Below are 288,358 nucleotides of genomic sequence, written 5' to 3'. Positions count from 1 at the left end.
ACCCCTTTTTCTTAGTTTTACTCTTGTCTTAGTGAATGAGTAGATGATGCAATAGGTAGAAGTTAGATGATACAATAGGTAAAATGCTGAACCTCAGGTTCAGGAAGATCTGAATTCAGATCTGGTCTCCTCCACATAGGTTGCGTGACCTTAGATAAATCAATCTCCTCCTCAGTTTCCTCAGCTACAAAATACAGCTATCACCTCCCAAGGTTGTTGTGAAAATCAGATGCGATAATTGTAAAGTGCTTAGCCCAGGGGATAGCACATAGTACATCCTTAATAAATGCTTATTCCCTCCTCTTTCTTTCCTTTCTAAAGTTAACACCTCCACCTCTTCAGGAGTTCCCCAAATCCCACTTATTAGGGCAGTTAAAATCTCTTCTTTACTGGCTCTTTATCAACTTGCCTACAAATATACTCTCTCCATCCTTAAAAAAAATTCCCTTGACTCTATCATTTCAAACTAGCTATCACCTTTTCTCTTTCCTACTGCTTGTTGCTAAAATTCTCAAAAGAATAGTCAACACTGCCTCCACTTTGTCACCACCCACTTAACTCCTGAAAAAAAATTATTATGAACTTAACAACAGTAACCATGAACATTTCAGTATGAAAGAACCGAAAAGAAGATCGTATAAGAAACTGTAGACTTCTATTGTGGGCAGATTTTTTAAAGTTTAAAAGTTTTAAATTTGAAAAATTTAAACATATTAGTAAAAAGTATTAGTAAAAGAAAAACCTTATCTGTGTCTTCTTCTGAAATGCTTTCCACTTTCTTCTGTCTATTTTTAATGGTTCATTGATGATCTTTTCTTTCTTCTCTACTTCCTTTTCACAACTATCTACTGTTGATAGATAGAAAAAATACATCCAAGAGAAACAAATCAACACATTGGCTATATCTGAAAATGTATATTTCATTCTGTATCTTTGGCCCATCATCTCTTTATCAACAGGTGGGAAGTATGTTCCATCACTAATTTTCTAAAATCATGACTGGTCAGAATTCTCCAGTGTTGATTTTCTTTAAATTATTATTCCCCTAGATTTCTTTATTTTATTCTGTATTAGTTCATACAAATCTTCATAGGTGTCTCTGAACATCAACTCACTCAAACTTTATGCACGCTGGAGTTTTGTCTCCACAACTCTATTGAAATTACTTTTTTCCCCAGGTTGCCTCAAACCTCTTGATTGTCTAATCCAATGGTTTATATCTAAGTTTTTATTTTTCTTATCCTGTCTGAAGACTTTGATGATATTAACTTCTCCTTTGTTGCAGGACACATCTGAGTCAGGCTGGTTTGGCACTTGCAGTTCCAGAATGGAATGAAATGACATTTTTGTGAACTATTTAATAGTTAGCAAAAGGAAGGTTACTTAACTATAAGTATGGGAAGAATATTCACATAAGCTTCACCTTCTCTATTCAGAAACAGCCTAGACACAGCAGGGGAGGGGTTTGCTGATCCATATGGGACGACATCCACTAAGTTTGACCCTTTAAGTCACCAGGAAAGCTTGCCAAACTGCTAGCCCTTACTAGCCTGAACCAATCAATTTTCTGTCATTTGGGGGGGTGCTGAGGGGGAGATTCTGGTAGATATTGCTCCTATCACATCCTTCTACCTCTCTGAAAAGTCATTCTCAGTCTCCATTTTTAACTTTTTAAATCTTTCCATCTTTTATACACAGACATCCCCCAAAGTTCAGTCGTTGATTAACTTCTCTTTTTTCTTTATCTCCATTGTGTGATCTCACCATTCTCATGTCTTCAGTTATCTGTTCTGGGTGGATAACTTCTAAATAAATATATAAAAATTACATCTATAATTATGAACATTTAATTATATATATAATAGTTCATATATAATTATATATAATAATACATATACACACATCTATATTTAGTCCTGGACCATACTTGAGCTCAAAGCACATATTTCAAATTTACTTTTGGACATCTATACCTGGATATTTGACTAGCTACTCAAATTCAATGTAAATTCATCTTCTTTAACACTTAAACCTGCCCCTCCTCCAAACTTCCTTATTTTTGTTGATAGTATTACCATTCTTCTAGGTACTTGGCTCAAAGTACCTGATTCTTCCCTATCTCTCATCCCTCCTCATATGATGCATTAGTTGCCAAATTCTGTTCATTATATCTCTTTAATATCTCTTGAATCGAAACCTTCCTTTACATCCTTACTGTTACCACCCTAGTTCAGGCCCTCACTTTGCTTATTTTTATAGTCTCCTAACTGGTCTTCCTGTGTTTAATCTCTTGTTATTTATTCTTCTCATAGCTGACAAAATGGGGTTTTCTTGGCAAAGACATTAGAGTGCTTTGTCATTTCCTTCTCTAGCTCATTTTATAGATGAGAAAACTGAGGCAGTATTAAATGAGTTGTCCAGTATCACATAGCTAATAAATTTCTGAGACCATATTTGAATTCAGGTCCTCCTGACTCTAGAGTCATTGCTCTGTTTCCTGCATCTATAGCTACTTGTCATTCTCTTAAGTTGTCTTGAGCCCTCTCCTGTCACCATTCAATCAAGAAGAATTTATTAAGTACTTACTATGTGCCAGGAACTATTCTAGGAGCTGGAGATGCAAAAACTAAAATGAGAGTCTATACCCTTAAGAACCTTATATTAGATGAAAAGAAAAATATGTACTAATGTAAATATATGTGGGATATATATAAAATCAACATAAAATGCCTGGGGAGAGGAGAAGGGAGACAATAGTAGTTTTAATAAATTTGAACTTTCCATAGCAGCAGGCTTGGGACAGATTCCCCGCCACATTTCTTCCTGTTGAAATGATCATTTCTTTCCGTTTTAGATCTGAGGCCACCAGCTTCATGAAGATATCTTTGATTCCCTTGTCCTTTTCCCCCTTGGATTTCTCCTACTACTATTTGACAATTAGGTAGTACACCAGATAGAACACTAAAACTGACTGGCACTTACTCTCAGTTTCTTCAGTTGTAAAATGGCATACAAATAGCACTACTCCCTGGGGTTGTTGAGAGGACCAACTGAGATAAAATCTATAAAATGCTTAGTACAGTGCCACTCACATAGTAGGTGACTAATTAATGTTTGTTCAAGTTCTTTTTTCTCCCCTCTCTACATAATCATATTCCATATATATATATATTCTGCATAATTCATATTCCATACTACAAAATCATATTTTTTCATCTTTATGTCTCACCATCTACTCCAATGCCCTGGAAACTTTTGCTTTGATGCAACTGTGTGATTTTCCTGGTGAAGGGACCTCTTCTGTGAGGAAAGTCTCTTTACCAGAGCAGCTAAGCAACTATCCTGACACTAACAGGATTGGAGTTGTTTGAAAGAAAGACCTATAAAGTTACATGAATATCCTATGGCCAAAAGGTAGATTGCATCAGAGGGAGTATTTGATCCCAGGTCATCCAGATGTCTGATCTGCTCCTCTACCCACAAAGCAATACTACCTCTCTTACTTCGGATGTAGCAGGTATTTATAAGATTTGTTGAATTAAATTGAAACCTTTCCTTTATCAGTAAAGAGGAGAAGACTCTGAGACTGCTCAAATTACTGCCTTGGTAACACTGGAAAGTCCCTTCACCTGCCTGAGTTTTAGATTCCTCATGTGTAAAAGGAGAATGTTGGATGAGATGTTCTCTAAGGTTCGTTCCAGTTTAAATCCTCCTGTAAGTGAAGAAAAATCACTAGTTGGAGTAACAGAAATATGTTCAAAATAGGACCTTAAGCCTGTATCTGGACCAAACTTATTTTGGGTCCTTTGGTCAGTCATAGCTACAGAACAGTTTGAAATTCTCACATTTGGTGAATAATCAGGAAGTGGAGTTTCATAGTGAGTCAAATCTTTTCAATGGTAGAAAAGTATTTTAAGAGGTGATTCAGACCTGTGATTTTACTGTCAGAGAGAATGAAGGGTAAACAATAATTCATCTGTCTTCTACAATTTTAGAGAGTAGCCTTGGACTCTGAGGCGGGGAAATGACTAGCCCACAGTCATTCAGTTAGACTAAGCCATAGGTAAAACTTGAAGACTTGAAGTACTATTAACTCCAAGGCTGGCTCTCTAGTCACCATTTTGAGCTATGTTTTGATAGAATTACTGAATGGATTATTATTTTTCAAATGGTTAGAGAATAATTTAATTTTGAGAGATCTGTACAATGGAGAGAATAATAATTCACAAAATTATTTTGAGAAACAAATGAAATAACATACTAAAGCACTTTGTGAACTTTAAAACATAGTGTAAAATTATTAATATTGCTGATTGAATGTCTTAGGACTATCATTATATACATCATTTTTCTGTGTACTGTATATATGCTGAAATTCTTTTAAAGAGTTCTGGTTGACAGACTACAAAATAAACCCTCTTTGATCATATTTATATTTCCTTAGTTTAAAAAAATGATCATGTGGACCCAGGTCTTTTGAACAATAAGGTAATTCAAGGAAATCTCAATAGAATTGTGATGAAAGGTGCTATCCCCATCCAGACAGAAAATCATGGATATTAAATGTGGATCAAAGCATATTTTCACCCTTTTTTTTGGTTGGTTGTTTGCTTGCTTGCTTTTCTTTCTCATACTTTTTTCCCTTTTTGATCAGATTTTTCTTGCACAACATGACATAAAGAAATATGTTTAGAAAAATTGTAATGATTAATTTATATATAATTGCATACTGTCTTGAGGGGAGAGAACAATTTGGAAGACAAGATTTTGCAAAGGTGAATTTTGAAAACTATCTTTGCATGTATTTGTAAAAATGAAATACTATTAAGAAATGATCACACTAATCATCCTTCCCCTAGATTATTATTGCTTGATTTTTTTTTGAATTGGCTACTAAAGAATTTTTCTAATTGTAACCTAATATAATTAGATTATATATAATTTATTATCATGTTATATTCCATAGTAGCTACAAAAAGAACCCTATATATGAAACCAAAGTCTACAGTTTAAAGTATATTCTGACAGATTGGAAACTTACATTCATTCAAATCAATTTACTAAACTTCATCATCTCCCAGAGTTGTGTGTTTTGGTCTCAGATTATTGAAGATTGCAAGGAGCTTTTGTTTATGTGGAATATATAGATATTTACTATGTTAGAAACTAAAATTGATAAGTTAAAAATATTTATTGATTAATCCATTTAAAGCAACAATAATAAAGCCACTTTATGTTAATAAAATTTTTATAAAAAATAACTCTTTTTCCAAAACAAAAATACTTAGTGAGACTAGCATTATATTACATATTTTTACAAATCATTTCCATGTTTGATTTAATAGAGAACAGCAGGATTCTCATATCAGTTTCTTCATTCAACCTGTTTTGATATAGATGCTACTTTGGTTGAAGTATATAGAGAAAAATCTGATTTCACATAGATATGTAGTTGGATAAGGAAATAGAGGTAACTTTTTAGGGATTTCCTTAAAGGGTCTCAGAGATCCCCAGCAGTCTGCAGATCAGATTTTTATAACTTCTATTCTAGTGAAAGTTGGTAAAGCCAAAAGGACCTAAAGGAAAGGCCTTTATGAAATATTTGTAGATAACCAATTTAGAATCTATAAAGTTCTACTCAAAACACATGGCAAATTTGTGGATTGTCTTTTTTGGCCCAGTCATGTGACCTTTGGTAAATTTTTAAACTTTCTTAGCCAGTTACTCTTCCTCATCTAAAAATGGTGGTTATAGTAATGCTTATATCTCAGGCTTTTTTTTAGAATCCTGTGACATTATATGCATAAGCCACTTTGCAAAAAAGTACTATATAAATGTTAACAATTATTAGTTAGGATTTCCATTGAGATATTGAATCAGAAGCTAAATTGAATTTTGAAATGCATTTTCAAAGATTTCAGCACATGCTTGTGACTGGGAAGATATTCAAAGATTCTGTCTTGAAGACAGTGAGACTTATCTAACTCAGGGAATTTGAATCGTAAAGAGAAATATACTTTTGCCCAGAAATTAGTATGTTTTGGTCATAGTTGTTAAATGTGTTGATCATTGTTGGATTAATTACAGAAGATAGTTCTATTTTGAAAAATTCCTTGATTTTGAAAAAGGATACTTATAGCTGTTTGATGATTAACCAACTATTAAGATGCAAGACACATGAAATCTTTATTTTTTGTTTCTTTACTTTCACTAAACTCCCACTTCCCTTAATGAATTGCATATGTTGTTAATCTTCCATGTGCCTCCTAATATTCACTGTCCACAGATGCAGTAAGAAGCCAGATGGTCCAAGTTGAGAAAGTGTTATTTTTCTGGACACTGAAGTAGCAATTTACCAAAGTAGGATTTCCCAAGTGGTGTGTTACACCAGTGAGTCTTAAAGATGTCCTGGCTCTTTTTACACATCTTTTCTACATCTTCCTGTTTCTGACAGCCAGTGTGTCAGAATTCCTGCCAAATTTCATAAGTGAGAATGAAGTGGGGGCCTGCTGTCATTCTCTTACAGTGTAAGATCATTTACAAATCTCCAAATGTGCTAGAGAACTAAAAAGACTTGAAAGTACTACTTCAAGACTACAGGAATTCCCTCTGCCCCCATGTCCTTAATTAGTTCTGCAAAAACAGGACACTATGAGAGATGATGAGAGCAGCTAGTTCCTTAGGAACAATGTTTTATGTAGACAATTGAACAGACAATGGTAAGCAAGGTTTCATGACATGTAATGATTAAGTGTGATTATGAAACAATTTTGTCTAGGGTTAATATGTAAGATTTGTCTGCATAGCAGTCTTAAAATTAGTATCAGAGAATCAAAGGATGCTAGAATTTGAAGGGACCTTCAAAGATTATTAAAATAGATGGTCTCCAAACTATTTTGATCATGGTAAAAAATTTTTGAATATGTCACTTCAATATATGTATGTTAATTTATAAATTGATACATGTATTATCATGCTAAAAGATTATATTCATGCTTTATAAATCATACACAAATGAAATTTTTAAAAGCTAAGACAGATGTAACAAATAATATTTGAAATAGTTTTATTTAATGATTCAAAAAACATTTTTATTAATTACTTAATAATTTTAGCAAAAACATTGTGATTGAATATACAGCATTATTATTTTTTTTCAATATGAGTTTATGTATTGATTTTAGAATACAAATAATAAATAACCAAGCCCATTCATACATGAATAGTATTTTATAGGATAGCTACAAATGTGGAGAAATTGTTTAGTCCTTAATAGTTTTCTGGAAAGAAAATTACATCCATTTGATCATGTATTTAATATATATATATATTAATTTATTATTTATTATTTATTTTTAATAGCTTTTTATATTTACAGGTTTTTTTGTATGGGTAACTTTACAGCATTGACAACTGCCAAACCTCTTGTTCCAATTTTTCTCCTCCTTCCCCCTCCCCCCTTCCCCAGATGGCAGGATGACTAGTAGATGTTAAATATATTAAAATATAAATTAGATACACAATAAGTATACATGACCAAACCGTTATTTTGTACAGCATTATTTTTGAAAATCCTTATTTAACACTCTGTGATACAATGATTCAAAGGTTTTAGGTTCATTTTAATTTTGATCTTGAGTTTTAATTGCTGTTAGAATTGAAAAATGTACCTCTCAACTTATGTAGATGCAAATAGTATAAATGCTTTGTTGTTCATAGTTACTAAATTTAGATGCTCATTTTCTAATCCCATCCACCAATTATGCAAAGGTTTTTATTGGAATGCAACTAGGAAATTAACATTTCCCTTGATGTCAATCAGTTGTTCTTGCAAAGTAATTGGAAGGTATTGCATTTTTATGTTTTTCACAAATGAATTCAAGACCCATGGAAATTCTTTATTTGGAAGATTCTATTTCTATGATTTTAAAGTGTGTAAATATCAGATTTTAAAGGGAACACATTATTTTTTATGCTAAAAGCTTGGTTTTTAAGGGTCTCAGTAATCAATCTGGCTTCACGTTATCATTAGTTAATATCTTAAGGTACAGTATATTTATACTTATCAACATTAACCATATTAGATGTAAACATTTTAAATAATCTTTAAAATTTTACATTGTTTGGCCTGTCAAGTCTGATTAGGTTTTCATTGTTTTTACCTCTGTGATATGGCTGATGAAGAGCTCATTCCATGAGTAGGAGTAATGAATTCAGCTTTGCCATTTTCTAATTCATATAGATCATAGATTTAGAGCAAGACAAATCTTACATATTAACCCTAGACAGCCCTTAAAGACCATTGAATCCAACTTATCCATTTTACAAATGAGGAAACTGAAGTATGGACATTGCTCATTTGTAATTGCATTATTAGTTTTATCTTCAGTCTTTTAAAGCCATTGTCTGTTTAAAACTGATTACGTAAGTTGTAAAAATCTATTTAACCAGGCAGATACATAATGCAATCTACTGCATTATATTGAAGGTGAATGAAAGAATGAGGATGTAGAATCTATCCCTCATGTTGGGAAACCTCTGATCTTCCCTCAGGACACCTCTCCCACCATGTGTAACATATGACTGCCTGACATACAGATGTGACATACACAATGATGGTGCAGGTGTATATTAATTATATTAACTATAAGTAAAGCTAAACTTGTTAAAAATAAAAATGGAAATTCTTGGACTTTTCTCCCCAAACTTAATATATTGTCCCATATTCCCCACTTTAGAGACCACTGCTTTTCACCAAACCCTTCATTTTACACATGAGAAAATTGAAGAATGGTGAAGTAGCATGCTCGAGATCATACAGATACAAGTAAGTAGCAGGGCCATCATTAAACCCAGTGGTCAAATTGAGACTTAAACCCATATTGTCTGACTGCAAGTCCAATGTCCTCTCTACTGAGCTTTAAAGCCAGGTGCCAATCTTTACAACCTGATACCAAATCCTTTATTTACTGTACATGTTGCAATCTGGCAATTGTTTCTGCAGGTGCCACGGTCTCTGCCTCTTCAGCTGCCATAGGTACTGAAGATGCAGAAAAGAAAATTCTCAATACTAAAGTCTTTGGTGTTGTCAAACAGTTCGACATCAGAAATTAATATGGTTTAAACTATTTAAGATAACTAGACAGTATAAGGTTAGAATATTATTGTAGTGTAAGAAATGATGAGTTGGTAGATATAGAAAATAATGGAAAGTACTTACCAAGAATGTTATTTTCCTTCAGAAAAACAGAGGACAAACAAGCATAGTATGGCCTTATGTGGATGTATATAAATTAATCCGTATATGTGATTATAAATATCTATGTATATACATATATACACACATGTGTGTATGTAAATATAGTCATGCTTAATTGTAGCCTTCTTTGGCTAAAAAAAGAATAAAGTAAAAAGTACATAGCAGAAAGCAAAAGAAAACCTATAAGGAAGCAAAGTAAATATGGACAGCTCTGAACACAACATGTAATATTTATTTTATAGGCTTTCTTGAAATAGAAATTTTGTTTCATATTTCCTATTTCAAATATTTCATATTTTGAATCTACTATATTCTGCTGTGCACTTGACAATGTTTTTTTTTCTATTTTGCATTTAAGTTTTAAACAAACAAACAAACAAATAAATGAATGAATGAATGAATGAATGAATAAATTGACATGGTTTTGCCAGTGGAAATGAAATAAAGAAGACTCATTACCATCAGCATAAGGACTAATGGCTTTTCCCCAACTGACTTGAAGCTGAAGCATTTATATGTGTTGTCTCCCCTCTAAAAATATGAGTTCCTTGAACTGAGGGACTGTTTTGCTTTTCTGTTTGTTTCTCATATAGTAAATACTTAATAAATATTTTTTCATTCAATAATTCAGAATAATTATGAGGAAGAGTTTAGACTTGCTCAGGATAAGAAGGAATAGATGAATATAAAGTAAAACTTTATATTATGTATAGGTACAAAGTAAAACTTAAAAAGAAAAACTAGAGTTCTCTAAAAGTAAAAAAAGGGCTATTTCTGGATGGAATGAGTTACACCCCAATTCAAACAAAGGACTTCAAGTTAAAACTGGGTGTCCATTTGTGAGGAATTCTTGTTCAGATATGGCTTGGACTAGATGACTTTTTGAACTTCAGGACTGTGTGACAGGCCTAATATTGCATCATTGAACAGGAAATATCAAAGAAACCAGAGCCAGGCCTCTATCACATTGGAGACATGGTAGATTTATGTTGGAAAAAATGGCCTAGAATTGCACAAGATTAGAAGGTATTCAAGGCTTATAATATGCACCAGTGGTGGGAGAACCCACATTGGTGAGATCACAGTTATTCAGTACTGTGTTTACACTGTGGGAAAGATAAAAGAAGTATATTACACATTCCCTTCCCTTGGGAAAGTTGAGAGACAAGATTATCACTCATGAAAGAATCAGAGAATCATACAAGAAAACATATAATTAAATGCTATAAGGTACAATTCATATAATAAATGCTATAGTAATTCAGAAACTGGAAATGGGGCTTGAAATCATAGAATTGTAGATCTAGATAGAATATGGATTTAAGAGCTTTGAGGCCACAAAGTAAAGCACTGGGTCTGGTGTCAGGAAGACCTGAAATAAAATTTAGTCTCTCAGAATTTACTCTGGCTAAGTCATTTACCTGCCTGTCTAAAGCCTATGAAGCATTCAGAGAAGACAAGGACATCTGGTAGGAGGGCTTACAAAGCTCCTTTCAGGGCTACTCATTCACCAATACTCACTTGGGGCTGTAGTTTGCATAGTGGCCATATCCTGGTAAAACTGTCCTGGTAGATAGACTAAATCAGGTTGAGAGTTACCTATAGGTCTCATGCCTTCAGTAAATTAGGGAAATGTCTATACCAAGCATATGAAGATTTCCCTTTGTGGAATGGGCCAATAAAAAAAAAAGTTGTTTCCATGGCCATAAAGGCAGATGAAGCAGACACTGTGGAACTTAGTGAGTCATTGAATTTACCAAGGTCATCCACTGCAACCTGGGTCTTCACTAGTCTTCTTGACTCTTGTCTTGCCATTGAATTTCAATGGCTCAGGAAGAGGGAAAAAGGCTTGTGACTTTGGGCAACTCTGCTTCATTTAAATCCAAGTCACTGGTAAGCAAGACATGACCCTCTGATGTATTTGGTCCTCTTAGAAAATAAATGATGGAGCATACAACAGCATACAACCTACTTACAGAGAAAACTGAATACAGATTGAATGAAACTTTATTTTTCACTTTCTTTCATTATTTTTCTCATATTTTAGTCTTCTTGTACAATATGACTAATATGGAAATGTTTTACAAGACTGAATATGAAGCCTATATATATATATATATATACGATTCCTTACCATATTACTTATATATAATATATATTATAATACATATTATAATATACACTATATGTTATATGATATGTGTATATATATATATATATATATATATCCTATATATGATTGCTTACCCTCTTAAGGAGGGGAAAGGAGAACAGAGAGGTAACAACAGCCTTAGTTTCCTCTCTATAAAATGGGAATAAAAATAGCCCTTACCTTCCAGGGTTGTTGTGAGGATCAAAAGAGATAATGTTTGTTAAGTACTTTACAAATCTTAAAATACTATTTAAATGGTAGCTATCCTTATTATTGTTGTTTGTTGCTATTAATTTTCTTAATCCCAAAGGAACTTCTTTGAGTTGGTCTTTGAAGGATGGATAGAGTTTGGAGAGATGGAATGAAGGGCTTTTCAATTGGTAAATGACATGAGCAAAGAATGTGAGACTGAGCAGTATCTCTGTGGGAGAAAATGAAGAGAATTTGAATGGAGATAAGGGAAAGGGTTGGAGAACAGTTAAAAAAAAAAATTGGTTGGCTGGAGCCTAATAACAAGCCTTGAAAAGTCAGGTAATGGAAAGTGAGTTTGTTTTAGTATGCAATATAGGGCCATTGTACATTCTTGAGCAGGAGAGTGGAATGATATAAAGCACTTTTTTCAATAGATTCAATTGACAATATGATATAGTATGAATTAATCAATCAAGTCAGAGAGTTCATGCTAATGTATAAGGTGCTAAGGGCCTGGAACAGAGGAAAGGAAGCAGTAATAGAGAAGAAGGGACTCACATGAGAGAGATTTTGAAAGAAGAAACAAGGTTCTAATGCGTGTGTTTGTGTATAACATGAATACACACACATACAAAATTCCCTTTCAAATACATGTTAAAACAATTTTAAAACATTTTTTAAAAAAATTTTGAGTTCCAAAAAGTTTTGAGTTACCCACTCTGTTCTCCTCTCCCTTTCCTGAGACGGTAAACAATCAGGCTATATGTGTGCAGTCTTATAAAACATTTCCTTATTAGTCATGTTATACAAGAAGACTCAAATACAAGAAAATTAAAGAAAGAAAGAAAGTGAAAAAATCATGCTTCATTTAGTCTGTAGTCAAACAATATCAGTTCTTTCCCTGGAAGTGGACTGTATGCTCCATTAGTTCTTTGGGACTATCTTAGATCATTGTATTTCAGAGAATAATTAAATCATTCACATTTCTTCATCAAATAATAATTCTGCTTTTGTGTACAATGTTCTCCTGGTTCTGTTTACTTCACTTTGCCTCAGTTCATGTAAGTCCAAGTTTTTCTGAAATCATCTTGCTTCTCATTTCTTATAACACAATAATATGCCATCACAACCATATGTCACAGCTTGTTTAGCCACTCCCCAATTGTTGGGCATGCTTTTGATTTCCAATTCTTATTCACCACAAAAAAAGAACAGCTATAAATATTTTTGTTCAAACAGGTTCTCAACAACACCCCCCTTTTTATGTCTTTGGAATATAGACCTAGTAGTATTGCTGTAACAAAGGGATACATAGTTTTATGGTCCTTTGGGCATAATTCCAAATTGCTCTCCAGAATGATTGTATCAGTTGACAACTCCACCAACAATGCACTAGTGTCCTAGTTTTTCCACCTCTCTCTCAACATTCATTATTCTCCTTTTTTGTCATATTTTCCAATGTCTAAGAGTTGGTTTGTTTTTTATTATATTTATTAAGCACTAATAGGAAAATCAGTTTTCCAGACCTTATGGCATGAAATAACTTTTGCAGTAAAATATTAGGTTTGACATATTTTGATCACTTTTTCTCCTTGTAATTTGGATAGAATTTTAATAATAACATGCTTATTTCTTCTTCTTTATGAAGATGCAATTAATTAAATTAACCAGGATCAGGGTGTGATGCTAATTTCCTTTGACGCATCTGTGATTTCTTTGCCAGTAAGATTTATTTTTAATATTCATGTTAATTGGATTTAACTGAAAAACTATGTTTTCTTCACCAATGAAGGAAAAAAATATATTGGTTGTTATTATTTTTTGCCAATAAGTTTATTTACCAGGAATATTTTGTTCCAATTTTACATTTTAAATCTCATTTTAAAAAAAAAGAGTGGGGATCAAATTATGAAATTTGAGAAAGTTGAAGAAGATGTCACGTTTTGGATTGACATGTCAGTAATCTTTATTTCTAGGTTTTCTTCCTATTTATAGTTCTCTCTATATTTTTTGGTCTGAACTAATTCTTCTTACTAACTATATGGCTTTGGGAAAATGACTTAACTGTTCTGTTTCTAAGTTTCCTTCTCTGCAAAATGAGGGTATTCATTTGGATGACTTTAAGGTTTTTTCCCAGCACTAAATCTATGATAAATCTTGTTCTTATTTACATTCTAGCCTATGATATATCCTGTATTATGGTCATCTTTGGTATCCACAAACTCTGTAGAGGGAATATTCTTTTATTTAGTTATTTTGCAATTTGCTATGGTTCTGGGATCTCTTTTTTCACTCATTTTTTTTTAAAGCTTTTTATTTTCAAAATATATACATAATTTTTTTCAGATCATGATGCAATAAAAATCACATGCAATATAAGGCCAGAAGAAAATAGACCAAAAGTTAATTGGAAATCAAATAATCTAATCCTAAAGAATGAATGGATGAAACAGCAAATCATAGACACAATTAATAATTTCATCCAAGAGAAAGACAATAATGAGACAACATACCAAAATTTGTGGGATACAGCCACACATTATATTGTGATTATAAGTGATTATAAGGGGAAATTTTATATCTCTAGATGCTTACTTGCATGAAACAGAGAAAGAGATCAATGAATTGGGCTTACACCTAAAGAAGCTAGAAAAAGAACAAATTAAAAACCCTCAATTAAATACCAAATTTGAAATTCTGAAAATAAAAAGGAGATCAATAAAATTGAAAATAAGAAAATTATTGAATTAATAAATAAAACTAAAAGTTTGGTTTTATGAAAAAACCAACAAAATAAATAAACCTTTAGTTAATTTGATTAGAAAAAGAAAAGAAGAAAATCAAATTGTTAGGCTCAAAAATGAAAAGGGCGAACTTTCCATCAATGAAGAGGAAATTAGAGCAATAATTAGAAGTTATTTTGTCCAACTATATGCCAATAAGTTTGATAATCTAAAGGAAATGGAGGAATATCTATAAAAATATAGATTGCCCAGGTTAACAGAAGAGGAAATAAATTATTTAAATAGTCTCAATTTACAAAAAGAAATAGAACAAGCTATTAATCAACTCCCTAAGAAAAAATCCCCAGGGACAGATTGATTTACATGTGAATTCTACCAAACATTCAAAGAATAATTAATTCCAATACTATATAAACTATTTGAAAAAATAGGGAAGGAAGTAGGCCTACCAAATTTCTTTTATGACACAGATATGGTACTGATGGCTAAAACAGGTAAGGTGAAAACAGAGAAAGAAAATTATAAACTAATTTCCCTAATAAATACTGATGCAAAAAAAATGCAATCATCAAAACCAATTGGTACTGGCTAAGAAATAGTGTAGTTGATCAGTGGAATAGCTTAGGATTACAGGACAAAATAGGCAATAACTATAGCAATCTAGCATTTGACAAACCCAAAGATCCCAGCTTTGGGGATAAAAAATTCACTGTTAGACAAAAACTGCTGGGAAAATTGGAAATATGGAAGAAATTAGGGCTTGTCCATACCTAACATCCCATCCCAAGATAAGGTCAAAATGGGTTCATGATTTACATAAAGAGTGATATTATAAGCAAATTAGAAGAACATAGGATAGTTTATCTCTCAGATCAGAAGGAAGGAATTTGTGTCCAAAGAAGAACTGGAACTCATAATTGGACACCAGATAGATAATTTTGATTATATTAAGTTAAAAAGTTTTTGTACAAACAAAACTAATGCAGACAAGATCAGAAGGGAATCAATAAATTGGGAAATAATTTTTACATTTAAGGGTTCTGATAAAAGCCTCATTCCTAAACTATATAGAGAATTGACTCAACTTTATAAAAATTCAAGCCATTCAGATGATATGAAGAGACAATTTTCAGTTGAAGAAATTGAAACTATTTGTAGCCACATGAAAAGGTGTTCCAAATCACTATTAATCAGAGAAATGCAAATTAAGACAACTCTGAGATATTGGCTCAGATTGGCTAAGATGACAGGAAAAGACAAGGACAAATGTTGAAGGGGATGTGAGAAAACTGGGACACTAATACATTGTTGGTAGAGTTGTGTGGATCCAGCCATTCTGGAGAGCAATTTGGAGCTATAACCAAAAGGATATCAAACTGCATATCCTTTGATTGAGCAGTGTTTCTACTGGGCTGGTGTCCCAACCAAGAGCATAAAGGAGGGAAAGGGACCCACATGTGCAAAAATGTTTGTGGCAGCCCTTTTCGTAGTGGCAAGTAACTGGAAACAGAATGGATGCCCATCACTTGGAGAATGGCTGAATAAATTATGGTATATGAATGTTGTGGAATATTATTCTGTAAAAAATGATCAGCAAGATGACTCAGAGAGGCCTGGAGAGACTTACATGAAGTGATGCTGAGTGAAATGAGCAGAACCAGGAGATCATTGTATACAGCAACATCAAATCACAATGATCAATTCTGATGAACATGACTCTTTTCAACAATGAAATGATTGATGCCAGTTCTAATGATCTTGTGATGAAGAGATCCATCTACACCCAGAGAGAAGACTGTGGGAACTGAATGTGGATCACAACATAGCATTCTCACTCTTTTTGTTGTTGTTCACTTGCATTTTATTTTCCTACTCATTTACTTTCTTTTTTTATCTGGTTTCTTTTGTGCAGCAAGAAAATTGTATAAATATATTTATACATATTGGATTTGACATATATTTTTAACATGTTTAACATGTATTGAATTGCTTGCCATCTAGGGGAGGGGATGGGGGTAAGGAGGAGAAAATCTGAAGCACAAGGCTATGCAAGGGTCAGTGTTGTCAAATTATCTGTGCATATATTTTGAGAATAAAAATAAAAAGCTTTGTAGAAAAACAAAACAAAATATATGCATAGATAATTTTCAACATTCACCCCTGCAAAACTTTCTGTTCCAAATTTTTTTTCTGTCATTTTCCCCACCCTTTCCCTTAAATGGCAAGTAATCCAATAGATATTAAACACATGAAATTTTTCTATGCATATTTCTACAATTATCACACTGACCAGGAAAAATCAAATTAAAAAGGAAAAAAATGAGAAAGAAAACAAAACGCAAGCAAACAACAATAAAAAAAGTGATTCACACTCAGTCCCCACAGTCCTCTCTCTTGGTGCAGATGGCTCTTTTCATCACAAATCCATTGCAACTAGCCTGAATTATCTCTGTTGAAAAGAGCCAAGTTCGTCAGAATTGATCAGCATATAATCTTGCTATTGCTGTGTACAATGTTCTCCTGGTTCTACTCACTTCACTTTAGCATTGGTTCATGTAAGTCTCTCCAGGCCTTTCTGAAATCATCTTGATGATCATTTCATATAGAACAATAACAGGGAATATTCTTAAAATAGAAATGTGGCTGTGCAAAAAATGTTTGTAGAAGCCCTTTTTGTAATAGCATGAAATTGGAAATTAAGTAGATGCCCATCAATCAGGGAATGGCTGAATAAATTATTACCATAACTTAATAAGTTATTACCATAACTATATAAATGTAATGGAATATTATTGTTCTGTAAGAAATGATGAGTAGTCTGATTTCAGAAAAGCCTGGAAAGACTTACATGAATTGATGCTGAATGAAGTAAGCAGAACCAGGAGAACATTGTATGATCATCACATAAATAGAAAGATTATGTGATGATCATATGCTGAGCTCTTCTTAGCAATGTGGTCATCCAAGACAATTCCAATAGATTTGGGTTCGAAAACACCATTTGCATCCAGAGAGAGAACTATGGAGACTGAATGTAGATCGCATGCTATTATTATTTTTAAAAATGTTTGCTGTTTCTTTCTTGTATTTTTCCCTTTTGATTTTGGAGGGAGGAAGGGAGGGAGGAAAGGAGGGAGGGAGGGAGGGAAGAAGGAAGGAAGGGAGGAAGGAAGGAAGGAAGGAAGGAAGGAAGGAAGGAAGGAAGGAAGGAAGGAAGGAAAGACACCAAAAATAATGTTTAAAGCTATCTTTATATGTAATTGGAAAAATAACATACTATTAAATAAAAAAAAATCAAAAGATACAAATGTAGCATATGAAAAATACAACAGCATTTGGCATTAAGTAGGATAGCTGATAAGTATTAATTAGTAAGGGTAGTGACCATTTCCTCATCACCCCACCTTTATGCTCTTTGAGGTTTGTTTGGTTTAGGGTTTGATGACTCAGGATATAAGGTCTGCAATAAAGTGGGTCTGTGAGCCCTGTATTGTTCTGAAGTTGTGAGCAGTTCTGTATCTAGTAAAGAGTAACTTTAGCTTGTTTTTGTGGCTTTACAGATCACAGACTTGCTTATGACTTTAAGCTTTTATTGTTTTGAGTCAGTTTTTATTAGTGACTCAAATCTCTTTTTGTCTTAAAGCCCTCTTCTCAGCAATCAGCCAAAGAAATTTCTGTTTAGCTTAAATGACCTATCAGTTCCATCCAATCCCTCCCAGGTTGCCAATCTACAGAAAGGTCCTGACTCTCCTTTAAGTTATCACTGATCTCACTAGAAAATCTAAAAATGTATTACTTTTTAATTATTATAGTAATGGGACTATTGTCCCTTTACCTATGTACCTTTGAACATTGTTTGTCATCAATATATAGTATCCCTTCGGAGCTGTTTCCTAACCCCATCCCCAATCCAGTGCTGGTAGGTTCAGGACTCAAAGAGTAACTACATACTTCCCTCCGGGTTCTAGAGGTAATTCCAGGGGCTGGAAATTGTTTCTCTAGTAATGTCATTCACAATTCCCCCACTTGGCTGCTCCCCATAAATTATTAATTCATATAAATTAGCCAAATAGTTAACCAATAAGCTTTGAGAAATGTACATTTTGGCACCAGCTCTGAAGTCAGGAGAACTTATGTTCAGATCTGGCCTTCGACACTTAATACTTCCTAGCTGTATGATCCCGGGAAGTCACAACCCTAATTCCCTCAGCAAAAAGAAAAAAAGAAATTTACATTTATTAAGATGCTATAATAAGAAGAATCTCTATAAAATATCCCTCTCCAATGGACAGCTAGGGGGTATATTGATACAACACTTTTCTTGGAGTCAGGAAGACTCATCTTCCTGAGTTCAAATCTGATCTTAGACATTAACTGTGTGATCCAGGGTAAGTTACTTACCCCTCTTTGCCTCAATTTCAACATCTGTAAAATGAGTTAGAAAAAGAAATACTCCAGTATCTTTGCCAAAAAACAAAACAAACAAACAAACAAACAAAACAAGTGAGTTACAAGAATTACATGATTGAAATGACTGAACAGCAGCAACAATAAAATCCCTCCCCAAAGTCTGGGGTACTTTCCCAACAAGTACCTACAAAGTGCATAGGAAAGTATCCTCAAGCTTTGGAAACTTATGTGGCAAAGGGAAAACTCAGACTCTTTATTATTGGAAGTCCTTATCTTCTTTTGGAGATCATCATGGAGCTCCACTTAAGAATAATTTTCTTCTGAGCTCCTTTTACAGTTCTGAAACTTTAGAGTTTATACTTTGAGTCTCTACTTTGAGAAGTACAGTTCAGAATGTCTACTATGTCTTTGGCTCTGATGCAGAGTGGTCCCATCACTCACCATTTATTCCAGGGACATCAAACCCCTATTAGTAGAACTAGAATATTTCTAAAGTCCCTTCCAGATTTAGGTCCCAAAATACCATGCCCAAAGCCTTTCAAAGTCATTTTTAAGGCATTTCTTTAAAAAACAAAAACAAAACAAAACAAAACAAAAAAACTTTGGAAAAAATTCTATTGCAAAAGTTTTGCTGAATTATTATTTAAAGTAAAAAGTTCCACAACTATAAAACAGTTTGAGAAACTTTGAGCTATAGCCTTCCGAGTGGCAATGAATAGACATGGAGCTTTGTCTTGATTTCTGAAACACAGAAGAACATTTGTGAGACCTTTACATCACCAGTTTCTCTATGATGGACTGAGGTGTGGGTGGAGCTGTCAGCAACAGCTGCTCTCCTGTTTTTCAGCTCTGCCTCTGTTTGCTTCCTGAAAATTCATCCTCACCACACAGGTTCTCAGTCTGACACACCCCTGGTTGCTTTCTGCCCCCTCCCTACTCTAGCTATGCCGTCTAGCCACTGAATCTTTTTCGATGCCTTCAGTTATGCATCATGATTTTGCTATTAGTTGCCCCACCTATCCCTATTGCTTTTCTATCTCCCAGGGAGTTTAGGATCAATACTTTTCTTCTGTAACTGAATCTAGATTTCACTAAGAGACATGATCCAACAGGTGTTCTCTCCATTGCCCCCCTTAATTATGTACTTATCCTGGCTTTCCACTCCTAAAAGTTGCTTACTCCTTCTTGACCAACATATAGGGTAAATATTAGCGTTTTGATTTTACCATTGGTGTGTCCTGGACCTGTTTGCCCAGATCTTCTTTTTTTAAGCTTCTAGAGAACAGAGGCCAATTCTTTTTATATGGTGTCAGTATAGAACCATAAAAATGAAGTACTTAATAAATTCCTTTTAAATAGTTTTATTGATGCAGATTTCTCTAATTTGGAATGTTCTTAATACACCTCTTATATTAAAGATGTATGAATATTTGTCAAAGCTTTTGTAGATATTAGTAGAATTGCCAAATTTTATTTCCAGATCTGCCTTAGAGGACATTTATTTGCTATTTTAGTCTTATGCTTCTTGAAATGAAAATCAGGCCTGTTGAGCTTGGTTATCTAGTTTTAATTTGAAAATGTCTGAATAAACATGAATGAGGTCATCTTTTTCAGGGCTCCATTAAAAAGCATCTGCTCTTGGCATCCCTATTTCCCCCTGAACTTCTTATTTCTATAGGAACAATATTAGTAATAGAAATATAGCCAGTTCTCATTTAGAGAGTGCTATAAGATTATGAAAACATTTTCCTTCCACAAGACCCTAAGGTCCATAGGGCAGGCATTCTTTTCTCATTTTACAGATGAGGAAAATGAGACTCAGGAAGGTTTGATGCCTTACTCATAAGCACATAACCAGGAAACATTAGAGCTGGGTTTCAAAACTGACTCAGCCTCTGAATCCAGAGCTTTTCCCACTAGACCTAGATACCCCCAATGTGCTTGCATGCTTTCTCTTTTCATTTTTAAAAATTTAAGTTCAATTGCATTTATTATCAGATTCTATTGATAATGTTGCTTGCCTTTGCTAAACTGACTTTTTTTTCTCTCTTTTAAAGATTTTGTTACAAAGGGCTGCCACGCTGGGTAGAAGGAATGGAAGAATATTTAGAAATGAATTTGTTGTAAAAATAAAAGGCATAAATATAAATGTTTTTAAAATAAGGATAAGAATTTTACCTATGATTTCATTGGTAAAGGAAATTCCTCTTGAGGAACTTCTACCCAGATAGGTTCTTTTCTGTGACTTATAGTCTTAAGGAATTAACTAGAACGTTGTGAAGTTAAGATCTTCTTAGCTCTAAAACCAGCTCTTTAGATAGTATACTATATTGCCTTTTAAAAGAATGTAAATTCATCTAATTTGAAAGATTTAAAAAAAATTCTTGTGAACGGACTGGAGAATTTAGCACTTTCACCTGCAGTTCTGATTTTCAGAGCATCTTAATGTAATATAATTCTTCTCCCAGTGGGCACCTTTTATATCCTCCATTGAGTTAATAGGGGTTCTAAACAAACAGTCTAAGTCTGGCATTATAGATGACTAACTTTGTGACCTGGAGCTAATTTTTTGTGTGGGGATGAAGAAAGGATCGTAGCATTTTAAAATTAGATTTTGTTTGTTAGCTTCATCTGTAAAATAGGGATTCCTCACAGAGAACATGATGCCATTATCAATGAATGAGATAGCTGCCTCCGTAAGTAACCAAGAATAAAAGTTCTATGTAAGTACAGAAGAATAAGAAACTGATTTAAGTTGTTAAGGAACTTGCCTTAAATTACAGTAATTGCTAGAAACCAAAGTTCAGATTTTCTGCTTAATGGTCTGGTGGCCCAGACAGATTTGCGTCCTATAGATTTTGTTCTCTGAATGGGGAGGAAGCAGAAGTGACCTGGTCCTGGACACTCTGCCTAAGGCCTAACATTAAGACAATTTTCCCACTGTAGTTTGTGAAAATGGCCATTCCTGGACATATGCCTACATTACTCTATTTTCCAGTTGCCAGTTCTTTTGTGGTAGGGAGACAACTCCACAGCTCAGAAATATGGACTTTGACAGGTATTTATCTTTCCTTCCATACTATATTGTGTATGTTTCAAGTGGTCTATTTCTTCCTTGATCTATAAATGTTAGGAAAGCAAGCTCTCTAGGAAGAGCACAGTAGATAGACAGGGGAAGGGTTACTGCACAGCTGGAGTCTTGTAATCAGAACAAGAAGAAGGAACTGATTGGGTGAGAGGAGAGGTAGGGAAGAGAAAAGAAGGCCTTCTTGTCCCACTTACATTTTATTTCCAAATTATTTTCATGTCACTTTGCTCCTACCTTATTCTTCAGTTCTGTTTTCCTATGTTCTGACATTGCATTGGAAGACAGGAGGCTATTTGATTCTTTAGTTAGGTTCTTTGTCTGTTTTTTTTAAACTTTTACTGCATTGATCTAGGCATTCTTTTGTACTCCTGCTGGTTCCTGCTGCTTCCAGAATTAGCTTTGGAAAGAATGGTCCTGTCAAAAATTGGGAGAAAGTGCCTATTTTTATAGAGGCAGATTTGTTCCCTTTTTTTTCCCTCTCTCTCAAGCCTTGATCCTTTTCTCTTTTCACATTTCCTTTATTTCCTTTGGTTCTCATGATTAATTTCCTTCTTTCCCTTGTACTACTTGGTCCCTTGCTTCCTTCCTCCCCTCCCCCCCTTTTTTTTTCCTTTGTTTATATCAGATAGGATACTAGATATAGTAGACAGAGACAGAAACACTTATTTATGAGTTTCTATAAGGTGATAAATGATACAAAGTTTGTAGAACCTCAAAATTCAACCTGGAGTCCTCATCAGTTATTAAGGTATGCCAGAAAAACCACAGACAAACTGGCACTGACTGTGTGGCAAGAGGCCTCCTGAATTCAGGAAAGGAAGTCCAGTTTAAAGATTCCCTGAGGGCAAAACAATTTTTTATTTTATCTTTGTATCACTAGCACTGAGCACAATGCTTTGCAAAAATGTATAAATGCCTGTTGAATTGAATTGAACTGAGGATACCCAGGGTACATGGGAAGTTTTTGTATATATATATATATATATATAGTTACTGATATTTTCTTGATAATATTTTCTTTGATTATTAATAAAGTAAAATTGCAGAGAGTAGAAGTAAATTAAGTGTGTGTGTGTGTGTGTGTGTGTGTGTGTGTCGGGAAGAATGTCTCAGTAAGAATTTGGCAAAAGCTGAAGGTTTGCAGAGATGAAAAGAAAGTGAATGAAAGGCAAAAGAGTAAGTTTTCAGTTACAAAATAGGCATTTCACACCCTACAAAGGATGGGAGGATTGATTACCTTAATTTCATAGGAGAGTAAAACTAACTCTAAGGAATAGTCTGTGTTCAGACTTTGTCCCCAGTTACAGGGGTCCTCAAACTACGGCTCGCGGGCCAGATGTGGCAGCTGAGGATGATTATCCCCTTCACCCAGGGCTATGAAGTTTCTTTATTTAAAGGCCCACAAAACAAAGGTTTTGTTTTTACTATAGTCCTGCCCTCCAACAGTCTGAGGGACAGTGAACTGGCCCCCAATTTAAAAAGTTTGAGGACCCCAGAATTAAGATTTGCAAATGTCATGGGAAGTGAAAGTAACTGGGCTGAAATTAATCACCCTAAAAGAACAGAGAGTTGCTTATGGACAAAAGAGTTTTTTAATGAGATAGAATTTTACTTAAGAAGAGGTAATGAGATAGTATATGTATGCAGTTGTCCTTTTGCCTCTGCTTTCTTAGCCTCCAGCCAGCACCAAGGTGAAAGTTGGAATGAATCTGACTCCACCTCCGAGAGTGGGCTTGTGGGTTTCCTCCCAGAGTGCTCCTCTCCAACCCTGGCAGTGTTCTGAAGTGAACTAACCTGAAGCTCTAAGAGCTTCTATATATATATGATCTCCCAAAAGTTGACTCCACTTCTGAGAGAGTGGGATTATGGGATATGAGAGTGGGATTATGGGTTTCCTCCCAGAGTGCTCTCTGGCCCTAAGAGCTTCTTGCTTATACGCGCTCTCTAAAGGTGTGAACACAAGCGTTATGTCTATCAGTTCTACTTAGTACCTTGTTTCAAGTTCTGGCCTGTAACATCTCCTTGTAGGATCAGATCAATCATACTGAACCATGCTAATTTAGATAATTATTGTCTCTATCAACTCTAATGACTTAACACTTTGTAAGGATTCCAACATATGTAAAGGCTTTTGTAAACTTAAAAATGCTATACAGGTGGTAGCTCTCATCATCATTATCTTTGATAGGTATTTGGAATAAAGAACTGGAGCTCAAATAAATTTTTGAGCCATTGTACTAAGTTTCATTTATTCATTGGAGGTAAAAATCCACTTTCTTGGAAATAAAATAACTAAAGATGGTATATATTTCTCACCAAATAAAGTCAATATTATGGTAGGAGATAATGAAAAATTTTTTTTGTGCCTGTGAGAATAGATTTTAATTATGAATTAATTTGTATATAACCAGACAATAAAATGTCATTCAGAAAAAATTACTATAATAATAAAATTTGTAAAAAAAAATTACTAGAGCATACTATTTTCAAAATGTTGATTTAGGATGGACAATTGACTTTAATAGTTGACATATCACTTTATTTTATTCTAGTTTAAATTGTCTATGAAAAATTCTGACTTGCTTAGAGTGCTCCAGTTGATAAAATGTGGTATGAACAAAATACATATTTCAATCCCTTAAGTATTATTATCTATAACTCACTGAAATTTGAAGTCTGCTGTTATCCCTTTCAAAATACATAATTGTGCAATTTGTGAATAAAACCAATTCTATTTTGTTAAAATAGCTCAAGGACTTTGAACCCGTTCCTCCAAATCACAATAATCTTATTGTATTTTGTTGTCAAGAGCAAAAAGAAAACCTAGCAATAAAAAAAAGATAAATATGTCTGGATTCCCTAATCTATTCCTGGAATATTTTCTTTCTTTTTGAAGACTATTTTCATGTTGGTCTCTATAGCATATAATTTGAACAGAACAGAGTTTAACTTCTTTTGTGAACATCTCATGAGAGAAGATTGATTTCATGAGGTCATTTCATATAGATAGCAATAGCAATAACCAAGGTACTTAGATTTAGAAGTTACAGAATTTCAGAATTAGAAGAGACAGATCATTTAAGTCAACTCCCTCATTTTAAGGAATAGAGGTTCTTAGTAGGGAAGTACTTAGTTCAAGGTCACATAACTATTAAGGGGCAAAGTAAGGTAGCATATGGTTATCGACTGATATCCAATTGGTTTTGCACATTCCAGGACTTGTAGGCAGCTCACCAACATGGACATCGACACAAAAAACATTTGTATGGAAACACATATAAAATATATCCTCCTAGTTGCTCTCTCAGATGAGAGAGTATACCATAAATAAACAAGGTCATATCCAGAATGGAAAGCACTTGTGTAACTTGACCCATTTGTGGCTATATTATATTGCTATAATGAAGGGTCTTCCCTGTTCTTTCTCTCTCTTCCCTGGTATTTATTCATCCAGCACTGGCAGAATTATATTTGTTGAGAAAAACATTGGCAATATTTCACTCTTCCTTTATCTTTTAAGTACCCTATTAATTACAGACCTGCTGGTGGTAAAGAACTAGTATGCTTTCCACTGGAGTAGCTGCACCTGCTCCCTTTTGTGCTTTCATGGATTGATTGGTGCTATGATGTAGTACAAAGACTTCTATATTTCAAGACAATAAACATGGGCTTGAGCTTTTATTCTGATATTTAGTAGACATATGCTTATAGGTTCTTTGAACCTCAGTTTTCTCATCAGTAAAATGGGGATAATAATACTTGCAATACCAACTTCAAAGAATCATAAAAAAAGAAAGTGCTTAGTTAATGTAAAAAAGACTATACAAATATAGGTAATTATTATTTTGGGCTTTATGTGGATTCCTTTTATATTATTATTATTATTTTTATACTCTTTGCTCAAAGAATATCCTTGCCACCTGCCATTTTCCCATGACTGAAGCAATATTTTCTGCTTTGCTCCAGCCTGCAGATGTGTGTTACAGATGGCAAGATGTGCATCTGCTAATTTGCTGGTGCATCCACCAGACAGAAAAAAAAGTAGAACTTAATATGGCCCTGAACGATGAATTCCTATAGGTATATACATAACATAGCATGATTCCCATTCATCTCTGTCTCTGATAGGTAATTATCTTGGTTGTAAGATATTACTTGCAAATATCAATCAATGACTTGGGAAGGTTTGTTGTTGCTATGTCTTTTTGTTCGTTTGTTTTCATTTTTTTAGTTCCACATTCCTATTGTCTCACAGCTAATTTGAGTTGTTTGCCTAACATTTTCACAAGATAATTTCTTTATTATCTTTTCCTTCAGGAATTCATCTCCATTAAGATTTTAATTGAACTTAAATTTGAAATGACTATAATAATGGCTCTTTTTTATAGAACATAATACCATTTGGAAAAAAATCCACCTAAACAGCAAAATATAGATTATGATATAATAAAAAATGGTTGCTTAAAATGGAAGAAAGATGGTGTCAAGGAATAACCATTAGAGTGGGGATTAGAAGATTTAGTTTCTAACCTCAGTTCTATTATGGTTCTTCAATAAAACTTCAAAAAGTCATTTTTTCTTTATCTTTAACTGAAGAAATTGGATTTTATCTCTAAATTCCCATTGAGATCTAAAATTCTGTGATTTACTATTAAATAATAAAAAAGAGATGATTCAATGTGTATTTTTTTAAAATTTCAATTAAATGTTGGTTCTAAATCACATTAAAGATATTATGTATAAATAAATATTTATATAGAGTATACATTTATAGTTCTATATCATATAATAATATACATATTAAGTATTACTAAATACATTAATATAAATATTACTAATAATCATTAAACACATACATATCTTTACCTTATATATCTCATATAGTACATAATACATAATATGTATATATTACATAAGACATAATATTTTGGCATACATAGACATTACATCCATGAATAACAATCAATAAAGCTACTTCCTCTAGCAGATCATCACCTTTAGGAATACTTTTATCCTCCCCTCATGAGAGATCAGCAGCCACCATCTGAAGATACATGATTCTTCAGAGCAAGCCCATAGTCTACAGATGTTCGTCTGTAGATTATGGGCTCACATACATATAGTGTATGTGAGACAATGTACCAAAATTTATGAAAATTCAGTCAAAGCAACACTGAGGGGGAAAATTATTTCTAAACATTTACATCAATAAGATGGAGAAAAAGCAAAACTGGGTTTGCTACTAAATAAACTAGAAAAAGAAGAAATGAGAAATTCCCAATTAAACACTAAATTGGATATACTGAAAATCAAAGGAGGAAAGATTAATAAAATTGAAAGCAAGAAAACCATTGAACTAAAAAATAAAATTAGGAACTTTTATGAAAACAAAAAAATCAGTAAAATAGATAAATCACTGTTAATTTGATTTAAATAAAGAAGAAAACCAAATGCGCAGTATCAAAAATGAAAAGGATGAATTCAGTATCAAAAAAGATGACATTAAAGGAATTATTTGGGGATATTTTACTCAATCATACTCCAAGTATATATATATATATATATATTCAATCTGACAACTTAAGTGAAATGGATGAATATTTACAAAAATATGTTATCCAGATTAACAGAAGAGGAAATAGAAATTGAACAAGCCAAAAACGAACTCCCTAAGAATAATTCCCCAGGACCAGATAGATTCATAAGTGAATTTTGCCAAACATTTATAGAACAATTCATTCCAATACTATATAAGGTATTTAGAAAAATAGGCAAATATAAAGTTATCGAAATAAATTACATGAGTATTTGTTAAGTATATTGTAGAAAGACTGTTGTTAAGGGTTAGATTTGATGGTCTCTAAAATTACTTTTAACTCTCTGTAATCCTGTTAGAAGATGAAATACTGAAAATGAAGAAGAAAAAGGACTTGATGAGGACGTTAGTCAATTTATTAGTTTTGGGTAGCAAATAATGAATAAAATAAGGTCAATGGCCTTGTCAGAAGCGAAAGATGAACACTGGGGGCTTCTGAAATTTACTCTTGAAAGAATGGGTCCCAACAAGCAGAAATCAACTCTGATTGATTAACAATTAATGTGAGGGGGCAACTAGGTGGCACAGTGGATAGAAGCCCTGAAGTCAGGAAGATATGAGTTTAAATCTGGTCTCAGACACTTAACATTTCCTAGCTCTGTGACCCTGGGCAAGTCACTTAGCCCCAATTGCCTCAGAAAAAAAAATGTAAGAATGAATGTTATAATGAGAATAATGATTATAATATTAGACTTATTCTAATGAGAGGCTTGGGATATGATACTGATCATATCACTTTAGGACAAAGACACTCATCTCCACACCCAGATTGTTTGTTTCCAGCAATCTATACAAAAGGATCTATTCTCTATCCAGACCATTTATGTAGTTAAACAGTGGACCAGTTCAACTAGATAAGATGACCTTTATTTTTTAGTCAGAACTGAGCTTTTCCAGTTAGGTGATATCCTGTCCAAGATTGAACCCTGATCTCATCATCAGTCCTGTCCTTTAGATGCTATTTTAACTAAGTAATTAAATGAAGAAATAGAAAGGGGAAAAAACTCACATCCCTGATATTAATTGGTTATTAATAATCAATTCTCTCATTTTTCTATCATTCTGCATGTTGAATCCATCACTTTGTCAGGAGGTGGGGTGCACACTTTATCACTGATCCTCTGGAATTATGCTTGGTCACCACATTGATCAGAGTTCATGATGACAATGCTTTTAGTCCATTTTCTTGAATTTTTTTTTTTTTTTTTTTTTTTTATCAAAGGCCCTAGAAGTGGTACTGAATCCAGAAGGTCCTGTAAAAACACAAGTTTCAGTGACTTCATGAACAGATTTACCATTTCCTTTCCCCTTTTTAAAGATCTCAGAATTCTAGGCAAGAGAGTTTGTCTTGTGAGATTTCCAAAGATACATACAGAACATTAAGAAACGTAGACACACAAAGTAAACCATCCAAGGAAACCAGTCTGTCTTTCACAATGATGAGGTCCTACCTAGCTTATTCACTCTCAACAAACAAGTTCAGTAGCAGCAGTTATGATTACTTACCTCAGACTCAAGAGAAGCTCTCCTTTTCCTGGATTTTATGCATTACCTGCAGGTAGCACAGCCGTGGTAACATGAGCAACAGCTATTGTCTTCCTGTCCTGATAGCTCAGATTTCTTTCCTATGCTAATGTGCTTGTTTGTTGTAAAACAGCAACTTCACTTGAAAGACATCACTTGAAGTCTTTAGAGGCAGGGCTTGGTTAAGTAGGCAAGGGACCACTAACCATGTTATGGATATCCTGAAGATTTGAGCACAGAGAATACTGAAGAGGAATAGCAAAGGGTATGTGACTTTTTGACAAAGGGAAACAAAAGTGTAAGTTAATTGAAGAATTTTCAAATGAATTGGATTTCCAGGTGCTACAGGCCATATTTGTTTCCTTTAGTTCCTTTTTAATTGACTGTAGATCAGTATGATCAGTTATTGAACCTCTTATCTATGTGTAATGGGGACTGGTACATGTACACAATATCTCTGACAGTACTTCCCATGGGGAAGAGTTTGGGGATCCTGCCTCTGGGAAAGTCATGATGATATGTAACAGAAGTATCTTAGAGAGACTTGGAGAGGCATGTGTATGCATCTTGTGATTGGTTTTAGTCTGCTAACCAGATGATAGTAGTCATTTTGGATGGTTTCAACTGAAGGATTAAAATTAAGTATGTTGTCTGAAGCCCTCATTTTGCTTTGGACCTCTCTTTTGATGGATCTCTGATTTACATTTGACTCTTTCACTGATGATATTCCTCAAGAAAGAATATTTTAAGGAGAGAAGCCATGAGGGAAAGTACTTTGGCTCTTTGTTCTTTCATTTTAGGTGAAGGAATTGAAAACTTTGACATTCTGAATTTTGAAAGATCAAAACAACAAAATATCTGAGTATATTGGTGTCTAGGATTCCAGGAGTCTGAAAGTTAAAAATCTATGCCAGATTTTACAACCATCCCAACATCATTATCTAAGAATTGATGCAGATTGTGTTTCCTTTAATCTGTGGGGGAAGTGTCAGAAAAAATCTTTGGAGGAAGGGTGATTCAGGGTCTCAAATCCTCCTGATCTCTGGGAGGGGCACACCTCTCTGTACATAAGAGAAACTCTCAAGTTAAGTAATCTCATTCAATTTTGAATTGAATTGAAAATCAGTTTCTCAGACTCATCTGGAGATTGGCCCCTGGCTCAGGGCCAAATATTAAAGGAGCCCCAATAAATCTAGCACTATGTCCCAGACATTTCACAAAATTATCCTAACAGGATTTTGCCCACTAAGAAAGCTGTCTTCTTCGTGTAAATAAATCCCCTTTTGCCACAAACTTTGGGTTTATGAATTCTTTCACAAAGAATCTATGACATCAACCAGAGAGGATCTCTCAATGCTCAATTCTTACCTCATCATTTGATGGTCCTAATGGGGATCTCTAAAAGTTTGGCTAAAGAGGTAAGCCTTCTCTTGCTGATTGTCTATTCTATAGGTAGGACACTCAAATACCCTGGAAAATTTGGGTTGTCAGGAGCTCCATGCTTGGCACAATTCCTAGACTGGGGATGCTCAGATTGGGAATTCCTGTGTTCCAACAGAAGTCAGGGAACTTCTGTAATCTCCATTTCTGGGGACAGTTAAGAGTGTGCTATAGAACTGGGGAAATAGATGCTATAGTGCTATAGTGTTATAATAAGGTGCTATATAATTGGGGAAATTCTTCCTTAGGGATAGAGACAGAGATGTCCCATTTTGCCACAAGCCTTAGATTCTTCCTTAGGAAGTCTCTTAAAAAACAGAGATAAATTTGGCTTAAAAGGTCTCAAAACTAAAAAGCTTAAATTAAAATAGGACTATAGAGTGCTGCTTAAAATTGCTGGAGGGAAATCAAACTCCCTCCTTCCTGCTCCTCTAGGGACACAGGATCCCTCCTCTGCACCCCTATGTACTCCTCATCAGGCCTGAAACTATCTGTCAAGGAAACTCCCCAGTCCTTGCCCTAAGTGTAACCAGGAGGGGCACTGGAGGAGAGACGGCCTACAGAGGACAAGCTGCACATCTCCCCCAATATGGTGCCCTCCAGCAGGAGGATTGAGGGATTTCTTAAGCATAAACTTTTAGCTAAAGACTTAAGAGATTTGGAGTCACTTAACTGCAGCCCCGAAAGGCAGGGTCAGGCCCTGGGGAATCCTAGACCTATTTCTCAAGGTAACTGGACTCAGTTTCCCTAGAATGGCTCTCATGCCATTAGAGCTGCTACAGCCCTTTTAATTGAAGAAGCCTCAAAATTTACTTTAGGAGACCAGAGTATTCTAGAAGACAAAGGGCTTGATAGTAGGAGGCTTACTAAACATCAGGCTCTTTTGCTAGATACCCTTGACTTGACTCTGTGGGTGTGCCATATCCTAAATCCTGCCACTTTGCTCCCTGACACCATTCAGTCAGGAGACATCATTCATAATTGTGAGGAAGCTTTAGATTGTGTCTACTCCAGTTGACCTAACTTAAAGGACATTACCCTTGACAACCCAGATGGTGAATGGTTAAGAGATGGGTTGATCTTTCTTGAACATGGGGAAAGAAAGGTAGGTTATTCTGAAGTGACTCTCAACAGCACCCTGGAGGCTAAACCACTGTCTTTTGGGACTTCTGCTCAAAAAGCTGAACTCATTGCCCTAAACAGAGCTGTGGAACTAGGAAAGGGAATGAGAGTGAATATTTATACTGACTCCAAATATGGCTTTCATATTTTGCATGCTCATGGGACTATTTGGAAAGAAAGGGGACTTTTGATAGCAAAGAACTCTCCTATTAAATATGCATGAGAAATTCTACAGCTACTACAAGCTGTCCACAGACCAAAGAGGTTTCAGTCATATTTTGTAAAAGACACCATAAGGGAGATTCATTTCAAGCCAAGGGGAATGGGTTTGCAGCTAAAGCTGCTGCTCATTCACCCCTGACTATGGCATCTTTAATCTCCAGCTCCCTGATTCTTACACCCCTTCTTACAGTCCACAGAAACAAACCCTTTCTCTTTCTGGCTAGTTTAAACTTCCTCCTCTCCTAAAGCCTGTTCAGAGAAGGGGCACATACCCAGGGGAGATTGGTTTCAAATTGCTTTTTGTCTTTGTTGACACCTTTACTAATTGGCTAGAAACTTTTCCCTGCAGGACTGAGAAGGCTCAGGAGGTATTAAGGCACTTGCTAAAAGAGATCATACCTTTCCTAAGCCTGCTTAGTTCCTTACAGAGCAAGAAATAGTTTTTACTTCTAGCTTTTACTTCTCAGATATTTCAGTGTACTCCTGTGAGCACTTTGGAGAAAGATGGGTGAAATTGTTTGTATCCTTCTTCCTCTCACTCTCACTCATCATCCTAACTTTTCTCAATGCAAGGATAAGAACTTTGCTCCTAGCATTTTCTCTATGGCTTTTCTTGATGTCATTCTATGGCCCCTGTCAGTAATTAATTCTTTCTTAGCCTTTTAGCTAGGGAACTCCGTGGGCAATGGGGCATTCAGGATTGTTGGGTGGGCCTTGAGCATCCTTAAGGCAGCCCACAGATGGGACCTGATGCATTATTTGCAAAGGCCTCATTTCCAAACATCTCCATCCCAACCCCAGATGCCATCCCACTTTTAATCTGTTTGTGAGATTTGTTTCCTCCAGGGTTCAAGCTACTTGGAACACAACATCCCTTAGATGCTGCTGCTGCTGTCTTCAGATATCACACTTCCTCTCCTGGTTTGAACCCCCATTGAACACAGGGACAGCTCTACGACCCTTATCAGTTTGAAGCAGCTACAGAAAATGAGACCTTCATCCCTTTGCCCCAAATGAATTTGGAGGGACTCCTTGAGGGGGTGGAGAATGAAGTAAATTGTGTTCCCTTTAAACTGTGGGGGAAGGGTCAGAAAGGAATCTTTGGGGGAAGAGTGATTCGGCACTCAAACCCTCCCAACCTCTGGGAGGGGCACATCCTTCTGTCCATAAGGAAAACTCCCAAGATAAGCAATCTCAATTTTGATTTGAATTGAATTGAAAATCAGTCTCCCAGATTCATCTGGAAATTGTCATCCAGCTCGGTGTCAAAGATCAAAGGAGCCCCAATATATCTAGCACTTTATGCCCAGACATTTCACAAAATTATCCTAAGAGGATTTTGCCTACTAAAAAAGCTGTGTTCTTGGTGTAAATAAATCTCCTTTTGCCACAAACTTTGGGTTTGTGAATTCTTTCTCAAAGAATCTGCGACATCAGCCAGAGGGGATTTCTCAATGCTCAATTCTCACACCTTATCAGGACCAACCTCTGGATTCAGATCAGGGGTAGTGGAAATGAGGATTTATCAATAAGTGATAAATGCATATGGGTTTTATGGGACCAATGCTGTGCTAAACTATGCTATCTGAGCTCATTCTGCTTAGAGATAGGAGAGTATGTCCTCCAGATGTTGGAAGGAGATTTTAGTACTTTTATTCTTACTATATCTTCAAGATAAATATGCATTTATAAAAGCTAATTAATATTTTTTAAATATTTTAATTCATTTTTATTATAGCTTTTTATATACAAAACATATGCATGGGTAATTTTTCAACATTGACCCTTGCAAAAATTTCTATTTCAACTTTTCCCCTCCTTCCCTCCACCCCTCCCCTAGATGGCAGGTAGTCCTATACATGTTAAATATGTTAAAGTATATGTTAAATACAATATATGTATACATATTTATACAGTTATCTAGTTGCACAAAGAAAGATCACATTTAGAAAGAAGGTAAAAATAAACTGAGAAGAAAATACAAAAATGCAAGCAAACAATAACAAAAAGTATGGAAATGTTATGTTGTGGTCCATACTCATTTTCCAGTACTCTTTCTCTGGATATAGCTAATTCTGTTCATTACAGAACAATTGGAACTGATTTGGATCCTCTCATTGTTGAAGAGAGCCATGTCCATCAGAATTGATTATCATGTAGTATTGTCATTGAAATGTATAATGATCTCCTGGTTTTGCTCATTTCACTTAACATCAATTCATGCAAATTTCTCCAAGCCTCTCTGTATTCATCCTGCTGGTCATTTCTTACACAACAATAATATTTCATAACATTCATATACTACAATTTACTCAACCATTCTCCAATTGATGGGCATCCATTCAATTTCCAGTTTCTAGTCACTATGAAAAGGGCTGCCACAAACATTTTTGCACATATGGGTCCCTTTCGCTTCTTTAATATCTCTTTGGGATATAAGTCCAGTAGTAACACTGCTGGGTCAAAGGGTATGCACAGTTTGATAACTTTTTGAGTAGAGTTCCAAATTGCTCTCCAGAATGGTTGGATCCATTGACAACTCTACCAACAGTGCATCAGTATCCCAGTTTTCCCACACCCCCTCCAACATTCATCATTATCTTTTCCTGTCATCTTAGCCAATCTGACAGGTATGTAGTGGTATCTCAGAGTTGTCTTAATTTGCATTTCTCTGATCAATAATGATTTGGAACACCTTTTCATGTGACTAAAAGTAGTTTCAATTTCTTCATCTGAAAATAGTCTGTTCATATCCTTTGACCATTTATCAATTGGAGAATGGCTTGATTTTTTCTACATTAGAGTCAATTCTCTATATATTTTGGAGATGAGGCCTTTATCAGAACCTTTGGAAAAGCTAATTAATATTAAATGGTTAAATGGAACTTTATATAAGTCATAGACTGGTGGCCAACAGGAGAAATACAACCACTGAGAACTGAAGTTGATAGCATGAGATAAGAGATATACCAGTTCCTCACAGATACCCTCTAGATAGGTAGCTGTAGATGGTCTTATTAAAAGATTGATGTCAGAGTATACATGATATACATGTATTCAAATTTAACTATTATTCTTAAATGATAGAGAAGATACTTCAGCGCTTGTCTGAACCAATGAATTTTTGGAGCATTAAAAACTAAATACCATGTTCTATAATCTAAAGATGATTATCATATTATATAAGTACAATAAATATTTCTAGATAGCCTTTTCAATTTTTCTTTGACAGTAAATTTCATTAGCTATGGAGTTTATTTCAGGATGAAGGATTTACCTTATATTTTAGGATGACTATAAGTTATATAATCTTTAAAATTTCAATATGAAAGTTTGTGAACAGGAACAATATATATTGAAGCTTTGTGAATATTTAAGGCTGTAATACATGTGAAAATATAAGTAGATTTCAAAAACTGAATTAAGTGTTTAGATGATCCCAGTCCCACCCACCCCCTCACTCATTTTAAAGATAAATGTCCATAGATTTAAGAAAATGAGGTTCAACAACTCATGTGAAAATAAAACAAAAGAGGATAAAGGCTAAATAGCTTAGACACATCTTTCATCCATTGTTATTGTTGTTGGTCAGTAATTTTTCAATAATGTCTGACTTCATGACTCCATTTGGCTTGGTTGCTGTGGGTTTTTTTTTTTTTTCAGGATGGGGGAAGGAGGGAGGAATAATTTTCCATTGTGTTCTCTACAGATGAAGGAATTGAGGGTGTAGAGAGCTGGAACTCTGGAAAAATATACTTGAAACAAGGATCCTTACAACAGGATGTTTACTGAGTATGATTGATGAGTTAATGGCTCTCTAGTTCACATGTACTTAATACTTAGTATGGTGATGTAATGGTTCTACAGTTGGCACATGCTTAGTGTGTTGTAGTGATGTAACTGTACTAAGGTATTTAAGGGCTGAGAGGACTGGAGACTTGAGAGAAACTTGAGTGAGAGTGTGCTCAAGCTCTGTCTCAGACTCCAGACCCCAGAAAGATCCTTGAGAAACCTACCCCGGACATTACATTTTGGTGCCCAATGTGGGGCCCCAGACATTAGGCTCTGGACCTACACTCAGCAGTTCGACTGACATGATTGTAAGTTTAGTAGAGAAGTCCTGTGACCCGGAAATAGGGTGAGTACAAAAACAGAAAAGCAGGAAACTTTGGTAAGGGCTAAACTAGTCACTTTTATTTCTTCAGTTGAAATGGGGCAAATACTAAGAAAAGAGCCTTCCCCACCCCAAGGGAAGTGTGTAGCATGCATAGTTAGATTAATAAAAAAGCAAGGTTTGTTGTTAACTTGGAAGCAGATCACTGGACTCTTAAATACGTTAGAGTGCATGTCTCCTTGACTCTCTACGGAAGAAAAATTAGAGCCAGATATGTGGAAACTAAAGGGAGAGAAACTAATTGAATATTATGAAGCTAAGAGTCCTGATTCAATTCCTGAGGAAACATTCCTTATGTATACCATTATACAATTGGCTTTAAAGAATCCTACAAGTTCTAAAACAAGGACGAATTTTAATTTTTGACAAGGAAATGTGAGGAGAAAGAGCAGGAGGGAATAGTACTGACAAAGCAGCTGAAAAGCATGGAGAATTAGACAAGAAAGGAATTAAGTAAAGTGCTGATGAGCTTAAAGAGTGTGGTGCTTCTCACTTTCACAGTTCAGTTTCACTTCTGCCCACACTCACCCTTATTATTATTCCCCATCTCCTGACCCTCCTCTCTCAATTTTGCCTTTGTGGGTGGAGGGAGGAGGAGGAGTGGGAGGGCAGTGATACCATCAGCAGCAGCTTTTTCACCCCCTATGACATGATTACAAAAGGCATTAGTTAAAGCTAAGGAAGAAGGACAGAATACATCTGATTTTAGAATAGAAGCACACCCTGTGATTGAAGAGTTTGACTCTTCAGGTCAAACCAGAGAAGATACATTTCTTTTAATCTGGAAATTATCAAAAATCTGAAAAAGGCTTGCACTCTTTATGGGTTTACATCATCTTATGTTAAGATGGTATTAGAGAATTTGGCTTATAAAGTTTTAATCCCTAGTGATTGGAAATCTATAGCAAAGACATGTTTAGAACCTGGATAAAACTTGTTGTGGCTTTTTGAGTATAGTGAACTCTGTAGAATACAAGCCCAATTAAATAGGCAACCTGGAGTTAATATACCAGTCACCATTGAACAACTAGCAGGTTTAGGTCCTCATGTAGGCACTTTAGAGCAGATTAATTACCCTATAGCAGCATATGAGCAAATTGCTTCTGCTGCTATCAAAGCATGGGACACCCTCCCAGGAAGACAAGATAGAAGGGGAATGGTGCAAGGTCCAAAGGAATCGTCTGCAGACAGCTGTCATACTAACTATTGGTGAAAATGTAGCAACAGAAATTATGATAAGACAACTTGCTAGAGAAAATGCTAATGAGGATTGTAGAAGAATTATACTAGCACTATACAAGAATGCACCTTTAGAGGAGATCATAAGACGCTGTGCCTCAGTGGGCACAAATATCTTTTATACCCAGGCTATAATGTAGACTTTTCAAGATCTGAACATGGGAAAACAGGGTCCCTTTTGGCAAGAGACTTCCAGAGAGATTGTCAATGCTTTCAGTATAGTAAAGTAGGACATTTGAAAGCTCAATGTTAGCATAAAGATAAAGTGAAAAGACAGGGTGGGAGAAGAAGACCCAAAATCCCATATCCAAAGTTCAACAAAGGCTTCCATTGGGCATCAGAATGTAGACTGACTCAGGGAAACGAGAAGTGGGGCTCGGTTTCAGGGCCCCAGGCAAAAAACATTGGGGCATGATGGCAGCTAACATTACACCCAGAGAGTTTTTAGAAGTTCAGTACTCAAACATGATCAATCAACCGAGAAGCAACCTGATGGGGGAAAGGGATTGTAATTGGGAAGAATAGAGTTGTATGCAGCTGGGACTATGGAGATGTCCCCAGGAGAGATGAAACCTGTCCCTGTCCCCAGCCTATAGATCCCTTGCCTCCACACACAGTAGGCTTGACCATTTCACCTCCTGAGAGTGCTTACAAAACAGTGTCCATCAATGTATGACTTGGGAAACTGGGGAATATGTAGCTAATATCCCAATCACTATTACAGGTAGACAATATGTAATCTATCACCCAGGAGAAGTAGTAGCATCAGGTTTACTGATACACACTCCTGTTAGGCAATTTGGTGATATTTACCCAGATTTTGACTCCCAGCAACAGAATTCAGGAATATTCTGGACTGCAGCTGTTACAGCTGACCATCCTATGCTCACAGTGCATACCATTGATAGGGTTGATAGACATGGGTGCAGATCATACAGTCATTAGAAGTGCCAGTTGGCCCAGTCATTGGCCAAAGATTATGACAGACACCCATATGTCTGGCATAGGAGGATCAATAGCAGCTGAAATTAGTGCTACCCCTTTGAGATAGACATTTGAAAGTAAAACAAGAGTTTTTACCCCTTTTGTAGTAGAAAAAATCCCCATCAATCTATGGGGAAGAGATATCTTACAACAGTTAGGATTACAATGGAGTACTTTGGACTTTTTAGGCAAGGCTTCTGTTGAAGGCCTACCTATACTCTCACCTGTTCCCATTCAATGGAAAACTGATACACCGGTGTGGGTAGAATAGTGACCCTTACAAAGTGAAAAGATTCAGGCCTTATTAGATATAATACAGGAGCAACTTGTCCAAGGACACTTACAACCTTCTCTAAGTCCTTGGAATTCCCCTGTATTAGCTATGAAAAAGAAATCTGGAAAATGGAGGATGTCAATTGATTTGAGAAAAGTAAAGAAACAGATGGAAACTATGGGAAATCTTCAGCCTGAACTTCCATCTCCTACTCAGTTGCCTAGGGAGTGACCTCTTTGGGTTATAGACATTAAGGATTGTTTCTATTCTATCCATCTGGATAAGGAGGATATGAAAAGATTTGCCTTTTCAGTGCCCAGCATTAATTTAGCTGAACCTTATAAACGATTTGAATGGACAGTTTTGCCACAGGGAATGAAAAACAATGCTAACTATTACTTATTATCCAGGAGATATAAATATAATATCTGATTTGGCTTATTCAGTTGGTGTAGTACAAAGAATTACCACAACCCAAATAAAATTTGTAGCTTCTAATATATATCAGTACTTTAAGGAACTTCAAGAGCAAATGAGAAACTATCAAGGTAAGATTTATATCTTTCATGTCCACTCTCATAGTGGACTTTCAGGTCCTATTTTTTATGGAAATTCAAAGACAGATCGTCTTTTTTTTATATATTAAAGTATAAATTAAATATAAAATAAGTATACATGTCTAAACCATTATTTTGCTGTACAAAAAGAATCAGACTCTGAAATATTGTACAATTAACCTGTGAAGGAAATCCAAAATGCATGAGGGCAAAAATATAGGAATTGGGAATTCAATGTAATAGTTCTTAGTCATCTCCCAGAGTTCTTTCCCTGGGTGTAGCTGGTTCAGTTCAGTACTGCTCTATTGGAACTTATTTGATTCATCTTATTACTGAAGATAGCCATGTCCATCAGAATTGATCATCATATAGTATTGTTGTTGAAGTATATAATGATCTCCTGGTCCTGCTCATTTCACTCAGCATCAGTTCATGTAAGTCTCTCCAGGCCTTTCTGAAATCATCCTGCTGGTCATTTCTTACAGAACAATAATATTCCATAATATTCATATACCACAATTTATTCAGCCATTCTCCAATTTTTGGGCATCCACTCAGTTTCCAGTTTCTGGCTACTACAAAGAAGGCTGCCACAAACATTCTTTCAGCATTGTCTTAATTTGTATTTCTCTGATTAATAATGGTGTAGCACATCTTTTCATATGGCTAGAAATAGTTTCCATTTCTACATCTGAAAATTGTCTGTTCATATCCTTTGACCATTTATCAATTGGAGAATCATTTGATTTCTTATAAATTAGAGTCAATTCTCTATATATTTTGGAAATGAGGCCTTTATCAGAACTTTTGACTGCAAAAATGTTTTCCCAATTTATTGCTTCCCTTTTAATCTTGTCTGCATTAGTTTTGTTTGTACAAAAACTTTTCAATTTGATATAATCAAAATTTTCTATTTTGTGATCAGTAATGATCTCTAGTTCTTCTTTGGTCATAAATTTCCTTCCTCTTCCACAGGTCTGAGAGATAAACTATCTTGTGTTACTCTAATTTATTTATAATCTCATTCTTTATGTCTAGGTCATGAACCCATTTTGACCTTATCTTGTGGTACAGTGTTAAGTGTGGGTCAATGCCTAGTTTGGCAGATAGTCTTCTAACCATGTTAACCAATACTCCTTTATTTCAGGCAGTCCAAGTAGCTCATTCTAAATATCATCAGGCTGCTAGAGTTTTACGTTTCCAATTTGGGATAACAAAAGAGGAAGTTAGGAGCATAGTATAAGCCTGTACAGCTTGCCTTCCTTTCCATGCTCCTATGCTACCTCCAGGGAAGAACCCTCATGGTTTGAGACCCAATGAAATTTGACAAATGGATGTGACTCACTATAAATCTTTTGGTCGTCTGTCTTTTATTCATGTTATAGTAGATACTTTTTCAGGATTTGCTTTTGCAATACCAACAGCAAAAGAGACAGTCTGAGTGGTCACTGAATTCCTTATACAAGCTTTTACAATTATGGGTGTGCCACAAGTAATAAAAACAGATAATGGACCTGCATATACTTCTAAACATTTTGTACACTTTTGTGCACAGTATCAGATTTTACATACCACTGGCATACTTTTTAATCCTCAAGGACAGGCAATAAAGTGAGAAAAAGCAGAGACATCAAGACACTCCTCCAAAAACAAAAGAAAGGGGGAGCCACAGGTAACCCTAGAGAACTTTTAAATTTAGTTCTCTATACTATTAAAGTTTTTGATTTTTGATATAGATTCGCTGTCTCTGGCAGACAGGTTTTATAACCTGCAGGAAGGGCAGTGTCCAGCGTGAGCAGCTTCACTATCTTTAGATAATCGCCCAGTGATGTGGAAAGATCCAGAAAGTGGTGAATGGAAGCAACCAGATAGGTTAACTGCTTGGGGGAGAGGGTTTGCTTGTATCTCTACAGATGGGGAAAGAATCAGATGGGTACCAATGAGTTGTATTAACCTTGTCAATTGGAGAGAGATGGAGAAGACCCTTGAAATAAAGGAAAAGACTCAAGAAACATCAGATGGTTCCATCTCTGACAACATGTGCCACTGAAAAAGCATGGCTGTTAACCCAATGTGTATGAGAATTGACTCATGAACATCAAAAATTGTTGATGAGACTGCTATAGGACTTCAAAATCTGCAGGAATCATTGGATTCTCTGACATGAAGTAAGGAACAATAGATTGGTTTTGTACTACCTCTTGGCTGCTGAAGGAGGTGTATGTGTGATTGTTATTTATATTCCCTCCTTCTAGGACTTATGGACATGTATAATTCCTCATGTTGATTCATATTGTTTGTTACATCACTACTATACTAGCCTGTGTGATATTACTATGTGCTTGTGTAATACCTCCCATATTGATGGATTTATGTATGTCTGTTTCAAGTAAGACCCTTCAGCTCAGAGGAAACCTGTTAACAATATCTGGTGTGACTCCTCATTTCCCTTTGATGGTCTCACTTCCTTTCCTGAGAAGTCAGGGAGAGTGTGACCACCTGTGTTCTAAAACAAAAAAAAATGGGAGATGTCGAGGGCCGGAACTCTGGAAAAGTTTACTTGAAATAAGGATACTTACAACAGGGGGTTTACTCAGTGTGATTGATGAGATAATGGTTCTCTAGTTCACATATACTTAGTACTTAGTATGGTGATGTAATGGTTCTACAATTGCCACATGCTCATTGTGCTAGGCTCAACTAATATTTATTTTGTAGCCTTAAATTTATATATATTTGAAAGACTCTTTATTGGATAGACTCCAAAGGATTAAAGTCATTCTATTTCCCAAAGCAAGAAAAATGCATTAATGCCCCGAGGAGCAATTTAACAGAGAAAATATAACCTTTGATTCCTCAGTACCTGTTTGCAAAAGGAGTGCACTCTTCTTTTTTAAAATATAATTTCATCTCTTTCCTAATTTTGTATTTATCTTGTTAATTTTGTCAAAATGACTTGTACTGAAGGTTGTTGTTTTAATTGTATTTAAAACATCTTTTAAAAATAAAATAGGATTTTTATAACAACCAAAATATGTTTGTAAAAATGTTTAGTTACTAAGAGCAGAAATCATAATGTAGACAAGGGCAATTGTTTCATATCACTAAAACAGAAACAAAATACCATAGAGTCTTGGGATCTCTCTGACATTCTGAACAAGTTTTTGAAGACTTACCATTATTTTGTAACAAAATACTGTGGATTAGAACATAAGCAGAGAATGGAAGAACTGTTGGGTAATATCTAAAACATGCTGAATGGGGAATTGGCATGGAAACTATAAGTAGGTTGGGCAGAAAAAATCCTTTAGATGCTTTGAGATATTACAAACAATGTGACATATAATTACAAACAATATGGTATGGTTGAGATACAATAACAAACCATAGACTGTAGCTATACAATAGCTACTATTGGGATTGTGTGACTGTAAATCACAGAATATTATAGTCTTTGAAGAATTAAAAATAAGTATTAATTAACTGATAATAGAAAGGTATATGATCAGTATGAGTGGATGCAATTTATCATAAATTAGAAACAATGAATACATATTAGAATGAAGAATACTATTTTTTTATTATAGCTTTTTATAAGATATATGCATAGGTAATTTTTTAGCATTGACAATTGCAAAACCTTTTGTTCTAATTTTTCTCCTCCTTTCCCCCACCCCACTCCCCCAGATGGCAGGTAGACCAATACATGTTAAATATGTTAAAGTATATGTTAAATACAATAGATGTATACATATCCATACAGTTATTTTGCTTCACAAAAAGAATCAGACTTTGAAATAGTGTACAATTAACATGTGAAGGAAATCAAAAATGCAGGCAGACAAAAATAGAGGGATTGGGAATTCTATGTAGTGGTTTACACCCATTTCCCTGAGTTCTTTCATGGGTGTAGCTGGTTCAATTCATTACTGTTCTATTGGAGCTGATTTGTTTCATCTCATTGTTGAAGAGGGCTACGTCCATCAGAATTGATCATCATATAGTGTGTTGTTGAAATATATAATGATCTCCTACTCCTGCTCATTTCACTCAACATCAGTTCGTGTAAGTCTCTCCAGGCCTTTCTGAAATCATCCTGCTGGTCATTTCTTGCAGAACAGTAATATTCCATAACATTCATATACCACAATTTATTCAGCCATTCTTCAGTTGAGGGGCATCCACTCAGTTTCCAGTTTCTGGCCACTACAAAGAGGGCTGCCACAAACCTTCTTGTACACACAGGTCCCTTTCCCTTCTTTATGATCTCTTTGGGATATAAGCCCAGTAATAACACTGCTGGGTCAAAGGGTATGCACAGTTTGATAATTTTTTGAGCATAATTCCAAATCACTCTCCAGAATGGCTGGATGTGTTCACAATTCCGCCAACAATGTATCAGTGTCCAGTTTTCTCACATCCCCTCCAACATTCTGCATTATCTTTCCCTGTCATTCTAGCCAATCTGTCAGGTGTGTAGTGGTATCTCAGAATTGTCTTAATTTGCATTTCTCTGATTAATAATGACTTGGAGCATCTTTTCATATGGCTAGAAATAGTTTCAATTTCTTCATCTGAGAATTGTCTGTTCATATCCTTTGACCATTTATCAATTGGAGAATCACTTGATTTCTTATAAATTAGAGTCAATTCTCTATATATTTTGAAAATGAGGCCTTTATCAGAACCGTTGACTATAAAAATGTGTTTCCAGTTTATTGCTTCCCTTTTAATCTTGTCTGCATTAGTTTTGTTTGTACAAAAACTTTTCAATTTGATATAATCAAAATTTTCTAATTTGTGATCAATAATGATTTCTAGTTCTTCTTTGGTCATAAATTCCTTCCTCTTCCATAAGTCTGAGAGGTAAACTATCCTATGTTCTTCTCATTTATTTATAATCTCATTCTTTATGTCTAGGTCATGAACCCATTTTGACCTTATCTTGGTGTACGGTGTTAAATGTGGGTCAATGCCTAGTTTCTGGCATATTGATTTCCAATTTTCCCAGCAGTTTTTGTCAAACAGTGAATTCTTATTCCCAAAGTTGGGGTCTTTGGGTTTGTCAAACACTAGATTATTAATATTATTGACTAAATATTGGAATGAAGAATACGATTAAGAGATGTTGTTGTTGTTGTTGTTGTTTGTCCTTTGTTCCAAAAGAGGATCATGAAACTGAGGAGGTGAGTCTATGACATGCAAGTGAATTGGATTTATGTGAGGGAAGGCTGTGCAAGCTCACCTGCCTCACTTTCCTCTCCAGAGCCATGTGGGTCCAGTGGCCAGATAGAGATCAGGCAAACTGGAGATGTAATGGTAGACCCTAACCTTTTTAAACTAAGGTCTCAGTTTGACAGGCCACACCCATTCAGTGATTAAGGTTAGGTAGTAACTGAAGTAAAAAATAGCATCTTTCCTCTAAGTCAAAAATTTTTTTAAATAAATATATGCAGGAGGGAAAATTTTCTAGGATTTTGTCCCAAACAGAAATGATTGCTATTTACATCAACTTTGAGTCAATCACGACTTGAAAAATGACCAACTGGGGCTTGGCCTGGGACCTATTGAGGGTCAGTGTGATTTTGGCTTAATGCATGGTCCTTAAGAAAGAAATCTTTTTAAAATTTTTAATTTAACCATAATCCATAAAATTAATAACTTTATTATTAAAATTTTAATTAAAAAGAAGATGAACTTACAAGGCCAGAATAAGGGATAACCTGTGAACCACCCATGTTGTTCCCAAATAATATCAATATAATGTGAGGAGAATATAAAGACCCAGTTGGATTCCCTGGTAAACTAATGGGAATCACAAGGATAAGAATTTAAGGGGATTAGATGGCAAGGAGAGAGTGTAATTTGAATTATTGGAGGGAATATCCATATTGATGAGATAATAGATCCATTTGCCTTATCAGTATGCCATAATTGTGAATTCCTGGGAAATAACAATGACAAACCTACTTGGGATTTAGAAATGAGGAACAGAGTGACTCAAGTAAAAATTTGCTGGCAATATATTGATGATGTGTTTCAATCTTAGCACCAAATGATAAGATTTAGGAGAGCAACTGGTACCAGATGTTAGGATTTGGCACCAAATATTGAGGTTTAGTCATGTGAAGAATTCACAGTGGCCATTCTTTTTGGTGAAAGATAGGTTTATTTATGAGACAAAATTACAGACAAAAAGAAGAGATACAATAGACAACAGGAATGGTAAATATGAAATAGATTTGGGAGATCTTATAGTTAGCAAGAAAAGAGGCTTTTTAACCATTAACAAGGGGGAAAAAAGTTCCCTAGTGGAACTCACAATTAATCAGGAGATAAGAAATATGCCATGAGGTAGGAGTATGCCCTTAACTAGCAGGCTAAATCCTAAAAGGAATTTAGCACACTAAAAGAGTGTATGTATTAGAGTACTTGCCAGCTAAGGGAAGGGGTGGAGGGAAGGAGGGGAAAATTTGGAACAAAAGGTTATACAAGGGTCAGTGTTGGAAAAATTATCCATGCATATGCTTTGTAAATAAAAAGCTTTAATAATAATAATGATAATAAAAAGAGCTAGTTAGCTATAACAAGAAGAAAGAATCTATGAGGAATGGTAGGGGGTGAGAGGAAAGATATCATGAGTCATGGGTAAGGGGTAAGTAAAAAGCCGTGTAACAGAATGCTATGGTAGGCTAACCCAAAAGAAATTCAATAAAGATGTCATGGGTCATAGACAGATATATAGAGGAAATTTAATCTTGGGGATTTGGTTTTCTGATTAGATACAATAAGGTAGGGTTATCCAAGACCTCTACCAAGGGTAGTCCTGTAAGATTGAGTTGATCCCCATCCATGCCTTGGCCTGCTTGCCTCAAAAAGTAATCTTATCAGTACTTCAGATTTTCTCTGCCAAATCTGCTTAGTTACTCAGGACTTCACCACCAAGAAATAACTCTGCTTATTGTCTGTAACTATAGCCACAAAATATTTTTTTATTGATCATATAAAAAGATCTATTGATTTTACATTGATTATTTCACCCATGCTTATAGATACAGATGATGAATATTGTAAAAATTTTAGAATATACAAATGTGTGTGTGTGTGTGTGTGTGTGTGTGTACATTATGGGAACTATCAAGCCAGGTTATTCTCTTTCCTTATTGAGATGTGTTTAAGGGAGCCCATTCTGTTCCTTTAATCAGGTCAGTTTCCCAAACTGTCCACAGAATGATGAGAGAAGCTAGAATTTATCTAGCTTTTTTGTTGCTGGTACTTAAATCTTGATGGGAACCCAGGCTTTCTCAGTCTTGTTAGCATCTTTTAAGACAGTCCCAACATTTCAGTACACATCTTGTCACTTCCTAGATCTCACTTTTATCTCCCCTTCCTCCCTCTGAGCTAAAAAATTTCCCCCCTTTCAAAAAGCATGTCACAAAATCTTTTTTTGCATTTTGTCTGTGATCTTTTCTTGTTAATAAGGGTACCTTTTCCCACATGCACCTTGTGTCTTGTGGTTTGTGTATGATTCAGGATTTGTTTTCCCTCATCATCTATAGACATACATATTACATATATGCATATATGTATCTTTGTGTATATAACAGAACAATATCTATGTATATGTTTGTATATGCATACACATACAGAGATACATGCCCACATATATCACATATTGTCATTAGAACTAATTTTATCCTCAATAACAGCATGTATTTGTTATAAGATTTGGAGAACTATTAAAGTTGTGGGAACTAATTTGTGGTCTGCCAGGTTCTTCATTAGCTTATATTTTCCTGCCCTGATAAAATTTACCTACACATTTTCTTTGAAAAACTATTTGATAATGTAGCAGAGTTTGCAGTTGTCAACTATTTGTTACAAAATCCATACATGTATGTTTTGTGAGTGATAGTAAGAAAACAAAGATAGAAAGCTTTACTTAAAATTTTTTTAAACCACTAATTGTACTCCTGGCTCCAGTTAGTATAGAATTTCACGGGGATTTAAACATATGCTGTTACCTCTGGCACAAGTTTTTCAGTATAATCATTAGAATTACATGTAACAATTTCAAAAAATGAAATCCAGATGTCAGTGTATCTTTATTCCCTAGTGGTATATTGGGCTATATAGCTCCAGAGCTCTTATATTTGTGAAATGTAATTTTAAATTTGATAAGACATTAAGTAGTTGCTCTTTATTCATTTTTACTTTTTTGGGCTTCAAGTTCAAACCCTTTTTTCTCACTGGAAAACTCCCCACTGTTGCTTCAGTTTAGTCAAATAGGTCAAGCATTTCTTAGGCACTTATTGTTGCCAGACACTTAGCACAATCTTTGAAATACAAATATGGGCAAAAAAGAAAGATAATCCTTACTCTCAAGGAGCTTATATTTTAATGAAAGAAGACAATATATAAAAAAAGAAGTCAAAAGCAAGAGTTGGAGAGAGAGAGTTCCTGCTAGGAAGCAATGGTAGAAAATTTCTGAGTCAGATCAGTATGATGGACTTCACTTTTTTCAACAATGGGGCAATTCAAGGCAATTCCAATAGACTTCGTGTGGGAAGAGCCAGACACACCTAGAGAGTGGAGACTGAATGTGAATCAAAGCATAGTACTTTCACCTTTTTATTATTGTTGTTTGTTTTTTCTTTCTTGTGTTTTTTAATTTGATTTTTCTTATGCAGCATGACAAATATACAAATATGTTTAGAAGAATCACAGATGTTTAACCTACATCAAGCTCTTTTGGGGCGGACAGTTGGGGTGAGGGAGAAAGAAAAATTTGGAACACAAGGTTTTGCAAAAATGAATGTTGAAAACTAGCTTTGTAAGTATTTGGAAAAATAAAGTTTTTTTTTTTTTTAAGAAAATTTCTGAGTCAGGACAGAAATGGAAAGAAGCTTAGAAATGTTTTAATATCTAGCATAAAATATTTAAGTACAAATCCAGTTAATATAAAGGATCAAATATTGGAGTACAGAAATAATTCTGATATATAACTTTATTATCTGCCTATCTTTCAGAACACTCTATTTAAGAATAACTTTGTGGTTAGATTTTTTTTCCCCTTTCAAAAGCCTTCAGAAGAATAATCTAAATAACTCAACAATAATAGCAACAAATGCTTTAATTCATACCTTAAAACACACATTGTATTAAGGATTACTTGCCAAGGGCACTTATTTGAGGGAAAGGAGGTCATTTAAGTGTTTGTGTTTTATTAATATTATAGGATCAAGTTTTCATTAAAAATTAGAGAATTGAGGCAATAATCCATATAACATATCCATAAACTGGCATAACATTTCCGTTTAATTGCCTATGTAATTTATTTATTTGAAAATGCATTTTGTTGATGCCTTTTGTTTTAACATCATAGTAATTTCTGATCATACATCCCCCTCACCCCATTTCTAAAGGATTGAACTGTCTTTTGCAACAAAGAAAAGCAGTTAAGAACTTGCTGAATTGAACAATGTATACAACATTGTCTAATACAGTAGTATTCCTGTTTCTGCTGAGAATACAGAAATAGTTTTCATTATCTGCTTTCTGGAACCACTATTGTTTTTTGTCTTTTACTCAGAATTTGACTTCTTTAATTACGTTTGCATGTTGTAGTCATGTTATATATTATTATGTTTCTATTTATTTTACTCTGTATTCATTTATACAAATCTTCACATGTTTCTTTGATTCCTTATATTTGTCATTTCTTGTCACATTAATATTCTATTGTATTAATATAAGAATTTCTTAAGCCTCTTTTTTCACCTGTGCAACTTAGGCAGATATCTGGATATAGCTTTTGTGTCCTAAAATGTTGGAATGAAGTGCCTTAAACTTTCATTTAGGTTAGACTGAAAAATCATTATTAGCCATATAATATCCCCACTAATTCATTTAATCACAGAAGTATAATTTAAGATTTTTTTTTTTTTGTATCTGAAAGTCAGTGGTATCCCTTAAATGTTCTAATTCAGTATGCATTTTACAGTACTTTACTAAGTGCAAGTGAGTATATAAAGACAAAAAAGAGAAACAATCTCTCTGACTTCAAAGAATTTATATTCTACTGGGAAAATACAACATGTAAAATGAGACATATGTATATGTTAATCTGAGAAGGGAGAAAGCACTAAAAGCTAGGGGGACTGAGGCAAAGTTTCATATGGAAGATGGAGAGTTACCTGAAGCAAAGTGGTGATTCTGAGAGATGGTGAAGAAAAAGAATTGCATTTTAGGTCTAGGAAGCAGTGCCAAGGAAAGAAGATGAAAGATGTAATGTAGTATATAGGGAATAGTGAGAAGGCCAGATTCACTGGAATATAGAATGTATAAAGGAAGGTAATGTATAATAAGGCTGAGACTAAATTGGGAAGGGATGTAAATACCAGAGAAGTCTCTACAGTCAATATTCAATTTTTGTTGGAATAACATTTCTAGAAAATGGCATAAAAGTAAAAAATATGAATGTTGATACATTGAACCTATGGGAGATAGATGGATTAGGTTCCTGCAACCAAAAACTTCAATCTTTTACTAGAAATTGCTGACAGTACACATTTCTGCATATAATGCTTTACGGTAAATTATTACTTCTAATAATATGCTCTTTTCCTAACACAGTAATTAAGAAATAGGCTATAAAATGTAGTACACAAAATAAATGGCATGTAAAATATCTAAAAAAAATCTCATTGATTCCAACCAGTTCCAATTGTTTAGTGATGAAGAGAGACATCTATACCCAAAAAGAGGACTGTGGGAACTGAGTGTGGTTCACAACATAGTATTATCACTTTTTTTGTTGTTTGCTTGCATTTTATTTTGCTTCTTTTTTTTTTTTCTGGTTTGATTTGATTTTTCTTGTGTGGAAAGATAATTGTATAAATGTATGCATATGTTGGATTTAACATATATTTCTACCATGTTTAACATACATTGGACTACTTGACATCTAGGGGAGGTTATGGGGGAAGGGGAAAAAAATTGGAACACAAGGTTTTGCAAGGGCTAATGATGAAGAATTGTCCACGCATATGTTTTGAAAAATAAAAAGCTTTAATAAAGGGGAAAAAAAGAAAAAATTTGTAAAAAAAAATCTCATGCTAACCTTCAATTAAAAATAGATTGTTTTCAGAACAATATTCATGTTTTATAACACATGAAATCTATAATTTCATAAGTACTTTCCTCCTTTTTGTGGATGTAATGAATCATCAATTCTGTAATACCAGACTTGTGACTGACAGCAGCTGTGGACATTCAGCCTGGTTTTTGTAACACTTTTACTTTCTCATTAAATTGCATCACTGACCCAAGTACTCAGGCTTAAAGCCAAGGACTTGCACTATGCTTTGGGGGCATAATTACAACACAAAATTTGAGTTTTAAAGGCAAATAATGAAAATATGCAATGAATACAAGTGGGGAGCTTTTTATTAATAATAGAATGAATAAGATCAGTGAAGTGACTAGTACAGTATTAGTCACTTCACAAACTTATCCATACCATAACTCTCATCTTGTTCTCTATTGAACATACTCACAAATGTGTGTGACTGCCAACATGGAAGTAAAAATGAAGATTATTAATAAAAATATGTGAATGTTTGAAGTATCTAAAGTTAAATATGTCAATGTTGAGAATTGACTGTATTTGTTGCTACAGGAGAAAAAAAAAGGTTACCACTGGAATTCATGGAGTCTGGAGTTACGTAATCAGACTTACACTTAGGAAACTTGCTTTGTCAGGTATGTGGAAGGTGAATTGGAAAGAGAGAGACTTAAAGCAGGAAGACCAATTAGGAGATCTTTGCAATAGTTCAGGAAAGTAGTGATAACAATCTGAATCAGGGTTATGGGGGCTGAAAGAAATTTATATTGGAATTCTTGTAGATATAGAAACAATAAGATTTGGAAACTGCTTGGATGCTGTTTGAAGGTAAAGAATCAAAAATGACACTGAAGTTGTGAACCTGAGCACCTAAAAAGGTGATAGTACTCTTAGGGTCTGGATAGAAGAGAGTTTGGATAATAAGTTTTATTTTAAATATGTTGAGTTTGAGATGCCCATGATCCGTCCAGTTTGAAAAGTTCAATAGATAGTTGGTGATGTGGGATAAGAGCTCAGAAGAGAGACTGGGGCTGGATATATAGAACTATAATCATTTGTGGAGGAGTGATGATAATGAAACCCTTGCTAGCTGATAAAGTTGAGAGAAGAGAGAGAAAAGAAGAGATCCTAGAAAAGATCCTTGATGCACAGTTAGTTATTGGAAGTAATATGGATGATGCTATAGCAAAGGAAATAGTGAAGGAGTAGTTAAGAAGAGAAGGCAGAAATAGCAGTTTTTTAAAACCCCCTTCTCACATACACGCATATACACAAAAACCAATTAGAGTAAATAATAAATCGATCATTCGTAATTTTGACAGATGATAAAAGGTTGAAGAGATGAAATATGGGTCAATTAATATAGACAATTTATTCTAGGAATCTCTCTGAGAAAGAGAGGAGGGATAAGGGATAATAGTATGAGGAATTGTAGCATCTAGTGAAGGTTTTTTTTTTTTTTTTAAGGGTAATGAAGACTTAGGTAGTGAAGACTTAATAGTGTTTCATATTGTCTTCTTTAACAGATTTTAAGCTCTTTTGCCTCTTTTTGCATCCCCAGTGTTTGTTACACAGCAGGTATTTAATAAATGTTTATTGATTGATGCAGAGAAGGGGAGGAGGGAACTCACAAAGCAAATGAACTCTATTTTCTTAGTGAACTATATAAGTAAATTTCTCAGATGAGATTGTGGGGGAAGCTGGTGATGAGCAATATTTTAGGCAAGATTCATATAGCCATACTGGGGAATGAGAGAGAGAATTAGGGAAGAGTAAAAGGACTGCCTTGCTATATAAAACAAAGGTTTAGTTGAGATTAGATGGCATAAATTTGTAGTGGATCTAATTAGAACAGTTGCATAATTATCACAAAGGAATCAGACAGTGGGAATGAGCTAAAATTTGATTTTGCCAGACACAAGTAATAAAAGGACAAGGGAGAAAGAGATTTGAGGGTAAAGTTTAGAGCTGAAGTGGTTAACGAAAAGATTGAGTTTGAGAAGGGAGATGTCAGAACAAGAGTGACAGGCCAGAAAATAGAATGGAGGCATTTCAGGTTCCTGTAAAGACAAAGAACAAGTTTAAGAAGTAAGGCATAGGAAGAGATATAATAATAGGTTATGACTGGACAAAGGAATTTCATAACTCATTGTGGATTTGGGACTTTGTAATTCATGAAAAGTCAAGGATTAAAGTGAAAAGGTTGATCACAAAAAGATCATTTGTGTATGGACTTGAGGATATTGGTAAATTAAGAGCTTTGGGAATTTTAGAGAATGGAAGGATACATGTGGAACCCTCTTAGAATAAGAGGAATTGGTAAGGAAAAGAGGAAATTTTTAAGCTAGATTCACAACCAAACTCAAATTCCTGGAGAAAGGAGGGGCAGTTTATCTGGGATTTGGTAAATAAGTTACCAAGACCTAAATTGCGTGATAAATTTGGATAGAACAAAACTCAAAAGAGATTGTTGACGGTGGCAAGAAGAGAAGTCTGAAAACAGAAATGGAAATCAGGGAATGTTCCAATTCTTTATCTAGGGCTAGTAGTGTTGGGGCAATGGTAATGGCATGAGGGATAGTATTAATTACTTTCCTTTATATTCCATTAAGGATTTGAAAACTGCTTTACACATTATCTCATTTGATTCTCATAACAGCTTTATAAGGGAGGTATTATTACCCCAATTTTAAGATAAGAAAACATGTGACAGGTTTTAAGGGACTTGTTCATGGGCAAACTGCCAGTAAGTGTCTGAGGCAGAAATTGAATTTAGCTAATTTCTGCAAGCATGGATAGGGATTCAATGTTATCCTGAGGTGGGTGGGGTGAGATAAGATGGTGGTAGTGGCAGTGATTGTGAAGCCAGGTATCTGTGAGTACCAGAGAATGAAAGGAACATGAGAAATAAAAAGCTAAAAAGGAGAAAGTAACATAAAAACCCAGTGATGGGAAAAAGAATGACTACTTTATAAATGTTTAGAACAGTACCCTTAGAGGTGCTGCAGCTAATTAAGTTAGAACCTTGTGAATTCCAAGATATTGAAATGGCATTCAGGGTTGGGACAAGGGCTTATGGTGAGGAAAATGTCCCTTAACCTGTATCTTTCCCAAACTCCCAAGATCAGGCCCTAAGGCTAGATTGCCTTACTATCTGATGCCCAAATTAATAAGCAACTACAACTTCTCCCCTTAACCCGCCTGGTTATAATCATGAAAATTAAGTACTTGTTCATGTGCAGTAATCAATACTTTTAGGGAGGGCCAAAAAGAAAAGCCTTACTATAGATTATTCTTGTAGTTATCAAATTTTCTACAGAGGCAATGTGGCATAATGCAGAAAGTATTGAAGGTGGGGATCCTTGAGCTTAAGCCTACTTTGATATTCTAGCTGCATGATGCTGATCTTTAGGACAGTGGTTCTCAAACTTTGTGGTCTTAAAGTCTTTCATACTCTTAAAAGTCTCCCTATGGTTTTTGTTTATGTGGATTATAACTACTAATCTTTAATTAGAAGTTAAAATATCATTATGAAAGGTTTTTTTGTGGTGATGCCCAATGGTCCTCAGATTACACTTGGAAACTGATGCTTTAGGCAATTTCAAATTGCATTTTAAGGAAATTCCTCACTGAAGAATTTCTAATACCAATTAAATCATTGGTCCATTTCCCCTAATCCCCTACAAATTTTTTTTAAAGCACACAATAATAATGTCATTTCTTTTATTTGGATTTTATGGAAGAGATATAAGAATGAAAAAAAAATCATTATAACCTGGAGACAAGGATTATATGATTGATAATAACAAATACAAAAAAGTAAAATAATTTGTGTCCTCAAGATGCTAGCATTCTAATTGGGGCAAACAACTATTGCTTCTGGATAGGTTTTCCTTCACAGTAAATCAGAAAAAAAAAAGAAAGAAAGAAAGAAACAACAACAACCCAATGCCGACAGTAGTTCCTGGAATGAAGAAATTCTTTAATTATTTTCACATCCTATCTTTCTCAGCTTCTCCAAGATAAATAATTCAACTGTCATTTAATTACAGTGCAGGAAAATTTACATCATCCATCTTCATATGTATCACTTTCTTAGAGGAAAAATTTCTACGATAAAGACAAATTGACCTAGAGAAATTCACTTTTTAAAAATATGGTGAGATTTGCAAAAAACTGCCAACAATATGGAATTCCACATGGTTTCAAAGTAGAACCACTCTCCTGATAAAGGTTTGACTAAAAGTAATGAACTGAAGAAATTTTATCGCTTCTATAGATAAGGCTCTGAAAGGAAGCAGTAGGCCTTCCCTTTCTGCCAGACGATCTAACATATTTCAAGGCTTTTAGAAGTCAGTGACCTCCCATGCCTGGAATGGGAGATTTAATTTTCTACTCCTCCTCCTGGCTTCCTTCAAATTCCAGCTAAAAACTCCAGTTTCCGCAAAAAACAAACAAAAACAAAACAAAACAAAAAACCAACGTTTTTCCACCTTTCTTAATCTTGATGCCTTCTCCCGGATTTTATTTCCAATTGCATTGTATGCACGTGGGTTCCTCTTTTGGAGAGGGAGCTGTTTGAGGGCAGAGGCCCTTTTCTGCCTTTCTGGCTTATGCCACGGTGCCCGGTATAGCTTAATTCTTGATTTATTAGTCCAAGCAGAGAACCTTCATTTCAACTAAAACGGGCCTGCGAGACCCTCTGCGCCGGGGGCTCGTTCCCATTTCCCATTGTCCGAGAGCGCAGCACAAGGTGGCTCAATTTCTTCCTCCCCTCAAAACACCCGCGTGCCAGGGCAGGTTAGTCTCCCTGGACATCACCTGCAGCGGAGGCCAAGGCGGGGTCAAAGGGCGGAGTAAGGGTCTGAGACAAGGCCACCAGAAAGGGGGACAAAGTGGGTGTGTGCGGGAGGGAGGGGGGAGAGGATGCTGGGGCCAGCGTCAAAATGGCGACGGCTGCGGCTTCGCCGCCCCGGCGGTTAGTAGAGGCCGGCAGGGCAGGGGCGGGGCCAGGCCCGGGGCCGGCCAAGGGGGCGGGATCACCGGGCAGGGGGGCGGGGCGGGGCCGGGCCCGGGGGCCGGGGGGTGGGGTGGGGGGTGGGAGGCGCCGTTTCCATAGCGGCCGCAGGAGGTGTCGCGCCGGGGAACTTCCTGGTTCCCGGGCTTGCTCCCAGCCACAGCCGCTCCTCCGGAGATCCACTGGGAAGGGGAACAATGGGGCGGAGGAGACTGCAGTAGCCCTCGCAGCGACCGCGGCCTGGAGACCTGGCCGCCCGCCTCCTCCGCAGATGGGACCGTCCCGAGGTAACTTGTTCGGCCGCTTCCCCTCCCACCCCGATCTGTCCGGACCCCCCTTCCCTCAGCCCCGCCTCTGGATGGGGACTTTGGAACGAGCGGCCCCCCGAGAGCCGGACGCCGCCATTCCCCGTCCCGGGGAGGCCAAGGATGAGGTTGTCGGCCGTGCCCAGGGTTGGGACGTTCCGCCTCACGAGCAGGGTCGCGGAACCGGAGTTCCCTGAAACGCGTCTGCCTGCGTGTGAGTGCGGGTGTGAGTGCTACCCGGAGGGCGGGGGGCGAGGGAGCGGGTGCCCTTTGTCCCCTCCGCAGGTCTCCGTTGGTGGGCTCGGAGGGGCTGTGATTGGCGGCTGAGGAACTCGGTGGGGGCGGGGAAAAGCTTTCGAGGAGCGCGTGGAGGGGGGCGGGGAGGGAACGCAGGTGAGCTGGAGGAGGTGGCTGTAGTGCCCTGGCCGCGCTGAGATCCCAGCTCACCCCTTCCAGCTCCGCCGAGGCGGCGTCCCGGCTTGTGCTTCCCTTTTCTTTTCCTTCCAAGTTTCTCTTTGGCCCCCTGGAGACTCGTTTCCCTTGTCATTTTCTGCGGCGTCTGCGGAGGACTAAGTGGACGCAAGGACTGAGGGAAACTTTTCTGTCCTTCAAATAAAATGATCGCCTTAAGTTCTTGGGAATTTAGTTTCGGGCCAAAGCCGCGGGGGTGAGAGAAAATGAGAAGGAAGAAATTTAGGAAGACCGGCCCCATAAAGTTTGTAAAAATACTTTTAACAGTAACCACTGTGTAACGCTAAGCTGAATTTTTACAAAGTTTCTCTCCCGCGAAAGTTATTTACTGTTTCAAGCGTTTGATATGTTACAAGTTATGTCGAACAACTTGTCACATAGTAAACTCTTAATGAATGCCATTCTGTTTAAGTGTAACAACTCTCCTTTTCGTCTGTTTTATACTTCGTCTTTTTAAAAAAAAAAAAATGCATAAACTAGTAAAACCTTGACTCACTCGTTTGAAATTGGGAGGGATTGTTGAATTGAGATAATTGAAAATTAATTGAATTAATCATTCAATCATTAATTAATTAATCATTGAAATTAATGCGATATAAATGAAAAAAATAAATGCTATTAGAAGCAATAACTTTTTTTTTTTGGCATGGGAAAATTATGTTCAATTACTATTGGATTTGTGAATTTTAAGTTGAATGATGGTGTTGCAGGTGTTTCATGCTATAAATTAAAGAAGTTATTTTGATAGGTTATGACACTAGTTTTTTATAGTTCATCTCAGTTTTTGGTTGTGTTAGAAATAAGTGAAAATTACTTACACGAACTGATGCTGAGTGAAATGAGCAGGACCAGGAGATCATTATATACTTCAACAACAATACTAGATGATGACCAGTTCTGATGGACCTGGCCATCCTCAGCAACGAGATCAACCAAATCATTTCCAATGGAGCAGTAATGAACTGAACCAACTATGCCCAGAGAAAGAACTTTGGGAGATGACTAAAAACCATTACATTGAATTCCCAATCCCTATATTTATGCCCACCTGCATTTTTGATTTCCTTCACAAGCTAATTGTACAATATTTCAGAGTCTGATTCTTTTTGTACAGCAAAATAATGTTTTGGTCTTGTATACTTATTGTGTATCTAATTTATATTTTAATGTATTTAACATCTACTGGTCATCCTGCCATCTAGGGGAGGGGGTGGGGGGGTAAGAGGTGAAAAATTGGAACAAGAGGTTTGGCAATTGTTAATGCTGTAAAGTTATCCATGCATATAACCTGTAAATAAAAGGCTATTAAAAAAAAAAAAGAAATAAGTGAAAATTATGTGCTTTATCGCACATTGTAGGTAGATGATGGAATTGGACAGTATTTCCATACATGAGAATATGTTGAAGTTCCCAATTCTTAGGTTTTTTTATGTGTAGATAAGTTTCATATTTTAAAATAATATAATCTTTAGTCCAGAGAGACATAGTGGAGGGGATAGAATAATGTACTTGAATCAGGAAGAACTGGATTTCTGATTTCAGCTATGACAGTTCTTAACTCCATGATCTAAATCACTTAGTCTATTTGAGCCTTTTTCTTTAAAATGAGTAATAAAATAATTGTGAGGCTCAAATAAGATTATGTACATAAAGTGAAATATAAATTTCAGCACTTCATATATGTATAAAGTAGTATGAAAATTACTTAGGACAGGCACCACGGTTGACATGGTTTCATTTTGTGACAGAAATGGATGTGTTGTGTACTTTTGCTAATGTTAGGTTGACTCAAAAGATCTAACTTTGACAAGATGAAATTAGTCTGAGCATTTTCTCCATCTTTAGTTAGTTCTTCATGGATTTCCTGCCATGCATACCTGTTTCATTGTTCTTTTTTGTTGTGTTTTTAATTTCTGTTCATTTTCTGACTAGATATTTCTCATGGAAACACACAACAATTATAGTTTCTAAAGAGTACTCTTCAGTAATTTGATGTTGGTATGGAGAAGTTATGCATTTGAAGGATTCATCAAAGACCTAAAAAGTATGGATGAAAAAAAATTTCCCTAAAGCTGACAAATTCTTGTTGAAAGAATGCATAGTTAACTTCCAGATAATAAGTAAAGGACTTTAGCGGGATCTAGCACTAGAAGGGATTCTTACTGATTTCTCCACAATAAGATATAGCAGGGCAGTAAAAAGATAATTGAAATTACAGTTGCTTGATGTTGCTACAAAGGGGGAAAACCATTTGTTATCAGCAAAACATTATAAAACTTGGGAGTGCTGAAGTAAGAAAAATTTAACATTATTGCTAAAACTCACATTTTAATTTAAGACTACATATGCTCAATGCATGACTGGAGATTCTGAGCATCCTCAGATTGTAAAACATTAAGCCTCCCCAAATTTGGGGGATTTTTTCCCCCAAAGGACCTGGTAAGTCTTGTTTTCTCTAATGGAATTTTTGTTGTACTGAAAAACAGAATTATTCTGGAATTCTAGTATTCTCAATTGGAGATGAATATCACAATATCTTGTATCTCGAGTTCACATAATGTTAAGACATTTATTCAAATGAGGGAGATAGTTTTCAGCGGCCTGATAATTTGCCTTGCTTAAAACTTTGACATCAGGGAAGTGATGACATGGCATCAGGGAGATGAACTGGATTTGATGAGAGAGGGCTGTGTACATCACCAACCTCATTTTCTCCTCCAGAATCATCTGGGTCCAGTGGCTGGATACAGATCAAGACTACTGGAGATGTAATGGGACTCCTTGGCCTTTTAAAGCTAAGATTTCAGTTTGAGTGAGGCAACCATCAATTCTGTGATTAAGACTTAGAAGAAAGAAATGAGGGAAAGAAAGGTCTTTTTTACTTAGTCAAAAAATAAAAAGGAATCCATTTGGGAGGGGAAGACCTTCAGGGTTTCTGGCCAAAACTAAAATTGCTATTTGCATTCATTCTGAAGCAACCTGGGCCAAAACAGAGATCAAGTGGATTTGACCTGGGACTTTTTGTTGTCCAGTTAGTGAGAGCCAGAATGATTTGGGTTTGAAGTATGGGAAAAAAACAAGGAAGCTAACTAGCTAGCTGTGTTGTCTGATCTTCAGTGGGGTTACTCAGAGGTTGTCATTTGTTCTTCATTCTCAAAGACACATCAGGGAGATGATGCCATGACATACAAGTGAATTGAATTGGATTTGAATGAAGGAGGGGACCATTTGGTAATTGTCTGGAACCATTATGCAAAAGTATTGATTGAAGCAAACATTTATCTTGTTTTTAAAATATTTTATTCCAAATTAAACAAACACCAAGTAATAAACATTTCTATTTTCATAAAGCGAATTGTACTTGCAGATGTAGGTTTCTATTATGCAAAAACCCTGCTTTTCTTTTCTTTTTCTTTCTTTTTTTTTTTTTTAAACTATATGCTAAGGTCAAAGCTGTCCTGTTTTTGGAACTTGCTTATGATTTTTCTGCTGTTCCTATTTTTTTAAAGGTGGCCCTTTTCCCTTCCCCTTCCCCTTCCTTTTCTTCTATTCCTTTTCACTTCCTTTTTCCCAATATCAGAAATGCTTGAAAGTTCTCAATTTCATAAAACTCCATTTTCTCACTGTAGGATTATTTAGCTTTTCAAGGTATATTATTCTTGGTTGTAAGCCCATAGTTTTTGCCTATATTATATTCTAAGATACTGTTTTCCAAGATCTCCTCTTATTTTTAGTTGTAGCTGTCAGGTCTTTTGTGATCCTGTCTATGGTTCCTTGAAATACAATTTATTTGGCAATGTTTGCTGTTTCTTTGTCAGTGGTAGCTATGACGTTCCTGAAAATTTTCCTTATGAAGTTCCTTTCAGAAGGTGATGTTGGAGTTGTTCTGTCTTTACATTATGCTCTGGTAATAGATTTGGGCAGATTTCTTGAAGTATAAAATGCAGGTAAGCCAGCCTTGTTGAAGCAGCAAGGCTGCTCTCTCTAAAGGAGAGAAAGGAGAGGTAGCATGTGCCAGGCAAGTCAAACCACCAATATCATGTTGAACAACATCTTAGCTTTTCCCAGTGGAGACAGCCTAGAAACCTTTACTGAAGAGTTTTTGGAATAGCAATTTTTCTAGTTCAGTGTCTTCAGCCATGGGAAACAAGAGCCATGGGAAAAAAGTCCCATGGAAATGCAACCTGTGCTATAGCCACAGGTACTAAAGACATAGAAAAGAATTACTGTTATCAAAATTCTTTGGCACTGTCAAATAATTCATCAAAAACTGATATCATTTTATCCATAGAAATGACATTGAAGATGCATAAATGTATGCTTTGCCACTGCATTCAGGAATCTGAGACTTTTCCATATAATTTGCATCTGAAACCTCTCAGTCTTTTTGTATCTCTAATGTTTTCTTTGCACATCGTGAGCACTTAATAGATGCTTCAGTAAGCACTTAATAAATGCTTCATTCAATAAAAACAAAAACAAAAAAATTAAAATCTCATAACAAATATTAATATTTGAGACAAAATACATTTCCACATTGACCATATCCAAAAATATATCTCGCTCTGCATTAAGACATTAATCTCTCATACTTAAGTTGGGTAGTGCATTTCATCTTTAGTTTTTTGAACTTGTGATTTATTTTTCAATTGATTAAAGTTTTAAACTCATTCAGAGTTGCTGAATATAGTGATTTTTAAGTGCTCTTGCCTTGACCTGTTTTTTTCAGGCCAGTTGTTTTTTGTATCAAATATATTTTCTTTCAATTTAAAAAAAAATTAATCTTTTGATTTTGTTCTATTTTGTTGTCGTAGTCTTATGGAATCATTTATTTCTGTTTGATCTGTTCTGGTTTATAGGAAGTTTGTTACTTGCTCAAGTTTTACAGCTTTCAGCTATTCTAATCTTTTTTTTTTTTCATAGGTTTAATTTCATTTTAAAATATCTTGTATTATTCTAGATATTAACGTAGTTCTTATGGAGAAATCCATTTTTTTTTCTTTGAGTTTCTGCTTGCATTTGTTATGACATTACTCTCTGCTTTTTTGAGAGTCTCTAGAATAATATATTTTTTTAAATACTGGTCCATGTTTTCTTTGATTTCTAGAGTTTATGGACTAGCACTTTGTGCCAGGAGCAGGCTTCAACCTTTTATACTTTTGAGTAGGTTAGTCATCCCTTTATGGTCCTTTCGTGGGTCCTCTGGATACATACAATGACCTCTGCTTTCTGGGATTCTTAAAGTTCAAGGTAGGAGTTTCAGGCCTTCTATGGGATCTCAGTCCTAGAGATCTTAGAACCCTTAGATACCAAACATGGGATATTGCCTTAAAGCCTTGTTGCTTTTGTTCTCTAGAGCATCTAAGGTTCTCACTCTTGAACTTTTTGACTTTCCTGTGTTTTTATCAGTAGACCATCTATTTTTCTTTCCTATCATGAAGACTTCCAGGCTACAAATGTCTTTGACTCTTCCATGGTTGTGCCTGGGCTTTTTTGCCTTTGCAGATTCAGGCTTTGGTGGCCCATCTTTCCTTTTGCTTGTAAGGTTCTGCCTTTTTGTGAAGTTTTGATGTAGAACTCATTTACAGTGGTTTCTCATTAGATTTATTGATCATTATTTAGTCTGGTGATAATTTCAAATTTTTGTTGGAGTAAGTATATGGGAGCTGGATGGTCTTCCTAAGTTCTGGCAACCATCTTGCTCAGAAGTCAGTTTCCTCTATATTTTGGATGGTAGACTTTTATTAAATAAATATATTTGACAAGTTTTTTTTTTTTAATATATATAGGTAACGTCTTTCTAATTATTTCTGTACTGATTTCATTTATGCAAAAACTTTAAAATTTTATGGAACCACAAATTTGCATTTAATTTTCCACAATCCTCTATTCTTTGTTTCATCAACAACTCTTTCCCCATTTATATTTATGAACTTTTAAGAACTCTTCCCCCATTTATATTTATGAACTTTTAATCTTCTTTCCTGCTCATCTAATTTGATTATGACATGATCTTTTATATAGAATTCATATATTTATTTGGGGTTCACTGTGGTGTATGATGCAGAATATTGTCCCAAGCCTAATTTCTTTCAGACTATTGTCCATTTTCTCCATCATGTATAGCAAATAGTAAATCCTTTTCTTAGTAGTTGGAGTCTTTGAGTTTATTGAACACTACTATTAATGTTTGTTTATTTCTGCATCTTGTATGTCTAATTACTTTCACTGCTCAACTTTCCCATTTTTCTTTTACTATTATGTACAAGTGTAGACATTATATTTGACATACATACACACAAGACACAAATACTTTATTCATGTAGAGTTTGAAGTCTGGCACTGATAAGTAAGTCCCGGTTCCTTCACACTTTTAAAATTATTTTATTGAAATTATTTATCTTTTCTTTTTGTAGATCTTGTTTTCTTTTTTTGGGGATAATATACCAGTGGGCAGTTAATTTCCATCTATTTATGCCTATCTAAGAGTGTTTTCATATAATTTCTGTGTTTGGGTTGGGAGGCAAAATTCCAGATGTTTCATCTGTTCTTGTAGTTATTTTGAATTGACTTTATCTTTCTGCCTCTTCCTGCCAAATCTTCTTGCTAATATTTATGATTACGGATAATTTATGTGGGTTCATTTTCTATCTGCTACTTAGTTGTAGTTATTATTGTTGATATCAATTCATAGTTGAATTTCTGGGGTTCTTTAATTAACTACATATCATCTATAAAAGCAATAATTTTATTTCTTCTGCCTATGCTTATTCCCCTGATTACTTTTTCTTATTGTTATACTTATATTTCTACCACTGTCAAAATAATTGTAATGATAATGGACACACACACACACACACACACACACAAATGTGTGTATTGTCAACTTTTCCTTGAATATGTTGATATAATTTGTTTTTTTGATATACTTTTGTTATTACTGTAGCTTATTAGATTGATAGTTTTACTTTTGTTGTTCAGTCATTTCAGTCATTCCTAGCTCTTTGTGACCCCATTTTTTGAGTTTTATTGGCAGAGATACTGGATGGGTTTGCCATTTTCCTCTCCAGCCTATTTTAGACATGAAGAAACTGAGGCAAACTGGGCTAGGTGACTTGCCCAGAGTCATAGTAAGTATTTGAGGCCAGATTTGAACTTGATGAATTCCTGATTCTAAGCCTAGTGCTCTATCCACTGTGCCACAAAGCTGCCTGATAGGTTTATTAACATTGAATGAATAAAATTTGGATTCCTGGTATAAATCCAACCTGGTCGTAGTATGTAATCTTTTTAATGTTTTGTTACAGTCTCATTGCTAGTATTTGTTCAATATTTTTATGTTGAAAATCATTTGACATTGATCTGTTATTTTGCTTTTCTACTCCCTGATATTGGTATCAAGTTCATATTTGTGTTAAAGATAGAATTTGATAGAATTTCTTCTTTTCCTCACTCTCCTACCCCAGGTTATTTATATAACATTGGAATTACTTATTATATTTCATAGAATTGCTTGCAAATACATCTAATCTTGGCTTCCTTACTTTCCTGTTGGATTTTTCTTTATTGCTTCAGGTTTTTTTTTTTTTTTTTTTTTTTTTTTTTTTTTTTGTGATATTAGGTTCTTTTCTCTATTTCTTGTTCTGTTTAGTAGGTATTTTTATATCTTTGTAAATATTTATTGATTTCATTAAAGTTATCCATTTTGTGAGATATAATTGGGCAAAAGGGTTTTTAATAATTTACTTCATTTCTTCATTTGTTGAAAAGAGAAAGCATTGTGTTCTCCTAAAGATTTTGGGCATATTACCTTACTACATCCTTGGTCCCACATTGGATCTTGACTTGGCACTATTCTACTCCAAAGTCTTCGGCTCTTTATTAAAGTGATCACTTCATTTATGTCATTGTCCAAATCATAGATTAAAAACATTAAATAGTAAAGGGCCAAGAATGGTCCCTGAGATACTCCAAGAATATTTGTTATTTTATTTATCTGTACCTTCCTTCACTAACCTCAGCTCATTTTGAGCATTCCTCATGTTGTTGTTTTGTGGTTACCATGCTTCACTTATTATATCTTCCCTTAACTAGCCTTGTTTCATCTTTTTTCTCATCTTTAAAGAATCTAAAAATTTCTTCAAAATCTAAACTTAAATTCTTTTTAAAGACTGAGTCTTCCATGTATATACATTGATCTTCTCAGACAAATTGCATTTTTACTCCTTGTAATTATCACCTTTTGTATCTTCAGAATTTCATTCTTGAGAGTGTCATTCCTTCTATGTTGATTTACCTTGAAGTTTCTTGCTCCATGACCTTCTTCCTATCTTTCTTCTCAATTGGACTTGCCAGACAATGCTCAGTTTTCTTTTCTTCAATTTTACACACTTTAGGAAGAAATGTGTAAACAATTTTATTAATGACATGAGATTCAGGTTAGAATTTCCCTTTGTTTCTTCATCTAGTATTCATTTCAAAAAGACTAGTGCAATAGAGAAGATAAGAATCAGAAGCATAGAATTCGGTCGTCTAATGTTTGATAAAGTAGGAAATGTAAATTACTCAGGAAAAAAGCTCCTTATTTAATAAAAACTGGAAAGCAATCTTGATAGAAATAGGATTAGACCAACACTATATCACATTCAGTAATCCCATGCTAAATGTATACATAGCTATAATGATCATACTGTAAAAAAAAAAGACAAGGAGATCCTATACTTATTGCAGCTATGGGTAGATGTATTCTTAACCAAACAGTAAATAAGAGGTAGTTACAAGATATCAAATAGATATCTTTGATTATATGAAACTTAAAATCTTCTGCACAACAAAATCAATGTACCTATCATAATAACAGAAATAGCTGAATGGGAAAAAATTTTTTTGTATCAAATTTTTCTGATAAGGATTTGATATTCAAGATGTATAAACAATTAGTAAATATATATGAGACCTATAGCTATCCCCTAGTAGATAAGAAGTCAAAAGGATATGAACAAACTTCTTAAAAGAATGACTGAGTATTCACATTCACATGAAAGAATTTTCCAAAAGAGTGATAATAAGAGAAATACAATTCAAAACAACCCTGAAGTTTTACCTTACAACTTTAAAATAGGTAAAGATGACCAAAAAATGACAATACTCAATATTGGAGGGATTATGGGAAGATACATATGCTGATGCATTTTTAGTGGAGCTGTAAAATGGTCTAACCATTTTGGAAAGCAATTTGGAATTAATACAAATAAAATAATTAAGAAGTCTACATTCTTTTGAATCCTGTACAATTCATTCAGCCTTCTTGTGATTCAGTTTCCTTATATATAAAATAAGGGTTCCTTTTAGCTCTAAACCTATGATGTATTAACTTTCACATAGTAAAATATGTCTAGTCATTTCTCAGTTGATGGGCTTTGGTTCTGATTTTTTGCCACTTCTTTTCTTTCTGTTCCTCTTCTTTCTCCTTCTCTTCCTCCTCTTCCTCCTCCTCCCCCTCCTTCAATACAAGAAAATGTTGCTTTAAATATTTGTATACTTTTTTTAATCTTTGTCTTTGATCTTTTGGAGATATATGCCTAGTGAGATTTCTCTTGTTCAAAGGACATGCTCATTTTAGTGATTGGGGAAAGGAGTATGTAATTCTAAATTACTTAGAGAATGGTTGGATCATTGTGCAATGCTACCTTCAGCACAATAATTTCCTGGCGTACCAGAACTCCTCAAATCATTTCTCCCCCTTTTGTTATCTGTAGAAATATGATTTACATGGGGGTGGAACCTCAGAGTTGCTTTCATTTGTATTTGTCTCATTATTAGTACTTTGAAGCATTTAAAAAAAGGACTGCTTAATAACTTGAATTTGGATTTCTTTAATATTCATATCCTTTGACTTTATCTATTGAGGAAAGATTGTGTTTGTGAATTCCTTTTGTGTCTTAGATCTCAGACCTTTAATAGGGGGAATTTGTTCCAAATGTTATTTCTAGTTAATGGTTTGCTTTCTAATTTTTGCTTTTCATTTTTCATAGGTTTATAGTCTACTTTTCATGTATTTTTGTCACCAATGGAAAGATCATAGAAAGATGCAATAACCATTTTTTAAATTCAGCAAATATTCAACTTACTTAAATTAATAGTCTGTTTTAAAAGGATAGAAAATACTGAATAGTGTATTATGTTATCTTCATAAGTTTATATAGATCAGTTATTTTAGTGATACATATAGTAGCTTTAATAGTTTATGAAAAGTTTCACTGTCAAAAAGACCAATCGAAGTTTTTAGTGATTATGATTGAAATCGCCTCAATCTTTTTACATCTTAGTTAAAAACTCAAAGATGTATATTTATTTAGAATAAGGGTAAAGTAATACTTTACATGCTTTCCCTCTCTAATTTTAATAATTTTTTTATTTTTTAAATTTTAATAATATTAATAAAAAGAGAGCATAACTTTCAGGATAGATATCATTTGGATCTGATCCAAATTCTCTTCTTGATTTCCTTTTCCAAAGTGTTCTTTCTACTTCTAATGGCTAATAGTGTTCAAATGTGATGATTCCTATGTCTTGGGTGATGAAAATAAAGTGCTGTATAACATTAACAAACATTTTATTTTGCATTTATTTGTTATACTTCATCCAATTTTATTTATGAATGTATTTTAATCATATAAATAATTTGAACCTTTGGCTAGATGTATATTATTTTCCATTGATTTTTGCTGTTTTGTACCATAATTTTACTCTTTTTTTTTTTTAACTTTCATGTTCTACAGGATGTTTTACAGATGAACTTTTATTCTAAAATCATGTTGCCATTAATTGCTGTCATTTTATACTTATGAAGATCATATAATTTCTCACTAATAGTTTGGGGATTCTTTTGGCCTCTTTATTGTGAAAACTTACATTCATTAAGTGGTTGAAGGAGAGATTATAATTAGGATTATATGTCCTTTTTCTTTTTCCCTTTTTCCTACTTTTTTGCCTGAAAGGTCTTTTTGACCTTTTGCTATTGAAGTCATCTCTCTTCTTATAGTCCCTCCTCAAGCTTGCAATCTGGTTATCATCCTAGACTTCACACTGTCTTTCGTCCCCCAAGTAATATTTTCTTTTTGACTTTAACCTGTTGGAGGTAACCTAAATTCGTCTGCTGATTTCACCTTTGCAACATCTTTTGAATATGCTCTATTCTCTCTTTTGCTACCACTTTGGTATAGGCCCTTGTCACCCCATGCCTGGATTACATCAGTAGCTTGCTAGTTGATTTGCCTGCCATAAGTTTCTCCTTATCTAGTATATTCTCCATTCAAAGTGATTGCCAAAGTGATTTTCCTAAAGCACAAGTCTGACTCTTCAGTAAATTCTGGTGGATCTGTATCACATCTAGGAATAAATATAAAATCTAGTATACAAAGCCTTTCATACCTAGGGCTCCACACCCCTCTCCCCTTTCCATTCTTCTTGCACTTTATGTTGTACCATATGCTCTTTAATTCAGTGACAATGGCCTCTTTATTGTTCCTTGAGTTAGAGATTCCAACTCTCAGCTCTCTGTATTTTCACTGTCTGTCCTCCATCCCTGGAATGCCCTTCCTCTTCACTTGCTTGGATTTTTTTCAGCTCCTAGATAAAGTTTTACTTTCTGTAGGAAACCTTATCCAATTCTCCTTAATCTTCATGCCTTCCCTCTGAGGCTACTCCCATTTTATCCTGGATAGAGCTTGCCATAACAATTTATTGCATAGTGTATCCTTCATTAGATTGTGAGCTCTTCAAGGGCAGGGGAACAGTCTTCTTTCTTTGATCCTCCTTCTCTTAGCATAGTGTCTGACATATAAGTTAATATCTAATATTTATTATTTGACTTACTGTTTGACTGGCCAGATAAGTTGAAACAATTGTTTGTATTGCTTATAACTCTTTAGTTTTATATTTTCATATTAATTTTAGTTCTTGTTCTATTAGATAAAGGATGGGGAATGTCCTTTGCTAAGGAAATGATGCCTTATCAGGCGATGATGATCAGAAAGGTAGGGGAACAATCTTCCACTGCTTGCGTTCTAGAAGTTGATAATTTTGTAAGGCCTGCAAATGATGTAAGAAATATCCATCTGGCCCTTGACAGAAAAAAAGTTCCCTACCCCTGTATTATATGATCTGGCCATATACATAGGGACATGACTTCTCTGTTAATAATAATTTGTTTCTTTTTAAGATGTCAGTTTCTTTTCTTTCTTTTTTGGTGCCATAAGTTTCTCCTCATTCCAATCCATCCTTCATTCAAAGTGAGTGCCAAAGTGATTTTTCTAAAATACAAGTCTGGTTGCCATTCCCCAATAAAGTCTGGTGGATCTGTATCACCTAGAAATGAATATAAAACATTAAATATAAAATCTTCTGATATACAAAGTTTTTTCATATCCTTTGTCTTCTGCCTCTATTCTGGAAAATGCATCCATGGAAATTAGGTTTCTGGGTAGTCTACAAATAAGAGTCTGTATTTTCCAATATATTTTTTGCATTTTATTTTTCACAATGAAATTATCTTATATGAAAATATATGTCTAATAGGAAGAAGAAGAAAAGGCTCTCTTCAGAGCCTTTTTCTTTTTTCTTTTGCCTCTGCTTAATTTTATTATTTGCCACTTCATTGATTTGCCACTTTATTAAAATTGTTTGCTATTACTTGGCATATTCCCTAATTGTTTTCTTTGGTTTTCATTCTTCACCCTGCTTCCCACCCACACATACCATAATGGGTGGGGGGGGAGGGAAGAAAGGATAAATTAGTTTTATTTTTAATAAATTTTTGAATTTATTCAATTTTTAAACTTTTGGTTTCTTCCATCATGTTCAGGAATGAATATATAATTGTAAAAGGAACTTCTTTCTTTTGGTTTTAAAATGATAGAAATTATTGGCCATGATTGTTTTTTCTTTGAGTTCTTCCATTCAGGGCCATGGTCAAAGGGGGGAATTGAAGCTAAAAGGACTTCAGAATTAAAATTTCAGAAAGCTAAAAGTTATAACCATAATAAGAAATGATAAACCTAACTACTTATTAACTTCTAGGAGTTGAAGTTGTGAAAGTGGGCAGTTGGTCTTGTGTAAGAAGTATGGAGTTGAGGTAAGATTCCTGGAAATTGAAGTTATAAATATGGATAATTGGGTAGTAGACTGGATTCTAGAACTATAGTGATTAGCCTCATAGCTGTTATGTGCTTAAATATGGTTTAGGCTTGAAAGTGGCTGAATACAAAAGTAGGAGATGGGCTAGGCAGAACTCGAGAGTTTAAGGATAGTGAATGGCCTAGTTTTATAGGCTGTGAAGTGGGAAGATCTGGCTTTGCAGGGGTTAGAGAAAGGTAACCCAGTGGTTCTTGGCAGGGTAAGGGGGATAGTGGTGAAGCAGGAGATTTCTTGTGTTCTTTCAAGATGCAGCTCAAATGCCATTTTCTGCAAGAGCCTACTTCTAGTTTCTTCGATTTCAGCTAGTTCCTAATCTTTTCTCTTAGGCCAGCTCTGGAAAGCCTTTTTCAAAGGATATTGAGGGAGTTAAATAAGAAAAACAAAGACCAAGGGGTGGATTGGTTTTGTTCTGAGAATGCTTTAAAAAAAAAGAAGTAAAAAAAGAAATAAACACATGAGGATAGATAGAGGAAATAATGGATGCAACTGAAAGGTACCAGATATAGATGAAGGGGTAGGAATATGGGCATTATATGAACTTTAGTCTTATCTGAGTTATACAAAGGAAGGCTGAACACACACATACACACACAATTTGGTAAAGCTGGGAAATAAGAGAAGCAGGAACTTAAAGAGGAAGATTTATTTGAGAAAACTGGTGCAAAATATATTATTAAGTAATTATTAATTCATGGAAGACTTTAAAAATACATGTATGTAAAATATATTTAAAAATATCAAAAATTTGCCATGAATTTTCTCCCTAATCAGATTTTTTTATTTAAAATATAATATTTGGAACCTAAGAAAATAGAATAGTCAAAAATAATTGGACTGTTAATTAACTTAATGAAAATGTATCACTATGAATTAGAGTATTAATAATTATGTAATATCAATAATGTCAGTTGAATGTTCTATTTAGTTTTTATGTAATCTTTAATCTTTGAAATATATTTGAAAGTTAGATTTGTTCTAGATTTTAAGTTATTTTAGATTTTTTTCCTTTCCAATAAAAATACCCTGTATCAAATCAAAGTGGATTCAGTAAATATGTTTCATATTTACTTTAGAAAGAATGTTTTCTTTATGTGCTTTCCTTTATTTTGGGATTGAGTAGGAAGAAGAATTAAAAATCAGAGATACTAAACTTTAGTTTGGTTGTTTTCTTGTATATAATGGCCAATATCATTTTAATTTTACAAGAAAAGGAAAATATATGTATGTTATGGAGCTAAAAAAGAGTTAACCCATATTTTGGCTTTAAAATATGAAGGGGAATGTTCCTTTAGAAATAGAAGTTCATTTTGAAATGAACTTATTTTTTCAAATCTGAATTTTAGGAACTTAGATTAAAATATTTCTCCATTGCCTCATCTTGAGGTAGAAGTAACACTGGATTCTCCTACCCCCCCACCCCCCAGGGCATTTGGAGTTAAGTGACTTGCCCAGGATCACATAGCTAGGAAGTGTTAAGTATCTGAGATCAGATTTGTATTCAGGTCCTCCTGACTTCAGGGTTGGTGCTCTAACCATTGTGCCACTTAGCTGCCCCTAACTCTGGATTCTTGAAGACTTTGGCAGTAGAAATCAAATTCTGTCAGATCCTCCCAGCCTGTTAAAGTTTTGAACAGAAGGAATTTGATGCACCATGAATCTACTAATTGAAGGCCAGTTTGGCTAAGTTTGGAGAGTTTGCCATTAAGTGATGACTTTTTTCATACACAGAAATTAATGTGTAGTATACTAAGGCATTGGAAAAATTTGATCTGTCTTAGTAGAGGTTTCCTTATATCATTTTAAAGTACTAAAGTAATGGTAGAAAAACTTGAAAAAATTATAACTTTGGAGTTTTGAAAGTAACATTACTATTTTCTCTTCTTTTTTTAGGACATGTATTCCTGAGAAATTTTGGACAAAAGATCTTAGTTTAATACATGACTTGAATGATATAAAGAGATAATTCCAGTCATGAGTAAGTACAATTCTTTCTTTTATTTTTTATATCTCAGTAGAATCTCTACTGTTATAGCTTTCCTAAATTTTAAGTTGCATTGATACAGTAGGAAATTTGTCTTGAATAGTTAGACCATTGTATTATACTCTAATATAATTTTTATATACTTGCAAATTGGATGTATTTGTAGCTAAGATGGATTGATACCTTTCTAGATAGTGAACTTTTATCTAGAAGATAAAAGTATATCTAAAATATATTTGGCTAATGTACTTTGAGAAATTTATATTTATAGATGATGAAAATTTAATTTATCACCTATATGGATTATAGTAACCTTTTTTTCTTAAACATTTCTCTCAGCTATTGGAAATGATTTTTGGTGAAAAATATGTAGGAAAAAATGGAAGTGAATTACCACTTTCATCAAATTTCATCAAAATCATCTTATTAAATATAATGAAGGTAAAATATAACATTAATATTACAACACAGTATTAACTTTGAGTAAGAGTAATATTTTGTTGAACAATAATACATGTTGACAGTGATAACTTCCTGCTTTTTTAGAGACATGGGAAGTGATATTTTCACCGAAATCTTGTGGAGTTTTTTTTTTTTTTATCATGTATAACACTTCAGAACTGACCATAATTTAAAAAACCCATTGTTTAGATGTGACTAGGTCTTGATGAAATTTTCTTTATTTATTAGGATTCTAGTCTTTGGGGAAAATATTGACATAGTATATATATGTGTGCATATATACTTAATATGTGCACACATTAATTTGAACTTTTAAAAATCCATTTTGCTTTTTTCTATTTTTGAAATTTAACTTGTTTTGGAATAATGTCTACTAGTTGTAGACTTTAAAGCAGGACACCAGCCATAGCTTAAGAAATATGTGGTGTTAAAAATGACATGTAAATAACCAAAACAGTGTAAAACCAACATTCCATCATTGATTTTTATGTTAAAAGTACTTTAAAATTTAGTTTATTTTTGTGTTCTCTAATGTATTAGGATTTTCTGTCTTTTGGATTGATAGTTCTCCTTGTTTTAGTAAGGCGCTTGAGAGCTTAAAAACACAGGCCTTGTTCTTATGAAGCCCTTGAATGTTATGAAACTTTTAATGACTAGAATAACATTATTACTAAGAACTTTTTGTTGGTATGTGTTCAATAAAACAAGGCAAAGTTATTTGAGAAGGCTGACAAGCTGATGAATTTAAATATCCGATAATGGTAGAGTTTGGACCTGTTACTTTATTCATATAGGGAACTTTCTCAGGTGAGGAAGTTTTCTCTAACAAGGGAGATTCTTAGATATTCTGCAGATGATTGAAAGTAGTCAATACATAGCAAGAGGCAGGGCTTGAACCCAGAGCTTCCTGGCCAGTTCTGTATCAGTTAAACTAGGCCATCACTCAGATAGAGTTAGGAGAAAGCTCTTTTAATTGGAGTACAGTAAAGATGGTCATCTAAATTAGTACAAGAAATGGAAGAAGGGAATGCAGTTGTAACAATAGCAACAACAATTATGTTCAAGCATTTTGTAGATATTACTTCATTTGATATGTAGCTTAGGTATTAAAATATGTATATATTATATATATGTATTATATATATATATATATATGTATGTATGTATACACACACACACACACACACACACACACAGGCTTAGTTAAATTATCATGTTTTCTTTAATTGTTAGTTTACTTTAACAAATTGCAACCATACTTTGCTCCACTATGCACTTTCTCTTTTCTCATTTAAGTGTTGCCAACCACTGCTGGAGAAAATTACACAATTTTGCTGCCTGAGTCTACTATAGCCCTATTATTCTATCTCAGTTGGGCTCTCACTGCTGTATGATAAGTTTTTTATTTTCTCCTAATGGCCTTCAATATACTTTCCACTGTGGCTACTACAAACTATTTTTCTTCTAAAGTCTTCTCAAGATTTTATTCCCCTTCCCTCTTAGCAAAAGATCTTACCTCTTAATTTGCTGAGGACTTGTTTAAACTTCTTTTCCCTCTCCTATTCCATACCTTTTCCCTTTTGCTTTATATTGTAATATATATTCTTTTCCTTATATAACCAACTACTTGTGCTCTTGATTCCATCCCATATTGTTTCACTTAAGACTCAATCATCTTAATCTTTCTCTCATTTTTGGTATTTTTTGTTTACTCCTTCCATATTTATATCTTTCTCCCTTTATAAAAACTTTTATTTGACTGTGCTACCTCCTCAAGATATTGTTGAGGAGGTGGGGGGGAATAGGAAAGAAAGTAGAAAAGAAAGAAAGAGCTGTGTTGCCCAAATGGCCAGTGCCACTTGGGTAGCTCCACTATTGCTAATAAATTCACAGTTCCTACAGGTGGTTATGAGATTCAATATTTTCTACAGTCTGTAGACAGCTGTGTCGTATCATTTTTTGGATTGAGTAAAAAGAAACATTTTACATAAAGAGAATTTGATGTTATGAACATATATGATAAATATTGTGTAGTTGTTTTGTTTCCCAGAAGTATAGAATTATTATTAACATACCTTACTTCCAAAAGTACCCTAAAACTTCCTTATTTTTTGCTCTTCAGAATTTATCTAAAAAGTAATTTAATTTAGTGTTATGTTTTCAGGAGGAAGGGGAAATATTGTTTCCTTTGTCACTTTTTTTTTTTTCTGTCTTTCCTGAACTCTGAAGTTATATATAGAGTGTGAAGGAGCACAAATATAGAGCTGGAAGGGAGTTTAAAAGTTATTTATTCCAGTTTCTTCTTTTTTGCAATGAATAAATTGAAGCCTTGAGATATTAAGTACCTTGCCCAAGGCGAAATAAGTATCATCAAGCAAAAAAGTCAGGATTCAAATTTAAGGGCTTTGTTCAAGCTTTGGTCAGGAATTGCCATATTTTTTTTTTCTTTTTGCTTCAAATTTTAAACCATGAATTTGTTAAAAAATTTTATTTAACAAAGTCCAAATTTTGTTGAAAATCTGTTAGAATTGTTCCCTTGAAGTTAGGACTAAAATAAAATATGAACCTTAGATTTTTTTTTTTTATGTTTGCAGAAGGAATAATATTGTGTGTAGAATTTGGATCCAACAATTCTGTTGTATTCTGCATAAAAGACTGCATCTGGGACATTATATTTAGAGTATTAGGTTAAAAAAAAACCATTAAAAATTGCTAAGCTGAAGGATATCTGGAGAAGGGCATTTAAGATGGTGAAAAGCCTTAAGTTCATCCGATTACATAAGACTATGTTGAAGAAATTGTTTAAGTTCATATTAGAAAAGAGAAAGTTGAAAAGGTGATAGATATTTTTAAGTATGTGAAAGGATGTTATGTGCTAGATGAGTTAGATTTGTCCTTATAGATTAGAGAGGGCTGAAGTAGAAACAATAGGTCAAAATTATAAAGTAAATAGTGATGTTAGGACAAACTCAAAATTAGAACTATTCCAAAATGGGCAACTAGTTGGTAGAATGGATAGAATACAAGACATGGCATCTGGAAGACTCATCTTCCTAAAAAGTCTGGCCTTAGATTTACTAGCTGTACTACCCCAGGCACATCACTGAGTTTCCTCAAATGTAAAATTGAAGAAGGAAATAGTAAACCCTTCTTGTCTCTTTGCCAAGAAAACCCCAAATTTGGTCATGAGGAGTTTGACATGATTGGATACAACCGAACAAAATTCCAAAGCGGCATAGACTATTTTGGAAGATTTGTGTTCTCTTACACCAAAGGTCATCAAGAAAAGACTAATGACCACTTGTTGGATATATTGTAGTTAGTAGCTATAACAATGAAGAAGGGGAGATCTTGGAACACACTTTTCTAAAAAGGAAACAATAACGCTTACCACCAAGAATATCTTACTCTTATAGACTAAGTCAGGGGTCCTCAAACTTTTTAAATAGGAGGCCAGTTCATTGTCCCTGAGACTGTTGGAGTGCCGGACTATAGTAAAAACAAAAACTTTGTTTTTGGGGCCTTTAAATAAAGAAACTTCATAGCCCTGAGTGAGAGGGATAATTGTCCTCAGCTGCCGCATCTGGCCCGCGGGCCGTAGTTTGAGGACCCCTCCAATGAGGCACAGCAGATAGAATACTGAACCTGAAAATAGGAAGACCTGAATCCAAACCTGGTATCATAGATTTATAAAACTGGGATAATAATACCACCTATCTCCCAGGATTGTTTGTGATTTTTAGGTGTGATCATTTGTGATGTGCTTTATAATATTTTTGTTGTTATGTATAATCTTATGAGAGAAAAACAGACCTTATTTGGAATAAAAACTTTGAGGTATTAATGATTATAAGAGCTCAGGAAAGATATTGAAATTAAAACAAGAGTTAAGGGGGGAAAAAACTAGAAAGGTAAATATATTTGAGTATTTCAATGGGGCTCTATGATTTAGTAATATATATATATATATATATAAAATGTATGATGTAACAATTCTTTGCTAGATCCACATCCAGATTATGCTCTCTAACTGTAGGTGTTCTGCAGGGTTCTATTCTGGTCCCTCTTCTTTTTTCCTTCTATATTATATTACTTGGTAATCTCATCAGCTCCCCTGGACTTAATTACCATCTCTTTGCTGAAGATTCTTTTTTTTTTTTTTTTTTTTTTTTCACAGTTAACAAGAGCAAATTTATTTAGCTGTATCAAGAAAAAGCTACTGAATAAGAATAGGCACTGGTCAACCCTCAGGTTTATTCAACTGAGTGAGACTCTTTTACCTGAGTTGTCTATTATGACCCACCAATCAAGCTGCAAAAATATTTAAGACTTCCTTGGTGTGATTTTTCACTTAAATGCTAAAGAGGTGATGTCAACATCCTGAATTTTTAGTCTTCTGAGCCAATAAGTTCTTAAGGATGATCTCAATACTTTTTTAAGAAAAAAAAAAACTAGCCTAACTTGCATAAGATCAATAGTTATTGCTCCTGGCACACTCCATCCCTTGGTGATAAATTTCTTAACATCTTCTAGAGGATTTTCCCTACTTCGATGACTTTAGGACTATTACTGGTGTTAGGAATAACTTTTGATATTCCAGAAACTTGATGTTATCAGTACTAAAACAAGATGAGAAAAACTTAAATAGAAACATAGTCAAAAGAAAATAAAATAACAGCTAGCTGACAGAGTGATGGAATCTCAGAGAGTCCCAGAAAAGACCAAGTCCCAGGACTATATGATCAGATCCATAGGGTGAGTGTGATGCTAAATCTTTGCAGTTTATAGTGGATATCTCAAAGTAAAGGATGACCATCAATAGGTACAGCACTAGGAACATCAAGGCTGTTTTGCTGAAGATTCTTGAACTACCTGTTGTACCCCTTAACCTCTATGCTGATCTCAGTCTTGCATCTCCAGATGCCTTTCAGACATGGATGAGAGACTAATCATAATAACTTAAAACAGTGGATCGTGAAGATAGGATTAAATGGAAAGAAAATAAAAACATGTTAGTGAGGGCAGGGCAAAAAGAAATGAAGAGTAGTACAAAACAGATCATTTCATTTAGAAATCTTTAGTATTTTAAATGCACTTCTCTTTCACCAGCTTATCCTCCTCTATAAAGAGAAACAGGACAGGTGGAGTGGGATTTAAGAGATGGAATTGAGAGGCCAAAATATAAGAGGATAAATACACAATTAATAGTCTTAATTGTAAATATGAATGGAATAAACTCACCTAAAATTGAAGAGAATAATACATAGATTAGAAAAGCAGAACCCAACAGTAAGTTTATAAAGAAGTATGTATGAATCGTAAAAGTTAATAATATAGTTAAAGTAAGGGGTTAGAGTAAAATCTATTTTGCTTAGTATAGACTCAGAAAGCAAGAGTGACAATCATGAGATTGAAGCTGGTTGATCTCATAAAGCTCAGAAGTTCTAAGGTATATACAATAGAGGGAGAAATGAAATAGAGGGGTAAGAAAAAGAAAAACAGAAAGAGAAACAGACAGGGGCATCATAGAGATTGAAAAATCAACACCTTATATGAATACCAAATAGTATAACATCAATGTAATTAAAAGAAAATTTAATTGTAGGAGATATAGAGAGTAAAATTATAATTTCTTGGGACTATAATGTAATACTTTTGATCTAGTTAAATTTATTTATTCTTTTTTTTTGCTTATTTACTTATTTATTTGCTAAGGCACTTGGAGTTAAATGACTTGCCCAGTATCACACAGTTAAGAAGTGTTAAGTGTCTGAGGTAAGATTTGAACTCAGGTCCTCCTGACTAGCACCACTTAGCTAGCTGCCTCTGATCTAGTTAAATTTAACAAAATTTTATAAGAAGTTAAAGACCTGAATGTAACTTTAGAAAATTCTCATAAAAACTTGTGAAATTAGATGTGATAGCTCTCTGGCAGTTACTGAATGGGAACAGAAAGTACTACATATTTTTCAGCCTTTATGGTCTTTTTAAAAAAAAGTTTTATTGTTTTGTTTTTCTAGACATTTGCAGATTACCCCTACTCTGTGAAAAGTTTTTTGTAACTAAATAAAACAGGCAAACCAAATAATATAGTGATCTCATCTGGAAGCGTGTGTAGTGTTTGACATTTGTAGTATCTTCTGAACCTCTTTATTAAAAAAAAAAAAATAACTAAATTCTCCCTTCCCCCCTTTCACCCTATCTATATTGCATGGGGAAAAAAAAGAAAAGAAAAACATGTTTCTGTGTAACAAAACATGCATAGTCAATAAAACTGGAATTTTTTCATTGGTTATATAGACAGATGTCTCTTTATGTATAAAATCTATTCTCTCTCTTAGGAGATGGATAATATGTTTAATCACTGATCCTCCGGTATATATGGTAATAGTTCTTAAAACTTTGAAAGTTGTTTCTTACATTATAGTTTTATCATTATCGTAGAAATTGTTCTCCTGTTTTGCTAATATCATTTTTTATCCATTTTCTTATTTCTCTGATCATTTTGGGGTGTGTCTATCAGTGATATATAATTGACTACATATTGGAAAACAACTATCTCATAAATATATGCAAAAAAGCAGAAATATTATACATATCCTTTATTGACCACAAGGCATTCTACTAAAGACCTTCTACAACTTCACATGAAATCATTAATGATTTATTTTTCCTGGGGACCTGCATGGACCTATGTCCCAGATAGCATTTTTCCCATTCTTAAGAAGGAGAATTTCTTGGGCCTTTAGAATGTGGCTCTCTCCCCACAGTTTTAAGATTGGACTGGCCTTTTGACAGTAGACATCTACCTGATACTATATCATTGTATCCTTTTTAGCTACTACTGCCAATAACACAGTTGCTTAAGGTGCTGAAACTTAAGGACTAAAACTTGATTTGGTAATCAAAGTATTATACTTTTAAAAAGGAAACAGCTAAAATAGATGAAATTCTGAGGTCCTCTCATTAATAACACAGAAATTCAACAGAATAAAACATAGTAAAGTTTTTTTTTTATCATTTATGACTTTTATTATATGAACTATTTTTTATATGAAATTTCTTATATTTCACATAAAGATATATTTAAATTATGTTGTCTGATTATTAAAATAACATAGTGTGCTTCTCTGGTTTTTATTAGTGTTCAAAAATTTTAATGAAAACAGTAAGTTTTAGTTTTCTAAAATTGATTAATTTTTTCCACTGATTTTCCCTTCCAATTATCTAATGAAACTGATGTAATCTACTTTATCCCTAAAACACTCAGAATAACCATTGTCTTCTATTTAGATAAAAGGATAGATAGATTCCCACTTTTCTGAAAGGGTTAGTAGTATACTACTATACTTAACTGGAAACAGAAGAATATCTTTCAGAAGTTCTTTTTAGCATTTTTTTTCTACCTCTTTTACCTTGGTACAAATAGAGATGGTACTGTATAGGTAAATAAGGTCCAAATAATGATCTAAATGAATAGGGACACATTTTAAAGACTTTCTTGGATTCTTGGATAATCTTACAGTGATTTTAGTCATACTTGATGTTAGCAAGTGAGATTGCTTCTGTAGAGTTTCTGTTTTGGATTGTGATGAAGGATACTTAAAGATGATTTAGAATTTATAAACTGTGTGTGCACATATATACACATGTACATATACATATACATGTATACACACATGTAAATCTATGTGTATACATATACACACAGATTATTAAGTGTTTTATGGAAGGATTTTAAGAGGATCACTTTACCCTTTTTTTCAATGTTTATGTAGTATTGGAATTAATTGTTCTTTAAATATTTGGTTTCATTTGTAAATCATTGTCTTTTTTTTAACTTGGGAGTTCATTTATAACTTATTCAATTATTTCTAAGGTAGGGTTATTTCAATTGATTTTAAGGTTTCTGTTTTGGTTTAGGTTTCAAAATTTGTTGATTTTCTAGGTTTTTTAAAAAATTAGATATCCACTTTATTGATCTGATCTTACTTTTACTGAAGAGAAATACAAATTTTCCTTTAAGTGCTGCTTTGACTACATCCTACAAATTTTGTTATGATGTCTCCAATTTGATATTATCTAAGGAAATTTTTTATTTCTATAATTTGTTCTTGAACTCATCCATTCTTTCATATTAAGTTATATAAGTTCCAGCTAATTTTCAAAGTTTGCTTCAAAGTAAATAATTCTCTTGAATGTAACTTTTATTGCATTGTGATCAGAATATTTCTACTTTTCTGTATTTATGAGGGTTTTTATCCCTTAATACAGTCAATTTGCATGTGTCATGAATAACTAAGAAATAGATATTTTGCACTCCTTTCTATTCCCATTCAGTATTCTTCAGAAATCTCTCATATCTAACTTTTCTAAAATTCTATTCATATCCTTATTTTCATTCTTGCTTATTTTTTGATTCACTAAGTCTAGGATTGAGATAAGTAAATTAAAGTGGCTCTATTTTATTTTTGCTGTATAGTTCTTCCTTTAACTTTCTTTTAAGAATTCAGATATCATGGTGCATATAAGTTTAGTATAGATATTGTCATTGTTTATTATAATTTTTAATAAAATGTAATTTCTTTACTTAGCTATTTTAATTAGGGGTTTGTCTGTTTTTTGCTTTTTCCTCCTGTTTCTGTTAATTTTCTTCTCTCTTCCTATTTCTCTAATCATTTTTGGGTATAAGTCTTAGCAGTGGTATAATTGATCACTTATTAGAGAATAATTCCTATCCCTGCCTTTTTAATTCAATGAAATTGTAATAGATTCTCTTTTTAACAACTTTTAAAAATTCTCTTTTTATTCTGTTTGTGTCTTGTAAATGACACATTGGATTTTGGTTTCTAATTCCATTTTGCTATTTTCTTCCATTTAAAAAGTGAGTTTATTCCATTTACATTCATAGTTATGATTACCATCTATATTTTCCACCATCCCATTATTTTCTATTTACCTTTTTTTTTCTCTTGTCCTTTTAAAAGTCTGTGTTGCTTCTAATTTCTTATTTATTATACTGTTCTTCTTATTCCCCCATTTTCCCTTTAATACTTACCTTCCTATTTAGCTTTTCTGTACCTGTGTTTTTGTGTATATTTTTCTATCTTTCAACCAGTTCAGTGAAGATGACATTTAAGTGTCATCTACTCCACTTCATTGTCATTTTATACAACTTGAATAATAAGATAATTTTCCCCATTTTTTTCCTTCTCCTTTCCTGCTCTGTCCTTATGCATTCGTATTCCTCTCCCATTCCTTTCTTCTTTTTGAGATCTTCCCAACAAAATGGAGTCTCGTCTAGGTCCTCTGCTAGTTAAATTTTCCCCATGACTTCTAATGATTAAGTTCTGACTTGGTCTATATCTTTCTACATAAGAAAGTAAACAGTTTAATTTTGTTTAGTCCCCAGTTTATTTCTCTTCTAACTCCTTTGAAGGTATGCCACATTTTCTATTCAGTTCTGGTGTTTTCATCAGCAATCCTCTAATTTCTCTCACCCCTCCCTGTAGGATTATACTTACATTTTGAGGGTGGATATTTTTGGTTGTAAACCTGGAACTTTGGCTCTCTTCAATAGTATAAGCTCTCTACTACTTGTTAGTGGTTGGTTGAATTTGTCTAACCTTGATTATGATACTTTAGCACTTGAATTCTTTATTTTTGACTGCTATCAGTATTTTTTCATTAATCTGGGAGCTAGATTTTGGTTGTATTATTCTTTTGAATTTTCTTTTTCTTTTTTTAAAAAAGGAATTGTAGATTCTTTTGCTTTTTTTACTTTACCCTCTGGTTCTAAGATATCTGGACAGTTTTTCTGAAATATGATGTATGTGTGCCCTTCCTTTTGTTCTTAGTTTTCCGGTATTCCTATAATTCTTAAATTATCTGTCATAGATTTATTTTAGAGATCATTTGTTTTTCCTATGATGGATTTTTCTTAATTAATTTATTTTTTTAGTCTTTTGACATTATTTTCTTATATCTTGATGTCCATGGAGTCATTAGCTTTCATTTGTTTGATTCTGATTTTCAAAGAAGTGTTTTTTTTTTCTTTCCAGTAATTAAGTCACATAATTCTGTTTTCCCCAAACTATACCTTTCTTCCTTAGTTCCTTTTTGTTTTCTCCTCTTTGATTTAATGTTCATTTGGTTTTAAAAATCATTTCTAGCTCATTATAAAGCTTATTTTTATCTTTTCCAGGAATTCTTGTTGGAGTTTTGTTTAAATTGAACTTTTCTTTGAGGCTTTACTTCTAGATTTTTCAAGTCATTTTCTTCTGTTTTTTTGTTTTGTTTTGCTTTGTTTTGTTTTTTTGTTTTTATGGTTAAATACTTGGTTCATTTTTCCAGTTTGCTTTTGAATTTTGCACTTTATATCTTTGCTGAGGCTTTGAACACTTCTCATTGTGTGTATGTTTGAGATTTTTGACTTGAGCTTCTGACCTCTTGCATCCATCCTTCTGCTACTTTTAAAACTTTGGCTAGGATCCTGTACATTTTTAGTGCCCCTCAAGGTTATGGGGGAAATCTTTTCACTGCCATCTTAGTCTGAGTCCTGCAAATTCCTTATCCAGGTTTAGGTGTATGGGGTTATTTTTGGTTGGGAGTTTTAGTTTACTGTTGTTGGACTTGCCTACTGAGAACCTATTAGTAGTCTCTATAGGTTCATTGTGAAGAGCCAGCTTTTTTTTGGTTTTGAAAGTCCTGTACTCCAGAGTGAAGGGCTACCCAGTTACCTTTAATTCCTGGAACCATGCTTGGTATACAACTAGAGCCTAAGTTTGAGATCATCACTTTCCAATCTGGATCTAAGATGTGGAGCTAATTAATGAGTGGTATATTTTCTAGATAGCACCTGAAATTCTGCATCGTGTCCTTCCTTGTTCAGAAATCCCCTGAGATCTCTTTCTGCCCTGGTTTTCCTGTTTTGGCACCCTTTCAGGGTTTTACGCTAATTCCCAACTGCTGGAATACTTTCTACCATCTTATATTCTCTTGGCCAGAATCCCTCTCCAGTGTCTATATACCTCCTCTCTGTTTCTTTCCTTTGTAGCCACTCTAGATTGGAAAAATGACTTTTTTTTTTTAAATTTTATTATCAGAGTTGTATATAGTTCAATTTTAGGTCTTTGTTGAAGAAGAATGAGGGTTAGACAGATGATTCCTCATTCTATCAAAGTCTTAATGCCTTTTTGCTTTGTAAGATTTGGGGAATGGGGATTGAAGGAGAGGTCTGGTTCAATTTAATGAGTTTCCCCCATCAGCATCTCATTTCTAATGGAGTTAACATGAACTTGAAAATCTTCAGGATATTAAATATTTAAGTATGATATAATTTTTTCCTCTAAACTCTCTCTCTCTATATGTAATATATATAGTCACAACTAATTTTCTGTTCTTAAATAAGAATGTATTGAAAAGGCTAGTTCTTTTCTCATATCATGGCACTACTTTTTCTTTGACCTGATAAATGTTCTTTAGCTAAAAATAGAACAAATGAATACGTTGAGATTCTAATTCTCATTAAGTTTTAAAGATTTATGGAGCACATGAGATTTTAAAATGAAAAAGTAGGCTTCTAACCATACTCTGCTCCTAAAAGTTTTATAACTGCAAAGCACCGACTTTAATTACAACAAAAATTTTAATTTAGACTATTAGTCAAAATAGGAAATGTAAAAATCAATTCATCTGTCTTTGAATTTTACTTAAATGATGATATATTGCAACTTCTTATGGTTCATTGATTGTTCTTAAAATTTTTTCTTTGAAGGACTAATTTAAAATCAAAATAAATATAGGTTTTTAAAAATGCCATTAGATTTCAGTTTACATCTTTTATTTGGATGAAAATCCTATGTGCCATGTTCTCATGAGATTATCTAGGTGGTGTAGTGGATAGAATGTAGGACTTGGACTCAGGAAGACCTGAATTAAAATCCTGCCTCATATACTGATTTAGTTATGTGATTCTGGTTTAAGTCACCTTCTTTTCACAGTTTCAGTCTTTTCATCTGAAAATGTGGATAATAATAGTAATTACCTCAGAAGGTTGTGGGGATCAAACTAATTAACATGTAATGTGCTTGCAAACCTAAAACAATTATGTAAATGCTCTTTACTCCTATTATTATAGTTACTATTAGTATTGTTATTATTCTCCCTTCTAGTAGCATGTCTAGAAGATAGCTTATGTTAACTATAAAATGTACTATACAGTTCATTTCCTTTTATGCTCCAAAATATACACATTGCCAAACTGACTTTAGTCAAGAATGCCTTGACAATACTAAGGTTTTTTGGACAGCTGAATTAAATTTTGAAGTATGTATAATTATATGTAAATATAACCTTGTATGAAAATGAAATGTAAGATCAATTCACTATATATACATGAAAAAGGTTTTTCTTAATAGATTAATATATATTTTTTTCTTTTGGTCCTGATGTTATCTTATTTGGAAAAAAAATATACCAACTGTTTTCTTCTTATTCATTTTCACAAGTTTAACACAACTGCACATAGATGGAAATAAATTAGCCGTCTTCTATTCTTCTGTTGTCTTACTCTAAGACTGGTCCAATCCAATCACTTTTTAAAAAACAACCTATTGAGAGCCTTCTATATGATCAGAATAAATTATTATGTAAGGAATGGCTTACATTCTTCAAGTTTGCAGTTTAGTAAGGGAAATAATTAAACTTATAATTAAATAATGGTAGTACATCATAATAAATAATAAATGTATTATATAATAAGCAATATAAAATTCTGTGAGTGGAGAGAAATTGCTTCCATGGGGAAGTGATAAAGGAAAGTTTCATCATTCTAAATAGGAAGAATTAGGATTAAAACTGAGGCATGTTCCTGATTTGTGGTAGTTTCTTGTCTAGAACACTGTAAAGATACTAGGATGATTTAGAAAATTGAATAGAATTGACATCACTTCTTTTCATGCACTTATTTATATGCATTCTCTCTGGAGAGTAGTTGACATTATCCACAAGAATTTTGATTGGGTTATGGATATGGATTAAATGAACTGGGGTTTAACTCCCCCATCCCAAGAATATGAATATAAGTTCAGAAAGGGTGGCCAGAGAATCTTCAGGAGGAAACCAGGTCTTAAGTGCAAAAAAAAAAAAAAAATGGGAGAACTGAAAAAGGAAAATTTCTAAAGTTTAAGATTGTTTTTTGTTTATTTATTTTGAAGGGAGAACTAGGACATTATTTTAATATGATACTTAGGAATTTTTAAAAAGTTTTTTTTAAATAACTTTTTATTTTCAAAATATATACAAAGATAGTTTTCAGCATTCATTCTTGCAAAACCTTATATTACAAATTTTTCCCCTCCGTTTCCTTTACCCCTTCCCCAGACAACAATATTGGATTGTTTTTAATCTATGGAACAGGTATTCAAGAGTGTGGTGGAAGGGATGATTTGCTTTAGTGTGAAACCTTTGTGGAGCTAGGTTGAGAGAGATGACCATAAGGAAATAGTGGGTTATAGAAAATAGGATTTAAATGGGGATTCAGAATACCAGAATTAGAAGCATCTGACAGTGAGAAAGACTTGAGCTGAAAAGTGGGGAAGAAATAGAGAATGATAGCTAGCAGGAAAGGTGTGGTCTTATAAGGTTTTTTCTTTAAGGATGGTGGAGACTTGGGAGGTTTGTAGATATCTGGAAAACAGTCATAGGACAGTGAGAGATTTTAAAGATTAGAAAAAAAAAAGGGGGACATAGGGAAGGCAGAAAAATGGGAAAGGTTGGTATCAAAGATATAAATAAATATATATTTATATGAAGGCATTGACTTAGGCAAACAAACAGGTCAGCTTTTCTTCAGAAACTGTAGTAAAGGAGGAGATACTGAAGGATCTGATCTTAGGGAATTAGATAAGATGAGGAGAGAGGAAGAAGAGGTCTATGGGGAGACAGAGGAGTGGTTGTATAAAACTCTGCTAAGTGTTGTATAAAAGGAAGACCAGATATGGAGAGAGAAGACCTGGGTTCAGTTTACTACTCAATCACTATTGTGTATTTGATTGTGGCAGTTACTTAAATATATCCATCTTAGTTTCCTCATTTGTAAAATGATATATTTAGACTATGATACTATGAACCTTTTATTACACTCACTCCTTGGAAGGTTAAACTTGTTTTAGAGTGGGTTTTCTCAAAAATATCTCCCCACCCATTTTTATCCACTATACCCATTATATACATACTCTTTCAACATGTAAATACTATTTGAAAAGATTATGCCCTTTCTTTTCTGTTAGTGTAAATTACTCTAATCATATGTTGTGACTGTGATGGCAGCTTAACTCAGATAACTGTATACTTGGGTGCGTTGAGAAGAGTAAGGTTGTGAGAAGCTGTGAGGTAGACATCTTGATAGTGGATTTTTGGTATTCAAAAGAAAAGAAGTGGGAGGATTCTAAAAATAAGCAATTACCTACTTTATGTTTTAGAGAGGGATCTGTTGTTAGTCTCCCTTCTTATAATTGGTGCTATAATTTTTGCACATTTCCTTGGTGGAAAACTTTTAGAATAGATTCCCTTTCATTACTAAAGGTGTGTTCTCTCTCTCTCTCTCTCTCTCTCTCTCTCTCTCTCTCTCTCTCTCTCTCTCTCTGTATATATATATATATATATATTTGGTATTCTTAATAAAAATATTGTTTATATTGTTATATACACATACATGTGTTTGTATGTAAATATATATATATATATATATATATACTTGAAAAATATGACTTTGCTAGAATGTTATATTAAATTCATTTGCACTATGAGATTATAATTATAAGCCCAGATTATAGAGCTTTGGGGATGGTGATCAAAATTGGCAGTAAGAAATTTCAATTCTGAAAATAGTTTTTATTGACATCTTGAATTTTTTTTTCTATTGAATTGTTAAGAAGTACTTTGATCTCTGATCTCCTGAATACCATTTTTGATATGAGTTCTTGAATTTGAAAATAAGGCCATATGCAAATCTCCCAAAATATCTGTATTATGGTTACAAAACATTACTTTTTGCATAAATCTTTGATGATCTTCAAGCTGCTTTGTAAAGCTTGAGCTCTAGCTGAGCTACATTGATCATGAAAGCCATCTGTAAGCTCTTTATAGCTAGAGTTTATATAGTTTTATTAGAGTACTCTTGAGAGGCAGGGTGATATAGCAGATAAATTGCTGATCTCAGCAATCTGGGGCAGCTATATGGCATAGTGTATAGAGTTCTGGCCCTGGAGGGGCCTGAGGAGGGCCTGAATTAAAGTTCAGGCTCGGACACTGAATATTCACTAGCTGTATGACTTTGGGCAAGTCATTTAACTCCAGTTGCCTTGCCAAAAAAAAAAAAAAAAAAAAAGATGTCTGCCTGTATGATTCTGGGCATGACTCTTAACCTCGCAGTGTGCTAGGTAACTAATATTCTAATTTTCAGACAAGTTGCCAGCACCTAATATTGACAGAAGGAGTTTTCTCATCTTTCTCATCAGTTCTCTATACTGTTGAAGTCACTTACCCCTTGCCCTCACTACCCATAAGCTAGGTAGTAAGATAGCTTTATAACAGTACTAAATCCCTTTAAGAAAACATCTAATGTTTTATCAAATTAAGTTCTAGTCATACTTCTGTAAAGTTATTTATAAAATAAAAATCTCACTGATTGTTCCCCTACTTAATAAATTCCAATGCTTCTTATTGTGTAAAGGATAAAATGTAACTTCTTTGATTAGTTTTGAAAGTTCTCTTTAATTTAGCCTCAACCTACTTCCAAACGTCATTTTATTTTGCCACCTTTCCTGAAATCCGGCTGAACAGGTTTCCTCTTAGTTCTTCACACATGACAATCCATCTCTTTGGCTTTGCACTGACCAGCCCAATCCCTTGGAATGTACTTCCTTCTCAACTCTGCCTACTGTTCCTTCAAAGTGAACCTTAGCACTGCATTCTAAATGAAACTTTTGTGGGGTAGAGCCAAGATGGGTAAGTGAAGGGAGCTTTTTATCCGACCTTTTCTAATATACCTTTCTAAATAACTTTAAAAGCATGTCAAACTAAATTCTGAGATAACCAACAAAAGTCACAGTGAATCATTTGTCTTGTCCAGGGCAACTGAGGAAGACCTAAAGAGTGGTCTTTGTCCTGGGGTGAGAGCTAGGCTGAAAGGAATTGCAGAAGCAGCATGGATTGTGGATTTTGGAAGGGGAAGTGTCAGTAGTAGCAATTGTGGCAGCACTCAAAGGGCCCATCACCCAGAGATGGCCAGAAGATTGAAAACTGGATTAGAAAGAAATTTGGAGAAGGGGAAGGAGGGAATAGAAATCCTCTGCTAGCAGCAGGTATATGATTAGGTACAATGTATCAATTCCATTAGCTATTATCCAGTTCTAGGGTGGAGAGGAGAGATTGTAGTCAGGGACATCACCCATAGAGCAGGGTCATATCTTAGTGACAGCTAGAGCTGAGACCAGCGAAGTAGTGCCCAGACTTACACTAGATCATACTACCTTGGATATACCGAAAGCCTCAAACTTGACTTTGAAAGCAGTAGGACATTAAAACTTCATACTCAAGGCCAATCATTCTCCTTCAGAGGTGAGCAGAGACCAACTCAAACGTAAAAGTATAAATAAGAAATAGTCTGGAAAAATGAACAAACAAACAAAAAGAACCTGCCAATAAGAAGCTATTTTGGGGATGGGGATCCACCCTCAAGACACAAACTCAAAATAAGACAATGATTTAAAAACATCTAATGTCTTAAATAAAATGCAAATTGGAAACAAACCTAACAAAAATTTCTAGAAGAACTAAAGAGATGTTTTAAAAAGATCAAAAAATGATTTTATAAATCAATTGAGAGCAATAAAGGAAAAATTTCAAAAAGAAATTAGAGCTATGCAAGAAAATTGTGAGTAGATAATTAGTAGCTTGATAAGAGACATAAAAAAAATATTGAAGAAAATAAATTCCTTAAAACTCAAAATTGGCCAAATGGCAAAAAGAGTTATAAAATTTTACTGAGAAAAAAAATGTCCTTAAAAATTAGAATTGGTCAGATGAAAAATATAATTCTGAGACATCAAGACACAAATACTGTGAAATTACAAGGAAAAGTAGATGAAAATTTGAACTATCTCATAGGAAAAAGAATTGGCCTGGTAAGTAAGACAATAAGAAATAATTTAAGAATAATTGGACTGCCTGAGAGCCATGATTTTTTTTAAAAAAGAGCCTACCTCACATTTCCAGAAAATATAAGGGAAAACTGCCCATATAATTAAAGGCTAGAGGGCAGAGTTGAAATTTAAAAATCCACTGATTGCTTCTTGAAAGAGATTTCAAAATAAAAACTCCCAAGGAATATTATAGACAAATTCCAAAGCCTTCAGGTTAAGGAGAAAATACTGCAAGCAGTGAGAAAAAAAAATTCAATATCATTTAATCACAGTAAGGATGACAAAAGATTTAGTAGCTACTAACTGTAAAGTTGCAGAAGGTTTGGAATAAAATATTTTGGGAGGTAAAGGAGCTAGGATTACATTTAAGAAAATCCTACCCAGCATTTGCAATAGATCAGATTCTGGATAAAAATACTAGCTTTGAGTAGAAAATTTGACATTGAAGAGACTCAAGAGAAGCATAGGATTAAATTGTTAATATTCTCATGGAAAGATGATAAGGTAACTGTTAAGAATTTTATCATTATTAGGGCAGTCAGAAGCATTCTGCTTAAAGGACATAAAAGAATGGAAAGGGGAACAAAGAGGAAAGTTGAAGAAAATTATGTTATAAAAAGAGGCATATAAGGAAAAATTTATAATAAGGGAGGGAGAATGTATATACACACATATTTATAGGGTTATCTTGCAGAAGAGAATTGAATCAAGAAGGAAAATAAACTGAGAAAGAAAACAAAATGCAAGCAAATAACAACAAAAAGAGTGAAAAGACTATGTTGTAGTCCACACTCAGTTCCCACAATCCTCTCTCTGGGTGTAGATGGCTCTCTTCATCACTGAACAATTGGAACTGGTTTGAATCATCCCATTGTTGAAGAGAGCCACATCCATCAGAATTGATCATTGTATAGTATTGTTGTTGACATATATAATGATCTCCTGGTTCTGTTCAGATCAATTCATGTAAGTCTCTTCTGGCTTCTCTGAAATCACCATGATGGTCGTTTCTTACAGAACAAAAATATTTCATAATATTCATATACCATAATTTATTCAGCCCTTCTCCAGTTGATGGGCATCCATTCAGTTTCCAGTTTCTTGCTGCTACAAAGAGTTGTCACAAACATTTTTGCACATGTGAGCCCCTTTTCCTCCTTTAAGATCTCTTTGGGATAGTAGAAACACTGCAGGGTCAAAGGATATGCACAGTTTGATAACTTTTTGAGCATAGTTACAAATTGCTCTCCAGAATGGTTAGATTCGTTCACAGTTCCAATCAATGTGTCCCAGTTTTCCCACATTCCCTCCAACATTAGTAATCGTTATATTTTCCTGTCATCTTAGCCAATCCGAGAGGTGTGTAGTAGTATCTCAGTTGCCTTAATATGCATTTCTTTGTTCAATAGTGATTTGGAGCTTCTTTTCATATGACTAGAAATAGTTTCAATGTCTTCAACTGAAAATCCTTCGACCATTTATGAAGTGGAGAATGACTTGAATTCTTATAAATTTGAGTCAATTCTCTATATCAGTGGTTCTCGAAGTATGGTCTAGAGAATCCTGGGGATTTCTGAAACCCTTTTAGAGCATCTACAAATTTAAAAACAGTTTTAATTTCCAATATGGTAAATGTCTATAAATATAATCCAGATAAACAAAACCGCTTTGGAGAGATCCTCAATAAGTTTTAATAGGATAAAGATACTGAAAACAAAAGTTTGAGAACCACTGCTCTATATATTTTAGAAATGAGGCCTTTATCAGAACCTTTGAATGTAAAAATGTATTCCCAGTTTATTACTTTAAGTTTAAGAAGTCCTGGTTTAGAGCATCTAAAGGGCAAGATGTGAAATAAGATAAGTTGGTGTTTAGTGCTGTTAAAATCGTCAAGATAAGAAATAATGAGTGCTTGAGCTCTAGGGTTGGTTTCATAGGGAATTAAGTGACACAGTGGGTAAGGTGCAAATTGGAATCAAGATGTGAGTTTGAATCCTTTCTTAAAACCCTAGCTGTGTGATCCTGGATAAATCATCCAATCTCTCTGGACTTGTTTCTTCAGCTGTAAAATGAAAAAAAAAAAAATTTCCCAGGATTGTTGTGAAACTCACAATGAGTTAAAATATAAAGCTCTTTGAATCTCTGAAAATGGCTATATAAAAGCACTGTTCCAAGGTAGAATTGACAGCACTTGGCTACTGACTGGATGTAGTTGATCAGACAGAGAAATGTTTTAATCATGTCTGCATGTCTGGGAGAATGGTATTTCGATTAACAGAAAAGTTAGGAGAAGGATAGAGGAAGATTTTAGATTTTTTCAATCTTCATATTCAAAACAAACATTTTATTTTCCTCAATTTCCAAATCTCTAGTCCAAAGTAGGCCACATTTTATCAGATTTTGTTAATATCTAAATCCCCATAATTAGCATTTTTAAGGTAATTCTAGAATATTTGAACAAGATCTTTTACAAATTATACATTTTTGTAGAATAGTATCTGAGGGCATGATTTCCAAGTTTTAATATGCAATTTAAGCTTTTGAAAATATGTAATTGTAATGCATGGCACTTTTAATCTTAAACACATTTTAAAAGATGATTATCATCTCAAGAAGATAATTATGCAATATGTTGCAAGTTTGGATTGAAGAAAAGATAAAATGAACTGATTTGTTAACCTCCCCCCCCATAGTCCAAAATTGAAATTATAATATTCACTTATACAACATATTATCTGTGTTATTTGGCTATCTTGAATTTTTAAGTTGTTCTTGTCCCTAGGGTGATGATCATTATTTTTTTTTCTTATATTTAGTTGTAGTGGCATGTGCTGTAGTAGGATGTCCTATAAAATGATGGTTGTTCAATACCTAAGAAATGTTTTGAAGAAAAGTCACAGATCCAAACTATCCTAGAATCTGACTTCTAAGAACCCTCAGAGGACATCTCATCCAACCCATACTTAACAAAGAATCCTTTTTGTAGCATAGCTAACACGAGGTTACCAAATTTTTGTTTGTTATTCATTTATTTCAGTTGTATGTAACTCTCCAATGACCTGATTTTGGGGTTTTCATGGCAAAGGCACTGGAGTGGTTTTCTATTTCCTTCTCCAGTTCAGTTTACAGATGAAAAAGCTGTGGCAAACAGGATTAAGTGACTTGCCTGGGACCAGAGCAGTAATGTTTAAAGACAGATTTGAATTCAAGTCTTCCTGACTCCAGGGCCAGTGCTCCATCCTCTGGACCACTTAGATGTCTCTGAAATGTCTGATTAGATCTAAATTCAGGAAGATTAACCTTCCTGAAGTCAGGACCAGTACACTGTACTGCTTAGCTGCTCTTTTGCTTAAATACCTCTAATGAAGGAAGAACTTTATTCTGAAGCAAAACATTTTACTTTTAGATAGTTCTAATTGTTAGGAAGTTTTTCCTTAGGTTAAGCCAAATCTATCTCTGCATCTTTTATCTGTTACTCTGATACTTTAGGGGACAGGCAAAACAAAATAAATCACTTATCCCTGCCTTGACAGCCCTTTGTAGTCCATATCTCAAGATAGTTAATATATCCCCACTTAGGTTTTTTTTTTTTTTTAGGTTAAATAATTATAGTTCCTTTCAACTGATAGTGATATAGCATAATCTTCCTTCACCATTTTTTGTTCTCCTTTAAATATTCTGTCAATACCCTTTCTAAAACGTAGTACCAAAGCTAAACAGAATATTCTTTTTGATATTTTTCAACATTTACTTTTATAACATTTTGATTTCCATTTTTTCTTCCTTCTGTTCCCCCTTCTCTAAGAAAGTTATACATGTACAGTCATATTAAACATTTCTACATTAGTTATGTTGTATAAGAAGAATCAGAACAACAGAGAAAAAGAATGAGAAAGAAAAAAACCCACAACAAAATATGTTTCAATCTGCATTCAGATTTCATTCTTTCTCTAAGTGTGGATAGCATTTTCAATCATGAGATTTCGAATTATCTTAGATCATCATATTGCTGAGAAGAGCAAAGTCTAATACTATTGCTGTTACTTTGTATAATGTTGCTCTGGTTCTACTTACTTCACTCAGTAGGAAGAGATTATTCTTGATGTGTTTTGACCAGATCAGAATATAGTAAGACCAGGAGTTATAGATACTGGACCTTATATGTCTCTCTTAATAAAAAGTCTAATATTGAGGTAGCCTTCTATAGGTCTTTTAAAGGTATTATCATTCTTATAATCATCCATTTTCCATCTAAAGGTTATCTTCAAGTCTTCTTCCTTGATTTCTAATGATTTGTTGTAGGTCTAGCCTAATGTTTTCTAGTTTGGATTTTGAATCTTGATTGGCATCCAAAATGATAACTACCCCTCCCAGGTTTTTGTCATTTACAAAATAAGCATACTACCTCTGTCTTTATCTAAGCCATTAATAAAAATGTTAAATAGAATAGATAGAAAGGTGGTGGTATGTTGAATAGAATACTGGGCCTAGAGTCTGGAAAACTTGCTTCAAAACATGTACTAGATGTTTGATCCTGGAGAAGTTGTTCAATCTCTGTTTGCTTCAGTTTCCTCAACTGTAAAGTAATAATAATATCTACCTGATGTGAAGATGAAATAAAATAATGTTTGTTAAAAAAAAGTTTTATCACAGAACCTAGCACATAGTAGACACTATATAAATACTCCTCCCTCCCTCTCTCTTTTCTTTCCCTTCCTCTCTCCCTCCCTCTCTTCCTTCCTTCCTTCCTTCCTTCCTTCCTTCCTTCCTTCCTTCCTTCCTTCCCTGTGCCAATTAACTTAAATCACCTTTACAAATTAACATCAAATCAGTTCCAAATCCATCTGCTTTTCAAAAGGCGTTTCCCCTGTTCTGTTCATAAGAGTAGCATGAGATATTTGCTAAATGTCTTCATTTACTTGTTCTACAATCTATATACCCTGCTACAACAGGAAATGAGGTTAGTTTAGCCTGATCTGTGTTTGATGAAGCTATTTTGACATCATGTGATCACTGATTTAATTTACCAGGAAACAAAATCAAGTGCACTGGTGTTTAGTTTGCAAAATCTACTCTCCTTTCCTTTGATGTAAATCAAGGCAACATTTGCCCTGCCCTGGTTCTGTATCATCTGTTTCATCTCCATAGTCTTTCAATATTATTAACACTGTCTTTGTAGTTACATCACCTGTTCTTTCAGTGCCTTGGAATGTAGTTTTTCTTGGCTTGGTGACTCGAGTTATTTGAGGACTGCAGGTTCCTCCCCTACTATGTCGATCCTGATTTTGGGTTTCAACTCCCCATTAGCCATTTTTGTTTTTCCTTTCCAGGCCTAAAGATAATTTTTTTTTTGGCAGTAAAAATATAACCCAAATAAGAATTAAACAGAACTACTATCTTTCTCACTACTCTTATCATCCTATCCACTTTGAACAATGCCAAATGAATAGTGCCTTCTTTGATCCATCTCTCTTTTCCCCAGATAGGTAGAAAGCTCTTTTTGTTGTCTCTAGCCATCTGTGACAGATTTACCTTATTCTAAACTTTATCATTGTTGGTACTTTTCTTATAACACAATATCCACTCTTTTATATTTACTCTATGACTTATCCTTGCTTTCATTTTCATTGAGTCTCTTAAAAAAAAAAAAACTCAACAACTAAATTGGTCAATTATTTCTTTATGATACCTTTCCACTTCATTGGGATTTTTAAATTTTGTTCCCAGAAATTAAAGGAGTTTGAGTAATAGAATCACTTTTTGTTCAGAAGATTTTTTTAAAAATTCAAAACAAAACACATTGAAAATGGTCTTGACTTTGGATTTTTAAGACTCAAAAGGATCCATTAAAATACATGTTGTTCTTAAAGTCTTGAGAGAGTAATTTAAATTACTCACTATTGTTTATTATGCATATCTTTACTATTTTGTCTTTTAATTTTACTGGTTATCTGCCTTCTTATCTTGTATTCTGGGCAAAGAAGATGTTCAAATTAATTTATTTCCCAGAGGTCAGTACTATTAGAAAGTATTAGTTTACTTGTTTGAAAATAGGTTTTATGTCAGTTTTCTGGACCAATTTCTCTTTTCTGAGCACTTATAAAACTTTATATTATACTTACGTTGGGTATTGTTCTCATTTCATTTGATAAATTTTTTTTCTTAAATGTAAAGAAAGCAGGAGTAGTCTTAGGCATTCAGTCGAGGACAATAGGTGACAGCAATCATGTTTTCATTGATAATTTTCTTTGTCTTGGATGGTAGTGCTTTTGTTTTTATTTTTGCTATTATCTTATTCTTTGACTTACAGTATCACTTTAGTTTTGTTTTGAATGTATTTGAGTTGGAGATATGTGTGTGTGTGTGTGTGTGTGTGTGTGTGTGTGTGTGGAAGAATAAGGAAAGGCTACAGAAAACATGGTTATAAAAATAAGGATTTGGTATTAGAAACTGTTTTTACAAAATAAGTGTTTTTTGTTGTTGTTTTTTTTTACCTTTCAAAGCATTTCATCATTTAACACAATACTACTAGGCTGCTTTTTATCTACAACTGATGTTGAATACTTATTTTTGCTTTTGAAAATATGTTCCTTTACCATGCATGAGTATATGAAAGGAGGTATAGTGAGGGATAAATCCAGAAAGGTAGATTGGAGCCACATTATAAAAAGCCTTGATTGACATGCTAAGGAGTATATGGAGTTTATTAGGCAGTCATTGGGGCAGAAATTGATCAGTTGCCACACGTTTATTAAGTACTTGCATTGTACCAGATACTATGTTAAGTATAGAGAATATGAAGACAAAAATGATATTAATCCGGCCCTCTAAGAACTAACATTTTATTGGAAGGAGACAAAGTAATTTCTAGGGAGGACACCAGCAACTGGGTGGAAGAAATCAGAAAATTCTTCCTATGGGAGATGTTGCTTAAGCTGAGTCTAGAAGGAAAGTAGTAATTTATGAAACTAACGTGAGTAATGGACTGCATTCAAGGCATTAAGAATTGGGTTGTGAGGAGAGAAAGAGGGGATAACCCTTTGGAAAGACACAGAAAAGGTAGATAGAATGTCATGGATAGGGAACAAGAAGGGAGAATAGCCTGATTGGCTGAGTGGAGGAAAATGTTAAAGAAATAAATATGATCTATATGGAATTTCAGACTTAGGCATCATTTGACTGATACTGAGATTAAGAATAAAGCTATCCTTGTGTGTGGTTTAGACTCTGAACAGCTAGAGCCATATTTTCCTGAATTTGACTTTCTTTATGGTGTAATAGTTTTGCATTATATTTTACATACTATTATTTGTCCAGCCATTCCCTACTCATGGGGCACATTTTCTTTCAGACTTCTTGTTATGACATATTATGCTGTTATAAACATTTTTGTATGTGAATTTTTATGTGCATGTGTATGTATGTGTTTGCACGTGTGCACATACTATCAGTAGCCCTTTTAAGATATAGACAGTAGTGGAATTTCTGAGTTAAATATTATAAACAGTTTAGTAACTTTTCTAGTATAATTCCAAATTGTTTTTCTAGTTTTTACCAATGTACAATTCCATTAGTAATGAATTAGCATTGCCTATCTTTTTGGAACCCCCACAATAAAGCTTTCTTATTTTACCATCTTTGTTAGCATCAAGATTTTAAGTGATACCTAAGGAATATTTTAATATATATTCCACTGCTTATTAGTGACTTTGAACAGTTTTTCACATTGTCAACTATTACAATTAAATGCATCAATTGTCATTAGCTATCTCCTTTGGTCCTCATCATCCCAGCATTAAATGCCAATACGTATACTATTATTATGCTTGAAACTATGGAATTGGTTCATTAGATATCTTGAAATCTTTTTCCAGCATGAATATACCAGAATGTATATTACATATGTGTATTTTAAAACATCAAAACAGGAAACAATAGGAGGAGGTAGGAAAAAGAATGGGGGTCAGTGGCAGTAAATAATAGTCTTCATGATGGGAGTATGAGGAAGCAAAAGGCATAAATACAGCATTTTGAGGAGACTAAAAATTATACCTGAGAAGTTTTTTATTTATTTATCTTTTTGGTAGCTTTTAAGTAAATGACCAATGAATATACTTTTAAAAGAATGATAATAAATATCAATTGAATATTTCTCATTTCATAAACTTACTTGACAGAAACAATGATTACTTTAGGGTCTCTTTATACCTCTAGTGGTGAGACTGAAGAAATTGCAAGTTCTTACTAGGGAGTCTCGTATACAGTGAAACATAAGAATCAGTACCAGAATGTCTGAGATGTGTAAGAAAGATGAGGAGAAACTTAAGGACTGTTCTTGTAGATATTTTTGGCAGTGCTTAGTGATTTTAGAATTATTAGCAGCTTGTAGTTATCAAGATGATCTTTAATTTCAGCTGCTTTCATTTATTTTTTAGTATTCAAGAAGTTTCTAGAAATAAAAATTAAATATAATTAAGGTTTTAGAAAAAGTTGAAATATCTATAATTTGATTATTTATTGGCTGTACTTTTGAGGAAATTTAGTTTAAGCATTTGTGTGTTATTCTGTTAATGTGCTTATTTCCTAATATTTTAAAACTCTAATCTCTCTTTTTTTAAACAAAATATTTTTTTAAATCACACATTTTTTTTTCCTTTTTGTTGCTAATTGAAACTTTACATAGAAAGATACTTTGGACCTTGAAGAGGATATTTTCTTAAATGTCCTGAATTCACTTTGAATTTTTTAACTGCTTCAAAGGATTCATGGGACAGCTAGCAAAAACATTTATTTCTGTGAAGATTAATTGTGTTGGTGTCTCAGCATTTCTGAGCTCACTGAAAGCAGAATGTAATGAGCTGTTAGTGATGAAACCTGTTGGATTTCTGGAGGAGCAGCTGGAGTCTTTAGTCTTGCTAAATAGCGATGATTCAAGTCTTACAGATTGTAAAGGATCTGGTGTCACCATCAAGACAAAGATCAGTCACTGGGAAGAAAGGTAGGAATAATGTAAGAACATTGGATCATAGCATAGCACTTTGAGGCATTCAGTCATCTTTTTATGTAACTAATTACAAAATAGCTACTTATAATGTATTTTCAGTTACCATGAAGGAGTATGCTATTGTGGTTCTGATATTTGAATTTCGTTGTTTCTCAGACTTGCTTAGATATGTCAACAAGGCAATTATTACTGATAAATTTTAAAAATATTAAGCATAATTACATCATAAGGCAAGCTAACAGAAGGCAGAGAGAATAAGAAACAGTTTCATTAAATTTCAACAGAGCAATTTTTTTCAGTTTTTGTAGACAGAAAAATCAGCTAAAATCATTTTTTATTATAAAATATAAATATTGATAGTAAAATTGGAAAGGTTCTAAAATCTGTTATATTGGGATGAGAAAATTATTCACCTTATGTTTATGTTGCTATTTAGTTCAGAAGTAGAATACATATGCTATATTAATAGATTGAAATTTAAGTGCTTTTGTTAGAAGAATATTGCTATTTGTAGGGAGAAATTTTTTGAAGTGTAGTTAATTTTTATTCTCTCTTTAGTAGTTTTTATATTTATCTGTTACTATTTCTTTTCATAGCAATTCCATTTTTCTAATTCTCAATTTGAACTAATGGTGTATTGAAACATATTTTCAAATTCTCATATTAAGTTCATTTTTTTTTTCTTAAATCAAGTTAAGGGAACTTTATGGCATTAAGTAATTTACATAACACTGATTTTAATTATTTAAGGTACTAAGATATATTTGAGGATAACCTAAAAATATGATTCCAGAATCTAGGCTGCTATCACTAACAATTCCATTATATTATTTGTTGACAAGGCAAAGAAGTTGACTCACTCAGCTACTTCACTATAACACTATGTGTTGTCTTTTCAAGAAAGTGGCCATACCTAAAAAATATGTGTTTTTCAAAAGTTTTACAGAAATTGAATTTTTATAAATTGACTCAATTTATAAACAAATATATAGATATATAAAATATAAAAATAATAAAATTTTATAAATTGATCTGCCTTTCCAAAGCATTACTGGTTTTTGTATGTGATAATATATTGCAAAAGTTATGATTTAATCAAGATTTTTTTTTAATTATAGCTTTTACAGTTCTTTAGTTAAAGCTTGGCAATCTTAGCATTGAAATGAGTTTTTATAAAATACTTCAAATTAGATATTTAAGTGATTGGGAAAAATGTTAAGAAGCAGTATCAAATAATATAAATTTATAAAATGTTAGAGATTAAATATACATTTTTTAAAATATGCATTTTATATATAAGCAATTTTTCATTTAAAATTTGGGAAGGTTATCTTTAAACAAATTATCAAACAGGCCTTAAACAAATTATCAAACAAACCTGTTATTGTTTCAAAGAAATGCATCATTTTCTATCCTCCAAAAACAAAGAAGCAAATGTTATTTATCTTAGCAAATATCATAATTCTTTTTAGAATCTTCCAAATTTACTTACCTCTATTTGCCCATGAAATAAAAAAATAACATATTGTTTCTTCAATTTATAAATGGTGAAAAATCTTAAAATCTTTTAGTTTTGAAGGAAAATAAGAGGTGGCTAATTTAATCCTACTATTTAAGTAATAGCAGGTTCCTGGATTGTGCATTTGAAATTATAATTATAGTTGCTTGGAATATATCTAGAGAAAAAGGTAATAATAATGATAATTATTTTGCAGTATTTCAGTACATGATTCTTTTCAAAGTGTTTTTGTATGCAATAACATATTTGGAAATAGTTTCTTCATTAAAACAGTTTAGGAATATCCTATAAGATATGCCATACGTGCACAGTACTAGCAAACCTGCTGTTAAACTATGTTGGATTTTCTTATTTCTTTAGATCAATTACTTGCAGTTATAGTTATAATGAAATAAATTTTAGTTATTCTTAATATCTTTCTGGGAAAAAAAACCCTAATTTTTTTGTGGCATTTGATGGTGACCTATGTGTACTTCATTTAGTTTTACCAGCTGCTTTTATTTCATTCTTTTAGGAGGTAGTTATATACCTTATAATTTTTAATGTTATTGGCAAATTGCTTATTTGAGAAAACATATGCTACAAGAGAAACTATTTTCCCCCCAGTTCTTATACTGAATCAGATAATTTTAAAGGTTCTTAATCTTAAATAAATAATCTTAAATCTTAAATAATCTTAAAGAATCCTAGTGATTGAGAATCCACTGTCAGCAGTTCCATTTTATCTTTCAAGTGCTTTAAGTATTCAGAAGTCATTTTTTTGTTGTTGTTGTTTTGAACAAAAATGTACTTCTTTATTCTTGTGGTGCTAAGAAAAAAAATCTGTTTCCTCTTCAGTGATAGACTTTTGGATGATTGAACCCAGCTATTAAAATTTCTGACATTGACTCTCTTTTTCGGGCTAAACGTGTTCTTTTTTCTTCAATCTTGCTCATATGATATGATTTCTAGTGTATCATCAAAATGTCCCTCCCTTTGGATATATTCTAGTTTGCTAGTGTTCTTTCTAAAATGTGATACCTTAAATTGAATGGTATTTATTCTAATTAGGATAGACTATAGCTGGATTATTTCCTCCTCTTTCTAGATACCATATCAATATATACTTACCCATACCCATACTTCTCTAAAATTCTGTGTGTGTGTGTGTGTGTGTGTGTGTGTGTGTTTGTATACACACTTGTTAGCCCATCTTGAATAACTCCCCAAAAGAGGAATTATTCTTTTCACGTACATCACTGATGGGATTTTTCTTGTACAAAAAAGGGAATTGGGAAGGCATCAATGAAACTGTTAGACCATTCTGAAAGCATATGTGAAATCCCATTGCATCCCATTCCTATTTGTAGCTGGTTATAAAAAATTGTGAAGACTGAGTTAGCACCCTGGATACCTTAGAATCAGCTGGAGTCAGGATAAGCAAAAGTCCTTGGTCTTTATTTTTGGCCTTTAAGGGTAGAAGTGAAGGGAATGGACACAGGATCTCCGTGACTTTCCTTTTCTACCTCCACCGCCCAAGTCACTCTGGCTTGTCTTACTCCACCCCTTAATCCTTCCCACAATTCTCTGTATACACCAAAAAATTAAATACAGCACAGAATAGTGGGAAGGGCCATTTTCCAAGCATTTGCTAATAGAGTATTGTCCAATCGTTAGTTAGCCTTAAGCGCTTGGTTGCCCGACCTCAGTGCATCAACTTAAGAGTTTCAGCCCTTTACAAAAAATAATCTTTATTATTCATGTTTAATCTCTATTAAAATGTTTGCTATTTTGGGAAGGGAGAAAAATTTGGAATACAAAATCTTACAAAAATAACTATATGTGTATTTGGAAAAATAAAATAGTATTGAGAAAAAAAGAATAAACTTTAATACATTTATTTTGGATATATAAAATCTTATGCAAGAGTTTTCTCCTTTTTTCCTTCGTTAGTGTGAATACTGTGTTTCCACTTAATCATTCTTTTGGAGAGGGCCTTTGCCACCAAATATAGGAAATGGCAGAGAGCCCTCAGTGGCAATGAGTGGTCCCAGTTCAAAGACAGTGAAGTATATTTAATACATTTTAGAAAAATTTCCATCCAAAGTGGTTAAACTATATCTTTCAGATTTGGGCACTTAAGTAATATATAAGTGAGAGTGGAATTTATAAAAAATAGCTCCTCGAGGGAATGAATGATTGAAAAAGCACTGTGCTTTTGACTGTGCACTATGCTAAACATTGTGGATAGAAATATAAAAATGAGATAGTGCCTGCCCTCAATGATCTTATATTCTAATAGGGAGAGACAATACATAAATGAGTATTCTGGACAGAGAAAGGCATGTTTATAGCTAATATATACAATATATGTACAAAAGCTTACTGAAGAAAATAATTACTTAAAAATTAGAATTGGGGAAGTGGAAGCTAATGATTCTATGAAACATCAAGAAATAAACAAAGTTAAGAGAATGAAAAAAAGAGAATGTGAAATACCTCATTGGAAAAACAATGATTTGGAAAATAGATTGAGGAGAAATAATTTTAAGATTAAAAAAAAAGAGCTCCAATGTATTTTAAGAAATTTTGGGACTTCCGGCCAAGATGGCAGAGAGGAGGCACACAGCTGTGTAAGCTTTGCGTTTTCTCTCAGAATTCATTTCATGATGAGCCTCTGAATTAATGCTTGACTAGAAAAAAAAAAAAAAAAAAAAAAACAACCCACAAATAGTTACCAAGAGAAGACATCCTTGAAATTCCCCAGGAAAGGTCTGTTTTTGCTTGAGAGCAGGGACGGTTTTAGATCGGGCACAGGCTGAGGGCAGACAGTGGCAGCGAGAGCACGGCAGGCAGCTCACAGCCGAGCAGACCGGAGGGGGTTGGGGTGTGATCTTAGCTGGCTCTGTGGGGAGAACTTTGCTACAGGATTGGATACTTTGCTCTGGCAGCAAGCCAGCAGACAAGCAGAGAAGCTAAAAACACAGGGGGTGAATAATACAACCCCAAACAGCTGGAGTCTCTCGGGACCTGGCCTCCCCTCCCCCACAATGTCTCAGCACACTCTCAAAGTCTCAGAGCGTAGGCGCAGCACAGCCATTGCTGTCCTGTTAAGGCTTCGCTGCTGTCCCCTGCAGTCTGTAGAGGAAGCTCGGTAACACCACCTAGGCAAAAAAGAAAGCTTATTCCTTTTTTATTTTTTTTAATTTTTTTTTTATTTTTTATTTTGCTAGTTTCTCTGATTCTTCTCTGACAAAATGAGCAAAAAATTGAAATGGACCTTAACCACTGATAGCTTCTATATGGATAGAGAGCAGACTCTAAACCCTGAGGAGACTAAAAACAGACTGTCTCCAGGTGAATCACCAAAGAAGGAGATCATCTGTTCCTCAGCACAGATGAATCTCACAGAAGAAATTAAAAAGGCTCTCACAAGAGAGCTAGAAGAAAAATGGGAAAAGGAAAGAGAGGCTTGGCAAGAGAGTCTAGAGAAGTCATTCCACCCATTTAAAGACAGAGTGGAGAAAGAAATCAAATCGGTGAAAAATAGAATTGGTGAACTGGAAACAGAAAATAGCTCTCTAAAAAATAAAATTAGCGAAATGGAAAAAAAATTCCATAAAACAAAACAACTCACTTAAAACCTCAATTGGACAATTAGAAAAAGATATAAAAAAAGTAAGTGAAGAAAATACTTAATTGAAAATTAGAATCAAACAAATGGAATTGAATGACTCTAGGAGACAACAAAAATCAGTCAAGCAAAACCCAAAAAATCAAACAATGGAAAAAATGTTAAATACCTTCTTGGGAAAACAACAGACCTGGAAAATAGATCTAGGAGAGACAATCTGAGAATTATTGGACTCCCGGAAAAATATGATGAAAAAAAGAGCCTGGACACTATTTTCCAGGAAATTATCAAAGAGAACTGCCCAGAAGTCATAGAAACAGAGAGTAAAATAGACATTGAAAGAATTCATCAATCACCTACTGAAAGGGATCCTAAAATCAAAACACCAAGAAATATAGTGGCTAAATGCCAGAACTATTAGACAAAGGAAAAAATACTGCAAGCGGCTAGAAAAAACCAATTCAAATATAGAGGAGCCACAATAAAAATTATGCAGGATCTAGCAGCATCCACATTAAAAGATCAAAGGGCCTGGCTGAAAGGCTAAGGAACTCGGTATGCAACCAAAAATAACTTACCCAGCCAGAATGAGTATCTTTTTCCAGGGAAGAAGATGGACATTCAATGAAATAAGCAAATTTTACTTATTTTTGATGAAAAAACCAGAACTTAACATAAAGCTTGATTTACAAATATAGAACTCAAGAGAAACCTAAAAAGGTAAAAAGAAATCTTGGAAACTATATTTTCTGCTATAAAGATGTATAAAGAATACATGTATACCTTGTTCTAGAAACTAGAGGCGGAAAGGACATTGTACCAGAAAAAGGGAAAAGTGGGGGTACTACATCTCACAAAGAGGCAAAGGAAACCTATTATATCTGAGAGAAAGAATGGAGGGGGATGAATATAGTGGGTATCTTACTGCCATCAGAATTGGCTTTAAGAGAAAAATTTTAGACATATTCAATTTATGGTGAAACTTCTCCCACCTCATTGAAAAGTGGGAAGGGAAAAGTGAAAAGGGAAGGAATAAGCTAAGCAGAAGGGAATACAGAAACTGTGAAGGAAAGGAGTAAGATAGGGGGAGGAACTCTTAAGGCGGGGGGGGGGGGAGGGATACTAAAAAGGGAGGGATGTGTGAGAAGCAAGTGGTGCTCACAAGAAATTTTGAAGGAAAACTATCCCAGTATCTTAGATCCAGTGGATAAATAGAAATTGAAAGAATTTACCAGTTATCCAAAAGAGATCTTATAATTAAAACTCCCAAGAATATTTTAGCCAGATTCCCAGATTTGGAATATAGTTTCCAGATCAAGGAGCAAATATTGCAAGCAGCCAGAAGAAGACAATTCCAATATTGTGGAGTCACAGCCAGTATCACACAAGATTTAGCAGCTTCTATGTTAAGGGAGCAGAGAGCTTGGAATATAATATTCCAGAAAACAAAGGAGTAAGGATTACTATTAGGAATAACCTACCCAGAAAAATTAGGCATAATTCTTCAGGGGGAAAAAATAGGCATTTAATGAACTAGGGGACTTTCAAGTATTCCTGATGAAAAGGTCAGAGTTGAATAAAAAACTTGACATTCAAAGAGAAGGCTCAAGAGAAGCATAAAAATGTAAACATGAAAGAGTAATCATGAAACTCAATAAAATTAAGTTTGCATTCCTGTGTGGGAAGATGATACATATAATTCATAAAATTGATACCATTAGACCAGTTAAAAGGAATTTATATAGGCAGAGGGGATGAGCGTGAATTGATTATATTGGGATAATCTCTCCCCACCCCGGCCTACAACCATTTAATGGATACAAAAAAGGTATACACTGGGAAGGAGGAAGGAAGAGGTAGACTGAGGAAAATTGTCTTGCATAAAAGAAGCACTGAAAGAAAGAGCTTTTATAGTATGTGTATAAGAAATGTGGTAAGTGGCAGGCAATGCATGAATCTCAGTCTCAGTGGAATTGGTTCAAAGAGGATGAATAGATATACTTTATTTGGTGTAGAAATGTATCTTATACAGTAAGAATACAATAAGGAATGGGGATGAGAAGTATGGGAGGAGGACCATAAATGAAAAATTAAAGGCTGTGATCAGAAGCAAGAGAGACTTTTATGAAGAGATAAAGTAAAAAAAAATGGTGGGTTTTTTTGTGTTTTTTTTTTTTTTTTTTTTTTTTTGTGGGTAGGTTGGAGGTTGGGGGGTGGGTGGGAGATAGGGGAGCAATGGGAAGACAGGGTTTCATAAGTTTACTGGGGTTACAGCAAATAAGTGTCTGAGGCTTAATCTGAACTCAGGTCCTCCTGAATCTCATACTAGTCCAGTGAATCACCTAGCTGCCCTGAGACAGGATAAAAAGAGGGAAAGAAAAACAGAAGAAAATGGGATGGAGAGAAAACACAGTAAATAACTGTAAATGTAAATGGGATGAACTCATCCATGAAAGAAAGGGATGCAAAATTGATTAGAAGCCAGAACCCAACATTATATTGTGTATAAGACATTCACAGTTAAATTAAAGGCCTGGGGTAAAAATATATTACTATGTTTCAGCTGAAGTAAAAAAGGGCAGAATTAGCTTTTAGAAGAAGGAAAAACAAAAAAAGGAAGACCTAATTAAAATAGTTTTAAAAGGGAAGCTACATTTTGCTAAAAGATAACAAGTTTCTCTGATAATGGCACAAAAATAAGAACTATTCCCCATTTGATAAATGGTCAAAGGATGTATACATACAGTTTTCTGAAGAAGAAATCACACACACACACACACACACACACACATGAAAAAATGCTCTAAATCACTGTTGATTAGAGAAATGCAAATAAAAATAATTCTGGTACCACCTCATATCTATCACAAATGGCAAATGCATGATGAGATGGTGAAAAATAGGTCTACTAATAAAGTGTTAATGCAGTTGTGAGGTCCAGTCATTCTCACGAACAATTTGGAACTATAAACAATTTTTTCTTTACATAAATTCACATTATGCAAATTTGACTTTACACAGTAAAGTTTTCTGTAAGGAGTCAGTATTCTTAACAATCTACTTATGTTAACTTTACAGTACCATTTTCTTTCTCTCTCTCTCTCTTTGCCCCTTGGCTCAGTGCTCAGTGGATTCCATGGCTCCTGTAAAAAATCCTCTAAATGCAAAGCAGAAGGAAGGATTGTAGAGAGGCTCCTACTACTTCTGTTGCCACTGCTAGATCAAGGGCCTGGCCTGATATCTCTGATACTTTCTCTGTTCTCTGAAAGAGGAGGCTTTCTTTGTTCCATTTACCTGCCTGCATGTCTGTCCATGCTTAGGAAGCATGTGTCTGTCTCTCACACTGCTCATGCTCTCCAGTCAGTGTCTCTTCCTTACCTGTATCTGTGTCTGCTCCCTCTATGTTTTTCCTCTGGGTTCTGATCTAGTCCCCACATGATTGACCCCAGACCCAACATCTTCTTCTGTTCTCACTGTGTCCAGAATTCCCTGGACTCCAAGTGTCCTTGAACAAATACTGGCCCCCTCTCTCCACAGGCTCATGACCTCTTTCCTGTTTCCCTCTTCCCTTCCCTGTTTCTCCACAGTGCAGGCAAATTTACATTTTATATAATATATTTTACATATTTTATGTAGAGGTCTGTAAAAAAGTCTGCTTATGTAAAGTGAAAACTGTCTGTATTTCTAAAGGGTTATAAAATTGTACATATCTTTTGATCCAGTATTGCTACTGCTAGGTTTATATCCCAAACAGATGAAATAAAAAACAACAGAACTTATATATACAGAAGTATTTACAGCAGCCTTTTTTTTGTGTGTGGTAGCAGAGAACTGGAAATTATGGGAATGATTGAACAAGTTGTGGCATATGATTATAAAGGGATACTATTGTGATATAAAAAATGAAAAGAGGCATGGGTGCAGAAAAAAACCAACAAGACCTATGAACTGATGCAAAGTGAAGAAAGAACTGTGATAGCATTTGTATAGTAATAGCAATGTTGTAATGATGATCAAGTGTGAAAGATTTGGCTATTACGATCAATGCAATGATTCAAGAGAGTTCCAAAGGATTCATGAAGAAAAAAATGTTATCCATCTCCAAATGAACTCTTGAATACGAATTGAAAATATATATATTTTTGCTTTTTTTTGTGCTATGGCTAATATAGAAATATGATTTGCATGCTTTCGTGTGTATAATTGATACCATTTTGCTTGTCTTCTTGGTAGGTAGGAAAAGGATGGGAGGGACAAAGATAATTTGGAACTCAAAATAATGAAAAGAAAAGAATGTTAAAGATAAATATTATTTTTTAAAAATGTTTATTGCTCAACTGCTCATTTTTACTGAGGTTCCTTCTATTTCTTACAATGTGTGATTTAGTAAAAAGCATGCTGCTGATTGAAAGTTTTTTTTAAGTGAGTTCTTCCTTAAGAAGTCATTTACAGATAATTCAACAAGATTAAAACATTAAAACATTCACCTTAACATAGTTTATCCTAAACTTATTTTTTATAATCAAGATAAGGTAACTAGAATATCATCTTCCTAATTTAAGAACTTGCCATTTTGGCTATTTTTTTTTTCTTTTAGAGACTCAGAAATGAAAACCAAGTCAAACAAATTGCTTTCTTCTCCTATATTCTCAGAACTGATTATATTTTTCAATTGCAGCATATATTTAAAATTTTAATATGGCTTCAAAGCTGATAGTAGTATATTCCATGAACCTTAATTTATCTTTTAAAGCTAAAACTTCAAGAACATTTTTTTCCCTCTTCAGTTTTATACTAGCTTCTCTGCTTTTGGAAGACGAGAGACAGTTAATTTTGACATTCTTGTTCAACCCTCCCCCTAGCCTGTATCGCTTCCTGACTTAACTAATTTTTTTATTAGCACCATGTTTTTTGTTTCTTTCTTTCTTTTTTTTTGTCATCCAGGATTAAAAACTTAAAATGGACTTTTAATCTTTCCTCTCTTTTATGCTAAGTAAGCTCTGCTGATTCTATCAATATCTCTCCTATCTATTGTTCCTTTTGACTCCTGTTGCCACTTCTCTAGGTCAAGTTCTTTTTTCTTATCACCTGGAATATTGTTGCAACTTCCTAATTAGTACTGCTGTTGTTTCTTTTTCAGTTTATTTTATACAAATCTACCAAAGTTATCTTTCTAATATATATGTCTAATTGTAGCACTCAAAAGTGAACTCTTTTATTATATATGTATATGTGTGTATATATATGTATATATGTACGTATGTATGTGTGTGTATATACATGAAATTTGCCTTCCATTTGTACCATTGATACTGCCCCCTCCCCTCAACTCCCATTGAGAAGGAAAGGAAAAAAAATCTTAAAAACACATATATTCAAAAAACCCACTTTGGTTCTCTGTGTGTGTGTGTGTGTGTATACATACATGCGCACACACACATATGCATATGTATACACCTATTTTTGTATACACACAAGAGCATTTACTGTTTCATTTGGCAGTATTGAGTCCCTTACCTTTCTCCAAAGGTGAATAGCATTTTTAATTAGTTCCCTGAAATCATGATTGATCATTAAGTTGATCAGAGTTCCTAAGTTTTGTAAAGTTTTGGTTTTCCTATATTATGATTGCATACATTGATCTTTTGATTCTGTTCCCTTCACTCTTCATCAATTCATGTACATGTTTTTCTGAAACCATACCTGTTGTCATTGTTTATAGCTAGATCCCATCCTCAGTATCCATAGATTTGTTTTCCTATGGCAATTTGGAATGGTCTAATGATTTATTATGATTTTCCTTGGATTTCTATATCAGGAATCAGTGTATTGGGTCTTTTAGGCCATTTTGGAGGATTTGTGTTGGGAAGTGAGGAGTAAAAAGCTGGCTATACTTCTTGTTACTCTGCCTAGTCTTGTGGCATTATTCTAATAAAAATGAGTTTTTAAACTAATTTTTTGAGGAATTAAGAAAATAGTTTAATCAGGGAAGCCAGAAACAGGTTTTTTTGTTGATTTAAGAAATTCTTTGGCTTGTAATCTATCTCAAGAATGAAAATATACTAAAAAGTTGAGTAAATTCAGTGAATACCAAAACCACAAAATTGCCCCTAAGAATAATACACACATTATAATTTCATCTAACTTATATTTCATTTTAGACCAAAAATGTTTGTCTCAGATCCTTTGAAAATACTTAAAAATAAAATTGGGGAGGAAGTTATGGAGGAATAGAAATTCATAAAACTGAATTTATACACACATACATAAATATCCTCATACAAATACTAGTTTTAAGAACTAGAAATATTTCTTAAAATTTAGTTAGTTAATGTTTAAGACCTTAAATTTAAAAGTCAGGATGGAGTCAACTAATTTTGATACACAGTGCACTTAATGGGCAGTAAAACCTTACTCTGCTTAGCATGTATTTTTAAGGACAACTTAATGATTATGCTTTTAATGAACAATAAATAATAATTAAATAAGGAAGAAGGGGAAAGGAAATAGCTTGCACTTGAACCTTAACTTCTTCTGGACCAAAGGAGAAAAGACTATACAGAAATCATACAAAAATTATACAGAAAAGATTGTATAGAAAATATTGTACAGAAATACATTTCACTGAACAAAGAATAAGAGGAGAATTGTGAAGGAAGCAGATAGTAGGAGGGTAGATTAAGGAATGTGATAGTCCTGGGAAAAATAAAACAAAATAACTAAAAAATACAAATATATCTCATTTTGAGGTGGCATAGATTTGAAATCTGAGCTATTACTGATCAACTGGGGAATGACTGAACAAGTTGATTTATAAATATAATAGAAATGATCTGGAAGAAATGATAAAGGATGTGATTTCAGAGAAACTTATGAAGTAAAAATTTATATGAACTGATGAAGAATGAAGGAACAGAACTAGGGTAACTCTTATGCTCACTCTGTCTCTCTATATACATACACATACAATGACAACAATATTTTAAAGACAAACAACTTTAAAAGACTTAGGAACTCTGACCAATGTAATGATCAACAATAATTCTATAGGATTAACAACAGTTTCCCCTCAGGTTTGGAGTTTCCAAATATCATCTGGTCCCATGTCCAGTGTTATCAGTGAGATCCTCTGTAATTTTCATTGCCTATTCCCTTTTCTGGGTCATACTCTATGGGTTGAGAGGAACACTTGGTCAAAAAGAGTAAGAACCCTGAGGGGCAACTGTTTGGCAATTTTATTGCTTATAAATCATAGCACAAAAGCGAGGAGGAACACCTTTGGTTAGGAGGAGTGGAAGCCCTCAGGGACAGTATCATTTTTTCATATCCCAAGGGGATAAGGGATCCTAAAGAAGAGTATTATTTCTGGTCCCAAAGGAAGAAGTCCCTGAAGAGCTGTACCATTTTTACTTCCAAGTGAAGCCATGACCATACTGTTGTGCCACAGTTCCCTTTTATTGTCTTGACTCAGTTTCCCTAAATTGTCTTACCTTGATTTCCCTGAATTGTTCTGCCTCATTTCCTAATTGTTCTGCTCAATCTTGCAACATCACCCCCCTCCTAATCATGATGATCCAGATAAGAAGAAAGAATTTCTTAGACATCATCAGAATATTGGGTGCCTCTCCCCATCCCAACTTTAAAAATGTACAATGCCTTCCCTTACCCTGTCAGAACAGCATTGATAGTCTGTTTCCACTCTCAGTTCTTGGACACAGACTGTGCCTCAGGCTAGCCCTGTAGCTGAGCCATATATGTATATATACTTCCTGGGAAGCACACATTGGCTCCAGCCCTGGGGGCACCATGCCCCCAGCACAATCTCTCCCTTTCAAATAAATTATTAAAAATTCTCTAATCTCTATCTTACCTCAGTTTCTCTGGCATTACAATACCTCTCCCCAGATCACCTTACCTTGGAAGCACCAAAAACTTTCAAAACACCAGTACTAGCTCTGAAAACAGTAGTGTGAGAAAGCCCGAAACTTGAGATACTGTCTCACCCTCCCTCCCTAACATTTCCTTGCCAGGAACAAAACTCAGCCTAAAGTTCCTGTGAATAAAATGAACAAAGAACAGCAAAAAACCTTGACCACCATAAAAAGCCAGTATGGTGATAAGAAACATTAAGAAACAAATGCAGAAGAAAATAATAAATTTCAAAAAGAGCTACAAACAAAGCTTCAAAAGAAAAAAATTGTGAATTGAACATAAGTCCAACAAGATTTCCTAGGAAAGCTGAAAAATGGATTTTCAAAATCAAATAAGAATAGTAGAGGAAACATTAGGTAAAGAAATGAAAGAAAAGGAATAAAATTATGAAAAGACAATAAACAATTTTGTAAAAGAGACACAAAATATTACTGAAGAAAATAACACTTTAAAAAAGTAAACCGGCATTGGCCAAATGGAAAAGGAGGTACAAAAATTCACTGATGAAAAAACTCTTTAAAAAGCACAATTGGCAAATTGGAAAAAGAGGTACAAAAGCAAAATAAAGAAAATTATTGTTTAGTTGTTTCAATCACGCCCAACTCTTCTTGACCTCATTTGGTGTTTTATTTTTTTATTTTTTATTTTTTTTGAGGGGGGGAAGACACTATAATGGTTAGACATTTCCTTCTCCAGCTTATTTTACATATGAAGAACTGAGGCAAATAAGATTCAGTCATAAGCACAAGGTCACATAGCTAGTAAAGTGCTAACTCAGGTCTTCCTGACTCCAGGCCTAGCAGTCAGTCTATCTACTGCTTAACTTCCCCAGTACACATAGTAATGTAATAAAATTATGAAGCACATAATTCAGTACAGTAAGTTACAAATCTAACAATAAAAGAATTGAAAATTTAAGTACCATTGGTATAATGACTAATATTCACCCTGGCCAAAAAATAGTAATAATAGAAAAAACATTCTAAGAGTAGAGTGAAAACAGCCATACTAATATCATTAATGTTGTGAGTTGGTCCAGTTAAGGAAAACAATTTAGACTTATGCAAGAAAATTTACTGAATGATCTATAGTCTTTGATATAGTGGTCTTGTTTTCATATTTATATTATACTCTGGGGATGTCATTGATACAAATAAGGAGTATTCATAATAGCTATATATATATATATATATATACATATATATATATATATATTTGGTTTTTTTGCCTGGCAAATAGCTATTAACAAATTTATTCATCAGGAGGGTAATGGTTGAACAAATTATTGTATGAATATAAAGAATATTTTTGTTATAAGGAATGATAGATATAAAAAATTTTGAGAAACACTGGAGAATTTATATGACCTGATACAGAATGAAAAAATGCAACTAAAAGAATAATATGGGGCAACTAGGTGGCACAGTGTATAGAGCACCAGCCCTGAAGTCAGGAGGACCTGAGTTCAAATCCTGTCTCAGACACTTAGCACTTCCTGTTATGCCTCAGTTCTCTTTAACTGTTCTGACTTGGTTTCCCTGAACTAGTTTCCTTTATCTCAGTTTCCTTAGCTGTTCTGTTAAATCCCCTTAGTCGTAAAAACCCACTGTAGTCCATTAAGACTGGGAACCTTTTACTCTAAGGTTATATATTGCTAGCAAGATAAACAAGAGAGCAGAACTCCTGACCCTCCTCTGTCCTCAAGAATTTACAATATCCTTCTAAAATATTCCAAGATACCTCACTGACATCTTTATCTCTGGGTATTCAGACATCCTATCTCTGGGCTTTTTGGAGTTATGGTCTCCCCCCAACCTGACAGAAGCCTTCCCGCTTTTTTGGGGGGGGGTCTTTTTCTCTAGGGTTATTTAAAGGAAGAGGCCGCTCTTATTCGGGGCTGCTTCTTTCTTTGAGATGACAGCCCTGGGACCAACATGGATTCCTTGGTCCCAGTATATCTTTATCTCTATCTGACTGGATAATTTGAGACGAAAGTTCTGTCCAGTCAATTATACTCTCCAATTAATAAACTATTGAAAACTCTCTAATCTTTCTCCTGCCTCAGTTTCTCCGGCATTACATTCCTAGCTGTGTGACCTGGGCAAGTCACTTAACCCCAATTTGCCTAAGGGGGAGGGGGGAAGAATAATACACAGTGACTACAATGATGTATAAATGAAGACAGCACTATAAGTCAGTAATTCAGTTCTCGCATAACAGCTGACTTGTTTCATCAGATTTGAATGTTGGTAGGTTGTCAGTTCCAAGTGTTACATAAATTGTTTTGTTTAGCTATTTTTGTTTGTTTGTTTTTAATGATAATAATATGATGGTTGGATGGAAGGGGGCATTTTTGGGAAGTGACAAGCAAAACAAAATATATTAGTCCCAGAACAAAAGTAGGGATAGGTGTTGGGATTTCACCTAGTTGTTTTTTTTTTAAGTAATTAAAAGTACAAGTTTTCATTACATTTTTTATTAATATTTTATTACATGTTTATTAACACTTAAATGCTTATCATGTGTCAAGCTTTGTGCTAAACATTGGGGGCACAAATAAAAAAAGAAAAGAAAGACTGTCTGTCTTTGAAGTGCTTACATTCTATTTGAGGAAGAAAATATGTACCTAATTATCTCTCTAGTCAAAATCTATCCTAAATTAAAGATGTTGATCTTTTATAATGACTTTGAAGTTTTAGGCAGATATCAAATATAAAACTTTTTGAAAGATTTATTTAGTATTATTCATGTAATAAGTGATTAAATAAACAGGTTCCCTGTCATTAATGTCTTGGACCATATGTTGTCAATCAGTCTTGAAATGATGATTTTTAACAATGCATCTTTGTTGAATTTGTTATGTACTGGATAGGCATTTTGAGCATCTGTTATACAGTCAGTTGAAATGGTGATGTCTATACATGAGAAGAAGAAATTCTTACTTGCTTATATTACATAGTTTACATTAAACTGCATCTCAAAATAAAAGGCCAAAGGGAAGGACAAATAGAATCAGACAGTATAAAATAGGTGAGTTTGAAAGAAATTATAAATATCCTGTATATTTTTATAGTTTTGAATTTTTGTTTTGAATTGATAGTGAGTATGAGAGAAACAAATAGTACATTTTGGAATATTTTAGCTTTCCCTCACTTCAAAAGACAATGTTTGCATGTTCATAATGTGGATGAAGCTATTGCTTTTTTTTCATTCATATCCACTGATGGAGTTTGAATGCTATCATGAAATACTAATTGTATTGATATATAATATAATTTACAGGTTATTATTCAGGATCATCCTTTTGTAAATGCTTCCTCATGGCTTCTCTACTTTTATCTGTTTTGATGATAAACTAATTCTAGAAATTTGACATTTTTTCTATTACATTTTATTTGGAATGACTTTTATAGTGCTATGGTTTATCCACAATTAAAAAGTTTTTATATCTTCTCTTTAGGTTTTATAGTTCTTTTAACACTGAGTTATTAGTGTATTTATCCCAACTACTTACCCCGTATAGCTGTCATAATGAATCCACCCTATTGTAATCGTTAACATAGGAATAATGGATTGAGTGGAAATAGGGAACATAAAGTGATTAAATAATGCATTGGCAAAATTGTATTCATAAGTGCTTTTGGATATTCATTGACTGATGGGTCAAGGGAGGAATGAAGATTTCATATTTCTTCCTAGGCAAAGACTTGTATGTGTCAAGGGATAAGTAAAAAGATTGTCCCTACTAAGGATTAAAGATAATAAAGTTGTTGAGATACTGAGTAAAAGAGATCAGGATAGGATATCAACTGCTGGAGGACTATGAAGGCCAAAATGAGGACTTAGATATTCTACCATTAAAGTAATAAGAGCCCAAATAGAACATGGGGCAAAAAGTGTCTTGGCAAAAATAACGTTTTTGAAAAATTATTATTAGCAATCAAGTATTATTAGATTAATGCAATAATTCAAGGATGAATTGATGAGTTCCCAATCTAGGAAAATATCTTTAGAAATAGAGAAAGCAAAAGTTCCAGGGGATGAGGCTTAGGGGAGTGGAAAGTGATAAAAAATATCATGATAAATGGTATATGACGTTAGGTTTAGAAGAAAGGAATTTAATATGATTCCAAAATTTTGAACTTGAAGGACTGGGACAGTGAAATTATTGACCATAATTGTTCAGTGGGATGGATGAGTGAATAGTACCTGAAAGAAAGCAAGTAGATATGTCATTAGTTATAATTAAGAAAACTTATCTCCATATTACCCATATGTTTTAACATGTTTAAAGAAATTAGTCATTTTCCCACTGTAAAGCAGCTTCATTTTACTAAACTTAGAGTTAAGATAAAAACTACAATGTCCTTATAAGGTTTTTTCCAGAGGTGTATGCCATTCTTAAAATTTAAATACCTTTTCACAGTATTTTAAGATATTCTTTTTAGGAAATGTACTACATTGTATTCATTTTCTTAGGGGAAAATAAGGCTATAAGAAAAGAAGCTCAAGGCAAAATGGTAATGTTTCCACATTTTTAACTGGTGTCCTATGTAGAATCTTCGTGACCTTGGTAGAATCCTTTTTGTGTTTTTGAGGTATAGATTTAAGATTGAAGCACAATCTAAGCCTCACTTATTTAACCTGACTGACATTCAGATGACCTTTTCCTTTTTTTCCTTTTCTGGTTTCAGTTTTTTCTAATGAATAGAACCATTGTAGTTAATCATATTATTGAATATCATCTTTGTTTTTTCTCAGTTGTGTGCCATGTCTAAATATAAATATTCAGAGCTTTTCCCTGTAATAGTTTTGTAACTATTTAAATCATTTCCATTATTAATATTACTAAATAATGTTACTATATATAGGCCTGATTGAAAACATAGTACAGGTTTATATTGATAAAATTCCACGGACAATATACTTAAAATTGGTCCTCTTTGAAGGCATGATTTCTAATAATCAATAGGAATGCCAGCTGGTATTTATGTGTTATTAAAAGATTTGCAAAACACTTTAAAAATATTATTTCATTTTATCCTCACAATAATTCTGTGAGATAGGTACTGTTAAGTATTATTGTCCCCTTTTTGTAGATGTGGAAACTGCAGTTTAGACATTGATTTGCCTGTGGTTGAACAGCTAATTGGTGTCTGAAATGAGATTTGAATTTGAGTGTTTCTTAATTCCAGTGTTTAAAGCTTTTTCCACTTTAAAATATCAAACTTTTCCTGATGATTAAGTTAAAATTAAAGTTATATTAAACTATTTAAAAATTTTTATGAATAGCTTTTTATTTTCAAAATACGTGCAAAGATAGTTTTCAACATTCACCCTTGCAAAACCTTGTGTTCCAAAATTTTCTCCCTCCCCCCCACATTCCTTATCCCCTAGACAGCAAATAATCCAATATAAGTTAAACGTGTAATTCTTCTAAACATATTTCCACATTTATCATTCTGCACAAGAAAAATCAGATCAAAAAGGAAGGAAAAAAGAATAAAAACAAGGAAATAATAACACAAAAGGTAAAAATACTGTGTTATGATCCAAAATCCCCACAGTCCTTTCTGGTTGCAGATGGATCTTTCTATCACTAGTCTATTGGAACTGGCTTGAATCACCTCATTGTTGAAAAGAATCAAGTCCACCACAGTTGATCATCACATAATCTTGTTTCAGCTATTCATTTTTAAAAAGACAGAATTAATGTTGTCTATTCACTTCATTTCATAATTTTTAGATAACATTGATTAAATAAAATTCTGCAATGACAAAAGACTTTGTTTTTAGAGTTTGTCGTAACATTATTTTAGATTCATAATGTGAGCCTAAATAGTATTGTCTTAAGAACTATAGTGTTAAATAATATAAAATTGACTACAAGTAATCTAACAACCCATTATTTGTGTTGTAGTTAGTTACTTGTTAAGAGTTAGTTGCTCAATACTAGTACCAGTGATAGTGCTGAGAATTGTCATTTTATCAGTGAAGGAGAAAACAGAAAATCTTTCAGTATTTCCAAGAATTCAAGAAATACTGTACTCACCACTTATTATGGGAGGACACTATACTGCATTATGATATCTTCACTGATCTGCATTGTAATGTGTAATCTAAAAGTGATTTCTATTAAAAATAAATTAAACTCAAAAGAAAGCTTTGATATTTAAAGGAATAAGTTTCAGTTATCTGAAAACTTTATGTGAAATGGGCCAGCTTTGGTTGATGATGGATTAATGAGGTATTTATTCTTATTCTTATTTTTAAAAGTCTGATTTTTTTATGCCATAAAATTTAATGGATAATACACATATGACAGAAAAAGTATACATGGGGTTTAATTCATTCAATAGAAATGTCGCATATATCTTTTGTAAGTTTCTACTATTATTAAAAGTAAGTTTCAAGGTAATTTGGGAAAACAACATTAGCCTTTAATATTTTTATCAATTTTGATATTCTATGTCATCTTGATCATTCATCTTTCTTACTGGAGAGTGGTACCACAAATCCCCAAACCTCCTTTTAAGGAGGGAGGCTCAGCTCAGTTATCTCATTTCTCACTTGATTGAATTACTTTGTCATTTTTTTAGCTTTTTCACTTGGCCTCAATTTCCTCATGTGTCTCTTACTTTTCCCCACTTATCAGCTGCTTTTTATTGTTAATATTTTGCTTGCTTCCATACTTTTTATTTTCAAATTATTTCATAGTTTTCAACATTCACCATTGCAAAACCTTGTGTTCCAATTTTTTTCTCTCTCCCTTTTCTTCACCCCCTCCTTTAGATAGCAAGTAATCCAATATATGTTAAATATGTGCACTTCTTCTGTGCATATTTCCACAATTATCATGCTGCGCAAGAAAAATTAGATCAAAAAAGGAAAAAAATAAAGAAAACAAAAAGCAAGCAAACAATAAAACAAGGTGAAACTACTATGTTGTGATCCACATTCCAGGCCTGTAGTCCTCTTTCTTCACAAGTCTATTGGAATCAGTCTTATCAGCTTTTAATATTTTTGTCTTTTCCCCCAGAAAATTGTAAGCTCTTTGAAGGGAGGAATTGTTCCCCCCCATATTTGTGTCCCTAGCACTTAGCACAGCACTGTCCTGTAGTCAAGCACTTAATCAATATTTATTGTTCAGTTATTTTCCAATTATTATGTCTAACTTTTGATGACCCCTTTTGGGGTTTTCTTGGCAATAAATAACACTGTCATAGTTTACCATTTTCTTTTCTAGCTCATTTTACATGTGAGGAAACTGAAACAAAGTTATGTGACTTGCTCTAGGTCGCAAAGATAAGTATGGTGAAAGGTCAGATTTGAATTCAGAAAGAGGAATTTTCCTGACTCCAGACCTGCTGCTCTATCCACTGTGCCATCTATAATGGCAAATGTTAAAATTATTATTTGACACAGAACTATACTGTTAATGAATATAAGAAAGCATAATGTATGTGGAAAGGGACTTTCTTCTGCACCCTATTAAGCCTCCTATATGTACATCGTTCTTTGCATAGTCTCCCCCATTAGAATAGAAATTCCTTGAACCAGAGAACATTTGTTTGTCCTAATTTTTATCCTGAGCACTTAGCACAATGCTTGGCATAACTGCTTACTGCGTGACTACACCTAGTTTCTAATTTTCTAGTAAATTAAATTTTTTTTCTAATTACGCATGTTTCTTTACTTAATTTTTCCATCTCTTAAAATTGTTTAAAATAAATTATACATAGAGTGGTGGCCCTGAAGTCAAGAAGATCTGAGTTCAAATCCGACTTCAGACATTTAACATGTACTAGCTGTGTGACATTGGACAAGTCACTTAACCCCAGTTGCCTCAGCCAAAAAAAAAAAAGAAAGAAAGAAAGAAAAATAAATTATATTTAAAATTGATTTCCATGACAAGCTTGCAGCTCCTCATTAGTTATTCTCTCTGGATTTTCTTCCTTGGTATTGTATATGCAATTTTCCTTTCATATAATCACACTCATTATTTAATTGTCCTAAAAAACTTTACCTTATTTCTTTGTCTAAAAAGTTTCTTTATACTCTTCATATTTATAATCTTTGACATTGTATTAGAAATTTTAGTTCCTTTCTAACACTCCCTGTGTTTTATACCATTCTTTCCCCTGAAATATAACACATTTATATAGCACTTGCTATGTGTTAGGTATTTTGCTAAATACTTTACAAAAATAAATCTTGAGGAGAAGATCCTGTAAATATCCACATTTTACAGATAGGATATTTGAGTCAGAAGTTAAGTAACTTGCGCAGAATTATTACACAGCTAATAATTAAATGTCTGAGATCAGATATGAACTCAGTTCTTCCTGCCTCCAGAGTTGATATTTCTTTCTACTGTGCCACTCAGTTGTCCCTTTTTCCATCTATTCTTTTTTCCATTACATTTATAGGCCAAAGTCTTTCAGTCATCCATTGACTATTAAACATTTAGATTGCCTCCAATTCATTATATTTACAAATAATACTAATATGTCTAGATATTTTAATCAAATAATTTTTTTTAATTTTATGACAATTATAAGTCACCTTTCTCCAGAGCTGTTATTAGTGGACTGTGTTTTGATAAAGAAAAATTTATGGGTCAAGAAGAAGGATAGAATCTTTAAAAGAGGTGCTTAAATCATCTTAGAGTTTCTAATAGCTAAAGAAAGGTATGGAAGGAATAGTCTGACATACTCGCTCTATTCTAGTAAAGGGGATCTACAAAACTTGGAGAAAACATTGGTATGAGATTCTAAGAGGGAGGATAGTGAAAAAGGACCAGGAAAGTCTTAAAAAAAAAAAAAAAGTTCTTATAGTACAATTATAAATGAACCTTATGAATAAGAAAAGAGGAAAATTTAAAAATAATAAATTAACTTTTTTTTAATTTCAGAGGCCTGTGAAAGTTACGATTGTAAAAAAGCAATGTACAAAAGATGAAAAAGATGACGTTAAGAATGAATACGAAAACGCATGCAACAAAAACAAAATTCTCCTCCCAGAAGGTGGCTAATAATAAAGCCAGAATAAATTCACATTTATGAATATACTCAGAACAGCAAAATAGTCTTTAAAATTATTTTTGTAGAATTGTCTTTGGAAGATTCTGAAGATAACCTGGCAAGATAAGATATCAGACACTGAGGAATTTTCTCAAATTAAATTGTCAAGCATTTAAACTCTCCTGAAGAGTGTGCTACTTAGTTGGGTTGGCTCTACTATTGAATGCAAATGTGTGCTTTCCAAAAAGACTATTTTATGTAGAAAGCACACAGAGCAAGTTCTCATAAGGTGGTCAGAAAAATTGATACCAGGACACTCTTAAGATCTCTCTTAAAAACTTTTAGAATTGATTGTATGACATGGCACAAAACCACCCAACTTGATGTGCCCTTTTCAGAGAAGGTGTATGAGCAAAGTAGAATTGAATTAGCTCAGAAAACATGAGAGATACACAAATTTAGAGAATCCACCCCAAATTTCACATGAACTATTTGTGCCCCACTTGTGGTAGAATATTCTGCCACTTGTATTGATCTGATTAGCCACAGTCAGGCACACTAACTTGACTCTAAAATAGTGATGTCACTTTGGTCCTTTTTGAGACTGAAGACAACCAACCAACCAATAATAGATGTACTTGTCTGCTCCTTGGATTGTCCTGATTTTATGTTCACAGTTCAGAGATGAAGTGAAAGGAACTCTAGCTTTAGGCTAAGAAGATCTTGTTTGGGCAGTCGTTACCTAATCTTTAATTTTAAGCTTCAATTTTCTTATTTGTAAAGTGGTGATTAATAATGTCTTCATCCGTCACCTCCTGGGTTGTTGTTTGTTTGCAACCACCCAGGAGGTGACTGGTGCAGACATTATTAATGTCTCTTTCACCTCCTGTTTTACTTGTTTTTTTCTTAAAAGGAAAATGTTTAACAACTTTCATGCTTTAATTATTTTCCCAATTGCCTGGCTAATAAGTAGCAGAAGTAGGACTAGAACTCTAACCTGAAGCAGATAAAATAATAGAAAAAATTGACTAAATTAAAAAAGAAAACTCACAATTTAGTGAAATTGCATTTCATTCTTAAACAGTTAAATTCAAAAAACTTAATTTGGGCTTTTAAAATCCACTGAAAATGTGGTTTTAGGAAAGGCAGTACTTCCATGTTTGTCTATACACATTCCAGACATAATTCAGTAATAAATGCTTTGGAGCATTTATATTAAAAATAAGGGAAAAAACACATTTTTCAAATAATTTATAGTCATTGGTATGATTCTTATCAGGGTGTCAGCAATTAAATTTAATTCCTTTTTGCATTCCAATGCATTTCCCAAACAGTTTTGAGTTCCTGATCTGCAGAAGAAAACAAGGAGTCACAAAATGAAGTACCCTGGAAAAAAAAAGTTAAATTGGGAATGATTGCTAACTGTTAGATATCAATGTATGATAAAGCACATCTAAAGGAATTTTATTTGAGTCTAAATACACACACACACACACACACACACAACACATAGCTCTCCTAAAATAATTGTCTTAAAATAGTATGCATTTATATTTGAGTTTATTATATAAATGAATAAAGCAGAGTATCATAATTTAGCTTTTTCTAATTATCTTAAAACTTATAGCAGTGTTATTAAAATCTGGTTTGAGCAAATTGTACAGCTAAAAAAAAAGGGGGAAGGGGCAATTTTTTTTCATTGTTTAGTAAATTCAGAGCGTCACAGATCCTACTCCATTATGGAACTAGGACAGTGGTTAACTCATTGATTAAAACTGGTAAAAAAAAAAAAAATCTTCATGAATGGAGCATATTATTTCATTCTGAGAGATGAAAACAATTCAACAGATTCAATTCTAATAAGATTACTTAGGTAAATAATGATATTATTTTGTGTGATTGATTTACTGTCCTCTGATAGTAAGGATATGAATTTTTTCTATAGAAAGAGTACCTCTAATAGTTTTCTGATGGTGAAATAATTTTGTTGTACCCAAAAAGTTTTATAATCTATCAATATAGACACTCTTAAAAATGATTAATGGAAAACTTAATTATAAGTAGAAGACTTGGCACTGCATATAATGAATATGATATTTGATAAATATTTGTTGTATATAGTTGAACAAGTAATTTTACTCCAGTGGGTCTCTGTTTTCATACCTGTAAAATTAAAGACTCTATCACAGGTGAGGCACAAATAGTCCATTTGGGGTGAATTCTCTAAATTTGTATATCTTTCATGTCTTTTGAACTAATTCAATTCAATTCTACTTTGCTTAATATCTTCTTTGATAAGGGCACATCAAGCTGGGTGGTTCTGTGCCTTGTCATACAATCAATTCTAAAGTTTTTAAGAAAGACCCGAAGTCTCATTCAGCTCTCAAATCCATTTTACAGTAATTTAATTTCTCAACCAGTCATTTTGCAGTTAGTTAGACAATAAATGGCCACATTCTCTCCTAGATCATGTGGACTTTGATTCCTTGGATTTCCTATCTATGTTCAAGACAGTTTTCTACCTACCAGGAAGAAGGGATATTTAGCCATGATTGATAGGATCCTTCCTGTCTGTGGGAATTTCTACTTCTCTTGGAGATAATCTTTTGCCAACTTGGGAATGTGACCTTTTCATAGAGGCAACTAAGTGATGCAGTGGAGAAAGTATTAGATCTGAGTTCAGATATGACATTTACAAACTGTAAACCTCCAAGTCATTAAATTCATCTTCAGTTTCCTTAGTTGTAAAAAAGGGTAATAATAGCACCTCCCTATCAGAGTTTATTTTGAAGATCAAATGAAGTAATTGTTTTTTAAAAAATATATATTTTTAATATTTTTATTTTTTTCTTGTTACATTTAAAATAGTTTTTTGATATTTGTTTTAAACTTTTAGAGTTCCAGAATATCTTCCTTCCTCCCTACCCTCATACCCCCCATTAAGAAAACACATGTGAAATTATGTAAAACATTTCCATAAAAGTCATATTGTGAAAGAAAAAATTAGATCTCTCCTCAAATCCTCTCTCCCTTGACAAAATCCTCAAGAAAAATAACCTTTTTTTTTTTTTTAAAAAAAGAGTATGCTTTAACTTGTATTCAGATTTAATTAGTTCTTTCTCTGTATATAGATTTCATTTTTCACCTTAAGTCCTTCAGAGTAGTTGTAGATCCAAATGAGATAATTGTAAGATGCTTATTAATATATTGTCTATCACATAGTAACTGCTATTTAAATATTATTGTTACAAGTAAAAGTTTACTATGTCTTTTCTCATGTAATTGTGCTATGTGGACTAGATACAAAGACAGAAGTTAAGGCAAATGTAACATATAAGTATTAAGACAATTGTCTTAATAATTAACATACTTTTTGTATATCTAGAATGCCAACATTTTCCTGTCTTATTTGAGAGGACCTGCTTCAGATATGAGAATATCTCAACTTTGTCTATTCACTTCTTGATATTACATTAGTCCTCCAGCCTATCTGAAAAAATCTTTCCACTTATCCTCCCACTCCAAATGCAAATGAATAGTACTAGAAATAGATCTCTAGTTCATTCACAAGTTGAGGGGGTTATACAGTAATACTTTGGAATCACCAAATGGGACCATAATTGTTCCTTTACCCTCATTCCTCTTCCCCTCTATCAACAACTTAGTGAAACACAAGGGAAGAAAGAACTGATTTATTGAGTTAAAACTTCAATCTTCTTGACCCAGAGTAACTTCCTTGAATCTTTTGGAAAAGTGAATAAAACACAACAAAAACATAGTCTAGTGATTTATAAAGCACTTTAGGGTTTACAAATAACTTACTTTGTTATCATTACCATTTAATTGATAAATAAAGGTCACAGAGAATCAGTATATGTCTGAAGCCAGATTCAAACTTGCCTCTTCATTTCAGGTCTAATATTCCATCAACTGTATTACTTGGCTTTCTGTGATTCTCTAATCCTAAATATTTAATTTATTAAATTGTAGTATTCATTTTTTTCATAAATTGGTTATATAGGTGGAATATAATTTACCCAAACAGTAATTTAAGTTTTTTTGTTTTTAAAGTTCATTTATCTAGTGATCTTTTCTTTGAACAAACTCTTATTGTAAAGATATTACCTCAAATCTTCTTTTCATAGCTACAAGTTATATCACATCAACAACTTATAAAGGGATGAACTCAGGTTATTTTGAATTTGTTGAAGCTGTTTGCTATTATGTTGGTGGCTTTTAAATTTCAAGATGCACTTCCCTGGTTTAATTTAGCAGAAGTAACATTTGTCATTTATAGCTAATGATTTTTATATATGTCAAATACTGTACTTTTTAATTATGAGAAGGCCTAGGTTGAGCAACTAATAGTGAACAATTCCAAACATTTATTTCATTTGAAATTTACTTCATTTGAGAAACAAGTTCTTGAACTTGGATCCTATTTTGAGAATGCTTTAGTTTCAATTTCTACTAATAATCTTCTGTAAAGATCAAAAGCCATGAGAATTTATTTGGTTTAGTGGAGGAACAAGTCTTTAAGATATTTAGGATATTCTTATAAATGTATCAGATGGGACTTAGGACTGATGAATAATTCTTGATTATTAGTACTGCAAAGATAATTTTGAATATTATTAAATATTGATGTAAATTATAATTCTGCCTAGTCATTTGGGAGGTACAGTTATTGGGAAATGTGCTATGTTTACATTTATATCTCAATCTGAAATTCCACTGGAACACAGCAGAATTCAGTCAGTCTTAGAATTAGCTCAGTCTAGAGAGTGTCAATTAGAGAATTTTTGAGAAGTGGCCAGATTGCTATTTATTCTTGTCTGTTAGAGAGCGTTTTAATTTCTGTCATATATACGCTGAGATAAAGAGCATTAAGGGACTGGATTGTTTTGTATTGTTTTGTTTTCTTTGTATCTCTAGTACCTAACATAGAGGCTGGGCAGACAGTATGCCAATAAATGTCAATTCAATTGAATTTGATTGAATTGAAATGTTCATATAATTTCACCTGATTGAATCAACCAGGTCTATATTATTCATAGTTCTTTCAAAATCTCCTTATGAGATCTGCCTTAATTTCAGATATCCCCACCTTCAGAGAGGTAGGGATTATGTCTAGCTTCAATCAGGATATATAATCCTTATGGGTTACGTGAAATTTTTTTTGGTATTGTTATTCTTGATATTTTTAATGTGAGTTTTTCATAATGGTATGTATTGTAATTTCAATGACAAAATATTTGTAATATAGTTGCTAAGGATGGGAAGAAGAATTCCTAACTGAAAAATTTGATTACTTATTCTTTTACCAAATATCAGTTCTTAGAGTTAATAGCGATTGTTTTGACTGTGCAGAGAAGTTTTATTAGTAATTAGGCCATAATTGATATTGTCTTATTTATATAGTGGTATTTCTTTTAGATTATATCTTGACTGTTTCACCATTATTTCAACTATGTTCAGTGGCTCTTCTGACAAAAAACATATGGTCTTTATTTTCTTACATTGTCTTTGCATCAGAATAATTGATTCAGAAATAAATTATGCTAGTACTACTTGAAAGAGTAGAAATTCACTTCCATCTGTATTTTAAATATTCCATTATATATTTCTATCTGTCTATATCTGTATCCACACATAAATAAGATGTATGAGGTAATTATATTCTATAGCCTACATTTACTGTAGAAAAAGTGTGTGGATAAATGTGGAAAAGTTATGTTCTTTATGATGTGAAGCTCCAGGTTCACCAAAGAATATTATGTGTATAGCACTTAAAAGTATTTTAAGAATTTATTTTTTTTTATCCTTACAGCAATCCTATAATATAGACAAAGCAGTTATCCTCATTTTACAAGTGGAGAAACTGAACTTCAGAAAGGTCAAATGACTTTCTTAAGGTCACTTGTTTTTGTATCAGCAACATTTTGAATGATTCCTAGTACATAACTGACATTAATAAATGCTTATTAATTTTTAGCTTGGCATTATTTTCCACTCTAATGTATTCTTTCAACTTTGGGGAACTATAGATGTGTTGATACTTCCTCAAAAACTCGTAAGCAATGTAGTCTTCACTATCATCATGTCCAGTCTATTTCCCCCTGCTTTCCATATTTATTTCCTCTGTTCTGGTTTTATAAACCCTTTGCATTCTTGTCCCTGTAGTTACCCACTTTTTATGCTATCACTTACACTTGAATCTCCATACCCTTTGTTTTGTCATTACTTAAGACTTTTTAAGCCCCACCTATGGGATAATCTCCAACATCTAGTGAATCCTAATGCTAAATTTCATTATAAGAAATGGCAGGGTATTGTAATCTTTACAAACTGTTAAATCATTAGAGTTGATAGAGACAATAATTATCTAATTTAGCATGGCTCAGTATGATTGATCTGATCTTAGAAGGAGATGTTATGCGCCAGAAGAAACAATGTACTAAGTAGAACTGATAGACAATAATGCTTGTGTTCACACCTTTAGAGAGCTCATATAAGCAAATATTTAAGTACTCATTGGAATTCACAAGTATGGGAAAGTCACAAAAGTTAACTTTGTAACTTTGTGAATTCATACCTCCCTTGAAGCTCTTAGGGCCAGAGAGCACGCTGGGAGATATCCCACAATCCCACTCCTGGAGAAGGAGCATAAATAGAGCTTCAGGGAGCCAATCAAAAGAGTTACTTGGGAACATTCCCAGAGGTCGGAGAGGAGCACTCTGGGAGGAAGCCCACAAGCCCTCTCTCAGAGGCAAGAGAGATTCATTCCATCTTTGTGCTGGCTGAAAGCTGAAGGGAGCAGAGGCAAAGGACTATCTGCAAGAGCTCTTGGAACCAAGCAGAGAGATAGGCCTCTGAGCTAACCAGGCCCAAGGAGAGTTCAGCTGAATTAGATTGAAGAAGGGAGCGTCGGTCAGTTCAGCAGAAGCCCACTCTCGGAGGTGCAACCAGATTCACTTCATCTCACACAGCTGTGGTGGCCGGGGCTCCTATACTTCCCCAACTGAGACCAACGCTGGTCTGAAAGGCTCTCTAGAAAGCTGCCCAGCCCCAAGCAAGGAGGTGATGGCTGGAGGCTGAAGAAAGCAGAGGCAGAAGCAAGGGACAAAGCTGCAAGAGCTCTTAGAACCAAGGAGAGAGAGAGGCCTCTAAGAAAACTAACCCGGCTATTTTGGTGGAAGCAATAAAAGATCTGAACTTTTATCACCTGGCTGCATTTGGGGTAATTATTGATCTGAACTGATACTAAGGCTGCCTCCAGAAAATCTCCACAAGAAACCTGCTCCCGGAGAGAACCTTTATTATTTTAAAGAACAAGAACACCACAGCAGGGCAGATAGGTAGAGCACTGGCCCTTTAGTCAGGAGGATCTGAGTTCAAATTTGATCTTAACCCCAGTTGATTCAGACAAAAAAGTCATGTAATCACTTTGACTTGGACCACTTTAAATATGTTATTTTCTAGTGATTAATATCATATAGAAAGATATACATACAAATAAACTTTGCCACTATAATGAAGGATGCCTAGCACAGAGACCAAAAGAAAGAGGAACTGCCTACAGATATTATAATTGACAAATGGCATCTTAATGATTAGGTCAGGATCCAGAATATGTTAATAATTAGGTGAAACACTAGATAGAGTGCTAGGCAGAAGCAGGAAAATTTATCTTTGTGAGTTCACACCTGGCCTCAGATCCTTATTAGCTCTGTAATCCTGGACAAGTCACTTAACCTTGTTTGCCTCAGTTTCTCATCTGTAAAATGAGCTGGAGAAGAAAATGGCAAACCATTTTAGTATCTTTGCCAAAGACCCCAAATGGAGTCATGAAGAGTTAGATATACATCAATGAAATTTGCCCATCTTAACTAGGAATAAAAGAATATGCTGGATTCTAATTGGGAAATTGTGTAATACTTTTAATGACAGCAAATATGAAGGCTTAACATTTTGTATGGTTACAAAGAAATAGTTCTAGATCTGAATTTTCTTATTCCTCATCCTTTTTAGCCTTTCTGAAACTTTTGACACTGTTGAACACCCTCTTCTGAGGTAGCTAGGTGGTAGAAAGAGAGAGCTCTATCATGAAGTCAGGAAGACCTAAGTTCAAATTTGGCTTCACTACATATTAGCTATATGACCTGGGCAAACGATTTAATTTGTATGTTCCACAACTGTAAAATAGGGTTAATGATTGTGGGCTTGGTGTGAGCACTAAATTATAATTTTTGTGAAATGCTTAGCATGCTGCCTTTGCTAAGTACATTTTAGGTTCTATATATATGTGTTTATTCCCTCTGCCTTCTTCCCCTTCTTGATACTCTCTTCTGCATAGGTTTTTGTGACACTTTATTTCTATTATCCTGCAAGTGTATGCTGATCCTTTTATTGGCCCTGTTATTTCTCCATAAAAAACTCTTATCTTCTGGCTTCGTGGGATTTTTAAAGTTTAAAGTTTCCTAGTTTCCTTGGCTTTATTATGTTTCAATTAAAGCCACTTTATGCAAAAAGTCTTTCCTAGTCCACCTTAATGTTTATTATGTACCTTCTCTTCCTGGATTATCTCTATCCCTTTCCCCTCTTTTCCCACCCCCCCCCTTCCCTCTTTTTCTTCTTTCTTCCTTTCCATCATTCCCTAGATAGTCTATACCTATATTTATCTTGTTTGTTCTAGTTGTTTGCTTATTTTTTTCTGTTCATTAAAGTGTGAGCTTATGGGCAAGGATTGTTTTTGCCTTTCTTTGTATCCTTCGCATTTAGTGTAGTACTTGGATATAGTAACCATTTAATACATGTTTACTGACTTGACAGGAAGTCAGAGAACCTGAATATGAATCATAGCTCAACCTCATATCTTAGAACATTGTAATCTCTGATAGTTGACCTTGAGGATAATGAAGACAGTCGTGAGTATGGCTTAAGTAAGCCATAGCATATTTCTAGTAAATATCTCTGCTCAAGAATTGGTAAAAGGGTGACCATTGAGGAAATGTATTATCAGAAAAGGAGATTTCTTTCATCATGTAGTATGAATGAGAATTGATTAGTCAATAAATGTAATATTTCTTTTACACATTTCAAATGATTAAGATGACCTGTAATATGTCAGGTTCTTCTGTGGAGAATGTGTTGAAAAATTTGAACAATAAATTAAAAATGAAAAAGCATGAGTAGATTGTGATTTATACCAATGGAAGCAAAAGCACATTAATGGGATCATAGGTTTATTGAAACATACATTCTTTACATTGGATACTGAGATACTGAATCCAAATATGGTGGTTTCATTGTCACTAATGACACAGTATATCTCTGTACAAATACTTGCAAGTCTGTTCCATTTTTATTCTTTGGTCCTTTTTTTCATTTATAAGTGCTATTCTGATGGTCTGGATTATTTTGGTCTTGTGCCAACTGTTTGCAAACTTTTTCCCTCTGCTTTCAACTATTTTGCCATCTCTACAATATTTTTCTCACAAGTTTACACTATGAACCTATTAAGCCCTTGGTTATTATGTCATGTTTGAATGCCAAGAAAATGGTTTGTTTGTTTGTTTGTTTTTAAAATTCAGTAGGCAATCATGAATCACTGAAAGTTTTCAGCAAGGAAGTGACATGATTCAATGTATACATTTAAAGGATTATCTTGGCAGAAATGTAAACATTAAACTGGAAAGGAAAGAGACATGTTAGATGAGAAGTTTAATTAATATCTGAATAACAGTTCAGGCAAGGAATGTAAAAAGGAGAAGACAAAAGAAAGGGATTACAAAGGGAAAAATCCATGGGCCTTGGCAATTGATTACATATGGAGGATGAGGAAGAGAAAAGGAAGAGTCAGAAAATTGAAGATTTGGTAATTGGGGCGGTTGTACCATCAGTAGAAAATATTAAATCAAAAGTTTGGTAGAAGGGACAAAGATACTGAAGTTTAGGCAGTGTAACACCTAATTGTTGGTAATGGAAGTGAGGGGCTGATATTTACCAGATAAGATAATTAGTTCATTTATTAAAGATTTGTGATAGTAAAGGAATTGGCTTCTATTGGCTTGTGTTATATATTAATATAATTTTTTTTTTCAGATTAAGCCTCAGTTCTCTTTGAATAGCTTATGTTTGTCCAAAGATTTAATGATTATGTTATGTATTTGAGACTAATTTTACATAGTTGCTACGAGGCATACATTGTGTACTGTTTCAAGTTTTTTGGAATTACATTTTACTCAATGACATTGCTAATTTTTTCTTTATGTAACTTGTTTTGATTTATATGAAAGATATATTGTTATTCAAATGAAGCTATGCATCTGATCTGTCATTGGGTTTCATTTATTTATAAACCATTATTTTAATCTCAAAAAAGTAGAATAGTAAGTCTTATCTTTATTTTGATAATTAAAGTAGATTAGGTCAAGGACTTATATATCATGGTACATCAAACTAGATTTACCAGTATCTTTGTTCAGCAAAAATTCCATGTATAAAGCAAGCAGAGATGATTGGAGGAATTGAGGTTTTGCTAAAAGAGAATCTTCTGACTTTTTATCTCTTATGGATGGCAGCTCAGCATTAGATATATATTAAGTTCTGAAAGAATGCCAGCTTTCCTCATTTAAAAAAAAAAATGTCGTTTAATCTGTTTCTTTACAAATTTCTTTAAGTAATCATTTGGAAGGTGGAGATAGGTAAAGCATTTAGCTTATGGAAGTTTTATTTTGCCCCAGCTGGTGACTATCAAATGTCAGAAAAAAAGAGGGCTGTGACTTTTATCCTAATTGTGACTCACTGGAGGTATTATGCTAGTAGTAGGCATAGTAGTAGGCTTAAAAAAAATAAACTAAATGAAGGAAGTGAATTACTTGTTTTGTAGTATTACATTTTCATACATGTTCTTGAAAGCAGTTGTATGAATCAGGTTTATAGAATTCATGAAGGAGTTTACTTTTCCACCTAAGCTTAGGCACTATGTACATTTAAGCTCTGGGAATTTAAATTGAGGTGACATAATAATGATGAGTCAGAGAATATATGAAATAGCTGTGTAACTTTGAAGCAGTAATGTAATAATTTATTCCCTAAAATCTGAAGCTTCATGGTCCTGTATATTTTGTTTTATATCAGGAAGATGAATTCTGTATGCAGTATATTTGATGTTTATTCTGGGTAGCACACACATGCATATGCATACACACACATACACACACACACACACATACACACACACTTTGGATTGCTATGAGATGTCTTTTAAAAATTCTTGCCCTCTTGCTGAGTAGTCTGTGCTCTAAAGATGAAAGAAAAAGTGTTTTTAAGAAATACGTTAACATAAAAAGAAGGGGTGGTTAGGTTATGTTAATTATAGAATTTATAATGATACAGCAAGAATAATTGGCAACACAAGGTATCTATGGAAAGTCTGTGTATGTGTACATATATGTATCATGAGGCTTAATATTATGAAAGAACTGAAAAAAGATAAATATTTTTGGAAGGACTTATTATGAACAGGCCATTTTAAAACTAGTCTCTATGAGGAAATGATACTAATATATATATATATGTGTGTGTGTGTGTGTGTGTGTGTGTGTGTGTATGAAGGGACAGAGAATGAGAAAGAACATTTAGTTCTTGTTTGACATTTGAAAAAAAATTAGCTAATATGAATAATCTCTTTGAGAATGCCTTCTAAATCACTGTCTTGCACCAATGTAATTTTTTAGGCATGGAAAGATTTAGAATTGTTTAGTAGTAATATTATAATACAATAGGAACTTGGTTTTCTAGAATCCTTAGTATCCTCATTATGTACTAAGTAACTGTTGCCCAATAATTAAATATTTATCCTTTTGTTAGAATAGTATAGTCATAGGCAAGAACACATAAACCTAAAGTTGTTGGTCCAAGTAAGCCGAGTACAACATATATCCTTGTTGCTTTGCAAGTGCTAGCTTTACTACTTAGCTCTTCCTGAGAAACATCTTCTGAGTACCATTCCTCCTACTTTCTTTCCTGCCCATCAATAATCCCCAATATACATACATACACATTTATACAGTTTAGTTTGAATGTGGAACATTTTGTTTTTGCAACAAAAAAATGTTGCAATATTTTCCCTGGGTCAGTACTTTAATTTTCCTGGAGAGTTTTTGTGGCTTCTGATCTGTTTTCTGATATTCTCTTTGACTTCCTGTCCACTCTGGCTAATTCTTTTTTTGTCTTTTTTTGGAATTAGACTTAAATTTCTTGTCCAAATGCTGTTTTGTGTAATGGTTTTCTTGGTGCTCCACATATCATTTTTGGAGGAGTTCAGTTGGCCTTCCTGGTCTTTTGATCCAGTGACCATTGAATATATTCTGTCCTGGACATATAGTATGAAGTAAATTTTTTTTATTAACTTAGGTTAATATAAAACCCCAAGAGACAGACAGACAGGCAGAAAGAGAGACAGAAACAAAGGGAGAAGAAGGTTGGGGAGGGAGAGGAAAAGAGGGAGGGACACACAGAGAGAACACTTAAGATTGTACATAGAGAGTCAAAAAGTTAGAGAGTATGCAATTAAAACTGAGTGGCTGAATCCTGAGACACTGGGAAATACATAAAGAATAGCTTGTCCAAAGGAGACAAGTGCAAGATCCCATCTTCCTTCCATTTGATCCTCATCAAGATCATTGCTATGTGTTACTATTCAACTAGCATTTACTTTCTACATCCCTAATAACAATGTATCTTTGTACTTATTCACTGTGACTTTGTTCCCTAAAACTTTCTCCCTTCTTCCTATGGGAGAAACCACCAGAAAAAAAAAGGACTTTGTTCATTCCCTTTTAATAGTCACCACTTAATTCCATCCACCAAGGATTTTTCCCATCTAATACTCTCAAGTAGATTTAATTTTTCTATACCAGAACTTTAAGGAAATTATCTCTTTTTAGTGAAAATCTTTTAAAATGTATTAAGTATGCCACCTTCTACAAAGTAGACTAAACATAGTTTCTTTTTTTTTCTTGATGATACAGGGGGGCAGCACCATAAAGCATAATTGTTATGATATACATCACATATGAATATGAACAATCTCTCTAATCATATATATGTATAATTTTAATTCAGTTAATTTTTAAAAAAAATTATTAATTTCCATTGCTTTTACATAATTGTCATTTCTGAATATGCCTTCCTTCATCACCCTTTTACTTGGTGAAAGACTTTGTTTTTTAAATTGTAAAACTTACTTAAAAAGAAAATAAAAATAGGTCAGGCTTTAAACACTACCTTAATGGTAATAGTCTTTTTTTATTCCTATGACATCCCCTATTCAAAAAAAAGAAAGATAGCCAGTCTGGAAACACAAGACCATTGCATGTTATGAAGTTGGTTGTTTAAAAACATTGTTTGTTATTAGTTGGAATGCTGGGTGTAGGCTGATGTGCTTCATATTTGCATATAGCCTGAAAGTCATATTTTTTATTCTCAACAAATATCATCTTTGTTGGAATATCTCTACTCAGTATAGTTACAGTAAGAGCCTTTTTACTTAGGAAAAGACATATTGTATCTAAGACTGTTTTCTTTCTTCCCCCTTCTTCCTTTTTCAGATAGCTTTAAGTTAAGGTGCCTTCTTTCTACTCAAACTATTATTGGGATGCACCAGTTGTCTTATTTAGTATACTCTTGGTACTCAATAACTATTAAAAATAATAATTATCATTAGACCTAATGATGATGACAGATTAGGAATAGCTAAATTTACTACATGAAGGCTAATGCTATTGGTAAATTTCAGTTCCAGGAGGAAAACTTGACAAAAGGTAAAGTAATTTTGTATATAAGTTTTATATAAACACACACACACACACACACACACACACACACAGGTACATAATTTTTATTGTTTTTTCATGTTAAGAAAAAAATCATGATAAGCTGCCAGAGTGTGGTGTAATGTTGGATAGAATTTAAAATTTTAAGTTCTGTAACATTGAATGCACATTGTATATTATTGTTTTAGTTTTGTAATGATGTTAACATGCAATTCCTTTTAGGTACTAAGGTTTGGAAAATTACTTTATTCACTAGGTAGTTTCGTTTTCATCAAATTTCTTTTAAACTATCATCCCAAGTTATATTATGCAGTTTTTAAAAACTGAATTGTTCATAGAAATATTGTCTTCTGTGTAGAAAGCAGTATCTGTATTAGCATTTCAAAATGTTTTTCAACATTCACTGAATCAAATCATAGGTTAAATTGAATCTTTACATGGTTTTATGCTGGATTTATATATTAAAAAAAGATTTTTGGCCAGAATTCCTTATGAAGTAACATGAAAAAGATTACAAAGAAAGAAATGTTTCTTTGTCACTTTTTACTATCTCTGAACTAATTTTTTATTTTAGTAAAAGAACATTTTTTTCCATTTCTATACTTGCAAAGTGCTTTATAAGTGTTTCAGATGTTTGGTGAATATCAGCCATTAATATCTTCACTATATCTTTTTCCCCTTTATTGTTTTATTTTTTCTGATTATATATATGTATATTAACTTTTTAAAATGCACATTTCTTTATCAATTACGTTGGGAGAGCCTTAGTATATCTTAACAGTTTAATTGTTTCCCTTTGATCGTTATATTATTTTTTAGAACAAACAAATATATTCATGCACACGTTTCCAAAATAATCTTATTTTTGTAATAGCATTCTTTGAGTGATTTCAGAATTTTTTAGGGTATCTATGGAGTCATTTTGGTGATATTTTAATCATTGCTCCATATAAAAGTGTCTTATTTTACTGGTGTCTTATCTACTCATACTATCTTTTTCTCGATAAGTATTTAGACTTGTTTATAGATATAGAAGAGCAATTGATGCTATTTCTTATCAGTAGATTATTCTAGATCTAACTCTTTTTAAAATGGAATGTGTAAATAAGCAAATATCTTTCTGGAATATCAAAGGTGGCAATAATTTACTTCCTCATTATTAAATATAAGTAAATACTATGGGAATTTGACATTATTTTAAGATTTTGATGAAAAACTGGCCATAAGAATGAATTATGTATTAAAAATTCATTTTTAAAAGTAGCATATTGATTTCTTAATTATCTAAAAATAATTGCAAATAAATAATGTACTATTTCCATAACACTTATGAAGCAGAAATTTCAGAAATTCAGTTTTTCTATTTTATTATTTTTATTATTTTTTATTTTTACTTTTTTATTATTTTATTTATTTTTATTATTTGCTTTCTACATCATTAGGATATAATTCTCATTAGATTTTTTATGATGTCATTTATATGGGATCCTTTTTATTTTGAAAAATTGTAGCAACACACTGACGTCTTTAGAAGTGTTTAAGGATATATAAAATGAGGTTAGACTGGATGGCCTCTGAGATCCATTATTACTTTAGATCAATCTAGAGCCTCTTTGGGAACATATAATCCATTTTAGCCAAGATAGATTACTAGATGGAACAAGAGGAAAAGATTTATACTGAAGTTTGTTGCTTATGGAATAGGAATTCCAGAGGACACAATGGAATGATTGTGTATAATTAGCTTGAACTTTGAGGGGGGAGGATTGAAAGGAATATAATTGATGAATTTTTTGATGATGGTGCGGGGTTTGGAATGAGGTTTGGATTTCTCTTACTTTAAAGGACAAGTGTAGTAGGAGATGGAAGATCTTCAGTTAAGTGGAACCGTTGTTCTTTGCCCTGGAAGTTTTCTATAACCTCAGTCTGACCTGGTAGCAGAATGTGGAAGTTACCTTCTGCTGGCACAGATGGAAGTGGTTGCTTTGGGGCAAATGGAAGATGCCTTATCTTGTCCCTTATCAGGACAACATGTTCTATACAACAAGAGATGGAAGACATTTGGAACTAATGCAGGGTCTGAGGTTTTCTTACCTGAGGAAGACTGGCTACAAAGTAGCAGCAGGGATGGTGGTGAACTCCCTGTTCAGGGAGAAGTCTTTTGGGGTAGAAGGAGAATGCAAACCTGCTCCCTCACAGCCTTTCCTCAGGGGGCACAGGTTGTACTTAGCAGGAAGGAGATGGAAAGTGGTAGGGCGACAATATAATGAATGGATAATTAATAATAATAATTATTATTATTGGTTAAAGATATACCTGTGTAGGTTCCAGGAAAACAGCATTAATTTGTAAATAGTGTTTCATTAAGTTATTTTGGTGCCAACTGAGAATCAGACTTCAAACTGAGAATTTGCTTCCCTTTGTGATCTAAACAACATTATGAAAAATTCAAAATATAATTCTGTTAAGGAATGTATAAGATGCGTGGATACAAAGATAGAAATGGTATAGCTCTTCCTTTTCCATAGCCACACACTTTCTGTAACCTATTTCTCTACTCCACCTCAGCTATATACAGGAGTGGTCATATCCTTGTTCTTGCCATTACTCCCAAAAATGTACCACATTCAAGAGTTCTGAAATCTCCTAATCTAACCATAATCAATTGGCTTTCCACTTTTTCCTTTTTCTCTCCATATAAACCCTACTCTACATTCACACCATGATCTCTATCCTCTTAGTTCCTCAGTACCCTCCCAGGCCATTTCTTTTTCCAATATTTAGCTCCTTGTTGAATTTATTCAACTTCACATTGTCCTATTCTCTCGAAACCTTACTCATCTTATCATTTCTCCAATTGAGTCCTTCCATCCAATTAGATCACTTCCATCATTCTCTGTCTCCACTACTGCATGCATATGAAGGTAGAGAAAATCACAAAATCATTATGACAAGATTTACTACAAATTTATGACCTCTACTGGGCCCTCACTACTGCCTAGAAGTTCTACTATACCTTCTTTCTTAGCTCCTTATTCCATTCTCCACAGTGAGTCTTCCAAATCTTTTCATCCCTTCCAAAACTCCAAATATGGAAGTAGGGAATCTGATTAGAAAGCTGTTCTAATTATAAAAATGAGAAATAATGCATTCCTGAACCATGGTGATAGAAGTGAAAATACAAAGGAAGAGAGGAAAGAAAGACCAGCTGAGGGATTTATTTATTTATTTATTTGTTTGTTTGTTTATTTACAGATAAGTAAATTCTAAAATAGAAATAATTTTATTTTTAGGAAGGACACATTTAGGGAGCTCAGGAAAGGTATTTTGTAAAAGGTAGCTTTTTAATTTTTTTTTCATTTCATACCTGGCAAGATATATCTTGCTGAGGAATTTAAATATGTAGAATTTGGCAAGTGTTTTGAGAGAATAAATGAATAAAGTAATTCAGCCTCTTCATTTTGCAGATGAGGAAACTGAGACCCAGGGGGTATGAAAGTTCTTGTCCAAGATCACACAGATTGTAAATTAAAGAGACTGATTTCAAACTTAGTTCCTCTGACTCTAGATCATATGAGTTTGGTTCTGTATATTTTAAATTTGTCTCGTTGCCAGAAGAGCTGTCACAACTATATACACTTATTTGAGAGGCATCTATTAAAGGCAATGATTGAAGTAATAGGAATAGAGGAAGGTTCCAAAAAAGAAATTGGAGGAGAAAAAAACTCAATAGAGAACCTTTGGAACATTTAATTTTAAGACATAAAAGGAAAAAGAAAAATCTGGACTGTGGAGAGAGGAGTATATATAGACAGAGAAGTGAATAAGTAGTTAAAAAAAGTAGATAAGAGGATAGAAGTCAGAGTAAGAAATTTAAAACAGTTTAAAAAGTAATAGGAAATTCAAGAAAAATTAAGACTGATAAGGAGGAATTGTATATATATATATATGTATATATATATATATATATATATATATATATATATTAACTCTTCTATGGTTCTAGAGAACAAAATTCAGCTATATTGGTGATCTTTCTAAACAACATGGCTTAGCTAAGAAATTCTTGACTTGTTTTAATGATATTCCTTTAAAACCTGGAGAAAATGAGAACTACTATTCTCAATATGATTCTGGTCATTGAGGAGGAATGGAATAAAACTGATGGAACTTTAGAGGGAAGTACTCATATATATCCTAAAATATTTAATAGAGGAAGGAAAAAAAGCTGTTTGTAAACTGAGAAGTGTGTTCAAGGAATTTATTAACTGATTTAGATTTTCAAGATATATAAAAGGTGGAAACAAGAATAGCTAAAAAAAAAAAAAAGATGACTAAAAAGAAAAGCATAACATGGTCTTATAATTACAAGGTTCAGAGCATTAAATATCAGAATATATTACTTCTAGAAAGGAATGTTAAGGACAAGAAAAAAGGATATTTTTTAAAAAGTTATTTTGGGGAAAAGAGTATCAAAGAATTAATAGAACCAATTAGGGTAGAAAGGTAATGGACATTGAAGAGAAGATAGAAATACTTTCTAATTTTGCTTCTTTTTATTGTGTTAAATAAAGTGATAATTTTGCACTGGAAAATAACCAACAGGGAATATATCTAAGATAAGCAAGGAGATAAGATACGTATTTTTTATCCCAAAATATTGAAAGAAATGATGAAGTGTCTTTGAATTGTACATCTATAATTCTGTGAGTATTTTTAGTGAACATGGCTTTTATTGCTTAAAAAAAGACTTCTTTACATTTCAGCTAAAATCATTTTTTAAGAAACAACTTTTTAACCATTTCTCTTGCTTCATTCTTCTGAGATCAGATATATATCCTATGTAATATCTTTTCCACATAACAATTCTTCAGTTCATAAAATTTCAATGCTAGAAGGGAATTTCAAGGTCATATAACTCAACCTATTCTTAAAATCCCCTTTATGATATAACTGAAAGGCCGTATGGTATATTAGATGGGACATAACACTTAAAGCCAAAATGTAGGTTCCAATCCTACCTCACTTTACTTTTATACATTAGCTTCCTTATCTATAATTGAGGGTACTGAATTCAATGATCTCTAAAGTTTTTTCCACCTCTAAATCTATGATTATCTATTATAAAATCTTATCATAAGTAGTCATTACATATTCATTTAAAAAGCTCAAGTGAAGATTAAATCATTATTTCCCCAAACAGCCCCTTAAATTTAAAAGCCTGAATTTCCTGGAAGTTTTTCCTTAACATTAAACCTAAAATCTGCCTCTTTTGAATTTTTACCCATTGTTTCTTCCATATAGGATTACTTCAGTTATTACAAGAGAATTGTTCTGTCTTTTCCAACTAATATGCCTAATCTTTGCTTCTTTCAGTTTACCATTTTCAGTTTATTTTTTCAGCTGATTCTCATATGGCATTATTTTAAGATCCTTTACAAAGTCCTAAGAATTCAGTTCAACTTATTAATATCTTTAAGTGGCATTTAGACGTAAAAACAGTATTCTAGGTAATCTAACAGAGTAAAGCAGAACAAGTATATTCCTACTCCCTCTCAGTGCTACTCCAATATCATACTAGAGATAGATATTGCTTTATTTTTGGTTTTGCTTACATATACATTATTGACTTTATTATACGTGTTGTTCATTAAAACCAAAGACCTTTCCCCTCAAAGTGTAGATACCTCTCATCCCCATTTTGTACTTAGATTAAAAAAAAAATTCACAAATGTAAGACTATATTTCTCCATATTAAATTTAATCATGTTCTAATATTCTAGCTTAAGGTCTTTTCGGAACTAAATTTTGCTATTTGGTCTAGAGATGGGTAATAGACCCATCTTTGTGTTACCTGCAGTTTTTATAATCATGTCACTTGTGTTTTTCTCCAAGTATTGATAAATATGTGCAACAACAGAGGGTATGTAGAAATATGTAAGGCATTCTATTAGAGACTTCTTTCTAAGTTGGCATCAGAATTATTGACTGCTCAGTATTATCACCTAGAACAAATTTCTTCAACTTGCTACCAAAAATAGCATGAGAACTTCCGTGAAATGATTTGCTAAAATTAAACTGTTCCCCAGTAGACGCATGGTCAGAGAACATGAAAAGAGAACATTCTCTTTTCAAAAAAGAGAAAAATGATCAATAATTATTTTAATTCAAAATCAATAATAGCCAGAGAACAACTGTATGTTGGCAAAGATGGGAAAATTCATTGTTAGAGGCTCTTTGAGAAGAACATTTTTCCATTCAACCACTCCCCTCCATACCCTAAACACATTAATTTTCAGTAAGCTTTTAACCTCAAGAAATGGAGAAAATTACAAAAAATAGATAACTATCTCTTGTTTAAGAATCTATCAACTTATGTCTATGAAAGGTATATGATTGATTTCTCTTCTAATTTTCATATAGTATGATTTTTAATGTGGAAATCTTTTACTGTGGTGTAAGCTTCTTCTAGACTGCTTTTTTTAAATGAAATTAAGAGGTTTTTGCTAGATAATTTATGGTTTCTCCTTCATCAAGCACTGGATTGAGTTCTATTGTGATTCTTCATTATCTAATCTCTTAATTTTTAAACCAAAACCAAATGGTTTTGATGACTGCTGCTTTATGATATAGTTTGAATTTTGGATATGTTCTTCTCTTCTTGTCTTTTGTTGCCTCTTGGGTTTTGTTTTATATGTAAATGTTTATTTTTTTTTTTTTGAGGGTTTATTTTATAGCCTTCAACTTTGCTGAAGCTATTGTTTCAATTACTATTTTTGCTGATTCCTAGAATTTTCCAGTAATCATGTTGTGGAGTTGCTTTTCAGCGGACTTTTTTTTGGGGGGGTTTCCTCAGAAATATAGATAATTTTATCTCTTCATTTCTCTTTAAGTGTTTCATTTCTTTCTCTTGTCTATCTGCTGTCACCAGCATTTCCAAAACTATATTAAATAATAGAATGGGTAAATTTGTTTCCCACTGGTATGTACTGGGAAAGGTTCAGCCGTGTGCTGGTTGCCATGGCATTTGAGCAGCCAGTTTAGGGCATCATGGGGCCTTTGGTGGTGGGGCGGCCCTAACTGCATCCTGGCATCTGGTGAGGGTAAGGGTTGCTCCTTAACAGCAACCACCTGGGGAGGTTGAAAGCACAAACTCATCGGCTGAACTACCGAATGTTGAGGAGGAGGGAACTGCATTATGCCTGCGGGCAACACTGTAAGCGCAATTGGGGCCGGTACTGTGGGCGTGGTTGGGGCCGGTACTCTGACTGTGGTTGGGGCCGGTACTCTGACCATGGTTGGGGCTGCCTTCGCTGGGCTGCCCCTCTACCGCCTCTACTGCCAGACCGCAGAATCGGGTAGGTTACATGTAACTGGTCATGCTTTAGGACACATTGAGACTATGGGTTAAGGATTGAATCATTAAAGTGATCTTCAGTGCAGATATGAGTGCAAATCACATTAGAATTTTTTGCTTCAACAAACAGAAATATTTCTGAGTTTATGTTGATCAGGAAAGATTGCATTGCTGTTTTACAAAGCTAACATTCCTACCGACAAATCAGTCATTGGCAATTATAGGAATCATTGAAGTATTTTAACAAAATAAAGTGCTTCTCTTTTGAAGAATAAAAGCCTAATCCTTAAGAAATAGATATGCTAGTATTTTTCTTTATTGATACTGAATTTGCTAAAGATCTAAAAATGGCAAAGATCACTTCCACTTAGACTTTTTTTAAGCAAAAAACATAAATTGCCAGCCCTAGATTATAATTGAAATATTTCTTCTTTGTCTTTTTAAAATTCTTCTGTCACAGTTTTATGACTTTGAAAAATCATGTTCTTAGGTCTTTTTTGAAAGAATAATATTAGTAGAAAAAAGTTTGTTTTAAACTGGAATCAAATATATTCTCACAGACTACTTATGTTATCCTTTTAGTTTGTATGAAAACATAAGTATAGAGGTACTACTGAAGAAGAGTCTTGTTGTAAGTTTCAGCTTCAAATCACACTATCAAATTGTAAAATAACTTTCAAATTATATTCTTAGGGGAGTATATCAAAAAAGAAAATCAACTCAGTTCCTTAAGATTGCAAGTATGAAGCTGATGGTGATTTGCTAATATCACAATAAATACCAAAGCTGCTTTTAATCTTAAATACTGTGCTAAGTTATTTGTGATATTTCTTTACATTTGTGTTATTTATGCTTTGTATAGCATAAAAGATTGAATTTATCACAGTGATTTAATGTGGCGGATCTACAGCTTTGGAGCTGGAATGTAGTTTATGTAGATCATCTTGTTTAATTCTTCTATTAAAGTTGAAAGTGCTGAAGCCTAAGACATTGGGTGATTTGTCTAATATACATAGATATGTATACAGTTAATGCCTTGAAGATTGAGAACCCACATTTTTAACTAGCCTTTTCATTCTGCCATCATGGCTATCTTGAAATACACTCTGTTGCTATTTAAAAAAAAATCTATAGGTATATCATTATTCAAGTTGAATAAAAAAAGAAGCCTGGTTAAGTAGTTCCAAAAGTGTTGTTCCCAAATAGTTTCCTTAAAACTGCTACAGCTGAAAATTGAGAAATATTTTTGTACTTTTATTTGGATTTTTATTTCAGGCTCCAGATCTAATGGTCTATGCTAATTTATAGGCCAAGTTACTGACCCCAAGTTACTGTTGAAATTGGCCACTGGTCATATCTGTGCACAAAAGCAAAAGAGTTCCAAATCTACTATAAGTAAAGAACAAATGTGAGATTTGAATGACAAATTTCTTTTTTCTTTTTTTTTTTTTTATAGTTTTTTATTTACAAGTTATATGCATGGGTAATTTTACAGCATTGACAATTGCCAAACCTTTTGTTCCACTTTTTCCCCTCCTTACCCTCATTCCCTCCCCCTGATGGCAGGTTGACCAATACATGTTAAATATGTTAAAGTATAAATTAAATACAATATAAGTATACATGTCCTAACAGTTATTTTGCTGTACAAAAAGAATCAGACTTTGAAATAGTGTACTGTTAGCCTGTGAAGGAAATAAAAAATGCAGGCGGACAAAAATAGAGGAATTGGGAATTCTATATAATGGTTCATAGTCATCTCCCAGAATTCTTTCGCTGGGTGTAGCTGGTTCAATTCATTACTGCTGCTGTATAGGAACTGATTTGGTTCATCTTATTGCTGGGAGATGGCCACGTCCATCAGAAGTTAACATCATATAGTATTGTTGTTGAAGTATATAATGATCTCCTGGTCCTGCTCATTTCACTCAGCATCAGTTCATTTAAGGAATGACAAATTTCTTTAAACTATTTTTCTATTACTATACAATTACTATTTTATGTTTGAATACTTGTGTATCTGATTATGAAGTAATTGGCATAAAAATACTCTGTAAATTAAAAATAAAACATATTAGTATTTCTACCAGATTATATTTCACTATATATATATAGTAGTGTGTGCTTTTTCTTGCTCTCAAAAATACTTGTGATGGGAAAGGTTCTAGTATATTTCTCACTGTAAATGATACTTGGTTTTGTTTTTAGATCGATCCTTTTGATGATATTAGAAAAAGGTTTTTCTTTACTTGCACTTTGTATTTTTTTTTTTTTTAAGTATAGAGTGTTGTATATTGTCAAAGATTTTTTCTTTATCTGTTAAGATGATCCCATGGATTTGAATGTTTCCTAGTGATGAATTTCCTTGCAACAATGTTATAGTTTCTGCTTGGTCATAATGAATAATTTCCTAGATAAATTACTGTTAGTTTGTTAGGATACTTTTTAAAAATTGAGTCAGTGTTCATTAATGATATTAAACAATAGTTTTCTTTCCACATTTTATGTTTCCCTATTTTTTTTTTTTTTTTTTGGTCTCATAAAAGGATTCTGGTAGTATGCTTTGTTAGTTTTTGAGGATATTTTATTTGGTATGGATACAATCCGTTTTCTTAAAAGCTTGACAAAAATTAGGACTGGGAATTTTTTTTCCCTTTGGTAGTTCCTTTACAAGCAGATCTGTGTTAATACATTATTATCCTTAATATCTTGTTACTCTGCATTTTTTCTGATTTTTACTGTAACTTCACCTTGTCCATTTGATATTTTTATTTTATTTTTTGTTTTTATCTTTTTAATCTTTTCAGGGAAACAGTTTTCAGCTTTATCATTTCTGTATTTATTTGTTCCAGTTTATATATATTCTCTAATTTTTAATATCTCCTCTTTTGTATTTACTTTAGGACTATTGGCTTTCTAATTTTTCATGTATATTTTGTTCATAATGTATATTTCTTCTATTTGGTTAATGTATATTTGTAAGGAGATGATGTTTCCTGATAATTGCTTTTGCTGAATCCCAGAAATTTTGTCATTCTATTTTATTATTATCACTTTTTATGTAGTTATGAATAATAATTCATTGTTAAATGTTCTTTTGTCAACCCTGAACCAATGATTATTTTTTTTATTGTGTAAAGAATGGATTTACTCTTTCTGCTTTTATACATTTATTTACACATCTCTGTGCCCTAGTACATGGTTAGTCTTTGTAAAAGTTCCATGTAGTGCTTAGAAATATTTATATATTTTTGTTGTCCCATTTAGAAGACGACATAAGTTTTAACTGTACTTTCTCCAGGCATTTGTTTAGTTCCTTATTTCCCCTTTGGTTATCTTGCTGTTAGACATATCCAACACTTCAAGATGATTATGGAAGTCTTCTGTCATTATTGTGTTCCTGGCTTGTCGTCTTATAACTCACTTGTTTCCTTTATGAATCTTGATACTAAGGCATTTGGGACACAGGCTTGCATGCTTGCTCATTTATTTATTTATTAGCAATTTAAGGTTTTTTGCAGATATCAAGTGTTTTACATATATCATCTTAAGTCTGTTCTCCCCCCCAATAGTATTTTATAGTTTTCAACATTTGTTTGCAAAACCTTGTGTTCCAACTTTTTCTCTCACTTTTCCCTCCCTTAGACAGCAAACGATAGATGTAGCTTAAACATATACAATTCTTCTAAACATATTTCCATATTCATCATGCTATGCAACAAAAATCAGTTAAAAGGGGAAAAATATGAGAAAGAAAAAAAAACCAAGCAAATAATAGCAACAACAATGACAAAAAGAGATGAAAATATTATGCTTTGATTCACATTCAGTCTCCATAGTTCTTTCTAGATGCGGATGGCTCTTTCCATCACAAGTCTATTGGAATTGCCTTATTGTTGAAAAAGGGGCATGAGTTTATTAATGATATTGGTTTATTTATTTTCTGTGATCCTTTTAGCATAGTGTAGTTTTCATGTTTGGCTCCCTCCTTCCCACTTTTAATGTTTGTTTTTCTTTTGTCAAATAGCATGATGGCAACTCCTGTTTTTTTATTTTTGGATTTATTAGATTCATAGCAAATTTTTTTGTCCTCTTTTGTTTATGACTTTGTTTCTTAGATGTGTTTCATACATATTGTAGGGTTTTGTTTTCTTATCCAACGTTTGATTCTTTTTCATTTTTTGGGATTGTTTAATCTATTTAAAGTTATGAGGGTCAAACTATGCATACCCTTTGACTCAGTAGTTTTACTACTGGGCTTATATCCCAAAGAGAGCTCCAAAGAAGGGAAAGGGACCCAAATGTGCAAAAATGTTTGTGGCAACCCTTTTTGTAGTGGCTAGAAACTGGAAACGGAGTGGCTGCCCATCAATTGGAGAATGGCTGAACAAATTGTGGTACACAGATGTTATGGAATATTATTGTTCTGTAAGAAATGACCAGCAGGATGATTTCAGAAAGGCCTGGAAAGACTTATATGAACTGATGTTGTGAAATGATCAGAACCAGGAGATCATTATACACTTCAACAACAATAATATATGCTGATCAATTCTGATGGACGTGGCTCTCTTCAACAACGAAATGATTCAAACCAGTTCCCAACTGTTCAGTAATGAAGAGAATCAGTTACACCCAGAAAGAGAACTATGGGAAATCAGTGTGGACTACAACATAGCATTTGTACTCTTTCTGTTGCTGTTTGCTTGCATTTTTGTTTTCCCTCTCAGGTTTTTTTTTACTTTCTTTCTAGATCCGATTTTTCTTGTGCAATAAGATAACTATAAATATGTATACATATATTGTATTTAACATATACTTTAACATACTTAACATGTATTGGACTATCTGCCATGGAGGGGGCGTAGGGGGAAGAAGGGGGAAAGTTGGAACAGAAGGTTTTACAAGGGTCAATGTTGAAAAATTACCCATGCATATGTTTTGTAAATAAAAAGCTATAATTAAAAAAAAAAATAAAGACTGAGAGAGAATCCCAGAAAAAAATAAAGTTATGAGGGTTAGGGTTATAATTTTTTTCATTTGTCTCCAATATTGTTTTTTTTTTAAAGATATGATTCTCCCCAAATTTTTGCTATAAACACAGTTCTATGCTTTTTCCTTTGCTTTAATCTTTAAAAAAAATGGCTCTGTTCCAGTTGACTTTCTTCCCCTCAGTTTTCATTCCCTACTCTCATCTACCCTCTTTCCTTTGGGATTTAGTTTATTAGTTCTTTTTTTCTTTCCTGTTTGTATCTAGTTATATAATTCTTCTCTTATCTTCTCATTTAAGTAGATTCACTCTTCTTTCCTTTCAACTAGTTCTGTTCATTAGGATTTATTTCATTTTTTTTGTACCCCTTTGCAAAAAGTTTTTCTTTTGCCCTTCATTATTCGTGCTTTCTTTCTGTGCTGTAGACTCTCATTATCTGATTCATGACCCCTATAGGGGTCTTTCTTTTCTCTGTATTCCTAGGGCAATCAAAAATTTCTAATCATTCTAAGTTCTTCTGGTTTCTGCCACTGTCTTATAAAAAAAAATTCACTGCATATTTCTCTTTCATTGTGCTTTACTCTTTTTTGATAATAGCCTTTTCTTTTCTTTTTGTTGTGGGTGGTGGTTTTTTGTTTGTTTGTTTTTGTTTTTTTTTGCTAAGGCAATTGGAGTTACAAAGCTAGGAAGTAATGAGTGTCCAAGGCCAGATTTGAACCTTAGATCCTCCTTACTTCAGGGCTCCTGTTCTATCCAGTAGACCAATTAGCTGCCCCAGCTTTTTATTTTCAAAATACATTCAAAGGTAGTTTTCAAAACTCACTCTTGCAAAACTTTATGTTCCAAATTTTTTTCCCTCCCTTACCCCCCCACCACCTTCCCTAGACAGTAGGTAATCCAAAATAGGTTAAACTTGTGAAGTTTTTCTAAACATATTTTCATATTTATTTCCATGTTTATCATGCTATATAAGAAAAATCAGATCAAAAAGGAAAAAAAATTGAGAAACACATAATCTTGTTGCTATGTGCAATGTTCTCTTGATATTCTACTCACTTCACTTACCATCAATTAATGTAAGAGTAAGTGCTTTACTCTTAAATGCCAATTATTGCAGATATTAGAGAGGATTCTGCTCCAAGTTTTGGCCCTTACCCTCTATGTCCTTGATTATATACCCCATCACTGTTTCCTTCTCTTCTATTTGTTTCAAAATTTCCCCTATTTTCTTCTGCTTTTCTAGGTGATAATTGCTTCCAGGAGTTCAATTTGCCCCCTCTTAAAATTGGATATCTTGATTTTTCAAATATTAAATCATCTCCACTACACTCATTGTAAATTCTCTATCTCCCCTCATAAGCCATTTATATTTCCCCAATTCTTCAGTTGAATTCTTTCTTCCATCTTAAAGCTAGGCATTTTTCCTTTTCCTCTTTTTTCAAACCAACTTCATTCCTCTTCCATCCATCTCTCTCTGTGAATGCCTTTTTTTTTTTTTTTTTTTTTTTTTTTTTTTTTTTTTTTTTTTTTTAAATGGGATCCTTCTTTCTTTGCAAGCCCTAGATTTGACACTGGTATATCACATATTTCTTTCTCTTTCTCTGCTCTGCTCATTTACCTTTTATATATACTCTTATGTAGTAATGTAGTCCCATATGAAGATATTGATTCATCTCTGGGCATTGTCACTGGGTTCTGTCCCTTATACCACAAATATTCCTCTTTCCTTTTATCTTCACAGGACTTAGACTTTCACTACTGTTTCCTTGTGTTTATTTAGAAAGCATTTTCTAATTGATCTCTCTGCTGTCACCGTCTTGCTTTATTTTTATTTGGGGTGCTTGAGAAGCAAGTCATATCTTCAGCAATAAATTTTTATTATTAAACATCCATATTTTTTCATTTATAATTAAACTTGCATTTGCAGGGTAGATCACCCTGTGCTGTTTACTGAACTCCATTGCTCTTAAGAACACATTCTACTCCCTCCTTATGTTTTCTGATAGGAAAAAATAGTCTTGTATTATTCATATTTCCTTTCCTTTGTATTTTAAAGTTTCTTCTAATCTCCCCAGAATTCGAATATTTTTTTAAATGAACTGCTAAATATAACCACTCTGTGTCTTATTGTTTTCCTAGTCTTGTTTTGTTTTTGTTTTTGTTTTTAGGTGACTTGTGAATTTTTTCAATTGGAATTTCATTTTCTTTGTTGAAAAGTTCTGGGGTCATTCTCTTCTACAAATTCCTGCATTATGATATTGAAAGTTTTTTTTTTTTTATTCTTTCTTGTTTTTCTGGGAGACCCTTGATCCTTTGTTTTTCCACAGTGATGTCATTATATTTTTCTTGCACAAGTGAGTGTGTTATCTTTTAATGTGTGCTTATCTTGTCCTTTGCTTCTCTGTATTTGTATTATCTACTTATTTTTTCCTTTCTGTTTCTTGAATACTCTTACACTCACATATTCCATTAGTCTGTTTTGCCCATTATTTTTGTTGGGGTCATGACTTTTGCTTTCAATAATTCTCATTTGAACCAGTCAGAAACAGTGTTTCCATTTCATATTCTCATATTTCATAGGGTCCTTTATCAGATGATGCATCATTTTGTTTTGTTTTACAGAATTCATTCATAGATTTTTAAACTTGTTAGAGTTAGTATTTCCTTCTATTGCCAATATTTTCTCAGTTGATTTATCTAGTTATGTTCAGTTCTTTCAATTTTCTCCTTCCTGGGATATTTGGCATTTTTAGTTCCCCTCCTTCCCCCACCCTAATTTTGTTTTTTTCTCTTTACTTATAGACTCTTTCCCTTTTGTTGTGATGGTTTCCTTGGAGGCTATGTTTCAAAGCATCTTAATTTTCTCCTTTGTTTAGCAGATTACGGTTGGCTGGTCTAGGTCTCTTCCCCAGATGTCTTTGGGGTGATCAGAGCTATCCTTAGCTGGATTATTTTTTTTCTCATACTTAGTGGAGTAGTATATAATTCCCCTTTCTCCCTCCTTAATTAATTCTCCCACTCCCTCTGTTTCTCATTTGTCTTGCCTGGAGCCAGCAATTTAGAGATCTGGCATGCTATTCTTTGGGGTTGTGCTCATTCTACTGTCTGCCCTGTAACTGCCAAGTATGCCATGCTGGTGCTCTGGCTTCGGAAGAACTGCTACACCTGTGATACTGGTAGTTGAGAGTTTTGTAGCACTGGTCATCAGGCTTGTGGCCTCCAGAAAGTTTTGTTCTTAAAGTTCTGCCTCCTGTCATCTGACTCGTTGGCACTATCAAAGCAAACTTAGCCTTGAGCCAAGGTCCCTACAACACTAGGAAGGAGGAGCAGGGACTGGGATGTAGGTTTGAGGTCCTTGGGTCTACTGGGTTTTTTTGTTTTTTTTTTTGGTTTTGTGTGTTTTCCCCCCAATTAAACTGTTTATTAAATGACTGTCATAGATGAGGCACTGTATCAGGTACTTAGAGATATATAGATTAAAAATGTTACTCCCTACCCTCCAAGAATTTATAATCTAAGAGACATAACATGCATAAACAATTACAATACAAGGTACAATGTTTTAAAGGCAAAATAAATCTAAAACATTAGAAAATAAGGCTAAGATATGTGTGTATATATATATATATATATATATTAATATATATATTTTAATAGGAGAAATAAATAACTGATGTTCGTATAGTGCTTTTAGGTTTGCAAAGAACTTTATACCCATTTTATTCTATCAAAAATTCAATGGTAGATACTGCCATTCAACCAGTAATGGAATAAAATGGCCAGTGAAATTTCAAACTCCATTTTTTCTTATTCCAAGTTCATCACCTGTTTCTACTATGCTACATTATCCCCTTTACTAAGGATAAGGCTTAAGAAAGAAATGGCCCCCAGAACTAATAATTTTACTGGGCAGATATTAAGAAAAATTTCATATATATGAGGTAAATGCCTATGAAAATGCTGCAGAATAAGATCAGACAACTGGTTATCCAGGTCAGGTGCAATGTAGATCCAGTGTTTGGAGGGAAGGTCAAAGATGTGTTATTTGTTGTTTATCTTAGCGACAACAGAGAGCCACCATAGTTTTAGGCATGAAAATAGCATCATCAGTCCTGGATATTAGCCAGATTATTTGGGAGCTCTGCAAAGAGTGTTTTAGAGACCAAGGTACAAAATACATTATTTTCCTCCTTACCCCAATACAAAAAGAAAGATGCTATGCCATTTTTTTTTTTTGTCTCCAGTTTCAATTCTGTTGAGCAAGTGAGAAGGGAACGCCCCTGCTTTTTCCTTCGAATTTGACAGAACACATGGCAGCCCACAAAGGCAAAGAAATCAGTCTTTTTCTTGAGTAGATCTGCCTACATGCTGAGACAGGAGTCAGAGGTTGGCATATCTTTGGCAATGATTTCAGGGAGTAAGTAGCCATTTACTACACAAGTCATAGTAAATGATAGATCTGTTTGAAGTCTCACTGGATCTTATGATCTTCACTATCTATCCTGACCTTATTCCAAAATAATGTGCTATTAGGTCTCTTGGCTGGATTCTGGGCAGCTGGTTTTCTTGAAGCTTAAATTGCCTCAATAGCTCAGTGACTTCTTTTTTTTTTTTTTTTTTCAATGACAACATACTCTGGATGTTGTACAACCTTGAGTGTAGTGTGTAGGAGGTAGGTGAGAGGTTCTGAGCGAACTCAGGGTCAATGAATGTCAGTTCATGACTTTTTGTTTGTTTGTTTCTTTTGGACTCTAGGTGTTTTAGAGCATAAAGACAGTTGTAATTACTTTAGTTTTGGCAAAAGAGTGGAATATGCATTTTCTAAACTGTATCAGCAAATTTCTTTTCTTTTTATGTTGTAATTTTTTTTGTTTTTCTTCCTTTTTAAGTAAACTTAATTTATGTAAGTTTTGTCCTGTTTGTCTTAATTTGTATCTTATGATACAGTATTATTCCATTATATTCATAGAGCAATTTTATTTAGACATTCTTCAATTTATGGGCAGCTATTCTTTTCTGGTTCTTTAGTAACAAAAAGTCTTGCTATAAATTTTTGTTGCATAAAGGATCTTTCCATTTTTAAACTCCTTTGGGGTATATGTTAGCATTGGGAACATTGGGTTAAAGGGAATGGATATTTCAGTTATTAGTCTAGCATAGCTTCTTATTTACTATGATTAAATTGAAATTTTTATTAAATACTTTCTCACTCGGTTAGGTATAATGCTGGGAATTAGGGATATAAAGACAAAAATTAAGTTGTTCCTCTTGTTAGGGAGCCTAATTCTAGTCTATCTGGCTGCAGATAGAATAGAATGGCTGTTTACATAGCACTTTACTTGTAGTATCTCATTTTGAGCCTAATAATCAACTGAAGGAGATAGGTAAGAAAGGTATCCTCCTCATCTTAGAAATGAAAAAAACAGTATCTGAGAGAGGATTCTGATTCTTGCCCCCAACTGTAAGAGATTGGTAACTATTGGAATGGAATTTAGAAACTGAGTCTTCCTGATTATGAGGAACATAGTTTTCATGATTTATTTATCCATTAGAAGTGAATGAAGCAAAATTGGAAACTTAATATGTTATAATGGATGTAATTTCCAGCTCTTTTTAATATACATACCAATTATTAAATTGTTTGTTCTTAGCTTTTATGCTGGCTCTATCCTTTTTATTCATAGTATACTCTTGGTGAATATATTTATGTACCTTCATGTCTTTTTCTTTTCTTAACTATATCAACTAGTCTTTTAAAATCTTATGTCAGTAGTATATGTGTATATAATATGTATGTATGTGTCTATTTATACATATACACCCATTCTTGAAATCTTTATCTTGTTTTTCCATTCTATTTTGTTTGAAATATTCTGGACACACATCATTGCTGGAATATCTGTGCAAAAATTTGGGAAGTTATTAATTAGAGAGCAATTAGAATGGTGAAGGACTTTTGAGTCCATGACATGAAGCTTGATCTGGGATGCAGTAGAAGAAAACTTGAGAGGAATTTGATAATTTTTTTTGTAATGAAGAGAAGATTTGTAAAGAAGAGAGATTTGCTTTGTTCTTGTTATTCATTGGTCTGTGGGGCAGTGAATAGCATTTTAAAAGAAGAGAATTTAGATTTGAGACAGTAAAATTTTTTCCTAAAAAATAGAGTTGAGTAAGAATAAAATGGGCTATCTCTGGAGGTGATCATTTATCCTTTATTGGACATCTTCATGCAAGCCCAGATGACTACTTGTTGAGTGTGTTGTAATGAGGGTTCTTTTTCCAGCATGGTTTGGACTAGACAATTCCATTTGTATGTGAGTATATATGTTTACATGTATAACACAATGAAACTGGACCTCTAATTGACCCTTTTGGATACCATTTACCATGTTCTGTTTTTTTTCTCTAGTAAATGACTTATATGTCATAAGTTATTTGGAAACCAAAAATATTACATTATCCCCATGGAACTGATTTTAGCCACAAGCTGTTTAATACTATTAAGCATTTGTTAGGACATAAACTGCTGATGTTCTCTTTTGTTGTTTAGATTATATTCTTTTCTTTATTATTTTAATATAATATCACTAATTCTTCAAGGGAATATTTGTTTTCTGTGTAATAACTACAACATTTCAACTCTACAGATTCGGAGCAGGATGCAGCACTTAAACTTGCTCAGGAACGAGCTGAAATAGTTGCCAAATATGATCGAGTAAGTATTTATATTTGCTTTTTTTTGTTTGTTTAATTTTATCAAAAGATTAAAAATAGAAATACATTGATCTAGAGAGCTTAAGTTAAGAGAACATTTATTTCAAGTAAATCTCATATCATTGATGCCTTAGACTGATTTGGCCTTAGACACTAGCTACATGACCCCAAGCAAGTCACTTAATCCTTTATATCTCAGTTTCCTCATCTGTAATATGAGCTGGAGAAGGAAATGGCAAACCTCTTTAGTATTTTTGCCAAGAAAACTCCAAATGTGGTTGGGGTCACAGTATGGCATGACTGAAATGACAGAATATCATCAATGATATGAGATTATCTTTTTTCTTTATTGTTTCTGTAATTCATTTTTATGGGCATTAAAAAAAATCTTAATTGGTATAAGGTTCTCCTGTTAAGGAAACTTTCTTCACCAATGCAGATTGGCACTTATTTTGCAGCTATTTCTGAAAAAGCTGTCTGGTGATACTGAGAGCTAAAGTGAACTTGCTCAGGATAACAGTAATGTCATAGGCAAAACTTGAATTTAGATATTCTTGACTCAGGACCCTAGTTTTCTATTTTCTGTGCTATAGTTGTCTTTCATATATTGCATTGTATATGTTTTTTAAAAAGAACTTTTAAGTGAAAAATTTTGCCTTTTTAAAATTCAGAATTTTTCCCTAATACATATTCTATTCAACTGTATATGATATATTATGTATAATTATGTTATCACACATAAGTTTATAGGATATATATATATTTATTTGTTTATAGGATATATATATATTTATGATTAATAATTATGAATACAATAAGATTTTTCACTAATGTATAATTTTCATTAATATTTTATCCTCTTATAATCATTACATATATGCACTAAAGTTCATGGTTATTCATATATTCCCTTTTTTCTTTCTGTTTGTTATTCTGTTTGGTCCAAACCTGTGTTTTCATTGCTGTAGCGAAGCTGTTGATTTCACTCTTCAAGTCAGTTCATCAGCAAGCATTTCTTAAAGCCAGGTACTGAGTCACATTTCTGCTGAAGATACAGATAGAAAGACTGAAATAGTTCCTACTTAACAAGGAGCTTACCCCCTAATGATACTACTGTGCACCTTCTCATTTTGGAGACTTACCTGGGGCACCAAGATATTAAGTAACTTTATAATATTAGAGAGGAGAACAGTGGTTGCAGGTATGAGTGGTAGTGCTCCAGCAACCTGAGAAGCTAGTATTTGTCCTTTGCTAGTAGCAGTTCTCACAACTTAAATGGAGATGATGATAAAGAAAATGAGGTTTGAGGGCCAACATTAAAACATACTAGTTGACCAAGACTAGGGGGTTTATAAGTTAGAATAGTTCCCTTGGGAAAGAATTCAACATCTTCTTCTTTGAAAGGGGAATTCTCTTACTTGTGACTGTGTACTATAATGGAAAAAGCACCGGGTTTGAAGTCAGAGGATCTGTGTTTACCTCCTAAATCAGCTGCTTATCATTAGCATAAACATGATCCTTGAATCAATGGGAACTGATGAAATCACCAAGTAAAATAGAAAAACAGAGATTTAATGAGTTCCCAAGACAGTGCCCTGTGAGATACTCATAGTATAGTGGGTATGACTAGGATTAAGATACTGCAAAAGAGAGAGAGAAGGAGTAGTCAGGTAGAAAAACCAGTCATGAATTGTCATGAAGCATACTCTCATGAAAACCTAGAGAAAAGAGTATTAGGGAAAAGACTGTCAATACTGTTAAGCCTTTGACAGGGTCAGAGTCTGTCAAAAAGGGTAAGGACTGAAAAAAGGCCATTAGATTTAAAAATTAAATAATTTGGAGAAATTGTTGAATCTGTTGAGTGAGGAGGTTGGAGCCATACTTTAGAAGATTAGATAAAGGAGAAGTCAAGGCACCTTTTGTAGATTGACTTTTCCATGACTTTAGCTACAAATGAGAGGAGAAGTATGGATTAATAATTATTGAGGATGGGTGGATCAACTTAAGGATTTTTGAGAATAGGGAAAACATAGGCATGTTCTTTAAAGATAACCAGGGAAATTCAAGATAAAAGTGAGGTAGTGGAGATGATATAGGGAACAATATAGACAGTACTAGATGGAATGAAATCATTTGTGCATATAGAGGTTTTTGCCATGGCAAGAAGGGCCACTTTATTATGAGAGACGAGGCATCTGGGAAATGTGAGTTGGGGAGGGAAGAAAAGAGGAAGCTCTCTATTGCTACTATTAATATTTACTAATAAAAGTGGTGTTTGATTAAGTGACAGATTACAAGTTCTTGTTCCCCTTACACTATGTAATTATTTTTTGAGGGAAAAGGAATTTTTATGTTCTTTTTTCTAGTATGTGACCCTCCCTGAAGAATAATGAAGGTCCTTTGTAATTTAACCTATGCTACTGTCTCTAGAGCCATTTGAATTCTTCTTCATGTCTTACACAGGTTTTTCTTATTTTAATTTAAAGTTAGCTAATTGTTATGTACTCAATATTTCAATCTTTAAACCTGGTTAACTATAAACATTCCATTCCTTATTATAAACTAAAGAATTTCTCCTCTCCTTTTCAACTTTTTTTCTTACAAGCTCTTCATAGATCCAAAATGTGTTTTTCATGTTGCTTATCAAACCCTATTAAATAGTTGCTTAAATCTTAGAAAAAGTTATTAGGTAAAAGATATTTATAGAGAAGATATAGATATACATACACATATGTGTGCATATATATTCATATGCACATATGCATATATGATAGAGTACCAGGCCTGGAATCAGGAAGACTCATCTTCTTGATTTTAAATTTGGCCTTAGACACTAGCTACATGACCCCAAGCAAGTCACTTAATCCTTTTTATCTCAGTTTCCTCATCTGTAATATGAGCTGGAGAAGGAAATGGCAAACCTCTTTAGTATTTTTGCCAAGAAAACTCCAAATGGGGTCACAGTATGGCATGACTGAAATGACAGAATATCATCAATGATATGAGAAGAATCCATAATAATTCTGGACTTCCTAATATTCTACATATTTGAGACTACAAAAGAACAAGTTTAGACTGTGGCAGATTAAGAATCAGTTTTTCACAATTATTCTATTAAAATTGACCAGGAGGCATTACAGTAGTAATATTGAGTCATTATAGTAGTAATATTACCTGTTATTGTTGTTTCTTCTTCATTATAGTAGTAATGTCTCATGGTGATGGGGAAGTAATTTTGAAGTGGAGTGCAAGTTTTGACAGGCCTACCAAAGTGGAGTAGATTTTAAGAACTGGACCAGAAACTGTACCTGTGTGTTATTTGAAGACCAGCCTAGCTAGCTGTACAAATGCTTGACCTCCTCACCTCTGCCTCTTAGCCTTCCTGAAGACCCAGTTCCAGTCCTGCCTTCTGCAGGAAGTCTTTCACCCAGCTTCTAGTGCCTTCCCTATATAGATTACCTTTCTTCTACTTCCATATAACTTCTGTGTGCCTACTTATAATGTTTAGAAGCATCTTCAGCAAATAGCCCCATGCCTAGATTGTAGTAAGTATTTGATAGATGTTCAATCAGTGACTAGAAAACCTCATCACTAAAGATAGAATATAGTTCATGAAGACTGTCCTCTGAGGCACAGAGGGATTGTTATCTTGGTTGATAGATAGAATGTGCCAATACCTGTGAAATTACAGGTGACTAATATATTGCAATAACAGTATTGAAGCACATTGTATTGCATATAGTAGTCAGTTAATACACAGAAATACTTAATTAAAATAAGATAAATTATTAAGATTTTTACATTCTAAATCCATATCCCTCATCTATATTCCTACCCATAAACCATGTACCTTGTGAAACAGTAGAAAGAGCTCTAGACTTTTTGAGTCAGGTCACTGGGCTACCTGCTCTGATATTTACTCTCTGTAATCTTGAATGAATCCTTTATGCTCTCAGTCTCATTTTCCTCATCTATAAAATGGGACTAAGCAATATATAAACTCAAAGGTTAAGTGGAAAGTTAAAAGTGAATTGTTGTTATGAACAATAGTTTTAACAATGGCCAAAGAGATCTCATTTTAAGTTTTTCAAGACCCTTTTAACATAAAAATTTTTTCCTCTACATTTTAAAAAATTATTTTTACTTTTTGTTATTCTGAATTTGACAAATATGAACAAACAAGAGCATGCGCATATACCAAACAACAACAACACGAATTTGAAATTTAGATTAAAAATTTTAATTTTAGAAATTAATTTGGATGGCTACATTTTGTCACAAACTTCCATAGTTGTCTAATATAGCAAAATCTTTATAAAAACTACTCTGAATATCTTTGTATATTGACAAAATTTATATGTGAGAAAGTTCTATTATGTTAGACCTCCCAATGATGCACTGGATTTTCTTGTTTCTTAATGTATTTCTGAGTAAAAGATGGATTGGCAAAGTTGTTTACATTTACTGATCCTTGGTGTCTTGGTTCAAGGGCCATAGAAATAAAGATTTTTTTTTTTAAGTTTAGAAAACCATTTTCATAAAACAAGTTCTTATGAATAAAGCAGGTTATGTTTCTCTTTTCTAGCTGTCGCTGTTGTCATTAGGAATATCCCCCATCTAAAATAACAAAGGACATAGATTTATAGTTTTTTGAATGAGTATTACTGTATAATGAAAAGACAATTAAAAATGGAGTCAGAAAGACCCAGGCTATAACACTGTAGCCGAGAGTTATTAGCAGCATCTCTGTGGCGTGTCATTTAACTCTGAGGCATCTTATCTGTAAAGTGAATATCCATTTTACAAGATATTTGGTACTGCATACCTGGAAGGGCTGTTGAAAGGAAGGCATTTATAAAATGAAACACTATGGAAAATATATTCTATTTTTTTTTTTTTTAATAGCCTTTAATTTACAGGATATATACATGGGTAACTTTACAGCATTAACAATTGCCAAACCTCTTGTTCCAATTTTTCACCTCTTACCCTCCCCCCACCCCCTCCCCTAGATGGCAGGATGACCAGTAGATGTTAAATATATTAAAATATAACTTAGATACACAATAAGTATACATGACCAAAACATTATTTTGCTGTACAAAAAGAATCAGACTCTGAATTATTGTACAATTAGCTTGTGAAGGAAATCAAAGATGCAGGTGTGCATAAATATAGGGACTGGGAATTCAATGTAATGGTTTTTAGTCATCTCCCAGAGTTCTTTTTCTGGGTATAGCTAGTTCAGTTCATTAACTGCTCCATTAGAAATGATTTGGTTGATCTTGTTGCTGAGGATGGCCTGATCCATCAGGACTAGTCATCATCTAGTATTGTTGTTGAAGTATATAATGATCTCCTGGTCCTGCTCATTTCACTCAGCATCAGTTCGTGTAAGTCTCTCCAGGCCTTTCTGAAATCATCCTGTTGGTCATTTCTTACAGAACAGTAATATTCCATAATATTCATATACCACAATTTATTCAGCCATTCTCCAACTGATGGACATCCATTCAAGTTTCCAGTTTTTAGCCACTACAAAAAGGGCTGCCACAAACATTCGTGCACATACAGGTCCCTTTCCCTTCTTTGTAATCTCTTTGGGATATAAACCCAGTAGTAACACTGCTGGATCAAAGGGTATGCACAGTTTGATAACTTTTTGAGCATACTTCCAAACTACTCACCAAAATGGTTGGATTCGTTCACAACTCCACCAACAATGAATCAGTGTCCCAGTTTTCCCACATCCCCTCCAACAATCATCATTATTTTTTCCTGTCATCTTAGCCAATCTGACAGGTGTGTAGTGGTATCTTAGAGTTGTCTTAATTTGCATTTCTCTGATTAATAATGACTTGGAGCATCTTTTCATATGACTAGAAATAGTTTCAATTTCTTCATCTGAGAATTGTCTGTTCATATCCTTTGACCATTTTTCAATTGGAGAATGGCTTGATTTTTTATAAATTAGAGTTAATTCTCTATATATTTTGGAAATGAGGCCTTTATCAGAACCTTTGACTGTAAAAATATTTTCCCAGTTTATTGCTTCCCTTCTAATCTTGTCTGCATTAGTTTTGTTTGTACAAAAACTGGAAAATATATTCTATTAAAATGTAGTTAATCATCACATAAACATTTACTCTTTTCCCCTTTTTTACCTTAGGGTCGTGAAGGTGCAGAAATTGAACCTTGGGAAGATGCTGATTACCTTGTTTACAAAGTTACTGACAGATTTGGCTTTTTACAGTAAGTTAACATAGCTATTTATAGATTTAATATAGTTATTTAGTAAGACTATTTTATGCAATTATTGCTAATACTCATTTGGTTTAATTTTTTTAGATAATTTTTAAAGATGACTTGTAAAAATAATAATATACTGAATAACTTCTAAATTGCTCTTTATTGTAATATTGTTCAATTATATAGTTTCTAGGGGTTTTATCCTTTCTAAATTAACTGCGATTGGGACTAACAATTTTATATGGCTTTTTTGTTGGGGGAAAAAAAACCCTTAAATTCAACTAATGAATATTACTAATTTCTCAAAATGAAATAAAAATTAGGAACATTATTTTTTAAAGTTGTTAGTGAAAATTTACTTTATAAATTGTAAAAATAATTAGCATTTAAAAGTTTTGCTATTAGGCATATGAAAAGTGAGTGATTGAATCTTGTAAAGAACTGCTTTCAGCCATATTACATTTATTATACATAGTGGTAATTCTAGTACTTTAATTATTTTTAAGATTTTACCAATTATAGGTAAATGTGTCATTGGAGTCTTTTTGAGAGAAAGTAAGGAGAGACTTTAGTGGAGTTCAGATTTGATAGCAACATTTTCCTGTCTTGTTAATTTTAGTTTTTTTGGTATTTGTTTTGCTTTATTTCTAGTAAATATTTTGAACATTTGAGGAATGTGTGCTTTTAAAATTGGACATCTTAAAAGATACTTTTTCTGTATGTATTTTTCTTTTGGTGTACAAAAGAAGCCTATTAGTAGTGAATTATATATGTTTCAGGTCATCTTGCTAAATGCTAGAGATTGTTGCTTTGCCTTAGGCACACTTCATACTAGAGTTTGAAACTCTTATTGGAATGAGACAGTTGCTAACCAGCTTTCACTTTCTCCCATTGTAGTCTTTAAATGTATTGAATTTTCATTAACTTCCTAATGTATTCCTTCAGTAGGCAAAAAAATTAAAAAAATTAAAGCAAAGAAATGGATTTCAGTCTAGAAATGTTAGGTATTTCATTAAATTTCTTTAAATGAAACTATTGATTTTTGTTATAATTGCTAACTTCAACTAAAAAAACTTTCTCTGGAGGTGATCTCATAGGATTATAGCTTATATTTTTTCCCTCATCATATTGTGATACTTAGAGGTATAGAATTTAGTTACTTTTTCTGAGGAATGTAGATGTTGTGTCTGGTCATTTCTTGGCTAAAGACTATAAATAGTTTCTTGGCTGTGTTGGTTTATTACTCTTCCTGATTCCTAGACTGCTATTTGTTATGGATTAGATTAGAGGGGTGATTAGAGGAGAATGGATATCTCATATGCAAGTATCAATAAAATACCAAGCTTTTTCTAAATTTTGCATTTAGAAATGTTCTCCCCTTCAACCTTAAGTAGTTCTCCTTACATATGTATATTTTCTGTTAACTAATCTTGTTCTGTTTGGATTATCATTATTTGTATATATGTATTTGTGTGTTTATATAATATAAATGTACATATGTCTAAATATATATGATATATCCAACTTCTACTTATATCTGTCATAAATTGTACACTTTGTGAGGTAGAGATTAAATTTGGTATTTTCTTTGAGCAGTGTTCCACAGGAAAGAACTATTTAATAAATAAATGCTTGTTGAATGGAATTAATCAAGGTAGTGTAATGTTGCTTATTTAGCAATGCTGAGGAGACATTATCTGTCTATTATAATGTTGTTTATCCCAGTTCTTGTTGAGTCTTTGTTTCATAGGTACATCCCAAACTTAAATTATTCCATAATATAGACCAGTTTCTTAAACTTTTTCTACTTGTGATCCCTTTTCATCTGAGAAATTTTTATGTGACCCTGGGTGTATAAGTATATAAAATAGGCATCAAATCAAACATTTATTGATAATAAATCAGAATTTCACAACCCCCATATTCAGTTAATATAACCCTATGTGGGATCACATGTAAGAAGCTTTGGTATAGACCAACATATGACAGTACACAACTGATTTGCTTCTCTAACAAACTACAGAGTGAATATTGAGGAAATAAAGCCAGATTGGCCTATTGGTAAAACAGAAGTAACTTCGTATAGTACTCAGGAATGAGGAGGTTTGTTTTAGATTTATGCACTGATGAAGGGACTATACTTAGGGAATGGAGAGATACTGTGTTTAAGTATCTAGAATACTTGTTTGTAGAATATAGTTACTCTGTATTCATTCTGCTGAACAAAAGATGCTTAATCTTTATTTAATATTAGATGTGCTTTCAGCTTTAAAACATTATGAGTTAAAAGAGGAGAAAAAAAAGAGAAATTTTGCCTAAATGGCAAAACTTGTTTGCTGCAGCAAACAATTTTTTAAAGCAATTTAGTAATATATGTTTTTATAATTGTGACAGCCAACTTGAATAGATCACCTAGAGTGTGCAATAAACATTTGGCAAATCTGTGAAAAGCTGAGATAAAACTTTATGATTCTAAGTCTTTGGAACCTTTTCTTTTTGAAACTATTAGTTTAGATTTTTGCAGAATTTTGTTGATGTGCTAAATTTTGTTAATTTTAAGATTCTTAGTTGAATGAATGATCTTGTGTTACTGAAGAGTTACAGAAATATATCACATGAATTAATTAGAAATTAAAGATACTAAAATAACACACTTCTCTTGTTTACTACTCAGTTTAGGAGATTCAGATCATTGAACAATATTTGAACTTTTCAACTCATATAACATTTGTCCTCTCTTAATGCAACCCTTAATTGCTTAAGCAGAGGTTCTTAACTTTTTGTGTATCATGAACTCCTTTCATATGGTAGCAAAACCTGTGGACATTCTTATCAGAATAATATTTTTAAATACATAATATAAGATATATAATGTTACAGAGGAAACATATTCTCTAGAAATATAGTTATGAAAATTAAAAAAAAATTACTTCACAACCTGTGAAGGAGTAGTCACTTTTAGGTAGAACCATTATTTTAAAAGTTCATGGGCCCCAGATTAAGAATGATGAAAAAAGATAGTTATTATAGTTATGAAGTAAAATTATCATCTCTACTAAATCCATCAATCAACAAGCATTTATTCTTTACCTTTTTTTTTGTGCCAGGCATATAAAATATAATGGATATGTATATTATTCCTGGCTCTGATGACAAGGATAGCCATGAATCACTTGTATATCTATAGTTGTGTAATTAAAAAAAATACAATGGTATTCTTTGAACATAAAATTGTGTCTCATTAATGCTTTCCCTCCCACAGTGAGGAGGAGCTTCCATACCACAATGCAGCAGTAGAAAGGGTAAGTTATATTCTATATTTATTTATAGCTTTTATTCTTCTCCTTTTGTTAGGAAACCTTTCCTTATAATGCATAAAATAATATAATCCATCCTACAGAATTTAAAGACATCTTTGCTTTTGGAAGTTTCAAAGATCATAATCACCTATGAATTAAATTTGAGGTGAATAGTGATTAAAAACTGTTAAGAGTTGGAGTAGGAAAATTCTCATCTTAGCAGAAAACAGTAAGGTTTTTTTCCCTAAAAGCAGAAGTTTTAATGAGACCTATAGTACACCTAAAGATCTAATTTAACGTTGGAAGTAAAAGTTTTAATGAGATCTATAGTATACCTTAAAGTTTAGGTTAAAAGTTGATTTTGTACTTATATATGTTGATTCTTAAACATGTGTAGATATATTTAAATAGTGTATATGTAGATACATATGCATTATATACCTGTTCATTGTTCATCATATCATGATTTGTTCACTGATTCAAGAAATGCTTATTAAACTATAATGAGAAGAACATTATGGTAAGCACTGCAAGAAAAAAGATAAAATTTAAGTAAAAACTAGTCCTTATTCTCCTTTTATTTATTCAACTAGTTCTAAATATAGGAACTCTCCTGAATGATGAGGATACAGAAACAAAAATATAGAACTTACAGACTAGTGGGGATAAAAACATTTAAAAAAAAAAAAACCCACCAACCACCCTGTAAGATAGAGTATTACCTAAGTATATTAGGGTCACATAAAACAAAGTAATATATGAAACTTAAGGAGAAAAGTCATTAACAACTGGGATAAATTAAGAAGGCAAAAACAGGATATCTGCCATTTTAGGATCAGTTTTGAAGGATATATGTATGTGTGTGTGTGTGTGTGTGTGTATTTTTTTCATTCAGAGGTGAAGAGATAGAATTAAAAACACATATCTCTGTATATTTGTGATTAGTTTAGCAGAACATTGTTTCTTTTTTTAACCCTTATAGTTATTATTTGTTGTTTTTTCAGAGAGATTATTAACCTTAGATTGCTTTATATTAGATATTTTAGACAGATGATATGGATAGCTTAATTTTTTCCTTCTCTAAGACAGATCATGAGTCCATAGTGATTACTGTGGGATATTTCTTTTATTTAGTTGAGCATATAAAATTTATTTGTGGGAAGTGTGGGAAATCCTCAAGTCTGCCCAATTTTGGTCCGGTAACTTCCTGATCTATCTCTTAGAAGAGTAGCTTGAGAAATAGCAACACATTAAAATTCTGTGTTCATGAAGCACTTTCAAGATGCCCTGTGTTTTCATAGCTAAATGACTTTGATTTCTAAAGACTTTAAATTAAATGGTTCCCCAAGCTGGATATTGGTATATTGTGTGGAACAACATATTTGAGAGTCTCATGCCCTAAATTCCAGGCTTAGCAGTGTTACTCATTAGTCATGTGACTTTGGTCCTTTTGAGGACTCATTCATAAAATAAGTGGCCTGGAGAAAAAGATCACTAAAACCCTTTTAGCTTCATCACATATTGAATAAATATATGTTTTTAAATTTAAAAAAAAATTATGTTTTTGTTGAGGCAATTAGGGTTAAGTGACTTGCGCAGGATCATCCAGCCAGGAAGTGTTAAGTATCTAAGGCCAGATTTGAACTCAATTTGAACTCAAGTCCTCCTGACTTCAATGAATAAATATGTCTTAAGCACTTAATTTGTCCAAAACATTATTCAAAACGCTCAGTTACATAGCTCTCACATTCTAATTTGTGTGTATATATGTGTTTGTGTTACATTTTATAAATTACTTTTGAGTTTTCCATTAAATATTTAATATGAAATTTGCATGAATTCTCCTGTGTTCTGTTTATTTTTGAGTCTTAAGAAATAGAATGTACTGTACTATTAAAAAAAATTCCTGACATTTTATTCAAATAACTGCATTGACATGAATTTTTAAAAGAGAAAAAGTGATATGGGAAAGGAGGAAGTTATTCTTTATAATTATAAACAGTGTGTGTGTGTGTGTGTGTGTGTGTGTAGACACACACACTCACACATGCTGCAATGACTTGTAACAATAATACTATTTTCTCCCATGGATAGGACTAAGCATATTTTTCATACTGTGAATGATTATCAAAAAAGTCTCTATGACTCCTGAAAGTTCCTGAAAAGTTAGCATACAGATTTGAAATATCTTTTCAATTTAATTTGAATGTGGTGAGACTGTTGTTTATTTGGACAGTCTTATGTACCTTGAATTGTAATTTTGTGATCAGGAGAAGTAATATAAATGCATTATTAAAGGAATGTAGATTATATTATCAAATGACTTTGATAACATATGAGGTATAGAAAGACTTCCCTACTCATTCTCTCTTCTCTTATTTGTACCACAGTCTTGCCTCATTTTCTTCTTCTTTTTTTTTTTATTTAATTACTGTCTACCACTTGTTTTCTCCCTTTGAGAGAGAATTTCTCTTTGTTGAAATGAGCTCTTGTTCATTTACTTTTTGATGGACAGCTCTTTTGGTGAATATTTTTAAACTGATTTTCTTTGTTGACTCTGGTGCCCTGAGTAGTGGAAAGTATTTAATTAAGGGTAAGAGCAGAACCTGTACAAATTGACAGATGGAAACTTAATAAGAGTGTGATGATGGAAGAGTGGGCTGTTAAATTTAGTTTTGTTGCTGAGCATCAGCCTGTCATTAGTTTTATACAAAGTTCTACATTTAATAATTAGATAAAATGAGATTCTCTCCAAGCAGCTAATATGGAGAAAGGGACTTGTCTTAGAGACTGTTATCAGACAGGCTAGCAAATGAAAAAAATCTATTATTTTCTTCTTTGTGACTTTCTCCTGGCTGATCTGGGTTGTTATAGCAGTTAGAGGAGCATCACTTTAATTGGTTCAAAGATAGTGTCTCATTCCTAGAAAGGGGGAAAAATCAAAATGGTTACTAGAGTTATCAGTTAAACAAACTTTGCATAATTTATTCATGGAAATCAGGTATTTGAAAATTGCAGATCAGTTTTGAAAAATAGATATTGTGTGTATATTTATATCTTTTTATATATACAAATACATACATCCATAGAAACTCCTCAAATTTGTGTACAAGTCAAACTTGCTTCAACAATAGCTATCCAGAATATTGCTGTGATTGAATGAATGAATGAATGAAAAGCAAGGCCAAGTGCCAAAGCACATAAAAGCCCTCTAATCAGCCAGTATAACCTTTATAAAGTCAGTATACTAAAAAATCACATGCTTTAATTTTGTGAGAAAATTTTTTCAGACTTCATTAGAAATTTTACTTTGTCTACAATTCTAATGCACTTGATTAGCTGTTTGCTTACAAGAGATTGGAAGTAACAAGTCAAAAGAATAGGAAGTTTAAGTCTGTATATTTAAAAATAGGCTCAGAAATGTGAAGTAGGGATAAAACTACTGGACCTAAAGCATAAGAATAAGTACGTTGAACCTAAGGCAGTGAAGTGAGGTTGAATTATTTCTTTGGGCTTTTCTAACCCCTGTGATTTTAAGCTTATGATTTAAGTATTTGAGGAACTTGCTTTCTGATAAATTCATTATATCTCTATGATAAAAATCTATAGAAATTGTAGTCTTTCTATATATTACTAATATGTATTAACTTTCTAAAATGTGTTTGAGGTAGAACATGTTAGAGTCATAAAACCTAGGTTTGAATCCTGGCCTATTTCTTTAGGAAAAGTGTGATTTTATTAAGTCATAGTCTCTCTAAGTCTCAATTTCCTCCTTCATATGAAGTTATATGATTTGCTCTGGACTCATCATAGTAAATCATATGCCTTTATATACCCTGTGCTAAATGCCATGGATAAAAATAAGAAAAATACAATTCCTACTCTCAGGGAACTTGCAATCTAACGGGAAAGATAGCACTTAAAAGAAAATTGGAAAGGATGGCAGATAAGGTCATTATCTTGTTCTGTATTGTTCAGATGAAGCACAGCTGTAGGTGTAAAGTGAAGTGAGCTGCAAAGTCCAAGTTCTTTCCTCTATAAAGAAAAACTTTGGGTAAAGTTTAGTGCTCCACCTTCCAGCCTTCTAATCAGAAGAGAAAGGGGGATGAAAGTGTTGGAAAATTCTGTGTATCCAAGATTGAGTTAAACATCATGTTAAGATTTCTGATATCCACTTATCTTGGGAAGGGCTGTGGAGTTCAGTCCAATCAGATTTACAAATGGAAATAGAGTAGGATGAATTTAAGGCCCTTCAGTATTTCCTACTTTCCAGTCATTTATCAGCTTCCTTAACACCTAGACTTGAGACCATGCCTCCATACCAGATTTTCCATTTCTGGGATTACAATCAAATTAGCTGTATTATTGGTCTTGGAAAGGATATGTCAATTTCTTCTCTTGTGGCACCACTTTCCCTTTAATCTTCTCTAAGTATTCTGCTTTGATCCCCACTCCTCTGAGCATGTTGTCATCTCCTTTTAGAAGTTAAGCTTCAAGTAAATAGGTATAATAACCTTGGCCTTTATTTTGAGCCCAGGGGCATGAGTTCAGATCTCAATTTGGCTATACTTAAGCTGTTTAAAATTTACAAGTCCAAGGATCTCAGTCTCTTTGGGTTTCAGCTTTCTCCTCTCAGAATGTTTTGATTATTGTTATCATCATCATAATTGAGTCGGAAAAGATGATTAAGCGTCATCTAATTGATAGAAAGAACTTGAAATGCCTATGTGAAAAATACCGAGTCAAATTAAACTTGAAACTTACTACAATCTTTGGAGCTATTTAGGAAAAATTGCTTAAGCCATATCTCCGCTGTTATTGTTATTTTTTTCATCTTTGAAATGTGATCATTCAAAATTTAGGGTATGTATTAGACTTTTCCCAGATTGCCTCTTCTTTTCTTTCACAAGTTCTCACTTTACCCAAAGTCATATTACACAAATTTGACCTTACATAAAGAATAATTTAAAAAATCCATATTCTAGAAATATCTATGTTAACTTTGTTGTATAGTACTTATATCAAAGTACATATATAGCATTTTATAAAATTCACTTTACATAGAGGTCTGCAGAAGATTCCACTTAGATGAAGTGAGAACTGTACCTACTATTATATCAAGGTACTATACTCATCATCCTCAACCACCATTTTCTCTCTATTGGTGATAAATCCAGAAGAGAATTTTTCCTACTGAGTTCCTTGACTTTTTGAAGGATAAAATTAACATTAATGCAAGTCAAGAAATTATTTCTTTTGTCAGGGGAAGATCTGGCCTATGTCTGTATGGTTAGTATCATCCATCATTAACATTTTTTTCTCTCAAATTTGTTATCTTTTAAATGAACTTCTTTCTCATTAATTTCCTATTTTTGTATCTGTTATATACTCTGATGAAACTTTCACTTTCTTTCTCTGTTTTCCTTCTCTGTAATCCTTTGTATCATTTAGTAGTGTGGAAGATTTGGAGAAGGGAGAGACTGGAAGGAAAGTCATCAGTCATAGTAGACTATTATGCTGGTCAGTTGAAAGGTAATGATAATTTGACATAGGTAAGAAGATATAAGAGATATTGTGCAGTTACAATTAAGACCTGATAGTGAGTTGGATGGGTAAAGGAATGATGTGTAAGAGATACAACATGGAAATGATTCTGAATTCATGGATTTGGATGACTGCAGAGATGGTGCAATAAAAATAGATAATTTGGAAGACAAAAAGGTTTGTGGGAAAGATGAGTTCTGTTTTTGGCATTTTTAGTATAAAGTGCCTCTTAGACTTGCTGATAAAGACATTAATCAGACTGTTGGTGATGCGGGACTGGAGCTCAAGAGAAAGATAATAACTAGATAAATAGATTTGGAATTCATGTACATAGAAATTAAAATTGATCCTGTATGAGTTTGAGATAACCAAGAATGAAAATGAAGAGAGGAAAGTGAAAAAGACTCCCCAAGACAGAACCTTAGTGTTCTGGTGGCTATAGCACATGATAGTCCTGAATAGAAAAGTAAGAAGGAGCTTGCAAAAGCTACTAGAGAAAGTAAAAAAAAGAGAACTAGGAGAAAATATTTAGAAGGACATGGAATAGTTAACATGTTCAAAAACTGCAGAAAAATCAAGTAAGAGAATTGGGGAAAGGCCATGTGATTTAGTGATTGATATCACTAATATTCCCCAGGAGAATAGTAAAATAAAATAAAGTGCTTGGGTTATTGCTCCTTGCAGAATGTTGTGTGTAATTTTAAAACAAAGAAGGTAGAACTTTGTGTCTATTTCAGTCTTTTTAACTTTGCATCTTCTTTGTATATACTTTGATATTTATACTCTAAACCAGTGTCCACAGGGAAGGACAAGAAAAACTTTTGGAAGCCATATTTATGATCTAAAATCATTACAATTAGGAAAAGATGGGAAACTATTTGAGTTAAATTTTTTTTAAATCAAATATCACCAATAATGGTTACAAATCCATGATATCTTGGTATGTAATCATACAAATGTAAGATTAAAAGCCATTCTGCAAAGCATATGAACAAGCAGTTTTCAAAAGAAAAAAATGTCAAGCATGAAAAATATATAATGTTCCTTATTATTGTTGTATAAGAAACAATCAGCAGTCTAATTTCAGAAAGGTCTGGAGAGACATAGATGAACTAATGCTAAGTGAAGTGAGTAGGAACAAGAAAATATTACACAGAGCAACAAGAAGATTATGTGAAGATCAACTGTGATGGACTTGGCTCTTTTTAACAATGAGGTGATTCAGGCCAATTTCAGTAGTCTTATGATAGACATCCACATCCAGGCAGAAGACTGTAGTGACTAATGGTGGATCACAGCATATTATTTTTACCTTTTGTTGTTGTTGTTTGCTTGCTTATTTTTTCTTTCTCATTTTTCCCTTCCTATCTGATTTTTCTTGTTCAACATGATAAATATGGAAATATGTTTAGAAGAATTGCACATGTTTAATTTATAATGCATTCCTTCCTTTCTAGGGGAGAGAGAAAAAATTTGAAACGCAAGGTTTTGCGAAGATGAATGTTGAAAACTATCTTTGCATGTTTTTTGAAAATAAAAAAAGCTATTATAAAAAAGAAAAATTGTTTCTGATCCTTAAGAGTAAAAGAAATGCTCATTTCCCCTCCTACCCCATTAAAAAAAAAAGCAAAAAAAAAAAAGGGAGGGGTCAGTGAGGTTTCAAACCTAGCATACTGGGTAGTGATGACAAAAGATAAGGAGAGTTCATTTTGGAAATATGAGAATACCGATACAATGTGGATATTGCTATGCATGAATCAGTCAGTCAACAAACATATCTTAAGAACTTATTGTATTCTGGGGATACAATGAAAGGCAAAATTAAATCTCTGCCTCCAAGAAGCTTATATTTCAACAGGGGAAAGAACATACAAACATCTGTATACATATAAGATATACACTCTCTTTCTCTTTCTCTCCCCTCCCTCCCTCACTCTATAACTGGGTGATTATAACGAAGGGAAAGCTCTAGTAGGAAAGAGTTAGCATTTATATAGTGCCCTCTAATGCTAGGCACAGTACTAAGTACTTTTTACAAATATTATCTCATTTGATCCTCACAACAACCCATGTGAGGTAAATGCTATTTATTATATCCCCATTTTGTAATTAAGAAAAAAAAAATCAGACAGAGGTTGTGATCTGCCTAGAGTCACTCAGTATCTATGACTAGATTTGAACTTAGATCTTCCTGACTATAGGCCTGGTGCTTTGTTTACTGTACTACCAGCTGCTTCTGGTGATGGGTAAAGAAAAGACCAGGAAAATCCTTTTGATCTGAGTCTTGAATGATGCCAAAAGACATAGGTGAGGAATGGAGAACATTCTAAGCATAAGGGATAGTCATTAAAAAGACATCATGTCAGGAGTTGGAGGGTCTTGTGGGAGGTGGCTTTTTGGGATTGAAAAGGATAGAGAATGTATTATGAATTAAACTGGTATGAAAATTAAATGACATCAATAAAAATAAAATAATGTATAGTTCAGGATCAAGAACTAAAAGAGACTTGTAGCCTATCAGAATCTGATACTTATATACATCATGCATACTTTCTTCAAGAAGAATGTTTAAAAGTTATAGATATAATGAAAATGAAATGACATTTAATTTTTAAAATAGTATTTTATTAGTTCCAATTATATATAAAAACAATTTTTGACTCATCTTTTAAATAAAATTTTGAGTTCCAAATTCCCTCTCCCTCCGATGGTAAGCAATATCAGATAAGTTACATACACGCAATCATATAAAACATTTCCATATGAGCCATTTTATGAAAGAAGAAACAAAAGGAAAATTCTACAAAAAAGTTAAAATAGTATGCTTCAATTTGCATTTAGACTCTTTATAATTAATCTTTTGTCATTATCTTAGACCATTGTATTGTTGAGAAAAGCTAAGTTAATCATAGTTGATTATTGCCCAGTGTTGATATTAATGTGTACAATGTTCTCCTGGTTCTGCTCACTTCACTTTTCATCAGTTCATGTAAGTTTTTCTGAATTTTCTGAAATCAGCCTATTTATAATTTATTACAGTATGATACTATTCCATTGTATTCATATACTACAATTTGCTCAGCCAGAATAAAATTTTTTTAAAAATGAATTCACTATATTTTAGTCAATAGGAAAGACTACTTAGAGATCTAGGATCTTATGAGTAATTAAAATAAATTGTCAGTTGAAGTAAACATACACATGCAAATAAATACTATATTTAGAGAGTGCTCAGGATGAAAATGTAATACAGGCCATTCCGGGAGCTCTAATTGAATCTGTAAATGAACTATTGTTTTTTTTTTAATAAGTGGGGAAAGGATAAATGTAGATAAGCTTATTCTTACTGTTACCATTTCTTATAGAAGTTTAATTAATAAAATACAATTACCATAATGAGAAGGTAAAAGGAAAGAAGGAAACATCTCAGCCAAAAAATACTTACTTTGTCAAGTCAGAAGATACAGTAGCCAAAGTCACTGTAAAATGCTATAGGGGAGACATGAGCAGATGAGTAGTAGTTGTTCTGTTGTGTTCCAGCTGTGTACAACTCTTGATGAACCCATTTGGGATTTTCTTGGCAAGAATATTGAAGTGGTTTGCCATTTCCTTCTCCAGTTCATTTTATAGATGAGGAAACTGAGGCAAACGGATAAGTGACTTGCTCAGGCTCATGCATCTCATAAGTTTTGAGGTCAGATTTGAAGATGAGCTTTGCTGAATCCACACCTAGGCATTCTCTCCACTGTGCCACATAGCTAATTGTAATAGTACAACTTCATGTGGTAATGAATAGTAGTTGACCAAGAGTTAGCTCTTACAAACTCATATCTAGCTAGCTTTATATAAGATTTGGTAAGCTAAAACTGCATTTTGGAGATGCAATTAAAAGGCAGAGTATAGACATAAAATACACCAAATCTCTCAGCATTTTTATAATGCTCTTTTGTTATCAACAGTAATCGTGGAGCCATCACATTTGGGCCTTGTCATCGCTATTCAGATGAGGAAGTGCTGATGGCATTTAAGATCATGTTGAAAGAAGTGGTTAGTTAAAAATATGACTAGAAGAACTCTGTGCTGGATGTTGTTCAACTTCACAGTCTCTTTAGGACTGGTCTTCAAGTTATTTCGGAAATAATGAATTGGTAAAAAATGGAAGAGATTGTGGATCATGCTTTTACTAGATTTACTCCTTCCTACCCCTTCAAAAGAAACTGGAAAAGACAGTAGTGAACTTTGTAGTATGTTACTGTTCTGTGCTTGTATTTATGTAAACATGAAAAGGAATCTTTAGTTTTTGCATGATTTTCTGTAGGAAAACATCTTCATAATCACATAGCTGAATAAAAGATATTGTAAAATAGAACTGTGTTTATTCTTCGTTGTTTTTAAGAAAATATTTTCCTGGGTATAACAAAATGCAGCCTTAATACTAGTGTATTACCCTCTGCATATATTAAAGTCATAAAAGATACATACAAGTTTGTTAAATAATCAGCTTAGTATTGTCAAATGAAATTCAAAAAGAAGAAATTTGCTAACTTAAGGTGTGTTTGTCTGTAAATGGGAATGTCCAGCATAAATTTCAGTGAAATCATGGATTCCCTTTCATTGGAAGGCTCCCCAGATATTCTTTCTGACATTTTGGGGAACCCCAAAGAACAAATGGCCTATGTCAAAATCTACAGCTGACCATCCATATTGGAAAAACCAAGTAAATGAAAAATACATTCTGCCAAGGCAATGAAATGAAACTAGATGGACAGTATAAGAAATGTATTTAGACCATGGGCCAAATTAGAAATTGAGTATATTGAGCAGAAATAACTTGGAAATTGTACAGTGGCTTTCATAGTTATCCTAAGCTACAGCAAAAATCCAACTTTAAAACAACAAAGTTCTCTGATTATGTTTTGTGACATGAATAATCTCAGAAAAGTTAAAATTACAAAATGATACATACAATGATATGATATATGGTAGAAGTATTTTTATTATATATCAATAATGAGAGACATAGATGGACAGCTGGAATAATACATTGTTATCTCTAAGAAAACAGAAGCATAAGAGGAAGGCTTTCAGTTCTTTGGTTAAAGCTTTTGAGGACTTTTAAGACTTCTGTTAGGCAAAGATTACATCTTACCTAAAATTCTTTGCCCTTAGTGATTGCTTAATAAATATTTGTTGAACATATGAATAGGAAACATGATAAAAAATTTATAGAGAATGTAGTAGAAGACCAAAGTGCACTGGTCGAAATTAATACTGCATTGATACACTCAAAGATGAACCAAAACATTTTGTTCAATATATTTTCACTGGAATTCTGTATATTTTCAGGGATTAAACCATTCCACATTTTATATAGAAATATTTAAATGATTTTAGAATAATAGATGCTATTTGTTCTTTTAAAAAAGAAAACTTCATCTTATAATAGACTTTTCAGTCAAAAATCGAGTTCCTTTTTAGATAATCAAGGAACACAGTTATGGTTCTCTTAATACTTGCTTTTTCTTCCTTGAACTTTGTGTTCTACTGACCTCTACTGGTAAGGTTTAAATTTGTGTAAGCTCTGTTTAATTTCATCGAGTCATGGTGAGAACTTACATATCTTAATTTTCTAAAAATAATTTTAAATATGAGAGGTTTGAGAATAGGCCATTTTAAACACGAAAGCAGAACATTATTTTAAAACAATAGTGGAATAATGACTTGATAATATAATAATAATTTTAACCTAACATGTCTTAGACAAAATTCCTGGAAGCAGTAGGAACTGTACTGGAAAATTAGATGTGAGACCAGCACCAGAGCACATTGCTCCCATGACACTACATGGAAAGTATCTTTGGCAATTCAGTTTCCAACTACTGTTTCTCCTGTGTTCTCAAACTACCACTAGCCTCCTTTTCCTATTCCTTCAAACAAACATAGGGACAGTGATCAGCAATATCAACATCTGCAGAGATGGATGTAGATTGAGGAAAAAGTCCTTAGATAAGAAATTATGAAGTTGTTAATACTTTTAGTGAGAACATTTTCTGTTGAATGGTGAAGTTGGAAGACAAACAGTACAGAGTTTTAAAAGATAGATCAAAATTCACCTTTTGCCAATTCCAGGCTCCCTTCCTTTCCTCCCAGTGAAAACAAAGAGGAAGCCTGTATAGTCAATTTAAATAACTTTCCACATTGGTCAAGTCCAGAAAATAATTGTCTTATTCTATATTCATTTACATTTCCACTAGGAGAAGAGTAGTATGTTTCATTTTTAGCCCTCTGTATTCTAGTTTGCTAATTACACTGATGAGAATTCAGCACAAAGATATTCTATCACATTTCTATGTCATATTATTTATTCTTCAATTTTTGGATACTCCTTAAGATTCCCACTCTTTGTCATCTCAAAAAAAAGCTATAAATATTTTTATATATCTTTAAAAGTCCTTTGATCTTTCCTCCTCCAATCTCTCCTTCCCTGTTCTCTTCTGTTTCTATATTCAACTGTGTATATGTGTATATATACATCCCTTCTTTAAGCAGTTCAAATCAGAATGGGATTTTAGTGTTAGTTGCTCCCACCCCCCATAGATTTCTGATTGAGAGATTGACATCTGAGTTAATTATCTCTAACTTTTGTTACTTCCCTCCTCAACCCATATATTCCTTTTCCTCTCTTTTTAAGTTATAAACTTTTCTTAAGTTATAAAAATGTAACAACCACTCCCAGACTTTATCTGAATGGACTTTTTCTATGACCTCTCAAAATGTTAGAGTCCAGTGGGAACATGTGTGTCATTTCTCATATTTTAGTGTAAGCATTTTACTTATTGCTAATTCATGGTTCTCTTTACTTCATTTTTTCTTTGAAGCTCTGGTCTTTTTGTCTGGAATGTTTTGAGGTTCTCTATTTCATTAAAAATCTATTTCCCTCATAGTATTGTACTTAGTTTTTCTGGATAAGTTATTCTTGGCCATATCCTTTGTCTTCTAAACTCTCATAATCCAAGTTTTTTTCCTTTACTATGGTAATTGCTAAATCATATATGATCCTGACAGTGACTCGTTAATACTTGAACTATTTCTGACTGCTTCCAGTTTTTTCTTTGATTTGGAAATGCTGGACTAAAGTTTTTGGGAGTTTTCACTTAGGGTTTCTCTGAGGAGGTAATTAGGAAATTCTTTCTATTTTTATTTTGTCCTTTTGGTTTAAGAGATCTGAGCAATTTTCTTTTAAAATTTCTTGAATTAGGATATCTGAGCCTCCTCCCCACCTTTTTTTTTGTTATGACAGGATAGTCTAATGATTCTTAAATTTTTTCTTCTAAATAATATTTTTCAGGTCATTTGTTTTGCCTCTGACATATTTTCTATTTTCTTCTTTTTTTTTTAAAGCCTTTTTGATTTATCTTTATAGTTCTTTTTTGTCATGAAGTCATTGATTTCTATTTGGTCTATTCTAGTTTTCAGGATATTTGTTGCTCCAATAGGATTTTGTACCCCCTCTGTCAAGATGTTAATACCCTTTTCTATTCTTCCATAGTTCTTGTTTCTTTTTAATTTTTTCCCTTGAGTGTTCTTATCCATTTCTAAAGATATTATTTATTCTTTTCTTTTGTTTTGTCTCTGGATATTCTGGATGAGTTTTTGCCCAAACTATGTTATTGATTTTTTTTTCTTTTTTCTTTTTTTTTTTTTTTTTCTGAGACTTGGCTTTTAGCTATTTTGGAGTCATTCTTCTCTTCTGGGTTTGTAATCTAAACTTGCCTGCCACCATAATAGTTCTTTATTTATTTATAGTGGGATACTTTGCTCACTTTGAACTTGATTCTTCCTGGCTACTTCTTGACTTTGAACTTGATTTTAAAGGCTGGGCTCTGTGGCCCTTCTGGAGGTCTAGGTTGATTTTACCATTGCTTTCTTGGAATATTGAGTTATTCTAGAATTTCCAGAATTGAGGGACCTTCAAGCTTTCATTGCTTTCAGTATGGTCTCATCAAGGACAGATCCTGATTGCTGCCATCCCTGGGATCTGTTTGTTCCTTATCTGAGAAAGAGTAGGTTGCTGCTGCATTTATTCTCTATTAACAAGCTGAAAAATTTTGATTTTGAACAGCAGAATTACAGACTGTCATTTTGTTTGCCCTAGTTATTCCTCTGCAGATTGGACTAGGTATTGGAAGTGAAATTCTGTTCTGACTTGGGATCTGAGCCAAATTGCTACTGTTTATTTTTTATCTACTCCTTTTTCAGTATATCTCTCAGGACTCTCTTCCAGGGACCTCCACCCTGGTGTGTAGGTATCTTTTTAGATTACTCTGCAGCTGTGACCTAGAATGAGTAGTGGAGAAGAAAGTTGCAAATTCACATCTGTTAATGTTCCAATGCCCCAATATGGATACCCTAATAGAGTTCTGCAACCCCTTTTTGCCCTAGAGCGTGGTCTTTCCCTGCATGCTAAAAATGTTCACTTTTTGTGTGGTCCTGTCTTGACACTGTCTAAAATCTCGCTGTCTCCCTATGCTGAACTGGGCTGGAAAAGTGACTCACTGACTTTTGGTTTTCTTCATAAGGATTAGATCTGGTACATTTTCTTTATCTGTTTAGAGGAGTTTTGTGGTGGGGAGCTCATGGTACTGATTGCCACCATTCTGCAATCTTGACTCTGCCCTGTAAGAGGAAAAGAAGTAGAGGTATAAATGTAGGCAGCTTTCTCAAGGACTTTAGCCACAAAAAGGAAGAGAGATGGAATGATAAGTAGCAGGGATAGATGGATCAAATGAGAGGTTTTGAATATGGGTGAGAAATAGGTATATCGATAGGCAATAGAAAAACAATTAGTAGGCCAAGATTGAAGTTGAACAAGAGAGTAGGATAGTAGAGAAGGCAGTCTTTTAGTAAAGACAGGATAAAATAGGTGCTTATAGAGGATCAATCATTCATTAAGCATTTATGTGCCAGGCATATACTCCAGTTCCTTGAATCATTAATTTTCTCCAGGCTATTTCCTCTGGATGGACTACTCTGTCCTCCCCATCTTGACTCCTTAGTGAAGCAATTCAATCCTGTACTGTCCTCCTCTCTTGAATCCCTTGCATTCATAACCTCATATCACTGAATCATACCCAGTTAAGCCTTAACCTTGGATTATTCTCATCATTCATTGCTTTCGAACCTACACAAAAAGTGGGATGGGATATCACTCTACTTTTCTGATAGATTCACTACAAATTTATGGTACATAACCTCAATTGGTTCTTTACTGCTGCTAGGCTATCTACTATATTTCCTTTATTAATTCATTATTTCATTCTCCAAAGCAGCTCATCCAAACCTTTTCATCCCATCTCAAAGCTTCCGTGGTTTCCCTTTTTCCTTCCCCTCTCATCAGATAACCTTGTCTCACATTATACAGAAAATAAAGAGCTTCCTTTTCCTTCATCTTTTATTATTCCCTTCTTCATCTTTTACCATTTAGGTGCTTTCTGCCACTTTCTCCTCTCTCATGTTTCACAGGATGAAGTGGTTTTATTATTTACCAAAGTTAACTCTTCCACTTGTTCAGGTAATCCTATTCCATCTCCTCTCTTCCAACAGATTACTTATTTTGCCCTTCCCACTTTCTGACTTATTTTCAATTTCTCCCTATCTATTGGCTCATTTCCTATTGCCTACAAACATGTCTATCTCCTTTATCCTGAAAAAACTATCACTTGATCCATCTTTATGATCATTTTATTTTTTTCCTGCCCTTAGCTAAACTTTTTGGAAAGGCCTTCTACAATAGATGTCTCCAACTTATCTCCTCTCATTCTCTTCTTAACTTCTTACAATTTGCCTTCCAACCTCATTATTCCAATTGAAATTTCTCTGTTTAATCTCTCTGTTGCCAAATCCAATGGCCTTCATTCTTTTAACCTGTCTTCAGCCTTTGAGTATTCTCACTGCCTTAATACTCTGTTCTTTCTAATTTTTAGGGTTATATTTTTTTTCCCCTATCCATCTGACAACTCCTTTCCTGCCTCCTGCAGATAATGCTCTCTAACCAAAGGCTTTTTGGGTCTTTTCTTCTCCCTCTGTACTGTTAAAGTTGGCAATTTTATCAGCTCCCTGGGATTTAAGTATCATTTTCATGCTGATGATTCTTAAATCTATTCTTTCTGTTCCAATGTCTCTGCTGCCCTCCCATCTCCAGTTGCCTTTCAGATATCTCAAACTGTATATCCAATAGATGTCTTAAATAGAAATATGAAAACATGTGAAAACAAAAAGTATGTGAAAATAACTCAGTAGTTCCCTTCCATCATCTTCTCTTATTGTGGAAGGCAACATCTTCCTCCTGGTACCTCAGGTGTGAAACATTATCTTACCCCTCATTATCCAAGCTGTTGCCAAGCTGATTTCACCTTTGCAACATCTCTTGGATATGCCCATTTGAGGAAGTCTGACACTGCCACCCCTGCAATGCAGACCCTCATCACCTCACACCTTAATTACTGCTGTAGCCTCCTTGTAAATTTGCTTGCTTCAAGTCTCTCCCCACTTAAATCCTTTCTCCATTCATTTATTAAAATAATTTTCCTAAAACTCAAGTCTGATCATATTCATCTCCTCCCACTCAATAAATTCCATTGCCTTCCTGCTGCCTCCAGGAACAAATAAAAATCTTGTTTGGCATTCAAAGCCCTTCAAAACTTAGCCTTTTCCTACTTTTTTAGTCTTCTAAAACTTGCCCCCAAATTCTTACTGATCCAGTAACACTGACCTCCAATTATTTCATGAACAAGCTTCTCCATCTCTGAGCTCTGGATAGTCTATCTATTTGTTCCTCATAGCTGGAATGTTCTCCTTCCTATATTCTGACTATTGACCTCCTTGGCTTCCTTTAAGTCCAAACTAAGATCTCACCTTCTATAGAAAACCTTCCCTAATTGTTCTTAATTCTTGTGAATGTACAATATGATTTCTGAAAGGCCCAAAGAGACTTACATGAACTGATGCTCTTCTGGGAAGAGTTTAATACTGGAATGGTTCCTCCCTGTATAGTAGTTAGCCAGAGAACCAGAAGAATGGATAAAATTAAAAATTTGTCATTTAAAGGTCTTCATAGTATAGCCCAAACCCTCTCTATATAAGTTTATTACACATTACTTCCCCTCACATACTTTTGTGTTCCAGTCAAACTGGCATACTTGTTGTTCACCCATCCATCTCTTTCACACTTTTTTACAGCCTATCCTCCATAGCTACAATACTCTCTCTATTCAACGCCATCTTTTAAAATCTCTAGATACCTTCAAAACATAGGTGACGCTTTCTTCCTGAAATTTTCACTGATTTCTGTAATTGCTAGTGATATTTTGTATTTACTTTGCAAATATCATGCAAAATATTTATATAGATTCAATTATAAAGTATTCCTTTGAAAAATGAAGAACGCTGTGAATAGCTGGAGGATGAGTCAGGCCAATATAATACTAACAAAACTAATTCATAGTATTTGTGATATATATATGTGTATATATATATATACATACATACACATACATATATATGTGTGTGTATATGTATATACATATACACACACATATATATGAGATATATATTTAGTAATAGCTTTTTATTTTCAAAATATGTACAAAAATAATTTTCAGCATTCACCCTTGCAAAACCTTATGTTCCAAGTTTTTCTCCTTCCTTTTCCCCCTGCCCCCTTGTAGATAGCAAATAATCCCATATATGTTAAATATGTAAGGGGAAAAAATGAGGAAGAAAAAAAAGCAAGCAAATAAAGGTGAAAATACTATATTGTGATCCACATTTAGTCCCCATAGTCTTCTCTCTGGGTGTAGATATTTCTCTCCATACAACTTTATTGAAATTGGCCTGAATCACCTCATTGTTGAAAAGAGCCACATCTATCAGGGTTGATCGTCATATAATCTTGTTGCTGTGCACACTGTTCTCTTGCTTCATTTCGCTTAGCATCAGTTCCTGTAAGTCTCTCCAGGCTTTTCTGAAATCATCCTGCTGATCATTTTTTAAAGAAAGATAATATTCCATAACATTCATATGTCATAACTAATTCAGCCATTCCCCATGTTACTGATATTTTAATCACTGTCAAAGAAATACTTTACAGAATTTGATGTAATGATAACAAAATTCATTTGGCAAAACAAAAGATAATCAAGACTAATAATGAAAATTAAAAAGACAAGAATGAAGGTGAAATAGCTATTCTAGACCTCAAATTATTTTCAGAACAGCAGTTGTGAGAACTATTTATTAGTTTAAAAGAATAGAGAAGTAGATTCTTTCCACAGACTAGACAAAGGAGAATTAGAAAGAATAGATCTCATCAACTCATTGTTAGATGAAACATAAATTGCTTAGGAAAGAACTCCCTATTTTAAAAACTGTTAGAATAACTGAATATTAGTCTCGATGGAAATTAAGCTTAAACCATTATTTTATGCCACGTTGCACAAATGTAAAATAGATATGTAACCTAAATGTTAAAGATGATAGCTTAAAAAAAATGATGAAAGGGGCAAATCCATTCCCTAATACAGAAGTAGTCAAAGAATATAGACAGTCAGTTGTCATGAGAAGTAACAACCATTTGAAAGAATGCTTTGAATCATTAATAATAAGAGAAATGCAAATCAAATTAACCCTAAGTTTTACCTAACATCCAGCAAATTGGCAAACTTGACAAAAAAAAAGAGAAGAATCAATGTGAGAGGGGTTATGGATAGGTTTAGTCTAGGGCATTGTTGATGGATTTATGAATCACTACATCTGTTTTGGAAGGCAGTATTATTCAAGTAAAATGCCTAAAATGTCCATACTCTGACCCAGAAATGCACTATTGGGTATATATCCCAAAGAAGTCCTTCCTAAGAAAGTCTCCATATCCATTAAAATATTTTTCATGGTATTCATTTTTGTGATAGTGAAAAACTGGAAACTAAGTTGATCACCATGTACTGGGAAATTTTGGTATGTGAATGTGATAGAGCAGTATCTATTATTAGATTATTAGAAACTGAATTTGATGAATACAGAGAAACATGAAAAGACTTGCATGAACTAATGGAGAGTGAAATAAGCAGAGCCAAGAAAACAATATACAGACAGTTTAACTTAAAATATAGTCACAAAGCTATTGAAAGTGAATGTTGTATACTTTAACATATTTAATATGTATTGGTCTATCTGCCATCTGGGGGAGAGGTAGGGGGAAGGAGAGGAAAAATTGGAACAAAAGATTTTGCAACTGTCAATGCTGAAAAATTATCCATGCATATATCTTGTAAATAAAAAGCTATAATAAAAAAAAAAAAAGAAAGTGAATGTTGCATAATTTAAAATAACAGACTTGGGCCCAAGGGAGCAATAGGAGAAGACTTTTTTTTTTTTCTTTTCAGCAGAGTAAGTAGGTCTGTGTTTATGGAGCATTATATAATTTTTAGATTTCCCCTCCACCCCCCAATGTATTATTTGATTTTGCTAATTTGTTTCTTTCCTTTCTCTTAAAAAAAAAAAATCTTGTTTTATGTAGGATAGGATAGGTCCATGTGAAAAGGAGAGGAGATATAATGAGAAATTTAAGCGTTAGTAAAACAAAAGTTAGGGGCAGAATCCTTTCTTTTTTTGTCTGTCTCTGTGGGTAGAATATCAGGCTTGCAATCAGACACTTATTAGTTCTGTGACCCTGGGCAAATCATTTAACTTTGTTTACCTCAGTTTCTCATCTGTAAAATGATCTGGAGAAAGAAATGGCAAACCACTCCACTACCAAACCACTCCAATAAAAACACAAATAGGATCATCTAGATTTGGATACTACTAAAAAAAAATACAGAATAAAAAATTATCAATAAAAATTTATTTAAAAATAATTTAGACCAAAGATTTGTTGGTAAGATAAGTTAACTTTCTTTAGTAATACTTTTTAGTAGCAAAAGAATTCTTGAAAAATAATAATAAGGTCTTAAAATTTCATTTCAGCAAAAGCACCTGGAAATTGAAAGAAGTACAAAATGGCTGAAAATGCTGAAAAGCTGGGAAAAATACAAGAATACAGAAAAGGTATTTAAATAACCTTAATAAACATACCTATAAAGGAAATTAACATTGTTTTCAATCAAATAAAATAATTACTGATTTTTGTGTCAGGTTGTAATTGGGCATAGGAATTGCTGCTTTTCTATCAGACTTATTGCCCAGAATCTATTCCTAAGCTTTTCACTTCTGGAAACTCCATTTTATCTGTTCCTCATGTGATGATCAGGCCCAGGTGAACTGATTTATGATGAGCAATTTTATAAGAGACTGATTTATAAGCAAGAATATCTGTGTTGACTTATATTTGTAGTATGTACACATATATGTATGTATATGTGTGTGTATGTATGTGTATGTGGGAATGGAGAGGGAGTCCATCCTTCTCAGCATTGATATATCAGACATAAAATTACCTTCTTCATTCTCCCCCAAACAACAAAAAAATTCAGATAAAACCATTTTAACATATGCATAGTCAGTCAAGCACAATAAATTCCAAATTTTGGTGACATCTCCAAATTCTCAAATTGATGACATCTCAAAATTTTCCAAAATAATGTGTTTTCTCCTGCATTCTGAGCCCATTGATAAGTGTCCTTTCCGGGAAACTGTCTTACTAGTGGCAGTAACATCTATTTCTCTTTGATAGTGGGATCAAAGATAGAGTGTTCAAGGGATCTTAAATATCATCTATTCCTTCCCCACATTCCTCCCCCCTATTTTTTTAAAAGATGAACATACTGAGACTCAAAGAGGTTAAGTGATTTGTCCAAAGGTCACACAGGTAGTAAACATTGGAACTGGGATTGAAATCTCTTCCTTTGACATCAGATTTCCTCCATCATACAAGCAATTATCTGAGATCTTGGGGTTTAAATTTAATTAGTAAAATATGGATTTAAATTCTTTCTTTTGAGACTTACTGGCTATGCAACTCTTTTAGTCAGTCACTTGTCCTCTTAGAGCTTCCATTTCCTTATCCATAAAATGGGGATAATTATATCTGTTTCCTATCTTGCAGCATTATTATGAGGTTAAAATGAGGTGACATCTAAAACATATTGTAAGGCTTTAAGACTCCATGTACTGTAACTATGTACTAGCTCAATTGAAATGCCTTATTAATATTGTAAATGTCATTTTTATCATTATGAATAATTTATGTACTTTTATAAACCTGAGGGAAATATTACCTCTTAGGTGAAGGAAATCATTTTGTAAAATATAAAGTGCTACACGAATGTGAGCTGTTATGATTATTATGCTACAACTCACAAAATTATTAGGAAGCAACAAAATGAAAGATATTGATTTATTCAGCCTTTGAGTGTTTTAAAAATACTTGAAATACTCTAGGGATTTAAAGATCATCTAGCAGGCAGGAGTTGAATAGATCCTCTATGGAGTATATGTAAGAAAATATGAAAGAATAATCACAAGATGAGAAGACATGAGGAGGTCATCCTTTTTCTATTGGTAGAGAGTATTGTTTCTTCAATCATGATTGAAATTGTGTCTCTTGAAGTATTTGGAAATTCCAAAGTAGCCAAATGTATAAAGTGTGGTCTCTGTTATTTAGAATGGGGGAAAAAATCTAAAAAAACAAAACCAAAAAGCACCTTTGTGTTTTGTGGGGTTTTTTTAAAAATATGTATTATTGATTTGGACATATTTCATAGGAATTGTATGACAGGGAATAATTTGGTAGGACTCTTCGAAGCCCTTCCATTCTGTTCAATTTCTTAGAATTCTTTCAGAAGAAGAGAATTGGTAATTTGCACTTTTCCCTGGTGAGAAATTGAAAAGTTTTTTTTTTGAAGAACTCAAGTAACAACAGCGAGTGACCAATGTACATTTCTGCATGCTTCACTAATTCTAATTGAGACAATGTAATACAGTGAAAAGATATGATCTCTGAGATTTTTTTCCCCTAAGTCTTAAATAGATGATCATGAAATATCACAAGATCCTAGAGCAACTTTGGACATCCTGTAGATGCTTTATAGCATAACAGTGGCAGGAGCTCTACAGGATGAACTAGTGGTTGTTGTCCTTTATTCTCAAAGAAGACCAAAATGGCATCTTTACGTTAGAGTTAAGCTACAGTGCGTTTAACTGTGGCTGATCAGATCAGTACGAACTCAGAATGTACTTCCACAGGTCAGGCACAAATAGGACATCTGAACATGTGGAATGGCTTCTCTAAATTTGTGCATCTTGCATTTCTTTTGACCTACTTCAGTTTTACTTTGCTCATAGTGCATAGCATCTTCTCTGATGAGAGCATGCCATTCTGTGCAATTCTGTGCCACTGCCTCCCATGTTACACAATCAGTTCCAAAGTTCTTAAAAGAGACCTTGTGAAAGTGTCCTTGCATCATTTCTTCTGACTACCACGTAAGCACTTGCTCTCTGTGAGTTCTCCATAAAATAGTCTTGTAGGCAAATGTGAGTTTGGCATTTGAACAGTGTGGCCAGCTGAGCAGAGTTGCACTCTCTGAAGTAGTTTGAATGGTTGTCAGTTTAGTTTGAGAAAGGATCTGTGTCTGGTATCTTACCCTGCCAGGTGATCTTCAGAAGCTTCCAGAAGCTTCCTGGCATGGGGCTGTTAATACTGCCCAGGTTTCACAGGCATACAACAATGAGGTCAGCACAATGACTGTAGACCTTCAGTTTGGTCTAATATCTTCTCTCCCACACTTTCCTTTGAGCCTCCCAAACACTGAACTAGCTCTGGAAATGTGTATGTCAACCTCATTATCAATGTGTACCTCCCTGGAAAGTACTGTCAAAGTAAGTGAACTTATCCACGACATTCAGAACTTCTCAATTTGCTGTAGTCAGTGGTTCCACATGTGAATGGTGTGGCAGTAGCTACCTTGGCATTAATTGTTAAGCCAAAATTAGTATAAGTAACAGAATCGATCCATACTGGTTGCATCTCAGCTTCAGAGGCTGCATCGAGTACACAATCATCTGTGAACCAAAAATCATGTACCAATTCTCTCTCCATTTTAGTCTTTGCTTGAAGCCTTTTCAAGTTGAAGAATTTGCCATTAGTGTGATACGTGATCTTAATGCTGTATTTTCCTTCAATGAAAATGTTTGACAATATGGCTGAAACATGCAGAAAAGCTTGGGGGCAAATTCACAGCTTTGTTTCACTCCATTGGTGATTAGAAAAGCATGAGAGCATTGTTTGTTATCCAGAACCTGGGCAAGCATGCATGCCATCATGAAATTGATGTACAAGACCAATGGACTTTAACAGACAACCGAATTTTGACAAAATTTTTCATAAGCTCTATCAACTGATAGTATCAAAGACCTTGATCAGATTTATAGGTGTTGTGTATAGACTTCTGTTCTGCTGTCATTTCTCCTTGAGTTATAGGGCAACAAACTATATTGACTGTTACTCAGCCCCTTCAAAAGCCATATTGACTCTCAGGGAGATGACCATCTTCCAAGTGAAGGATCAATCTATTAAGGAGGACTCTGGCAGAATCTTGCCAACAGTGAATAAGAAGCTTCCCTCCTCCCCTCTTCCCCATGATTGTAACAGGACATTCTATTCTCTTTAGCTTTATTGAGATGGATATTGGAAACATCCTTAAATGCTAAAGGGATAGCTTCTCTTGACATATAACCTGGGAAATTTTAGTCAGTTTTTATATGAGCAATGAAATCTCATCCCCCTCTACCCCAATACACCTTTGAAATTTCAGCAGTAGTGCAATCAATACTTGTGTTTTGCCACATGAAAGGAGTCTAATGGCATTCAAAATCTCTTCTTTAGTTGGAATTTTAGCTAGGATGGAATTGACTTCCACCTGGGGTACACTGTCTGGTTTCAGCATCAGTTGATGATGGTCTGTTGAGAATATTATGGAAGTGTTCAGCTTATCTCTCTAGAATCATGTCATTATCACTGATCAGTGTGGCTTCATCAGTACTGAGTAGTTGAGATGCATTATAGGACTTTGACCATAAATAGCCTTTAGGACATCATAAAAACATTTTAGATTATTATCAGCATAAAACTGAATTTCATATGCTTTCTATTAAGCCAAGAATCCTGCATCTCTCTAAGCTTTGCTTGTACTTTTTTTTTTTTGCCCCCAAAGAGTTAAGGACTGTGATTAAGAGATCAAAGCAAGAGTCGGGCAGCTTCCTATGCTTCTTGGTAGGCAGAGAGAAAGCAGGCATAGGAGAGGGGTGAGGTGGAGATAGGCTCCCTTCCTTCCCTCTGGCTTTTGAACCTTATCTTCACCCATCAGGTGGCCTGGTTCTGGGGAAACTAGAATAACTACTTCTAGGTCTGGGAATTAGGGAAATGAAATCTAGGGCAAGTGTTTCATGGTTCCAGGACTGGCCAGAGTCACTAGGGCCCAAAGAAGTACAGAGCTCCCAGCAAGGAGGAAGGTAGTTCCTCAGTTTGAGCCCAGTGTAGTGACAGTTCTGATACGCTGTGCTCAATCTTGGGTATTTCTTGCTATAGTAGCTCAATGGTGACCAGCATCATCCAGAGCACAGAGTTCTACTCTCTGAGCATCACTCTATCAGGTTTTCACTGTGGCCAGCCCAAAGTCTCCAGTCTTCACTATAAATCCCTTGCAGGAAGATATTCTTGGATTTATGATCTTGGTGAATAATGTTCTTAACATGGAGCTGATCCATGTTCTTACCTGTCTGCCAAACTACATTAATAAACTGTACCATGTCACAGTGAGGAGGTAGTGATAGGTTGTGGTAAAGGCTGGAACTCTGACATCACTGAGTGATGATGGCAAAGTCAGGTCTTGTCATGAAGCCTTTGAACAAGAGGATGTTCATATGTCAAGTCTTGCATATCATTCTTGAAGGCCTTGCTCAGCTATGGGCTTAAATATCTTTATATCCATGTCCCCATAATATCACCTACAGAACACAGTCCCAAATGAGTCTATCCTGATTTGCTTCAGCAGCTACATCTTTCTTTTTTTTTTTTTTTATTTAATAGCCTTTTATTTACAGGATTTATACATGGGTAACTTTACAGCATTAACAATTGCCAAACCTCTTGTTCCAATTTTTCACCTCTTACCTCCCCCCCTCCCTAGATGGCAGGATGACCAGTAGATGTTAAATATATTAAAATATAACTTAGATACACAATAAGTATACATGACCACAACATTATTTTGCTGTACAAAAAGAATCAGACTGAATTATTGTACAATTAGCTTGTGAAGGAAATCAAAAATGCATGTGTGCATAAATATAGGGATTGGGAATTTAATGTAATGGTTTTTAGTCATCTCCCAGAGTTATTTTTCTGGGCATAGCTAGCTCAGTTCATTACTGCTCCATTAGAAATGATTTGGTTGATCTCCTTGCTGAGGATGGCCTGATCCATCAGAACTGGTCATCATCTAGTATTGTTGTTGAAGTATATAATGATCTCCTGGTCCTGCTCATTTCACTCAGCATCAGTTCGTGTAAGTCTCTCCAGGCCTTTCTGAAATCATCCTGTTGGTCATTTCTTACAGAACAGTAATATTCCATAATTTTCATATACCACAATTTATTCAGCCATTCTCCAACTGATGGACATCCATTCAGTTTCCAGTTTCTAGCCACTACAAAAAGGGCTGCCACAAACATTCATGCACATACAGGTCCCTTTCCCTTCTTTATAATCTCTTTGGGATATAATCCCAGTAGTAACACTGCTGGATCAAAGGGTATGCACAGTTTGATAACTTTTTGAGCATAGTTCCAAACTACTCTCCAAAATGGTTGGACCTGCTCACAACTCCACCAACAATGCATCAATGTCCCAGTTTTCCGCATCCCTCCAACAATCATCATTATTTTTTCCTGTCATCTTAGCCAATCTGACAGGTGTGTAGTGTATCTTAGAGTTGTCTTAATTTGCATTTCTCTGATTAATAATGACTTGGAGCATCTTTTCATATGACTAGAAATAGTTTCAATTTCTTCATCTGAGAATTGTCTGTTCATATCCTTTGACCATTTTTCTATTGGAGAATGGCTTGATTTTTATAAATTAGAGTTAATTCTCTATATATTTTGGAAATGAGGCCTTTATCAGAACCTTTGACTGTAAAAATATTTTCCCAGTTTATTGCTTCCTTCTAATCTTGTCTGCATTAGTTTTGTTTGTACAAAAACTTTTCAGTTTGGTATAATCGAACTTTTCTATTTTGTGATCAGTAATGATCTCTAGTTCTGCTTTGGTCATAAAGACCTTCCCCTTCCACAGGTCTGAGAGGTAAACTATCCTATGTTCCTCTAATTTATTAATAATTTCATTCTTTATGCCTAGGTCATGAACCCATTTTGACCTTATCTTGGTGTAGGCTTAAGTATGGATCAATACCTAGTTTCTGCCATATTAGTTTCCAATTTTCCCAGCAATTTTTATCAAACAGTAAGTTCTTATCCCAAAAGCTGGGATCTTTGGGTTTGTCAAAGACTAGGTTGCTATATTTGTTGACTGTTTTGTCCCTTAAACCTAATCTATTCCACTGATCAACTAATCTATTCCTTAGCCAATACCAAATAGTTTTGGTAACTGCTGCTCTATAATATAATTTTAGATCTGGTACAGCTAAGCCACCATCATTTGATTTTTTTTCATTAATTCCTTGAAATTCTTGACCTTTTGTTTTTCCATATGAACTTTGTTGTTATTTTTTCTAGGTCATTAAAATAGTTTTTTGGGAGTCTAATTGGTATAGCGCTAAATAAATAGATTAGTAGCTACATCTTTCTTGGAGCTACCTCTCAATAGTAGCTTGAGTCTTGATAGCCCAGGTACTTTTTCTTCTTATCATTGGTTGAAGCTGAGAATCTGTGCTCAAAGGGCTCTCATGAGATCTTGGGGATTTCCTTCTGGGTGATGGGGAAGACATAAGGCTGGGGCCGGGACTATCCTGGTGGGAGGAGTCCTTTCCCCACCTGTTCCTTCAGTAGGGAAAACCTGGGATACCTGCTTTATGAGCGTGCAGTCGAGGCATTTTGGTGCTGATCATGTGCATGCTGGTTATAAATATGGAACAGATCTCTGCAAGGGTGGGCCTCCAGGCCCAGGGAAAGCAAAAATCTGCCCTGGGAGGCGCATATTTGCATGCTGAGACTTTTTGAGGTGTGGGGCTTACAAAGGACCTAACTTCTAGGCTGGGGCTTATGAGTACCAGGGCCCCCATTCTAGTCTTCAATACTGTGTAGAAACTAAAGCCAGAAGAGATACTCCAGGAAGGATGGGGAGCCCCCAGGAAGGACGAATTGCGATGAGGGAGATCTTTTGTTTTTTAGGTGAAATGGGACAAATACTAAGAAAAGAGCCTCCTCTACCTGAAAGGAAATATTCATAATGCATAGTTAAGTTAATACCTTCCAAATCCTCACTTGGAGGAAGGAAAGACTCACTTGGAGTCTGAAAGAAAAAGGTTGGGCTGAAGAAAGTAGAGATTTTGGGGGATATCCCAGGGACTTAGGAAAAAATCATAGGCCTTACAGTTGGGGACAGACAGTGGGGACATGGGCACTGCACTGTTGATAGAACTTATAGCCACATGTCTAGTAGTGGAAGCCATGAAAAAGGAAGCTGTGTCAGAAGTCACAAAAGGTGACTTCTATGCATAGTTGTGGGCAGCTGCAAGTAGAACATAAGCCCAGACTTCAACTATCAATTCTTCCCCATTCAAGGGAGCAATGGCTGCATCTCAGTCTGTTGCTATCCTATCTTCTTAGAGATGGATGAACCATCCTTCTGGTATACCCTGGGAAGTTCTTGTTTTTCATTTCCCACATTGCAAAAGTAAATCCTGAAAAGGTATCTATTATAACATGGATAAACGACAGACGACCCAAAGATTTATAATAGGTCATATCCATTTGCCAAATTTCATTGGGTCTCAAACCACAAGGTTTTTTCCCTGGAGGGAGTGTGGGAGCATGGAAAGGAAGGCAAACTGTACAGGCTTTTACTACGTTCCTAGCTTCTTCTTTTGTTAAACCAAATTACAAACATAAAGCTCAAGAGGCCTAATGATGTTTAGAATGAGATTCTTGAGTTACCTGAAATAAAGGAGTATTGGCTAACGTGGTTAGAAGGCTATCTGCCTTTGAATTTCCATTAAAAATAGGACCTGGAAGTCCACTATGAGAGTGGACATGCAAGATATAAATCTTACCTGAATGCTTGCTCTTGAAGTTTCTTAAAGAGCTGATATATATTAAAGGCTACAAATTTTATTTGGGCTTTGGCAATTCTTTGTTACCACACTTACTGAATAGGCCGAAATCAAATAATATATTTATATCTCCTGGATAATAAGTAAGAGCTAGAATGATTGCATACAATTTCATTCTGCTGAGTGGACTGAAAAGGAGTTCTGACTACTCTCTTTATAGTTAAGTCACTAGAGTATACAGCACAAATGTTATGTTTGGATGCATCTGTAAAGATAGTTGGTGCTTTAAGAGAAACCTTAGAAACCTTTTCTTCAAAAATCCATTACCAATTATGTAATAGCCAGGTTATCTTTAATGAAGACCCATGTGTAAAATTTGGAGCTGGGGCCAACAAATTTTTCCACTTCAGAATGGTTTCACAGCATACATTAATTTGTGCATTAGTATAAAAGGCGTATATCTTGTCAGGTCTTATCCCAGATAATTGTACTACTCGCTTAATGCTCTTTAATAAAATTCTAGCAACAAGCATTGGGTAAGGAGTAAGGAATAAGACTTTGTTCTTGTTATACTGGGAGGTTCACCCACTCTATGTCCTTGATGAAGGACTGTTGGATGCCTCTTTTGTAGCAAAAACCAATATTTCCAAGGGTTTTTTGAGTAATTCTTTCAACTACATTGGATAAAACCAGTTCAACCTCTCTCAAAGCCTCTTGAGTTTCTTTTGTAAGCTGGCGTGGTGAGTTTAAAACAGTGTCTCCTCTTAAAATGTCATATAATGGTTGTAATTGATAGATAGGTAAGCCTAACACTGGACGTATCCATTAGATATCTCCTATCAATTTCTGAAAGTCATTTAAGATGTTCAATTTCTCTCTTCTTAAGGAAAGTTTTTGTACTGTAAGCACCTTAGGATATACTACATATCCTAAATATTGAAAAGGAGCATGTCTTTGAATTTTTTCTGGAGGTATATACAATTTGTAGTTCCTTAGTATTTCTATGATCTTTTGTAGGCGTGCTTCTAACATTTACTCCTCAGGAGCACACCCCAAGATAATATCCATTTAATGTAACAACATAACTTTTGGAAATGCTTTTCTTATTGGAGTAAGAGCAGCAGCAACATACATTTGACACATAGTAGGGCTATTTTTCATTCCCTGTGGCAAAACTGTCCATTCATATCTTTTATAAGACTCAGCTAAATCAACGCTGGGTGCTGAAAAGGCAGATCTTTTCATATCCTCTTTATCTAGAGAGATAGAATAGAAACAATCCTTAATGTCTGTAACCCAGAGGCCATTCTCTAGGCAATTGAGTAGGAGATGGAAGTCCAGGCTGAAGAGTTTCCATCTGTTCCTTTACTTTCCTCAAATCAGTCAACATCCTCCATTTTCCAGATTTCTTTTTTACAACAAATACAGAGGAATTCCAAGGATTTGTAAGGTTGTAAGTGTCCTTGGTCAAGTTGCTCCTGTACTATATCTAATAAGGCCTGAATTATTTCACTTTGTAAAGGCCACTGTTCTACCCACACCTGTGTATCAGTTTTCCATTGAATGGGAATAGGTGAGATTGCAGGCAGGCCTTCAACAGCAACCCTGCCTAAAAAGCTGAATTGTAATCCTAACTGTTGTAAGATGTCTCTTCTCCATAGATTGATGGGGATTTTTTCTAGCACAACTTTTGATAATTAAATGCTATCTTAGAGATGGATGAACTATCCTTCTGGTATACCCTGTGAAGTTCTTGTTTTTCATTTTCCGCTTCTGAATTTCCCTGTCATTTTCATCAAACAAGTTTGATGTTTGTGAGCGTTCTGACCTTTTTGCGGTGCTGTGCACCAGATCTCTGAAAACTGCTCACTCCTTTTCTGCTTCCCTGTTGCCAACTATTAGCTCAGCTTTCCCTCCAAGTTAGCAATAAACAGTTCCCTCTTAGAGAAGAGCTCTAATCTGTTGACATTAATTCTTCTAGTAGTCATTTTGTCTTGTGGCCACCATTTTTGTTGAATGTGTATATTTAGTTTGGAGAGGATAAGTCTATGATCAGTCTAGCATTGTTCCATCACACATCATTTTGGATTAGGTGAACACCACATTCTACACTCTACAGGATGAACTACTTGTTTGTTGCAATAGGTATAACTGGAAGGAGTCTCCAAATTGATAAAATTGGAGCTATATCAGTTTCTTGGCTTATTTTTAAGTTATGGTATTATCCCTAAAGGTACTTGGTGGCATCATGAAATGGGGGTGAGAGTGGCATATCCCTTGCAGAGTTGTGAGGATCAAATAAAATAGCATTTATAAAAAGTACTTAATACGTTATGTTGCATGTAGTAGACTCTCCGTGAATGCATATTCCTTTCTTTCTTCCCCCTAAGTCCTGACTTCAGGGTGGGTGCTCTATCTACTGCTAGTTGCCCCTTACTTATCTTATCCAAGACTTGCCTATAATAACCAAATCTTCAAACTTTGGATTATATTGTCATTGTAAATGAGTTTATATGATATTAACTAAATGGCATAGTTACAGCTAAAGATAATCAAGTTCAGAATTGAATATAACTTCATATTACATCTGTTGTTATGTTCATAGAATTATGTAACTGTATCCTTCTTTTAATATATACATCTATATATGAAAATATCTATGTAAGCCAGGGGTCCTCAAACTATGGTCCGCGGGCCAGATGCAGCAGCTGAGGATGTTTATCCCCCTCACCCAGGGCTATGAAGTTTCTTTATTTAAAGGCCCACAAACCAAAGTTTTTGTTTTTACTATAGTCCAGCCCGCCAACAGTCTGAGGGACAGTGAACTGGCCCCCTATTTAAAAAGTTTGAGGACTCCTAATTAAGCTATAAAGATGGACTCTATTAGCCTACCTCAATACTCAGACTAATGAATTCTCCATTAAGAAAAATTTTAACAGGATTGTGTTCTTATAATCATAGTAGCTTTATGTGGTGTATAGATTGTGCCTCTTTAGTATGAAATATAATGCACTTTCTAAAAGAATCACTTCTTTTAATTCATTATATAAACTTAAGTTTTAACAATATTTTAAGAAAAAGAAGTTGGCATGTATTTCTCTTTTCCTAAAGAAATACATATTTTTTTCTCTCTAGTTCCTTACTCACACAATAATAATATAATGCAGTTCCTAATGTCTTAAATGTAAATGTAAGAGTGAAGATTTGAATTTTTAAAATACAAATTTTCATAATATTTTCCCTTTGGAATGTTTGAAAGTAATATTATATGTGTAACTCGATGCACAATAGCATATCTGTTTTGTGTAATAAAAATACTACTCTTACAGTCAAAAAATGCATGTTTGAGTTCTGATTTAGATATTTATCATCTGTATAACTTTGGAGATATTATTTTATCCCTCTAAACTTCATTTCCTCATCTCTGAAATTAAGATAACAATTTTATTACCTAACTAACAGGATTGTTGTATGAAAAGCATTTTATAATTCTTAAAATACATATAAATGTGAGTTCCTTTTTATGCATTAAATGAAGGGTTCTGTAGAAATTTCCCTTGTGTTTTCACTACTTAGCACTGTGTTGTTGTTTTTACCAGAGCTTTAATATTCAGTCAACAAGTGTCAGATATTTCAGCAAAGTTAAGGATAATAAAGTCTGGAGAGACCAGTAAAGATGATAGAAACAATATAGCCCACCATTCCCCATAACTACTCCAAAAAAGACCTAGAAAGGTCTACATATCATGATCAGGAAATCTAAGGGGAAAAAATCAGAGAGTTATTTTTCTAGCTGAGATTGATATAAGGAGATAGATTAAGGTCTGTAGATATTAGAGTACTGATCTAGCCAGGCCTGTGTATGTACTATACAAGAAGGGATCATGAATAAAGCACACTGTGACACTATTTAGGAATAAGGTACAGGAAGGAGCCAATTGACAACTCTATCCTAGAGTTAGCTTACCAATCCAACAGGGACTGCAGAAGGACCTCTGCACTTAGGGTGTCAGACTTTTGCTTCTATACCAGAGTAGGGAGCATGGATGGGCTTGAGGGCAAGGAATAAGAACATAGTCTGTAACTCTGTGACTGACTCCTTGAAGTATTTGAAAGATCCAGAGCTCAAAATCCTAAGAAAGTTGCAGTAGGACCCAAAAGATACTGACATTCTTCCAGAAATACCTTGGGCCTGATCCTATAAGTAGAGTTCCAACTTAAGAAGTAATTTGGAAAAATGAATGCATAAAAAAAGACCAATAATAAAGGGTTGCAGTGGAATCAGGGGAATATCCAAGATACAAATCCAGAAGATGCTAATAACCACAATCTATAAGCAAAGCCTGAAGAAAAATAAAGTTTGATTACAAGGTCAACTAAAATTTCTGCAAGAAATGAAACAAGAATTTAAAAAAAATTATATTATAAATGAAATGAGATTTCTTAAAGAAAGAATTGGAAAAGAAATGAGAGGACCAAAGGAAAGAGTTGGCAAAATCATTAGCAGCATAGTACAGAGATACAATCCTTTAATCAAGTAATAGACTACTAAAATTTTGAATGGACCAATGGAAGTTTAGGGGCTCTATGACAAAACAGATATTAAAAGAAAGTCAATATCTGAAAAAATAGAAGAAAACATATATATATCATAAAAACAGGTCGAAGAGAAAAAAATCTAAGTATCATTGGATTACCTGAAAACCTTGAAAATTCCTCTGTTCCCCAAATGAACTTAGATATTATATTTCAGGGAAAGTAATCAAGACGAACTTAAACCGAGGGAAAAGTGGAAAGAATCTCCCAGTCAACTCCTGAAAGATATTCCAAAATGACAACTCCCATGAGTTCCATAGCCAAATATCAGTGTCCAGGTCAAAAAAAAAAAAAAAAAAAAAAAGACAACCAGAAACAAAGAGTTCAAGTAACAAGGAGCTACATTCAGGATCACCCACAATTTAGCATCTGCCTCTGTAAAGGAGAAGAGAACTTTGGAATATTGATATTTTAAAAAGCAAAAGATAGAAGCCTATAATCAAGAATAACTAGCAAACTTGACTAATCCTACTCAAGGAAAAGGAATTTAAAGTGGAATGGAAGACTGAGGCATTCTTGATGAAAAGATCAAAACTGAATAGTATGTCAAAATACAAATGTGAGAATCAAGAGAAATATAAAATGATAAATAAGAGCAAGCAATCACAATGGACTAGAATTAAATGTTTACATTCTAATGAAAGAGATGATAACAAGTATCCCCTCAGAACTTGACTGCCATCAAAGTTGTGGGAGAAATTAAATAAAACACATGGCTACTTTGATGAACTTGAAGGAAGAAAGGGAAAGAAAAATGAATATACTAGGGAAAAAAGAAGGAAGAGGGATGAGGAAACATGTCACAGATTTAGGTTAGAAGACTATAAACAAGGAAAATGGAATGGGGTCAGGCAATTCCTGAAGCTCGTTTTCATCTAATATGATCAAAAAGAAGTAAAAAACATATATGTCAGTTAAATATATTTTAAACATGTATTTAAGAGAGTGGAGAGGGAGGAATGTTTGGGGAAGGATTAGTTACAAGTAAAACAAATTTTAACCTTGAAGAGAACTTTCTAAAGAGGTCTTTAAAAGGAAAGAGAAAAGGTCAGCATTTGGGACTGAACCCTGATCAGTTGAAAAAGAAGAGGAGCATGGGAGAAGAAGCAGATTACATTGAACAAAGGTCACAGGCACAATATGTCCACAAATGTTTCATATAAATTAAAATTTTTTAAGTTCTTCAGGGCACTGTTAGCTAGCCATAAAGTAGTATAGCATTGCTTTGTTTAGTGTCATTTTGTAATCAAGTACTGTCCAGGACTGCAAAGTTCCTTGGTAATGTTCAACTTACCCATTTAGAATAGCCTATTACAATGTTACCATGGAACTAAGAGTTTAGTAGAGTCAAAGGTCTGGAAGATTCTTTTAGGATTTGAATATGGCTGTAGCAACAAATTCAGTCAGCTTTCTTAGTATCATTCTAGTTAAGTACAAAAGGCTAACATCAGTAGCCTGGCCACTTGCACGTGAATTCTTTCTCCATGACAGCTTAAAAATGAAGAATCCAAAATGCTCTTTTGTGCAACATACTTTCAGTTTCTGCTGTGATGTTTATAGAGTTGTGAGAAAGGGACAAGAGTCATACATCTAATCCTGTTCTTTGTCCTAACTATAACGCCAGTCTTTTTTTTTTTTTTTTTTAAGTCTTTCCCAGACTATTACCCTTTCAATGACTACACTCTCCTCCCTTCTCCATATTGATTCTTTGGTGAACCAGTTCAACTCTATACAGTCTTCTTCTCATGTCCTTTGGCCCTTTATTCTATTATCTATCTTTGTGTTGTTTGTATGTATATGTGTTTGTGTGTGTGTGTGTGTGTGTGTGTGTGTGTTTCCTACAATCAACTGCCTTTGTATCTATTTTTTGAGGTTTTGTTATTCATGTCATATTATAGATAATTTATGCTCACCATTTGCCCTCTGGGCAACCACAGCATTAAGTCTTTTCAGAATCTGTGGTACTCCATATATAGTTTCCAAAAATATGAACTTTTGTTTAATATGCATCTAGTAAATGTTTAACAAATACTATGGAATTAATAAGTACTATATATAATTAGTTTAATGACTTACAACATTAAAACTTTAATTTAACTGCATGGTTTTAAGCTTTTAAATTTGTTAAGAAATTTAACAGTCAGTCCTGGAATTTTAAAAGCATAAAAAGTTGATGGTAACATGTCACATTTCACTTCTAAAAGTAAAAAACTCTTTTCTCCTACATAGTAAGTACTGATATTATAGGAAGAGAACAAATGTGTGCTTTCATTGATATAGGGAAGAGCATGTTGAGTCAACTTCTCTTGTACCAATTAGAGTTGAGCCTTCTCTGTAACTTATGATTTAGAGTATTGCTTAAGTACCAAGAGGTTCAGCAACTTGCTTGGATTCCTACCTACTATGTATGTATGTATCATAGGGGAAATGTCAACCTACGTCTTCCTACCTTCAGATCAGTTCTTTGTCTTCTATGTCATGGCTGTCCTTATTTTTCTTCATATTTATCTATAATTTAGGATCATTTTGAGGGGATACACAAATGGAATGAATAAAGAAAAAAGAGATTTTTCTGAATTAACTGGCCAAGAATTAGAAGAAAAGAGAAAATTAAAAGAGGTTAAAGATATCTATATCTATCTTATCTATCTGAGATTTTTTGAAGTAGAATTAACTGAGTTGTCAGTGATTAAAAAATAGCAGACTAAATAGAAAAATATAGTACATGCATAATATTTCTGATAGGGAAGAAACATAACATAATTGAAAGAAAAATAGAACAGAAGTTAGGAAATACTCTCTGTATTGACTGACTTTGTGTGCTGTGTGATATTTCTTCATCTATAAAATGGGAGAGTGAAACTATGTGATATCTAAGATCTCTTCTAACTGTGAAAGTTAATAATTTTTTTTTTTTTTTTTTTTTACAATGACTAGTGGTGCCATGTGAACCTGCCTGCATGGACAAGTTAGTCTGTTTTTCTCTGGGACTAGATAGAGGAACTGTATAAAAACATATCAATGAGTTAGTTGTTGAAAGAGTAAATAACAATAAAAAGGTTTATATTCTGAATTTTGGGAAAATTCTCGACTAATGCATTATTTAATTTAATCTCTTTTCTTTTAATTAGTTTCATAGGAGAATTTACAAAGGAATTCCACTTCAGCTAAGAGGTGAAGTCTGGTCTTTACTACTTGAGATTCCTAAAATGAAAGAAGAAACAAGAGACCTTTACGATGTAAGTATATTAAATCAATCTTAAGTCAAACTTTAGATTAAAAAGTTAAAAAACAAACAAACTCTTTATTTTAGATATCAAAAGCCCTCCTCCAAAGACCAAAGGAAAAAGCTTTACAACATGTATGAGTCTACATTTGGGTTTTTTTGGCCCTATTTAATATTTAATTATTTACTAAACTTCAGACAAAAGCTATTAGTAAAAAAAAATTCTGATTTCAATGAATCAATAGTCGCTTTCATTACAAGTGACTTGCAATAATAAATCAATATTGAGGCATATTTTTTTAGGGGGGGAAATCTCTAAAAATGGTTCTTTGAAGTTGTAGTAATAATTTTTTCCAAAATATGGAAAAATAGTTTAACAGAACTCTTTTTGTTTATTTGGTCATTTTCTTTATCAACATAGAAATTGGAGGTTTCCTTTAACCATCCTTTCCAGTTTAATTTCATAACCCCATAATTAAAACATGAATTGATATTTAAAATATTCTCTTCTACATTATCTGATTTTGTGAATAAAATTTCTTTTATCTTTTCAGCAAACTCTTTTTGAAACATATTATATAGTTTATTTTGATATACCCATGAAAACTTTAGCCAAGTATTATGTAAAAACAATACAGTATCAAAGTATCTCAAAATCATAGCTTTAGAAAGCAACCTTTCTTATAAATTATGTCATATACATTAGTTAGAAATATAAAAGAGAAAAGGAGAGAATATTTGAAATTGAGACTCAAAATCACTTGCAAAAGAGAATTGTAAAATAATATGCCAGAGCAGCATTTTTGGTTTGTTTTACAATATTTAGATAATGATTATCAAGATTTAAATTAGGAAGTCCTAAAAGATATAATTATTTCAATTTAGAGAACTATTCATTTTTGTATAAAGTTAGGGTAGGTTATTGTTGTTTAGCTATTCACTTGTGTCTACTCTTCATGACCTCATAAACCCTATTCTTGGCAAAGATACTGAAATAATTTGCCATTTCTTCTAGTGAATTAAGGAAAAAAAGCTGGAATTTTAACTTATATTTTCTTCCTTTTCCCAAATGTAGCACTCTATCGCTGTACCACTCTGCCTCTTTCATTCTTGATTTTCATATTTTTAGTACCTAGTATAATACTCTGCCTATAGTGTATATATCAAAATATTTATTGAATTTTAATTATTTGTCTTACCTCTTCTGACTTTTAACATGAAATTATCAGCAAGATTAGTAAAGAAAGTATTTATCTACTTTTTTTATTGGAACGAGATTTTTTTGGGGGGGAGGGCATATATCAAGATTTTGGAAGTATCTCACCAATACGGTATGTCACTTTTTGAAATTTTGTCAGTTTATCTTAGGATGGCATTATCCATGTCATTTTTCTGGGCATCGTATCGTGTCTTACAAAAACACACCCACTTTTCCCCTTTCTCAAAAATATTCTCCTCTTCTTACCATCCTTAGACTTAAAAAAAAATTAAATACATCTTTCCATCATCAGGTCCATTTTAAGTCCCACTTAATGAATCTTGATGATATCTACAATCATATTTATCTTCTTGTATTTAAAATTTCACTTTTACCTTATTCCCTGTACTCTCTGGTTTGCTGTTTATCCTAAGTATATAGAATATAAATATTGGTCTTTATCTATTTCTTTATTATTTTTGCCTGAGGATTACGCTACATTACCTCCATTATGGTACATTTCATGGCATATTATCTTATGTCATAGTATATGATTTACATAGTATATCATTTTAACAGAACTTTTTTTTCCTCCCTATCAAATTATAGTTTCTCTTTACCAGATTGGTTTAAGAAATGGAACAAACCATTGGTGTTTATGAGTTTACAGCATTCTTTGTATGTAATTTTTCACAATAATAACCAAATCTCTTTATCTACATATGACCTAAGTAGTCAACTGTTCAGGAAACTAATAGGGACATTCAATTGACACTAAATTTTGGATTAAGGCAAAAGTTCATTTTCTTTTTCAGAAACTAAAACATCGAGCACGAGGATGTTCACCTGATATCAGACAAATTGATCTTGATGTCAACCGTACATATAGGGACCATATTATGTTTAGAGACAGATATGGTGTGAAGTAAGTACATTTGAATATTGTATATAATTTAGAATATGAAAAAAACTTATTAAAGTATGTTTTACTTTGAATCTGAGTTCTCAAAGAGTCCTCTGTAGTCCTTGCTATTAATAATGATTTTTAATTTTCTACTTTGAGATGATTTAAAGCCTTGTCATATGAAAATAAAACATAGTGTCTGATTTAATTTACTACTCTACTCACTTATTAAGTAATAAGAGATTAGTTAAAAAAATAAATTTTGATCTGAAAATTTATATGAGATAGCTTTTTAGGATGAAATTACTTTTGAAATACCTTTAGAGGGTTGTGCTAATGCCATATATCTCTAAATTATCATGGAACTCTAGAGGCCTTGAAGCTAAAGAAAATTAGACTAAATATAAAAAAAAACCCGTGAGACAAGAAAATAAGACTGATCATTTTCATAGGCTCAAACTTGGTATTGTATAATACTTGTTTTACTCAGATTTTCTCTATAAGAAACAGTATAATATTTTAAAAATTGTACAACTTAGGGTCAGAAGAATTAGATTCAAATTCTTACTTTGTATTACTAATACTCACGTATTAGCCATGTGACCTTGGACAAGTCACTTATCCCAACCCAACCTCACATTATTTGTTTGTAACAGGAGAGTATACGTAGATTGTCTACATCTTAGGAATTTTTAATGAGGACCAAATAATAATAATATATATATGGTGTTTTATAAAGCTTTAAATTTTATATAAATACCTGTGGTGCAGTTTGGCAAAGTTATGAAAGTACTCTTTCCAATTTCTCTTGAAAGAATCAGTTGTGTTGAAGTAGTTTTAAGTATGATGGGAAAGGAGTTGCCAAAAACTACTGCAGAGATTGTTGTGTGAATTTTTTCATCAGAATATAAGACGCCTAATTTTATACAATCCAGTTTTGTGCTTGAATCCACTTATAACCATATAGTTTTACCTAATAGGGTTACAAAAGAGGAACTCTGTTTCTTAACAAATTAACTGTTTTAAAAATTAAAGCAAATTCCATAACTAAACTGTGTTTCATATAACTCTACTTTTACCTCTAGGCAACAATCCTTATTCCATGTTTTAGCTGCATATTCTATTTATAACACGGTAAGTTGTTCATTTTATAAATAGTGCCATGTTTTATTTTTTCCCCCTCTTCATATTATTTTTGACAATTATTTAAGATTAAAACTTTTCCAAATAAAACTGGTTCTTAAAAATCAGACCAGATTTCTCTTATGCATCTCTGAGTGTTCTATAGATTGTCTATTCAAATAGTGAAATTTTAAATCAGACCATACTATTTGGTCATAATATTATTTATTACATTTTGTAATTTGGAAAGTTAGAGTTGATTCCTATTAAGTTTATTTTATTTCCTTCGGGAAGGAAATCTTTGTCATTTTTTTAAAAATTGACCTGTGTTTTAAAGAGTGCCATGTTGTTAGGTAAAAATTAAGTATAGAGGAATAGACTAAAAGTAAGGTGAGAAATGTAATTTTAAATTATATGTATTTATGTCTTAGTATTGTAGTGAATTTTATATGAAAGACTGTGCATTTTACAGATTTGTTTTTGGCTTTTGTTTCCAAGCATCATTCTGTCCTAAGTAATCTGATGGGATATTATATTATACATACATATATACATGCATGCATGTTAGTTCTCAATAATACAGAAGTACATGAAATAAAAGTAGTTGCCAAATAGCTTCCAGGCAGATTTTGGATTGGATCCTGTAAAAGTACACATTTTCTCTTAACGTGATGTATTTTAGTTAAAAAAAATTCTCCAGATATTTGTTATTAACTTGTTTTTATTCACTTTATTTACATAACCCTCAGGAAGTTGGATACTGTCAAGGAATGAGCCAGATCACTGCTTTGCTCCTTATGTATATGAATGAAGAAGATGCATTCTGGGCCTTAGTGAAGCTACTTTCGGGCCCCAAGTATGCCATGCATGGTAAGAGAAGCTAGTATTTTGCAACAACAACAAAAACAATTTAAAATTTTTGAAGAATTAATTAGCTACATTGAGTGAAAGATTTTTTAAAATGAAAAATTTTCCAGGAGAAAATAAAAAAAAAATTACTGGAAGTGTGAGAAGATTTTAACCTTTTTAAACTGGATTTTTGAAGATATATTCTTTTTTGTGTTAATATATATATATATATATATATAAGTTTATGCCATAAATGAATTTCTATACCCTTGGTAAAAAGGCATAAAGAAATTACAATTTTATTAATTTCTGGGTTGTTTGAAATTGTTAAGTAAATATTTTATTTTTTTTCAGAGGCATGGGGAAACAAGTTTATGATGAGAAAACAAGCTTTTTAAGTTTTAAGAAATTATAGTGTTTATTTAAAATTTATTTTTTGATTTATCTGATATTATATATATATATATATATATATATATATATATGTTATATAGTTGAAGAACACTTAATAACATATATTATATAGACTATATTTTATTATGGAATGATAATGTTAATAAAATTATGAAATAAAATTTAAATGTTTTAAAATAAGGTTAGTGCTTCAGTTAAATATTGTTAGTTACCCTATAGGCTTAGTTTTAATTGCTGTTTATATTAGACAGTTTTTATAAAGTACTAGCAGTATATATGACTTTTCATTTTTAGTCATTTAATTTGTAAGGAACTTATTCCATTTTTTAAAAATAACATTCGCCTTACATTTCTAAAACCATATACATTTGGACAGATTTGGACCCACTTGAGTTGTGATTTATTTTTGAAGTACATATGTGCCATAGTTTTTTCTCCACATGATAAAAATGGATCATACCAGTTTTTAAAATTTTATTTCACTGCTAGTTGCTTCCAAATGGATCTTCTGAGCACTTAACACACTTCTTAAAATTAACAATTGAAATTCTGGTGGGATAGTTTCATCCCATATAATTTTTAAGGTAGATAAATTAAATATCATTTAAAAGAAGTAATTTGATATTTTGTTATACATTTTCATTTCCTTTACCATAAAATACTGATCTTCTCTTCCAAAGGATTAGAAGTAAGGTCTTTTTGTTGAAAAGTGAACATTTTTGGTTGAAGAACACTTAATAAGAAGACAGCCTTTAATAGCAGCTTATACAACTGTTAGAACCACAGTAAAAACATACATCTGGCCTTGAACTAAAAATTGATATTTAAACTTTATACTTTGGGGTGTGTGTGTGTGTGTGTGTAAATGTGCATTATTTAATGCATGCACACACACACTTGTTATTTAGTTGTTTTGTCGTCTTGTGATCTCATTTGAGGTTTTCTTGGCAAAGAGTATAGAGAATTTGCCATTTCCTTCTTTATCTTATTTTACAGAAGAGGAAACTGAGGTTTGCCCAGAGTCACACAACCTTTCTGAGACTTGATTTAAACTCATGAAAATGAGTCTTATTTGCCAGTTCCCTTACTGCCTCTTGCCTTACATTATGATATAAATACTTAGCTTGACCTCATGGAAAAGATGTGAGAAGCATCCCCCTTCTCCTTTTTAGAGTCAGAGTAGCAATATGTTACATATCAGGTTAGACTTTTTGTGTGTTTTGACAAGTTAGCTTTGTGGGGTTTTTTCCTTCTGTTTTGAAAACTTTTTTTATGTCTTTCAGAAGTTAGGAGATATAGTAAAAAATGTAGGTGTTATAAAATCAAAAGATATTAAAAATATTTTCATTGTGAATCTTATAACATGTGAACAGATGGTACTTCTGATATATTCTGAATTATTATTGACAATGGTGTTGGTAGAAAATATTTGTATGGAAAAAAAAATAGCCTTTTTCTGAAAAGTGCTTCACTTAAACACACATGGTAGCTTATCTACCAATTAATGCTCTACTAGATTTGTTCTCTTTTTTAAAATAAAGTTAATATTAACTAACTCAGTAATATTTTTCTGAAGTTTCAGTTAAAGATATTTTTGCTGGTGTTTCTATAATTTCTAGGTCCACCAATAAAATTTTGAAATATATGTGTTAACTCAGTTTTATATCACATATATAAATATGATTTTCTTATAAATTTGTAGTGAATATAATAGGTCAGAAAATATATTAAAACTACTAATATTGAATTATCAAAGAAAAATAAGTTTTGGTTTTCTCACCAAGCCAGTTTTTGGTCTCCCTGCTTCAAGTCTCTCCTCACTGCAATCTGTTTTTCATTCAGCTGTCAAATTGATGTAAACATGGGTCTGATCATATTACCACCACCTTTTCCTCCACTTCAGTACATTTTAGTGCTTCTAGGATGAAATACAGTATGTTCTCTTAGATTTTTGCAGCTTTTCCTAACTTGGTCCTTTCTTGCATTTCCAATCTTCTTACTCTCCCTCCACATACTCTGATCCAGCATTGCCTTCTTGCTGTTCTACACGTCTGTCAAATTGTGTCTGGATTCTGAACATTTTAGTGACCGTGCCTGGAATTTTCTTTCTCTTCATCTCTGCTTCTTAATTTCCCTGACTTTCTTTAGCTAAATTTGGAATAATTAAGTTGTAGCATCGAATTAAATGAATTGAACACGCTTTCTAGTCTTTTGCTAAATTTTATAGATAGTCTGACTAGGACTTTTTTTTTTTTTTTTTTTTTTTTAGAAAATAATAAATTTTTCAAATCCTAAAATGTAGAATTTTTAAAAAATCACTAAGCAGTTAAATATATGAAAGTTAAATGTATGTAATAGTTCATAATCCCTACCCTATCAGAGGCCACCTAAGTTAAGTAGTATAATTGATTTTCTTAAAATACAATGGCATTTCTTTTAATTGATAAAACTTTAATTATAGATTATCAATCTGGTTCTGATGTTGGGATTAGAAGTCTTAAAAATAATGGAAACTAAAACTTGATATAGAATCATTTAATCAGTAGAAACATGATTTTATAAAGCTAATTCTAATATTAAATTTTCTTTTACATAAACTTACTCAGTTTTCCTATTATAATATATTTACATTAAAATGGTATCAGGTTAGTATTGGACTACCCCACCAGGAAAAAACTGAGGGAAATTCTAATATCCAGCCTGACATTTTCACAAACAAAACTAAATAACTACCTTATCTTTAGGTGGTTCTTTAGGCTCTAAATTCCTTCCTTCCTTCTCTTTCTTTTTCCGTTCTGACATGTAGCATTTTAATTTTAAAATATGTGAGAAGGCATTTCTGCTTTATCTTTTGACAAAGAGATTATTTTCTGACCCTGCCTTAAAAGGCAATTCAAGGATGATTTCACTTACATGCACAACTATACACACACACACAAACACACACACACGCACACACATAGACACAGAAACACACTATATATATATATATATATATATATATATATATATATATATATATATAATATAGACATACCTAATCTTTAATATATAGAAAATGGAGTACTACTCTTAAAATTTCATCACCATCATTTGCATACTTTCTTTTTGAATGGGGAGAAAATCTACTGATTTTCATTTTAGCTATTTATACTGTATTCTGTATTCCAAAACTAATCTTTGCTTTAAATGTAATAAAATGACTTTCTTTTGCTATGTCCTAGGATTTTTTGTCCAAGGTTTTCCTAAGCTTCTCAGATTTCAAGAACACCATGAAAAAATACTGAAGAAATTTCTGTCTAAACTTAAGCAACACTTGGTAGGTAAAAGTGGTCAAAAATTCAGCTAAAGAAATAAAGACCAGCTTTTGATTCTACTGCTTCACTTTTTTTATTCACAAAGTAAGCAATTTAAAAATCACAATTTATTGTAGCATATTGGATTTCAAAATATTAGTTTTGATATGTTGAAATAATCTGACCAATAACATGAGATTTGTGTTTTTTTGAAAGGAAGAGATTTCTTGTTTAAACTAATAAATAAAAATTTTATATTTCCTAAGTATATGTTATCTCTCTTCCTCCCTTCTCCTTCCTCCTCCCTTCCCTTCTCTCTCTGTCTGTCTCTATCTCTCTGTTTCTCTGTCTGTCTGTCTGTCTCTCTCTCTCTCTCTCTCTCTCACACACACACACACACACACACACACAGTGATCTCTGTAGATTTGGAAGCATCGGGGGGGGGGGGGCACTATATTCATTGTAGACCAGCCTGAATCTCATAGTACATAAATATATAATGATTATATGTCCTGGGATCAGTAAAGATAGTGTTAAAATATTGTAGAATTTTAATGAGAGAAGAATTCACTACTTGAAGGACTTGAAGCCGTCTCGTCCATCTCTTTTCCTGTGTAGTTCTTGTTTCGACAAATCAGTCACAATGGCAGAATTAACTTTCCATGAGGTAATTACTAAATGACAAGGTAAAAATGAGAATAATCATAATATAATATTTACTCAATAGAAGGGGAAATTAAATATCTTTCTTAAAGTTATAAATAAGTAGTAAGTGACAGAGGCAGAATTTGGATTTTTGCCTGCTTTTTCACTGGATGGTTTGGAGATGGGAAAAAGATTAGAAAAGGGAAAAAGTAAAATTAAAACATTATGAAAAAGACTAATGTGATTGCAGAAGGCTTAGCATGACCTAAATCTCTTATTCATTTTTTTCCACTATCTCTAACATCTCTAATGTATCTCTTAAGTATTTATTCTAGTTTGTATTGCTTGATATTTGCATATATTATAAATGAGATCAAATGAATTAATTTATATAAAGTGCTTTATAAAGTTTAAAAACTTTTATAAATGTCATTTATCATTATCCTCTTAAGCCATGTCTATGTGTTGTATTTGGGGTTTTTTGTTTTTGTTTTTTTAGGATTCTCAAGAAATTTACACAAGCTTTTATACAATGAAGTGGTTCTTTCAGTGTTTCCTTGATCGAGTAAGTATTTTTATTTACTGAACTTGAACATGAAATCATAAAGTAGAGCTGAATTAATGACTTTTTAAAAAAACTTTATTGCAGACTCCCTTTACTTTAAACCTCAGAATATGGGATATTTACATTTTAGAAGGAGAACGAGTTCTTACTGCCATGTCTTACACGATCCTGAAACTACACAGAAGTAAGAAAATGTTTTTACTGCAAATACCTTACAAAAGTTGCTGTTGTCTTTATTTTTTTTAATTACAGGTTTTTATTTTCAAAATATATACATGGATAATTTTTGATATTCACCCTTACAAACCTTGCATTTTAATTTTGTTGCTATTGTCTTTAAAAATATCATATTATTTATTCCTGTACATTTATGTTTTAATGGTTTTCTAAACTATGAAAAACAAATGAACAAAGTTCTACCATTTCACAGTTTTTTTCCTTGGGGGTTATCTCATAAAGCCATTATATAGAAACTATAAATTTGATGTTAGAGTCAAGGCAGTTTGTGGCCTTTGATCCTTTCCTCAAAATTCCCTTTGACTTGTCCCCACTTAATGACAGGTGTGAAGTATGTGGATCATAACTGTGTGAGCCTAAGCATGGCACCGATGCCAGCTTTTCTCTCTTCTCAAGCTGTGATATTATTCTACCTGTTATCTATTTCAGCAGCAACCCCACAGCAACTACTCCCTCTCAGGATTCTATAGGTAGTCCCAATGTGTGTGATAATAAACAACTCCTCTCATCATTGTAGCTTCTTAACCTACTCCATCATAGTTCATGTTTTCACAAATCAGTCATGATAGCATTAACTTTCCGTAAGATAATTACTAAGTGGCAAAGTAAAATGAGAATAATCATAATGTAACATTTACTCAATAAAAGGCAAAAGTAATTATCAAAACATCACAGTCCCTCCCTCTCCATAAACTTAGGCTGCATCTGCAATATGCTATGGAATGTAATGTGTTTTAATAATAACATTTTTTATTGTCATAATATTCTAGTTAGACATTTTATTTTTCTCTTAGTGTGAGGTTCATTACTGTGAATGCTAGAAGAGGATAGGACCAGGAAACTAGATCTCAGACATGAAAAAGCCAGAAGAAATTATTTTTCTGTCCTTCTCTCCAGAAAAGGATCATAGACAACATAAACTGATTGTTAAATTTTCATTGAGCATTACAGTTTGGAATTGGCAGGTATTGTTTTGCTAATGAGTCTGAGTCTAGATTTAAGAAAGTGATGGAGGAAATGGTAATAATGCAAATTAAACTTAATAGTGTATGTGCATACATTTTCCCCCTGGAAAGGTCACATTTTAACTCTCTTTCCTTTTAAGTGTTCCTTTAAGCAAAAACCAAGAAGAGATGCTATTTATGATTATATGCATATGCTAAGGAAGGATTCAAAATCTTTAGCAGAAAGCTTCAGAATACTCCCTGAAATACGAGATAAATGAAAAAACATTTATTAAACATTTTATCACATGTTAAGTACTGTGCTGTGCTAGAGAGCAGTACACATAGAAAATTCTAGAAATTCCTCCTCAAAGAACTTATACTCTTATTAGGGCAGATAAAGACATAAAACATATGTAAAAGAAAATTCAGCTAAAGGGTATATGGAAAGGCACAGCTAAAGGGTATATGGAAAGGCATAAGAGCCCTAAGGGTTCAGTGGTTCAGATGCATGGCAAGAGACAGTAGGTGACAGTGACAGGAGACTATAGGCCATGAAAATGGGCCAGCTGACAAGGCCTGGAGGCTTTTAGGAGATGGTGGCAGGACAGTCTGGTGACCCTTCATCATTTCATAACAAATAATAAAATGATTCCCTCAATTTATTCAATCCATATAAGCAGGCAGCCTGGGTGAAGGGAGGAGTCAAGAAGGAAGAACATCCTCCGTAACAAGCAGCTCTTCCCATTGCACAACTGTCTGGATTGGTTCTGGGTTGGCCTGGTGTCAAAGGAGGGAGCAGCACTGTGCTTTTTTATTTTCATTTTTTCTTGTACAATGATAATAAGAGACTAGAATAAAACAGAGTGTTAAAAATTAAGATTTACATATCAAATATGAAATTAGCTTCCTATTCCTGTATCTTCCTTAGAGACAATATTTATAATTTGAATCATATAATTTAACAATGTATTATTTGCTAGTTATTTGGATCTCTGTTTTTCAGGCTATTGTCAAAAAATGACAGATAAAGATTATCTCAAAAATCTTAGTGCAATTCGAAGTTTTTAGTAGCTTACAAGACATGAAAAGTATCATAGGCAGGGGCTGTACTGGATTCAGTTTCTGCTAAACTGATTACCAATTTTTGAATTATAATTTATGAAATTAGCAAATGCTACAAATCTTTACAAGCTTTAGTAACTGAAATTGCACTGAGACTTTTGGACCAGACTGTTTATTGTTTCATTTTTATATCTGTTTCTTCTTGTACAGTTATATCTATGTCTTGATCAATATCTGCATATGTGTCTTTGTCTAGACATTGATATCTATATCTGTCTGTCTATAAATGCCCTTTTCCTTCTTCCACCAAGTTTCTCTTGATTAGCTGGCCAAAACACTAAAGACATTTAATTTAAATTAGTTCTGTATTATAGTCCTTGATCCAATTTAAAAAGTGAATGGAATATTAATGCCTTTTTTACCATTGTAAGTTAGAAATGACTGCTAGGTGAGACACCTAGACCCTCATATTACCCTTTGTGATGCTTCTGTATTCATTTACATTTTTCCAAAAATTTTTTTTTTTTTTTTTTTTACTGTTACTGTCACTAATATGAGAAGTATTCATTATTTTGGGAGCCTAGAACTTTTGAAACAAGGTGGGGAGATATTTGATACCATACCTCCTTTCCCAAAATTCATGTTTTTAAAATCTTGAGCTTTTTTAGTCTCAAAGGGCATATTATTTTTGTATTACGTATTTTAATAGCTATTGTGAAATATTTAAACTTTGTTTACTTTATTCAACCACCATGTAATTGAATGTAGCTAAAACCAAGGTCCTCATTAACAAATGTATTTTTCTTTTCTCCTGTTCCTTGTTAGAACATCTAATGAAATTGTCTATGGAAGAACTTGTGGAATTTCTTCAGGAAACACTAGCCAAGGACTTTTTCTTTGATGATGACTTTGTAATAGAACAACTTCAGAATTCTATGTTAGAATTGAAACGGGCCAAGTTAGATCTCCCAGAACCTGGTAAGAAACTTATATCAAAATTCGTGATTTATAAAATAATAAAGATAGAAATATATGTTCCAATTAACCCTGACTACTTTTGGAAATGTAATCATTATACTTTCATTAGTAATGGTATGAATGAATACTTAGTAAATGGTGCTGTTCCTATTTGTACTAAAATAACCTAGGAAAGTTGATTCTAAGTAAATAAATATAAATTTGCCTTCACAAATCCTATAATGCTACTGAATCTTGATTTAGTAAATGTCACTCTATTTTCTGCAGTATGGACAATGTGTATGTGTGTTTTGTTAATGTTTAAAGACAGATTATATATTCAAATTGATTATATGTAACTCAGGCCACATATTCTCAGAGGCAGGCAGGTAACCCAGTGGTTTGAGAATGAGACCTGAAGTTAAGACCTAATTTCAAGTCTTGCTCAGACACTTATTAGTGTGTACCTATTAGATAATAACTTATTACCCTGGAAAAGTTATTTAACTTCTACCTGCCTCAGTTTCCTCAGCTTTTGAATGGAGATGATAATAGAATTTACTTCCCAGGAATGTTGTGAGGATTAAATAAGATGATATTTGTATGGTGAATAGTACACTGTCTGGCACATAATCTGTACTTAATAAATGTCTGTGTCTATTTTCTCATAAGATTACAGATTATAGCATGGAAGAAAATTAAAGGTCATCTAGTCCAGGCCCCTGTTTTTATAGATGAGGATACTAAGACCCAGAGAGGTTGTTTTTTTATTCAAGGGCATGAAGATAGTAAAAAGGAAAGCTGGAATTTTAATCTGGATTGTCACTGTACCATACTGTCAGGTATCTCTTCTCTGAATAAAAGTCACTTCTCTTACTTTATAATTTTTTGAGGAAGAGAGGAGAAAAATGGAAAAGAAAAAAAAAACTAAGATTAATTGGAGCTAGGTTTGTGGTTGATTCTACAATGTCTTAATATGATATTTTGGAGTGATATTCTGGGCCTGAAATAGATCAATTGAAAAATGATTGCTTGCAGAGAGAGCAGAATTTGTAAGGGATAAAAAGCAATGGTGGAAATATAGTTAGTATCTGGGCAATATCCCCCTTTCATTTGGGCAGATTCATGACTAATTTTTTTTTTTTATGATTAATACTGTTCTAATACTTAATCATTGTAATCAGTTTGTTAGCACAGGAGCAGGAAACTAAGTGCCACAGTAATAAATGCAAATGTATAGTAAGGATTATCTTCTTGCCCTTGTGTCTTGCTACTAAGAAATTTTTTCCTACTATATGCAGCACATTTTTTGGTAATTTTTTTTCTCTTTTTCTTTCTCTTTACTGGTTCCCTCTTTTCTTCCTCTTTTCTTCTCATATCTTCCTTATACCAATACAAATCCACAACTGTGCCTAGTCTTAGCGATTTGCTTGTGTTTTTAAAAGGTTAAATGACTTCATATTGACAGGGCTTATCAAAAGTGGGATTTGAACTTTGGTCTTACTGAATTTTTAGTCAACTCTCCAACTATCATGTGACATTTTGCCTTTCTTTTCACTTCTCTTTTTTAAGAGAAACTTTTTTCTAAAACAGCATGGGATATTTTTGTTTCAGTTAAAGTTTGTTTCTCTTATGTTGTTTAATTATTACACATTTTATAACATGATGGCTTAATATCTTACTTTAAAATGAGTTATATGTAATCTGTCACTTATATTAATGTAGAGAGAAGCTTTATAATTCCTTTTTGTGTTTGTTTCCATTATTTCAAAAGGATTGGTTTTTCATTACCCATTTCTACCTTCAACAATTGTTGAAATTAATGTAGCTTTATTCTGCCAGTACACTCAGTGTCAGAATAGCAATAAGAACACTATTTCATTTAATGCAAGAATATGGTGCAATTGGGGACACTTAAGGAAAAAGAGTGATGGGAAATTTAGATGAAGCTTTCACATAGTAGGTGGGCTTTACAGGAGCAATTTGTTGCTAAAGGAAAGTGCTTAATGAAATTTAGTTGTAAGAATTGTAAGGAGGCTTAAAGAGTAAATATGGGAACAGGTAAGAGAGTTGGGTTTTTGAAATAGAAAGCTTAAAAGAAAGCCATGACATCAATAGAATGATCCTAGTAATGACATCCTACTTGCCCTTCATTGAATTAAGTAATCCAATAAATAGCCTATATCTATGTTCTCAATTCTAGACCAAACTTTACTACTTAAGTCCTTTTTTTAAATTGATCTAACATTTTTAATTAAAATCTTTAACTTCTTTTAAATTTTAGATTTTGCCTAGTATATTTTTCTTGAAGTTTTTTTAAAAATCCAATTCAATAAACATCCATTCACATAATGAATCACACAATATCACAAAAATTTTAAAGTCAGAATGGGATTTCATTATTCAATTAGATAAAGTCAGCAGCTCATTCTTCTCTCTGCTGTAATACATGCCATTTTCTGTTTTTGGAGTTTACAGATTGTAAACAAGTATTTTTACTTTAATAATTTGGTGCTAACATTGACCATGGTACTTGCTTTTTTATTGCCTTTTAGTAGCATTTTTATTTTTATCATTATAGTTAGTGTTGTTTTGATTCTCCTTTCTTCACTTCATATAAGTCTTCTGATATTTCTCTAAATTTGTTATTGTATAATTATAACATAATTATATAATTTGCTTATTATATGATTTTGCAGAAGTTCTGCCTAAACACTACTATTTTTCTAGATAGTCCATACAACTAAGGACTTCTAAATTAGAAATTTATGATTTCATTATGGCTATAATTGTGTAATATGTTAAACTCTCTTAAAAGAGAACAGCTATTAATCAATTCATTAAAGTCTTGTTGATAATTCTATTAAGGACTTTTGCCTTCCCGAGATCTATCTTTTCATAAAATTATTAACAGAAGCTAGACGTTACTTAAAGGAGTGCCACATATACAACACTCATACTTGTAAAATTTAAGTCTCATATCTTACTGAGGAATATGAGAGAGAAAGACAAAGATATAGAAAAGCAAAAGCATGAGCACTAGAGAAGGTTCATTTATTAAATGCTTATTATGTAATATCAATCTCTGGTGTCAATGATGAGCATTCATATCCAAATAAATGATAGGAACATACATACAAATGAGGAAAAACAATACAAAAAAGGGGAACTTGAGGGTAAAGTGGGGATATATATTAGGAAAAGAGGCAATTCAACTCACAAGGAAATGGAGAAATCCAGAAAGTAAGACAGGTTAGAGTAAAGTGAATTTGACTGGGGATCCCCATAAATTTTGGTCAGGGTGAGTTATCATTCAAGACATTGGATCTGCAGAAAGATTTCTATAGGGTGGTACAGAATTCCTATGTGTGTGTGTGTGTGTATATGTATATGTGTGTATACATGCATATACATACATACATACATATATATATATATATATATATATATATATATATATACCCACATGTATATATGTGTGTTTATATGCATGTAAACTTGTTTTGTAATTATATGTATTATATGGATACACTTTGGCTCTTAAAAAGTTATTATTTAAATCACAGCCAATTGGCAGGAAGTCCAAAGTACCAGTCACTTTAGTTAATTTGTCTTTTAATTGGACCACAAGTTAAACTCAGAAAAATATAGTAATATCTCTATCCTTTACTTCAGCATTGGGTTTTCTCTTCATTATAATTCCTTACTACTTAGTGGGTGGTTATAATATTGTGATTGATTCTTTAATAGATTAAAACAGAACTCATTGATTTGTGTTTGCTTTCAGAAATTATTTTAGTATTAGAAATTACTCTGTTCAAAGTTATTACACACTTATTTCTGATTTCATTGTTAAAGTCTCCCTTTATTGTTAGGATCAAGAGGCTGCCAGTCTCATTTTAATTTATTTAATTGGAATCATGCATAATCCTTTTAAAAATCCTTTTGTAAATTGAAGATTATAGGAAGTACTTAAAATTCATGTTTTGAGCAGTATACTAATTTATCTTAACATCTAAAGAATGCATGTAGTATTAAGTATAGTCTAGAGATAAGTAGACTGAAACAATTATGGCATCATCACTACCTCCTTCTTTTAAATTTAATCTACTGAAGAAAGGAAATTGACATACTCTATATTTTAAAAAATTAAAACAGCTCTTCTTTTTTACTTTTAAGACTGTAGAGTTGGTATAAAAAAGAATGGATCATTTTTCTGGTAGTCTTCACTGTATTACATACTAATAACACTGAGTTATATGTTCTACTGGCACATTATACTTTTATATTTCAAATATTGATTTGAGGTCACAGTGTTATGATGGTATTTTAAAAACTTACTTTGACTCAAAAACTATAGTATTCAGTCATGAAGTCATTTGTTAAGAAGGAAGCATGAGGCTCCTACCAAGATGCCATTTTTCTTGAATAATTTTTCTGACAATGTATCCTTTCATTCCTCACTTAAAACTATTAGAACAGTCAGAGTACATACATTCTGGTGCTGAAATTAAAAAGTAGACTGTTGTTCACAAGAGAGCACTTAAAGCACTTTACCCTAATTATATGTCTGTTGTTCAGTGCAAGAAGCTGTTAATGCCTACTGAGGCAATTATTCTGTAAATCTTGCAGTTGAACTGGAATTCCACTGGGTGGTGACAAAGACTTGAAGAAGATCAAGAAATAGACAAACTCCATAAGAAGTGTTTCTCTGACTCTTTTTCCCTCTCATTCTTCCTCTCCTCCTCTCATTCTTCCTCTCCTTCTCTCTTTCTTCCTCCCTCCTTCCCCCTCCCACTCCCTTCTTTTTTCCCCCTCTTTCTTTCCCTCCCTCCCTTCTTTCATTCACCCTTTTCTTTCTCTCTTTTCTAAGGATTATGTGGATATTATTTGATATCAGCTGTTTTACTAATGTTTTCATTATTCAGATGCCCAGCTTTGATAAAAAATGTTCAGCAGTTTTGCATGATGGTGAAAAAAAATCCAGCATTGTCAGATTTTTACTAAAGATTTCAATAATATCTTTTCCCAAAATTCTGATTCAAATGTTTTAATAGTAAGATATCAATTCTTTATTTTAACCCTTGCCTATTGATGATAATAAATGGATAAAATTTTTAGATTTGAGATTGTAGTAATGACTCAAACAATAGCTATATAAATTAATTTTACTATACCCTTGACAAAACCAAAACCAAAAAATGAATGTTTTGCTCTTTAATAGCCATCTGACTTCAACAGTATTTATGCTTGAATTTTCCGATTGTACTTGAGGGAGTGTTCTGCTACAAGCATGTTTGGAGAGTGAGAGAGCAAGGGATCATGGTGTAAACATAAGTGCCAGATGTGAAGATGCACTGTTCTGCAGTATAAACTTAAGTACATAGAATAGACCTCGGAGGGCTGTAGGCCAGAATGTTTTATGTTTTGATTTGCTTTTATGAAAGAGTAGAAAATATTTATTTTCATGCTTTTCACTTATTTCTTTTTCTCTGTACATTAGTTTCTTTTTTCTTCTATTTATCCTTTAACTTCCTAAATGTCTCTCTGTTGTCTTTTCTTTGATTGGTTCACAAAATTCTTGAATGTTCTTGTTAGTTGTATTTCTTTGTGAGTTTGAGTAATGCTTATTAATATGCACAGTTACATTTGTAAATTGCTCTTCGTGTTTCATTTAGTGTGCCTAGAGGAAATTTCTACTTAGGACTTGCCTAATTTAAGGAAGTTCTTTGTTTCTATATTGCTTCTTAAATTGAATTGAAATAAAAATGTTATTTACCTAGCTAATTTATCTTCTCATCCTTTAAAAAATTATTTTGCTTTAGACTACTGAAGGACTAAGGATAGAGATATAGATAGTACATACATATATTCTAATATATTGAACATTAGTTACATTATTTGAAAAGGATTTTTATAGGGCTTCTCTGCAACACTCTGGAAACAAATTTCCTTGAAAAATGAAGTCAGAAACATTAAAAAGAAATTATGGTATTAGTCTTCATAATTTGTGCAAAGTAGGTAATTAATGCCCAAGGGATTTAGGTTACCAAAAGGAAGTTTCTCTCTTACTGATTGATGCTTTCCAATTGTTTAGAAACCAACAGAACTCACCTCCTATTAACCTCCTGAAAGAAATGAAGCTTGTGGCTTCATTTTGGTCAGGCTATAGGGTCTGACAATTCTGTCTCACTGTGGGGAGTGGGACAGTAATGGTTAACCATCTCTCTCTCTCTCTCTCTCTTTCCTTCGTTCTTATTTATTTCTAGTTGGTGTTAATTTTTCTTTTTCCTGTACTTATCTTGCTTTCTTTTCTTCCATCCTATCTCTTAGGATGACTAATAGCTTATTCCTTCCCTAAAGGTTCACTGCTTTCCTCCAGAAGATGATTTCCATCTTTTCAGTTTCATTGACCTTTGATGGACATTAATGTTTGTATAATTGTACATAGATTACAGTCCATGTTTGTCAGGGAATAGAAAGAACCTGAACTGACCAAGACCACCATCGTTGAGATCTATCTGCGCTATTCAATCAATAAACACTTGTTGTACCATAACATTGTTAATGAAAGAAAATGATCTTAATTTTAAAGGTAATATATTGGTCAAATATGTACTTTAGTATTTAATGATATTTCAAACTGTAGCTTCTTTTTTTTTTCTGACATCTGTGCGTCCATTATTTCTACTTAAAATTTTTTGTTTTCTCTTTGGGGGTGCTTTTTTAATAAGCAAAAATAATCGGCCATTGGAATTTATTTTCCTTGTTAACTAGAAATATTATTGTCAATAATAATGTCTCAGGCCTAAAATTAATAACTCAATCCTGACTTAATAGCTTCCATACTATGAGTTGTTTAGAAAGAGTGGTTAGGAGATGATCTTTTTACATTCACAGCAACTCATTCTCATCTTCTATCCTCACTTATTGAAAATCTCATTGGGACAAAAAGAGGTCATATTCTCAATTTTGTAATTTTAAGGTATTCTCTATCCTTTCATTGCTGGACATGAACAATTTAGTAAATGAAATTAAAACTTTTGGGAGACAAAAAAAAAAATAATTCAAAGTTCCTAAGTAAAACTTTGGGAGACATTTTACTTAGGAACTTTGAGTTTTTGGTTTTTTTGTATGTATTTTAATTATAGAATTGTTCATTTGGGAGAGCATTGCATGTTGTCTAGTCTAACTCCTACTTGAATTAAGAATGCTTGTGCCTTATAACATCACTAACTAATGATCATTTAATTACCACTTAAAGATAACAAACTCACTTCTTCCTCAAAGTATTATATTTTATATTTGGACAACTTTGATGATAAAATACAGGCATTTCAAATTGAATATTCTGAAGAAATTTTTTACTCAAAATTTCCAAAGCTGAATTTATTATTTTTTTCCTTTGAATCATCTCTTCTTCCAAACTTCCTTATTTCTACTAACCATGCCACCATTCTTCCAAGGCTTCCATGCATTATCTTAATCTTCTCACTCTCACTTCAGTTTCCAAATCTTTTCATATCTACTTTTGAAACATCTTTCCTATGCATTCCCTTCAGTTGTAAAGCTATTATCTTAGTTCATGTTCTCATCACTTCTTATCTACATTATTGTATCAGCCTCTTGAATGGTCTCTTTACCTCATCTCTCAGTTGTGTCTCTAATCATTCTATATACTGCTGCTAAAGTAATTTTCCTTGCCTTTTCATCTTACATTCCTAGAATGTATACCTTCCTTTTCTTTTCTATATAAATTCCTTCTCTTTATTTAAAAGTGGACCTCATCCACCATTTTCTGCATAATGCCTTTCCTAATCCAACTGCTGATGTCTCTCTTTCAAACTGCTTTGTTTGTATGCTTTATATACAGAGATATGGAAGAGAAGTATTAAGACTGCTAAAGCTCAGAATCAGTTCAGTCTGATGGTGAAAATTAAAAGATGATAAAAAAAAATGTTGATTTATTTTAACCTTAATTGGAGAAAAGAGGAGAATAAAAAAAGATGTATTGGGCCAATGCTTAGCAAGGATAGAGCAATGATAACAATTGGCTGGGAGTAGAACTGGTAACCTTTTATATTTTTCTTGTTTCTGTTTTCTCTCTTAAGAAAAGTGATCTTTGTTCTAGAAATGACAGAACAAAAATGGCTAGGAGGTAATTTATACTCAAGAAAAGTAGGGACATAATAAGAAAATATACAACTTCCCTTGCTGATTTCCAGTCTTCTCTCTTAGTTTAAATACGTCTAAATACTGACAGAACTGCTAATATGATTTCTTAGCCATTTTCATTCAGTAAGCCTTGAAAAATCATGGAAAATGGAAGAGATATCATAATTTTGGAGAAAGAAATGCATTGTTTCAATTCTTCCAAAACAAACAATAAAAACAAATAAACAAAAAACAACCACCACCAAACTTGGCCAGAAAGATTGATTTTGATATTAAGAAGACATGGTTGGAGGCATAGCAAAGTGAAGGTAGGAACTTGTCAACTTCTCCTCTAAACCTTTTCAAATACCTTTAAATAATAACTCTAAACAAGTTTTAGAGCTCCAAAATCTACAAAAAGATGGAGTAGAACAATTTTCCAGCTAAAGGTAGCTTGGAAGGTCAATAAGAGGTCTCTGTTGCCCAGGAATTGGAAACAGGAACTGGGGCCTCTAAATTGGTGGTAGTGGCAGCAGTCTCCAATTTCTCAGCCAATAAAGGCCAAGGACACTTCATTTGGAAAGGTCTGGCATACTAGGGTGTAATGGGAGCCCCAGCCCAAGATGAAACTTTGGGAGCCATTGAATCAACAGCTGCAGAGATCTTAGCACATAGGTATGTGTGTATGTGGGCCTGGAATAACTGGTTAGGGGGAAATTGCAAGTGACCTCTTTTCTAACACTGTGGCAGAACTCAGATCTGAGTAGTAGTGCTGGTTCACAGTACAGATCTCTAGAAGGATCTCTGAAAACAGCTGCACAAAACCCTTGAAGCTTGGGACATTATACCCTCCACTCTGGAAACAGAGCCTTAAGTTAACAAAAGAGTTAAAAGCCAATTAATAAGACTGCAAAAATAAGCAAACAACAGAAAAAAATTCTGATCGTAGAAAGTTACTATAGTGACAAGGAAGACCAAAACATACACTCAGAAGAAAATAGCAAAGTCAAAGGTCCTACATTCAACTCCTCCAAGAAAAAAAGAAGAACTGGGGTTAGGCCATGGAAGAACTCAAAAAGGATTTTGAAAATCAGGTAAGAAAGATAGAAGAAAAATTGGCAAGAGAATTGAAAGCAGTTCATAAGGAAATACAAAAAGTTAATAAGGAGAAGAATGACTTTTTTTTTTTGCTTGTAACTGAGGCAGTTGGGGTTAAGTGACTTGCCCAAGGTCACACAGCTAGGAAGTATTAAGTGACTCAGGTCAGATTTGAACTCAAGTCCTACTGACTTCAGGGCTGGTTCTCTATCCACTGTACCAACTACTTGCCCCAGAAAAATGCCCTAAAAAGCAAAATTGGACAATTGGGAAAGGAGGTACAAAATCTCTGAGGAAAATAATTGCTTAAAAATCAGAAATGAGCAAATGGAAGCTAATGACTTTATGAGAAATCAAGATACAATCAAACAAAACCAAAAGAATGAAAAAATTTTAAAATGTGAATTATCTCATTGGAAAAACAACTGAGCTGGAAAATAGATCTAGGAGAGATAATTTAAAAATTATTGTTCTGCCTGAAATACATGATCAAAAAATTTCAAAAAATTATCAAAGAAAACTGTCCTGATACTCTAGACACATAGGATAAAATCGAAATGGAAAGATTATCTTCTGAAAGAGATCCAAAGATAAAACTCCCAGGAATATTATTGCTAAATTTCAGAACTCCCAGGTCAAGGAGAAAATATTGCAACATCCAGAAAGAAACAATTCAAATATAGTGGAGCCATATTCAGAATAACACAAGATTTTTAACAGCTTCTACATTAAAAAATGAGAAGATTTAGAATATGATATTCTGGAGGACAGTGGAATTAGGATTACAACCAAAAATCACCTACCCAGCAAAAATGACTATAATCCTTTAGAGGAAAAGGTGAATGAATATTCAAGGAAATAGATGACTTTCAAACATTTGTGATGAAAAGATCAGAGCTGAATAGAAAATTTTATTTTCGAATACAGGTCTCAGGAGAAGCATTAAGAAAGCATTATGAAATAATAATAGACTTAATAAGGTTTATCTTTCTTCATGGGAAGATGATACTTATAACTCATAAGAACTTTTTCATTATCACAATTATTAAAAGGAGTAAATATAGACAGAGGGAACAGGTGTGAGTTGAATATGAGGGGATAATATTTAAAAAAGTAAAATTAAATTGCAAGAGAGGAATGAACTGGGAGAATGGGAAAGGGAAATGTGAAATGGTATAATTATCTGCCATACAAGGGGTAAGAAAAAGCTTTTACACTGGAAAGGAAGAGAGGAAGGAATAGAGGAAAATGAGTGAAATTAACTCAAAAGAGGAAATAACATACATATTCAATATGAGTACGGAAATCTATCTTACCCTGCAGGAAAGTTGTAGGAGCAAGGAATAAGAAAAGGTGATAGAAGAAAGGATGCATTAGAGGAGGAGCTGCTCAGAAGCAAAACACTTTTTTGGAGGGTCAGAGTGAAAGAAAGAATAAAATAAATGGGGGAAAGTATTGTTAGCAGTAGTAGTTTTGAAAAGGATTTTGAAGTCAGTTTCTCTTATGAAGGTCTCATTTCTCAAGCATGGAAGTGAGTCAAATTTACTTAAAAACAAAAACGAGCCATTCCCCAATTGACAAATGATCAAAAGATATGATCTATGCCTAAAAAATTATTATAAAATCATGCATATACTTTGACCTAGCAGTATACCACTTCTAGGCATGAATCCCAAAAAAAAGTTTTTTTTAAAGGAAAAGAATCTTTGTGTATAAAATATTGATTGCAGTTCTTCTCAAGGCAAAGGAAATTGAGGAAATGCCCATCAATTGAGGAATGACTGAATAAATTGTGATCATGAAGGAGTAGTTTTATTCTATAAGAAATGATGCTATCAGAAAAACCTGAAAAGTCCTCCATGAGCACAAGCAAAGAGAAATAGTGATCAGTTGTGAATGACTTTGCAATTCTCAGAAATAAAATGATCCAAGAACTACATTGAAGGACTTAGGATGAAAAATGCTATTCATACCCAGTGAAATAATTGATTGTGTCTTGAATACAAGCCAAAGCATACTTTTTAAAAACTTTTTTTTTTTCTTGAGATTTTTTTTGGGGGGGGGGGTGTCTATTTTTTTTTTTTTTTTTTTACAACATGACTTTTATGGAAATATTTTGTACCATTTCACATGACTTCTCAAAGTGAGGCTGAGGGAAAGAAAGGGAAGAATCTGGAACTCAAATTTTTTAAAAGCAAATGTAAACAATTATTTTACATGTAAAAAGGGGGAAATAAAATATGAAAACATGACTTTAAAAAAGAATGATTGGTGAATGTATGGAAGAGGAAGCTGTGTTCACAAACATCTAACAAAATTTAATTAAGAATAGGTTGTGACACCAAGTAGTATGGCATCCAGATTCTTAGAAGAGAAGTTAAAAATGCGTTGCAAAAAGAAATATACAGAAAAATTATATTAGTGGAGGATCTCAGTCTTCCTCTATGAAGACTAGCTAAGTTTAACCACAAAATAAACAAGAAAGAAGTTAAGGAGGTAAATATGATAGACCTTTGGACAAAATTGAGTGGGAATAGAAAGGAATATACCTTTTTCTCAGTGATACATGGCACCTACACAAAAATTGACCATGTATTAAGCCATAAAAACCTTACAGTCAAATGCAGAAAGGCAGAAATAATAAATGCATCCTCTTCAGATCATGATACAATAAAAATATGTGTAATAAAGGGTCATAGACAAATAGACCAAAAATTAATTGGAAACTAAATAATCCAATTACTTAAAGAATGAATGGGTCAAGCAACAAATTTTAGAAACAATTGATAATTTCATCCAAGAGAATGACAAAATAATGAAACAAAATACCAAAAGTTATGGGATGGATCCAAAACAGTTCTTAGGGGAAATTTTATATCTCTAGATATTTACATGAATAAAGTAGACAAGTAGAATAATGAATTGGGCACATAACTTAAAAAGCTAGAAAAAGAATGAATTAATAATAGGTTGTGCCAGGGACTTCCAGCCAAGATGGCGGCGAAGAGGCACACAGCTGTGTAAGCTCCGCGTTTTCTCTCAGAATCCATCTCATTACAAGCCTCTGAATTAATGCTTGACTGAAAAAAAATACCCACAAACAGTTACCAAGAGAAGACATCCTTGAGAGTCACCAGGAAAGGTCTGTTTTTGCTTGAGGGCGGGACGTTTTAGATCGGGCACAGGCTGAGGGCAGCAGCAGTGCAGAGCTTGGCAGGCAGCTCACAGCCGAGCAGACCGGAGGGGGTTGGGGTGTGATCTCAGCCGTCTCTGCGAGGAGAGCTTCACTACAGGATTGGATACTTTGCCCTGGCAGCAAGTCAGTATCCCAGCAGAGAAGCTAAAAACACCGGGGGTGAAGAATACAACCCTAAACAGCTGGAGTTCCTTGGGACCTGGCCACCCATCCCCCACAGCGTCTCAGCACGCTCTCAGACTCTCAGAGGGCAGGCGCAGCACAGTCCTGCTAGTACCTCGCTGCTGCCCCCTCAGTCTGTAGAGGAAGCTCGGTAACGCCACCCAGCCCCTCCCCCAAAAAAAGCAGATTCCGTTTGTCGTTTTTTTCCTTTTTTTTCTTTGCTAGTTTGTCTCTGATTCTTCTCTGACAAAATGAGCAAAAAGTTAAAAAGGACCTTAACAATTGACAGCTTTTATACAGACAGAGAGCAGACTCTAAACCCTGAGGAGACTAAAAACAGATTATCTCCAGGTGAATCCCCACAGGAGGCGATCATCTGTTCCTCAGAACAGATGAATCTCATAGAAGAAATTAAAAAGACTCTCACAAGAGAGCTAGAAGAAAAATGGCAAAAGGAGAGGGAGGCTTGGCAAGAGAGTCTGGAGAAGTCATCCCACTCACTTAAAGAAAGAATGGATAAAGAAATCAAATCCTTGAAAAATAGGATTAGTGAACAGGAAACAGAAAATAGCTCTCTAAAGAATAAAATGGGCGAAATGGAAAAACATTCCATAGAACAAATTGGACAATTAGAAAAAGATATAAAAAAAGTGAGTGAAGAAAACACTTCATTGAAAATCAGAATAGAATAAATGGAATTGAATGACTCAAGGAGACAAGAAGAATCAGTCAAGCAAAACCAAAAAAACCAAACAATGGAGAAAGATGTGAAATACCTTCTGGGGAAAACAACAAACCTGGAAAACAGGTCTAGGAGAGACAATCTGAGAATCATTGGACTCCCAGAAAAATACGATGAAAAAAAGAGCCTGGATACTATTTTCCAGGAAATTATCAAAGAGAACTGCCCAGAAGTCATAGAAACAGAGGGTAAAATAGACATTGAAAGGATTCATCGATCACCCACTGAAAGGGATCCTAAAATCAAAACGCCAAGAAATATAGTGGCCAAATGCCAGAATCCTCAAACGAAGGAAAAAATACTCCTAGCGGCTAGAAAAACCCAATTCGAATATAGAGGAGCCACAATAAGGATCACCCAAGATCTAGCAGCATCCACATTAAAAGAACGAAGGGCCTGGAATATGATATTCCGAAAGGCTAAGGAACTCAGTATGCAACCAAAAATAACTCACTCCAGCCAGAATGAGCATCTTTTCCAGGGAAGAAGATGGTCATTCAATGAAATAAGTGAATTTCACCTATTTTGGTGAAAAAACAGAACTTAACAAGAAGTTTGATCTGCAAATATGAACTCAAGAAAACCTAAAAGGTAAAAAGAAATCTTGGGAACTATATTTCTGCTGTAAAGATGTATAAACATACATGATACCTATTTCTAGAAATTAGAGGTGGAAAGGGCATTGTATCAGAAAAAGGGTAAAGTGGGGAAACTATATCTCACAAAGAGGCAAAGGAAACCTATTATATCTGAGAGAAGAATGGAGGGGATGAATATAGTGGGTATCTTACTGCCATCAGAATTGACTCTTAAGAGAAAAATTTTAGACATATTCAATGTATGGTGAAACTCTCCCATCCTCATTGAAAAGTGAGAAGGGAAAAGGAAAAGGGAAGGAATAAGATAAGAGAAGGGAATACGAAACTGTGAGGGAAAAGGAGTAAGGTAGGGGAGGAACTCTAAGGTGGGGAGGAGGGATACTAAAAGGAGGGCTGGAGAGAAGTGGTGCTCACAAGTTTAATACTGGGAAGGGGGGTAAGGGGAAAGAAGGGAAAAGCATAAATAGAGGTTAACAAGATGGCAAGTAATACAGAATTGGTCATTTTAACCATAAATGTAACGGGTAAACTCCCCATAAAGAGGAAGCGATTAGCAGAATGGATTAAAAGCCAGAATCCTACAATATGTTGTTTACAGGAAACACACCTGAAGCAGGGAGATACATGCAGAATAAAGGTAAAGGATGGAGCAAAATCTACTATGCTTCAGGTGAAGTCAAAAAGCAGGGGTCACCATCCCTGATCTCAGATCAAGCAAAACAAAAATTGATCTAATAAAAGAGATAAGGAAGGCACTATATCTTGCTAAAGGGTAGCATAAATAATGAAACAATATCAATATTAAACATATATGCACCAAGTGGTATAGCATCTAAATTCTTAAAAGAGAAATTAAGAGAGCTGCAAGAAGAAATAGACAGCAAAACTATAATAGTGGGAGATCTCAACCTTGCACTCTCAGAATTAGATAAATCAAACCACAAAATAAATAAGAAAGAAGTCAAAGAGGTAAATAGAATACTAGAAAAGTTAGATATGATAGACCTCTGGAGAAAATGAAAGGAGACAGAAAGGAGTACACTTTCTTTTCAGCAGTTCATGGAACCTATACAAAATAGACCATATATTAGGACATAAAAACCTCAAACTCAAATGTAGTAAGGCAGAAATAGTAAATGCATCCTTTTCAGACCACGATGCAATAAAAATTACACTCAACAAAAAGCCTAGGGAAAGTAGACCAAAAATAATTGGAACCTAAATAATCTCATTAAAGAATGATTGGGTGAAACAGCAAATCATAGACATAATTAATAACTTCACCCAAGAAAATGACAATAATGAGACATCATACCAAAATGTGTGGGATGCAGCCAAAGCGGTAATAAGGGGAAATATCATATCTCTAGAGGCTTACTTGCATAAAATAGAGAAAGAGGTCAACGAATTGGGCTTGCAACTAAAAATGCTAGAAAAGGAACAAATTAAAAACCCCCAGTCAAACACTAAACTTGAAATTCTAAAAATAAAAGGAGAGATCAATAAAATTGAAAGTAAAAAAACTATTGAATTAATTAATAAAACTAAGAGTTGGTTCTATGAAAAAACCAACAAAATAGACAAACCCTTAGTAAATCTGATTAAAAAAAGGAAAGAGGAATAATAGGTTGTGCCAGATTAAACTTATTTCCTTTTGTGAAAAAGTTAATAAACTGAAAGGTTAGAGGAATACTTTAGATATAGTTTATCTTAAGTATAGAAAACCATATGGTAAAATTTTTTTTTGTTATACTAATTAGCTAAATTAGAAATGGGTTGAATGATTTGGCCATTCATTAGAGTATTCCTTAATGTTTTGATGTTAATTTAGAAAGAAATTTCCAGTAAAGTACTCTAGACATCTTTGCTTTATTTGGCTAAAATTGTAGATAGCATATATTGCTGAGCTGATTGTGTTAGCTAATAAAGTGGAAAAATGTCAGAATTCAAAAAATTCTTTATCTAGAATACTCTGACTCTGACTCTTAAGAAATTGAAATTCAATTCAGATAGAGGAAAAAACACAAAAATAGCTAATATTTACATAGCACTTTTTACTTTTAAAAAGTTATTTTTGTATTTTTTTATATCATGGTAGATTTCCTCAATAGACCTTCTTCTAACTTCCAGACATCCATCTCATGACAAATAGTATTTCAAAAAACTAAGTAAAATAAAAAATTCAGCATAATACATTGATATATTGAAAAAGTCTGAAAATATGTATAATATACACAATATATGTAGATTTCCTACATATGTAAAAAAGAAGAGACTTTTCCTTTCATATCTCTGTTCAGGTTTTTCTTTTTCTTTATTATAATTTTACATCATTTATTTTTTATTTTATTGCTTTTGTTCTTTCATTTTCCATTGTTGTAATCTTTGTGTATATTATTTTCTTGACTTTGCTTACTTCACTTTGTATCATTCACATAGATCTTTTTATGCTTTTCTATATCATAGTCATCATTTCTTACAGCTCAGTAATAATCCATTCTATTCATGTACCACAGTTTGTTTAGCCAGTTCTCAATTGATAACTATATATAGCACATTGAAATTTGCCAAATGCTTTACATCTGTTATCTCTTGATCTTTGAAAGAGTCCTAAGGGAAAGAAGGGGATATATGGCTAAATAGCAGCTTTTGTCAAAAAAAAAAAAAAGATGCAAAAATAATATAACTTTACTATGAGGCAACAATAGGAAATGGCACATTAGAAGTCTATTGCTAACTTAGACTACATTAACAGAGGTATAAGTTCATAAATAAGTTGGTGATGGTTATGCTATAATATTTTGAATTGCATTACATTTAGAAATAATGTGTTCAGTTCTGGTCATCATTTTTTCCTGAAGAATTTTAATGTATTTAGAGAAAGGCCATCATTCTAGTAAAGGGCCTTATGCTATTAAAGATCTATTCTGGGGAATATTTTAAGTTGGAGATGAAAAGATTTAAAGCAAGACATGATCCTCCAAGCATTTGAACGTTATCATATGAAAGAGATTTCAGACTTTTGCTTGGCCCCCAGGAAGAGGACTAGGAATAATAGGAAGAAGTTACAAAGAGACAAATTTCAGCTTAAAAATATATTTAAAAATTCCTAATCATTGAAACTATACTGAAATGACTCCTTGAGAAGTAATGGGCTTTTTTCTCACTTGAGGTCATTCAGGAATGACTAGTTACCATTTGGATTGTGGAGGAGTTCCATTTTCAGATATCCACTGGACTAGACAATGCTGATATTCATATAGTGATTTCAGATTCCAGGTTTGAGCCTTTAGAAAAGAAGACCAGGTCCCAATGCAGAAGTTGTAAGACTGATGCAAGACTAAATGCAAGACTGTAAACAAAGCCACAAGATCCTACTGTTTGATTTTGATTTGGAGCCATGGTGGATTCATTGTTAAGTAGATTTGTCATAGAATTCTAGTAGTTGAGAAGGACTTTGGCAGCCATCTATTCCAACTTATACATGAAAGAAATTCTTATTATAATATAATACATTACAAATAATCATGCAGTTTTTATTTAAAGACTTTGAAAGGAGGAGAATCTGCTACTTATCAAGGTATATATTTCTGCACCTGGGCAGCCCTGATTATTAAGTTTTTCCTAACATTAAACCCAAATTATCCCTTTTTAGTTTTTACCCCTCGTTCCTGGTTGGGCTTTCCAAGACTAATCTAAACATGACTGATTCTTCCATCATGTTTTACTCCCTCATATATTTGAAGACAGTTATAATGCCTTCAAAAAAAATGTTTAATTTTTATTTCATGAGGTTAAATATGTTTAATCCATTCACTCAGTTTTCATATGTCATTTACTCGTCACTATCCTACATTTACAAGTCACTATCCTACTTGCTCTCCTCTGAACACTTTATTTTGTCACTGTCCTTTTTAAACCATGATACCTATCAATGATGGACAGAAGCAGCTACACCCAAAGAAAGAACAGTGGGAAATGAATGTACTGTTTGCATTTTTGTTTTTCTTCCTGGTTTATTTTTACCTTCTGAATTCAATTCTTCCTGTGCAACAAGAGAACTGTTTGATTCTGCACACATATATTGTATTTAGGATATACTGGGCCATATTTAACATGTATAGGACTGCTTGCCATCTGGGGGAGGGAGTGAAGGGAGGGAGGGGAAAAATCGGAACAGAAGTGAGTGCAAGGGATAATGTTGTAAAAAATTACCCAGGCATGGGTTCTGTCAATAAAAAGTTATAATTATGAAAAAAATAAACCATGATACCCATAACTGAGCACAGTATTCCAGATGAGGTCTGAGGACAGAACATAGTGGAATACAAAGTACAAAACCTTCCTGTCTATTACTGGAAACTGTTCCACAGTGGAAAATCATATTAGTTTTTGAATGCCACATCAATCAGAATGATTCAATGAAGCTATCCACTAAAACCCCAAGATCTTTTTCAGAGCACCTGTTATTTAACCATGTTTCTACTATGTTATATTTATGGAGTTTTTTTTTAGTACTGAAATATGTCTTTATACTTAGCATATTTCATCTTAATAGATTCAGCCTAATGTAGTAGCCTTTTAGAATTCTATGTTATCAAGTATGTTAGCAGTTCTTTCCAGATTTCTGTTATCTAAAGATTAAATGAGCCATCTATGGTTTTATCCAAGCCATTGATGTTAAACAGTACCAGTTCAGGAAAAGAACTCTGGGGTCCTCCATTGGATATCTCCTGCCACTTTGACATTGAACTATTATTGACTAACTTTTGAATATGAATCCATCTGATTGTGTTAGCTGATCCATATTTTTCCATTTCTTCCACAAAAATAATTTAAGACACTTTTCTCAAAAATATGGCAAATTCTATCCACAGCATTATCTTCATCTTTTAGCTTAATAATTTTGTCCAAAAAGAAATGAACTTAGTCTTGAATGACCTATTCATGATGAACTGATGCTGCTTTTCTAATTATCACTTCATTTTTTTATATGACAACCAACCATTTTTTAGTGATCCATTTTCTTTCTTGCCCATTGGGCCAATAGAACATGTTAAACATTTAGTGGTTTTTGTTGTTGTTGTTGAAATAATAAGAAGATATATGGACAATTCATCTCCCTGGAGAAATGTTGACTCAAGTAACATTGAAACCAAGAGAAAACTCTATCTACTTTTCTTCATGTTAGAAAAATACACTTAAGAATATGAGAATGTATCTTTGCCATTTATATTTCTCTACTTTAAATTATCCACATCTTTAAGTATTTTTCAATTTTGTCTTGTTTGTTTGTTTTAGTTAGTTACTTCAAAATAATCTATGCCTTGAATAAAATGCATACTTTTATATTTCACTGGTGGGTCTGGGAATTTTCTCTATTTTGTGATTACCTTTGACATGTGAATCAGGTTTTTTTAAGAGTTGAAAGAGACCTTCAATTCATGTTAGGTTATGGTCGGTGGTCTCATTAATAAAAATCTGTATAGACATACTAGGAAATCTTAAATTTCTTTTGTGTCTTAGACCCTTTTGCCAGTCTGATGAAACCTAGGTGTCTCTTCTCAGGCTAATCTTTTAAAATCTTTTATGCATAGAATGGCAAAGGAAACTAATTATATTGAATTAAAATTATTTCTTTCCCATCCAAATTCATAAATTCCCTGAAATTTCTTCTCGAGTTCTTGGACCCTAGGTAAGAACTCCTGTAACTATGGTGATATGATATGTAGACAGAGAAATATACAATAGTAATTTCTTGAGGAAGAGAAATAACTCAGAGGGAGGGTCAAAGAAAGGATTTGCATAGGAGGTTTCAAAAAGTAGAGCCTTGTAGAAAGATAGAAGAAAAGGAGATGAAATGTCAATTTCAGGGATCAGGAGTAGTCTTGTTTGTCTGGAATGAAGAGTGTGTGAAGGAGGAATACTATGAAATAGTTCTGGAAAAATAGTGAGAAACCAGATTATGGAAGATTTTAAATGCCAGATTGTAGTGTTCTTTTTCTTTAAATATATTTTATGTATAAATATTTATTTATTCAAGACTTAAATACAAAAGAGAAAAAAAATTATCATGTGCATAACAGAACATGAGAGGATTCAGAATATGAAACAATAAATTTCCATTTCAAGAAAGCGTATATAATAAATACTATACATTGTATTCAGACCTGTCTCTTTTCTTTGCTTCCTTATAGGTTTTCTTTTGTTCTCTGTTGTGCACTTTTTTACTTTATTATTTTTTTCCCTTTTCTTTTCTCCCCTTCCTCAAACTGGCTATAGTTTCTCTCTCTCTCTCTCTCTCTCTCTCTCTCTCTCTCTCTCTCTCTCTCTCTCTCTCTGTCTCTGTCTCTCTCTCTCCCTCCCTCTCTCCCTCCCTCCCTCTCGGTCTCTCTCTCTCTCTCTCTCTCACACACCCACACAATCCACATATATAAATATGGGTATTTATAATCATCTATATTTATATATATTTTTCTTAAAGATTGATAGTTCCCCTTTTGTTCTACTTTCTTGTTCATACTATTCTTTCTACCTTCTTTCACCTTCTTTAGTTTTGTAATACTTTGAGTTTCTGTGTTCCTTCTCTAAAATCTAGCTATAAAACTTTTCCTTTTGTCCTTTGTAGGTACTAGAAACTCATCTGACAAATTCTGTGTTAAAACTTTTATTGGCTTAATATGTTCTATCACATTTTCATTTTCATAGGGACCTTTAACATCAAAAGCTACAGTCATGATTTTTTAATGTGTATACACACACACACACACACGCAGAGCCACGGTTACATTTTGGGTTCCACATTGTTTCTCTCTCAGTCCCACATTACACAAGGCCAACATTTGATATAGATATACATGTGGAACATATATCAGTGGTGGATAACATTTTCCTTCATAAAGTCCTTCATAGTTGCATAAAACTTTTAAGAATTAAATTTAAGATAGGAAAATTTCCTTTGGATTTTGCAGAGTGAGGAGTGTAAAGCTGAAATGTCAAGGTTTGGCAACCAGTTGGATATGTAGTGTGACAGTGAAAAATCAAGGAAAATGCCAAGGTTATGATTTTGGGAAAATAGAAGGATGACTGTGTTTTCAACAGAAATAGTAAAGTTTAGGGGAGGGATGGGATTAAGAAAAAGAAAATAGATTCAGTTTTAAAAAGGTTGAGTTTAAAATGTCCCTGTGCCATACAATTTGAAATGTTCATTGGCAGTAAGTAATATGGAACTGAATTTTAGACAGGAGACTAAATTTATAGACCTGGAGTTATATGCATAGAGATAATAATAAAGCCCATTGAAACATAAAAAATAAATCATCCCTACATGCTTTAAGACCCTGATGACATTACAGTATAATAATTGTTCTTAGTAGTGAACCTGTCGTCAACATTGGTTAAATTTTAAAATGTTTACTTGATTAATTTGGTAACGATCTTCATCCCAGAATAAAAATTATTTTTAAAAAAGAAACCTTTAATATTTAAAGGGTGTAAACTTCAATGTCTGGAAAACTCATTTGTGGTATAACAATTTGTTTTCTTGCTAGTTCCAGAAAAGTGAGGTGTGCCAACTGTATCTAATAATGCCTTTAAATCTATACATGGTATTGTAGCAACTGCAATAAAATAGATAAAAATTTCTCAAGAAACTAATAATATTCTAATAGTTTGAACATTCATTCATTTAAATGTTTCTTGAGTACCTACTTTGTTCAAAGCACTATGATAGAATGCTTCCATGATAGGTTCCATGATAGATTATGGTTTTCTATATCTTAAGTTTTTTTTTTTTTTTTTTTTTAAGCATTCTTCACTTCAAGCTTTGGTAAACCTATTGGAAATGTTTAACATTGGAGAAAATCATGTGCTTTTCCTTGCTTTAATAATTATATTTCATTGCTTTTGTGAGGGAGGAAATGGTTTTGAAATTTTAAGTATGTTAAATTGGAGTTATTTATCCTATTATTTCCACAGCTATTAAGGTGATTTCCAGATGTCAAATTTTTTAAATTCTAAGAAGATAAAAATCTTTTCAAATACTTCATTGTTATAATCAGGAATAAGTTGAAATTTTCTGAAAATAGGTTGCTGCTCTGATTTTACAGTTAGATAGTAGCACAGATTTCATCTCCACCCTCTATGCCTTGTCATTTCAGTTTGTTTTAACTTATTTAGAATAACTGGAAGCATGTTCTCTAACTGGTCAGTTGTGTGACATGGATAAAAAGAAGCAACAGCTTGGGTACTTGGGAATGAGCATAGAACATGGTTTTACCTGATCGTCCCAAAATAGACTCCACTGAAAACAAATTGAAAATTCCAAGTTCTGGCCTTAAGAATTTGACATTTTTTATTCAGTGCATATACAATAATGTTATTCCAGTTCTGGCCTTAAGAAGTTGACATTTTTTATTCAGTGAATATACAGTAATGTTATTCCACTTGTGTGTGTATGTATATGTGTGTGTGTGTGTGTATGTTTTCTGTTAATACACACACTTACATTTGTATTTATTATATTTCTGTGTACCTTTCAGTTTTGCTATTTGTAAAATTATTATAATGAAAATGTTTTGGTTTGAATGATGTAAATAAAAATTAAAACAGGAACAGCAGGCATCTAGTTCTTGTACTGATCTATCAGCATTAAATTGACATATGAAATATAGAAAACTTGGTTCTTTTGTTAATATTTTAATTTGTATAAAACTCATTTTGAGGCTATATTGAAAAACTTTTAAACTTTTTTTTTCTGAAGTAAAAAATTTTATTGTTTTGTATCTTCACCTGTTGAAAACATTTGTACCCTAAGATCCTCCTGTCAATGTTTGTAAAATAATTTCTAATTGCTGTAGTTGGTTTCATTTCAATGCTGATATTGAAAATGCAGTGGGTCTGTACAAACAGATCATTCCAATAATTAAATTATTCAGTCAGCAAATTCAGTCAGCAAAAGTTGTTTTAAGGAAAGAGATCCTAGTTGTAAGTGCTAATTTCCTTCTTAAAATGAACTACTTAACCTTTTAAATACTTTTTTTTTTTTTTTCCTCTATGGAGAGTCCTCAACCAGTGAATACATTCACAGGGGAACAGATAACTACAGATAACTCAGTCTTTTGGCTATTTCAATTTTTTATACTGCAGTCACAGAATGTTAAGAGTTACAAGGCATTTCAGAAGCTATCTAGAGCAACTCAATAGCAATTCCCTTTACAACATACAAATGGTCAACCAGCCTTTTGAAGATTTCTAGGAAGGAGTGGGATACCAATATCTGCAGAAAGAACCTATTTTAATTCTTGATAGTTTTGTTAGGAAATTTGGGGACTTAGATCTTTTTTAACCATTGAACCTAAATCTGCATTTCTGTAACTGCAGTCTCTTGATTTCTATTTTATGATGGCTCTAAATAAATGTATTTTCCCCACCTTAATTCTGCTTTATTGCCATGTTGCATCAATGCATTGTTTGATTAGAGAATAATCAGGAAAGAGATATAAGATTGAGAAATAATAACTTTTTACTTAAGTACTTTAGAAGTCCTCCATAATTTTATTTGTGTGGATGTAATTTTCACTAACACAAATCTGTGCCTTGCCAGCATAGTAATTAGTTTTTCATAAGTGATTGTGGTTTTAAAATAAATAAATAAAAATCCTCATCTTTTTAGTAATGGCTCTATTTGTACACAGATGGTTCTTGGACAAGAGCTGTATGTCAGTAAGAATCCTTGGTAGGATCCAGATATGAGAATTTATTTATTTATTTAATTTTTTTTTTTTTGCTGAGGCAATTGGGGTTAAGTGACTTGCCCAGCCAGGAAGTGTTGTGTCTGAGGCCAGATTTGAACTCGGATCTTCCTGACTTCAAGGATGGTGTTCTATCTACTGTGCCACCTAGCTGCCCCCAGAAATGAGAGTTTTTTTTATATCTTTTTTTTACAAGGACTATAGAACTGGTAGGTCACTACAAGCAGCCAAATAGTTGCTATGTGGTATTGGAGAACTACTCACAAAACTCAGAATGAAAAAATCAATGGCTAATCCACTTCCATCACTATTATACCAAGTCAGCTAAACAATATCTAACTATTCTTATGTTCTTGCTTTTGTTTTTTAATGGTAACACCATTTCCCCATATACTCTGAAAATTAGCTAACACTTTGAGAATTGTATAGATCCGACCAATCACGTAAATTAGAATATCCCTAAACAGTAGGACAGTTGAGCAATGGAGTTCTAGAAGAAATTCCAAAAGGCTTTCTTTTCCTTTCTCTCATTCCTTAGGAAAATTAAAAACAAAAAAAACAACTGTTGGAGAGCAGTGAGAATGTTTGGAGAATGGAGGAAGGAGTGATAGTTGGGAAATGCTCACAGACCTGATCACTGTTTCTCAGATGAGAGGAAATCTTATTGATTTTATTTCTTAATATATTTATGAAAACATTTTTTACTTTATCTTGACCTGAGCTACATTGTGATCTCACTATTCTGTGCATTCCTATATATGGAGTATCTACAAATGCTAAATTTATACAAATTTTTCACAAATTGTTGAACCATTGTGTTTTCCGTATTTTTTAATTACTTATATAATAAACAGACTAGGGGGTTTATCACCTGCTGGCCTTAAAACATGTGTGTTATTATTGATGTTTTTCTGAGGTTTAAAAAATATGTGCAAAAAACAATTTATAGAAAAATTCTCACAAATTTAATTCAGCAAAATTGTTTAAAATTTATTTTTAATTTTATGAAACATGTAAATGCATTTTCCCTTACTCTCAAACTGTTTTTTATATATTTCTTTTTTCAGTTTCTTTTTCCCCCCCACATTTTTTAATTGGCATTTACATGCCATAGAGACTACTTTATGCTTCTATGTAGATGATAAATTTATCTTGGATATTTTAAGAAAACTTAACATTCATCTTTAAATGAGTATGTAATTATTGATTTTTTAATAGATAAGAGACATTTCAAGCTAAGATAGTACTTGCAGATGACAAGATGACATTTATTGGATATAGGCTATTATGTCAGATAATTTTAAAAACCACATTTACTGAAAGTTTAATTTATGATACCATTCTGTACTTCCTTGAAAATTATTTGAAATCATAAATTAATAGTAATATATACACTTAAATTCAGCTACCAAATACAATTGTCATGTTTGATTTTTTTATTCAGAGTATAAACATTTTTAAATGATCACAGACAGCAAGGACTATGTCTTTTTATCTTCATAGAATGTTTCACTATGTGCTGATAAGATGATGATAAGAAAATTCTAGTGAAATACACAATTCCCATGGAAACATGGGAATTACTTAAGTGAAACATTTTCTCTGCTTAACTTTTTAATCAGTTTATTAGTGGGACAAAAGAATAAAAAATGAAATTAGTCATTTAAATAGGCCCTATTTTGTTCGAGAGGATTATCTACCCCCCATGTCCTCCAAATCATCCATTACAGGTTTTCTTTTTTAACCTTTTAAAAAATTGTTTTGTTTAAGATTTTTCATTACTTCCATCAAGATGAATTATTGAGCATTAGGTTAACACTTTTTTGAGCCACTTCATTATTTGTCTAAGAAGGCTGAATTTAGATACCACCTTTCCCTTACATACCGGAACTTATTTATCCCTTTTCTGAATTCCTAGGGAACTTTGTACTATTTCTGTGGTATTTATCATACATTAGCCTGAAGTTTAGTTTTATGTGTTCTACTTGATTTTACGTTTATTGAGATCAATAACTTCTGTTTTGTACTTTCTTTTCACATATGATATGCTAATTGTCATAAATTTGAACTTAATTATCTTCTATGTATAGAAACAAGGTCAATCTTTCAACTGAAGGATATTAAGTCATTTTTTAGAACTATGGTGCTTTATAGGTTGTAAACATGTAATAATTTAAACATTAAGTTTACTTATACTTTAAGCATTTGCATATTGATTTCATAGTTTTTGTTGTGCATGAATTTTTTCATTTGGAAGATATTTAAAGTTGATATTAAGGCACCAGATATGGGCAGAAAGTTGTGGAATTTGTAAGACAATTTAGGTTTTGTAACTATTTTAAGTCATACCTACAAATCTTCCCTTGAATATATGGCAGTTTACATTTAACTAAAATTCCCCTTTCAGTAACCAAAGGTTCCCTATCAAAAGATACCTGCTTTTAGTAGCTAGCAGGAACCCATCATCAAATATAGAAATGATACCTAACATTTCTCTCTACTGTGACAACCAGCTATTCAAATTGAAATAACTTTGAAGTCTTTCTAAGTTGTCATTTGCTTCCTCAATTTGGCCATCTTAGCTTGGAACTGAGAAGGGGAATAGTTTTCTCCAAGATTTCACAACTGTCTAAATTGCGAAGTTGGTTCAAGTGTTAGAAATATTATGAAGATGAATTGGATAGATGACTTGGAATATTTATTTTAGGAAAGGAAATAAGCTGATTGGTTTGTGTTGCCAAGAAAAAGCTTAGTATTTTTTATCAGCAGAAGAGAAAGATTCTTATGTTACATAACTTTTTATTGAATTGTATAATTCATATAGTATCGATTGCACATTACCTAATTTTGTTTCTGGTTTTATTCTTTTAGGCAAAGAGGATGAATATCCAAAGAAACCTTTGGGGCAACTTCCACCTGAACCTCAGTTTGTTGTTAATCAGCTAAGCAATGGACAGAAAAATGTTGGTTTAGCAAACTGCCAACCATCCAAAAAAACAGATAGTACGACTCCCAAAAGACAAGAAGTGTCGCCCCATCATCAGAGTACAGTCAATGCAGGAGAAAAGATTCCTTCTATAAAGAAAGTTGATTCAAAAGAAAAAAATAGTGGAAAGATTAGGAGTGAAGGAGAGACTCGAAGAAAACAACCGTTAAATATACAAGACAATTCCAAGCAATATAATAATGCAACAGCTAACCAAAATTCTAATGCTACTTCAAATATCCGGAGGGATTTTGTACCAAAGTGGAATAAACCTTCAGAAATGTCAACCATTGAAAAAACAGCAAAATATTCAACTGAAGGCTTAAGTAGAACAACAAATCACACACTTGTCGGCACACCCCCAAGTCCTGGTGAAACACAGGCATTCAATGTAAGGCAGAAGGTAAAGATTTTAGATGATGATGAAGGTAAGCGTGGGTCCAATGCCTCCCAGTATGACAATGTTCCAGGAACTGAGAGTGAAAATGGGACTTCTGTTGAGGAAGTATTAGAAAGAGCTCACTCTCAAAGTCCAAATAAAGTCATTTATCCAAGTAGTCCCAGGAAGTATTCTGAGAGAGGTTCTAGTCCATCAAAAATATCAAATAATTTTACCTTGAATGCGCAGCCACCAAATTCCCCAAGATATTCATCCCAGGTGGATGGCATAAGTCATATGAAAATGCCACCACCATCCTATAGCCATCCCCCTGTTTACCATGGAAGTTCTCCCAAACATGCCTGTACTGTTAACACTAATTCCATACCTCTGCATGCTAACCATGGGACTCAGATCAGCCCTTCTAGAAGACCTTATGGCTCCAATCATTCCTTAGACTTTTCTCCAGAGAAATCTTATAGCCGCCCTACCCCTCTTGTGCTACCATCTAATCGAATAGAAGTCCTACCTGTTGATGTCAGTGCTGCAGGATCATATTCAGGCAATTCAAGGTCTCCTAGGGGTGGTGACTTCATAATTCCTCCAGTGGATTATTTGCCAGATAACAGAAAATGGCCAGAAGTTACTTACACATACAGGCCGGAGGCATATGGACAGTCATGGAGCCGAGATGCTAACAGAAGTCACTTCAGCAACTTACCAAAGCATACTGTTTTTCAGCATGTAGCTATTCAGGAATACAACCTTCCAGCTGTTTCAATAGATAGTCCAATACGGTATAGAACTTCACCATCTTTGGAAGATGTTGGTTCACCCCGGTATCAATATTCAAGTGCACCACCTCCACCACACTACAGAAACCGTGATGGACTTTCTATACATGAATCAGTGTTGCTATGAGAATCTACTTATGTTTACTTAACAGGAGAGAATAGAAACCATTTAAGATCTACATTGCTATGTTTGTAATTGCCAAAGCAGTATTTTATATGGTTATGGACAACTTGTGCAATTCTATGTATGTCGATAATAATAATAATATATCAAAACATTTGGGACCCCAGATAGATGCTACTGAAGTTGAGCATTTTAAGTTGTGTTATTATTGAATTTTTAAAATAATAGCATATATAAACATAGCAATAGTATGGAAACATGTACGCACAATATTAATTCATTAGTACTTTACACTTTTCATTTGCATAATCTTTTTATCTTTCAGAATAGAGAATTCCATGTGCCAGCTTTATTTAAAAAAAAAAAACAGCACTGAAAAAAACATGTAGAATGGGTATTTTTCTGACTATATGTAGTGTACGTATCATCTTTAAATAGATAGCTGTAGATATATGCATACACATTCAGGTGTGTTCAGAAAATTGAAAAGCAATTATCAATAACTGATATTAAATTGTATGCTTACTTCTCTAACTTGTCTTTTAAGCAAAGACTTTCTTGGATTTTGCTTTTTAACCCATTTCTCTTAGTCCTAAACTAAAACTAAAATTCTCCCAGAATACTAATTTTTTTTCCCTCTTTTGGTTTTTGTCATCTATCATTCTATCTGAAAAACAGTTAAACAAAGAAATTGGAAGAAAAAGAAGTACAGCTTTCTAAACTGACTCCTGAGTGGTGCTTAAAAGCAAGGTAGATCACAGAGATATGTGCCACATAGACCGCATATGATGAGGTCACTTTTAACAACAAAATAAATTAAAATAAAACCATTGTTTTATTCTAATTTGATCCTTCTAAGGCCCAGAGCAAAATGGTCCTGGCTATATACAAAAGATATGCTAAAACATAACCAACCTATGTAAAAAGTTATAGCAATGGAGCCATGGTTGTGCTATTGTCAGGCCATTAATAATTATTATTAAACTGAATGTAAACATTATCCCACATGTCAATAGGAATCTAAAATGACTAGTCTTTTTAAAAAAAAATTAATGTGATTTTCATGCTTTTTTAAAATATTCCTTTGCTTTTTTTCCACTTTGGGAAAAAATTTCAAGTCAAATTATATACTTTTAAATTGGTCTTTAGAGGACATTTCTTTAGACAAGCTACATTACAATATACATATATGGTCAATTCTTGAGCAATTCAAGAAAATACACATGTTGTTTATATGTAATTGAACCGTTTGGTATTAGAATTACTTTTCATAATATTTGAGTAATAGAAAATTTTACTGAATCAAAGAATAGGCATTGCAGGCTATTATTGCTGCAGGCTGATTCTTTAAAGTTTTAAGGTACAGAAATATAATGCCTTTGAAAATGGAAGTAACATTTATTTAGTTAGCTAGTGAATGTTTATGTATATAATGTATCTGGTGTAATTTTAATGAACTTGATAATATTTTAAATGATAGAACATGGTATATTAATAGCTAAACACTACACTGAATCACAAAGAAATTATGATTATTAGTGTCACTGGGCTATTGACTTAGATTGGTAATAGCTGCTTGGAATATATGTATATAATGTAGCCAAGGATGTTAACCTTAAAATTTAAACCTGGATTCTGTGATTTATAATAAAGTATAATGTAAAATTTATTCTAGTTAGCACCTATGCTGCCTCCCCCAAATATATATGTGTGTGTGTGTGTTTGTGTATGTGTATATTATTATATTTATTATAATAATATACATATACATATATATGTATGTGTGTATATGTGTATACATACATACACACATATCAACAATGGTAAATAATGTAGATTTTATATATATATATGTATGAAATATATACACACTATTTTCTTATGTCACCTATAACAGTTTTTAACTGCGTACTTTTTTGTGTCATTGTTTTTAACATGCTAAAAGTAATAAGTATATCTTATTCTGTGTCTATGAGCTTTTCTTCCTAGGATCAAATGTCATATTTTGGTCTCTTTTAAGAGTTGATCTCTTCTAATTGAATAGTGATTTATTAATTTTAGTTTGTTATTTTCCATTGTATATATAATGGTTTTTAATTTATAATTCATCAAAAAAAATCACATAATTAGAACTCTGACCCATTTCACTTTTTTCCTCATTAATAACAATATGTGTTGTACTACTAGATAGACAACTTGCCTCCTAGTCACATGATGACTTTGTGACGCTGGACAAATTACTTAATCTTTCAGTGTCCCAGACAACTTTTAACACTCTTAAGTCATAGAGAAATTATTGATTTGCATTGGTGGAGGGAATTACCTCATTGGGAGTTTCCAACATTAATGCAATCACAGGTCTGACTCCCATTTCTGCACTCCACACCCTGAAATATGCTATTGTTTACATAAAACTTTTAACTTATCATCATAACCGTAGGAAAATATAGCATTAGTCTTCCAAATTATTTTCATTTGAGGAATATAATCATTTAAGTTAAATGAATCCAAAAAAAAAAAAATCCAAAAAAAAAAAAATCCATCAACAGGAAATATCATTTAGTATGAGTTTTAACAGTGGGATGAGCTGTTCTTGCTAAATAGAAAGCTTATAACTGTTTTAGAGAGTAAAGGGCACTCTGATGGTAGTTGTAACTGCCTGCTTGAAGTAAAATTTAGCATTATCAAAGCTTTTCATGCTAATGGTGTTTCCTACCCCAAGAGATAAATATTTTGGCACATAAAAAGGATTTTCTGGGACCAATCTGAAAAGCTAAACAAACTAGATACGATTTGCTACTCAAGGGTTTAGATAAATCCTTCTGTTTCAGGTGCCGATACGGTATTACCAATAGAAAACATTTTTAAGCAGCAAACTTCATTTTCTTAATATTTCATAAAAAATAAATGAAAACTGATACAAAAAAATCTGGCATGTTTTTTGAACTGAAATTAAATCTCATGATTTTGGGAGGCACATAGCCTTTCCTGGAGGTGGTAGATTTTTATTTTTGTTTTTGTTTTTAGCCGAAGCATGACAATGAAATTGACTTGAATAATCCCTGATTGTTCTTTTGAGGCCCATTATTATGCAGTCATCGGAAGAGGGATCCTGGTTACAATGATCATCCAAAATCAACTTTTCAGGGATCTCTTTTCTCATTTTCCTCATGTGGGAAATAAACTGAAAGTTATATATATTTGCCACGCTACACAAATATGGATTTGCATGCAAAGAGAATCTATAACATAATATCTAAGAAATATTTTAATCTCAACTACAGTTCAGATTCATAACTCTGTTAGTATGCATTTGATTGTGGCATAATTAGACTGGGGATTTTCTAGGAAATTGTCTGTCTAATGGCTTTTAAATGTCTGTATCCAATATGGAAATGAATAACTTTTGACACAATAATTTTAACAAGTTGAACTCTGCTTCTAAGATAACACAAGGTCATTGAGTGTAGGGGGAAAGAATTCTACTTAGCATTCTATAAAATGAATTATGCTTTCAAAAGGATTTTCAGCTATCCATTCATCTTTATAAATATCCCCTATATCTAACCGTCTCCATTTTATAGATGAGAAAACTGAGAAACAAAGGAACTAATTAAGACTATATGACAGTTCTGTGCTGATGAAAGAATTAGAATTAATTTTTTAGTTCAACTTATGCTTACAATCATTAGAATGTTCCTAAAAAAATTTCCCTGAATTCGACTCAATCCATTCCCTCTATGGTTGACATCAGCAACTCTTAAAGGATCAAAGCTTCATAATTCAGAAATATTTATACTGGAATAGTTTACCCTTTATGGAACACAGAAAAGAAACAAAATTAAGTTTGCCTTTGGAGGAGATGTGTTACTTGCCACATGCGAGAGGCAAGTTCAGAACATGTTGCTTATCTTTGCTTCCTCCTATAATTTTTCCCAGCCCCTGAGTTAGAATTGTAGATATCTCCTGGAACATTTCAGTCTTAAAAATAAAATAAATCCCCACTGAAGACAACAATGAAGAATGATAAAAACCACCAAATCTGAAGGTTTGCCTTTTATTTTTATATTATAAGTAGACCTTCATGTCATTTGATTCCTTTGAATCAAATTTCTTTGATTCTTTCTTTGAAATTAATCTCAGAAGTTTTTAGATCATTCCAGTTTTACAGACTTAGAAAAGTCACGAAGATAGTGACTGCTCAAGGTTACATAGTTACTTAGAGTCAGAGCCAAGCTAAAACTCCTAATTTCTAGTCCAGCATTCTAACATTTTCAGATAGCAGCAGTAGATAATTTCTTAGAATTTTTCTCAATGTATGTAATATAGAAGAACCTTCTGCCACTACCATATTTTAAGAGGAAAGATAAAGAAGTGGACAACAATCAAATTAATTTTTTTTGTATGTTATCAGCCAAGAGTTTAGTCATGATTTCTCTGGACAAACTCTTGTACAAATGAGTCAGATTTAAAGTCTTCAGAATTTGTGATCTTGTTTGGGTATAAGTTATAGCATGAAAAAGTGGACTTTGTAACTATCTCACAAGGTTATCCAGGTAAAAAATCCTTACAGAACAGTAGACAACAAAACTACAAAGAACCTCTTTGTTCGTCATGAAACTAATTAGTATTTTATGCCTTCAGCAGATGGAGAATCTGGCCCTTTTGAAGAGGTTTGGCTGTGGGGAGAAGTTCATAGACACCCTAGTTTTTCCATCATGACCCAGCCAGGTATGGTTGAGTAAGAGAATGATGAAGATGCAAGTAACTAGAGAGCATCCAGTTGAGGCCTTTGAGTTAGTAGGTAATAAAACCTGAGGATTAAGTGATAGAGTAGCTGAGCTTAGTGTTTGAATCAAGTCTTCTGTCTTAGCCCATATCCTTCCTATTAGAATCAGCAATGTTCTTGTTGCCAATATTGAAGTATCATTCTATCATTACATCTTTTTCCATTAGCCACTCGAAGAAATAAAAATTTTTACAGTTGTGGCTAATAACCAAAGTACCCAAGATGGTCTTCTAAACTATGGTTTCTCTGTGCTAAAAGACAAGTAGGTTCAAATGTAACAATTAATTTGAAAACTATTCTAGAAATAAGAATGGATTATAGAATAAAATACAGGTTCAAGTTGGAAAGGGCCTTAGATGTTATCTAATCCAACCCTCAAACTTTACCGACTGAAACAACAAAACTGATCTTGATGACCCCAGAGAGCTTGTGACTACTCAGAATCACATAGTTCTAAAAGTAAGGACAGAACTACCCCACATCTCTTGACTCCCAGTCAATACTCTTTCCATTTTTCTCCAGATAGAGTTTGGGCTTAATTTTGGATTTCTAATAATGTAACCAACATTCTAAGAAGAATGTTTATGTGACTCTTCTGTCAAAGATTCTGTCCTGGGAATAATGGTGTAATAAAAAGAGTGCTGAGCATGGAGCTTGATGACTTGAACTCAACTTCTAGCTCATGTACTTCATTCCTATAAAACTTTGGGAAAACCACTTAATCCTCTGTACTTCAATTTAGGGTGTAAAAGGGTGGCTTGGGGTGGGTTGACTATTTGACCTTTAAGGTCTCTTCCATTTTTGTGATCCTGTGATCTAAAAAGCTAAAAAGCCCAGGTTTAATTTGAGGGCTACTTTCTCTGACTCATTTACTCTCCGCTAGGTAGAGCCCAGGGATGGCAGTTTTGACATTCCAATAGGTGTCTTTGAAAGCATTACACACCAGATGTAGAATAGATTTATTTTCATAGTAAAAGACAAACGACTCACCTGAGTCCAGAGTTGAGATTATCTCTTTCATTTCCATTAAGTTGACACTTCTCCCTAGGGATCTTTGCAGTTCAAGTGACTTATAGTACTACCCTGAGTAGGACCCACTGCAAGGAAAAAGGGTTGATATCTAAGTCCAAAAAAAGTCAAGAAACCATTTCTAATGGGGAAGCCACTTTCTTCCCTGGACTTTGTTGGCAGTCATTTTGACTTAAAATACTCTCCTGGTTGGATACCCACAGCAAAGTGAATGACCTTTGGAACTCTTAGCCAGGTCTTTCACTGGGCTCTAATATTTTCTCTTTCATCAGCCTTTGCTGAGTGATTGTGAGATGGCACAGCAGAAAGACCACAGGGTTTAGCATCAGATGACTGGGATTCACATCATTTGTTACTACTTGTAGTGACAAATTGGGCAAATTATTTAAGCTTTCTGGACCTTCATTTCCTTCTGTTTAAAATGCAGAAGTTGAACCAGATGACCTCTGTGATCCTCTAAGTCCTATAGATAACTTCAACATTCCAGCTCCCTGGCTTGTTCTTTTGCCCGCATCTTTCTTATCATACTACCAATCTGCTATCAACAGAACTCCAAAATGTCTGCTGTTTTCTCACTGCTTTCCAACACTCCTCTGCTCTCCTTCTAGAAGATGGTGCCAGCTTTTGAGGAGTTGGAAGGTAGGGATGTTAAAAGGGAAATTATACCAGAATCCTGATTGATAGTATTAAGGATCTGTCACAGATCTTTCAAACCTATGAGCTTTAAAAAAAATATTGTATTATCTTACACTGTGGGTCCCACAGTCTTGTCTTCCATACAAAGAGACTTCTTTCCTTTTGATTGTAACATACTAAGGAGTCTACGTTTTCCCGTCTTGGTCAGCCCATGAATAGTGCATCCCATTCATCTCCCTTCCCACCACCTATATGTGGCCAATGTGTCTCCTCATTTTCTGTTCTCCCCAGGAAACTAGGGAGGTTATATAAATTATCCAAGGTTTTTCTCTGCAGAATTCCAAAAGGGGTGAGGAGAAAGTCTGAAGTTACTCCAAGAATGCATAACAGCAGTAAACTTTTCAAGCATGCTTAAGAACTGCAGAAGAGGAGTAGCTAGGTGGTGAAGTGGATAGAACACCAGCCCTGAATTTAGGAGAACCTCAGACACTTAAAACGTCCTAGCTGTGAGACCCTTGCCAAGAGATTTAACTCCAGATTGCCTGCCTCAGAGGGGGAATAAACTGCAGAAGAAACCCTTTATATGAAAGTAATTTATATGCTAATTATTAATGTCTATTATCATTACTTTTTAGGTGGATAAAGTACTGGGTCTGGATCAGGAAGATCTGAGTTCACATCTAGCCTCAGACTCTTTACTAGTCTGTGAACCTAGGAAAATCACTTAACCTATGCTTGCCTCAGTTTCCTTATCTAAAATGAGGATAATAATAGTGCCTTCTTCTCAGGTTTGTTGTAAAAATAATAATTGTAAAATTGTCAGCAGAGTGCATGGCACACAGGCTTTGTAAATATCAGAAATTAATTTTCCATGAAAGAACACTTTTGGTCTAATCAGAATCTTACATTATTTGCTTTTACAATAAATAAAAACAAAGATAACACCTTTCCTCTATATTATTTGTCGTTGGTCTAGGAAAGCTAGTAATATCAATAAGATGAAAAACAAAAATATTCATACAGACAAAAAGGGAGATTTAAGATTATCCTTAATTTCCAAATACATTAATTTACTTTAAAAAACCCAGGGAATATCCATTTTCTTTACAATAATAGCAAATCCAGGATGAAGTAATAGAAATAAAAATCCCATTAAAAACACTGTTATTCAGTCATTTCTGTCATCTGACTCTTTCTGACCCCAATTTGGAGTTTTCTTGGCAAAGATATTAGAGTGGTTTGTCATTTTTTTTACCTCATTTTACAGATGAACAAATTATATAACTTGCTCAGGGACACAGAATAAATATCTGAAGTCAAATTTGAATTCAGTTCTTCTGACTTCAGAGTTGCTGATAATCTATTCACTGTGTCACCTAGATTGCCCTAAAAAAAAAAAAATATATATATATATATATATATGCATATATATATGGCATTAAATATCTGCATCAATCCTCCAGTATACTTGAAGCTGTGTAAATACCATTGTGAAATTTTTAAAAAATAAAGAATGAATTTAAAAATTGTAAGATTATCCATTTTTCATTTTTTGGCTATATCAATAAAACCACATAAATTTTTTTTAGATTTAATTTAATACCAATTAAATAACCAAAGAGTTGCTTTCTAGACTCAGATAAGATTTTTAAAAATTACTTAAAGTCTAGAACCCCAAGGAGAATAATGGGGAAAAAGCAAGAGTGAAGGAGAAATAATAATGCCAGGATCAAGTTACAAAACAGTAATCTCTAAAATTATCTGATAATGGTTAAAAAATTTTTAAAAAATAGATCAGTGGATTGGATTTAGATAAACAAGAATAAAAAAAACACCAATTATTTAAAAAAAACAAAACCAAAGAACATAAACTATTTAGAGAAGGCCCTTATGACAAGAATTGCTTAGTGTTAGCTGTTCTGGAGAAATTGAAAAGTAATTACACAAAAAATAAGTTCAGATTACATCATTTCTTAATAACATGGGTGAATACATTTTTTTAGTTTAATGAAGAGACAATTCATAACCAAAGGATAAAAGAAATCATAATAGGTCATTTTTATTATAGTACATGAAATTTAAAAGTCTTAAATGGACAAAATCAGTTCAGTGAAGCTATAAAGGAAAACTTGATAAGAAAAAAAATTAAATATTTTTCTGATAAAGGACATAATATTTAAGGTGACCAGCACAAATATATAAAACCAAGAGCCAATGGACAAATGGTCAAAGAATCTGAATAAACCATTCTCAACAGAAGAATTTTAAATTAGTACCAAACATAAATATATATATATACCAAGTTACTATTAATGAAAAAAATTAGATTAAAACTACTTTTATGTTTCACTTCCCGGCAAATTAATAAATACGAAGAAAAATAGTGTTGGAGAGACATTATAGGCTGAGCTATAAACCACTATCAAGTCATTCAGGAAAATAATGAGGAATTAAACTTGCAAGAAGATTAAAATGTCCATACCTTTTGATTTAGAAATCTTTGTTCAGTCATTTTTCATTCATGTCCAATTCTTCATGATCCTGTTTGGGGTTTTCTTGGCAAAGATACTAGAATGTTTTGTCTTTTCCTTCTCCACCTCGTTTTATAGATGAAGAAACTGAAGCCAAGGGAATGAAGTGACTTGCTCAGGGCCACACTGCTAGTGCCCGAAGTCACATATGAACTTGGTCTTTCTGACCAGTTCTAGTACTTTATGCACTAAGAAGGAAAAATGCCATATACCTAAAAATAGTAATTGTAGCATCCTTTTTAACCAAGAATTGGAAATAAGGTAGTCCATCCACTTGGGGAAGGTGGGGGGAAATGGTAAAAGTACGGCCCATGCATGTTATAGGTTATTTTTGTGACTTGTAAAGAATATAGAGATACATAGCATAAAGAGAACCAGGAGAACAATATGCTTTTGACTATAACAATGTAAATGGAAAGGACAATAACAAAACAATTGAAATTGAATTCTGGGTGATTATAATGTCCAAATTTGGTCTTAAAGAAGAGATTTTCCTTCTTGGTAGAAATGGAACAGCACATAAGTCAGATTTTTCAATATATTGGCTAGTTTTGTGGAGTTATTTTCCCTTCCCCTTTTTTTATTCCTTGTTATTAGGGGGCAAAAGGGGATAGTGAGGTAGTATGAAAAACAAAATAAGAAATTTATTTTTTAAATGTGAAAAATAAAACCCTCTGGAAGACTTGTATACATAGTAAAGAAGATGGACTCATTAACTTTCTCTCCAAATCTAACCTCCTTTTGAAATTTTCTATTTCTCTTAAGAGCATTGTTCTGTTTTCAGTCACAGAGATTCCTTATCTTGGCACTGTCCCTAACTCCTCATTCTACCCTGCTCCACACCCAGTCCCAGTTGCCAAGTTTCATTATTTCTATCTCCACATCATTTCTCAAATCCCTAACCTCACAGAGCTGCCACCCTAGTGCAGACTTTCATCACTTCTTGACTGAACTATTGCGTAGAATATTAATTGCTCTTTATAGTAATCGAAAGCATATATTAAGCATTTACTACATACCAGACATTATGCTAAATGCTAAGGATACAAACAAAGAAGGACAAAAATAATGGTCATAGTTGTCAAGGAGCTTCCATTCTAATGGGGAAGATAAAATGTAATTATGTACATAAGATTTAGAGTGTAACTAGAAGGTAATCTGAGAGAAGGCATTAGCAATGGTGGGAGTATCAAAAATGGTTACTTATATAGCAGAATTTGAGATGATTCTTGAAATCAGTAAAGCAGAGAAGCAGAGGGATGGGGAGCATTCCAGGAATGGGGAACCGATATTGCAAAGGCATGAAGTCGAGAGATAAAATGTCTACTGTGAGGAAGAACACGAAAGTCATTGTCCCTGGATTATAGACTGAGTGAAGGGGTGTCAGACTGAAAAGTAGTGTCAGGTTATAAAAGTATTTTAAAGGACAGATTCTTTATATTTGATCCTGGCAGCCTTCGGGAATTTATATGGCATGGTCAGGACTGCTTTAGGAAAATCACTTTGAGTCTAGACTAGAGTGAGCAGACCAACTAGAGGCTACCAGCAATAGTCTAGGCTTGAAGAAATCAGGGTTTGCATCAGGGTTGTGACTGTATGAGTGGAAAAGAGATTTAATATGAGAGATATTGTCAAAGTAGAAATGACGAGACATGGCAAGAGATTGGTTGTGGAGGAGGGAGAAGTGAAAAGTCAAGGGTGAAACCAAAATGACAAATATGACTAGGAAAATGGTATTTCCCTCAATAAGGAAACTCTGAAGAGAGTAGAGTTTAGGAGAAAAGATAATGAATTCTGTTTGGGATGTGTTGAATTTCAGTTATCTAATAGGTGGTAGTGCTATAAGACTGGAGATTAGAAGAGATATAGGGAGTGGACAAATCTGAGAATTATCCGCTTATAGAAAATAATTTTCCATGGGAGCACTTGAGAACAAGTGAATTAGTATAGAAGGAGAAGAGAAGGCAGCTTACAACAGAATCTCTGGGAGATACCAGAGTTTGGATAATGTGGAATAAAAGAACAAAGGAGATTTAGGAATGGTCAGATAAGGTAGGACGATAACCAGGAGAAAGCAGAATCTTGGGCTCAAATCTTTGCCCTCTTCAATCTATTCTCTACAAAAAGCCAAAATGATATTCCTAAGGCATAAGTCTGATTATATTACTTCACTTCTCTGATTCTAATAGTTTCTTTTTATTTAAACTTCTGGTTGACCTCTAAAGTTTCACAGCTTGATCCCAAATATACTTTTCTAGGCATGCTCTTCAGGTTTATTTTTCTTCTTACATTCTATATTCTAATCGGCTTTTTTGGTTTGTTTTGTTTTGCTATTCCTCACATTTTCACCTTCTATTTCTATACTTAAGTGGTTACCCAAGTCTGGAATGGACTCTCTTCTCCTCTCTATTTCTTAGAATCTCTTAGTCCCTTCAAAATTTGGATCAAATTTGACCTTCTACATCAAGGCTTTCTTGATTCCTCCTTCCACTCTTCTCATCCTCAAATTTCCTCTTTTTTATTTTTTTTATTTCCTCTATTTTATTCCTCCTTTTTAATTATTATTTTCCTCTTTTTTTATTCCTATTTTTTATTTTGTGTGTTTGCATGTAGTAGACTGTCTCCCCAAGAGAATTTGAATTCTTTGAGATTTCATTTTCATCTTTGTCATCTCAGTGCTTAACATATCATAGTCGATAAATGCTTATTAAATGATTGATTGAACCAGGAAAATAGTATATGCAACTGATACCAATATGGAAATGAAAATTTTTTTCTCTAAAATAAGTGCTATGAAATTATACTGTTCAAATTTGACTCTGGAGAAGAGTTGACACTGCCCCTTTCATTGCAACTTCAAATTTACTAGCAATGCAACCTCTCTCAGCCTCAGTTTCCTAATATGTAGAATGGGGATAATACTAGCCTCACAGGGTTGCTGTGAAAATCAAATAGATTGCATTTAAAACTTTGCAAATTTTAAAGAGCTATACAAATGTTCATACATTGAATTGTGTTCAGCTCTTTGTGACTTCATGGACCACAACACATCAGACTTTTCTGTTCTCCATTATCAAAGTCTATCCAGGTTCATATTCAGTATTTCTATGATACTATTTATCCATTTCATCCTCTGCTGTTCCCATCTTTTGCCTTCAATTTTTCCTAAATCAGTCTTTTCCGATGAGTTCTATCTTCTTATTATGTGGCCAAAGTATTTAAGCTTTAGCTTCAGTATTTGACTTTTCAGTTAATATCCTGAATTTATTTCTTAAGTAACAGCTGGATTTTGCTTTGCTTTGTTGTACAAGGAACTTTTGAAAATCTTCTTTCTTCTCCTCCACCTCAAAAAAGGGGAAAGAGTCTTTTCCAGCACTACAATTCGAAAACATCAATTCTATAGTTGTCAGCTTTCCTCATAGTTCTCTTGTAACAGTACATTGCTACTGGAAAAACCATAGCTTTGTATATAAAGATCTTTGTTAGCAAGGTGATATTTCTGCTTTTTAATATGCTGTCCAAATTTGTTGTAGCATCCCTTTGAAGGAGCAAGCATCTTTTAATTTCATGACTTCAGTCACTCTGCAGTGATCTTTGAGCCCTTGAATATGAAATCTGATATTGCTTCCATTTTTCTTTGTTTTCCAAGAAGTGATGGGACCAGTTGTCAAAATGTTAGTGTTTTTTTTTTTTTTATGTTAAGCTTCAAGCCAGCTTCTATACTTTTCTCTTTCACCCTCAAGAAGCTTCTCCTTCACTTTCTGTCATCAGAGTATTATTAACTCTATAACTGAGATTGTTGATATTTCTCCTAGTAGCCTTAATTCTAGCTTTTGATTCATTCACCCTTGCATTTTCACATGATGTATTTTACATATAAGCTAAAGAAGATGACAGTGTACAGTCTTGTTTTCCTTTCCAATCGTAAATCAATCAGTAATTCCATGTTCAGTTCTAACTGTTGTTTCTTAACCCACACACAGGTTCCTTAGGAGATAAGATGATTTGGCACTCCCATCTCTTTGAGGACTTGCCACATTCTAAGGTGATCAGTGAAGCAGAGGCAGATGTGGTCATAGTTGAATTTTCCAAATTTCCTGGAATATTGAGTGCAGTATTTTAACAGTTGTAGTTCTCTCTTCTCCAGTAGGATGCTAGATACATTGTGACTTGAGGGGCTTCATCTTCTGAGGTCCTCTCCATTGTCATTTTAACACTGTTAGGTTTTTTTGGCAAAGATACTGGAGTAATTTCCCATTAACTTCTTTAAAGAATCACCTTTTGTCAGAATTCTCTTGGATAATGCTGCAGTGTATAGCTCATAGTTTCATTGAGTTGTGCGAGCTCTTCCACAACAAGGCAGTGATCCAGGAGGGGACTGATGTAAGTGCTAGGTATTATTGTTACAGAGATAGGAGTGGTGGATGTCAGATATGATTACATACTATATATCCTGTTAGACATGGCTAATGTACTGGTTTGGTTTTGCTAAAACCTTATTGTTAATTTTTTGCTTTTGTTTTTAAAATCTTTGCTAAAAGGGAAATCTTAATGAGAGGAAAATTATAGTCAGAATCTCTTGTGAGATATTCAATAATTCACACACACAATTCTTTATATGTGTTAAGTATAAAGAATTAAACTGTCTATCGAATACTTTGAATAGATGTTAGCTCATGTATCCAAATGATTCCTAATAAAGTAACTCATCACATAATCATTTTACATAAAGAATGTAACATTACTAACTTCTAACCTATTAAATAATATTAAGGCATGGTGGATAGCCAGCTGGCCTTGGAGCCAGAAACACCTGGGCTGAAATCTGACCTCTGTCACATCCTGATTATATATTCCTTAACCTTTGAGTGCTGCTGGCACATTTCTATAGCCATGAATTACAAGAAAAAAGAGATGGATGGTTCTAATGAGTGTTAAAGTGAAGAAAGACACAGCTCAATTTCAGAAAGTAAGGTAGAAGAGAAGGCTGCAATTTTCAAGATAACTTCAAGATTTAAAAAAAGCTTAAATTTTCTGTCACTTGATTTCAGCCATTTTTAGGTCTCAAATTCAGAGTTGGAGGGCAGACCTGAGATCCAGAGTAGAAAGTGATTTGCCAAAAAACACAGAGAAGATACACTAGCTGAGATAGGGTTTGAACCCACAGCCTCAGATTCCATATCCAGCATGCTCTGAATTTTACAGTGCTATTATCCCATTGATTTGCTTTAATTAACATCTCCATGTCTTGTTGGGGATGAAACAAAATAACTCCTTTAAAAATTATTAAACAAAATAATTCCAAGAACAAAGGACCTACTGGTAAAGGAAACTTTCCCGGTATCTAATAGATCCAGTCTTATGGAACGCATTGAAACTCCTCTTTATGGCAAGAAATGATATGAAAAGTAAGAGACGGAAATCTTAGTCTTCATAGACAAGTCACTTCTAAGCACAGCCCTAGTCAACCTTTAAGGAAAGAGACAGATATCAAGGCAAGTGGTGCTACCTTAACTGCCCAGCAAGTACAAAAGTTCTGCCTTTGCTCTTCAGTTTAAATTCTTCTCTAAACTATGATGTATATAGACACTAATTACATCCCTATTTTACTAATGAGGGAATATATGAACTGCTTTTTGTTTTAATATTCAAATTATTCTGCTCCTGTCTTGCTTTTTAGGCTTGTCTCTTGTCCTGAAGTTCTTTATTCACAATTTAATTACAACCATTTTAACAAATCTCAAAATTTATCCAATTTAAAAGATCACATTAGGATGCTGGAATATTTTTGGGACACTAAGTGCGATAAATATTGAAGAAGCTTCAGTAGTTCCCTCCTGTCTCCATAGTAAAATATAAACTTCTTATTTGGCAGTGAAAGTTTCTCGCAATCTGACTCCAGCTTAGATATTTAGACTTATTTTACATAACTCCTCATTAGGAATGCTTCATTACAAAGAATCTGTTCCATTTCCAGTCTCTGGGTTTTGGCCCAGGATGTTCCCAAGCCTCCGCATCTCCATACATTGGAATTCCTACTGCCATTAACCTTCATCTGAAATGTCACCCTTTATATGAGGCTTTTCCTGATCCTTTTAGTTGTTACTGCTTACCCCAAACCAATTCTTTTGTATGTTTTATGCTGACTTACTTATACATGTTTTCCCTTCAGTAGATGGTAGGCTTTTTTTTTTTTAATAGTATTTTATTTTTTCCAACTACACGAAAAAAGAATTTTCAACATTCATTTTTTGAGAGATTTTTGAGTTCCAAATTTTTCTTCCTCATTAGCTCCTTCCCCAAGATGGTGATGGGTCGAAACCCAGGCTCCAGGAGGACCTCTTTACCCACTAAGCTAAGGAACATAGAACAATAAAAATTCCTTATCTATTGACTGGACTTTGCTAAAATCCTATCCTATCTTCTTATTTATTTCTGAAAACCACATCCTGGCTCCTTATCTGTCTTCTGCACTTTATAACCTTGCTCCCATACATAGGCCCCTGTTCCTCCTCTGGGAATATGTGTTAGCCTGCTGACTGAAACCCCAAGTTTCAATATATAAGCTTTTCCAGTCTTCTAATACTTCACTAGACTCTCTCAAAGTCTGGTCCACTTTACTTTGCATTAATAAAGTCTTTTTTTGACTAGAAGAGAATCTCTTTGAATTCTTTCAAACTGGCCATGAACCATGACTCCTGGATACAACAAGTGCAAGCAATCTGATATAGTTTATACAAGTAAAGTAATGTAAAACATGCTTCAACATTAGTCATGCTGTGAAAAAAGAAACTGAACAGAACAAAAGAAAAAAAAACACTATCCCCCCAAAAAAACCCAGTTAAAATAATATACCTCAATCTGCATCCGAATTTCATCAATTCTCTAGATATGGTGGCAAATGGAAAATAACAATCAATGAAGGCTATTATGTATAATAACCATATAACTCAGTTTTCTGGGAGTCCCTGTTTATGTTTGTGCTCTACTCCTCTTCCCCACAAGACCATAAGCTCTCCAAAAGCAGAGACTATGCTTTATATTATATATCTTCACTAACACTTAGTGCAGTATTGAACTAATTAATTTAAAGAAAAAATTTTAGCAAGATTTTGAAAATATTCATTGTCAGGCTATGTTTCCCAATTTTTGGTTCACAAAAATATAGTTACTATAGTCATCAGTGAAAAATTCTAATTGTAGAATTTACATGTTTTTCATTAACTTTCTTCAATAACCAGAGAAAACAATTCATTTCTGAATGATTTACAGGAAAAGAAATTAGGCAAGCAAACCTGATGTGCAGTATCTGCTCAGAATTGACACATGGTTAGATGTGTTAGGAACTGTCAACAGTGTTTGGCAAATGACCTTGGATTAAGAATCCAAGTCTCTCCCAACCCCTCTGTCCATTAAAAAAACAAAACAAAACACCAAAAGAGGTGTATAAGTTTAATCATAGTTGTGTTAAAACAAAACATGGCATGCAAAACATCTAAAATATTTAGTTTCAAGAGAAAAATGTATCCTAGAATAGAAAAATGGGGCTAATAAAAAAGAAACTAGACGTTTAGGTATGGTAAGACATCATCTTGAGTTCTGCTAGATTTGAAAACCTAGACAAGTGATGCTAAATTTTACTTAGTGGTTAAGGGTTTTTAGATCAGTTTTATTCAGGTCAATGGAGTGTTTGAGATGGGGAGAGCTAAAGGGAAATGAAAGGTAATTTCAGACTCTGACTCTTAGTCACTATATTTGTTGTCTTCCCTCATTCTGCACAGAAGTGGGACTTGGGGCTGATAAGGATAATAATCAGGAGTGAATTTGTCCTCTTCTTTGTAATTTTCAATTTATAAATGACTGGATTAAATGTTTTTCTAATGATGAAAGTTTCAGAAAATCAATGGTACAGTGCCTGAGGCAGTGATCAGTGGTGGAAAAGTTGAGCAATGCCTACTAATTGATTTAAATCCCATGATATTATTCCTACTAATTAATAATTCTGTTATTTCCTATCTATACTACTAATGTGAATGGGCCTGCTCTGATGCTGCTTCCCTCCCCTGAAGCCTTCCTGAAGGTGTTTCTCCCACACTGCCAACCCCACCATCTGCTTAAGGTCTTGACAGGAACTGTCATGCATAAATTTAGCTCAAAGCCATATTCCTTATTGGAAGAAGAACTGCCAGTGGTGAGATTAGCAAATGAAACCATGAAAAAGTAGATTGGCCATTCTTCTTGGCAAGTGAACCCACACCAAGGTGACAAGAGGAAAGACTAGGGCCTAGCAGTTTGGAAGGGGTCTTGAGCTACTGTTTCCTATATGTACATATATCCTTCATGTTCAATCCATGCATTATTCTGAAAAATGGTTTTCAAATTTACACACCAGACATTTCCAGGTATTTCTGATTCTGTGCAAACATTCACTTCTGTACTTTGATATGTATAACTATATAATCTTATTGCATAGTCTCAATTTTCCTGAATTGGTCATTTTAAGATTATCTTTTGGAGACGAGAAAAGATGACAGAGAAGGAAGGAATAATATACCCAAGTTCTTTCACTACTACAGCAAAGATCAGGGAAGAGAACCAAACTGAATTGTAATAGGAAAATACAAGGAGAAAACACAGAGATTCCTGATGGTCCAGCCAGGAAGGCCTATCTTCACGGGTCTTCCAGTACAAGAACTGGTCTGGAGCTTGCAGGGCTCTATGTATGAGAACAAGAATAGCAAGAGTTAGCTATTAATTGTCCCTCTGTCCCAGAAGCTGGGTCAGGGAAGGATCTGCAGATACGTTCAAAGGCAAGGAACTGTTATGATTGAGATATCAGAGCTGAAGCTGATCATTGGGCAAGGAGCAAGAATAGAAGCCACCCACAAGAAGGTAAAGGGCTCTGAACCTGAATTTCTGTTGTGGATTCAGCTGATTAAGAGAGGCAAAGAATTTAAATCAAAAGTAATGATGGAGTTTTGTCTCTCAGAACCTACAGAGCATTTGAGATTACTGAAGTAACCAATAGCAGTCTACTGGAGCTCCAAATAAAGGAAAGTTTGCAATTGTGTTGCCCAGTCTCAGACCATAGTTGGTAGTTTATAGAGCTCAGATTAAGAAATCAATAATCATAAAAAAGGAGAAAGGACCTACATGTGCAAAAATATTTGTAACAGCCCTTTTTGTAGTGGTAAGGAACTAAAAACCAAGTGGGATGCCCATCAGTTTAGGAATATGGTATATAAATGTTATGGATTATTATTGTTCTATAAGAAATGATTGGCAGGATAATTTCAGAAAAGCCTGGAGAGAGTGATATGAACCGATGTTAAGTGAAGTGAGTAGAATCAAGAGAACATTATACACAGCAAAACCAAGATTATGTAATGATCAACTTTGATGGATGTGGCTCTTTTCAACAATGAGGTGACTCAGGGTAATTCCAGTAGACTTGTGATGATGAGAACCATCTGCATCCCAAAAAAGAACTGTGGGGACTGAATGTGGATCACAACATAGTATTTTCATCTTTTTTCTATTGCTGTTGGCTTGCTTTTGAGGGTTTTTTTTTCTCAATTTTTTCCCTTTTTGATCTGATTGTTTTTTTGTTTTTTTGTTTTTTTGTTTTTTTGTTTTTGTTTTTGGTGCCGCAAGATAAATGTGGAAATGTGATAGAAGAACTGCACATGTTAACATATATTGGATTACTTGTTATCTTGGGGAGGAATAGGGGGAAGGGAAGGAAAAAAAATTGGAACACAAGGTTTTGCAAAGGTGAATGTTGCAAGCTATCTTTGCATTTATTTTGAAAATAAAAAGCTATTATTAAAAAAACACAAAAAAGAAATTAATGGTCAGATTTTAATCTATATCAGACAGAGACTGAAAGTATTGATATCCTTTAGTTTGAACTTATTTTAGTACCCAAAGAAATCAGCATCAGGACCCTAGAGAAAAACATCTGGAAAGGGAAAAGCATTTGTAAAGGAAAAAGGGATAATAGGGAGTTGAGACAGATTTGATCAGCCTAGAGAACTAAATTCTTTGCATACTCCTTACCACCTTCTTTTAATTACTGATCATGTATATAAATGGGAAAAACCCACACATAAAATGGAAGAGTCAGCAGCAAGCCACCATATTACCCACTCAACTCTCTGAGTACTCCTCAGTAGCCATAGCAGCAGTATAACCAAACACTACTAACATTCCTCCCAAATAGATCAAAAACACAATTAACCCCCAAAACGTGCTATTTAAACTCACAACAATCGCACAACCCAATCCCCCACTAACCACAAGACTTAAACCCCCATATACAGGAGAGGGTTTAGAGGCAAAAGCAACAAACCAAAAATTAATAACAAGGACAATGCTGTTTGCTTCTGAACTTGCTCCTTGGTACACAACCTAAGGCACATAATCACTCTTCACCCTGAAATACAACCCCCAAACAATTGTCCCCTCCTTAGTCCACCTGGATCTGTGACCTGGAAATGGGTATTGAGCAATAGCTGTTGCTCAATCTTTTCCATCTTTTTGTAAACCCTACAAGTTTAGGTGCTTCTATGTTGGATTTGGGGCTTTTTCTTGAACTGGTAAACAGCCTTTCCCTTTATTCTCCACGTGACTGTACCTGGCTATACACCATTCTTAGTGTCCACAGATTTTTTTTATCCACCTGAGCTGATCTGGCCTGGAAAAATGACTCATTCTGATTTTTTTTCTTGGATTTCTCTAATTAGGATTTGATCTGAGGCTTCTTCTAGATGTTTGGAGTACTTAATGAGGTAGAGCTCAACTGTTCGTGTTATTTCATTATTTTGATTTGACTAATTTGATTTTTTTAAGAAGAAAACCAAATTACTAGTATCTAGAATGAAAAAAGAGAATTCATACCAAATGAACAAATTAATAAATACTCTTTAACTTAATCATATGCCAATAAAACCAACAATTTAAATCAAATTGATGAAAATTTACAAAAATATAAAATGCTTGATTAACAACAACAGAAAAGAAACAGAAACTTTAACTAGGACAGCTTCTATTCCTACTGAAAGAGGTTGTTGTTTGTCCTTTGTTCTTGAAGAGGACCATAATATCAGGGAGCTGCCCTACTGAGGATTCTTCTGGAAGTGGCCAGTTGGACAACACAGCTTCTTCCCCTCCCTTGCCTTCCCCTGCCTTCCCTTCCCCTGCTTTCCCCTCCCCTCCTCTCCCCTCTTCTCCCTTCTCCTTTCCTCCCTTCCCCTCTCCTTCCCTCCCCTTCTCTCCCTTCCCCTCTCCTTCCCCTCTCCTTCTTCTTCCTCTTTCCCTTCCCCTTCCCCTTCCTCTTCCCCTTCCCCTTTCCTTTTTTCTTCCCTTTCCTTCCCTTCCCTTTCTCCTTTCCTTTCCTTTCCCTCTTTTCCTTTTCTGTTTTCTTTTTTGCCTTGTCAGTTTTTCCTTTCTTTCTTCACTTCCCTTCCCTCTGTTCACATAGGATATCATATTATTACCTGCAGAGCTATCTACCCAAAAGAATGTAAATTTTGATCACTTTGAGAATGAAGGGTAAGACCAAGATGGTGAAGTGAAGTGAGGAACTTACTTGAGCTCTCCCAGTTTCCCTTGAAAATCACATAAAACCAAGCCTCTGAACAGAGTCTGATGGAACGAAACCATTCTCCAGCTCAACATAGTTGGGAAAGACTTCAAGAAAGGTCAGTTTCATTGGGGTGAAAGGGGTGTTCAGCCCAGCTCAGATGGAGTCTGGGAAAGTCAATGATAGAGTCATAAACACAGCATATCAGCAACTGAGATTCTTGGTCCTAGCTCAGTTGAAAAGTAGACCAGTGGGGCAGTCTCCAGTCCAAACTTAGAAGGCAAATTCTGGAAAACTAGGCTGTTTTCTGAAAAGAGTAGGTAAAGTTATCCCCTACTATGAGTAAAACGCCAAGCAAAGAGACCTCTTTGCTCAAAGCCAAGACTCAGAGCTGCACAGAAAGCTTGGGACAGTGTCCCCTTTATCCTAGGAGCACGGCTCAACCATAAAAGTCACAAAAGAAGAAATACAAAAAGAGAAAGGAAAAAAAATGAGCAAGAAACAAAAAATAACTTTAATCATAGAAAGCTATACCAAAGAAAGAAAGACCAAAACTTCAACTCAGATGAGGACAAAATGTCTATAGAGGAAATCTCAAAGAATGGTATATATTGGTATCAAGCCCAAAGAAGCTTCTTGGAAGTGCTCATAAAAGCTTTAAAAAGGCAATTAAGAGAGGTAGAAGGAAAAAAAATAAGAGTGAGAATCCACAACTTGGAAAAGGAAGGGAAAAAATTGAAGAAATCAATTCCTTAAAAAACACAATAGGCCAAATGCAAAAAAAGAAAAATTCCACTGAAGAAATGAACATCTTAAAAAGTAGAATGAATCAAATGGAAAAAATAATACAAAAGCTAACTGAAGAAAATCACACATTTAAACTAGAACAGGGCAAATGAAAGGTAATAACTCTATGAAACATCAAGAATCCGTCAAAGAAAACTAAAAAGAAGGAAAAAAATGGAAGAAAATGTAAAGTTCCTCATTGGAAAAACAGCTGACCTGGAAAATAGATCTAGAAGTGACAATTTAAAAATTATTAGTCTATGTGAAGGCCAGGACTAAAAATGAGCCTAGATAGCATTTTTCAAGAGATCACCAAGGAAAATTACCCTGATATGTGAAACCAGAGAGGGAAATAGTCATTGAAAGAATCCAATGATCACTTCTTGAAAGAGATCCCACAAGGAAAACCCCAAGGAACATTATTATAAAACTCTAGAACTATAATCTCAAGGTAAAAATACTGCAAAATGCTATGCAAAAGCAATTCAAATATGAAGGAGAAACAGGATTACCCAGGATCTGGCAACATCTACAATAAAAGGATTGGAAGATCTGGAATACCATATTCTGGAAGGCAAAGGATGTGGGATTACAACCCATGAATTAACTACTCAGACTGAGCATCACCTTTCAGGGGAGGAGAGGGATCTTCAGTGAAGTAAGAGACTTTCAATCATTTCTATTGAAAAATATCAGAACTAAACAGAAAATCTGATCTTCCAATAGAGGTTTCAAGCATAAAAAGGTAAACAGGGAAAATATATATTATTTAAAGGCTAAACTGTTTACATCCCTAGATGGGGAAATGATATCTGTAACTCTTGAGAACTGTATCTGTTACTGGAGCAGTTAGAGGGGTCATACATGAATGGAGGGTGTGGTTGCAAATGAACCCTGACGTGAAGATATCAAAGAAAAAGTCATTCATTAAGGGGTGAGAAAAGAATTGTACCGGGAGAAAAGGAAAGGGGAAATATAATGGGATAAATCAGATCACATGAAGAGGCACAAAAGATCTATTACAATGGAGGGAAAGAAGGGAAGAGGTGAGCATTGTCTGAAGCTTAATCTCATTGGTTTGGGCTCAAAGAGGGAATAAATTATTCAGTTAGGTATAGAAATTTATCTTACTCTATAAAGAAATAGCAGGAGAAAGTAGAAAAAAAGGGAGGGATTAGATAGAAGGGAGGACAGAAAATCTAGGAGAAAAGAGTAAGAGAAGAGAGGAGAGGTGACAGAAGGAAGGGCAGGATGGGTTAGAAACAAAGAACTACTAAGGGATAGCGTGGAAAGAGAACAAAAGTATATACAGGGGAGAAAATAGAATGGAGGGAAATACAGAGCTGGTATTCATAACTATGTGAATGGAATGAACTTTCCCATAAAACAGAAGTGAATAGCAAAGTGTATTAAAAAACAGAATCCTACAGTATGTTGTTTACAAGAAACACATTTGAAACAGAGATACATGCAGAGTAAAAGTAAAAGGCTTTAGCATAATTTATTATGCTTCCAGGGGTCCTCAAACTTTTTAAATAGGGGGCCAGTTCCCTGTCCCTCAGACTGCTGGAGGGCCGGACTATAGTAAAAACAAAAACTTTGTTTTGTGGGCCTTTAAATAGGGGGATAAATGTTCTCAGCTGCCGTATCTGGCCCATGGGCCGTAGTTTGAGGACCCCTGCTTTAGCCAAAACAAAAAAAGCAAGGGTAGCAATTCTGATCTTAGAAAAAGCAAAAGTAATAATCTAATTAAAAGAGATAAGGAAAGAAACTATATTTTGTTACAGGGTACCATAGACAATGAAATAGCGTTGAAACTAGATATATATGCACCAAGTTGTACAGTATCCAAATTCTAAGAGAAGACGTTAAAGACAGCAAAACTATACTAGCAGGAAACCTCAAACTTTCCTCCTCAGAATTATATAAATCTAACCACAAAATAAAGAAAAAAGTTAAGGAGGTTAATAGAATCCTAGAAAACTTAGCTATGATAGATATCTGGAAAAAATTGGACAGAAAGGAATACACCTTTTCCTCAGCAATACATAGCAGCTAAACAAAAATTGACTGTATATTAGGGCATAAAAACTTCACAATCAAATGCATAAAGGCAAAAATAATAAATGCTTCCTTTTCAGACCACAATACAATAAAAATTATATTCAATAAAGGGGCAAGGAAAGATAGACTAAAACCAATTGGAAATTGGATAATTTAATTCTAAATGATGAATGAGACAACAAAACACAGAAACAATAATTTTATCCAAGAGAATGACAGTAATGAGACAACTACCAAAATCTATTGAGACTTAGCCAAAGCAATTCTTAGGGAAAGTTGTATATCTCTAAATAGTCACATGAATAAAATAAAGAAAAAAGAGGTCAATGAATTGGGCATGCAACTAAATCTAGAAAAGGAACAAATTATAACCCTCCAATTAAATACCAAATTAGGAATTCTGAAACTCAAAAGAGAAATTGGAAAAAACAGAAACTAAGAAAACTATTGAACTAATAAAACTAAGAGTTGACTTTATGAAAAAAAAATAGATAAACCTTTGGTTAATTTAATTAGAAAAAAGAAGGAAAAAACCAAATCACCAACATCAAAAATGAAAAGAGTGAACTTAGCACCAAAGAAAAAGAAATTAAAACAATTAGGAGCTAATTTGCCCAATTGTATTGCCAGCAAGACTGACAATCTAATTGAAATGAATAAATATTTACAAAAATATAAATTCCCAGATTACCAGAAGAGGAAATAAATTACTTAAATAGCCCCATTTTAGAAAAAGAAAATGAACTTCCTAAGAAAAAATGTCCAGGATCAGATAGATTTATAAGTGAATTCTATTAAACATTTAAGGAGCAATTAATTCCCATACTATGTAAACTCTTTGGAAAAATAGGTAAAGGACTCCTGCCTAATTCTTTCTATGGCACAAATATGATATTGATACCTAAATCAGGAAGAGCCAAAACAGAAAGAAAATTCTAGAACAGTCTCTGTTATAACTATCTCAAGACAATCTCTTGTATGATGATGCAAAAAATTTTAAATAAAAGATTAGCAAAAAGATTACAACTTATTAGTAAATATACTATGACCATGACCAAGTGGGATTTATACCAGGAAAGCTGGTATAATATCAGGAAAACTATTACCATAACCGATCATATCAATTACAAAACTAACAAATCATGTGATAATCTCAATAGATGCAGGGAAAGTTTTTGGCAAAAAACAGGACCCATTCCTATTAATACTAGAGAGCATAGAGATAAAGGGAGTTTTCTTTAAAATAACAAGCAGCATCTATCTAAAACCATCAGCAAGCATTGTTTATAATGGAGAGAAGCTAGAAGCATTCTTAAGATCAGGGGTGAAACAAAGATGTCCATTATCACCACCATTACTATTGTATTAGAAATGTTGGTTTTAGTAATAAGAAAAAAGAAGTTTAAAGGAATTAGAATAGGCAATGAGGAGATAAAACTCTCACTCTTTGCAGACCAGATGATGATGTATTTAGAGAATACTAGGAAATCATTCAAAAACCTACTTGAAAATGAAGCACAATCACAAGTAATAGCTATGTAAAACACAGAACCAGCATTATGTGAATAGATGTCTTTCCAGTAAGATCAGGAGTAAAGCAAAAATGTCCATGATTGTAACTATTATTTTATGTAGGGATAAAAATGCCATTTATAGCAATAATATCAGAAATAGAAATTGAGGGAATAAGTATAGCCAAAGAGGAAGCAAATGTTATTGTTAAATATGACTTAACACATTACTTAAAGAATTCTAGAGAGAATCAACTAAAATAAAAAACCACTAAAGTTTTAGGGTATAAAATATCAACATATGTCATCAGTATTTTTGTAAATTAATTAACAAGTTAAGTGACTTACTCTGGGTCACATAGTTAGGAAATGTTTTACTCAGATTCACCTTTCTCCAGGCTGGTACTCTATCTACCACACCATCTAGCTATCCCTTGATGCTTATTCTTATAAAATTTTATGTGGGTGAGAAAATAGATATATAGATTGCTATTTTTTGATGTTTTATCACTTGTAATTTTGCAGAATTGATAAGGTCCAAGATCTCTCACATGCCCTTGGTGTCTTCTCCTTAAAGAGTTATATCAGTGCTAGCTGTTAACATTATCTCATCATCACAATCATCATCATCATCATCATCATCATATCTCCTGAACAGATACTTCATTCCAACACTTGCACCAATGCAACACATTCCAACACCAAGTGCACACATAGAGGAGATATGCAACAGTGCATATCTCCTCTATGTGTGCACTTGGTTTAATCCAGCTCTTTCACTATCTTTGTTCTTTTTAATTTCACTTTTTACATCCTTAGTGAGTACACTTAGCACAATGATGTTTAAGTCCATATGTGGTTGCTCCCTGTTCTTGAAAATAAAAAAAAAAAACAACATACATTTATTTAATGGAAATAAACTGGAAAGGTGCAGATATTATGACTCCAAAAGGTTTTGCTATTCTAGAAAAACACTTTTTAAGTATGTCCTTGGGAAATTCACTCAGATATATGAAGAATACCTTTGATCAAGTGAAGGAAATGAACATGCTATGTTGAAGAAAAAAGAAAAATAAACACCTCTGCTTAAAATATTGAAATATAAAAAACCCAAAAGCATATATATATATATATAGATGTATATACATAATATATATACAAATACATATATATACATATTTATACACACATCTATATATCATGTTGTCCCCACTGTTCAAATGGAATCTCCTTGAGTCAGACACTGTTTTAATTGCTTGTTGATTGAAAGGTGTGTGTATAATTCCCTTGATATTCTTGATCTTTTTTTTCTTCCAGATGAACTTTGTTATTATCTTTTCTATTTCTATAAAATAATTTCGGGCAGTTTGATTGTGATTGCACCAAGTAAGTACATTAATTTAAGCAGAATTGTCATTTTTATTGTAGTAGCTTGTTTAGATCTGACTTTGTGTGAAAAACATTTTGTGATAGTGTTCATATAGTTCCTGGGTTTGTCTTGACAGGTAGACTCCCAAATATTTTATATTGTCTGTAGTCCTTTTAAATCAGATTTCTCTTTCTATTTTTGCTGCTGGGTTTTGTTGGTAATATATAGAAATGCTGATGATTTATGTAAATATATGTATATATATATATATATATATATATATATATATATATATACACATGGTACAATTAATACATAGTAGTTAGAGAGGGGCAGAACTAGAATTTGCTAGATTAGGAAAGACTTTATGTAGTAGGTGGTGCTTGAGCTTAACTTTAACCAGGGATTTCCAGAGGCAGAGATGAGGAAAGATGCATTCCAGGCATTGGGAACAATCAGTGCAAAGGCACAGAAATAGATTGGTGTAACTCTTATAGTTGGCAAAAGAAACAAAAAAATTTTCCCAACTCATTTCATCAATGAAAATTTAAGCTAATGACATGCCTCATTTGTTCTACATGTATTTACCTTTCTAACGGAAAGACAGAGAATGCTATTTAACTTAAGGGAGTTATAGGTTGGAAGTCATAACCTACCTAATACCTCAATTAAGCCATCAATTAAGGCTTTGTCTGAGCCACCTGCTATGCCTGGGCCTTGTGCCATATGACAAGAGCCAACTCTGGCAAACTCATCCCTATAACACCCAAATTTGCAGACAAGTTAGTTTCCAGTAAATCTGTAGTCACTGCTCCCCTACCTTTCCTTTCCTCTGGTTTCTCTCAAAGTATTTTTAAAAGCACACCTTAAGACAGACTCTTCTTACTTACTTGTAGGCTGTCCCTCAGGCTATTCTTGACTTCAGACACCAGCAGCCACAGCTGGTGAAACATGACCTATCAACATCAAAGAAAGTGTTATGAAATTGCACCCGAGTGATGTAAAGTTTAGCACAGTCAGACTATCTCCCCCTCTCCAAAAAGCCTTCTGGCACTACTGTCCGTCTTAGGTATAATCAGAAGAGAAGTAAAAAGGAGGAGAAAGATTTTAGAACACAGCGTGCCATCAACAATTGTTTTAATGGTATAATTTGTTATCTTTTATGTTTTAACAAATTCAACAAATATTTAGCAAGCATTGAAACTGTATAAAGCACTTTACTTGAATATCTGTGGGTCTCATATTATTTTATTTTATTATTATAGCTTTTTATTCATAGGTATTTTTCAGCATTGACAATTGCAAATCCTTTTGTTCCAACTTTTCCCCTCCTTCCCCCCACCCCTTCCCTCAGATGGCAGGTTGACCAATGCATGTTAAATATGTTAAAGCATAAGTTAATTACAATATATCTAACATGTCCAAACCGTTATTTTGCTGTACAAAAAGAATCGGACTTTGAGATAGTGTACAATTAGCCTGTGAAGGAAATCAAAAATGCAGGCGGACAAAAATAGAGGGATTGGGGATTCTATGTAGTGGTTCATTCATAGTCATCTCCCAGAGTTCTTTCCCTGGGTGTAGCTGGTTCTGTTCATTACTGCTCCATTGGAACTGATTTGGTTCATCTTATTGTTGAAGAGGTGGGTACCATATTATTGCTGAGAGATAAACCATTCCTTCCTTCTCCCCCCTCCCTAAATGAGGTAATATAGCCAATAGAGTGTATGTTGCTTGTTTCATCTCTGCCCAGAGGAACATAATGAGGAAAAGAGGTTTGGACATCTGATTGTGTGAGTACTACCGCAGATAATGGAATTACCTTCCTGGGTATTCAAGCTAGTGCTTATCGTCTGCAAAGTAATAGTCGAGGAATTAGTTGGTAGGATGGGAGAGAAAGCAGAAGACAGAAATGGACAACTAGAGGGTACAATCTGGGAAGAGTATCTAGGAAAAAGCCGAGGGGCAGGAACCAGGCTGAAAAGAATTTATCAGGGAATTCCTATCAATCGAGGAGCAGAGCTATCTACTTGAAGCAGAATTGGATCAATCCATCCACTTCCTCTCAGGCAGAGGGGCCTTTGTCTTAAAATAGTAGAGGCCCAGAGGAAAAGACTCTGTCTTCAGGTCACCACTGGCAAGAATTCTTTTCATCCATGCAGAAATCCCCAGAACCTCAAAGACTCATTAGTTTCCCTCCTGGCCTAGCATTCCTTCTTATGTGTGTCAAGTCTGAGAGGCACCCTCAGCCCCACCTGGGTGAAAATAGTGTGTGGTTCTGCATCCCCTGAAACTTCAACTGAGAAGCTGGTGGCCGGGGTGTTTACCCTTAACAGTGAGGTGGGGATAAAATGCTATGGTTGTTCAGTCACTCCAGTTGTGTTTGACCCTGACTACGATTTTCTTGTCAAAGACAGTGGAATGGCGTCCCATTCATCTCCTTCTCCTGCTCATTTGATAGATGAGGAAACAAGCAAATAAGGTTAAGTGATTTGCCCAAAATGACACAACTAGTAAATGTCTGAGACTAATCTTCCTGACTTCTGCCACTCTATCCGCTGTATTATCTAACTGTCCTTTGGATGAAATGACTTACAAAGAAAAGCAGAAAAGCAAAAAAAAAAAAAAAATGTCTTCCAGAACTCTAAGGCACATTTTCCCACAATATGTGAAGCATTCATGGGAAGAAAACACAAATACATGGAAAAAGTACACATGTCGGGGGGACATTGGGGAGGAGACGACTCCCAGAACTGCTGATGTCTCCTGGCTGATGTCTCGCTGCTTCCAGGGGTGCTGGTTTTGCAGCATTTGCTGAGTAGCCTGCTCTCCATCGGTCTCATTGTTTCTTCACCAGATGCTGCTCCCATGGATGGCTGCCAGATGCTGCTGAGCCTGGACAAGCAGTCTCTGCTGCACGTTGCTCCACCAACTTGAGCGCCTGACTCAGATAAACTTCTCAGCTCCCTTTATTTTAGCTTCCAGTCTATGGATAGACTCCCCTTCCCCCCAGCTCTTTTAATAAAGATAGAAATGCCTTATGCTAGAATAGCAGAGGAGCTGCTCCTTTCTTCAAGGGAACACAGCCGATAGCCAAGTGGCTACAGAGACCTCTGATGGCCCCAGAGGCCAAGCTCTTTAGAAGGAAGGATAGGAAGGCATCAAAAACTAATGGTGAGCATCATATAATTATCGCAATTGTCATCTCGGGAGGCTAAACTATAAATCAAGTAATGGTTGTTTGCCTCCATTTTGCCAGGGTTCCTTATTTAATCTAATCTTCTAATTCTCCTAAATCTCCTAAACCTCCTAATCTTTTATTTTCCATACAGAGGAATGGGCAGAAAACAGTTGGAGACATAAGCTTGAGCAGGTGGTAAAGGGTTGGGGGAACAGTCTTGGCAGGACAAGACCCTTGTCTTTGTTACCTGATGCCTTCATATTCAGATAGTAGCCAACATCTGAAAGGGTCTTTGTCCCACACTTCTTGCTGTCAATTATGTGTTCTCAGGCCATTCAGACACCTGCTTTGTGCTCAGTAACAGCTGAGGGAACCCCATCCACATAATGGGGTTCCTGGGACCAGGCGTACAATTATATCCATCAGTTACTTGTTGCCTTTTATTTTCTGGTCTTGCCAAAATTAATCCCAGATCTTTCTCAACTCCAACAAAATGGCATGTATTGCCGTCTTTGGAATCAGAGAATCTGAGCTCAGTTCCTCCTTCTGAGAGGTTTCTTGGCCTTGGGATCTTCAGCAGCTCATGTAACTTCCCTGAGCTTCTTCATCTGCAAAATGAGGAAGTTGACACTGACCGGACTTCTTCATGATCTAAATATTAAAAGCCAGGACATAAAGAATTAGAAGCTCCTTTATGAAGAGTCAGAGAAACTGCACCTATTAAGTCAGTCCAGTTTCCTTGCTATTGTCAAGTTAACCTTTTGTTAACTGCTAAAAAATGAGGTTGTATAACTAACTGGTCCCTCCAGTTCTAAACCTATGATCCTATAGAGAGAGGACCAGAATGCAGGGAGAGAGTGCATGTGGCTGTTTTTGTTCCTCCTTTGATTTTTTATACATAGAATTTAACTCCATATGCCTAGAGCATGACCGTCTCTTACCCTAAGAAGTCTCTCTTATATCTGCTCCCCCCTTGATGACTACTGAATCTTCTAAAGGTCCAAAATTATCTCAGGACTCCTGACAAGCGACACAGGCATATGCTTTGGTTCCTAAACTTGGAGGTCTCCACGAGCCAGTGGCTGTTCTTCAAGGTGGATTCCCCCTAGGAAGATCTTGGCAAGCAGCAGTACCCAGAGAGCTGGGTCCAGTTGTGACATCCACAGGAAGGGGGTAGGTGAGCCAGAATCTGAATATACAGTAGTTTTCCACACTAGAAAAACTTTCTTGTTTGTACACACTTGGGTAAGCCTTTGCAGCATCACATGCATTATCGTTTCTGTAACATGGCCTTATGTGCTGCTATCTGTGGGACATGAGACAAATCACCTTGTCTCTTGATGGGACTAAATGTCTCTAAGGTCTGTGAGGTCCTCTCCAGATCTGTGATACTATGACCTTCAAATTGACAGCAGGAATAAGGAGAAGCAGAGAAGGAAGGGGTTCTCTGGCTAGACCCATTTCAACCTTCAGCAAGTTCTGGTGGTATAGAAGTGTCCTAGAGATGGGCCTCCAGACCATAGGAAAATAATGAGAGAAAAGGTACCGGGGAGTGAAAAGAGTTATATAAAATGTTTTCTATAATGTTTTCTCTACTACATAGGCGGGGAATCACATCATGGTGTGGCTTCAATGCTGAAACCATCCAGGAACAATCTTGTTGAGTCTTTGGTCAACTGCGCGACTGATAAGAGGAATGCTCAAAGAGAAAATGCTATTTACAAAATGAAAGTGAATATAACTCCCGCAGGAGTGTGAAGATGATTAATGGGTAAATATGGATCATACCATATAGAGTGAGTCAGTTTCCTCTGTAATGTATGTTAAGTATTTTTGCAAATGCAAGATTGAGATTTCTGGAACCATGAATTTAAAGTATAACTCTTTAAGTTGCAAAGTAGGAGGAAATTTTCTTAAGTACTAAATCTCTGGGAAGTTTGGGAGTGGTAGAAATGGTGTAATTCTCTATCAGTTTGTGTGTGTGTATATATATATCACACATTGGGGAAAAAAGGAAATAGGAAAGAATCTCACTTTTTCTCCACTCTAAAAAACGAGGCAAAATCTGGAGATGGCCCCAAAACATGTGGCAAGGGGAAATTTTTATCCTACAGCAAAAAGAAAATTATTAGACCTATGGGTCTGTAGTGAGAATGAGAAGATGTTTGTTGCACAATATGTCCCAGAACTGAATGCTGAAGCTTCTATAGGCTGGGTTCAACATTATAGGTTTTTCACTAATTATCTCAAGGGATCAACCTTATAGGCTTTTCACTGAATGTCTCAGTGATTTTGCCTGCACTCAGATCAACCCTGGGAAAATATGAACATCTAGTTTCTAGATATTTTTAATTTTCTTGCATGTGCCAAGATAAGATATGACACATAAAACAAGTTTATTACACAAAACCAAGAATGAAGAAATAATTCATGGGGTAGCCTGTAGAAAGTTTTTGTTTTTGCTTTTTGTTTTTTGTTTTTTTTTAGAAAATTCCTCTTGGCCAGACTTAATTTCTTCAGACACCTAAATAGTTGCTCTATTACTGTCATGGGGTAGGGGGTAGGGGCAGGTTATGGATCTTTTCCTGCTTCACACCAGGTAGGAAAAGAACTTGGGGTTATTAGGGCATAAACATAACCCGCCCTTCTGATGAGTTCCACCTTCCCAGGGGATCTATAGAGACACTCCAGACTCACAGCACCACCCTGGAGTTGAGCTCCACCCCAAAGATAGAAAGAATTTGCCTTTCCTGAGGGTCCACCCTTTCCTCTTATTCCTAACAGGCCACATATGTCACACAACTGGGAAAGACCATGATCCAAGTTTGCCCCATCTGCCGATGCTGGCCCTGGGTCTCACGACTGACTCTGGCCCTTGGTCCAAGGTTCGTGCCAGATGATCTCTCAGTAGCCTCACAGCTCCTGCCTTGACATTTTCCGGCATTGCCCTCTTTCTAGCCCATGCCCAGAGCAGTGACACCTGTTGTTCTGCTGTTCTATAACTACTACTGCCACAGCTGCCAGCTGTTGTCATGGCTATTGCTGCCATGGCTATTGCTTGTCTTACTGCCTTAGTGAAGTGTTAAAGCTCTGTGGAGACCTTAGTGAGGTCCATAGATCAGAACTGGCCCAAAGAGGCCCCTTTAGGCAGCTGTGCTCCAAACTTTACTCTAGCTGGGTTAAAAAATGAATTTCATTCACTCTTTCCCCACCTCAGAGTACTGACAGTGTGCCCCCATTTAGGCAATGCTTTCTGTTGAGGTGTTGTAGGGTTTTTTGGAGACTTGCTCCAACTCTGGAGCAAGAAAACCTGCATTCAAATCATGTCCCCCTTATGATTAAATTGAATTCTGGGAAAGATTCCCTGTTCAGAGTCCACCATTGCCTACTTCTGCTATACCTACCTCACTCCAGAACATCAGAGGTCTAAAACAAGGGATCTGCTTGATTGCTAAGTCAACAAACATGTATTAAACCGTTATGTCCCTGCCACCAAGGAAATCCCAGTAGAACAACTTAGTCGGTTATCCACAGTTCAAGACACTTAGATTCTCTTGGGATAAAATACGATGTGCACAAAGAAGTCAATACAAAATCCAGAGAGAATTATAAGTAGCAGTCCCTGCTTGAACCTAAGGAATGAGGTGTTGGGATTTTTGTGAATGAGCAGTCAAGTTAGCTGAACTCAGAAACAGTGTCATATCATGGAAAAATACTGGTTCTGAAGTTAGACAACCTGAGTTTAAATGCCATTTTTGCAAGTTGCTTCACCCTTCTGCATCCATTTTTGTATTTGCAAAATGAGAGGGTTATACTTTATGGCCTCAGAAGTCTTTTCCTGCTCTAAATCTGTGATCTGTAGTCTGCAAGTCTTTTGGTTATCTCTTAAAGAAGATTATAGGGTAGTAGAAGCAAATAGAAAAGAAACAGATAAGGAAGCAGGTAAGGGCAAGTACAGCAATAGCTTGAAGACCTATGATAGTTTGATTAGTTTGCCTTTTTTTTTTTTTTTTTTTTTTTTTACAAATTGATCTCATCTTGACAAAGATCTAGGTGCCATATATGTACTAGCCTTTCAGTGTTTTCTATGTCAGTAATGAATTAAGTCTAGTTCTGGGTTAAAAAAAAAAAATCAACTCCCGAAACAATTTCAACAATCACTAAGAGGTGGGGGAAATATAGATAAATAGGTGCTCTTAAAAATGTTGAAGTTTTAGTGGGACTGCAGGTTCAAAATGAATCAAGTCATCACAGTGATGTTGCAGCTAAAAAGTATTGAGGGGCATAACTACCAGGAATAGGGAGGCAATAGTCCCACTGTTCTTTATATTCAATGAACCATATGGAATTGGGTTCAGTTCTGGACATCATGGCTTAAGAAGCACATTGATAAAATAGAGTGACCATAGGAGGGCAACAAGGTGGTTAAAAGCCTTAAGTCCACGATATATTAAGGTAGGGACCTGGGTATGTTTAGTCTAGAAAAAACTAGACTAAATGAGAATGGTTAGTTAGCTGTCTCCAAATTTTTGAAGGGCTCTCATGTGGAGAAAAGATTAATTTTGTACCATCTGCCCCAGAGGGCCAAACCAGGAGCAATGGATAGAAGTTGCAAAGAGAAAAATTTGGGATTGATATAAAGAAAAACATTGTCATTCTGATGACTAATGCTAACCAAAAGTGGGATGACTTGCCTCCTGAGATGATAAGTTTCCCTTAGCTGGAAGTTGTCAAGCTTTTGGGTGTGTTATAGTGCTGGTTTGGTAAATGGCTTAGACTAGACAGCCATAGAATTATCTTCCTACTCTCAAATTTTATGATTCAGATGTGTTATTCAGTCATTTCAGTTGTGTCCAACTCTTTATGACCCCATTTGTGGTTTTGTGGATAAAATATACTGGAATCATTTGCCATTTCCTGCTCTGGCTCTTTTTACATATGAAGAAACTGGGGCAAGCAGGGTAAGTGACTCACCTAGGGCCACATACATAGCTTGTAATTGTCTGAGGCAAGATTTGAACTCAGGAAGATGAGTCTGATTCTAATGTAGTTACCCTTTTTAAGGTAGAGACAGCTCATTTGTATAGAGCATGTTTGCCGAGGGAAAAAAAAATGAGAAACAGTTCCTAGTTTCTTTTCTCTGACAATTCATCGGGAGCAAAGGTCTGCTTAAGAGTTCCAAGAGAAACAGCGAACTCTGTCTTAGTTATGAGATAGTTGTTACTCATTTTGAACATGACAAACTGTAAACTGGAGCAATATGGAAACGAAAGCTGTTCTATGACTGAGATAAATGAAATTTATCTGATTATATGAAGATAAGAATGTAGTTGCTAACTATATGCTAAGATGGATTTGTTCACAGAGATGACTCAAAATATGAACCCATTCAGATAAAGGAAAGAGCTAAAAGGACAGATTTCAGAACTTCAGCTAGATTTGAAATTTGAAATGATGGACATTATAATTGCTATTGAGGAATCTGTCTGAACAGAGTAACCATTTAGGAATAGAAAATCAGAGAAGCATCTGACAGATTTACTAGTTTTGAGTTAATTCAGAAGAGTAGATAATCTCAGCTTAACAGTGAAAGCATTTGTCCAATATAGAAGTTATGTTTCTGAAGAAACTTCATGTATATATCTTGAGACGGAAAGAAAATAACAAAAGCTTATAATTCCCAAGTCATAAATTAATCTAAGCATATAAAGTTTCCTCTCGTGTGCTTTCTTAGTGACATTCTGAGTGTACCCATTCTCTCTAAGTACATTAGTGGGAAAGTGTGACACAGCTATATGTACGGATTGTGATGTATTTAGTACTATTAAATTTGCTTTAATGTATGCATATCTGTGATATTATTGTTTATTTTTCTTGTCATTAAGTAAATGCTTAATACTTATGAAATAAATATACTATTATTGTTGGTATCTGGTTTTATATAAATAAAAGCATAACAGAGCTGAAGAGTTAAAAAGACTAAGAGAATTTGAATATAGCAATGTAGGGATAATTCTTCCCTGGGGACTTAAATTGCCAGTGGAGAGTGTATTGGAATAAACAGGTTATCTCAAAGAATCAGTAGGCATTCATATGTTCTAAGTGAGAATTATGAAGCTCTACAGGATGGGTATGTGTACCACATGTGTGTTATAACTAGTCCATTTCCACTGACCTCAGTATGAGTCACGTTTAGAGTTTGGAGAGATAGAAATAGGTCATAAATAATTTTTTTAAAGAATCGTAAAGGGAGAATAGACAATATAGTTTTCCTATGGAAAGAAAATTTGTGCTATGAGATATTAAGTTGATATCACCTTAATTAGCCAACCTCATTCTGATTCCTAGGTTAAGTGAACACAAGGAAAGATCAATGGTGTCCCTGGCTGGTAAAATTGGTGAGTTCCACGGAGATAATAAGCACTCATACTTTACAGAGCTTATTCTATGTGGAGAACTTTGCTAAAGGCTATTATGTCCCAATATACTGTCATATGGCTACCAAAATTCTGTGTCAATAAAAGTGAGAAATCTTCTCTATTGCAACTAAATAAAGTTATGCCATGAGCAATTCTTTGTGCTTCTGTAGTTATGCTGAAGGTTGTTTGAAAAGATGACTCTCCCCTCTCTTGATCAACTCAGTATCGAGTGGGGACTATGGATTATTGAGGCCATAAAGCAAGTTTCCTCCCATAATGCCATCAGCACCACTGTTTACACAAGATATGATAAGAAACCACCTGGGATGCTTCATGAGGGCAAGGGGCTGTTTTTTGCGCTTTTTTATCTCCAGACCTTAGCACAGTATCTGGCAAAATAGTGAGCACTTAGATGTTTACTGAGTGATTGATGCTCAGACCAGGAGATGGCTCCCCCAGGTATCAGGGCATTAATGTTGCTCCTCCTGCTACTAGGAAATGGATAAGAAGTGAACGTTATTCCAGCAAGGAACCAGGCAACGACTACATTACTCTCTGGAATAAGCAGTTTCAAATGTTAATAGTCTCTGTCCTTAGAGCTTCTTCAGCACCCTATCCTATAAGGGGCTCTGAGTTGCAAATTCTCTGAATCTTGTTTCTCACAATCCTTTATGAATACTTTAATTCTTATTAATGCTCTGCAGGAAGGTGATTAAATAGCCATGCCTTGTAGGAGAAAAAGTCTAAGTCTCAAGAAAATATGGCATCCATCTTGTCTCATAACCTTGAGCATCCTATCTCTTCACCCACAGGCACACGTGAAGCCTAACACACGTGGAAGGGCTTTGGTTTAGCACCGACAATTCCTTTAAAACTTGAGAAGTGTGACAGTTCCCAAAATGGTGACTGTATGCACAAAGAGTGGGAACAGGGGAGGACTTAAGTAGATCAGTTTAAACAATACACTGCTCTCGTTATCATTAATAATGCTGGGCATGTGGCATTTTTTTCCTCCCCTCTGAATCTGTTCTCCAATAGAGGACTTCAGTCTCTTAAAAACAGTAATTTTTGTCACAATGGTAATTACTTTAATTGGGCTTCTTTAAAGGTAGATCCTTCTCACCCACCTCCTCTTAAGAAGTGAATCATGTTCTGATATACTGAGTTACTCTGAATCAAAGTGGTATTATTTCTCCTTTATGTCTATTAATGGGCTTTGTAGGAGGGGAGTCAAAAACTTTCAAAACTTGCTATTTTACTTCAACTTCAGATAATTGCAAGTAATTTTCCTTTGTTTCCAGGTAATGGCTGATAATTAGCTTTATATAAAGAAAGAAATACCTGTTGTATATAGTGTAGTTTTCGATTTGTTATATAGTTTATTTAAGTCTTTTTTAATACCCCAAGAAAATAAGATTGACACACTCTCTCTGTCTCTCTGTCACTGTCTCTTTGTCTCTGTCTCTCCTCCTCCCTCTCTTTTTCTCTCTTTTTAAGAAGAGCAGTGGCTGTTGAGAGGGCTGAGCTACCTGGGGAGAAGCAGAGAATTCCTAAACAATGCCAGTTTCTTGGAGGAAAAATTCTGGAGATGAGACGGATTCTTGGACCAAGCAGAAGCCACAATTGAAGAGCTTCAGGAGAGCGGGATATAGTCCAAAGCAACATTTGCCAAACCTATTTGATATGACATACTACGGCCTTTAAATAGGTTTAAGCAGGATAAGTAGGTTAATTGGGTTTGTGGCAGGGTTGGAACCCCAATAGTGACTTTGTTGGCACTGGAAACTGCAGATAACTCCCTCTTCCAATGCAGTTCTACAACTTAGTCTTACCCAGAGTTGCCTGGGGTTATATTAAGAGGATGTATGACTCATTCAGAGTAGCATGGCAGACACAGACCTTAAACCCTGGGCTTCCCAACTTTGATGTATGCTCTTTGCAGCTGAGGACATTTTCTTCCTTTTATTTGTATTCCTAGTATACGGGACATAGGAAGAGTTTAATAAATACTTGTTGATTGATTAGCCGTATGATTTGACAAGTATATTGATATAACCATAAATCACAGTAGAGGGAATCTGGGGATGGAGAAAAGGAGCTGGAGAAAGACCATTTCAGTCTCTGGGTAAGTAGGCTCAAACTTAACTCAATTCTTACATAGCATTAGTCCTGCCAGGTCCAGTCCTGATGCAGCACAACTGCCAAATGTGAATCCTTCTGCTGGTCTGGGGTCCTGAAGGTCACTCTTAAAAATTGCTTTTTGCTCCTGGAGACACTGATATTGTGCTGCCTAAAACATCTGACCTATATTCCTATGCCAAACAGCTAGGTGGCACAGTAGAAAAAGCATTGTGCTGAGAGCCAAAATTTCAGACACTTATTGGAGACCCTGGGCAAATCACTTAACCTGTGTCTGCCTCAGTTTCCTCAACTGTAAAATGGAGATGATAACACCTACCTCAAAGGGCTGTTGTGAGAATGAAATGTGATAATATGTAAAGTCTTAGCACATTGCTGCACCAAGTAAGTGCTTGATAAAAACAGTTTTCCTTCCTTCCTCTCAGTTTTCTCTAGTTTGCCCTCCCATGGGCAAAGACTCTGATCCTTGTACCCAGAGTGGAAAAAAAAAATGAAAAGGTCAAGGAAGCCCTATTTCTTGGGGACCAAAAAGCCTTGGAGGGAGGGAGGGAGGTTTTTATTTCAGCTTTGCCTTTTTCTGGATCCTATCACCACACACAGATGAAGACAATGAGGTGAAACTAATTCAGTCTTTTAGAGAAATTTATAATTTCTACTCTGTAGCCAATTGAAAAAGGCTCCTCCCAACCACTAACCAGTGGTTTATCAACCAGAACCACTTATAGTCGTTTGATCCATGTTTCACACAGTCTTCCCAATGCACTTCCCATAGAGAAATGCTATTGACTCCTTAATAGGCTCCATGCAGAGAATCAATCTGAAGCAATCTACACCTGCCTCAGATCCCTGCCACCTTTGTAAACAGGATTCTTTTAAATATTTTGTCTGTATGCACGTATTCAAATCTACATGGCTACTTTACTCTGTGCTCATTTCATTTTGCTTGCTTGAATGCCAGTGGTGAGATTCATAATGGAGAGGACAGATCTGGAAGGCAAGCAGATTTAACTATTAACACTTGTGCAAATATGGTCAGTCAGTTTGCTAAAATAGCATCTTCCACCTATAAGACAGGAGGGAGCTGCATCCAGGAGATTGGGGAACTGGAGCATTTGTGGACATTCAAACTTGTTCTGCCACATGGTTGGGAGGAGCAGTGTTTTTCTATTGATTGTGTAGTCAGAAATGTCATTGTCTTTAAAATCTAATGAAACACTCACAGTGGTTTTCTGCATCTGAGGAAAGAAGTGATTCCTTTCCACATGCCATGAGGTAAAAGGAAAGTAAAGGCCTAGAATTTCTTTTGCCTCCTGAAGCCAAGGGACTATGAGAAATAGGTCTGGATCTTCGTCCCATACATTCTTTTCTCCCCCCTGTGTTAGGTGCAGAGATACCACTAGTCTGCCTAGGGATGTAGGAGTCTAGGAATCTAGGGTATCTTAATCAGCCTAGAAAGGGTCCCAAGATTCCAGCTTAGTAACTGGAAGTGCTAGCTTTGAGCATGGACTGGGTAGGACCAATGCTATATAGAAACCGAGCTGAGAGGTAAGCCCAATCCTTTCCCCTCCCCAGAGACCTGAGGTTTACAAGGTACCCATAGGTTAGGGGAAACTGTTCTCACTGTATCTTTGAAGGAAATATTGGCAGATTGAATTGATGACAGAGAAGAAGGGAGGCAGGAGGGAAATGCCTTAGGGCTGGCCCTGAGAAAGTGGGGCCAGAGCAATCACGATGCTTAAGTATCAAGATTTTATCAACCAATTTGGCTTTGCCAAGGCAAACTATTCAAGCTGTATATTTAATTAAGGAACATTAGAGAGAAAAAGAGAAGAGTAGTTGGGGTCAGATTCCTCCTAAGACTTGAGCTGATAAGAATCCTGAGGGTACTAATAGATAAAGTTCAGTTAAACTTTTACTATCAAATTGTAGCTTCCATTTTGGGTGGAGTGAGCTAGTTCTACTCAAGGGTCATCAGTTGTTTATTTTAAAAAATTAAAAAAATAAAAACCATTGTTCAAGTGCTGTCATTCCTAATCCCCTGTGGCTTACTAGTGCTTCCCCCAGTAAAATTACCTTGACCTGAACCCATGTTCCTTTTCTGACACTAAGTGACCAACCCCTTTCCCCACCTCCCCATGTGTATAAGATGATCAACTGAAATCTTATCCATGAAAAGTGACCTAGGTCTGCATACCTTTCTAACTCATCCTCAGTTGCCTCTTTGATTGAAGGCTTTGAGGGTGAACCAAACTTCCAAAGCCTGCCTCTATAAAGAACTTACAACCCTCCTACTAACTCCTTTTTTCATCCCTAGGTCTCCAAGGCTTCTTAGAACAACATTCTCCTCCTCTCCTAGCACTGAACCAGTTCTGGAAGGAATTTCAGCTTCCTTTGACACATTGTCTTTTCCCATTAGATTACAAAGTCCTTGAGGGCAGAGACTTTCTCTTTTCTTTATTTGTATTCCTAGCATTTATCTAGTAATATAAATATATCCATATCTGGCCACTGGGCTCTGATGGCTCTGGAGGGGGAAAGTGAGGTAGGTGACCTTGCACAGAACTCCCTCACTGAAATCCAATTCACTTGCTTGTCACAGCCTTATCTCCCTGATGTCATGGTTCACCTTGAGAATGAAAGACAAACAGCAGCATTTAGCACAGCCCCTAGTACATAGTAGGTGCTTAATATATGTTTATAGAATTAAATTGACCCTGGACCAGTCACTTACTTACCCTTTCTAGGGTAATTCTTGCAATCAATAAATTGCAGAGCAGAAACTGAATGACAATGGGGAAGGGAATCTTCTCTATGGAATAAATCATAGGTCCAGTTCCTATCTTTAATCTTTACTTTTGTAAATGTCCTCCCTTAAAGAATATAAACTCCAGATGGCACAGTGGATAGAGCACCAGTGCTGAAGTCAGGAGGACTTGAGTTCAAATTCAGCCTCAGACACTTATCACTAACTGTGGAACCTTGGGCAAGTCACTTAACCCCAATTGCCTCAACAACAACAAAAAAAAAAGAATATAAACTCCTTGAAGGCAGAGATGACTTGATTTTTGTTCTTAGTGTCTTGAGTGCCTGGGAGAGTACCTGGCACATTGTAGGTGCTTAATAAATGCTAGTTGGTGGAGTCTTGCTTTTTAGTTCTGCAACCATCCTGGTTATCTTCCTCTGTAAGTAATCCAGGTTGCCAATGCCCTTCCTAAGATGGGACACCTAGAAATAAATTGTTTTCAGCTGTAGATGTCATCTACAATCATCCCCCTAGTCCTAGACACGTTGCCTCTCTAGATTGCTACAGCCTAATGTTATAGGGACTTTGCTTTTGGGGAGAGGGCACCAGGTTCACGCTGTTGATCCATATTGAATCAGTTCATGAAAAAGTCTAGTTCTTCACACAAACTATTATCTAACTGTAATCTTATCGTGCAACTGAATTTTTCAGTTTGAGTCATTAATCAACTATCATTTACTCATCTATTATATGCTGGTCATGATGCAAAATCTGGAGAAACAAATCGCACCCAAAAAAGCCTCTGTTCTCAAGGAGCTCACAGAATGATGGAGGAGAAAACATGCAAACTTCTAAAAAATAGAATAAATTAGGGATAATCGCAGAGGGAAGGCATCAAGATTAAGGAGTGTGAAAGAAATTTTAAAGAGGGTGGACTTCAGTTGAGCCTCGAAGGAAGTCAGGAGACAAAGACAAGGAGGGGAAGAGTTCTAGACACAGAGACAGCCTAGGAAAATGCCAGCAGTGGGAAGATGGCGTGTTTTTTCTGAGGAACAGAAAGGAGACCAGGGCACCTGGATTTCAGTGTATGTGGGGAGAAGTAAGGTATAAGAAGACTGGAAAACATAAAGGAAAATGTTAGAAAATTTTATATTTGATCCTCCAAGTAATGGGATGCTACTGTTTTTTTGTTTTTGTTTTTTTTTTTTAAATTTAATAGCCTTTTATTTACAGGATATATACATGGGTAACTTTACAGCATTAACAATTGCCAAACCTCTTGTTCCAATTTTTCACCTCTTACCCCCCCACCCCCTCCCCTAAATGGCAGGATGACCAGTAGATGTTAAATATATTAAAATATAACTTAGATACATAATAAGTATACATGACCAAAACATTATTTTGCTGTACAAAAAGAATCAGACTCTGAATTATTGTACAATTAGCTTGTGAAGGAAATCAAAAATGCAGGTGTGCATAAATATAGGGATTGGGAATTCAATGTAATGGTTTTTAGTCATCTCCCAGAGTTCTTTTTCTGGGTATAGCTGGTTCAGTTCATTACTGCTCCATTAGAAATGATTTGGTTGATCTCGTTGCTGAGGATGGCCTGATCCATCAGAACTGGTCATCATCTAGTATTGTTGTTGAAGTATATAATGATCTCCGGGTCCTGCTCATTTCACTCAGCATCAGTTCGTGTAAGTCTCTCCAGGCCTTTCTGAAATCATCCTGTTGGTCATTTCTTACAGAACAGTAATATTCCATAATTTTCATATACCACAATTTATTCAGCCATTCTCCAACTGATGGACATCCATTCAGTTTCCAGTTTCTAGCCACTACAAAAAGGGCTGCCACAAACATTCGTGCACATACAGGTCCCTTTCCCTTCTTTATAATCTCTTTGGGATATAATCCCAGTAGTAACACTGCTGGATCAAAGGGTATGCACAGTTTGATAACTTTTTGAGCATAGTTCCAAACTACTCTCCAAAATGGTTGGATTCGTTCACAACTCCACCAACAATGAATCAATGTCCCAGTTTTCCCACATCCCCTCCAACAATCATCATTATTTTTTCCTGTCATCTTAGCCAATCTGACAGGTGTGTAGTGGTATCTTAGAGTTGTCTTAATTTGCATTTCTCTGATTAATAATGACTTGGAGCATCTTTTCATATGACTAGAAATAGTTTCAATTTCTTCATCTGAGAATTGTCTGTTCATATCCTTTGACCATTTTTCAATTGGAGAATGGCTTGATTTTTTATAAATTAGAGTTAATTCTCTATATATTTTGGAAATGAGGCCTTTATCAGAACCTTTGACTGTAAAAATATTTTCCCAGTTTATTGCTTCCCTTCTAATCTTGTCTGCATTAGTTTTGTTTGTACAAAAACTTTTCAGTTTGGTATAATCGAAATTTTCTATTTTGTGATCAGTAATGATCTCTAGTTCTGCTTTGGTCATAAAGACCTTCCCCTTCCACAGGTCTGAGAGGTAAACTATCCTATGTTCCTCTAATTTATTAATAATTTCATTCTTTATGCCTAGGTCATGAACCCATTTTGACCTTATCTTGGTGTACGGCGTTAAGTATGGATCAATGCCTAGTTTCTGCCATATTAGTTTCCAATTTTCCCAGCAATTTTTATCAAACAGTAAGTTCTTATCCCAAAAGCTGGGATCTTTGGGTTTGTCAAAGACTAGGTTGCTATATTTGTTGACTGTTTTATCCCTTGAACCTAATCTATTCCACTGATCAACTAATCTATTCCTTAGCCAATACCAAATAGTTTTGGTAACTGCTGCTCTATAATATAATTTTAGATCTGGTACAGCTAAGCCACCATCATTTGATTTTTTTTTCATTAATTCCCTTGAAATTCTTGACCTTTTGTTTTTCCATATGAACTTTGTTGTTATTTTTTCTAGGTCATTAAAATAGTTTTTTGGGAGTTTGATTGGTATAGCGCTAAATAAATAGATTAGTTTAGGTAATATTGTCATCTTTATTATATTTGCTCGCCCTATCCGCCACTGTTTTTTGAACAGGAGTAGGATTGTGCAATATGGTCAGCCCTGCACTTTAGGAAGATCTCTTTGACAACCGAGTGTAGAATGGATTGAAGTGGGGAAAGATTTGTGGCAGGGAACCAACCCAGCAGGTTATTTCCATTAGCTCAGATAATGAAGGTCTGTTCAGTAGGGTGGCAATATCAGAGGAGAGAAGATGGCATTTGAAAGAGATGTCATGAAAATTGTAATAGGACTTGACCACTAATAGGAAGTGTAGGAATTCTTACTTATGTGTATTAAATTTCACCATTAGCTTCTGCTAGTCTTTTTTGCTCATTGAGATCTTTTTGGATCTATTATTTTGATAGGTTAATTTCCCCCTCAATATTGTATCATTGGCAATTTGATAAATGAGCCTCTCTAATGGTTTCATTAATCATGTACTTGTGAAGGACCTACTATGTAGTGCTGGGCTAAGTACTGGGGTTATAAATACAAAAAAAAATTAAAATGTCTTTTCAAAGTACCTATATGCTATGGCAGTGTTGCATACCATGTGTTGTGGTTCAGTCATTTCAATCATGCATGAGTGTGACCCTATTTGAGGTTTTCTGGGCAAAAATATCTTATGCCCTGAATTGTCATGTCCTGAATTGCTATGCCCTGAATAAAATTATTATAGCCCCCTTCCCCCTTTTTCCTTGCCACACTCTATCAGTGCACTACCTTGTGATCCTAAACATACACACAAAATCAATTAATAAACATGTATTAAATGCCTACAATGTGCCAGTTACTCTATACAAAATCAGTATGATGGCATATATATTTGGCAATGTAGCATTTTAAAGATGTTTTTGCAGTTAGGTATTCCTTTGGTGACCCCCTACTCCAACTCTGTCTATGTTTTTAGTAGATTAAAAATTTATCTCTCACAAATGAGATAAATGCATTTTCATGGTTTTTTCTTCTTTTTTGCAGGGTTTTAATGTTTACTTATAGTTTAGTTGAATTTGAATGAAATAAAACAAAATAATTATTTAATATAGTTGGAAAAATGAACTAGCAAGATGGAAAGAAAAAAAATTACTTTAGATTTAGACCAGTTTTTCCAATTATATTTATTAAATAATAAGTTCTTTATCTACTGTGATTTAATGAGCATTAATCCTTTATATACATATTTGCATTGATATGTGAGATATTTATTTTGTCCATTGTTCTATTTTTTTTCCCATTTTTTGGCCAAGGACTAGAGTTTTAATAACAACTGCTCTAGTCCCCATTATCTTTTAGTCTTGAAATGCAAATCTACCTTTGTATTTTTTTCCCCAGTGCTTCTTAATAATTTTGCCATTTAGTTTTCTCTAAAGAAAGATTTCATTATCACTTTATCCAGTTCTATCCATTCTGATTTTGGTTGGCATTGCATTAAATTTGTCATTTAATTTGGGAAGCATAGTTATTTAATGTTGATTGATTCACTCATGAACATTTAATGTCTTCCAGATATTTTTGGCAGTACATTTTTATTGTTATCTTTGTAAAGGGTCATCTGGATGACTAAATAAATTAATTCCTGAGCACTTAATCTCTTTTGTTGCTATTATTACTCATGGACTTTCTTTTTATGACTTTTCATATTTTTATTGTTATTCTATGAGAACAAGAATTGATGTCTCTTTGTCTTACATCTTGCTACCTTGCAAAACTGATTTGCCATATCAATTAGGTTTTTTTTGATTAAATGATTTGATTTTGATATGTTAATTATCATATTATGCCCATTGAAAATAAGATAGGAAAGATAACCTTATTTAATGATCAATATTAAAAGAGGCATAAAATAGGGCAACATTTATTCTTCGACAGAGGAGAACTAGTACTATGTCCAAACTGAAATGAGATTCTCTATGGATAAAGATCCTTTGCATGTTCCTATTTTTTTTTTAATGGTATTTTGCTAGTTTTGCTAGTAGATGTAGTGTTAGAGAAATGGATGGGCACACTTAAGCCTCTGAACATTATTGATTCTCCTGAAAGACATCTGTAAACCAAGTAGTGCAGTGGATAGGGCACTGAACTTGGAGTCAGGAAGACATGAATTCAAAACTGGCTCCAGACAACTTACAAGCTGTGTGACTTTGGGTAAGTCACATAACCCTTTTTATCCTAGTTTCCTCGTCTGTAAAATGAACTGGAGAAGAAAATGTCAAACAACTCTAGTATCTTTGCCAAGAATTCTAAATGGAGTCCTAAAGAGTCAAACGTGACTGAAATGACCAAACAATAACAAAAACCACTCAAAGGGTCCTGACTATTCACATAGGAAAAACCAAGTAGATGAAAAAGGCTTATTGCCCATTTATGACTTGCACTTTTATGGACAACCAATAACCCTGTCCATTAGTATGCTTATCTGGAACACACAGTTCAAATGGTAGTTGCCTATTCTTGAGCAACTAATTTTGGACTTTTGACATGTTTAATTTTTCATGCAGATCCACATTAAGCAATCCAAGAACATATACTCATTAGAATTTATTTTGTCCCCTTTATTATGCCAATTTTGTTTTAAATTATTCTCAATTCTTAATGTAAAAGAACTCATATAAAAGCTACCACAGTATTTTCTACTCTATGACTATAAATATTTGTAGTAAAAATGTTTCACACATATGTCATCTGATAGTTCAGTCATTTCAATTGTGCCCAACTCTGTGACCCCATTTGGGGTTTTCTTGTCAAAGATTTTGGAGTCCTTTGCCATTTCCTACTCCAACTCACTTTACAGATGAGGAAACTGAGGCAAACAGGGTTAAATTACTTGTCCAAGATTACATAGCTAAAAAGAGTCTAAGATGAGATCTGAATTCAGGAAGACAAGTCTTCCTGACTTCAGGTGCAGCACTCTGTCCATTGTGCCATCTAGCTTCCCTGGAGTTTTACTATTAGTATCTGTTGACTGAAAAAAATGTGTGAATTGATAATTTATGAAATGGGGTCAGGCATGCCCAATTCTTTGGATGATCACTGACAAAGGCTACAATAGGCAGTGGGAAATGAGGCAACAATCACATTTTATTAACCACAACAGTGTAAGGCAAACTGCACAGGACATATGGAGATAAGCAGTGAAAAGTGGGACTATGGAGGGAAATGACATAAGGATAAGGCAAGGAATTGAGATGGTAAAGAAGGGCAGCAGCATGAGGGAAGAAAATGGAGAGGGGATGGAGGGATCACTTAGTAATAACAGATTCAAGTCGGGGCACTCAAACATCATGGGACTCTTAGGAGATGGAAGAGTTCTGGGGGGTTAGGGGCAGGAGTTTGAAGTCTTATTTTTATTAATTTTTTTTTGGTGGGGGGAATAGATCAATGCCTATCTGTGCCATCTTGGGGTTAATTCATTAACATATCCAAATCATCTCAAAGCTATTGGTAAAACTATTGCCTCTTTATACTGGCTACTCCTACTTTATATTGACTACTATTAAAACTCACTATACTGACTAGAGGGGGTAGTGGTGGTGGTGGTGTCAGTAGGACCAGAATAAGATACAATTTTAATACAATATGTAATAACAAAAAGAATATTTTTAGATTAACTTGTATTTTACTAATCACAACATCCCTGCACATTTTAAGAGCAGTAATAAATATACTTGCAAGAAATATTTATGCAATCTATAGTAGTGTGTTTGCTTATTTATTATACTGAATCAATTAATGAAAGGACTTCTTGCAGTAATTCTGTTAAATGATTTATTAGTCCCTCTCTCTCCACTCTGCTCCAGGCTCTCTGGAGATCAGAGGCTCAGAGGTTGGGAAATATATTGCATTTATGTTTTCTGGGTTTCAACTAAGCTGGACTACTTTTCTTTGAATCCAGCACTCCATTTCCTACTTGTATTCCATAGCCTGTCCTCCATGTCAGAAATCCCTCCCTCTTCCCCTCTAGATACCCAATTTTTTAACTTCCTTAAAGTCTTGAAGTCACATACCTTCTCCCACAGAAATCATTTCTTGACGCCTTGAATTGTTGATGTTCGTTTCCTCCTTTAATTTGCCTCTTGTTTTAGATGGACTCTGGCCATCTATTTTGGAACAAAATGAGGTACAGTGGTTCCATCATGTTGCTGTTAATTGTTGGGTGATAACGATGAGGACCTAATGAATTTTTCCACTAAGAAGTGTCTCTCTGGTTTGCAGCCTAAATATCCCTTCCCACCTAATTCCCCCGTAGGGCGAGTAGGGTTCCTCCCTCTCGAGTGGTCCGGCTTAATTCCTCCCTTCTTTATGCTCTTTCACTATTTCACACTATGCATGTTTCTTTGGGGGTTGGATGTGGAGGTGGAACCTACGGTCCCGCACCTCTATACCACCCAAGGCTCTGGCCATTAACCAGGGATTCAAGGTCCTCCACTGGCATTGCCTCTGCCGGGTCTCCTGCTGCTGCTGCTCCCCCAACACAGTTGCTTCTGCGGCGGCTGCTCCTGCTCCTGCTGAGCACCCACATACTCTGTGCACCATCCAGTACTGTTTTGGGAGCCAGGCTGTAGCCATACTGTCCTTTGATTTGCCCACCGATACACATAATCTCAGTCTCATGGGCTCTAACCTGATAGTCCTGCTATCTGCCCTCTGCCCACTGCCAAGGGCAATAGCAGTGATGGGGTGAACCTTACATTTCTATTGCAAGACAACCACCAAGCGTGATGAATACCAAGCAAGCGTCAAATGTAGAAGTGTTTTTCCTTGTAGAAATGCATCGAATAATTTGTCGAAGCAGAGGAGCGCTGGGGTACCCTGTATTTGTAAGTCATTCAATGGTTAACAAAAAGAAATTTACTTCGCCATACCAAGAGAAAGCTTTACAACAACGATGTACATTGAGGTCACCTTGAGCTGATTCAGCTGAGTGATATTCCCTTGCCTGAAGAACCAATTATGATACACCAGCCAAACACCAGAACCCCTCCAATTCCTCGTGTCACTTTGTTTTTAGCAAAGAAGTGACATTTACAGTTCCCTGAGGGAGCTAAGTCTCAAGGAAAGTCTCCATATCTTTTAAGGAAAAGCTAGCCTACTTTACACGGGGGAGGGAGAAGGATAATGTTATTACTTTTGCCATATCTGGTAGATGTTTCTCTGCTTACATATTATATACTTATGTTCCAAATCCTTCAGACTATTTTCTGTTTGTGTTGGTTTATCTCTAATGTATTACATGATAGGTGCTCAATTGTTGTTGGATTGAATGGAATATGGAGTCATTTTACCCTCAGGAGCTGAACTATATGGTAAAATGCTATTAAACCCAAAGAAGATAATGAAAGTGTTAGAGAAATGGATGGGCACCTGTAGATCCAGAATTATTGTCTCATTTCTTCCTGTTAAGTAACCGTGAGATTGTGGCTAATAACCTTCCACTTCCTGGCATCTCTTTATAGAATCAAAGTATCACACATTTAGAACTGGAAGGTCTGAAGCTTACAGGTCATCTAACCATACCCTTTGATTTTACAGAGAGGAAACTGAGGCCTGGAAAGTTTAAGCAAGGTCAACAAGTAAGTGAATTATCTGAATGCAAATTCTCCAATTCTAAGTCCAGTGACTTTCATTTTTAATTTCCTTATTCCTTGATTTCCTCATCTCTAAAATGAGAACCCATCATAAGGGTTCCTTCCAGTTCAAAAATGCTACAGTTATAAAAGCAAAGCAACATAAAATGAGGGATTAATCTGTTTCTATTGATTTTCTTTTTATTTGGATTTTTGAGCCTCCCATGAAATCTTTTCTTTCCATTATCCTTTTTAGTACTTCCATTTTCCCCAGCTCAAAAAGGAAAAGAGGGAACAAGTTCTGTAGAGTAGGTGTAGCTCAGCCTTACTTTTAGCAACACCCATTACTTAGGTTTTAAGTTCTTTGCCTCTTCACTATAGGCATTTTGTACATTATTTTCAGGCAATATGGGATGGGATGCATGAAGCACATCATTTGGAAGACCTGACCCTAAGAAGAAAAAGGAAAATGTGTACATCCTGAAAAGAGGAGAAAGAAGAATACAGATATATGGAGCTTGATGAAACCAATTCTTTCATTTTTACAGATAAGGAAATCGAGGACCCACAAGATTAAGTATCTTGTGTAAGGTCACACAGGTCTTGAATAGAAGAATAAGAATTTTAGCCCAGATCCTTCACCTCTTTCCAGTCTAGCACTGTCTCTTCATAGAAAAACATCACAGACTATAATTCTATTACAAATTATTTCTGAAGCTTAAATTCACAAAACCTTAGGATCCAGAATCTTACAAAGGGAACTAAGTGGATATTGTGTGTATTTCAAATGATCATAACAAGGTCCAGGAGAAGGAAGTGAATCATATTCTATCTGACTTCAAGGACCTCATTGCTATTCTTTATGTCCTAG

General features: G+C 33.9%; 1 protein-coding gene and 1 pseudogene across 7 annotated transcripts; both read left to right on the top strand.

Annotated features, from left to right (window-relative positions):
- The first annotated feature begins 55,211 nt into the window (after positions 1-55,211).
- USP6NL (USP6 N-terminal like) lies at positions 55,212-239,784 on the top strand. 7 transcript variants are annotated; one of them, XM_031938568.1, is made up of 16 exons: positions 67,809-67,933; positions 68,976-69,030; positions 70,983-71,067; positions 152,669-152,736; positions 158,905-158,987; positions 162,247-162,286; positions 181,850-181,930; positions 197,838-197,945; positions 199,946-200,055; positions 201,120-201,168; positions 201,906-202,026; positions 205,644-205,738; positions 206,861-206,926; positions 207,011-207,110; positions 209,998-210,150; positions 236,704-239,784. In XM_031938568.1, exons 3-16 carry the CDS (start codon positions 71,064-71,066, stop codon positions 238,116-238,118), a joined length of 2,493 nt encoding a protein of 830 aa, XP_031794428.1. In that variant the 5' UTR covers positions 67,809-67,933; positions 68,976-69,030; positions 70,983-71,063; the 3' UTR covers positions 238,119-239,784. The 7 variants fall into 7 exon arrangements, with proteins under 7 accessions (XP_012406329.1, XP_023360470.1, XP_031794428.1 ...); XM_012550875.3 differs by lacking the exons at positions 67,809-67,933; positions 68,976-69,030 and adding an exon at positions 55,212-55,406; XM_023504702.2 differs by lacking the exons at positions 67,809-67,933; positions 68,976-69,030 and adding an exon at positions 55,443-55,638.
- On the top strand, positions 140,214-142,464 carry LOC116419042 (annotated as a pseudogene).
- Positions 239,785-288,358: the final 48,574 nt, after the last annotated feature.

Source organism: Sarcophilus harrisii, chromosome 5 (assembly GCF_902635505.1).
Source record: "Sarcophilus harrisii chromosome 5, mSarHar1.11, whole genome shotgun sequence".
NCBI lineage: Eukaryota > Metazoa > Chordata > Mammalia > Dasyuromorphia > Dasyuridae > Sarcophilus > Sarcophilus harrisii.
This window is presented reverse-complemented; position numbering and strand designations above follow the sequence as displayed.

What these genes read in the sequence shown, in the direction of transcription:
- USP6NL (XM_023504708.2), top strand. Translation starts at nt 97,668, where the DNA reads ATGATTCAAGTCTTACAGATTGTAAAGGATCTGGTGTCACCATCAAGA. An exon ending in TAGTTGCCAAATATGATCGA is followed by an intron (nt 152,737 to 158,904) that starts GTAAGTATTTAT and finishes TTTTTACCTTAG; the next exon opens with GGTCGTGAAGGTGCAGAAAT. An exon ending in CCCCAAGTATGCCATGCATG is followed by an intron (nt 202,027 to 205,643) that starts GTAAGAGAAGCT and finishes GCTATGTCCTAG; the next exon opens with GATTTTTTGTCCAAGGTTTT.